Source organism: Phodopus roborovskii, unplaced genomic scaffold (genome assembly GCF_943737965.1).
Source record: "Phodopus roborovskii unplaced genomic scaffold, PHOROB, whole genome shotgun sequence".
Taxonomy (NCBI): Eukaryota; Metazoa; Chordata; class Mammalia; order Rodentia; family Cricetidae; genus Phodopus; species Phodopus roborovskii.
The window spans coordinates 17,279,031-17,567,388 of NW_026126480.1; the positions used below are offsets into that span (position 1 = coordinate 17,279,031).

Consider the following 288,358-nt stretch of genomic DNA (forward strand, 5'->3'; position numbering starts at 1 on the left):
ATAAAATTATCCACTGACCTGTACATGGTGCAGTACCATGGCACACCAACACACACACACACATACATACACACACACACACACACACACACACACACACACACACACACACACCTGCCTTGTGCTAGCTAGTCTTCTGTCAACCTGACATGCAAACTAGAGTTATCAGAGAGTAGGGAATCTCAGTTGAGAAATGTGTCCATAAGGTCAGGCTACAGGCAAGCTTATAGTACATTTTCTTAATTAGTGATTAATGGAGGAGGGCCCAGCTCATTGTAGTCCTGGGTTTTATAAGAAAGTTGGCTGAGCAAGCTATGGGGAGCAGGCCAGTAAACAACACCTCTCCATGGCCTCAGTAGCCACTGTTGCCTGAAGATCCTGTCCTGCTTGAGTTCCTGTCCTGACTTCCTTGGATGGTGAAATGCAATGTAGTAAGTAAGCTGAATAAACCCTATCCTCCTGACTTGCTTTTTGGTCATGATGTTCCAACACAATAATATTAACCCTGACTAAGACCTCCCACACCCACATCTCACACTACACACATACACACCCCAGGCATGCATAACACACATTGACTCCACACATCAGACACACACATCACAAACACATAACCCCCCCCACACACACACATTACACAAATAGTGATGATAACTTTAAAAAGCTTTCCTATATTGTTAAAAACTTTAAAAGTAAACTAGTTTTAATTATGTATATGTGTACACGGGTCTTGGTACTATGGAGACCAGAGGCATCAGATTCCCTGGATTTGGAGCTGCATATGGTTATGAGTCCCCTACTTCCCAACCACTCCTACTCTGTAGGTCCCCTGCAAGAGCAATGTGCACTTTTAGCTACTGAGCCATCTCTAAAGCACCCATGAAAAACTTATGGTATCTGTCACTTTAATTGTGACAGTATGTTCCACTGTATAGACTTACTCTAATTTTCCTAATTATTCTACAAATATTAGACACTTGGCTTGTTCTCATAAATGCTGCTTTAGTGAACAACTGTGTATTTAAATCATTGACCTCATTTAATATCGTTTCCTATAGTCTATTCCAGAAGTCCGATTCATAGATCAGAGGTTACAAAGATAACTAAAGCTCTTGGAACCCATTCCTAGATTGCTGTCCAGAAAGCATTATGCTTGTAATTTTGCCAGCGTTCATCATGTTGCAGTCTTTGCTAGTATGATGGGTAAAGAATAACTATCATTGTTTCCATCCAAGTTTTTATTCTAAACATTAATATTAGGTTTACCGTGTAATCTGTCCACTAGTTTATCACTTGCTTTTCAGTCTGATACCAGTGTTTTGTTTGTGTATATGTGAGAGAGGACTGGGGGAGACTGCTACGGGGGGGGGGGGGAGACATGTGTATGTTATATGCACATGAATGTGAAAATGCATATGGTTGTACACTCTAAAGCAATACGAGGATGTCATATGTCCTGTTCTATCACTTTCCCTCCTTTTCTCCTGAGTCAGGATCTCCCAGTGAACTTGCAGTCAGGACAATGAGCAGCAAGCCTCAGTGACTTTCTATGTCTGCCTCTCAAAGCACTGAAATAACAGGTATGTATGGCCATTTTTTTTAAATGTAGGTGTTGGGGATCAAAACTCATGTCATGCTTGTGCAGCAGTTTCATTCATCCACTGAGAATTTCTCAAGCCCAGGATCAGTTTTTGATGCACAGAAACCCTTTAGTCTCTATTATTGTATGTTGTATTGTATGCAATGTATCTTCTCTTGAAACATCTTCCAGTAGATTTTCAGTGTCTACATTATGGAGATCAGCTGGTAGAGTTGTTCCCTAGCACTCACAAAGTCCTGGATTTCATCTCCAGTACCATATACAACTATGTTTGGTATTGCAGGTCTGTACTTCTAGCATTTGGGATGAAGGAAGGAGGATCAGAAGAAGTTTGGGGTATCTTGGAGTACATAGCTTGAGTCTAGTCTGGGATATATGAGACCATGTCTCAAATACACCAGAAGTGAAAGGGAAATATATATTCATTTGATGTAAATTAACTTTAAATCTGAGTTTAGTAATGTCCTTGTGTCACAGTGCAAGAAACAATAGCAAAGACAAGGGTGATCAGTATACCATGAGCTGTCCAGTCTGTGAGCACTATCTGCCTCCTCTCTTACCCTGTGGCATATAATGCTATGGATGGCAGGACCCTTGTTTCCCTGTACTGCTTATTTATGAGGGACAAGTGATTCCTGGAGTGTCACAGTCACTGCTGTAATCACTTTTGGGTTTTGTCTCAAGCCTTTAAAAACTGTCTCCTCCAGATCCCTGCTGTGGGACTAGGGCAGCATAGCTTCCACTAACCACTCTGCCAGACTCACACAGAGCTGTGGTGTATAATAATGAATGGAGGAGTGAGGTCATCTGAGGACAAGAGCATGGTCCAGGAGGGACAGCCTCAGAGCGCACAGTTAGCACCATGAAAACTGCTCTGCCCTCTCCAGAGATGACGCTCCTGTAGATGTGTCTTCTGAAGCCTCTTCCTCCCCTCTCTCCCTCCCCTTGGGTTAGCTTCCCTCTTTCCTCCTGCAGTTCTCTGCTAAGTCACTCAGTACTCTCCCCCTGTCCTTCTCTTCACTCAGGAAGTTACCTTACTCCTCCCAAATAAAAGGCTCATCCTTAGCATCCCATCAGCTCCAGCAGTCTCGTATCTCCCCCTGTGTGCTTATTGCAGCTTCCCTGGGCCGAGCCCAATGCCAGGTTGGGAAGAACGGGCAGGACTCAAATTAGTCTCTCTTAAAGAGGAAACTGAAAAGAAGGCTTTAAAATTATTTTTAAAATGAACCAAAAATGACTTAATGTAAGATGCAAACAGAGCTCACAAAACATTACTTTTATTTTAGATAATACAGTATGACAGGAGAGAAGTGATTTGTGCCAGCTTGACTCTGGGCCTTGTCCACTATTGAGCAGTAAAGCTCACCATTATTGCGTTAAGAGGCATTTACTTGGCTCTCTGTGCCTGGCCTTTTCTACAGAAGGAGCCACATTGTCTATAAAAGGCTCTGCAGGATGGATGCTGCCTGCACCAATTAATTTGTGATTTAGTTTACCTCACCTCAAAATGGTGTGCTCCCCACCTGCCTGCATGCTAACTTGGGTTTCTAGAGGATTCTCAGTCTCCATGTTTGCTAGGCTCATGTATTGGCCCTGCTTTGAACAGAATTAGTTTATACATTTGCACACACATTTTTTTAAACTAAGGAATATATAGGCTTAAGGTTAGTTTTGAGGAATAAAGAAAATGTGGCTTTGTGACAGCTTTCTCTATCTATTGGCACAGATAACAACTGGGAGGATTCTATTTCCTGGGAACCAAATACTGAAGTTATTGAATTTAAACATATGAACAGTAGGGCCAGTTTGTCCTAGGACTTGACTTAAAAGAACATTTTCTCTTTGTGTAAGCAGAAGCTGTTTGTCTGTATGGCCTTGTCTTCAGGTATATTGAGCTTGGGAAAGATATTATTTACATGAAGAGATTTGTGGGTAGGAAAACCTGTTGGAGTTCATCTTGATGCAAACATGAAGCCCAGAATGAAAAATGACTCAAAGGCCCTAGGATGTAGTTCTGGACTGTGACCTTGAATGGTGTCGAAGACTCAGTTTCAGGATGTCTTTGGGATGTACCCATTTCAAAATCAAAAAAGATTCAATCCATGTTGGTGAACTGAATGGGATACTGCCATAGATAGCAGTGAGGAATCTTCATGAGACTCTTGCCACAGACACAGGTAGGTCCTCTCTGGCTCGTGACCCCAGTGCTGGCATGTGGAAGTAGACTCCGAACAGTGGAGGCTGCAGGACAGATATGCTTACTGATATTCCTTCTTCAGATATGCCAACTGAGTGAGCCCCTAGTGTTCTTAAACACTTGGGCACATTCAGGGGCTTCAAGAAGAAAGGCGGGGTTTTTCAAAATTGTTCCAGTAATACACCTTAGATCTCTGTTTTCCATTTTCATGTGTCCAGCCTATCACCAATCGATTGTCAACTTGACAGGATCTGGGATCACCTAGATAAGCCTCCATACATACTCTGAGGTGTTTAGATTAGGCTAGTCTATGGCCCTGCTTGTGATGGGACTGTCTTTTTGTTGTTTGTTTGTATAAACTCCCAAATTTCAGTACTTATTAACAAAGGTCACAGGTTTTAGAAATAATTCTAAAGCAACATTTTGATTAACACATGTGTAGTTTCAAACATGAGTTGAAGAGGTCCAGTGAAGCATTAACAATGTAAGTACACTTGGCAAAGAGATGGCTATGACAGCTTGCTGTGAGGGTGAGCTTTATCTTATCTTGAAAGTATATTTATAAATAGTAAGGGTGGGATGTCTTTGTGTGTCCTGTTTCTGTGATAGGTTATCTTGATGAGGCTACTTGTCTTCTACTGTCAATTTGACACAGTGCAGGGTTATCTGAGGGCGTCTTGATTGGGGACTTGCCTAGATTAGAGTGGCCTATGGCATGTTCTTAAGGATATTTTCTTTATTGCCACTTGATAAAGGGGGAGTTAGTCCACTGTGGACAGTGCCATCTTTAGGAAGGTAGATGGACCTGGGCTGTTAAATAAAAAAGGTAAATGAAGGCTGATGCACACCTGTAATCCCAGCACTTGAGAGCCAGAAGCAGGAAGACATTTGTGAGTTCAAGGCCAGCCTGCTATATATAAGACTTCACAATGGGAGGAGAGAGACAGAGAGAGTGAGTGAGAGGGAGGGGGAGGGAGGGAGAGAGGGAGAGAAAGAGAGGAGAGAAAGAGAGAGAACTGGCTGTGAGCCTGAAAACGAGTAAGTAAGCAGTGTTCCTCTGAGGTCTTTGCTTCAGTTCCTCCAGATCTCTATGACTAACTTCCCTCAGCGATAGACTATAGCGGTTAAGATGAAATAAACCCCACTATCCCATAAGCAGCTTTTGGTTATGGAGTTTATCACAACAAAGAAAAGTAAAGCAGGGCAGTATCCAACCTTGTCTATGGGAAATTAGCTTTATTAGGGGTTAATTGAGGTGGAAACCTGCCCCATTTTTGGTGGCACCATTCTCTGCTGGTGTGTGTGTATATATATATTCCATATATAAGAAAGGGAGCTGAACACAGTATTTATCACTGTTTTTTAACTCAACACAATATGACCAACTACTTCAAGCCCTCACTGACTTGACTTCCCAGCTGTGATGGATAGTCTCTTAAACTGTGTGCTAAAAAACCAAAAACCCCTTTCTTCTAAGGTGTTTTTGCCAGGGCATTTTGTCACAGCAATAGAAACAGTAACTGAGATAACTCTAAGTGAATCCACCTGCTTTTGCAAACCTCTGCCTTGGTGATGCTAGCTGGCCATTGGTGGTGGTTTCTGCTTTATTACTTTTCCAGCTCTTGGTGCAATCCTGCTCCTACTGAATTTACTTTTGTAAGTTAGAGTTAGCTTTTAAAAATGTAAGTCAGTATTGCTGCTCTAATGCTTTAAAATTAATTAATAAAGAAATCTCTAACTAATATGAGGGGCCACAAGGTTAGACCTTTCTATTCATCCTTTCTTGCCTGTTCCAGTAACTATGATACTTCCTGCTTCTGAAACAAGAACAGCATTCCCACCTAAGACCAATCACAGTAGTTATTACCTATGTCTGCAGTGCATTTCTTCTGGCTTCTGTTTCCTCAGGGCATTCTCACAGAGGCCTCCCTCCCACATAACATAATGTTTTATTAATTTCATACAATGCACCTAATCACATTTGCTTCCCATACCTCCTGGGTCAGCCCTCCACCAAAATAAAAACCCACCAAGTCCAATCTGTGCTGCTCATATACTCAGTGTAGAACAGTTAAACTCCTAATGGCCAACCTCTTAAAGAAAACAGAAGCAAACACCCATAACTAAACACTGAGCCAAACTAGAATCCAGATGCAGAGAGGGAGGACAAGACCAGGCTGCAGAAACACATAGAGACAGCTGACCTGAACAAGGAGGAGCTAACGGGCCCCCAGACTGATAGCTGGGAATCCAGCATGGGACTGACTCAGACACCCTGAATATGGGTCTCAGCTAGTAGGCCTGGGCGGTCTAAGGGACCTCGGACAGTGGAACCAGGGTGTATTCCTGGTGCACAAAAGGACCTTGCGAACACATCCCCCATGGAAGGATACTTCCTTCACGTAGAGACAGGGGAGAAATCCTAGTCCCTACTTCAAATGACTTGACAGATTTACATGACCCCTCCTGATGGCATCACCCTACATGTGGAGTGGGGGTGGTAGGGGAGGGTGGTCAGGGTGCATGTGAGGAGAGGTGAGAGGGAAGAAGGGAGGGAGGGAGAGAGAACTGGGATCGATATGTAAAATAAAATTAAAAAGTTAAAAAAAAAAGTCCTTCCCCTTCCCACCCAGCCAGGAGCCTTCAACTGTGAAGTTAGTGTCTTTATCACAGTTTTTAAGGACTCCTCAAGTGAAGGCAGCCACTCTGTATCATTCTTTTCTGGTTAGCATTGACTAAAATAGTCAACATTTTCTGTGGTTTCAGTTGTCTGTGGTAAACTGTGACCCAAAAACTTAGGTAAAAAGTCAGAGGAACAAAACAATGAAATCCTAAATAATTTTATTCTGTTTTACCCACTACATGAAACATCCCATAACCCAGTGTATCCATGTAGTATATTATATGCAACCTGCCTGTTGATTACTCCTGGTAACCATCTCAGTTATCAGGTCATCTACTGCAGAACCACATCGCTGATGTTCAGACTGGGGGTGCTGACTAGCATGTATAAAAACCTTGTTTGATCCCTAATGTCACAGAGAAAACAAGACAAAAACAGAACCATAAAGGAGGCAGTGTTTGTGCTAAAAATGATCCTTGTTTTTTCTTAATGATCTCAAAGATAGTAATCCTGGCAATTTTGTTATACTATATTATCACACTTATGATATTTTAGGGTTACTTTAATTAATCTCATATTATGCCCAATTTAAAAATGAAAGTTTATTATTGGTTTTTATGTATGTATAGGGTCTATGATGTCCAAAATTTCAAGTTTCAGCTAGTGTTCTGGGAGCATATCCCCTGTAGATAATGGAGAATTATTGTACCATCAAATATTTTCAGTTACTTTTATTTCGCTTGTTATCTGTCTATGGTCTCTCTAATCTAAGATAGTTGGAAGTCTATAATTTAAGTGTAGAGGAAGAGTAGTGACAAAGGAATGGATAACTGAATGAGTGCGTCAATTCATTCCTGTAAGTTTATTTTCAGGATGAAACTGCAGTTTCTTTAGGGGTATGAGTTTTGAATAGATCCTCAGCTACTGGAAGAAAACCTAGTACTTAGGAGCTGTCTGTTGAATGTTAAATGAATGAAAACCTGAAATGAATAGTTGGAAAGGTGCAAGAGATTTGCTTGCATGCATTTCTTAAGGGTATGAAAGAATTCCATCTCACTTGTGATGCAGGAATGTTTTCAAATCTTTAGTGTTCTCTGGAAATAGTCAGTATGCAAATGCTTGTTCAGTGTTTCCTTTAATGAAACAGCTTTCTGAATTATACTGTACTATTTCCATTCTATAGATGGGCTTATGGGCACAGAAAAATCACGTAAGTGCTATTGAAGACAGAGAAGCAGAATCTCTGATCATAAATAAATAAATAAAGTGTTAATGCTGTTCCAGACCAATGAAGCATGCTTGTTACAATTAAAATATTTCCAGTTAAAGTCCTATGCATTTTGGAACAACAATGTTGAAACAAATTATAGAAACCATCCTTTCCTCCTCTTTTCCTATTCAGAGGTAAGTGCTAGTTTTTGTTAGACTTGTTTTTGTTTTGTAAAAATGATTAATAGCAAATAACCAGATTATAAATGATGAAATATAAGAGCAAGCATGCTAGTGTTCCATAACATATAGGTAGTAATACAGAATGTCTTTCAGCTTGGAGGAAGGGAGCGTTGGGGAGACATAAGCTCTTACTAAAGAATATGTAAGAGACATAGTAGCAACTAATGTATACTCTCTCAGAGATGGAAAAACTCAGCAATTTCCTTGGGAACTGGATTTTTTTGAGTGTTTCAAGCACTCTACCAACTGAGCTTACATTCTCAGCCACAAAGAACTATGTTCTTCTACTAATTATTATTTTCTTGGTGCCTGCCCAGAATAAAGTGATGCTGGGACATGAGACACATATTTTTTGAGTGGGTGTGAATCTGAGGCTTCATGAGACATCGGATAGGAGACATCTGGGGTTCAGAGTAGTATCTGAGTTTGAGGTGAAAGTTGAGAGTCATCGCATCCCATTTGGAGGTACAAGTTTTTCTTAACTTCTCAGAGTGCCTGGCTTTCAGGAACATCTTTTGAAGGTACCTCCCACCTCCTGCTTTAAGGAGATCTGGCATTTGTGTTGTGGCTTCATGGCAGGCAGTTAGAGATGGTTCTAAACCGACCTGCTGAGCTTGGGTATGAGGCTTTCAGGCATGAAGTCTTGATTAACAGTAAATGTTAATTGAAACAGTGAATTATTAATGTATTTTTCCATAAATGATAAATACTGTTGTCGGCTCCTCTACACTGGTGACATCATAAAACTTTTCAAGAAATTTCTGCCTTTGTTCAGGGGAAACAGGAAGAGATGGTTGCATTTGGTGGTGTTCTGGTAATCTCCTTATTTCCTGTGGCCAAACCTGACTAGGGATTACACTGTCCTTTCATCTAGAATACCACCTCAGCCAAACAAGCTAATCATCTTTCCAATAGATGCAGAACACTGTCAAGTGCTCTCATCCAGTATCCTCACTTCAGCTTGCATTGATAGCTGATGATTCCAAAATTTTACCTCAAACAAATTTTATCCTGAACCCCGGATTTATAAAGACAATTAGTTTACTGAGAAATCCTGTCTGATATCTCATGGAGCCTCAAGATTCATATCCAATCAACAAATACTTGTCAAGTACATGCCATATGTCATTATTTAATTCAGGCAGGCACTAAGAAAATAATAGCAGAAAAATAGTTCTTTTTGGCTGAGGATGTAAGGTCAGTTGGTTGACTGCTTGAAACATGTATAAAGCCCCAAGTTCTATATACAGCATCCCATAACAAACTGGACATGGTAGTGGCCATATAATCCTATCATCCTATAGTCACAGAATTCACAAGGTAGAGGCAGGAGAATCAGAAATTCAAGATTATCCTTAGCTAAAAATTGATTCAATGTCACTCAGGACTCTATTGAGACAGTCTCAAAATGAAATTTCTAGAATGATTGGCAGAGGAATGCAATATATTGGAGTTGACCAAAATTGAGCTGCCTTAATCATAAAAGCTGAGAAAAATTATAATTATGTCATTACCATTTAACTCTTACCCATGATTACACATTTAACCCATGTGAACTGTTAGATTCATACATGATGACAAAAATGATTATAAGATGAAATAATTGTAAGATGAAGTAATAAAGTGCTCTAAATGAAATACTAGGCAGACAGGTCCAACCAAGTGACAAGTTCAAGGTATGTAAGAACCGTACTAGGCGGGAGGACAGCAAATAGGAGAATATTAAAGATCTGGACTCCTCAGAAGAACTTTGTAGAAAAGATAAGATAGGCACCTGACTATGAAGAAAAGGGAGTTCATGAAACTCAGAGAAAATTGGATTCCACTCAAAATAAGAAGAAAGAGCATTTCAGAAAGGAAAGTGGCAAGGGTGAAACATGGAGGTGGACATGTGGCTGACCAGGGGAATGGGTTCTTTAAAGGGAGTGTAAGCAGCAGCTATTTGGAAAGGGTAGTAATGGATTTCTTGGTAAGTGTTCTTGGTTGTCGGAGGGTGGGTATTCAAGTCTGTTGAATGGAAGTGGGAGGCACAGAAGATTTAAGAAGTACAGTTTTCAGAAAAGTGTGGGAGAACAGGAGTGTGTACCATCTTTCTGCCTCGCAGCAACAGTTTTTCTCTGTGGATCTAGGTTCTATGCTGCACAAGGATAGCCTGGATTTTTATTGAAGTACTGTGATCAAATTGGATTTAGGAAAATCCCCAAATATGTAGCTCTGGGGTTTGGGCATAAACACATATAGGATGTGGTTTGTTGGCACAATTCTCATTGGAGAAATAACTGTGTTAGATAAATAGTTCCCACTAGGACCCCAGCCATAATTCAGCTTTTTAAGGTTTGTGCACATACTGCTCAGGAAACCAAGCCAATAATAGGCTAATAATGCCCCAGATTTTCCTTTTAATTTATTAGTTTCTCAGATGGGAGATTGTAAAGAAACTGTTCATTTTTAAAATATCTTTTGATACTATCTGTTTAAGCATTGGAGATCAGGACAAATCAAATATTGTTGCTCCCTTTTGCAAGCCTCTGATGAAAGAACACACATCAAAATATAGTCTACAAGGTCCCATAGCTGTTTCTCCAGACTGGCTCACTGAGCTTCCATTTCCTTCTCTCCTGGAGCCTTGCTATTTGACAAAGGCCAAATGATCTCAAACTAAGACCCCCTACACTCTCTTTCAGCTAGAAATTTGGAATAAATTAGGTTCTACTAATTGGATACACTGATATGTAATTCTGCTTCTGATTATTTGACATTGGCAAACATGACTCAGAGCAGTGCTGTAGCCCAGGCCTGTTTACCAGTCCTCTGAGTACAAAGAGGCCATTTCAGCAGAAGTGTGCCCAACCTTCCAATCCTTATGATTTGAACTGAATCACAGCTATGGAGTATGCTCTTGTTCTAAGGTGGTCAGTTCTATAGTTTTATGAAAATCCTGCCCTTCCCCAGGAGGCCCAGTCTAGACCCCTTGCACAATGTTAAGTTTCCTTCTGTTTGAAGTATTCACAGTTGTTTTCATCCTGCTGTGAACATTCACAGATGGTATAAAGGATACATAAGCAAAATAAATAAGAACCTAGCCAAGCCTGTAACTAATTCTGCTTGGGTGAATTGGAGATGTCTCTCTATAGGAAATGATACTACTATGTGTCTTTGCTATTGGCTTTTTGTTTTTGAGACATTTTTTCTCTGTGAAATGGACTTGGGAACTCAATATGTATCTTGCACTAGACTCCATCTTACAGAAATCCTCCTGCTTTGGCCTCCCAAATAATGGGTTATAAGAATATACCACCATGCCTGATAAATGCAGTGTATCTTAAAGATGAGTAGTAATTATTACTCTATGGTCTAGCTGGGCAATCTAGGCATTGAAAAGAATTGATTCCATTGATCCACATGTCTATGCCAGTACCAAGCTGTTATTGTTACTATAGCTCTATAGAAGAGTTTGAAGTCAGGAATGGTGATGCCTCGAGAAGTTCCTTTATTGTACAGGATTGTTTTAGCTATTCTGGGTTTTTGTTTCTTTGTTTGTTTTTCCATATGAAGTTGAGTATTATTCTTTCAAAGTCTGAAGAATTGTGTTGGAATTTTGATGGGGATTACATTGAATCTGTAAATTGCTTTTGGTAAGATTGGCTTTTTATTATGCTGATCTTAGCTATCCAAAAGCATGGGAGATCTGTCCAGTTTCTGGTATCTTTAGTTCCTTTCTTTAGAGATTTAAAGTTCTTCTCATACAGGTCTTTCACTTGTGTGAGGGATGGAGAGGGAGAGCAATGAAAGAGATATCTTGATAGAGAGAGCCATTATGGGGTTAGGGAGAAACCTGGTGCTAGGGAAATTCCTAGGAATCCACAAGGATGACCCTAACTAAGACTCCTAGCAATAGTAGAGAGGGTGTCTGAACAGGCCTTCCCCTGTAATCAGATTGTTGAATACCCCAACTATCATTATAGAGCCTTTATCCAGTAACTGATAGAACCACATGCAGAGATCCATAACAAAGCACTAGGCTGGGCTCTGGGAATCCAGTTGAAGAGAAGGAGGAGGGATCATGAAGGGGAAATCAACAGAGAAAGTTAAACCAAGCTCATGGGAACTTGTGAACTCTAGCTTTGGAGCCTCCATGAGACTGAACTAGGCTCTCCATATGTGGGAGATAGTTGTGTAGCTTGATCTGTTTGAGGGGCCCCTGACAGTAGGACCAGGATCTATACGTGGTACATGAGCTAGCCCACTCCCTATGGTGGTATGCCTTGCTCAACCTTAATGCAGGGGGTCAGGGGGAGGTCTTGGTCCTGCCTTAACATAAAGGGCCAGGCTTTGTTGATTCCCCATAGGAGACCTTATCCTTTGGGAGGAGTGGATGGGGGCAGGAGGAGGGGTGGGAGAACTGTGATTGGAATGTAAAATTAAAATAAAAAGGAAAGAATTGAGGAATTGATATGGAAGCACAGATGTTAACTGATAGTCTTCACAGGACACTGAGTAGATACGGTATTTTTAGGCCAGTTACTAGTGCAGTACTTTAATAATACAGTTATTTCTTGGTAGTATTTTCCTATAGAATATCTATTTGCTATGACTTCTAGTGCTTTTCATGCTACAGAGAGAGAGAGAGAGATACTCAATCAACCAGCAAAGTGGGGAATTATCAGGCAGGCAGGAGTGTAGTGGGGTGATGGTTTGAACGAGAATAGTCCCCATAGGTGCATATATTTGAATGCTTGGCCTTCAGTTGGAGGCATTATTTGAGAGTGCTTAGGTGGTATGGCCTTGTTTGTGGAGGCATGCCACTGGGGGGGGGGGTAGATTTTCAAGTTTTTGCAACCTACACCATTCCTAGTTAGCTTTCTCTACTTATTTCTGAATACTGATGTAAGCTCTCAACTAATGTTCCAGTGCTATGACTACCTGCCTGATGTCATGCTCCCTGCCATGATTGTCATGAACTCTGAAACTGTAAGCCCCAAATAAAGTCACACACACACACACACACACACACACACACACACACACACACACACACACACACCCTTCCTTGTTCATGGCAATAAAAACTAACAAAGACACAAGTTAGTACCAGAGATATTGGCTATTGTTGTGACATGCCTGACAATGTTGATCTTTGGAGGAATGTGGAAAACTTTCAGGTTTTGGTCCATCCTGTTAGGAACTTGGAAGAGGATAGTGCTGAGCACAGTGTGGACGATGGAGGCCCAAGCTCAAGATGTTTCAGAAGGGAACAATATTAGCAACTGGGCTAGAGACTGTTCTGGTGATAGTTTGGCAAAGAATGTGGCTGCTTTTGTTCTTGTCCTACAATCTACCCTGAGGCAAATTTTAAAATACTGGATTAATTTAGTTGGCAAAGGAGATTTCAAGACAGCCTAATATTGGACATGCTGCTTGCCTATTAATAATAACTCTTTTGCAGATCTGCAATGAAAAAGAGCTAGCAGGGCAAAAAGCTAGCAGGGCCAAGGCTTGCTGAAAAAGATAAGGAGAAGTTTGTTTGAAATGGAATAAAGGAAATAGTCACTTCAAGGCAGGACCCCAACCAGGTAATCTTGGCACTTTTTGAAAGGAAAAAGCCTAGGGGATTTTCTGCTCCTAAAAAGCAACAGCAAATCTAAGTTTATGCAAATATAATTCAAGGAGGTGGCCAGGCTTCATCCAAGTAGGCAGCTGAACTTGGCAACTTAGGACATAGAAGTTCTGGTTTTCAGAGTCATGAAGGGTACATGAATAAGGAGGTTGTGGAATCTTCCTGTGTGGAAAGCTACTCCTAGCAAAAAAAGGAGTCCCTTCTTGGAAGGTCATAGAAAATGAAGTCTGGGTTGTGTTGGACAGCCCAAGATGTTGGGGATGTGGGGTATCTGCCAAAGAGATAACTGCATACAGAAAGTGGGACCAGCCCAAGAGAAGTATGCTGCAGTCATAAAAGTTGGAAGGGTGGAATCATCTCAGTCCTTTGACATGAGACACTGAGCTACAGGATTTAGAATTTGCCCTGTTGAATTTGGTCTTGCCTTGGTCCAGTATTTCCTCATTATGCCCCCAGTCCTCCCTTTTGTAATAGTAATATATATTCTGTGACATTGTATGTTAAAAGTACAAAATTTGCTTTTTGATTTTAAGTTTACATGGAGTTACAGGTAAGAGTTGCCTTGAGTCTCAGAAAATACTATGGACTTTGAGACAGTGTTGAGGATGTGACATTTGAAGTTGGACTCAATACATTTTGTAGTATGATGTGGCCATAAGCCTATGGGTGGAATATGGTAGTTTGAATGAGAATGGCCCCATAGACTCATATACTTGAATGCCTGGATCCCAGTTGGTGGAAATACTTAAGAATGATTAGGAGGTGTGTCACTATGAGTGGATTTTTCAGGTTTCAAAGCTCACACACACTATTCCCAGTTAAGTATCTTGGTCTCATATTTATGGATAAGGATATAAACTCACAGCAACTGCTCTAGTGCCATGCCTGACTACCTGCCTACTGCAAAGCTCCCTGCTACCATGATGGTCATGGACTGACCCTATAAAACTGTAAGGCCCAAATAAACTATTTTTTTTTAAATAAGCTGTAATGGTCATGGTGTTTTGCTATTCAATAGAAAATAACTAAGACAGGTGGCTAGGATGTGGACTCCGGAATCAGACTGCTGATGTTGCTGAGTAAATCTGTCCTTTGGATATCTTAATAACCATTCATACATGCAGAAAGCCCACAGTAAATGTCCATTATAGTGGCTCTATTCTTAGGACTGTACTGCTGTGGTCAGCAAATATATACGCTGTGTACACACAATTGCAATAAACTGTATAGATATAGATCTGTTTTTGTGCTCCTCTGTGGTATTTATTTCTACCATTATTAATGTGGTTTGTGAGCTATTTTGACTTTCTTTCTATGAAAAGATGTTTCAAGACAGTGGTCGTAGTGCCATAAGGTTTCCAAAGAAAACTTTGATGTTGGTTGGTACAATGTAAAGTTTATGATGATGCAGTGCAACAGAAAATAAATATCAGCAGAAATTGGTGGACATTCGGTGACATTTTAAAGGGCATTAGAAACATACTGTAGATCAAAAACTGTTTGACGGAACCTGAAAAGAACTGTGGACAGTGACAGAGAGGCTCTGTTAAAACAAGTCTGTGGCCTATTTAGTTTACACTGCTACTCTCAAGAAAATATTTTCTGTACTTAAAAGGCTTTGCCTATATCCTCTTTTATTTTGTGTTTTTTATTTTTAGATTTATTTTAGATGGGGTCAATATAGACTGAAATCAAACTGTATATGGAGCTGAAGATAATTTTGATTTTCAGATCTTCCTTCTTCTGTCTCTTGAGTACTGGGATTACAGGCCGCACACCATCACTCTCCTCTTATGTGATGTTTAGGATTGAACTCAGGGCCTCATTTTCACAATCCCTTCTTTATAAATCTATAGTATTTGTGTTGTTCACTTCCTGTTTTTGTGCCTTTCCACATTTCTTGAGATCTTTTAACAGCTTTTTGTTTTCTATTTTGCTCAGAAAACGTTGGCAAGTTCTATAAAGTGGGCTTCGGTTAGAACAGCAGCATAGGCTCCTACTATTCAGCTACTTTGACCTCTTCATGCTTGGAAGTTATGCATTAGACCTTTGAGCTGTCTGGCACTATCTCCTTTGTATTATCCCACTAGCTATTGTTTTTATATCCCATGCTTAATTTTTCCACCAAACAACTATTTGAAATTTTCACAACTTCTCTTCTTTCCAAACAAAACAAAGCCCTTCTGTCTTGATATAAATACAATTTTGTTACTATGTTCTTCTTTGACTCTTCACTATTGAAGTCTGTTGTATTGCTATGGATACTTGGGACTTAGAACAGGAGTGATATGCCTTCTAAGGAACACTTTGTGTGGTAGGGAGCAGAACTGACAACAGTGGGGAACTCTGATATAAATAAGTAGCTACAGAGTCCTTTAGGCAAATGGATTAAGGACACAGAAGTAAGACTTCTGTCAGGGGAAAATTAGCACGGGCTCTTGGCAGTTCCTTAGAGATGTCAGAACTGTAAAATTTTAACAAGTTTTGGTCAGTTACCTATTTTTAACAGATTTGTTGAAATATAATTTACTATCTGTGGATACTAGTGAATCCATAGACATGATTTCTAATACCAAATTCAACTTTAAAAAATTTTTCATTGTCCCAAACCACTTATGTACCTCTAGTGGAAAAGAATCATTAATTTGTTAATTTACTTTCTTTTCCCATTGATATACATATACATAATTTACATATTCTGAATATTTCACATAAATAGTACCATATCATATATGGAATTTTGTCACTGGCTTCTTATGTTTCTAAAACTTATCCACACAGTCCTGTGTTTCATTTCCTGTTAATACCAAATACTACTCTGTTGTACAGATAGAGGATACTTTATCTGTTCATGACACAAAGGATATCTGAGTTGTGTCTACTTGGGACTGTAACAAATAAAGCTGCTCTAAATGTTTAAGTACAAACTTTTATGTAGACATGAAATTTCTCTTCTTTGGTGTTAATATCTAGAATTCCTGAAAATCCCAGCAAGCCATATTTAATTGTTTGAGGAGTTGCCATATGCGGCTGCATAATTTTATATTTGCTCAGTAGAAGTTCAGCATCTCTGGATGTCTACTACATTTGTCATTGTCTGTCTTGACTGTGTGAAATGGGAACTGGTTACAGAAGAAAGTGTTTTAGTAAACTTCATATTTCCAGTGTCTAGGGAATACCGGCACAGAGAGTGCAGTTTATATTTCAGAACTGAGGAACATCACCACCAACAAAACCATACAGGCTGAAGGAACAGAACTCAAAGGCACTGGCCAAAAGATAATTAATTGTATTATGTGAATCATTGCAGACTCAGTATGCTGAAGCGTCACTCTATTTCAGGGAAAAAAATTAGTCAAGTAATCAGTAAATACTGATGCCATTTTGTACCAGGAAGTGATTTATACACTGGGATATAGCAGTAAACAAAACAAAAACTCTTTGCCCATAAGAAAGATTGAAATAAAAATATTACCTAGGCTAGTAATACACACCTGTAAGCCCATCTGGAACAACAGTTTCCATCTGGGGCAGGCATATTCTGTCTCAAAAATAAATAAAATATAAGATAAAAATATAATAATGAAATAAAAAATTTCATGAATGAAAGTATTTGGGAAAAAGTAGATGACCTTATATGATAAAGATAAATTTAGTTAGTGGTTATGACCACATTAACACAAGTAGTGGCAATGATAACATTTGGAAAGGACTGGTTGGTGTATGGTAGGTAAACACCTCACCAACTGAGCCTTACCCTAGCCCTTGTTTTGTTTTGTATTTTAGCAGAGTCTTGTCATGGAACCCAAGCTAGCCTAGTACTTGCTATGCTACCCAGGATGGCCTCAGACTAACAGGTGTGTACTGTACTTCCATACCCTGCTTCATCACTAGTCCCCAGGTATAAATGAAAGTTGGTCCTAAGATCCAGGTTTATTGTATCTCAATTAAAAAATATGTAAAACTAAATTTATATTGCACCCCAAATAGACTATGTGTATTGGGGAGTGGGAATATAAATTTAATATTAACATGCATGTAATATGTATTTTTCCCTTACTCAGCTGAGTTTCATGTGATGCAAACTTGCAAAATGAAATGGAAACAGCCCCCCATATATATAGTGAGTGTGTGTGTGTGTGTGTGTGTGTGTGTGTGTGTGTGTGTGTGTGTGAATTGTTTCCTTCATATGTTTAATTTTTTTCCTTGGCTTTCCTTGCTTTCTTTAAGAGATTTGTTGATTTATTGCATTTTCTTTGTTTGTTTTTTTCTTCCATTTCTTTGAAGGATTTTCTCATATCCTCTTTTAGGGCCTCTATCATTTTTATGAAGTTGTTTTTAAGGTCATTCTCTTCTGTTTCATCTGTGTTAGGATGTTCAGGTCTTGCTGGCATAGAATCCCTAGATTCTGGGGGTGCCATATAAGTCTATGTTGGATGTGTGCTTATACTGTCATCTTCCCATCCCTTCTTCCAGTGGGTACAGGTTGGATTTTTCCCTTCCTCTTTAGAGGAGGGTGGAGGGGCAAGGCAGGAATGGTGCCTAATGTTGGGTCATTTGTTCTGTCTCCAGGTCCCTCTAGGGGATTTGTTGGCAGAAAGGTTATGGCAGCTACAGGTCAGGGGACTCCCAAGAGGGGGAGGTGGGGGTTGGGGGAGCCCCTAGTACTCAGCTTTTAGGTGAGGGTGGAGGGGCAAGTCAGGAATGGCACCTGATGCTGGGTCCTTTGTTCTGCCTCCAGGTCCCTCTTGGGGATTTGGTGGCAAGAGGGGTCTGGCAGCTGCAGGTGGGCATTGGGGGAGCTCCTGGTACTCACCTGTCTTTGCAGGGCTACAATTGGAATCAGCTGAGTGGCCCTGGGTCCGTTCCTGAGTCAGGGAGTGTGGATAGGGAAAGTCTAGCTAATAGAATCAAGAGATGGAAACACAGGATAGTTATCAGGAGAGCAGATTCAGTCCACACTGAATGCCCCTGAGGAGGCTTATTTTTTTTTATCATAAAGATTATGTTTTCCTTTAGTGATTATTTGTTTGTTTAACTGACAACTTGCTTTGTTTCATACCTGCTTCTTAAAGAGTCTATTGTTTTTTTGTTTGTTTGTTTGTTTTACCATTTTTGTTATGCTTATATGGTGTGTTTGTGTGCATTTTTATATGTATATAAGACAGAGTCTCTCAGTCAAACCTAGAATTCCCCCGTATGGCTGTTCTTGTTGGCCACCTTGCTCTTGGACTCCTCTGTCTTCTTTCAAGGCAGCCCAATATGCCTATGTTTATGTTCTTCTGAATTCTGATTCTCGTGCTTGTGTAGCAAGCACCTGAACCACTGATCAATCCCTTCAGCTCCATAATCTACTTTTTCTTTTCTTTCATTTCCCATTCATGGTATGAATTGTGGACTGTAATTCACAGTATTTTCTCCTTCAATATAACTGCTGTCAACTTCATAATCCACACTCGGAATGGCCAATACAGTCTACCCACTTCAGTCCTTCTCACTCTTATACTTCTGCTTATCAGTCCTTTAGTACAGTCTTCTTGTTTGGCTTCTCAGTTTATATTTTCCTTCTTTTACCTCTGTTAGGTCTTTGTTAGCTACTGTTTTTCTCTTTAGCAATGTGCTTCATTATTAATCAGCATCCTACTTAGTATATATTTATATTTTAAGCAATTAAATTAAGTGATCTTGGGACTGGAGAGATAGTTTAGTGCTTAAGAGCACTGGCTGCTCTTGCATAGGACCCAAATTTGGTTCCTAGTACCCTCTAGCTCCAGGGAATCCAGTACCCGATTATGACCTCTAAAGGCTCCTGCATTCACATAATATAAAGTCTCTCCCTCTCACACATACACATGTACATTCGGACACATACATACATACATGTAAAATAATTAAATAGTAAAAATCAGTTAATTAATAATATGGTCATGTTCATACTCTTAGTTTTATAATTATTGTGTAATATCATAACTCCCCCAGTCTTTAATTTTGATATCTCACTTTAGTTCAAATATACATTATACAAATGTGTGTGTTTAGCTTATTTTTATTTCAAAATTTTATTTTTCTTTTTAAAGATCTATTAAGTATATAGAGTTCTGCCTGCATGTACACCTGCAATCCAGAAAGGGGGCACCAAATCTCATTATAGATGGTTATGAACCACCATGTAGTTGCTGGGAATTGAACTCAGGACCGCTGGAAGAGCAGTCAGTGCTCTTAACCTCTGAACCATCTCTTTAGCCCATAGCTTATTTTTTATATTCAAGATAGCTGAAGCTTGACACGTCTCTAGTTGTGATGTTTGCTTTATAGTGTATGTCCGTAGTGTTCATAGAAAAGTTGTTATTCAGCTACAAAGGATGATCAGAAATTTGGATAATTAACCCATTCTTTTCTTTGTGACCTCTAATGGTAAACCTTGTCCATTCCCTTTATTAATTACTTTAAAGTCTGATACATCACCTCAAACCTCACTATGCATAGTATTCCAGCTTTGGTTCAGGTTGTTATTTTTATTGAATAGTTTATTAAAGCAGATGACTATTTCTTACTCTTCTAAATTTCAGTTACACAATTGTTATGAATGTCTTGCTTCATAGACTTAGAGATTGTCCATTGATCTATTATTTACTGATATGCACATAAGAGGAAAATATTTAGTAGAGAGAGTAATCATATTTATCAATCCCAAGGTAGCCAACATAGGCAATGGTCTTTGAGATACAATGCTGGTTCTGTCTTTCAAAGAAAGCAGGTGATGCTTTGTATGCAGCTTTCAAAGTAAAGCATAACCAGGAAATATTAAGCATCTAAAAGTAGATTTTATTCAGGAGTCACTGCTGTAGGGGAATTGAGACATAAGTATAGAACTGGGCTTAATTCCAAGTATAACAAAAAGCAGCTGGGAGTTTATAACAACAAAGGGGCTAAGGGAAACTTACAGCTAACAAGATATACACAAGGGTTGAGGGATTCTCACTAAACTTAGTTTTGACCAAAAGCAGGTCAGGGTTGTAAGGCATTAAGGGTAGAAATTTGATCAGACATTGTGATAAATCAGATATGGAGGGAAAGTACCTCTTTACCGATTTATGGAGATTTTGCTAACATTGGACTATGCAGGTCAAGCAGGGATGGGCTCCAAGGTTTAACCCTTGTTGAGAATAGAGCTCATTGCATCCTAAATAAACTTTGGACAAGGAGAGTTTTTAATCAATATACCAAATGTCAATAATATTCATAGTTCTATTGGATAAATGATCAATCAACATAATAAACACCAACTTCAGAAAAATGAGGGCCAATTTTTGAAAAATTATTCAATTATTTATTTATTTGCACACGTGGGTATGTCATAGTGTGTGTAGGTCAGTGGCTAACTTTCAAGTGTCAGTTCTCTCCTACAGTGTGGCTTTTTTATTGAACCTAAGTCTTTTATAAGTGTGGCATCAAGCACCTTTACACACTGTGCCATCTTGCCAGCCAAGAGCAAGAATTTAACATTTCTGACAGGTTGGTTTAAAAAATCTAAACTTATTATTTCGATATGTTTGTGTTTTGTTTTTGAGGTAGGATCTCACTCTGCAACCCATGCTGGTTTGTAACACCCTATGGAGATCAGGAAGGCCTTCAACTCATGAAAATCATCTTGATTTATCTCCTTCAGTGCCGGGATTACAGACATGGGCTTTTTAAACTTTTGACACAAGAACCATTGTCATACACATTTCACATGCTGTATAAATCGGGCAAACCAGAAATAGGTGCTCTTTTTCCTCTCAAATTCCTTTTTTTTTATATGTGACCTTTCCTACACCTCAGACTTCATGCAAGATATCCCTCCCTTCAAGCATACAGTTGCTAATTTTGTAGACTTTTTGGTTTTTCGAGACAGGGTTTCTCTGTATTGCTCTGGAGCCTGTCCTGGAACTCACTCTATAGACCTTGCTGGCCTCGAACTCACAGAGATCTGCCTGCCTCTGCCTCCTGAGTGCTGGGATTAAAGGCATGTGCCCCCAACGCCCAGCTGTAAATTCTTGAACAATCATTCAAGACCTATGTTGTCTCTTCATCAGAGCTTTCTCTTGCCCAAGAATTTGGTTCCCAGGGGGTCCTGACTGTACAACAGTTGTAGCATTTATAATGTGATGCCATTCCTAATTTACATATTTGCTGTCCTCAAGACCTTGCACAATAAGTAGGAAATAGAATTGTTACAATCACTACTGTACTCAGATTCTCCCTCCAACCTGCTGACATCTAGTATGTGTTTATTATATATATGCTGTATAGTGGTTGAATGAATAGTTTAATGAATGAAAGAGCCAGGGCTTCAAGAAGACTTATTTGCATAACATTTGGCAGCCAGTGCAGACAACTGCTAAACCCCGAGTCTCCATTTGTATGCATCAAGGAAGAGACACCTGCAATTGTTATTCTTGGGCAACTCTGGGTAGTATCAGATTCATAAACAAGGAGTGAATACTACCTAGCATAATTTTAGTGAACTTCTGAAAGGTGTTTTTATGATTGAACCAAACTCCTTCAAGTTGTTCATATGGAAGGTGAAGTTCTCATCATTCTGAATTGATTTTTATCTCATTAGGAACATTAATCATTCTATAGCAGGGGATGCAAAAATAAAAACACCCAGAACTTGAGTGAGCCTCTTCACGGAGACCAGAAAGATTTCCTGAATAAAGTGCCCATAATTACAGTACCTTTGTCTTTACTCAGTAGAAGGCAGCTGACTAACAAGATAGCATTCGCCATTCCTACATGAGGTCTAGAGGTAGAATCAGGAAAATGAGAGAAGAGAACATTTTCAGACAAATACTGAATGTGAACAGGAGGGGAACAAAAATACCAGAACCAGTGTAATATGAATAAAGGAGGAAAAATCACATACAATATTAAATGTGTAAAGAGATATGAACATTTATTCCAGAAAGTAGGTAAACATCTTGAAAAAACAACTATTTCATATTTGTGTGTGGGGGGGGATGACAAAAATAAAAAAAGATTATAATGATAAATATTTTCTAGAAAAGTAGGTAAATGGAATTAGGGAATATAAATACACAGTTACATGTGAAGTAAATATAAAATAGACACAGTTAGGAGGTAAAATAACATTGCAGACAATTACATTGAAAGGAGAAAAGCTTGAGAAAAGGGCAGTGGGATTAAAAGCTTCCTTAAAAAATTCCTTTGCACTCATTTTAGGAGAGATCATAAGGAGAGTGCCAAATGCTTGCTACAGCCTCTGTTAACAAAGAGTCTCCACTTTGCTTCTGAGGAAGAAAATGGTACAGTTGGGGTGGAGAATAGGACCTGAGCACCTGTGACTGTGCATGAGCCACATCCAATCCAAGAAATCTATCCACTATTGGAAAGGGTTATTTTTTATTATTATTAATTTATTTTTTTGTTTTTATTTTACATATCGATCCCAGTTCCCTCTCTCTCCCTCTTTTCTTCTCTCCCACCCTCTCATGCCCCACGACCACCTTCCCCACCCACCCCCCCACTCCACATGTAGGGTGATGCCTTCTAGGGGAGGGGTCATCTAAATCTGTCAAGTCATTTGGAGTAGGGACTAGGACTTCTCTCCTGTCTCTATGTTAAGGGAGTATCCCTCCATGGGGGTTGCGCTCCCAAAGTCCTTTGTGTGCCAGGAATACATCCTGGTTCCACTGTCCGAGGTCCCTTAGACTGCTCAGGCCTTCTAGCTGAGACCCATGTTCAGGGGGGTCTGAGTCAGTCCCATGCTGGATTCCCAGCTATCATTCTGGGGGTTCATTAGCTCCTCCTTGTTCAGGTCAGCTGTCTCTATGTTTCTGCAGCCTGGTCTTGTCCTCCCTCTCTGCATCTGGATTCCATTTAGGCTCAGTGTTTAGTTGTGGGTGTTTGCTCTATGAGGGCTCTATGATGGTGGATAAGTTAGTCTTCGATCGCATTATCAGGGAAGGGCATTTGCAATTATGGACTCAGAATTTGTTCAAATAGCATTTATTTCACTAGGTAGCTCTGGCTGGCCTCAAATTCTTGGCAATCCTGCCTCCATCTCTCTTGTGCTAGATCACATGCACATGCTACCATGACCAGCTCTACTATTCAATATTGATCCTTGTTTATACAAGTAATGCAGGATCATCTGAACAACCTGAATTTCATTCTGTTTTACTGTTTGGAATTTACCCTTAACTACCCACCTGCATCTCCTCTTCCTTGTAATTGTGTGATATAGTCTTAAAACCTTTTATGGCTTTTTTCTGAAACCCTATAGTTATTGAAGTATAGTTTCTTTCCATTTCACAGTTTTCTTGGTACCCTAATGTACATGTTAAGATGTGGATCCCTTATCTTTTCAGTGTGTTATCGCTTCCTTAAAAACAGCTCTATCAATCATGAGAGTGCTCACCAGAGGAAGGGAATTCTCTGTGATTGTGATTTGGGAAATGTTTTTCTCCTTCCTTCAAAGAGAATAGCAGCTTAGCAAGATAATTGATCTGCAGTAAGAAAGCACAGCCCTTGAGTGCTCTGTGTGTATTTTGTTAGATACTTTCCTTCCTACCCTTGACTGTTTGTTCTCTTCTCATTCTAGCTGCATGGTTCTTTGAATTTGTAACCCAAGAAATTAAATAACACTGTCTTCATTTAATCTGATGATGAGAAATATATTGTATCCATCTCCAAGTAGAGGATGCTGTCTCTTATAACTCCAGGAAAATTTTTTATACTAATTTCTTTAGTTTTATAATCATGGTGTATGCTTAAGTTTTTCACATCTGCTTGACCTCATAATATTTGCAGACTAGATTTACATGTGTGCCATTACTTGGGTGTTGTCTCTGATGCTTGTATATGATGATTGATGTCCATTCTAACAGTGGAAAGCATCCTGACAGGTAGGTACCAGTTCTACACAGCAGTGCAACACGGCTAAGATCTTCCAAACATGGAAGCCTAACACTAATCTTCAGACAAATGCCAGTCCCTGGTGACATTGCAGTTATCATTGTTAACTGAGAAATATTGAAACAATTGAAAAAAAACCTACTCAGTTTTAAAAAATTTTATTTTGGATCTGTGTCATTCCTAAATTTTAGCTATAAAATACTCAACACACTTTTCTTTTTTTATACGTGGTTTCATGCTATGTAGTTCTGGATGGCTTAGAACTCTGTCTATAGCCCAGACTGGTCTCAAACTGCCAATTCTTCTGTCTCAAACTCCCACCTTCTGGGATTGTAGATGTATACTATCATGTACATTCTTTTCTCATGAAAAATGGTAAAGACAGTATGTGTTCCCATAATAATATTTGGCTTTAAATCATTTCATTGCTATATAATACATACAAGGAGGAATCAGTTCCTCACGAGTGGATCTTTTGAAGTAACTGCACAGTCAGAATTTATATGTTAAATTTAATCTACAAAATGCAAATTAAAATATTAATTTAATGTAACATGGGGGATTGCATTAACACTCCATTGTTTTTCTTTTTTTGTTTCTCAAGACATGGTTTCTCTATGAAGCCCTGGCTCTCCTGAAACTCTCTATAGACCAGGCTGGAATTAAACCCACAGAGATCCTCCTGCCTCTGCCCCCTCCCCAAGAGCTGGGATTAAAGAAGTGGAATTAAACCACCACCTGGCTAACTAGCAACTCTCTTTTGGTTTAAAGAAACATATAACTTGAGGAGAATGTCTCAGTATATGAAGGACCTATTGTATCAATATGAGGAACTGCATTCAGTGCCCAGCACCCACATGGTATCTGGAAAACTCCAGGTTCGGCGAGAGAGACACTGACACAAAATGAATGGTAGAGAGCAATTGAAGAAGACACCCAACATCAACCTCTCACCTCCACATACATGTGCACTCACCTACACATCTGCGTGTGTCCACACAAACATACACAGACACCACAGAAACACATACTAAAAGGAAGATAAAACACTCTTCAAAATCTTAAAATACGAGAGATAAAAACAAACTTGTAAAAATGAAAATCTTGGGACATTGATCTTGTGTCATTTTCCCCCAAAGTTAATATTTACATCTCTTAGCTTCTGAAAAATTTGCCTTTATCATTTCCCTAGGACTGAGATCCAAGGTTTTGATTTTATCTTGTCAGTTATTTGCTTTGATCTACACTGCTATCCTTGAGAATCTTTCATTTCAACCACACTGTTCAGCTCTTCTATACTTTCCTCACTGAGGCTGTCTGCTTCATGTTCCTCTTATTACAAAGGTCACCAGGCAGGTCAATAGTAATAGGCAGCCTATAAAAATCAACTAGATTTTCTTGGATATTGTCTTGACATACCATTAGATATTTCTCATTCTGCAAGTTCTCCTCTGATTGTTTCTGAAAGTCTCTGGGGAGTGGTCAACCTGTGAGAGTTAATGAACTTTTTAGGCTCACTAATTATGGCCACTCTGTGGTCCCCATCATAGGAACAGTAGCTCATCAGCACTGATGCTCACACCTCTCACTGTGAGATCTGGCCATGGTGCTTTGTTTTCTTACCTTTACAGATAAGGGGTGTAAACACTAAAGTTTAAAGCTAGAAATAGCATTTGGTTATCTAGAAATAATAAGAAAAATGTCTATATAATTGAAGAATTCAAAAGAGCTGTCAAAGACCCAACACATTAACTTTTAATAAGGAAACATGTCAATTGTAAGACAAGGCAATTGGAGTGTGAGATATTAACAATATACAGAGTTTCTCACACACACAAAGATATTGTGTAACGTAATATGGTTTTACAATAAAAATATTAAAAACATTGACAAATATAAATGAAAGCACTGAATAAGTATTAATAGATGGGAGAATTGTAGTGATATATTTTCTATGATTTAGTAAAGCTTTCCTGAGGGTTCAGAATGCAAAACCAGCTATAAGCCACAGAGCCAGTCAGTGGTGATGCACACCTTTAATCCCAGGACTTGGGAGTCTGAGGCAGACAGATCTGTTTGTTCAAGGCCACATTGAGTTACACAAAAATTGATCCACTTTAAAAGAGAAATAGATCACATAAATGTGATCCCAGCACTTAGGATCACACACCTTTAATCCCAGCACTTGGGAAGTGGAGACAGGAGTGATATGGATGGGCTGAGAGAGGAATATAAGGCAAGAGGAGACAGTAATGGAGAGGATTGCAGTTCGAGGCTTGGTGGGGAGCAATGCCGTCAGCATTGTACTCTAAGGAATTTCAGAGATAGGATCACTCATTTTGGAATGAAGTTGATGTAGGCTTGAGTGATTTGCTTCTCTGATTTTTCAATTTGAACCCCAGTATCTGCGTTTTTTATTCATTTTACAGAGAATGAATACATACTGATTCTGACTAGTTTTAGAAGGAAACTGAAAGCAAGTATGCTAATATAGTAGAATTAAATTATCAGGAAACAAGCATCCAGCAAAAACAGATTGGGAGGAACTTTCATTGTCAAAGATAACTGTATTAGTTACTTTTCCTGTTGCTGTGAGAAAATACTCTGAGTTGACTTAAGGAAAGAGGGGTTTATTTTGACTCAGCATTTGAGGTTACACTCCGTTGTGGCAGACAAGTCACAGCAGCAGAGGCTTGAGGCAGCTACTTGTATCTATAGCCATGAGTATCAGTGCTTCTTCTCAGGTTTTCCTTTTTATATAGACTAGGATTAAAATCCAGGGAATGGTGCCACCCCCAGTGGGCAGGTCTTTCCACCTCGATTAATCTAGTCAAGATAATCCCCTGCAGGCATACCCAGAGGCCCATCTCCTGGGTGGTTCCTGATCTCAATAGGTTGACAACTGAGATTAAACATCACATCAGCCAATAATTAAAGAAGTAATAATGACTTTGTGTTGGTCCCTGTTCTAACTAACCTTGGCTGAATGCTTTTGTTGTGTATATTTATTACTATCATTGGATGAATGCTTCCCTGAGTCTACAGATGGGACATACTTTAAATGAAGCAAAGGAACTTATAGGAGAAATGTACATAGTAGTTAGATCAGACCTGAAGAGGAGGCCCTTCTCTTTGTTGTGTAGGTAGAGGTCCCCAGTGATTATTTCCTAGCAGATAATTCAGAAACTACACATAATTTTGATTATCACTCCAACAAGATTTTTATCTTAGCAATAGAATGTTTCTAAATTTTATATAACAGGTGAGATTCACAGAACTGACAATGCAGCGAAGTACAGGCACATTCTACCAAATGTTAGAGCAGGTTCAATACTAAAATGCCCTACTCTCTGGTCTGCCATAGACCAGAGAGATCCTAGAAACAGAAGGGATTGCTAAATGTTATGGATAAAATCCTCACCATTAGAAAGCAGATGAAGACAAAAGAGCACCCATTTAAGTGGCAACTGATACACAGGTGATAATTTGAGAAAATTATTTAACTCTAAAATAATCCAGATTTGTCTCTTGCAAATAGAGTTCCAGAACAAGTGGATGAACACTACTGAAGTCAAATCTCAAACCTCTCAGGGGAAGATTGTTTGCATGTACAACATTCCTCCCATGGTTTAAACTGAAAGTACAATGACTCCAAGCTACATGGGTGTATATATCTGTTATGGCCTTGTCTCTATTCTTTTTGCTTTCTATGTATCTGCAGACCTTGTTTAGCAGATTACAAGCTTTTTATAGAATTGGTACAAAACAAATATACAAACATACATGGCAACAAGTATAACAATGTTTTAAAAGTATATTTCAATTTCAAGAAAAACTAGTATATATGTGTGTGTGTGTGTGTAGGTGTATGTGTATGTATGTATGAATGAAGGTACACATAAACTTGATTTTATGTGCATAGATAGGAAAGGAATTTGGTTAGGAAACTACAGATGTTAATTCTGGACAGGGGATTGCCCGAGGACAGGTGTTCCCTTTTTGCTTGCTTTGGTTTTGGTTTTGTTTTTAAAGAAAATACCTCACATTGTTCACTCTATGTGGCTGAGGATGGTCTTGAGTTACTGATCCTCCTGCTTTCACTACCAGAGTGCTGGCATTATACCAGCATTCCAGAGTGCTTTTACTACTATATCTGGAAAATAGATTTTTTTTTTCATTTTTAAAAAATTTTGACAATTTTATACATGCACAAAATGCATACTGATCAAACTCATGCTCACCCTTTCCCATTTCCCTCCCACCTTTGTTTACTTAGCTCCTCTCTAGAAATCTCAGAAATCTCTTTCTCACATTCAGATTTGTTAGTTTTTTTTGTGACCCAGGTCCATCTGGATGATCAGGGTTTGAAGATGACTATTGGAGTCTGATGGACACAGGAGTAGGTACACGACTTCCCTTTTAAAGACTCCATCAATAGATAATAGTTCAGCAGTATAGGGTAGGGGCCCATTATTCTTTACCCATGACTGATGTTCTGCAGGGCTGGTATTGTTCAGGTCCCATGTAATAACTGCAGTTGCTATGTGCTCCTTTTCTTAGTCAAGGTTCTATTGAAGTGAATGGATACTATGAACACTACATCTCTTATAAATGAAAGCATGTAATTGGTGCATGCTTACAGTTCAGAGGCTTAGTCCTTTGTCAGAATTGCAGGAAGCATGGTGTCATGTAGTCAGATAGGGTTCTGGAGAGTAGTTGAGAGTTCTACATCTGGGTCAGCAGGCAGCATGAATAGAGAGTGACACTGGGCCTGGCTTGAGTATTTGAAACCTCAAAGTCCACCCCCAGTAACATACTTCCTCCAACAAGGCCACATCTACTCCAGTAAGGCCACACTCCAATAGTGCCATTCCCCATGGACCAATGGGGGCCATTTTCATTCAAACCACCACACTCAAGATTGCAACAGTGCTTTGTAGCCCTTCACTCCATCTTCCCATTCTTTATTTTATTTTTTATTAGTAGCTTTGTGTGACATTTTTCTTTTTATTTTTTTTTTCTTATTTTACATACTGATTCCAGTTTCCTCTCCCCTCCCCACCCCCATCCTCCCATACCCCCTGAGCTCCCTCCCATTTCATTCACCACCCATCTCATTCACAGGGTGAGGCCTTCCAGGAGGGATCATCAAAATCTATGAAGTCATTTGGAGTAGGGTCTAGGCCCTCCCTCCTGCATCTAGGCTAAGGGAATATCCCTCCATGGGGAATGTGCTCCCAAAGTCCTTTCATGCACCAGGGATACATTCTGGTTCCACTGTCAGAAGTCCCTTAGACTGCCCAGGCCTTCTAACTGAGACCCACATTCAGGGGGGCTGAGTCGGTTCAATGCTGAGTGTGGGGTTCCATGATCTCCCCCTTGTTCAGGTCAGCTGTCTCTGTGGGTTTCTGTAGCCTGGCCTTGACCCCTTTGCTCATTACTCCTCCCACTCTGCAACTGGATTCCAGGAGTTTGGCTCAGTATTTAGCTGTGGGTGTCTGCCCCTGTTTCCATCAGCTACTAGATGAGGGTTCTATGATGGCATATAAGTTAGTTTATCGATCTCATTATCAGAGAAGGGCATTTAAGGTAGTCTCTTCTCTGTTGCTCAGATTTGATGGGAGATGTCATTCTGTACATATGTTTCTCATATTGGTGAATGAATAAAGCACTGTTGGCCAATAGGAAAGCAAGGTGGGTGGGACTAGGAGACAAGGAGGATTCTGGAAGTAGTAGGGAGAAGATTCAAGATGGAGGACAGAGAGAACAGAACGCCAGCACCTCTCTCCGGTAAGATAAGACCATGTAGAAATACTTAGAGTAATGGAAATGGGTTAATATTTAAGACAGAGCTAGCCAAATAGAAACACTAGTAATTGGCCAACAGCATTATATCAAACACAGCATCTCTGTGTGTTATTTGGGGCTGGCATGGCAGTGGTACAAGACCAGCAGGATAAAACAGCTCACAACACAGATTGTTAGTTGGGGTCATCCTTGTAGGTCTCTGGACATTCTCTAGTGTTAATTTTCTCTTCATACCTATAATGGCTCACTCTATTATGTTATCTCTTTTCTTGCTTTCATCTATTCATCCCCCAACTCAATCTTCCTGGTCCCACATGTTCTCTCCTCCCCTTCTCTTTCTCCTAACTCCTTCTCCACTCATTGCCCTCCCCCTACTCCTAATATGCTCAGGAGATCTTGTTCCTTTCACCTGTGAGGGACCTTATGTGACTCTCTTAGGTTCCTCCTTGTATCCTAGTTTCTTTGGTAGTGTGAATTGTAGACTGGTGATTCTTTGCTCTATGTCTAAAATCCACATATGAGTGAATACATACCATGTTCCTCTTTTTGTGACTGGGTTACCTCAATCAGGATGGTTTCTTCAAGTTCATCCATTTGCCTGTGAATTTCAAGGTTCCATTGATTTTTTTTTCTCCCCCACTAAGTAGTATTCCATTGCCATCGTCCCATTCTTATATCTACTTCTGAATTCAGTCTTTACTCCAACTACAGTACCAATAGAATAGAATAAAGATGATCCTGCTATCAGGACCTAAACAGTTTTGATTTAATTTCCTCAGGAACTGTTCTAGACAGGCAGAGGACATTATTTTCACCAGAGAGAGCTTCTGTTTCATATCTGAGCCTGGCCTGTGAAATGAGGGAAATGGTACTACTTTTATAGTATCTTTTGAGAAAGATACTTAGTGTGCATGGGAGAGAAATAAGCACATTTCTGGCAAGTAACAAAAGACAGATGCAGTAATACTAATTATTATTTATTATGATGGTTAGGTTGAAAGCTGGGATAAACTTGAGTTTTAATCTAGTATACTACATGCCAAAGTGACAATGTGACACTAAGGCTGTACATAAGGGAAAGAATTTTTAAAAATTTAAATTTATTTCAAAATTAGGTTTATTCACTTATTTATACATTTATTTGGTTATCTATTGTGTGAGTTTGTGTGTGTGTGTTCATCTCACATTTCATGTGTGAAAGTCAAAGGACAACTTTCAGGAGTTGGTTCTCTCCTTCTATATGGGTTTCAAGGATTGAAGTCGGGTTTTCCGGCAACTGCTTTTACTCACTGAATCATCTCACTGTCCCTGTTGTTTTTGAAGCAGGGTCATAAACCCTTGGTCTTCCTATTATGTGATGATCTTGAACTTCTGATCCTCCTGCCTCCATCTACCAAGTGCTGGGATTGTAGGTATACACCACTATATTGGATTTATTCAATGCTTGGAATGAACCCAGTGCCTCAAACATTCTAGACAAGCACTGTATCACCTGAACTACCATCCAGGTCCAAAATTTACTTATATATGTATATGAGTATGATGTATGCATAGAAGAGGTCAAGGGAGGAGCCAGATTGGCCTACATAGTATGACCGAAGTCTTCTGAAAATTTAACTCTGTGAGGTTACTGATATCACCTCCAGCAGTAGAGTCCTTACCACATGTCCATGGCCCTGGGTTGCATCCCGACACTGTAGCAACTGGACATGGAGACAGTGGTACACATATGTAATCCCAGTACTCACAGCACTCAGGAGGCAAAGACATGATCATAAGTTCAAGGTCATCCTTGTCTATATGGGGATTTCGAATCTAACTTGGGTACATGAAACCCTTACTCAGAAAGAAAAAATACAACATGAAAAAGTGAAAAAGAGTACTCACAGAATTGGAGAAGTATCTGAAAATCATATTCCTGACATGGCTCTAATATCTAGGCCATATACAAATGATGAGAATAAAATTGGCATTGAATTTTATCAGATTCATCTAATTCAAGAAGACATCATCCTAACTGGGAGATGATAAAGAAGCTGAATACTGTATGAGGAAAATTTATTCCATCTTAATGCATTCAGTACAATTTCAATGAAAATAAATATAGAATATGTTACAGAAATTATCAAACTATTCCTAAAACTTGTATGGCAAAATTGAGTACCCAAAGTAGTAAGCCATTCTTTTATAAGACCACTAGGGAAAATGTATAATTTATTGCCACTGTGAGATGTGGGAAGCAGGTGAAGTTCTCAGTGAATGTGTATTGTTGACATAGCCTTGGCCCTTTCAGGGACCCTAGTGTCTTAGACTCACAGGAATGACAAGACCTTCCCTGGGTCATAGTGTGGATGTTGGCACTGTGTGTGGAAAGTATCAACCACAGATTTCTCCTGGATGGCCACAGCCTGAGATGGGCCCTTTACAGAGACCCTCTCCTGAGCTGAGCTAACTGCCTCCCTTTTCAGCAGTATAGAATACAGATGTACACACTCTGAGTTTCAGAGATGCTGGTTCCTCTCCATCAGAGTTTATGGCCTACCAGAGTCTAGCTTTTTTGTATCTGTGTCTTTTCCATTCCTTATCACCTCAGTCACTTCAATCCCAATGCTGTGCAAGTCATGGCTGTGAGATTAAATTATGTCAAAAACTGTTATTCCTAAAGAAGAAAAAAATATTATTTATAATTAGTTATCTTCTAATTTATTAATCCTTGAAATCTGTGGTTATATAAATATTAACATTCTGCTGAATATTATTATACAGCATGTACAAAACTAATAAATAAAATTTATTCATTAAACAGATTGTTTTCCCAAACATTTAAATGTTGATTTCAGACTTAATCAGACACTTCTAAATATTTAATTAGAATCTCTTGAATGAAGAGGAGCTTCTTAAATGCTCTAAAATCTATCAAAGTTCACATGCAGTGGGATTATTGTAAAGCGAACCAGATACACACCAGAATGCACATATGCAGGGCATGTATGTGGATTGTACAAGTTCTCCTTACCATATAATTTAGGTGCTTTTATACAGTGAGATGATTACTGACTGAAGGCGTTAACAATCTGTCCATCTTATATTTTTACTTTTTTATGTGGTAAGAACACTGAAAATATGCCTTAGCAAATCACAGGATACAGTGCTCTCTGATTTACTTTACTGCTCCTGCTGTGAAGTTAACCTCTAGATTTATCCTTTACAGTCAACTTTATATCCTTTGATTTATGGCTTCCCATTCACTGGCCTCTTACCTACCTCTGCTAACAACTTTTGCACTTTTTCTGTGCATTCTGCTTTTTACATATGAGAATGTAATATTTTTCTTTCTGTGTCTGTGTTATTTTACCTAATAAACTCTAGGTATATTCACTGTTTGCAAATGCAAGATTCTCTTCTTTTTAATACCCCATTACACAGTTTGTTCATTTATTGATGAATAACTGGATTTCTTCCACATATTGGCTATTGGGAATAATGCCATAAACAGTTGCATGCAGATATCTGTGTGAGGTATGGACTTCCCTTCCTCTGAGTGTATACCCAGAAAAAGACTCATGTATCCTATGTTGGGTTTAAGTTTTGATTTTTGAAAATCATATCCTATGATGGTTAAGTCTTGATTGTTGAAAAAATATACATAGAGTTTTCCATAATTGGACAAATTTGCAACTAGAAATAAAGATATATGTAAGTGCTATAAAAGAATGTTTAATCAATGATGGACCAATTTCATGCATTTTCTTTGTTAATTCCATTTTTAAAATGCTAGACTACTATTTCTTGAAAGAATCCAACCAGGTGCTGAGCCCACTGGCCTCTGGTGATATAGCTCCAAGCCCATGCACACACAAATGGCTCTGGTTAAATTCAGTGTGCTACATACACAAAAATGACAAAGAACTTTTCAAGGCTAACATTCACTAATTCTAGGTGCTAGACACATGCATGCTTATTATTCAGTGTTGTTTTCCACATTTTTATGTTGCATAAAATTTAAGTTAAAAAATTGGACTCACAAATTCTGTGCAAATCACCACGCCTTGCTTCTGTTCCCCAGAACTGTCACAGATAGACATTTTCATGATAGAACATGTGCACATTAAAAATATATCATACACAAGATAAACAAATACACCATTATGTAAAATGTCTATACTATAAAACCCAAAATATTTTACTTAAAGGATCATGGAATAATATACAAAATTTCCGTAACTTGTTTATCACATGTTAATACATATACAATGATTTTGCTTTTTGGACAGTATCTCACTGTGAAGCCCACACTATCCCCGAACTCTCCGTGATTCTCCTGCCTCAGTCTTTAGAGTGCTAGGGTTGCTTGTGCTAACACAGCCAGCTGCATTATATTATAAAGTAACTCTATCACTGACACTCTTTGAGATGAGAAATTCCATTGGCCTCAGTCCTTTATTTATTATCCATGATGCTTCAGTGGGCAGTCTTATACCTGCAAGTCTTTCAGTGCTGGAGATTGAATCTAAGGCCTTGTACATGGTAGTCAAAAGTTCTACTATTGAGCTACAACTGCAGCTGTAGATTTAATTGTATACTGTTACATAAGTATTTCTGCAATGTATATTTCAGTGAAAACAGAAATGTCTTACACTATGCTCCCACTACAGTAGCATTTGCTACATGTGACAATTCAATTCTTGAAATTCTTCAGTTACTAGAGCAACCGAAGAGCCCAATGAGGCTCATTTTAAAGGAAAGAATTTCCTTTACAATCAACATTTGAAGCCCAGTTGATCCTGAATGGATGAAGGGACTTAGATTGCTCAAGGGATGATGATGATAAATCTTCTCCCAGAGGTAAAAGCAAGAGAGGGGTAGGTGGGGAGGTACCATGCCTCTCGTGATCCTGACTTGACTGGATTTCTGCTCATTTGTGAGTTACTACTGATGCACTCAGGGTTGTCCTTCCAGTTAATTAAGCAAAATTGTGTTTGATATTCTGATAAAAAATAAAACTGAACCAAGACAGAGATTAGGAATTAGGTTATTAGAGGTAAAATATTTAATTTTGTGTCTTTGATGAGGCTGGGATGTAGACTTGAGGATTGGAGTTTGGACCCCCAGCACCCATGTACTGTCACTTGCATGTGAGGGCCACCTGTAATCTAAGATAGAGGTGTCAGAAACAAGAGCAGGTGAACCAATGATGAGCTCTGTTTCAGGTGAGAGATCCTGTCTCAATATATAAAGTGGAGAGCAATTTTAAAATTTACCCAATATCTACCTCTGGCCTCCACACCCACATGCACACATGTGCACACTTATGTTCACACACAAATGTATGAACATGTATAAATGCATGTAATATACTTACACACACACACCACCACCAACAACAACAAAAAACCCCACAACCAACTGGTAGAAGGGAAGGAGATGAGGTATAGTACTCAACTTGCTACCAGTAAATCATTTGTCAGAGCAGACTAGCAAAGGCATTGTGCTGCTGGCAGTAGCAGCTGCCTCCTATAAGTGGACAGATGGAACACTCAAATAATTTTTTACTCCAGAGGATTGCATAAAGGAATTGGGAAGCAGAGGCTGGAAACATATGGCACTAGAATGAGCAGGAGGGGCTGATGAGCTATAACCTCAAAGAGGCAAGGGAGACCTGGGGAAAAAGTACTTACAAGAGTAGATCTATTATTATTATTATTTTAAATTTTACATGTTGATCCCAGTTCCCTCTCCCTCCGTCCCTCCCATCCTCCCTCCCTCCCCCTTACTCTCTCACCCCCTTCACATGCACCCTGACCACCCTCCTCTCCCATCCCCCCCACCCCCATTCCACATGTAGGGCTATGTTATCCAGGTGGGGTCATGTAAATCTGTCAAGTCATTTGAAGTAGGGACTAGGACTTCTCTCCTGTCTCTAGGTTGAGTATCCTTCCATGGGAGATGTGTCCACAAGGTCCTTTTGTGCACCAGGAATACATCCTGGTTCCACTGTCTGAGGTTCCTTAGACTGACTGCTCAGTCCTTCTAGCTGAGACCCATATTCAGGGGCCTGAGTCAGTCCCATGGTGGATTCCCAACTATCATTCTGGGGGCCAATTAGCTCCTCCTTGTTCAGGTCAGCTGTCTCTATGTGTTTCTGCAACCTGGTCTTGTCCTCTCTCTCTGCATCTGGATTCTAGTTTGACTCAGTGTTTATTTAGGGGTGTTTGCTTCTGTTTCCAACAGGTACTAGATGAGGTTCATATAAAGTCCCTCACAAAAGGGGGAAGGGACAAGTCCCCCAAAGCACATGGGAAGTGGGGGGGCAATGAATGGAGAGGGAACTAGGAGAAAGAGAAAGGGAGAAGAGGAAAGCACGTGCGACTAGGAAGATTGAGTCAGGGTAGGAATAGAAGATGAGAGAGAGAGAGAGAGAGAGAGAGAGAGAGAGAGAGAGAGAGAGAGAGAGAGAGAGAGAGAGAGAGAGGGAGAGAACATAAAAGAGGGAGCCATTATTGGTTTGAAGAGAAAACTGAACCAAAGAAAGGTCTAGAGACTGACTCCAACTAACAATTTGAGCAACTGTGGAAAGACTACCATAAATGCCCTTCCCTGATAGTGAATCAACAACTAACTTATCCACCATCATGGAGCCCTCACAAGAGTGGATCTTAAGACCTAAGAGCAGAGGGTTTCTCACCTTTACTTCATGGTTCTCAATCTAATGTATTCTTTGGGGGAAAGATAGTTAGAATGATAGATTAGTAGATAATTAAATTGATGTTTTAGAGTGGTGAGAATCACATGAGACTGGGAAAATCATATAATTAGCATTCATTGCTACATTTTTCCATGAAATGTATTATTTGGTTCAAGTACTATTATACACAATAACCAGGCAATGAACAAAATGTTCTGAAGATCGCACGTGGTAATGATAAAGTACTTGAGGGCAGGAAAGAGACATTTGAACATAGAATTTAATTCTGTGACTAGAAACTCTTCCCATATTGCGGTAGAAGAAATTAATGTTAATTCACTTATCTTGTTGCTAGATAGCAAGCACCTCCCAAAGAAGGTTGGGCTTAGCAGTGATGGCATTTTTAATGGAAGAAATGTGTATTATTAAACTCATATAGGGACTTTGTCCCTTGCACTATGCATTTTCATAAAGTCTTTTATACATTAATATTAAAATATTGACCTACATTTAAAATTAGTTGTTTGATTATTGGGAATATGTGTCCATGTGTTGGCAAGGTGTCTTAGCCAGTAAAGGTGCTTTCTACCAAATCTGACAGCCTGAGCTTGATCACCAGAGCACACACAGTGTAACAAGAGAACTGACTCCTGCAAACTGTCCTCTGACATCCACATGTGTGCATGGCAGGCATGTATACACATGATGATTAAAAGTAAATTATTAAAGAAGGATATATTCTCATTTGAACATACAGGTATTTCCAAATATCTTAATTGAAATTAAATGTCATCATTTGTATCAGTACTGTAGCATTCACACTGAACTTGGGAATGAGGCATGGAAGGCTTCTGGGACTTGCTGCCCCTACTGTACATTACCAAAATGGAATCAGTAAGCTGGAGGCAGTAGCTCCTGCACCTGTTGGTCACATACTCAGGATTGGGAGGATTAGTGGAGCCCAGGAGTTAGAGGGCAACTTTGGTGACAACAGGATCCCATCTCTAGAACAAGCAGACAGACAAAAGATGTTAATATAAGCCTTACTGCACAAGATAATGAAACAAAATGCACACGTGTACTAATAAGACCTGAGAGATATAATAAAGAATACATGAATAACTGATGGCAGAATTAATTAATTGTGGCTTAAATAATACATCTTCTATATACCAGTAAGAATCAATTAGAAGACATCATAGGAAAACGTCCACTTTACTGTAACACCTAAATACATAGCATTATTATAACACCTAAATAGATAAACACTTAAAATATAACCAATCATGGTATGAATAGTGGAATTTATGAAATAAACAAACTATACGAAGACTCATAAATAAGCCAATATTGATTTTTGTTTATGTGTATATTCTTTGTGTATGAGTGCCCACCACCTACATTACACGAAGAATATAGGTGGTGGGCACTCATATGCCATGATGTACTTTTGGAGGTCAGAGAACAAGTTTGTGGAGCTGGTTCTCTCATTCAATCTTTTTGAGACTTCTTGTAATTGATCTCAAGTCATTAGACTTTTGTAGCAATCACTTTTACCTACTGTGCAATGTCATAGGACCTGCGTAGTGTTTTAACATAGACTTATACAACAAAGAGACCAAAGTGGATCACAGTAGTGCACACTTGTAATCTAGCACTTGGGATGCTGAGGAGGGGACATTGCCACAAGTTCAATTTCAACCTATGCTATATAGATTATCAGGTCAGCCAGGAACACATAGTAAGGCACTCTTTCAAAACAAAATCTGTGTTACTCTTAATCAGGTATTGTTTATAGCTGTAATTCTAGCACTTAAGTTAACTGAGGCAGAGGAATTACCAAGAGTTCAAAGCTCATCTAGGATATAGAGTGAGATCTCACCTGAGAGAGAAAAGGGGAGAAGAGCTTAAATCCTACATCTGTTTGTGTAACTCTATTGTTTTAATAAGTCTTTTCAACTTTGCAAAAACAATTAGAAATTATTCAAGTGAAAATACTAAAAAAATATTGAGAACAAAGGTTGCCTTGAATTAACACATACTATTATTATATGTATTAAACAGTAAAAGCAATAAAAAAATACATCGACGATGAAAACAAGAAAGAACAATGGAAAGGCTATAACTCCAGACTCATAATCAAGTTATATGGGGCTCAGGTATCCTGGTAAAGTGATGTCTTTGGTTGCTAGGGATGATAATGGTTATAAAGTTAAGACAGCCATTTGAAAAAAAAAAAAAGGGAGATCTGCTACTATTACATGCAAAATTGATTCTTTCTGAAACTGGAAAGCTAACTCATTGGTCCATAGTATAATCTTGAGTGAGAAATACCTTTCTAAGTTTGTTTTAAGCCTCAGAAAACATAATAGGAAAGACTGATAAATTTGAATACTTTTTAAAAAAAATGAAAGTTCTGCACAAAGATAAACATTGTAAAATGTTGGAAAGTAGAAGGTGAATTGGGAAACTACTTGCAGTAAAACAAAGACAAAGAATCAATATCCCAGATAAATAGAAGGTTTTAAAAAATCAATAAGAAAAATGTTAAATGTTTTCATAGAAAAATGGACAAAATACACTAAGGTAAAACAACAAAGAACTACAAATACAAGGCATAGAAGAAGTGTTTGGTCTCATAAATAATCAAAGAAAGGCTGCTAAAACATGGATACCCCTGCATCAAATCAGAAAAGTTTAAAATTACTGATGAACCCAAGTGTGTGGTTTTGAGGGGACAACAAGCCATCTTATTTAAAACTTGAGGATGTGAAACAGCCAGATGGCCTCAAGGAATACTGTTGCAATCTGTATTAAGTTATAAGAGGTGAGCTTCTGCATCAATTTGATGGGACTTAACCATCAGGAGTTACATATGCATTGCTACTCTGTTTACAACATTAAAAATGTGTGAAAAAATCTTAATGCTCATCAATAATGGACTGGCAATATAAATTATGATGTACAAAATTTATATTGTTCTCAAAACTAACTTTTTATTGCCAGATCTTACTGATTGCAAAATGGAAGTTTTAGATTGCAGGTTGTATAAAATTAGAACAGTAGTTTTATGTCTACTTCTGAATAGATAGATGTTTGAAAGCATGTCCACCCCTCTCCTCCAAAGAAACATAAGAGCAATATATAAGAAATCAAATTATACAGAGGTGTGAAAATAGGTTAACATGCTTTGGTTACTGGTAGCAATCAAATTGTCAACAATTTGATGATTGCTAAAACCACAACTTCAGCACTTGTGTGTACTGTTTCACTAGCACAGATGGATATTGAGATATATTGTATTTCAAAGTCTTATGTTGAGCTGGATATGGTGCCAGACACATATAATCCCAGCTCCCCGGAGGTAGAGGCAGGAAGATCAGGAATTCAAGGTCTAGACTAAGCTGCATAATGCCTTCTGGACCACCCTAGGATACATGACCAAATGACAAAAGTTTTCCTAATTTCAAGTATTTTATTTTTTCATTGAGGTATTGCTTGAATGTATAAAAATATACCTACCATAGTTCTGTATTTCTATGACTTTCCACACACTGAACACATTTGAACAACTAGTTCCAAGGTTAAACTATAACAAAGTAATCTAAAACTTTCTAGTATCCCAGAAGACTGCTTTGTCCTTTCTAGTCTCTGCTCTAGTCACTGTGACAGGGACTGAGACACAGCTCTACACCATTACCCAGAGCAGCCTGAAGAGTTCTGCTAAATCTTTAGGAACCTCTAGTTAGGTAAAGCCAGTTCCTTGGCTTCAATGTAGTGTTGTGTTTATCTAAATCATTCTATTATCAGTAAAGACTCAGGAGTCAGATATTGGGGTGAATACCTGATAGATCAAAGAAGCAGTGGAGGAGCAACCAGCTGACCTTCTCTTCATACTTCCTAGACAAAAAATCCAGAAAGCCTGTGAATCTCCAAGTCCCTCCCCATTCTTTCCTGTGCCTCTCTATCCCTATCATGGGTCTTTTGTATACTCTATGACCAATTCTTATCAACTAGTTGCTGGCTCTACCCCTGATCCAACTTTATTAACACAGTCTCAGGGTATCACAATGTGATCAAATATCCTACAACAATATAGTAAGGAATTACAGGACAAGCTTGTGTGAAACAGAGTCAAAGTTTATTTTAAAAAAATCTGTTTTTGCATATTTATGCATTGTGTGATAGTGAACATGTTCATTGTGTGGTTGCATGTGTGTGTGTGCTGATGCAAGTGCATGTGTGTGGAGACTGGAGATTGACATCGAGCATCAGCCTCAGTCACTATTCATCTTACATATGGAGGCAAGTTCTCTCATTGAACATAGAGCTTGATGTTTTGGCTGGTCTGGCTACCCTTCTTGCTCCAGAGATGCCCTAGCTCCATGTCCTAAGTAGTGCTTGCAAGGAATGACACACTCAAGGGAAGAGGTGTGGGTATTTCTCAGGATGGGTTGTTCTTAAGCAGCTGAGCGTTGGCTGTGTATTATTTTGGCGACTCTCAAGTTGCATCTCAAAGGGCTGCTAAGATCCATTTTTCTCTCCATCTTGTTCTCTTCTTTTTCAATAGATGAGATGTGTTCATAACTCCTTTTATTTAACTACATCCTAATAACAGACATTTGGATTATCTCAGTTTTCCATGGCTATAAATAAGTGTAATGAAAAATGGCACAAAAATGTTTTAAAATATGGTGTTTCTTCAGGTTAAATTCCTAGATCTGAAAATTGGGGTCCCAAACACTTATTTTAAATGATGGCCAACATTTCCAAAGTGTCTAAATATGTACTAGTGCATGTTCCCACCATGCCAAGCAATGATACCCACTCTCTACCCCATTGCCAAGAAAGATATATTTTGAAAATCTATCTGGTTTTCACTTCATTTGCATCTCTTTATCTGCTCAGTGGAATTTAAACTTTGTATTAGTCATGTATATTTTACTTTCTGTTTGTATCTGCTTTTTTATTGAGTTAATCTCTTTCTGAATCATATGTGGCTGTTTCTTAGGCACTGCAGATATTATATTGAATAATTTATAATGCAAATAACCCTCCAGGCTTTTGTACTTTTATGAGGCGACAGAGAATACTGCTTAAGCAAGTAGTCTTGGAACCAGAGTTCAGTTGTTTTACATGTATTTTGTTTGTCACAAAAATCTCACAAGATGGATCTCATTAAGCAGCTCCATCTGACCTTCAGCTCCAGGCCTCCTGCATAGCTGAGACTACAGAAATGAGCTGTAAATTTGGGTAACCTTGGTGAAATTGTGTAAACCCTCAAAACCACAGTTCCTGCAGTGGTAAGTAAAGACAACAGTAATCTTCCCTCTCCACCCTGGGAAGCTGGTGTGTGGATAATTGTGAAAATTGTCACTTATCAAACTCCACCCTCTGTCTATCCGGTGGAGCAGGTTCTTACTGTTAACATTTACCCTGTGGCTGTGATTGCTTAAGCAATTGACTTGCATCTTCTTCACGATCTCCCAGTCTTATGACATTCTCTAAGGTGATAAAAATGATGCTATTTGGTCCATCCTAGTCTTAGTATAGTTCCAGATTTTTCTTTTGGACTGTCAAGCCATATTCGATTCATATTTCAAATGCTATAAAGACTCAACCTTTATCTTCTCCAAATTATTCAAACAGTCAGAGCTAGTTTATAACAGTCATTTCTTCATGAACTTTAAATGTCACTGTTTTAACGGTAAAGTAAGATCTGTAGTCGGATCTGTTTTGGAGCACTTTTTCTGTCCCTATTGATCTCTCCCATTTTTCATACCATCATCTTATTGTTCAAAGTTGATGGAGATTTCCACATATGTTGGGTAAGGATCCTGTCATTTTCACTCTTTACAACAGGTTCTTATTGCACATTTGTTGCTTCAAATGAAATGTGGACTCAGCTGGCTTCATCAACCTCCTGAGGCATGACCCTTGCTTTCACTTTGGTTTATCTTGGCCCCTTTGATCTGTTAATCTTTCATTGATGTTATGATTCAAAGAATGTTTGTTCTCTAAATTCTGAGGATACAGAGAGGGTTTTGGTTTCAAGTTTTCTTTTTTGTAATTTCCATGCATGTGATCCCTGCTCTCTCATTTGCAATACTTACAGCAGAGCTGTCACATGCAGCTTCCGAATTTGTGTAGTATGCAATTTTAGGGGTCACCTTTTACATAGATACAGTGCACTGACTTTCCTTGATGGCAATCAAATGTAAACTGAAAACAGAATGATTCATTTTGGTTTGTAACCTATTTTTAGTCATTGTGAGGAGCCAGAGGCAAGAGTCAGAGCAACTAGTAAACTGAGGCAAACATCATTCTGCCAGGTTGTGTTAGCCCACTCAGTCTAAGGCTTCAGGCTGTTCAACATGCCTACTTTCTCCTTTTTTTTTTTAAGCACACACTTATTACATAATGTTCATATCCCAAAGCAGTTAGATATGGCCATATGATAAGGGGATGTGAGCTCAGTCGTATGTGTCCTTTCCCAGATGAAGTAGGTAGGAATGAGAAAAGCTACTACTTTACAATAATGGCAGTATTTGGTTTTGGTCTCTGGCCTGCGTTATTGCACATAGCTCTGGAGAATCAGAGCTATGTGAGGTAAATCAGTAAAGGCATTTGCCACCAAGCCTGATAACCTTGAATTTGACTGTTAGAACTCATATGTCTTCAGGAGAAAATTAATTCCAACAAGTTATCTTCTAACCATCACATGCATACTGTGCCCCCACACTAAACACATACACGAATATATAAAGACATACATGTAAAACCTTGGAATTGTCTCACAGTTCTGTCTCTTTTGTGGTAATGGGGTAACCAGGATGAGAGGACACTGCATGGATAGCTCTGGGACAAGGTGTAGTTTGAACAAGCTATGGGACTGGAATTGGGACCCATCAAGGGGACTTAGGGAGGGGACAGGAAGTAAGAGATTGAGCTGGTCTCCAGTACCCAATCAGCTCACCATGCATGCCAAAGGCCTCCATCAACATCCTTAAGGACAGTGTTCAGGAACCCCCTACTTGGAGAATGACATGAAAGTCATACCCCTTACTCTCCACCCTGTCCTGACCTCAGCATCTCTCCCTTTGACTCTTCCTGAGTCATGGATGAGTGATAGGCAGTGAAGCCATTTCCTGAATTCTGTGAGAGGTTCCAGTAAATTTCTAAAGCTGAGGGAGGCATGGAAATCCTTGACCTATAGCCAAGCAGTCAGAAGTGTAGGTGGCAACCCACAACTCTCACATGGAGTCTGAAGTGGGCTATCTGGGTTGCCCTATGGGTTCATGGTGGGGCCTTGGAAAAGATAACACATCTGCCCATTATCCACCTTCAGAATGAATGCTAAGGACTAAGGCCTAGAAGAAGGTGAAACCAGCATTAGGGGACCTGTGACCTAAATTACTGGTAGATGACAGTTACTTACCAAGAATACTTGCCTTAGATCTTTATGTGAAGAAGAAATTATTTTTTATTGGGTTAAATCATTCAGTTCGAGGATTTGCTTGCTACAGAATATATTTCAAAATAAAACGTAGAAAGACTTCATTAAACCAATGTGTAGCCTTGATAGGCAGCTAGGTAAGCATTAGCAAGCTTTCTCGTCATTGAAGATGGGCTCCTCATTCATAGTGAGCCTTGGATTCTACCTCCAGCACCTTTAAGAAAGAGAAAGCATGGCAACTGCCCTTCTTAGTATTGGAAATGTCACCTGAAAGGAGGGAGCTAGCACCTCAACTTCCCTCCTTAAAAGGGTTAGAATACTGTAAGGAAGGAACAGAGGTGGAGGCAGTAGACTTCTGTGAAACTTGACTGTTTTAGCTTGGCATGAATGCATGTAGTCCCCACCACTCAGGTGACAGAGGCAGGAAGATAGTTGCAAGTTTTGGGTCAGTCTGATATAGAAAATTCCAACCTAGTCTTTCTTTCTTAGTTTTTTTTTTTTTTTTTTTTTTTAATGTTACTATTGGATAATTTTTAGTTTTAAAAAATGAGATCTGGGAAGAGATGTGATAGTCTAAGCCATTCACAAATTACAAGGCTATTAAGACACACTATTGCCACCTCCCTTAAGAGTTGATCCAAATTCAGTTGTAGAGAGGGAGGAAGGATGAGCAAAGGGGTCAAGACCATGCTGGAGAAACACACAGAAAAAGATGACCTGACCAAGTGAGAGCACAGGAACCCCAGTTGTAAAGCTGGGGAACCAGCATTGGACTGAACCAAGCCCTCTGAATGTGGATGCCAGATGGGAGGCTTGGGAAGCCTAAGGGACCTTTAAAAGTAGAACCAGTATTTATCCCTAGTGCACAAATGGACTTTGTGAGCCTATTCCCCATGGAGGGATGCTCTCTCAGCCCAGATACACAGAGGAGGGCCTAGCACCTCCCCCCAAATGATATGACAGACTTTGATAATCCCTCATGGAAGGCCTCATCCTCCCTGGGGTGTGGATGGGGGGTGTGGTGGAGGGTGGTCAGTAGAAGGCATGGGAGAATGGGAGGGAGAGGGAACAGGGATTGATATGCAAAATAAGGTTGTTTCTAAATTAAATAAATTAATTTAAAAAGGGGTAAATCCAATAGGCCTGTCTATCATCTGTGTGGATGGGGGAGGCTCTCCTTAAATTGTTAGAACTTTGAGAACATGATCCACATGAAGACATTAAGAAAATGGGAAGAATGACTTGCCTTGATGAGCTATGTACTTGTAGATGCCAAAAACCCATCTCAGTACAGTTGCCAGCAGGCCCCCACTATGCCTGCTCAGTTTCTGAATTCCGAATAAGGAAGCATAACTTTGTACTCTATCTTCCTCTCTTTCTCTCTCTGTCTCTCTGTCCCCCCCCCCACCTCTCCCTCCCTCCCTCTCTCTCTCTCTCTCCTTTCCCCTTTCAGACAAGATTCTAATTCTAAACCTGCTTGCCTTGATCTGATATTCTGGACATGCTCACTCACCTTCTAAAGATCTTCCTCCCCTCTCATTACCATATGCAGCTGCTCACAGACCCCCATTGTTGAAACTACTTATTTTACTGACCTCTATCTTAGAAAGCACAAATCTCTTTCTCCCTCATCCAGAAATCTCTAGCTTTCCAGCCTTGTGCCTTTCTTCACTTCTAATAAAGTTATCCTAAAGTTTCCATCTGAGCCCATTTTCATATTTTATCTGCGAGACTAAGAACCCAGAAATGTTGGGAGTCATCTTTGCAGGGCTGAAATCGGAGCCAGCTGAGCGGTCCCAAGTCCATACCTGAGTGGAGGAGTGTAGATGAGTAAAAGGCTAGCTATAGATAGTAAAGAATGAGACAGAATAAAGGTCAAGATGGCAGATCAGTCAATACTGAAAATGCCACGTTTATTTTTCGCCACTCATATACCTTAACCAAAAAGGGGAACACAGTATCATGTGTATGGAACAAACAGACTTTTCTTCCTCCCTTAATCTAAGAGTTCAGTAACCACACCCTAGCTCTAAACTTCTTGTTCCCTAGCCTTGATGTCAGGAGTAGCCACACCTCAGATTCAGGTCTATTGTTATTTAGACTAAGACAGCCAACCGAAACATCCTTACTGTAGCCACACCTTTGACTTGTGACTTGCTGACAGCTTTGAACTCTGTCCTTGTGCCAAGATGGAGTGCAATCATCTTTATGGGTACCCACACAGAAAAGGGACTCCATGCTTCCCAGTAGCAGTATGACCCCTCCTGTTGTCTCTTGAGAGAAACCTTGAAGGAATTCTTCAAGGGACATCTTAATCTTTGGGGAGGTGGAACTTTCAGAGCCATCCCAGTAGAGCCACCTGTTAAAGGTTCCACACCATCTCCTTGCACCACCACACTGAAGCCAGCCAAGCTCCCAGCACAAAAACTTCAGAAAGATACATTAAACCATATTCAAAGCATACAAGATGGTGTTTGCATTATCTTAATTAAAGTCAGTGCTCCCTTAGCATTGATATCTCTTAGCATTTCTGATAAATATGGTATATTTTCCAAGTCATATCACTCAAGTTTGGTCATGACAAGACATCAGATATACCAAAGTGGATGGACATACTGCAGAATAACTAGTCTGTCATCTTTGAAAGGCTTGAACTCTTAAGGATGGTGGGGCTATACCAAAGTAAAAGAGAAAAAAAAAAAAAAAAAAAGAAGAAGGGGGTTCCTAACTAGGATACAAGTTGTATTCTAAGAGATTCATATAAAGTCCCTCACAGAACTGGGAAGGGACAAGTCCCCCAGACCTCAGGTATAGTGGGGGAGGACAGCTAATGGAGAGAGAAGTAGGAGAAAATGAGAGGGAGGAGAGGAAGGCATGTGCGACCAGGAGGATTGAGCCTGGTTAGGAATGGAAAATAGGAAAGAGAGACAGAGACAGAGAGAGAGAACATAAAAGAGGGAGCCAATATTGGTTTGAAGATAAAGTTGAACACAAAGAAAGGTCGAGGGAACTACAAGACTGCTCCCAACTAACAATCTCAGCTTCCGTGGAAAGGCTATCATAAATGCCCTTCCCGGAGAGTGAGATCAACAACTAACTTCTCCATGGAGTCCTCAACTAATGCCTGTTGAAAACAGGAGCAAACACCCATACATAAACACTGAGTCAAACTAGAACCCAGAAGCAGATGGAGAGGACAAGACCATGCGGTAGAAGTACATAGAGACAGCTTACCTGTACAAGGAGGAGCTAAGGGCCACTAGACTGATAGCTGGGAAGCCAACAGGGGTCTGACTCGGACCCCCCTGAATATGGGTCTCAGCCAGAAGGTCTGAGCAGTCTAAGAGACCTCAGACAGTGGAGCCAGGATGTATCCCTGGTGCACAAAAGGACTTTGCAAACATATCCCCCATGGAGGGATAACTGCCTTATTCTAGAGATAGGAGAGAAGCCCTAGTCCCTACTTCACAGGACCTGTCAGATCTACATGACCCCAACTGGATGGCATTCCCCTACATATTGTATTGTGGTGGGGGGTTGGGAGGGGAGGGTGTTTAGAGTGCATGGGAGAGGGTAGAGAGGGCAAAAGGGAGGGAAGGAGGGAGGGAGGGCTTGGGGGGAGGGAGGGAGGGAGGGAGGGAGGGAGAGGGAACTGGGATCGACATGTAAAATAATTAAAAAAAAAAAAAAAACAAACAAAAAAAAAACGCTTTGACTCCAAAATTTAAGTTGAAGAACAAGTTACTGGGGAAAAGTATTTCTATTTTTGTTTCCACAGAAAATGAAAAGATGTGGATTCCTTCCAGACTAATGTGGTTTGATCACACCAGACCGCCTGAAACAGAGTACAAGCTGATCCCACATTCCAAACAGCTGGACAAAACAGCCCTACAGACTACATACAGCTAGGATATCTGAATCTTCTTCGAATCCCCCAAGACAGCGCCCCCTTACCAGCAGGAAGTAGTTTGGAAAGAACGACGCCCAAATTCCCAAATATTGTGTATAAATGTTTGTTTTCATTTAATTGGACTTTGTTATATAAAATTAAATAAAAAATACTCTATATGCAAAAAAAAAAAAAGAAGGGGGTTCCTATTGTTATAATCTAGTAATTCTAAGGTAGATCCTTTTGTTGTAAGGGATATTATGGGGTGGAACTGGGGAAACTGGCATAGGATAAGCCCAGAAAACAAAGAGGAACTATTCTAAAATTCCTAGTAGAAGGTTAGGATAGCTATCAGACTCAATGGTATCAGTTAACTGAGCAAAACATAAAAAAACAAAAGAAGCTACTAAGGAAAAACCTGTGAGATAATGTTCTTCAATTTTGAGTCTAAGAGGCTCTTATCAAGCCATGGAGGCTTTCCATGCTTAAAGAGAAGTATAGTGGTATTTGTGGATATACACATGCAATGGCCCATGGGTGGAAGTCAGAGGACAACTTGTAAAAATCAGTTCTCTTATTGCACCTTGTAGATTTGGGAAACTGAACTCAGGTCCCCAGGGTTACCAGCAAGCACTTTTATCCACTGAGCCACTTCATTAGTCTTATTTCTACATTTGGGGTATGTTTATTCAGATTATTTACTTGATTTTAAATTCTTTCACTGTTAAGATGTTTGAATTCCATGGATATTTTATTATCTCCCGTTTGGAGGCAGATCTGTGTTTCATCTCTGCTATGGTGGTTGTTTTCTTAGCTATACAGAAGCATTTTAGTTTGATGTAATTTTGCTTGTCTATTTTGGGTTTGATGACCTTGCTTTTTGTGTCTCATCCAGGAAATCCCTTACCAGTGTCCTGAAGCATCTTCACTATGTTTATTTGTCTCGTTTCATGGTTTCAGGTCTTACATTTATTTGAGTCTTTGATCCATTTTGAATTGATTTTTGTAACTGAGAGATTGGTGTCCCATTTCCTTGTTCTGTATAAGTTATCTAGTGTTCCCAGCTGTGCTTATTTTTAAAACCCAGACTTTAGCCACTGAGATAGAGGTGGGAGAGTAGTAGGCACATCTCAGCACATCTAGTATTCATGCTGACAGAAGTGTGAAACCAGGTTGTTGGAGCCCTGACAGATGTGGTAAATTTTGTATTATCTGTCCATTGTATTACATTGGAGCTTTGTAAACATTTCTGTCATACAGACCAAAGATATTATATTATTGCATGTTATTCATAGATATTTATCCTGTGTTTTAGTTTCTGTACATAGCACATATTTTATTAATGTATTTTGACAATTATAATTATTAAATGTTATCAATCATTTAAAAGTTTTGAAAATATATTTAGTCATGAGAAGTGAAAGATAAATATTGCAATGTATGGTAGTAAACACAGTGAACCTGTGAGTAGGAAACAGAATTATCTGTTAAGGAAACAAATATGTCTCCTGCCATCTGTGTGGATAAATGAAAGAATTATAAAGTGAAATAACTGAAAGAGAAATGAAAACCAAAGATCATTGTAGGCACTGGAGGGAAAAAAACATAATTTTCAGCTGTTTAAGTGTTTTCCTTAAAATGAGAGATTTTTAAGTATGCACCTCACAATTCTGATTGAGCTAAAAGGAATGTTAGCAATTGCATGTTGTTTATAATGTAGTTAGGGGCATGCATTTCCAGGATACAAAATAAGAAACTTATTAGTTTCCTGATTAGCCCATAAACACCACAACGTCCATCAAGTTGTGTAGGCATGTTCATGCCATGAAAACCCATTTGATATTAAAATATGTGTTTGTTTACATGCACCATGGTGCCCCACCTCCACACACACTCCTAACAGTCCGTTGTCATTGGAATGCCCCCATGGATCAATCTGCATGCAGTATGATGTGACCACTGTTATATTGATAGCTGTTCAGCACCATGCAGGACCAGAGAGCATCAGCCTTGAATACCATGATGACCTTGTATCTGCTGCAAAAGCTCATTGTATATCAGAAGACATCTATAATGAAAACTCTTTGTGCTGGTCCAAGATCTAGGAGCCTGGATGCTCTCTGACAACCATCTTCATGCGCTATAACTACTAAGTATCTGCTAAGACAGCATTACATGAATCATAGCAGGTAGATTACTATGGACAGAGAGGCATTTTATATTACCCTGCATTCACCCAGCATCCTAGTAGATACTAAACATCTTAGCAGACCAGAATGCAAAATACATGCCCAGAGTCTGTCAGTTTTCTTTTATTCTAACAGTCTAGAATCCTGTGTACTAATTTACATCCATTGAGTACTGAATTCTATAACAAACCAACATAAACCATTCTGTGTGCATAATGACAAATATGGACAGTGACTGCCCAGTATGTTGAAGTTTGCTTGCACCAGGACAGTCAGGGTGTCCATCTCTATCTGTATCAAGCCCTTTCTTCTAGGTATGCAATGCAGTGTGGTGTATGTATGCTTGTGTGTTCCCCATAACTTGGTCTCAGAGGCATTTATTATCAGTGCACTGTCATATGTTTTGGTTGCTTGTTTTCTGCTCCCATTTCCTTCAAGTACATATGCCTTGTCTCCATTCCCCTTCCTAATTCCAGAAGGCTACAACAGCCTACTGATCAGCTATGGCTTCAATTCTAAAAATGTAACCACCAGTACCAACTATAAACCCACTAAAATGAAATACAGATAAGTAAATAAGCAAAGTCACTTTAGCGATTAACATATCTTACAGGTCAGTATCTTTTCCTCTCCTCTGTTCACAATCAACACACACACACACACACACGTGCAAATAAGTCGTGTGTGTGCAAGGAGATATTTCAGTTCAGCAGAAGATAGTATTAAAATAAAACAAACCCAGGAACTTCTGACATTCTAGTTCCCATGTTTGAGCAAGTAAGAAACAATGCAAAGATGAAGAAGGAATTAAACATTTTTTCAAATGCTCCTCAAAGTGAACTAGTAATGATATTTGGAATTTACTAAGGAACCAAAAAGCTGGGCCAGCAAGATGGCTCAGTGTGTAACAGCATTTACCACTGAGCCTCCTGAACTGAGTTTGATTCCTAGGACCCATATGGTAGAACTGACTCCTGACTCTTACAAAACATCCTGCTAGAGAAACAGCTTGGCTTCACTGTCCTCATCTCTGAGATTCCTCTCAAGTTTTCTTCACAGATCATTTGCTTCTTAAACCTTTCAGTCACTCAGGAATAAATCCCTGAAATTACAGTTCTCTGTCAAAGATGAAAGTCATCATGATCTCTACTCATTGTCATCTTCATTTCCTCTGGACGTCTGACAGTCAAAAAAATGGCATGTCATCAAAAAATATATCTCATACTAAATATATGATCACATGTGAGCTATTTTAAGAGTATGTTAATCTAATATAATGCTTTATCATTTTGGAGGGATGTTGTATTAGAGTCTGTTGTAGCACAGGCTGGTCTCAAAGTTGGTATGTAGCTAAGGCTGGACTTGAACTACTGGTACTCCTATCTGGCCAGCACAGTATCTTCTAATAAGTGAAACATATTTCAACTCCCAGATGAAAAGGGAAAATTTTATCACCCAAACCAAGTGATAGTTTTAGGATGTATATGATTTTCAGTAATTTGTTTTATTTTTTACACTTTTGAAATAGCCCAGATAGGGATTGAACTCAGCCCTCAGCCTCCACTTCTCGAGTGCTGAGGTGGCAGATGTGTATCACCCATGTGGCTACTGGTTTTATTATTATTATTTACCATCAGCCCTGGGAAATGAACCTGGCCATGTACTTTCTAGCACTGACACCTCTCAGTACCTCCCTAACTATTTTTGTTTGTTTTGTTTTGTTTCGTTTTCAGTTTATTTTGAGACAAAGGTCTCACCAAATTGTCAGGTTGGCCTTAAAGTCACTACATGGATCAGGCAGGCCTGGAATTTACTGTATTCCTTCAGCTTCCCAAGAAACTGCAATTATAGATATGGTGCCACCATGCCCAGCTTTTATTAAATTTAAATAGGAAGAAACTGAGTAGTTGTGCCTACTCCACATCTTTAGAATCAGGTTTTGTTTTGTTTTGATTTGTTTTTTACCCTAGCCTTTCTATCCTTTGGAAGTCATTATTATTTACAAATATTTTGTATAACCATCATTTTCTTAAATGTAATGAAAGAAAACTCTGCATATTATAATCAAAGGTTCATATTTTAATGAGGTCCAAACCTTGTGAGGACTTTGGAATTTATGAATGGGGCTCATAAACTACTTTGGAGCCAAGAATTATTTTGAATTCCTGGTTCTCTCTCTCTACCTCCTGATTGCTAGAATTATAGGTAAGTGCCATTGGAGGTCAAATCTAGGGCTTTCTGAGTGTCAGGCAGGCATTCTACCTACTGAGCTATGGCACTAGCCTGGTTTCTAAGTTTGTATCAAGAAAATTGATAATATCCATTTCAGAGCATTGTAAGAGTGAAGTGAGATAATTCATTGTCTTCAAGATTTACCTGTTACATGCCAGTAACTGTGCTGGGGATGTGTTGATGGCCAAAGTAAGAGAGAGAGACAGAGTCCTACCCTCAAGAAACTGGTGATTCTAGCAAATAGCAGTGGTTACCACATAATACAGTATAGTAGAGATGTGGGGCAGTGAAGATGCAGTCCCTAAGAAAGTGGCATTTCAACAATCAGAAAGCAGCACTAGGTTGAATCAGGCAACATCCGGAGAAGGCAAAGCTAGTACAATAATATTGGTAAAGGACTGACAGAGAGGCCAGTGTGTGCCTAGAGCTGAATGAATAGGAAGGCCAAAGATACAAACAGAGGATGGCTGAGGCCCAGGTTACCTGGGACATTATTTCTCATGGAAAGAGCCATAGCTTTACTGTAGTAAGAGAAAAGAGCACAAGGCTAGTTTTGACCAGAGGAGGGCGTGGTCTCACTTCAATTTCAGAAGAGCTGATGTCTTGTCTAGAATTAAGGATGAGTTATAGAAAGAGGTAGGTGGTAGCTGGGAGACCATTTAGAAGATGTCCAGGTAAGTGATAGTCATAAAAGCTAATGTGAAGAAAGAAACTACTCCTGTTCTAGAAATCTTTAGAATGTGGATATTGTAGAATTTATTTGTAGATTGATGTGAAATGTGAGAAGGAATTGTCTTTTGGCTGTGGTGTTTTCTTTTGAGCCACAAATAGAAAGGGTGCCAATGGCTGGGATATTCTTTATACACGTGGAGCAGGTAGGACTATGCAAGGAGTGCTAGCCTGGACATGGTAAATTTTAGGTGATAATTTAGCATTTGAGGACAGATTTTTTTTATACTTTTTTATTATTTAATTTTATATAACAAAGTCCAATTAAATGAAAACAAACATTTATACACAATATTTGGGAATTTGGGCGTCATTCTTTCCAAACTACTTCCTGCTGGTAAGGGGCGCTGTCTTGGGGGATTCGAAGAAGATTCAGATATCCTAGCTGTAGTCTGTAGGGCTGTTTTGGAGGACAGATTTTTTTTAAAAAAATAAATGAGTCAGGACTTCTAGTAAGTGGTCTGAGCTAGAGACATAAAATTAAGAGTTGTTCTTCAATGGGTGGCATTTAAAACCACAGACAAGGTCTTAAAGGTACTGAGCATAAACAGTGAAAAGAAGTCCAAAATCCATAGGCTTAGCCACTGAGGGAGGGTCAGTGGAGACAAAGGAAATAGGAGAGAGGAAATGGCTATTGAAAGCCAAGTGTTCAGTCCTACTGATTAAGTAACATGAGGGTATAGAGTTAAATATTGGCTCAAGGGAATTTAAACATGGAATTAAGTATTGGGCTAGTTATTGAAGTTCACAATTCTAAGGTCATTACTTGCCTAAAAAAGAATAGTTTTGATGGTGTGGTTGGGCAATATGCAAATGAGTCTGAAACACAATGAAAAGGAAGGAACTACCTGTGTGCAACAAGTATGTAAAATACCTTCAGGAAATTTCATGCAGAGAGCAGAAAATGCATAGTGACTGGAGACAGAAGTTGGTTTATGTATGCTTTTGTTTTTCATTTTAGTAGAAAAGTGTAGTGTGTTTATAGGTTGATGAAGATATTTCAGTAGAGAGAAGCTGCTCTTTCAAGATGGAGAGGTAAGAATCACTAGGAATGGGACCTAGCACATGAGAGGTGCCATAAGTCCACCTGGTCCAGCCTCCCCACAGCAGATTATTAGCAACTCTCCCCTATTCATGGACAGTAAGATCATAGGATTAGCTTGGAACAGGTCAAGATGGTACCATTTACACTATTTAAGTCATTGCATACTATAATCTGAATGTTTTTTTTTGTTTGTTTTTGTTTTGTTTTTGTAACTCCAGGAAAGAAGAGTGTGAACTTCTTAGTTACCTGAAGTAGTCACAGAATGCAGATTCTGGTAAATGGAGAGGTATAGATAACATGCTTGTCCCAGAGACTATCTCAAGTGATTGATGGACATATTTACCTTCTTATTCAGTTATATTGTCTTTGACTGCATCTGTTACTAGTAGTTTTCCTGCCAGCCTGGTACCACAGCCACACAAGTCTCAAATAACACACAGAGACACTGTATTTATATAAAGCTGTTGGCCTGTTACTAGCATTTCTTATTGGCTAGCTCTGTCTTAAATATTAACCCATTTCTATTAATCTAAGTATTTCCATATGGTCTTATCTTACTGGAGAGAGGGCCCGGACCTCTGCTTTCTTGGTCCTACATCTTAACTCTCCTCCTACCACTCCCTGAATCCTCCTTGTCTCCTAGTCCCACCTATCTTGCTTTCCTATTGGTCAGCAGTGCTTTATTCATTAACCAATAAGGGAAACATATTTACAGAATGACATTTCCCATCATACATCAGTGTACCCTGGTAGAAGATCATAACATCATGTCTTTCAAAGAGGGAAGATAATCATTTGTGACTGTGCTAAGTCTTTAGACTCATCACTTATTTATCTAGCTAGCAAAGAGTTTAATAACATTTATAAATTTATTAAGTACCTCTCAAGTAAAATAAGTATGTTAAAATGAATATTTAGAAAGAAATGATAATCAAAATAGTTCAGTGGGCATTATAAAAGATCAACAATTCTAGTGAAATTGATTAAATTTATATACCTTTCATTTAAATGTGATTGGGTTTTTGATTTTGGTTTGTTGAGGAAATCTTGCCTTGTAGCCTGAAACTTGTGATTCTTCTGCTTCAGCCTCTTAAGCACTGGAATGATGAGTATTCACTATCACACTGGGCTGTAAACAATCATTTTTCAAACAAATACATGCTTATGGCATAAACATATAAAATAAATCAATAATCAAAAGAACTATAGAATGCAGAACTATTACATAGAGAAACCCTGTCTCAAAAAAAGAAAAAAAAAAAGAATTATAGAAGAACTAAATCTGTTTTATACTGTACACATGACTGGATTTTAAGCCCAGAACAAGCATCACTTATTAACATGACCCTTCCTTCCTATCCATAATTCTCTGAAAATCAAGTTCTTTCCCTTTTGAAACTAGGAACTATGTCAGAAGACTAGGAGACACAATAAAATTTCTTAATGACTGGTTTCTAATTTTTATCTCATTGGCTTGCCCCTAGACTTATGACTCTACTATGACTCTTTTTGGGCTTTTGTTTGTTTTTTTTTGTGTGTGTGTGTGTGTTTTGTTTTTGTTGTTGTTTGTAGCAAGATTTTGTTTCTTACATGTCACTGACATTTACCTTGAAGGAGAGGCTCTATTTTTCCTGCTTTCACATTGAATTTCTAGGGACATGCCCCTTCTTGGCCTCCCCTTCCTGCACAATATCCTAGGTAATTATATATATATATAATTACATTTTCAAGTGTCACCTGTATGTAGACAAATAGCAGCTGTTCTTCCATTCACTACAATGTCTGTGTTCTGGATTGGTACATCTGCCCCTCAGTATTGCCTTTAGGATATCTCACAGGAGTCTCAAAATCCATCATGTTCATTCCAGGCATGGTAGTACATAACTGGTAATCCAAGCACTTAGGAGATACAAACAGGAGAATAAAGAGCTCAAGGTCATCCTCAGCTACCTAGTGAGTTTAAGGCAAGCCTAGGCTACCTGAAATCATGTCTTTAAAAACAAAATGAAACAAAACCCAAGACAACAAGAACCAATTTGATATGTTTACTTTGTATAAACCAAGAAGATTGCCCCAAATTCCTCCTACTCGTTCTGTTTTTTCATAGTCATTGGGCTTACCACTTCATAGTTCATTGTTACTTATTTGTATCTGGGAGTGGGTGCATGTCACAGCAGCACTATAGAGGTCAGAGGAAAACTTATGGGAGTTGGCATACTCTTCTTTCCTCATGAATCATGGATTAAATTCAGGTTTCCTGGCCTGATTGCCAAGCATCTTTGCCTACTGAGCCATCTTGCCTGCACAGCAATTACAATTTTTATATGAATTATTATGATGGTTTGAATGAGAATGCCTCCCATAGCCCCATATATTTGAATGTTTGGTCACCAGTTGGTGTAACTTTTTGAGAAGGATTAGGAGGTGTGTGGCCTTGTTGGAGGAGATGTGTTGTCAGGGGTGAGCCATTCACATGCTTAGCTCTCTCACTCTCTCCCTGGTGCTTATGGATCAGATGTAAGCTCTTAGCTCTGCTCCAGTGCCATACTTGCCTGCCTGCTGCCATGCTCCCTATTATAATGGTCATGAATGGATTTACGCTCTGAAACTGTAAGCAAGCCCAAATGAACTTTTTTCTGTAAGTTGTCTTGCTCATGGTATTTGCTATAGCAACAGAAAAGTAACTTAAGACAGTTATTGTTCTAAACTTGTCATTCCTTATCTTTTCATTGAGATGTGTTTAGATGATTTTCTGTATTGAATTTCAACAACTGTGCAGAGGAGAGGGCTCTGTTGGTAAAATGCATGCCACACTTACAAATGTGAGAACCAGCATCCAATTAAGAAGCTGAGTATGGCAATATGCATCTGTAACCACAGTACTGTGGCTAGGGTAATAGATAGTCAGAGCTCTGAATTGTGTTGGCCAGCTAGCCTAGCTGAATCAAAGCCCCAGATTAAATGACTCAAAAAAAAAAAAAAAAAAAAAAAAAAAAAAAGGTGAAGAGTCTCATCAAAGGGGATACAGACTTGACCTCTGGCCTTTTTGTGCATATACATACATGAGCACAAGCACATACATATGTGTACATGTACATACCACATTAGTACATTTGTTCACCATAGGAGAGCAAGAATTCAACAACTGTGTCTTTCCTATTAACAATAATGTTGAATAGAATTGAGAGTGCATATGCAAAGATGTTATTGATTAACAGTGAAAACAGAACTACAGAACTGGTATATTTTTACTAATAAGGGGATGGCTATATTCATGGTTACATATCCATTCAATGGAATATACTAGAGCCCAGTAAGACTTTTCCAGGAAATTAGAACAGTCTGTTTTTAAGGGCTGTGGGTCTTAGTGCTTGCTCAAATTTACATCCTCACTTTTCAGCAAGCTTCACAGACGTTCTCTCACTTAATTACTCCAAGAAAATGATTTCATGCTCATGGATGTCACACACTACTCTAGTAGATTTCAGAAGTTCTGCTGCAAGCATTATCTCAGTTAAACTGTACATAGTTTCATAAACCTCAACTCCAACCCTTTTGTGGCTGTTGCTTTTATTTTTTTTTTTTTTTTCCTGAGTTTTATCACTGACAGTAGTCTCCAGTTTTCTCACTGGATTTCAGCCCCTGCAGGTCAGCTCATCCTGATTGCCTGCAGAGCTGGCATTCCCAACTGTGCTTTGTACACAGCTGCCTTTGATTTGGGTGCTCCTTGTTCTACACTTGTAAATAAAGATTTCCATGCTCCTGTTCCCAGTCCTACTGTGCAGCAGTACACCTGCGGGTGTCATACATGGAATTCTAATTCCACAGGCTTCCAGCATGCATCCATGGGAATGGAGGAGAACACCAGGAAATCATGCCAGAATGTGCAGCTTCACAGATAGAATAGTAATGGCTTTTCACAAGATTGATGCCCAGGCTGTGCTGGAGTGGTAATATGGACTGTGAGGGAGGGTCTTTCCTGCCCAGGCTTCTCCCTGGGTAGATCTGAGGAAGAGATGAAGGGCTGCTCTTACAAATTACTCAGACCCATACATAGGCCAACCAGAGTTTGGAGGTAGCTTGCTTACCCTTCTTGCTATGAGCTTATCTTAGGGTAATGAATGGACAGTGTGTAGCTGGTATTCCTAGTAAGAGGGAGCCCCTTTCACTGGGAGGGTAAAGACTCAGGAATATAAATTACACTGTAGTTGGCAGTTCTATGTCAGGGTAATATTGGATGCTGATAAAAAATAAATATTTATCCCTGGAAGAATAAAGAAAGAAGAAGATGCCTTATATCTCAATGTTTAGCTGGTTGATTTAATGTCTTAGGGAGACTTATCCCTGTTACAGGCTAAGGATAGACTTCATTCCCTTATGGTTATGAACCTTATATTGGCTGCTTTCCTCATCTCTGACAGAGTACCTGTCAGAAGCAACTTAAGGGACAGGAGATTTACTGTGGCTCACAGTTATCAGTCACTGTGGCAGGGGAGCTATGGAGGAGTTCATGGCACCAGGAGCATGAGGTGACTGCTCCTCTGTGGATCAGGAAGCAGAGCTCCAATTAGAAGCAGGGCTGGTCTATAGCCTTCAAAGACTTGCCCATGCTGACCCACCTGAAAAGCCATGCCTCTAGCCCCAAAGGTTCACAACCTCCCTAAACAGTGCTGCCTGCTCAAGTACCAACTGTTCTCATGCAGGTCTTAGGGTAAGATGTAGTTTAGTTGGTAGAGTACTTGTCTAGAATGAACAAAGCCCCTGGGTTCTGTCCTCAGTACTGCATCAGCCAGGCATGGGAATGAACAACTGTACCCCCAACACTTGAGAGGTGAAGGAAGGAATGTCTGTAGCTTAAGGCCATCCTGACTATATGAGACTTTATATCAAAAATAATAAAGAAAAGAAAAATTATATTAGACACAGTCCTTAATATCTCATGTGAATAGCATGGGTGGTATATTCTAGTCATCCATGTATCCCAGAGTCTAACATAGTCTCTGGCACACAGGTATTGAATATTCATTAATTGAATGGGCAAAATAATGACCATTTCTTTGCTCCGTGGTACATGTTCTAATCTCTTAGTGCTATTTTGTCTGTGACTATGTCTCTTGCACAGAACAGATGCATTCTTCCCTGAGTAGAACAGATCCCAAGCAAGGTGATCCAGTTTAGCCATCTGATTCTGCAAGCATCCAGGTCATCAGCTTCTTCCTGTTTGCTGTGATGAGACTTGTCCTCACCCATCTATCTTGTCATGGCCACAGCAAACTGTTTTATCAGACCTCCCAGCCACACATTATCCCGATTTTCCTTCTCAAAATAACACCATTCAAATTTAATTTTCTAAAATATATATCTCTAGCCTAGACTTCCCTAAACTGAGTCCCATATATCAGTCTGTTTAAGAAGCACCTCAAGTTCAAAATGTTCAAAACTGGGTTTCTAACCCTCCCCCAAACAAACTCCTTGTGCTCTCCTTGTCATCCTGGTTAATTAGCTGGATTAATTGAGTTATCTTTGTTCTTTTTTCTTCCATTGATTTCAAAGTTCTATTCCCTATTTCAAGATTTCTACTGGTTTACTTAGATTAAATGAGTATTTGAAACTTTTTGTCTCTTAGCAGTGTTAAGAACTAAATAGTAATTATTACTCTCTCCTCTGGATGATATAATAATAATAATAGCCCTCGTGATGATAATGACAATGATAGATCCTGCCTATTAAACACTCTTCTAAATCCTTATGTGTCCTGATTTACATATTTTTCCAAATAGTCTTATGAAGCATATGCGATTATTAATCTCATTGTTATTGAGGAGGAAACCAAGGTACAAGAGGCTAAATAATTTGCCCTTCATTAGAATAGCTAGGACATGATGGAAACAGCACTTTATCCTGGAAACCTGCACTCCAATTTAGTCCCACATTGGGTATTAATGATTTACATTACATTGTGCCCTTTCTATTTCAAGAACTCTTTCTAACAATTCCCAAGAATTTCCTGACCATAGTAACAACTATTATTTAGATTGAATTTTCACTAGTGTCATTGGTTGCCACTATTTCTCATATATCAAATTTTTGCTGTTTTGAGATCTTTATGCTAATGCAATCTTCATTTGATTGGACTGCTTTGATGGATTTCTATATTTTAAAGAAAAAATAGGGATGTGATACTTTCTGAGTGTTTTAACATCTAAAAAGTATGAATCTATTGCTGTCATGAGTGAACAAATTTTGATTGGGTATGTTAATGTGAAATTACCATTTATTTCCTTCTGTAAACCCACTAATATCACTCCACTGAGAGGGTATTTCCATATCATGAATGAAGATATTTGTGCCAGTATCATTTTTTAGTGATGCATAAACATTTGTATTTCATCTTTTATTTCTAAAATGTCACCAGGATGTGCATGTGTGTACATATTTTTTAATAATTTTGCCTAATATTTGCTTTTTCAGTTCAGAGAAAATTTCTTCCAATTCAATTTTTATTGCCATTTTTCCTTCATAGCTCTTTGGGTTTTTGTTTGTTTGTTTGTTTTTCACTTGGTGATGCTTCTTCTTTGAAGATGTGGGTCCCTACCCTGACCCCACTATAGGCAAGGCTTCTGCAAAAGCTCATGTAATTCTGGTGTCTTAAAAATCTAGAGAAATATCAGGGTCTTTTTATTTTTCCCTAAAAGGTCATAGATGCACAGAGGCTGCAGATCAGTTTATAGATTGCTTATTTAATGTGCACAAAGCCTTGGGTTTAATCCATAGCAGAGCATACACCAATGCTTCTCAACCTTCCTAATTATGCAACCCTTTAATACAGTTCCTCATGTTGTGGTAACCCCAACCATAAAATTACTTTTGTTGTTATTTTATACCTGTAATTTTGCTATTGCTATGAATTGTAGCAGAGTGGTAGTGGCACATATCTTTAATCCCAGCACTTGGGAAACAAAGATAGGGGGATCTCTTAGTTTGGGGGCCAGCCTGGTCTACAACATGAATTCAAAACAAGGCATGGCTACACCAGCTCTGCTTCAAAAAACAAAACAAAAATGAATGTAAATTTTTGGAGATAAGAGTTTTGTCAAAGGGTTGTGATCCACAGGTTGAAAACCTCTGGCATAAGGCCTAGTGTGTTAGCACACTTCTATAATTCCAATACTGGAAAAGTAGAGGTAGGAAGATCAGGAGTTCAAGGTCAGCCTTGGCTACATAGCAAATCTGAAACCAGCCTGGCTATATAAGACTCTGTCTCAAGCCAGGTGGCAATAGTACATGCTTTTAATCCCAGAACTCGGGAGGCAGAGAGGTAGATCTCTGTGAGTTCGAGGCCAGCCTGGTCTACAGAGCAAGTTCTAGGACAGGCTTCAAAGTTACAGAGAAACCCTGCCTTGAAAAACAAACAAAGACCCTGTCTTAAAGTAAATGAATGATCATAGGTGAGAACTGGGCAGGCACTCCCATGCATGGCCAGTAGGTAAGTAGAATTTCAACACTGGTGATTTTCTAGCCTTACAGAGGCTAGAATTGTCTGTGAAGTTGCAGTAGATGGACATATTAACCCCTTGTGAGGCTATGAGTGAGAGAGGGCCAGAAATGTGCCTGGGGAATTGACCCCTAATAGAGGTCACAACTGTATACACAGATTTGACTTCCAGCTATGACTAGTTCTGGGGAAACAGAGTAACTTTAGGCAGGTGGCACAGACCTGAGTAAGAAGCCAAGAAATGCCACCTGACCACCTGCTGCCTGTGATCAGCATGAGGTTCCTTTGGCATCTGTCCCTCTGAGTGCAAATGAAGTTGCAGCCATTCTAGTTTGCTCCATCCCTGTATCCCAAAGATAATAACTGTGCTTTGATTTTTTTTTCCTTCAGTCTTTGTTGGACTGCCCCAGTAATAAATATGTTTCTCCCTTCTCAGAATTGTACATAGTTTTATACTTAATTTTTCCTAACCTTAAGTTTGTAGTAATAGAAGTACATTAATTCATCTTAATAACTGACCACGAGGACTGGAGAGATGTCTCAGTGCTTAACAGTGCTTAGTGACCTTGCAGAAGATCTGGGTTCAGTTTCTATTACCCACAAGGTGGCTCCTGTTCCTATGGTTCTTATGCCTTTTGCCTTCCTTGGGCACCAGGCACACACGTGGTATACATACATACATAAAGGCAAATACTCATACAAATAAAATAAAAATAAACAAGCCTTTAAAAAAATAATTGTGGTCTTAATTCACCCTACCACCCAAATCTCATGAGTCACAAGATGTTCATGTGATCCTGACCAGCTGACCCTCACCCCTAGAGTTCTTTTCCTCCAATACGTCAGGTTAGAATGCTATGAAGAAAGAAAAAAAAAAAAAAGCAGAAAATCTATTCTCTTCTGAGTTGCATAGGAAAAGATGCTCAAAACAGACCAACAGGAAAAGACACAGTGGTACAAGAAACATGTTAGAATCTGGAACATTCTGAATTTATGAGGCGTCTGATTTGTCTGTAAGAGGTGAAGCTGTGAGAGCAGGGCAGCAGCCCAGACCATGAGGTGTTTCGGTGCCATGACAAAGACTTTGAACATTATCCAGAAGGCAATCGGAACTTGAAGGCTTTTAAGGAAGGAGCAATAAGATTTAGACATGTGTTTTAAGCAGATCATTCTAGCAGCCAGCCATATGGGAAATGAAAGGGGGAGGGAAATGGAGTGAGAGAGCCCATTAGGAAGCTATTAAAGAGGTTTGGGTGAGAATTTATGAGATGCCACTGGAGTCGGTAGCAATGTGGGGAGGAGTAAGACTTGAAAGCTTCTTTTCAAGTAAGATAAACAAGTTGTTCTTTGATTGTAGGATGAGGTGAAGCCAGAACATAGAATGACTGGATGATGCTGTTACCAGAGGCAGGGACTACAAAAAGCAACCAGACTAAGAGTTGAAGAAGACACAGTGTCTAATTTGCCCAAGATATTTGGGTACATATGCCCAAGCATACATGATGCCCAAGCATCACACATACATGCCAAAATGACTCAGTAAGGGCATATTGAACCATATATATGGGGACATCAAAAGCATATGTTTAGCTTACAGGTAAACAGTTATTAAGACAAATACAATTTAGTGTTCATTTTTAGTTATTTTTATGTGTGTCAGGCTGCCCCCCAAGTTTGTGTGCATCACATGTGTGCATATGCCTGAGGAGACCACAGGGTATCAGGTTCTCTGGAACTGGAGTTTCAGACAGTTGTGAGCTGCCTAGTATGGGTTCTGGAAACAAAACCCTGGTCCTCTGCAAAAGTATAGGTGAAAATGTAGCATGGTAGCTCACTCTAGTTATCTCAGCAGGAAGGTCAGGCATGAAAAGTTATACTCACTTGCATAGCAAGTTTGAGGCCAGTGTAAACTACATGAGAATGTCTTTACATAGACAACAAAAGCAGATAGGAACTAAAGCCAACTACACAGGCCTGAGAAGGGAGATACCTGTAGAGGAAGTTGGTGTTAGATGCTGGATATCCTCTAGGTCCACTTGTAGGAGTATGGTCCTCGGTTTTCTAGCTCCAGAAAGGCAAAATACAAGTTGTGTATGACTAAGTCCTTCCCCAGAAATTGTGTTTGTGAGAAGTTAGGTTTCTTCCCCACAGCAACCTGAAGTCAGTCACCAGTCGGTATAAGACAACCAGGATCTAGCCTCCTTGTCTCAATTTAGGACCCGTTCTCAGAGCCATTCCAACTTCTGTGCCCCACCGGTAAGACTGTCTGGAGCCTCAGCATGATTTGCCCCACACTCAGCCAGCCTTTCTTTGGCAGATTGTGGTGTCCTTAGGGCCTCCTGAGTTTATGCCAGGGTGGATCAGGAGTTCAAGGCCAGGCTCAGAATCATCTAAGTGGCTGGACTGGTCAGTTTTTGTTTTTGTTTTTTGTCAACTTGGCACGGGTAGATTCATCTGGGAAGAGGGAGCCTCTACTGAGAAAAAAACAGCAACAAAATTCCATCAGATTTTCCTATAGGCAAGTCTGTAGGTACATTTTCTTGATTTATACTTGATGTGAGAGGGATCAAGTCCAGTGTGGGTGGTACTACCCCTGAGCAGGTAGTCCTACAGAGTGAGAGAGAGAGAGAGAGAGAGAGAGAGAGAGAGAGAGAGAGAGAGAGAGAGAGTGTAAACTGAATAGCAAGGTAGTAAGAGGTGTTCCTCCATGGTTTCTGCTTCAGTTCCTGGCTTCAGGCTCTTCCTTGAGTACCTGCTCTGACTTCCCTCCCTAATGGACTGTGATGTGGACATATAAGCCAAAAAAACCCTTTACTCCTTTAGTTTCTTTTGATTATGCTCTTTATCACAGCAATAAAAAGCAAATTAATGGAGGGGTGAATACATAGGATCTCATCTTACACATTCTTTTAGCCAAAAAGCCTTGAAATCATCATCATATCATCAGATTTATGTCTACCTCCAAAAGATTACATCATTTTCAGGACAGATCAAAGGGCTCTAAAATGAGAAGTTAATTTGAGGCTGAACTCAGCAGGTAGAGATGGTGTCTCCATACCCATGTTCAACCCCACAGGAGAGAGATTTGATGGGGACTATGATGCTTTAACTCATTTCCAGATTGCTTGGTTGCTTGGATCTCAACTCTTGGTTATCACCATGAGGGTAAGTCTCAGCATATTTGCAGTTCTATTTCTGACTCTCTGCTTCTTGCCTCTAGCTATCTAGATGGTCTGGGTAGTTCTACAGTAGCTACCCTTCTTTTTAAATCAAAATACAAAAGTTAATAAATGCCTCCATATCTAACAGCTAAGATAAGGCCTCACTGAAATTAGAAATCTCTCCTGGATGCTGACACCTCTGTCTGAGTTTCAGTTGGAGAATAAATTAGATGAAAAGAAAGCATAGGGCCAGCAGGGAAGGGGGAAATTTCTAGAGGTCTGACAAGCTTTAGTTTGAATCTCCCCACCCCCACCCCCTGACACACACACACTGCTGCTTCGGGAAGTAAATCATCTTGCTCTGGTAAGAAATGATTGCTTGGGGGCTATTAACAAGATATGACCTGAGATGCAATGCTTCCCGTGGGTCATAAAGATGACTATATGTGGGAGCTGATCATTAGACAAATGATTAAGGCTATTATTAACGCATTACTCAATTACTTATTAATTACTTTAAAATGTGGCTAGAAATGAGGCAATTAGGAGTTCACAGTAGTAATTGGTATTTGGAATCACAGAGGGTGAATTGATGAGCACCAGCTGCTCTGACATTTTGCCTGGTGATCAGCTACTGAAGAAGCAGGCTGCAGAGCAACCCTGTGATCTCTCTATTCACAGCATGGCTGCACTCAGGGAGGGCAGATGTTTCCCCTGGGAGAATAAAAGAGCACTCATGCTTCCATTTGACTGAGAGCTGTAAAGTCAGGAGAAAGTAGAAGGGAAGTTGAGCCTCACACATTCCCATAATGGACACTGGGTTTAAAGCTGCACTAGAGAAATGTATTAGAACAACTATGGGTGCAGTTTAGGCTGATGTGTCATTAGCCATATAGGTTCACCCAGTGTGCACACCAATCATGCAGCCTCAGAGTCCCTGTGCCTCTGGGAACTGGGCCTTACCATTGAAGATGCCTGCATTCGGGTCTTCAGATGTCATTTCTGTGTCTTGGGATCATGCACATCTACTCTGGTAAGAAGTCGAGAGGCCTTAGGAAATAGTCCTCAGACACGGTTCCCAGAGACTCCACTCTCCAAGGAGATATCTTTCTGTTATAATTCCTTCCTAAGATGTTCCCTAAAGACTGATGGGTTAAGTATTTCCACCTGATAACGATGTGTGGGGGAGGTTCTGACAACTTTAGAAAGTGGGATCTAGTTGGAAAAATTGGTTTGTTGGGAGTGGGTCCTGGGGTATCTTGTCCTTGGCCCCTTCCTCACTCTGCTTTTTCTCCATCACAAAAAGAAGCTTTTCTGTCATAAATTCTTTCTACCATGATATTCCTCCCAGGAGGAAAGGAGGTCTCTGAAACCATTAGCCAGAGCAATTTTTTTTTTCTGTCTCTGCAGGGCTTCTGTCTTAATGACACAGGTGAAACCAATGGGAGGGGTGAGGATGGCAGAATGGCTCTGAGAAGATATAAGGGTGAGAGGGTGATAAATATGATCAAAAGGTACTATGTGTGAAGGTCTCAAAATAAATAAAAATAGTGTGCTAAGAAGCAACTAATTTACTTTATACTTGTACAAACTTTATTAGATTTTCTCAGTACTATTATGTTTGTGTTTTTGTTCTCCTCTGCTGTGCCTTCATTCATTTGCTTTGAAACAGGACAGTTTTCATTACCTCCTGTGTATGAAGTTTTCTCATATTCAGTCATATAAGCAAAATAATGGGATGCTTTTCCCAAAAACTCAGTTATTTTCCAAACATGACTTGGTTCTTATTGGAAGATGGAAAGAGATATGTCATAAAGTATGGAAATGGGCATAGGAGGCAGAGAAGAATGAAACAAGGATAGAGCAGGGCATGATAGCATACAACTGGAATCTTAACATTTGGGAAACTGAGATAGGAGCATGCCTTGAGTTTAATGCTAGCCTAGGCTACATAGTGAGTACCTAGCAAGCCAAGGATGTATAGCAAGATCCTGTCTCAGGAAAACAAAATAACAAGATGAGAGTGGGCAGTAGGTTTCTGACATATCCTGCTGGAAAATCTCAAACATATTAAAGTAGGAGCATCTCTGACCACATCCCAAAGCTTTTCACTTTCTGTGTATTTTGGGAAAGGAATAGTTTGTATGACATCCATTTCTAGGTCAGTTTATGCTTGAAAACATCTCTGTCATCATCTAGTCCCACACCTACTATAACAGTGCCCCAGGTGTCTCTGTGCCATTATTTAAAGTTCTGTAACTGCCATCCCCCATCACATTCATCTGCCATGCCAACTTCCAAGAAACACAATTCAGAGAATGTTAGTATCTTTTAAAGTACCATTTTAATTCCCCAGAGACCCATGAACAAAAGAAAATATGCCTAACTAATGTTTATGAATAACTAGTGAAGAATCAAAAATGAATATTCTAGTAAAGAATATTTGTGGGTACATTGTACAAATGACTTTTGCTATAAAGATATTTTCACTTGTATTTCCAGAATTTTCCCTGAGTTGCCTGGTAGTAGCACCCGTCTTCCATTTGAGAAACCACCATTTTCATTCTGTTGGCCTGGTATGCTGCCATCATGGTGCCCATTCCTCCTGACAGCTGTCATTTTTCCAGTGGGTGGGACACAGGACTCAAACAAGGAAATCAAAGCCCTTTCTTTGAGGTAACCTAAGACACTGGGGGAAAAAAAGGACTGTCGTTTTCTTGTAGTTATGTGACTCAAGCATTTAAACTGGGAGCTGTTGTCTACCACATTCTCTAACCTTAAAGGAAAATCTCATCAGCACATATAGAGACTGGGGCCAGCACAGCAGCAAATATAAGTGGATGCCAGCTGCTGTAACACTAGGAATTCGGAGGCATTAGCACAAAGTATGAGGATGAGGAAGTATTCTGCTGCTTGTGGCCTCCATAGACAACATGCAGTACAAAAGAAAACAAGGTAGGCTTTGCTTCCAGATAACTGATCTAAAAACAGCAAAACAGCACCAGCAAATGAGCATCTGCCTCAGTAAAGAGATTTCTTGGCCCTGGATACAATGGTCCATAGAAGAGGGCTGGGAAAATAGCCCTAAACCTTTTGAATACAGAAATTTCATTATCTGCCTCTGCAAAGACCAAGAGGTAGTGAAAAGTGGGCAATGCAATTAGGACCTGAAATGTTTTTGAGTTCTGAAGAATGTATACTTCCTTCCTTTAAATAGGATGAACCTCCTCTTTCTTTTGCTTTTCTCTAAGAAAATTTAAAGATATACAAAAGTAAAGAATAACTCCCCAGGAAGATGTGAATTGATTTACCTCAAGATCTAGCTATACCACTCTTGGGCATATACTCAAAGGGTGCTTCATCCTACCACAGAGACACTTGCTCAACAATGTTCATTGCTGTTCTATCCATAATAGCCAGAAGCTGGAAAAAAGCTAGATGTCCCTTAACAAAACAATGAATTAAAAAAAGGTGGTATATTAAACAATGGATTATTATTTTGTCACTTAAAAAATTAAATCATGAAATTTGCATGTAAATGGATGAAACTAGAAAAAATCATCCTGATTGAGGTATCCCAGACCCAGAAAGACAAATAGACAAATATGATATGTATTTACTTTATGTGGTTAGTAGCTGTTAAGCCAATGATAACCAGGTTACAATTTGTAGACTTACAGATGTTAGTAAGGGACTAGGGATGACCAGTAGATCTTGGTAGGAAAGAGAAAAAGAAGAGACACTCATGGATCTATAGGGGGGCTGTAATGGGAGGGTCAAATTAGGATGGAAAGAGGTGAATGGATGAAGGAAGGAACATGGGGAAATACAGCTAAAATTAAGGACCATTTGAGGAGTAGAATGGAAACCTACTACAGAGAAAAGGTTCCTAAATTATATGCATGTATGAAGGTGATCTCAATAAAATCACCAAATAATGGGAGAGACAAAGCCCCAGCTTCACATCTCTTGTCACCAAATGAAGCTTCCAGACCAGGAATGGTTTACATCTAATTGAGTTGTTGGTCAAAGGGGTTCCATGGGAGTCCCTAAACAACCCAGGCTGTTTTCAAAACTATAGGTTATTCTTTACAAAACTGATGGCAAAATCATATCATTGAAGACAACACCTACACAACTCATTGAACATGAAGAAGTCAAGCTGATACCTACATTCCAGTGTCTTTAGTACAGGAATACACTCTGCATGTAACCAAAAGAAAAACAGAAATACCAACCCAGCCATAAACTTTTGACCCAGGGTAAACATGGCACTGCTTGTCTTAGTTAGGGTTTCCATTGTTGTGAAGAGACACCATGACCACGGCAAATATTATAAAGGAAAACATATCTATTAGGTGGCTTACAGTTCATTTGTTTAACTATTGTGCTGCATTTGTTTAAGCATGCAAATATGTGTTACATTTGTTCCAAGTTGCCTGCTTAAGGCACCCTATTGATCTAATAAAAAGCTGAACAACCAATAGCCAGGAGGTAGTGGAATAGACAGGGCTAACAGGCATAAAGAATAAATAAGAGACTCAATCTAGGCTCAAGAGAGGAAAACAAGGGAAAAATAGAGGGAAATGACTGAGGCCAGCCAGGCAGACAGCTACCAGCCAGCCAGACATGGAGGAAGCAGGAAAGTAGGATGTAGAGAATGAAAGAAAGGTAAAAAGACCGAAGCAAAATTTGATGAAGAGACACAGGTTAATGTAAGTTATAAGAGCTAGAGGGATAAGCAAAAACTAAGATTGAGCATTTATGATTAATAATTAAGTCACTTAGGAGCTGGTTGGTGTCCCCCAAAAAGCCTCCTGTAGGTCTCTGATTCTTTTGCCTTTTCTAGGGCTTTTTTTCTTTTATTTTGTCCAATTCTGATATGTTTTTGTTTTATCTTATTATATTATATTATATTATTTCTTAGAAGCCTGTTTGTTTTCTAATGAGATAGGAAGAGAGTACATCTATATAGGAGGGGAGGTGGGGAGGAACTGTGAGGAGTAGAGGAAGGGGAAACAGTAATCAGGATATATATGAGAGGGGGGACTGGTTTCATTAAAAGGAAAAAAAAAAAAAAAACAAGATAGAACAACAGACAAAAATGCATTCACCTGTAACCTAGACTTCATGGTGGTTAATTTGTAGATGTTTAAATTAATTCAAAACTCGATTAAGTATCCAGTATTTGACTGCACAACTATACTCATGGATAGTTTCCTTTACTGACTCACTCAATACAGAGTAAGTTGTAATTATGTTCTTGTTGGGTCTGTTATATCACAAACAGGAGATTGATTGCTTTCACTAGTCTTGTTTAGTTGCATATATATGTGAGAATTTCTCCTAATTTCTACATCAAGAAACAGAAGCTAGATTATCAAGTTTGCATTGCTTTAATTTTACCAGACCCTGACAGTTTCTTTCTGAGATTGTCATATATAATGTATGAGAATTTTGTTTTCCTAAAATCCTTGCAAACTATTGGTACTGACACACTTTAAGTATGCTCCTGTTAAAGTCTGCATATCATAGAGTTGGAAGGAAGTTAGACAGCTTTTTGCAGTTACTGCCCTGTGATCTTAAGGATGGCCTAATTGCTTTTGCTTTTGTTTCTTGGTGGGAGTTCTTTGTATTTTCTGCACATGGATATTTTGTTTAGGTGGTGCTTGTCATGTCTGGACTTTGACTCACTCTCCTCAGCCAGTGGTTGTCACCTAGACTCTGATTAAATCTTCCTATGTTTGAATGCTGGTTCAGTACTTAACCAGAAAGTTACCTTCTCTGTACTTCATGTAAACTGTAAACTAGAGATGGTAATAGTTCATCCCTTGTAGTGTTATCATGAGGATTTATTGAGCTAAGAGTTGTGTATTTATTTATTATTACTTTTATTTTTTTTTCTTCTTACTTTACATATCAATCCCAGTTCCCTCTCCCTCCCATTCCCCCCACCGCCACCCTCCTATCCCACCCCCACTCCACAGGGAGGGTGATGCCTTCCAGGAGGGATCAACAAAATCTGTCAGGTCATTTGGAGTAGGGACTAGGCCCTCCCTCCTGCCTCTAGGTATAGAGAGTATCCCTCCATGGGGAGTGTGCTCCCAAAGTTTTTTGTACACCAGGGATATATCCTGGTTCCAGTCAGAGGTCCCTTAGACTGCCCAGGCCTTCTAACTGAGACTCATGTTCAGAGGGTCTGAGTCAGTCCAATGCTGGTTTCCCAGCTATCAGTCTGGGGGGGGGGTCCATTAGCTCCTCCTTGTTCAGGTCAGCTGTCTCTGTGGGTTTCTGTAGCCTGGTCTTGTCCCCCTTTTCCTATCACTCCTCCCTCTCTGCATTTGGATTCCAGTTCAGCTCAGTGTTTGAGCTAAGAGCTTTTTTTTTTTTTTTTTTAAAGGTTTAGAACATGCTTAACTGATTGATGGAATATAGTAGAGGGGATAAATACAACGAGAAAAGAACTCACACTCTTAACATAATTTGTTGCTGCTTCTTCCTCTTCCTCCTTCTCTTTTTTAGCAGCAGAAATAAGACAACCAGCACAGGTCAATGCACAGTCCTCACCATACTCTTCAGTATATTCCTCCAGCATTACTTCACTTTTCACGTCTGCCCCTATTTTACATGTCACTGGAGCTTCCACTCATCTTTGCAAAGTTAGCACAAATGATACTTCTTAAAAGAAGTCACCCAATAATATTAGGCTTCCAAAATTTTCTCTTGCACCTAGCTCTCAGCTCACAGTCTTCTAATATCCTCTACACCTCTGCTCAGCTTCCTGATGTTCTGTGTCATCACTGTCTCTTAGAAATTGACTAAATGTCGAAAGACTGGCTGACAAAAGCTGTTCTAATGGCAGGACAGAGATAATACTTTAAAATTCTTGTTCATTAAATCAATAAAGAGAGCAGGAGTCTATGGAAGAGTCATTTTGTAGTCACATGTTAAAAGAGTTTTTCATGAATTGTGATGTTTTATTGGGAAGTCCAGTATATATATGTGCATACCATGTACTGCATATAGTATGTAGACATATACAAATGCTACATTATAAAATGATACCACTGCCTGGGGGAGGGGAAGAAAGTAACTGACTATAGCTCTTCCTGATGCTTTTTAAAGAATAACTAGTGCTTTCCTGGGCCCTAGCACAGATTTCTGCTAAACTGAACTCCTGGGATGGCAACACATCAGAGAGAATGGAAGGTACAATTTAGCCACTGCTGATGACACAATTGTTTCTCATGAAAAAGTTAGCTCCAGGGGAGGGCTGCCCATGAGAATAGGGTTAGGAAAGGAAGTTACCAGAATTGGTACTAGGGAAAGCAAGCTATTTTTTCTAAGTATGAGAAAAATGTAACCTATTTATTCTGACTGTGATAATATTGGAAAAGGTGCAGTTGAAAACCAGAAATATAAATCTTTAGGGGGACTGGAATGACAACTTCTTCATGTACATAGAGCATAAACATATAAACATATACTCAGGCATTCACATATACACCTAAGATTAAGTAAATAAATCCTTAAAAGATAAACACCACACACACACACACACACACACACACAGAGAGAGAGAGAGAGAGAGAGAGAGAGAGAGAGAGAGAGAGAGAGCTGAACTAGGATCTAATGAGACAACTCTGACTTTTCTTCTTGCACTTCCAAAGGACTGCTACCATGAAAACACAGATAGATACAAGGAAATGTTAACAAAAAAAATCCCAGCAGATCCTAAGAAAGCTATTGTATATGGACCTTAAATTTGGAAGATGCTAAAATGTCAAAGGTTGGTTCCCTACAACAGCTGAGAAGCTACCATCTGTGGAACCTTCATGCCACAACCACATATATTAAGTATCTTTTGTGGAATTCGGTTCAAGGATTCAACACAGCAGAATCATAGAGTTAGGTGGAGCCTTGTATCCAGATGTCAAGTGGTTAGTAGACAAGAAAACATAGAAAAGCTCTACACTTTTTATTATACCTTTGAGCTATGCAACAAATTCAGTGGTTTCCACCAGGCTTTCCAGTCAATTAATATGCAAAATGTAATTGCCAAAGGTCTGTTCTATTTTAAGCTGTGATTTTCATTTAATATTGATATTGAAAGTTATTTTGAGAGGGTGCTTGCTGCAGTGAATTAGCCAATTACAATCGTGGTATCCTATTAATAAAGTTGTCTCTAGGCAGACCACCTGGGTTTGACTCCCAGCTCTTCTGCTTAGTGTTTGTGTCACCTTGGATAAGTGATCCATTGTCTTCCAGGCCTCAGAGTCCTTGTCCGTGAGATGGAGGGAATACAGTGCCCAAACTTAAAGAATTATGTTAAAGATTCAATGAGTTAGCGCTTGCAAAGTGCTTAGAACAGCAACAGCTCCACAAATGGACTCTGTGTGTGTTAACACTTAATTCTGCAGTAAGACAGCCAGTGCAGGGAAGGGGGGCAGGGACTATGGATGAGAAAAAGAAACCTGCAGCTTCTGCAGTGTGGAGAAGTCCTTTTTGCCTCAGGAGTCATCTTGACCCAGAAACAGTGTTAGTGCTACAACATTGGGCTACTTTGTGTTCCATGAAAATCTCAATATTAATATTCATGCCCTAGGCGTAGTCCCTGGAGATCTGCACTTAGACCTGCTTACACATTAGCCCTGGTGAGCCTTGACTCCTACATATTTACTTAGGCAAACCTAAGCTTAAGAAAAATTCTGCTTTTGGGGCCACTGTTTTTCATTTTATGGTTCTGTTTACTTTTGAAAAACAAATGGTTGATTCCCTTGTCTCTCTGGGAGCAGAGAAAGACATAAACTTAAAACAGCTGTCTGCAAAAGAACTTTTCAGACAGCAGTCGAGTGTCTTCTGCTCAGGACAGAAAGCCCAATGTTGGTGTAGTTTCTTTCAAAACGCTAAAAGAAGCCACTGAGACCTGTGGTTTTCCCAGTGTCCATCTAAAGCTTTACAGTGAAGTGGGATGGGAAGCCAGCTCAATTAGTAGAGTGCTTACCTAGCATGCATGAAGCACTGAGTTCCACACTTAGTACTACATAAACTGGACATGATGGCTCATGCCTATAATCTCAGCAGTGAGGAGGTATAGGCAGGGAGATCTGGAGTTCAGGGCTAGTTATCCTTAGATGTCTTAGGAATTGGAGGAAAGCCTGGGAGACAGGAGACTCTACCTCTAACAATAATAACAGCAATAATAGTAAAAGGTTTACATTGAACGGAGCACCTTGCCACATGCTGAGAAAGCTGTTGCCTTTAAATTTGCCTGACTGAGCTATTAATTGTTTTATGTTCAGAAAGAGAAACAGAGCATAACTATTATACTACATTCCTAGGGTTGCTATGACAAATTATCAAAACCTTTTATGTCTTGAACAACAGAATTAACTCTGGAAAGTGCAGGTCAGAAATCTAGGTACCCAGGGCTTTAGAAGAATCCAGGAAAGAATGCTTCCTTGCTGTTTAGCTTGTGGTAGCTCTGGGCAATTCCTTTGCAATCCTTGGTTTGTGACTGCATCACTCTAATTTCTGACTCTATCTTCTTTGTGCATCTCTCATCTCTCCATAAGGAAGAAGTCACTGGAGTTCAAGGCCAAGATCAGTTACATAGTAAGTTCAAGGCCAGCTACATAAGAACTAGTCTCAACAACAACAAAATGAAATAAACAAAAACATAGAAGTAATAAATACTCAACACTCAAGTAGTTTCTGACACATAAAGATGTTCAGTAAAAATATAAATAAGCTTGATGTGATGTAGAGGGCAGTGTCTGATAGTGCTAAGGTTACAAAGGAAAAGGACTGTTGTAAAATGGAGCATCAAGATATGGACTCCATGGAAGGCTGTTGGACAAGGCATTTTTCCGGGTAATATATTAAGGAATCTCAGGGGCCAGCTACAGCACATGCCCAAGCAAAGGGAAGCACAAAGGAAAAATCAGTGAATGAGCAACAGGCTGATTTGTCTGAGAACAGACAAAGAACAATGGAACTGAGTCACCCCGATCAAGGGGACACTAGCACAAGCTGGTGTGACAAAGGTGGAGGAGAATCCAGTATTACTATCAAACAGGTGTTTCCAGGAGAACTGAAAGACATCTGTGCATTAAGTAGTGAAATGATATCATTTCTGGGATGGCATTGTATCTCTAATGCACAAGAACCAGGCATGGTAGTACATGCCTGTAACCTTAACACTCAGGAAATAGAAGCAGAAAGATCAGAAGTTCAGTAGGCTACACATCCTAGTTTGTAGCCAGTTCAGGAAATAGAAGCAGAAAGATCAGAAGTTCAGTAGGCTACACATCCTAGTTTGTAGCCAGTCTGAGCCACATAAGACTCTGCTCTTCCCCCTACTCCCCAAAAGGAATGTGGCATATTTAGGGAGAAAGCACTGTAGGAGGTAGGATGTGAGAAGAGGAAAGGGAGGCTGGAATGTATAATTCCCCCAGTGTAAACAAGAAAAGACTAGGCTGAGCAAATCTGCAGAGTTGGTCTGGCCTTGGTGAGACTATTCCATTAACCTGACCATGCTGAATGGGCAGTATCCTCGTCTTTGTCTGCAAACATGTAAGTAAGTGCTGCCCCAATAATTTTCTTGCATTCTAGCCATCTTTTTTTTTTTTTTTTTTTTTTTTTTTAATGAATAGTTTTCCACTCTGGTTAACCACAGCCTTTGTAGCTGGCATCCACACACTATTTGATGATCTTCTCCCTCATTGTACCAGTAAAACAGAGGTGATGGTGTACCCTTGTTTCTGGAACTTGAGAAAAACCTAGAGCTTGGGCAGCCCTAACAGGCTAGCATCAGCTACCCAACCCTATAAGTTAATTAAAAGGACACATAATGATGGAAAACAGAGACAATTTCATCAATGTGACCACATGAGGAAAAACAATATAGGAGTCCAGTAACCCCAATCCATATTCAGGATTTGTGGGATTTCATTTAGAGATAGGACTGGGGCAAAAGGTGTAGCCCAGTATAGTGCCAGTAACTGAATCAGGGCTTCACACAAGTCAGGGAAGCATTCTTTCATCTGAACTACTTCCCTATACTCCATGAAATACTTTTATCTTTCACAAATGGAGAGCAGACTTTGATATGGAATGTCATTTCCCTAGGTCTGGACTTGAAGAGAAACTGCCTCTCCCACCAATCTCTGCCCTCTGTGTTTTGGAAGAAAGTGGCAGCACAGTATTAAAATTTTAGTCAGTTGGGTCAGATTGCCAAGGCTACAGGGACTTTGCCTTGGCCTAACTGTTAGGGAGCTTAGTAAAGAAAGCCTCCAGCTTGTGCTTTGCAGTATTCAAAAGGATGATGCATCTGTTAACATGACATTAAGGAACAACTTAGAACAAGGAGCAGGACTGTCAAACCTCCAAGCCTTGGGATCTGCTAATAGCTCAGCAGGGTCTGATATAGAGTATCACTGGGGCTAGAGTCATTTTGGTTTAACTGAGGCAACTTTCAAGGGCTTTTTCTAGTTGGATGTTGGCCGAGTCTCAGTTCCTCAGCAAGCCAGGCTTTCTGCAGAGACATATGAGTGATGCCACCCTAGAGTGAGCTATCCAGTAGAAAGACAAGAGCTGAGGACATAAGCCTCTGCTTTTTACAGTAAAATCTCCAAAGTGTTATAGCAGGCACCTAAGAAACTGCTTTTACTAAAAAGCTCTGGATCCTGGATTAGACCTACATTAGACCTTTTAACTAAAAGCCAGGCGAAGCCTTCCATTAGAGAAAGTCTGCCTTCCTCTGTCTACCTGTTCAGCTCAACAGACATGGTAACACTCCAAGTGGGTCTGTCATTGTAACCTGTTGATATTATGGGTGTTAGCATTCAGAAGGCATCTTCAGAGAAGTTGCAGGCTCTTCTGTCCCAGATAGAAGGAACTGAACACCATATGGATAGTTGCAGAAGCAGGAAGAGTTCATTCAGAGACAGCAAATAGCAAACCAAGGCAGATTTTAGACAGAAAAGACAGGACCAAGCAGTTCCTCTTCACTTCCCCACCTCAACTGCTCCCCACCCTGCCCATCCTGCCCACCGACTCCACTCTGTGGGACGGAAGGTAATGATGGCTTTTTCATTTCAGTTTGTGTCTGACCTCACAGATGAATTTACCCCAAGTGAGTTTCCAGCTGAGCCTAATAACCACTGGAGACTGAAGAAAAATAGAAACATAAATGAGGTGGGGAGTACCTTTAAAAACCCATCTATTTTTTTTCTTACTTGAATATTTACAAGACATTTTCCTCCCAAGTGTAATGGTAAAGGCTAAAAACTGAAATCCTGTGAAGTGAGCCTTGAATCTCTGTTTTCAAACTCAAAACATCTTAAGACAAAACTGTGGAGAAGACTACCTCTTACTATTCTATTCAGGTGACAAAGCTAAACAAGTCATGTGCAACATACTGCTGTAGTAGCACTAGTTCAAACATAAGAACTGATATGTAATGATTTGGGGGGTTTTAGCATAAAATAAAGCAAATGCATGGTTTTATTTCAGTCAACAGAGTTTAAAATTATAATGTAAAAGGTGTGTCACTACTCCTAATTAAATGCTCGAAGTCTGACAGCAACCTCCAGGTCATTGAAGTTCATAATTTGCATAATGCTCTCATTATCTGAACTTTGTAAATTTCCTCTCCTTTCAACGGACCAAACTCTCGAAAAGATTCTTCAGAAAATATAAAATCAGCTGTCGCCTTGGTTCACTGGGGTGTCCTCTGAGTCTCAAGGACTCTAACTCTACCTGGAAACCAATGTACCTTCTTAGGAAATGAAGTGGTTCATGTGTGTTTCCAGGGACAGGGCTTTCTATCACAATAGAGAGGAAGAGAGAGGAACACAGAAACATAGACAAAGACAGAGACAGACAGAGAAAACTCTGGGCTAAGTCCAGAAAAGAGATTTCCCCAACTAGATGACAGAGGGGAAAAAGAGGAGGGGGAAAGTAAAGTACTGCCCAGAGAGAAGGAGAGAAAACATGTTTGTGTGATAGTGTGAAAGTCTGTGTTAAAAACTGCAAGATTCTACAAGGCTGACTGGCTAATTAGAACTTTATGATTATAGGGTTAGAATGCTTCAGTTACAGAGACAAAAGATTCTTGGGTATCTTTATCCACTTTAATAGCTTTTCATGGCTCACCTCTGTAATCTGACCTTTTGACTATCAGGTAAAATGTCTTCTTACCTGACCATTAGCTTCCCCCAACTCACAAACTAAGAAAAACATCAGAGAACATCTGAAACTGATTGCTAAGATTTCCCCATTTTGCTCTAACCCACTTACCTAGTGTCTCTATGATGCATTTGTCATTCTTTTGTTCCATGACTAAAAAAAGTCATGTGACTAAGTCCATCCAGGGCAGCCTGAATCAGTGTTCTCAGTTCATCTCACTCATGTTTGACTCAGAAAAGAGCAACATCTTACTGCCTCTGGAGTGACCTCTGTGCTTTGTGTTGGCAATAGAGAACAACACTTATTCCCGATTTTCAAATAGGGGTAAAACATAGGTGCTGTTACTGGAGATGCAGCATGCAGAGTCTGAAATCTGACAGCTGAGATAGGGAAATTAGCATCTTTGTGTTCGTATGGGCATGAGGCAAAATTGTAAAAGCAGGAGAGTAAGTACAGGGGGAGATAGCCAGGAGGCAATACTTCTGCTTAGGAGGTAAGACTGGCTGAGCAGAATACAGGATCAGAGTGTTGCTTGGAGTCTGTATAATCCTCTGGGCTTTAATCAGTTCTTTAAGAAGTCACATTTAATTTATTTTCAAGTTGATTTTCCTAAGTACTGTAAATACTCATTATAGAATGTGTATTTGATTGTCCGAGGTGATCATAAAAGTCTCCAGCAGTTGATATAAAAATGTGAAGCGCTCCTGTAGGGCAATTCTAATATGAGAGTCATGGGAAGGCATGTTGTAGCAGTTAAGCTTAAGTCACTGGAGCCCTCATGACTGGAACCTCAGAATTTTGATATTCTTGTCTATAAAATCAGGATGATAATAATAGTAAGGATTTTATCTGGTAGTAGTAATAACTAAAAGCATGCTAATTAGAGAACAGATATATGGCTTGGCAGTTTAAGAGTACTGGCTGCTCTAGCAGATAATTTGAGTTCAATTTCTAGCACCCACCCATATTAAGGCTCCCACCCATTTGTAATTTCAGTCTCAGGAGATCTAATGACCTCTTCTAGCTTTCTGGGGTACTGAACACATTGGTCTGCAGACAAAACACCCATACACATAAAACAAAAGCAAATCACATTAAGCATAGCATACACCATGGAATACCCAATAGTTACTGTGTGAGCTTTGCTCATAAATGGATGCACAGGACAATCTGCAAAGACCACACAGGTCACAAATACATGTCATCCAGCCCTGCCATCTGCACATGCAGAAAATGAAATCAAGGTCTACTGCATTCAGCAGGGCTGAATAAGGCACAAGGTCAAAACTGCTATTTCTGGCCATCTGAACCACTTTATGACCTGGGTTTTCACCTGGGCCACCTGCAGTGGAAAAGTGATCCACAGCCAGGCTTGAGAGTCACACAGGCCATCTCTGCTACCAACTTAATTGTGTGAACTGGAGCAGGCTGCTTAAATGTCTTCTTACTCCTCATCTTGGTTCTGTTTCCTTGTTGTTTTGGACAGTGTCTCATGTAGAGCAGCCTGACCGCAAACTCACTCTTTAGCCTAGGCTGGCCCTAAACTCCTGATTCATTTGCTTCCACCACATGCTAGGATTACAGGTACACAAACTGCTCCTATTTACATTTCCAGACTTAGTTCTTTAGGGAAGAGTAAGGGTGACTAACATCTTTCCCAGTAAATTGTTAATGGAAATTACATACGCTAATTCATAGCATTTTAAAAAAAAACTGTCTGACACATGAGCTAAAAATGACAGTAAAAAATAATTAAAATAACAAAAATAAGTCTCTAAGATTCTAAATTCTACTTTGCTTCTTGATATGCTTTGTAGACTGTATTTCTGAAAATAAAATAAGAAAGAACTTAAGAGGGGGTAGCAGGAAAGTTTTCAACAGAAATAAAGAATAATATCAAGAGGATAAAGGTGAATATATACATATACATGTACATATATATATATATATATACATATATATATTGAGGTAAAATAGCAATGACTTTGCATATTTAATTCATATGAATTATAAGAAGAAAGTTTATTAATTGTTGAATTCAAAGTCCAGCACAGAAGTTACATTAAAAAACTTTTGCATTTAATGGCACTCACTGGACATTGGTTGAATTGGCTGATTAAATGTGATAAAGAGGACTCTACTCCCTCAACCATAACTCTGCTCATGCAGTTACTGCACCAGACTTTCTTGAGGATAGATCTCTAGCATCATCAAAGAAGTTTCTTTCTACAGCACACAGAGACCATTGCAGAAATCCACAACTGTTCCAAGTGCAGAAAACAGCAGGCTGTGAGGTACCAAACTCCAGTTGATACATCTACTTTGTAAGCTTTGCCCTAAGACTCAGGGAACATTGCAGAAGAAGGGGAAGAAGGATTGTAGGAACCAGAAGTCCAGGATGTCTGCTGTATGATTACCTTTGTACATGGCAAGGAAGCTGTACCAATGAAATTGCAACAATGTGGTTGCTTTAACAAGATTTGAATAACAACAGTGTCAGAAGATAGGCCAATGTGGATGGGGGAAATTGCAAGGAACCCCACCCCTAGATGAAGAGCTATAGTCAATTAAGGACTGAACAGAGAGGGTGAATCAGTCTTCCCAGGGACAAACCTCCTGATTGGTTATCTAATCCCAAGTAGTCAGTACTAAAAAGATGCATACAAGCAACACGAAGTGGACCCAACTGTTTACATAAAAACATTCATATGCCTATATACATTGCTACATATATTTAGGTAATAATAATGATTAAACAATAAGATGCCATGGAATTAAGAAAGAGTGGAGTCAGAATACTGGAGGAGTTAGAGGAGAAGACAAAGAGTAGAAATGAGGTACATATAATACTATAAATTTCTCAAAAATATCACAACATAAAACATATTGGAGTAACTCTAACCAAAAAAGGGAAAGAACTTTAAGTAAGAAAGAAGTTAAAGAAGATACCAGAAAATGCAAAGATCTCCCTGCTTTTAGATAGATAGGATCAACATAGTAAAAATGACAATCTTACCAAAAGCTATCTACAGATTCAATGCAATTCCCATCAATATCCCAGCACAATTCTTCATAGACTTTGAAAAAACAATACTTAATTTCATGTGGAAAAATAAAAAACCCAGGATAGCCAAAACAATTCTGTACAATAAAACCAACTTCTAAAGGCATCACCATCCTTGACTTCAAGCTCTACTATAGAGCTCTAGTAATGAAAACAGCTTGGTACTGGCACAAAAACTGACAGGTAGACCAATGGAATAGAATGAAGACCCTTATATCAATCCACACACCTATTAACACCTGATTTTTTTGACAAAGAAGCTAAAACCATACAATGGAAAAAAGAAAGCGTCTTCAACAAATGGTGCTGGCATAACTGGATGCTGACATGAAGAAAAATGCAAATACATCATCTATCACCAGGCACAAAACTTAAGTTCAGATACTGAGATCGACAGTTAATAAATGGGACCTCCTAAAACTGAGAAGCTTCTGTAAAGCAAAGAACACAATCAATGAGACAAAATGGCAGCCTACAGAATAGGAAAAATCTTCACCAAACCCCACATCTGGCAGAGAGTTGATTTCCAAAATATAAAAAGAACTCAAAAAAACTAGACACCAAAACACCAAATAATCCAATTAAAAAATGGGATACAGATGCAAATAGAGAATTCCCAACAAGGGAATCTTTAATGGCTGAAAGGCACTTAAGGAAATGCTCAACATCCTTATCCATAGAGAAATGCAAATCAAAAAAACTCTGAGATACCATTTTATACCTGTCAGTATGGCTAAGTAAGATAAAAAACACTAATGAAAGCCTATGCTGGAGAGGATGTAGAGTCGGGAACACTCCTCCATTGCTGGTGGGAGTGAAACTTGTATAGCTGCTTTGGAAATCAGGATGGCAGTTTCTCAGAAAATTGGCAATCAATCTACCTCAAGATCCAACAATACATTCTTGGACAAAGAAAATGTGGCACATTTACACAATAGAGTACTACTCAGTGGAAAAAACAAGAACATCTTGAAATTCAAAGGCAAATGGATGGAACTAGAAGAAACTATCCTGAGTTGTTGGGGACCATCACCGTCCTCACTACTTCAGACCTCTGAGATAGAAAATTACTGCCTCTTAAGAAATAAGCAGAATGTTCAGCAGAGCATTCTAAAATACAGGCTTGCGGTTTTACAGCCAGTTAAAGAATAGCTCAGGATATTCCTCCTGCTGCAGTTTTACAGCCAGTTAAAGAATAGCTAACCAGCTCAGGGCTATCTCTCCTGCTACAGTTTTACATCCAGTTAAAGATTAGTTCAAGACATTCCTTCTATTGACCTCTTTACCCTGCCTACGTGAAACTGTCCTGCCTATGGTCCTATATAAGCCTTCCCCGAGAAGATAAAATTTGTCAGCTTGATTAGTGTACTGTCTTGTTTGTATCCTTTGCCTCCCTTTCTCTTCTAGGTGCTTTGCAGTTCGTTGTTGACTGCCCCGCGGGTCAGAGCACTGAGTGAGGTAACTCAGACACAGAAAGATAAATATGGTATGTACTCATTCATAAATGGATATTAGACATAAAACAAAGGTTAACCGGCCTACAATCCACAAACCCAAAGAAGCTAGGAAGCAATAAGGACCCTAAGAGAGACATACATGAACTCACCACCCCACCAAAGGGGAAATGGACAAGGTCTCTTGAGTAAATTGAAAGCATGGGGGTAGGGAGGTAGGAATGAGAGAAGGGGAGAAGGGGAGGGAGGAGAACATAAGGGATCAGGAAGATCAAGTTGTGCGAAAGACAGAGAGGGAGATCAAGGAAAGAAATACCTCGATAGAGGGAGTCATTGTGGGGTTTAATGAGAGATCTGGGACTAGGAAAATTCCCAGGAATCCACAAGGATGACTCCAGCTAAGAATCTGAGCAATAGTGAAGAGTGTACCTGAAATGAATACCTTAAATCATAGAGCCTTCATCCAGTAGCTGATGGAAGCAGAAGCAGATACTTACAGCTAAGCACTGAGACAAACTCCTGGATTCAGTTGTAGAGATGAAGGTGTGATGAGCAAAGGAGTCAAGACCATGTTGGGGAAACCCACCAAAACAGCTGACCTGAGTAAGTGGGAGTTCACTGACTCCAGACTGACAGCTGGAAAACCTGCATAAGACCAAACTAGGCCCCCTGAATGTGGGTGACAGTTGGGAGGCTTGGGTAGGCTCTGGGGCCACTGGCAGTAGAACTAGTATTTATCCCTAGTGCATGAACTGGCTTTTTGTAGCCCATTCCCTATGGAGGGATACCTTGATAAGCCTTGATATCAAGGCTTGGCCTTAGTCCTGCCCCAAATAATGTGACAGACTTTGATGATTCCCCATGGGAGGTCTCACCCTCTCTAAGGAGTGGATGGTGGATGGGGTGGGGAGATGGAGGAAGGAGTGGGAGGAGAGAAGGTAGAAGGAACTGGGATTGATATGTAAAATAAGATTGTTTCAAAATAAAAATGATATGATTATATTAATCTCAAAAAATAAAAGAAATAAAATTTTAAATTATAAAATAAACATTGGTGTTGAGAAAAACTAAATAAATAAATATGATAGGGAAAGCTAGACATGGAAGACCATGCCTGTAAGCCCAGAACATGGGAAATAAAGGCAGGAGGTCATCCTGGGCTCCAGTTACATAGCAACTTTAGGGCCAGCTTGAGCTATATGAGCACTGTTTTTAAAAGAACACACACACACGTTTTTTAAAAGTATTTTTAAAGTAAAAATATTTATCTGGGGCTTGGAGGTTATGATGTGGTAGAGTTCTTGCCTAGCATGCCAGATGTCCTGCCTTAGTTTACCAGCCCAGCACAAATCAAACACTAGTTACAAGACTATAATCCCAACTGTTGGAGACATTCTTATCAGCAATACCAGGTCATCTTCTGTTGCATAATAAATTTGAAGTCAACCTCAGCTGCATGAGGTCCTATATTTAAAAAAATATGTTTTATCCCATAATAGAGGGAATTGAAGTCTAGAACTCTGACCTCTGCTCTCTCCTCTGGCCTCATTATGAAGAAATGAACAAATATAAATGTGTGTAACCACAGAGAAGACACAGTAAAGGAGTACTACTAGACCTGGGGCCCAGTGTTTTGCCTTCAGGCCTTTCATGGTTGTCTTTACAGTGGTGTGGCTTTAAAATTCCTTTAAAGTGAAGGAAATGGTAGTTATAGTTTTCCAGTCATCAACCATAAAAACAAGGAGAAACTGACACAATCCAGGCAGGAGGAATAAGTATCTTGAACATAGTAGAACAATCCATTTCTTGGAATAATAGCTAATGAGAACACTCAGATGGACGAAGCAGTTGCTGTCAAGTTTGCAATTGCTTCCATTTCATCTCAAAAGAAGTTCACCCAAACAGGAAAGGATGAAGCTAACAGCTTTCAAAGGAGACTAATGACCAAGATGAGAAAGCAGGTGTCACAGAACATGAGCTCCAAGTCATTGCAAATCTTTTGGTCAAGGTGAACTGTATGTCAAGTTCAGAGGCCAGTGCTGATCATTAGAAGATAGCTCCAGCTCTCATTTCCTTTTGTATATAGCAACTGTCTGGCAAAGAACTGAATCAGCAGAAATTATTATTGATAGAACTTCTGTCATTAGGCACCCACAATTATTCCTCCAGAATGGAATCTGGGTCTTGAGAGTTCATTCAAAGAGTCACCTCTTTGGTTTTACACAGGGTCTGCATCGTGGGTAGCAGGATGTGATCAATGAATAGCATCAAAGGTGCATAGGACAAGAAGGGTTTCGTCCGCTGCATCCAAAGTACTGCTATTCGTGCAGCAAAATAGAAGCTTGAGGCCCAGAGGAAACAGGAGGCACAGTACCACATACTTGGTGACACCAGAAATGCTGCCTGACACTGGCTTGCTGGGTTAAGCTTATGTACCGCATTTCAGAAAGGGTTTTCAGCAAATGAAGTCATGTGGCAGACAAAGACTAGCTGATAAGAGACTTTTGATAGCTGAAGAGTAAAGATACTGGGTACTTTCACCCTCCAGGTACAAAAGTTTTGTATGCAGCAGTGTGGCATATAAAACAGGTTCTACTTGGATGTGGTGACTCTTGTAATACCAACATTTAGGAAGTAAGGGAAGAAGAATCAGCTACTCAAGACTCTTTCACATAAAAACAAAAACAAATAACAGCAACACCCACAAAAGAAAATACAGGCCCTGGGTCCAGACATACTTCAATTTTTATCTTTGCTGTCAGGACTAGGTTACTTGGACAAGTTACCAGACCTTTCTGTGATTCTCTCCTCATATATAAAATGGAGGGCTGATGTAGGTCAGATACAGCAATGTGTGTAAAATGCACGATATGTAACAAATGCTTAAGAACTGTTAGCTATAATGACATCACCCAGAGAATGTCATAGCTGCCTCCAGCTGTCTTTTTCCAAAGGTGTTTTTCCTTAGCATACAAATTAAAAGTTCTAAGGTTTCATCTTCAGAAGCATTTGCAACAACAATACAACTGGTCTAATCTGTATGATGTTGCTGTGATGATAGAACTGAGACATAAAGTCTATTTTTTTTAACTTGTTGACATATGGTATAATCTCAAACAGTATAAGATAGCCTCAGCCTTCCTGCACAGATTATAGGCATGCGCTATCACAATGTTGCTTCAAGACCAAAACACTCCTAATTACCAGCAGTTCCCATACTTCTGGAGACTGAGGAGTCTAAGTGGAAGGCAAGGGCCTCCATGCTGTTATGACATAGAAGAGGGTGAAAAGACAAAGAAATAACAGAGGTGAGCTCATCCCTAGGTAATGACATTGATTCCATCCTCAGCCCTCTAACCCTGATCACCTTTCTGTGCTTCCATTCTCTAATGCTGTTATAGTAGAAATAATACCTCACTGTGAGTTTGGGATACTTTTAAAGAAATAATTTTGTAGGCCAGTGTGAATCTCAGGAATCAGAATTCTTTTTTAAAAAATGTATTCATTTATTGTTCTACAATTTCATATGTATATGTATATTGTGTTATCCCTATCTAGCCTCTCTTATACCTTTCCTCTTCCCTACTGAACAACTTGTTCTTTCCAATAACTTCCTCTTCGTGTGTGTGTGTGTGTGTGTGTGCGCGCGCGCACACACACACGCGCGCGTGCATGTGCTTGCATGTGACACTGTATTTAATTGCAAGAATGTGGGTGTGTAGAACTAGTAGATATTTATTTGAGGAAGGGTTACCTATTAGTGACTATACCCCTGAGGAATTTTGATTTCTTCTCTTCTCCCTAGCAACAATGAACTTCCTATAGCTACTTAGGGAAGAATGGGGGTCTCATGAGCCCCTTTCACATCCATGATGGAATGTTGATGGAGCTAGTCTTGTATAAACATTGTTTGGGTAGCTACAGTTACTATGAGTTGATGGATACAACTGGCTGGTCATGTCCAGAAGATAGTACATCACAGCACCTCTTTCTATCCTCTGGTTTTTAGATTCTTTTCCTTCCACTCTTCCATGATACTGCTTGAACTTTGGAACAGGTGATACAGATGTTCCACTTAGGGCTGAGCACCCAGAATCACTCATTCTCAGCACTTTAGCAATTTATGAGTTTCTGCATTAACTATTGCCATTGTAAACAGAAGCTTCTCTGACCAAAGCTGAGCAGCACTAATCTATGGATATAAACACAAATATATAGACAGTAGCTTGACACTATGTCTATTCAACACAAACTTTATGTTCTTCCCTAGGTCTTATGATTTTTCAAGCCATGAACTTTAGAGGCAGTAATTCCTCCTGTGGAGTGTGGACTTCAAATCCAATAAAAAAGTAATTGGCTACTCCCATAACAGCAAATGCCACTATTGAACCAATGGGCACATCATCCTTGGTAGATTGATATTCAAGGTTAACATCTGGATAAGAGCATGGCTTTTCTTCCCCAGAATAAATTATACTTTTTTTTTTAAAGTGAATTTTCTTTTTTAGTTACACTGGTATGGAACCCACTATGAAGTGCAAAGTCATAAACATTTTATGTGTATTTTAGCCAAAGCCCTTAGAAGATTATGGTCATCAATATCATGGCTTCTAATTTCATATCTCATTCTGTTTGACGATATTTAGAACAATAACAGGTATGGAGTTGTCATTCTATCCTAACAATACCTTCTTCTGGAATATCTCCTGAAGGACCTGCTCTCTTGAGGCTATGTGACAGCTAACTTTTTAAATAAGAATATCTAAACCCTAAATAATATAAAATATAGTACACACATGAATTGTAGCAGTCATTTTAAAACTTGGTATTATGTACTATACATAATTGTACACCCTCTACTTTTATGTAACTAGCAATATAAGTAGGTTTGTTTATGCCAACATTGCCAAAATGAGCAGTGCAGTGGGATGCAACACTTTTATAGCTAAGACATCACTTGAGTGATAGGAATTTTTCTGTTGCAGTAGTCTATTCTTGAATGAAAATGTTATGTATCTCATGACATCTCCCAGTTTGGGATGCTATGAATAACAGATTAAGAAATGTGTTTTGTACCAAGTACATTACAGTAGACATAAAATAAAGACAAGAAAAATACAGAAGACTGAGCCTGGTAGAGCACATCAGAAAGTTCAGCACTCCTGAGGCAAATGCAGGAAGATCATAAGTTCAAGGTCATTCTTGCAGACATGGTAAATTCCAGGTTGTCTTGAGCTGTCTGACGCTGCCAATCAGATAGATTCTATCTACTTCTATCTATCTGTCTGTGTGTCTATGTATGTATAAGTGTGTCATGATAGTCAACAGCACAGTTCAAAGTGCATTTACTTGTACATTAATACATTCAAATGTATTGCTTTAGGTAACATCAGTAACAATTCAGTTGTGCCTATATTAGTATTATCTGATAAACTCTAGGCATAAACATTTTAACTTGCAAGATGCTGGTTGCTTAGTAACTATTCTACTTCTTGAATGTATTAGAATATATTGCATCCTAAGGATACTTGTTTTTATTTTATTTTCTTAAAAAGTGCTTTTTTGGGGTTTTTTTTTTTTGTTGTTGTTTTGTTTAGCAAAGGGTTTGCCATCAGAATGTCATTATGAAAACCATTGCTACCTTGAAACCAAATGGGAAAGGAAAAGACATCAACATTGTTGTCATTGCACACATAGATTCAGCTAAGTCCACTACTATTGGCCATTTGATTTGCAAATGTGGTAGACTTGATAGGGACTATTGAAAAATTTGAAAAAGGGGCTGCTGAGATGGGAAAAGGGTATTTCAAGTATGCCCGGGTTCTTGGACAAACTTAAGTTTGGTATCACTTCCCTGTGGAAATTTGCAAGCAGCAAACATTATTTTACTACCATTGATGCCCCTAGACACAGTGGCATTATTAAAAATCAAAACAAAATATCATTACAGACTGTGGTGCTGGTGTTGGTGAATTTTGGTGCTGTTTTTTTTTTTCCAAGAATGGGCAAACCTGTGAGGATGCCCTCATGGCTTACACACTGTGTGAAATTGTTGATTCCACAAAGTGAATCCTATGGAGTCACACTAAAGCTGGCACCTCCATTAAGAATATTGGCCACAACCCTAATGCAGTATCATTTATGTCAATTTCTAGTTGGAATGGTGATAAAATTCTAGAACAAAGTGCCAATATGCCTAGGTTCAAAGGATAGAAAGTCACCCATAAAGATGGTGGTGTGTGGATGGTGGTGTGGGTAGAGAGCCACACTGCAGGGAGCTTTGAATTGTATCCTGGCACCAATTCAATTGCAACTGCCCTTCCAGGATGGTGGTATTGTTACTGTGCCTGTGGCCTGAGTGGAAACTGGTGTTCTCAAACTTGCCATGATGGTTACCTTTTACCCAGCCAGTGTCACAACTGAAGCAAAGTCTGTTGAAACAAACCATGAGGTTCTGAATAAAACTATTCCCGGGGACAATGTGGATGGAATGTAAATAACATGTCTGTCAAACATGTTAGATGTGGCAACATTGCTCAGATGATTGATCCATCCAGCCAAACTCACACTGCCATGCCCCTCTCATGGATTGTCGCACAGCTCACATAGCATGCAAGTCTGAGAACTTAGAGAGGAGATTGATCCCTTAGCTGGAAAATGGCCTCACTTTCTTGAAATCTGGTCAATGTGGCCATTGTTGAGATGGTCCCAGGCAAGCCCATATGTGTCTGGATCTTCTCTGACTACCCTCTCTTGGGTCATTTTGCTGTTTGTGACATGAGGGTGACATCAAAGCTGTGGACAAGAAAGCTGATAGAGCTGGAAGGTTACCAAATTGCCCAGAAAGTTCAGAAGGCTACATGCATATCATTCCTAACACTGTTTGCTCCAGTCTTTATCAGGAGTGGAGGAATGGTCTCAGAACTGTTTTCCTAAATTGGCCATCTAAGTAAGAGTAAATGGCTAGTTAAGGATCACATACATTGTCAAAACTGCAGAAGGAAAAGAGAATATTTTGTGAACCATTTATTCATGTATATAGCAGTTTTAAGTTATTAGCTTTAAAGACCAACACTTTTTGTTTTTGAGATGATTATTTAATTATATTTCTCCCTTCCTTTTCCTTCCTCCAAGTCCTTTCATATACCCATTCCACTCTCCTTCAATTTCATAGCCTCATTTTCACTAATTGTTATTGCATACATATATGTATTTGTACAAACACACACACACACACACACACACACACACACACACACACACATTCCCAATTATAACCTCTTGAGTCCATATCGTATTACTTGTATGTATATTTTCAGGGCTGACTGTTTAACACTGGACAACCATTTGGAGTTCTCTTCCCTGGGGGAAACCACCTCTCCTGCTCTCAGCTTTACTCATTTGCTTACAGTTCTTTGTGTAGGGTTGAGGCCTACTTGGCTTTTCTTCATCCAGTTTGGCATGTCCATTAGTATTATTCAGTTCACACTGGGGAGATCATATTGGTGAGACTTTACCATCATTGCTTCTGATGTTACTAGGAGATACAATCTCACAACAAACTCCATGATCCTTTGGTTCTTACGGTCTTTATGAACAACTTCTGCAGTGTTTCCAGAGCTTTAGATGTAGGAGTGTTTTGTAGATGTATCAGCTGGGACTGAGCTCCACAGTTCTGCATTTTTATTGGTTATGATATTCTGAATTGGTTTCTATTGCAAAGAGAAGTTTCTTTGATGGAGTGAAGACTACACTTACCTGTGGGTATAGGAGAAATGTTTATAGATTGTTGTTAGGGATTATGCTTGTTTAGTAACTTAGTGGTTGTAGATTATCCTCCACTAAATATGATTTCACTAGCAGTCAGTAGTTAGATTTCCAGTACTAGGCATGGTCCCACTCTTGTTGAGTGGATGTTAAGTCTAAGAAGAGAGCTGTTCCTTACTGTCAAGATAAACAACTGAATCAAACATCTATCAGAGAATTCTGAGTCATTAAAACAAGTTCCATGAGGAAAATTTGTGTGTGTGTGTTTGTGTTTCACACAGGAGCCCAGGCTGTCCTCAAACTCCTGATCCTGTTGTCTCTACCTCCCATGGGCAGAAATCATTAGCATGCACCAGGACATCCAGTTCTAAGGACACATCTGAGCTTTCCCTCTACCTGCAAACTCTAAAAATTGATAGTTGTCAATCACTTCTATCAAATACTCTCCCTTGTACTTTTGTAAATTTCCTTCAGATTTTCTAATTGCTCCTTTTTAATACTTTTGTTGAATCACATTTTAAAGGCCAAAGTTATCTCCCAACCAGCTTTTTCTGGGAGTAACATTCAATATAGTAATTCTGTTCTTATTCCTGTTATTGACTGACAGATTCCTGTCATTCAATTCTAGGCCAGTATTCTAGGTACCATTACAGACTCCTATGTCCCAGGTATGCTTTTGAAACTTTGGGAGATTTGAAGGATTGTTTTGTGTTTTGGTTTGGTCCTTGGTTTATTTTAGGGTTTAAATTGTTTTATTTTGTTTTGTGTTTTGAGTCTTATGCTGTAGCTGACTAGCCCGAACCTTGCTATGTAGATTTGGCTGGCTTTGAACTTGAACGAATCCTTCTGCCTCCACTTTTCTGATGAGTGGAATTACAAGTTTGGGCAACAGAACCCAGCTCTCTTCCATGTTTTTGTTTCTTTCAGATTCTACTGGTTACAGTCTTGTTAATATTTAAAATGGCTTTCAAATTTGAGTGTTTCTGGCGTCAGCCATTCCCCCTTGTCTAGTCAAGTTTGTCACCAGATCTTGATCTTCAAGTTATTAATTAACTAAATTTAAAGCTTTCATCTATTTTCTGATATCATGGCATAAGAGTTACATTGCTACTGGATTTAAATGCACCTTTGCTGTTCAGAAACCATTCTCCAGTCTGCCTCACCTCTAGTGTCTCACCCCCACCCCAAGTGTTCCCTCCTTTGGAAGAGGAACACCCCTTAGTCTTCCCTAGGGGCACTTTCTCAGTTGGTTTTATCTCTAACAATGTGTAGTTTTGTCTTAGGTGTTGTTTGAGACGTGTAGCTCAGGCTACTTCAAAATCACTATATAGTCAAGTATGACCTTAAACTTCTGATTCCCCTTCCTGTACTTTCTGAGTGCTGAAGTTATAGGCATGTGACAATGCTGAGTTTATTGGTACTAGGGATGAAATACAGGGCCTTGAGTATGGTAGGCAAGAACTCTACCGATTGATCTTTATCCCAGCCCTATACCGTTTTTTTTTTTTTTTTTTTTTTTTTTTTTACAAAAGGGATTTTTTTTTGTTTGTTTGTTTGGTTTAGTTTGGTTTGCTTTTTCCACAACAGGGTTTTTCTGTGTAACCCTGGCTGTCCTAGAACTAGCTCTGTATACCAGGCTGGCCTAGAACTAACAGAGGCCTGTGTCCTGAGTGCTGGAATTAAAGGAGTCCACCACCACCTGGCTTAACTAAAAAGTTTTAAAAGTAGGAAAAGCAAAGTGAAAATAGAAAATAAAAAATAGAAGAGCCTACCTGTCTTTTCACAGCTCTTTGGAGTTACCTTTATAACTACAACTGTCCATTTATTACTCCAATATAAACTCCACAGAGCCTCAGATTTTGTCTGTTGAGCAAATACTCTCTGTGTGCAAAAGATTTTCTTTGACACTCTTTGAGACAGCACAACTTTATTGCTAAGAGTGCTAGTTAATTGTTCTACAATGAAGTTTCACATTAGGATTACATAAATATGTAAGAGGGGAGGGGGAGAAAAAGAGGGAGAGAAAAGGGGAGAGGATGGAGGATCAGGGAGAAAGGGAGGGGAGAGAAGGGAGAGGAAGACTAGTCCCTTATTAGGAACTTGGGCAAGTAGCACCTTCCAGGTCTTCTTTTTTCCAGTACAACATGGGTAACACACACACACCTACCTTCAAGGCTGTCTAGAGAATTAAATGAAATTATACAAAAGGCTGTGGCACAGTACCTTATGTACACAAATAAGCTCAATAATTCGCGGTTATTTCTGGGCTTAGTGCCTAAAAAAGTGAAGAAATGGATAGATGAGAGGTGGCTGAGGTCTTTCCAAACATCCACAAATTCTGGATCCTCTGTCTCCTGTGCTAGGGAAATGCTGGCAACCTTTAACTTTCCAATCCGTTGCTTGGAAAACCAATCAGGACCCTAGGCATCTTTTCAGGGGTCATGCATCTGCCCTCAGTTCTGATCAAAACCTTCACCTTCTCCAAATCACCACAGCGCCAGACATCCATTCTTTTGTTTGGCAAATCTTGGCTGAAATCTCACATTTGGGCTCAGGACATCCTTAGGCACGCGGTTTCTGCTTAGACCATACTTTCCAAGTTCGAAGCAGGTTCTGAGATCTCCGCGGGTGTGGTCCACCTCCTATCCTTAGCTTAAGGCACCCAGGAACGTGCCTTGGACCCAGAGGCTAGGGGGTGGGGGTGTCTGGGGATGGTAGGCTTGCATCTGGGCGGAGGAATTGGGTGCCAAGAGCTTGTGACAGGCGTACTGGCTCACACTCCCTGAGCCTGGGCGCGGCCACTCGGAGCCTGATGTCCGGAGAGGAATCAGGTGCTCCTCCGGCCGCGGGCACGCGCCCCCGTCTCGGTGCCCCTCTGGCGCGTCTGCTTTGAGGCCCCAGCAATACCCCGCCCGCCGCGCGCACCCCTGACCCGGCCCCGCCCCCGGCGGCCGCGAGTAGCGGGCGGAGCAGGGAGAGGCGCGCTGGGCTGTGGGCGCCGCCTCCCTTCCGCGCAGGGGGAGGGACGAGGGGCCGCGCGGGAGACAGAGAAAGCCTGAGCGGGCGACTAGCGGAGAGCTGCATGCAACCGGTGGGAGGCCGGCCCCGCTGGCTCAGCGACTCCGGCTGGGAGCGTGGACCAGCTCGCGGCGGCGGCGGTGGTGGTAGAGGCTCTGAGCTGGCAGGCGGAGGGCTTTCTCCCGCGCCCGCCTGCCCGGCGCGGTCCGAGAATGCGGGGGGGCGATGCCCGGGGCCAGGGACGCGCTCTGTCACCAGGCGCTGCAGCTGCTGGCCGAGCTCTGTGCCCGAGGGGCCCTGGAGCACGACAGCTGCCAAGATTTCATCTACCACCTGCGGGACCGTGCCAGACCCCGACTCCGCGACCCAGGTAAGCGCCGCCTCCAGGGCGACCCAAGGGCCCTGGGATGGGGACTTGGGGCCGCGCCAGGGCCTGAGGTAGGAGAGCAACGCAGACTGGAGGAGGGCAAGGGGTGGCCGTTCAGCTCAGTGAGGTCTCCAAAAGCAGCGCACCACGGCCTCAGTTGGAACCCGGCAGAAGCTGCTGCGCGGAGGCCGAGCTAGGGTGGGCTGGGGCAGGCTTGTAGGAGCCACGCCCGCCACCTGCGCTGGGCTCCTGAGGGCGGCCCCTGAGCTCCTAGCTGCGCCCGCCACCTCATTCGCAGGCGCCCAGGAACTAGGGGAGGCCTCCGAGGCCTTGAAGCTGCAAAGGGGATCCGAGAGCCAAGGAAACTCTGGGAAGTTAGTTGGTTACAGCCTGGCTGCAGCTAATTCTTACCTGGACCTGTTCAGCTTGAGTGCCCAGTTCCTTTCCCTGCTCCCGGGTGGGAAGGGAGGGATAAGATCTTGCTTGGGGCCAGGCCCCTCAGAGCCACACATCTAAGGCAGCTGGGCCTGAACCCTTTCCCTGCATGTTGCAAGGTGTGCAGGCACTGAGACCTTAGTTCCCAATTTGTCCCGCTGCTGCAACCTTGCACACTGGAGTGGTGGGCTTGCTGGTCCTGTGGTTTGCAGCTGTCCTAGTGAAAGTTGCAAGGCACCTAACTTTGGAAAGTTCATTTAGTTTGGCATCTGACCTATTAAGATTAGAAGGCGTTTTATTTGAGCAGTTTGCTTTTTCTATCTTCCCTGAGTCTTGCCATTCATCACTGGCCACCAGAAGATACATGTTTTCTGAGCACGTTTTCAGCTTGAGAACTCATTCTCAAATGTGTTGAACTGTTAAAAATGGGATGAGAGAATGATCGTTGCCTTGATGTTCATGTGTGTTAAACATTGGTGATACTATTGCTGTGCAAACTATTAAGTACAAGTATTTCTCATTTTACGCCAGTTTATTATATAAAAATACAATTACTTAAAGAATAGAGAATTACTTGGCTGTAACGAGGAGCCAGCTCGTGTATGTAAATAGCCTACCTTTAATAAGATATTCTAAATGTGTGTGGTGAAGGAAGCTGTTAAAATTTTGTCACATTTTCCTGTAGTCAAAGGCTTTATTTTTCATGCCTGTAGGTACATTAATAAGTTTCTCAAATGATCACTAATGTTTTACTCCAAATGGGAGAATTAAGTGGAGAAATACTGGTTCCAGTGATTTCCTAGGAGGCTTGGTTATCCCCTCTATGTGTGGATGCCAATGTGCTTCGAAGACTACAGATAGGAATGGAAGTGCCTCACTCACCAATAGGAGTGTGGGGTGTTCTGTGTGTTCATATAAGGTGCAAGCCCATTATTAACACACTTTTCCCAAAGCACGTGTGAGTGCTGAGCCCTCTCTCTGTGCTAGTGCCCCTGTGTGGTAGGTTTTCCTTGTGATCTCAGACAAGCTGTCATCTTTGGCTTTACAAGAGGAAGGGAATGCAGCCTGTGTCTGAATTGGGGTTTAAATGCCACATCTTTTAGTCAGTTCTCTGTCCCTTCCCTTTAATTCAGGGGCTGCTTCTCATGTGCCCAGGTTCTCCCAGTTCCCACACTGGGTGGACCTGGAGGAAGTGTCCCAAGGAATACTACTCACAAGCTGAATTCTGGCTCCTTGGTTGGGGAATTGTTTTTCTGAGAGACTGCCTTGCTGTTCCCTGACTTCTTGAAAGCAGGGCGCTGCTTAAACTAGGGCACATGGTTTTGATGTAGCTCCTGCCCCTCTGGCTCCTTCCATCATGTCAGGAACTAGCCTGCAAGTGAAAGGTAGGAGGAAATACAGCTGAAGATGGCATTCAACATGCTACCCTCTCCCTTAAGGCACCTGCTTAATTCAGATCTCCCTGTTTCCCTCCCTTCCTTATCTTGTTCACAGTAATTCATAGGTATATCACATGCATGGATTTATGTCTGTTCCTCTGAAGCTCTTTGGCCAAGCCAAGTGCTTCCTTATCTCTGAGTCCTAAGAGCTGAGTGGCTAGAAAGGCCACATTGCACAATGCTAAGCAGATAGTGTCTCTGCTATTGGCTACTGTCACCCAACAACCATGTACAGCTGCCCTGATAGTCCCCAGAGAGGCCTCTCTGTAAATGGGTGACTTTGTTCTTTGAAAGAATCTACCCAAATGCCATGTTCCAGCCTCCTATGTCTGATGCCTGCCCATGGCTACCCCATTGTAACTATTTTCCCAGGCTCCATTAAAGATTTCAGTTATAAAAGGAGAAAACAAGTTATTTGCTGTGGAGTAACTTCACATCTAGGATGCTTTCCCCCCTTTTCTGAGAGGAGGTAAGGCTGGTTCTCAAGCCAGTGTACTTGAGGCAAAAGGAAGAACTTGTGGGAAGGTTCTGAGGGAGGAGCATTGTTGCTATGATTCAAGAAACACTGACTTCGAGGGTGGCTGGAAGTGGAGCATGGTAACAAATCTGGTCAAGGGTTGCATAGGTCAGATCATGTAGGGTCTTGTAAACTTGTAAACTGCTTTTTACTCTGAATGAGATATGAACATTAGAAGTTCTTAGAGAAGTGGCAGGCAGACTGCCGTGCTGAGAAAATACTGTAGGGGAGCAAGAGTGAAGACAGATGTGTTAGTGATCTGTTTCAGAAATTCAGGAAGAGGTGCAAGTTCAGCATGGTCTTAATGGAGGCACTGAGATGTAACCATTATGGACCACTTTGAAGGCACCACGGCTAATATTTGTTGACAGGAGGTATTAGGAGGATGGAAAGAGCTGAGGATTATTCACAAGCCCTCTGACCTAAGCAACTCCATTTACCTAGCAGCAGGTTTCAGGAAGAGGCATAGGGAGGAAAAGCAGGGAGATTCTCTTTGGTGTCTAGCTTTTTGTACATAACTGAGTGTGCCATGCCTCTTTAGTTAAGACAAGCTGTCCTGCAGCTGATGGTCCTTAACATTACCATTGGTCCATGCTCAGTTTGTAACTGGAGGCTTTACTGCCAAGAGGCTGGCTAGTGAAGTGCATTTACTGTTTTGAAGGCTTTCCTTTCTAGGGAATTGAAAACTCTCTGAGCTTCTCCTCATTGAGCTATTGTCACACTATAGATTGAACTCAGGGCCTCTTCTCCACCACTGAGCTACACACCCAGCCTTCATTGATCTTTAATCTCTCTCTCTCTCTCTCTCTCTCTCTCTCTCTCTCTCTCTCTCTCTCTCTCTCTCCTTTTTTTTTTATATTCTGTATCTTTGACTGTTAGGAGGGAAGGGATCAGAGCTCTGTGCCCATTGTTTCTACAGGCAGGATGCTGGGATGCACTTCCTAGTTTCAGACATGTTGTATAATTGTCCTTGTCTCTGCTCTGTGGGACACTGATGGGCTGGCTACAGGGATGCCTCATGTAAGGCAGTTCACTTGGTCCTCTTAACAGTCTTCTGAGATATGGCTTCTCAAAGCATTTGTTGTGTGCCAGAAGCATCTGGATACTTGTAAGACATAAGATCCCAGGCCTGCTTCACCTTACCAAGTCTGCACCTTTGCTTTCGTTGGATCCTCGATTCAAGTTCAAGAAGCATAGTCAAAATGGTTAGCATATATAGGGGAAATACAATGCAGAAACAAGCTAACCCATGGCCATGCTCTTCACTTACAGAAAGAGTTGGACTTAAGTCAAAGTAGCATATTAATCAGTCATGTCACATTTGTAGTTGTCCCTCAGTATCTAAAGGACTTTGGTTCAGGGCTCCTATGGTGCTAAAATATGAGGGTGTCCAGCCTTTCATGCAAAAATGATTTAATCTTTGCATGTGACCTATGAACTCCTCCCATGAACTCCAAATAATCTGTTCATTTTCATACCTAAGAATGTAAATGGCTTGTCAGTTGTTATTGTGTTATTTGCAGACTAATGGAAAGAAAGAAGTCTGTCCATGGTCAGTACAGATGCACCCTGCCCCCCCCAAACATTTTTGCTCTACAGTTTTTAAATCCATGGATGTGGAGATCTTTGGCACAGGGAGATGACTGAATTCAGAGTTCATCAGTCATTTTCAGTGGATGCCTTAAAGTACTTCCTAACAGCCATCCTTAGACCTGCTTTGTCTAATCTCAAAGTGTATAGTGGATTAAATTCCCTGAGTGTAGGTTAAATTGGGTGTAGTTAGAGTCGCCTTACTATTTTGGTTATGAGTTCTTTATCTGATGTCAGTTTTCCATTCCTGTTCTGCTGTCATGTTCTGATTTTTTGCATATTTCCTTCATCTGTACCAAAGAAACAGCTAGAAAATGTTTGTTTATTATTAGCTCAGGTGTGAAGCAGAGCTTCAATGTCATATTATCAGTGATCCTTCCTTCCAGTGAAATACCACTATATTATGGTTTTATACTTTTGTTACATATTAGAAATACTTAAGGGCTCTGACAGAATGGAAAATAACAACAAAAACCTAACAATGACTGGGCTGCGTCATAGATCAATCAGTTAAACTGAAGTCCCATGGGTGGTGGTACCTGGGATCCATATAGAATATTCCGTATATTTCTTGGTTGATTTTGTCTTAAGGTCAGGTAGAAGACAACTCTTGTGACAATAGGTGAAGGTAAACTCCACCTAACTCTTCTTAGCTTATCTTTCCTTACTGCAAAAGTATGGAAAAATTATTTAAAAACCTAGGAGAAATTGACTGTTGCTTTTGCATAGCTAGTATCCATATCAGCTGATCCATAACTTTTGACAGTATTTTGCCAAATTTTTTTCTCGAGGACTTTTAATAAGTGTTACAAGACTTTATCATGTCCATCCTCTGTTAAGATAAAAAATACGTTAAGAACGAAATGTGATAGCGTATATCCTGTATTTGCAATCCCAGCACTTGGTAGCTGGGAACAGCAGAACAAGAGTTCCAGGCTTCAGTTACATAGTCAGTTGGAGGCCAGCCTGGGCGGCACGAGACCCTGTCTTGAGATCAGAGAAACAGAATGTAGGACTTTCACTGATAAAACCTTGTACTGAATTATAGTAAAATTTCTTATAAGGAGGTATGTGTGGAAAATAATAATTAAATATAGTTTTAAGGGAAAATCTTTGTGCCCATTATGATTAAATATTACCCTTAAGTCAAACTTTCCAAAATAGTAAAACTAACCATTATTAAAATACTGGCTTTTTAGGGATAGTTATTGGTGTGATTATGCACAGTGGGATTAATTTTTAAATGTTAGCATTAATTGTAATGGGGGAAATAGCCTTCCAAGGAGTGAGTGGCATCGGATGTACAGTGTGTGAAGGTCTCATTTGCATTTACTTCAGTGACATTTTAGGGTTTCTTCATAAATATTTTATTTAAACAAGTGTGTTTTCATCTCTGTGGGATTCCTCTACATGGACCAGTGAGTGATTTAGTCAAGAGGTAATTATCAAGAGAAAAAAAAAAACAAAGCAAAGCCTGTGGCAGACACCACAGGCAGACCCCCTAGCCAGGTGCCTCTTTCAGAATAAACAATCAAAGGCACAGATTTTTTTGGTATGGGCCAGAGTGTCACAGAAGAATAAAGCTGAGCATGAAAGCAACTCCCCCTAAAACTCTCTCTCTCTCTCCCTCTCTTTCTCTCTCTGTGGTGTGTGTGTGTGTGTGTGTGTGTGTGTGTGTGTGTGTGTGTGTGTGGTGTGTAGCACAGGTGATCTTACTGGAAGGCACTCTGGCACATCTGTGTGGGCAGGTGTGGTTCCCATGTGCTTTGCTGAGAAGAAATATACACTCTTTTCTTCATCAGGTGACCAAGTTCTGAAATCAGGGTGCATTAAAGGGACTAAGTCAGGAAAACAATGGCATTATGAGAGGGTAAGTGTGGAGTGTGTATTTCTGCATTCTAAATGAAGTCACAATGCTAAGTGTGGAGTGTGTATCTCTGCATTCTAAATGAAGTCACAATGCTAAGTGTGGAGTGTGTATCTTTGCATTCTAAATGAAGTCACAACTATAAATGTGGAGTGTATATTTTGTGCATTGTAAATGAAGTCACAATTCTAAGTGTGGAATGTATAGCTCTACATTCTAAATGAGTCACAACTGTAAGTGTGAAGTGTGTGTCCCTGCATTCTAAATGAAGTCACAGCTGTAAGTGTGCAGAAATTTTCCCTGTGGAAATTGATCTTCCTGTGAGCTCTCACTGTGTATCATGGTTTCTCTCTTATTTCACCTATTTATTTGTTTTGAAGAGGATGGTGGCCTCATTTAGGACAACCTGGTCTTACACTCAATGTGTAGCTGAAGCTGACTTTGAACTTCAAATCCTCCTGCTCCACCTTCTGGGTGATAGGATAACAAAGAAGCACCATCTTGCCTGTTTCTACATTTGTTTTCATGGTATTTAATTAATTGACTCTAGAAAATTGGCTTTAAACCAAAGCAAACTCAGAGGTCTAGACTTTGAAGGTATGTTTGAAACCTTCATAGAACACAGTGCATAGATTTTATCAGATGCATAGTATTGGAGATGGAATCAGGACCTGTGCCTTGCAGACAAACTATTGGAAAACTGAGCTGCATTTCTAGACAAAGGAATATTTGTTTGTTTGTTTATTTACTTATTTTATGTGTATATGTTTGAAGACTGTTGTGGGTATCTTGAGTCGTGTTTCTCTTGCATATATATTTTGTGTGAGGGTGCCAGATTCCCTGGAGCTTGAGTTACAGAGAATTGTGAGATGCCATCTAGGTAATGGGAATTGAACCCTAGTTAGGTCCTCTGGAAGAACAGCCAATGCTCTAATCTCTAAGCCATCTCTCCAGCCCCTCCCCCCTTTTGAAACAGGGTCTCACTTTGTATGTTTATTTATTATTTCTCTCTCTGTGTCTCTCTCTCTCTCTGTCTGTCTGTCTGTGTGTGTGTGTGTGTGTGTGTGTGTGTGTGTGTGTGTGTGTGTGTGTACATGAGTTTATGTGAAGAGCATGCATGCCTGAAGAGAATGTTGGATACCCTGGAACTGGGGTTACAGGCAGATGTGAGTCACCATGGAGGTGCTGGGTCTTTTGCAAGAGCAGTAAGCAATGCTTTACATTAAATGAAGAGGGAAACAAAGAGAGTACACCAAGGAAAGGAGGAAAGCTGTATGGTAAAATGAACTAGGCAAGAGCTTTAGAGTCAGAACCCAGTCCCACACTAGTTAGTTTAGTAACCTTGAGCAAAAGATTTCACTGTATTATTCATTGATAAAATGGGAGTAGCCTGTTAAAATAGCCGTCTTATGCTCAGAATAAATGCTCAGGTGTCATTTCCCTGCCTGTTTCCCTTTCAGTGGTGGTCCATGGTCACATGTGGGTTTTTGTTGTTTTGTTGTTTTGTTTGTTTGTTTTTTGTTTTTTTTTCTATTTGAAATCTCTCGCAGGCAATATTTCTATTCTACCCTTTTGTAGGGCATAGCATTTTCCCACGTTTTTATAGCTCCATGATCACACACATTTTTTCTTTTCTATTTGAAGTCACTTAACAGTCAATATATTGGTTCTGCTGTTTTGTAGGCATAGCATTTTCTCATTTTTTTTTTTTTTTTATTTTCTTAGCTGTGGGCCTCTGAGAAAGTTACTTCACCTCTGTATCCTTCTTTTCTCATTGATAAAATGGATTGCAATTATCTGGGTTCCCATTACAGGATCCAGGTAAAGTACTGGATGCCAGTTCACTTTAAATGTGAGATGAACAACATGTAATGTTACATGGGGCAAAGTAGTTAGCTACTGTTTTTCTGAAATACAATTTGGACTAGGCATTCTATATTTTCATGAGATTAAGTTGGCAAGCAAACTCAGTATATCATAATCTAAATAAAATACTTACATAATAAAGGCTGAGTAAATGTTAGTCATTATTTCTATGATTATTGTCCAGTTGTAGTTATTATTGTTCTTGTGATTTCTATATACATCCCAAAGAATGAATATAACTTTTTTTAATCAAACACATCTATTTTTATTAATCAAAATAAGAATAACAATCATCATATATTTGATGTCCATTTATCCCTTTAAATAAACATAAAAAAATAATTAACCTAACCCAGCCAATCTTCCTGTTACCCATTACCCACCCCTCAAAACTCTTTATTTTTTTTTCATTTATTTTATATAACCAAGTCCATTTAAATGAAAACAAACATTTATAGACAATATTTGGGAATTTGGGCATCGTTCTTTCCACACTATTTCCTGCTGGTAAGGGACACTGTCATAGGGGATTTGAAGAAGATTCAGAAATCATGGCTGTAGTCTGTAAGGCTGCTTTGTCCAGCTGTTTTGAATGTAGGATCACCTGGCACTCTGTCTCAGGTGGTCTGGCTTGATCAAACCACATTAGTCTGGAAGGAATCCACAGCTTTTCATTTTCCGTGGAAACAAAAATAGAAAACCTTTTCCCTAGTAACTTGTCCTTGAACTTAAATTTTGGAGTCAAAGCATTTTTTTTTATTTAATTTATTATTTTACATGTTGATCCCAGTTCCCTCTCCCTCCCTCCCTCCCTCCCTCCCTCTCTCCTTCCCTCCCTTTTACCATCTCTGCCCTCTCACATGCACTCTAACCACCCTCCCCTCCCATCCCCCCATCCCAATTCCATATGTAGGGGAATGCCATCCAGTTGGGGTCATGTAGGTCTGACAGGTTATGTGAAGTAGGGACTAGGTCTTCTCTCCTGTCTCTAATTAAGGCAGTTATCCCTCCATGGGGGATGTGTTCACAAAGTCCTTTTGTGCACCAGGGATACATCCTGGCTCCACTGTCTGAGGTCCCTTAGACTGCTCAGTCCTTCTGGCTGAGACCCATATTCAGGGGGGCCTGAGTCAGTCCCATGCAGGCATCCCAGCTATCAGTCTGGTGGCCTGTTCGCTCCTCCTTGTTCAGGTAAGCTGTCTGTATGTGTTTCTGCCGCCTGGCCTTGTCCTCTCCATCTGCATCTGGGTTCTACTTCGACTCAGTGTTTATGTATGGGTGTTTGCTCCTGTTTCCAAAAGACATTAGTTGAGGGCTCCATGGATAAATTAGTTGTTGATCTCACTCTCCGGGAAGGGCATTTATGGTAGCCTTTCCACGGAAGCTCAAATTGTTATTTGGAAGCAGTCTTGTAGTTCTCTAGACCTTTCTTTGTGTTCAGTTTTATCTTCAAACCAATATTGGCTCCCTCTTTTATGTTCTCTCTCTCTCTCTCTCTCTCTCTCTCTCTCTCTCTCTCTCTCTCTCTCCTGTCTTCTATTCCTAACCAGGCTCAATCTTCTGGATCGCACATGTTTTCCTTTCCTCCCCCTCATTTTCTCTTACTTCTCTCTCCATTCGCTGCCCCCCCCCCACTTCCCCTGAGCTCTGAGGGACTTGTCCCTTACCAGTTCTGTGAGGGACTTTATATGAATCTCTTAGAATACACCTTGTATCCTAGTTCCTCTGGTGGTGTGAATTATAGGCTGGTGATCCTTTGCTCTAGGTCTAAAATCCATATATGAGTGAGTACATGCTATGTTCCTCTTTTTCTGACTGGGTTACCTCATTCAGGATGGTTTCTTTAAGTGCCATCCACTTGCCTGCAAATTTCAAAATACCATTAATTTTTTCTGCAGAGTAGTATTCCATTGTGTAGATGTGCCACATCTTCATTAACCATTCTTCAATTGAGGGGCATCTAGGTTGCTTCCAGGTTATTGCTATTACAAATAGTGATGCTATGAACGTAGTTGAACAGATGTCTTTGTTGCATGGATGTGAATCCTTTGGGTATATGCCTAAGAGGGGGATTGCCAGGTCCTGTGGTAAACTAATTCCCATTTTCCTGAGGAACTGCCATACTGATCTCCAAAATGGCTGTATTAGTTTGCAATCCCACCAGCAGTGGAGGAGTGTTCCCCTTTCTCCACATCCTCTCCAACATGAGACATCATTGGTGTTTCTAATTTTAGCCATTCTGGCTGGGGTAAGATGGTATCTCAAAGTTGTTTTGATTTGCATTTCCCTGATAGCTAAGGATGTGGAGCATTTTCTTAAGTGTCTTTCAGCCTTTTTGATTTCCTCCATTGAGAATTCTTTCTTCAGTTCTGTACCCCATTTTTTAATAGGGTTATTTGGTGTTTTGTTGACTAGTTTCTTGAGTTCTTTGTATATTTTGGAGATCAGCCCTTTGTCGGAAATAGGATTAGTGAAAATCTTTTCCCAGTCTGTGGGCTGCCGTTTGGTCTTGTCCACTGTGTCCTTTGCCTTACAGAAGCGTCTAAATTTGAAGAGGTCCCATTTATTAATTGTTTCTCTCAGTGTCTGTGCCCCTGGAGTTATGTTCAAGAAGCAGTCTCCTATACCAGTTTGTTCAAGGGTACCTCCTACTTTCTCTTCTAAGAGGTTCAATGTGGCTGGATTGATGTTGAGGTCTTTGATCCATTTGGACTTGAGTTTTGTACATGGCGATAGACATGGGTCTATCTGCAGTCTTTTACACACCCTCATCCAATTGTGCCAGCACCATTTGTTGAAGATGCTGCCCTCGCCCCATTGTATAATTTTAGCTGTTTTGTCAAAAATCAGGTGTTCATGGGTGTGTGGGTTAATATCAGGATTTTCAATTTGATTCCATTGGTCTACCTGTCTATTTTTATGCCAATACCAGGCTGTTTTCAGAACTATAGCTCTGTAGTAGAGCTTAAAGTCAGGAATGGTGATGCCTTCTGAAGTTCTTTTATTGTATAGGGTTGTTTTGGCTATCCTGGGTCTCTTTTGTTTTTCCATATAAAGTTGATTATTATCCTTTCAAGTTCGGTGAAGAATTGTGGTGGGATTTTAATGGGGATTGCATTGAATCTGTAGATTGCTTTTGGCAAGACTGCCATTTTTACTATGTTTATCCTACCTATCCAAGAGCATGGGAGATCTTTCTATTTTCTGGTATCTTCTTTATTTTTTTTCTTTAGAGCCACAAAGTTCTTATTATATAGGTCTTTTACTTGTTTTGGTAATAGTTACACCAAGATACTTTATGTTGCTTGTGGCTATTATAAAGGGTGATGTTTCTCTGATTTCTTTCTCTGTCTCTTTGTTGTCTGAAAAAAGTAGGACTACTGATTTTTTTGAGTTTATCTTGTATCCTGCTAGTTTGCTGAAGGTGTTTATCAGCTGTAGGCGTTCCCTGGTAGAGTTTATTGGGTCTCTTATGTAAACTATCATATCATCTGCAAATAGAGACAGTTTGACTTCTTCCTTTCCAATTTGTATCCCCCTGATCTCCTTTTGTTGTCTTATAGCATTAGCTAGAACTTCTAGTACGATATTGAAGAAATATGGAGAGAGAAGGCAGCCTTGTCTTGTTCCTGATTTTAGAGGAATTGGCTTAAGTTTCTCTCCATTCAGTTTGATGTTGGCAGTTGGTTTGCTGTATGTAAGAGTATGGGTTTTTCCGCCTGCCGCTATTGGTCTTGTCCCGCCGCCACACCGCCAGCCCCAAATAACACACAGAGACTCTGTATTTGATATTATACTGTTGGCCAGGTACTAGTTTCTTATCGGCTAGCTCTGCCTTAGTTATTAACCCATTTGTGTTAATCTATGTATGTCCACGTGTTCTTCTTACCGGGAGCCGGCTGCGGCATACTGCTCTCTCCTGACTCTCCATCTTGACCCCTCCTCACTACTTCCTATTTCCTCCTTGTCTCCTAGTCCCTCCTATCTTCCTTTCCTATTGGCCAACAGTGCTTTATTATTAACCAGTATGAGAAACATATACAGAATGACATCTCCCATCAGCTGTATATTGCTCTTATTATGTTTAGGTATGTTCCTGTTATCCCTGACCTCTCCAAGACCTTTATCATGAAAGGGTGTTGAATTTTGTCGAAGGCTTTTTCTGCATCTAGGGAGATAATCATATGGTTTTTCTTTTTCTGTTTGTTTATATGGTGGATCACGTTGATAGATTTTCGTATGTTAAACCATCCCTACATTCCAGGGATGAAGCCTACTTGGTCATGGAGGATGATTTCTCTGATGTATTCTTGAATTCGGTTTGCCAGTATTTTATTGAGTATTTTTGCATCGATGTTCATCAGGGATATTGGTCTGTAGTTCTCTTTTTCAGTTGTGTCTTTGTGAGGCTTGGGTACCAAGGTTATTGTGGCCTCATAAAAAGAGTTTGGCGATGAACCTTCTGTTTGTATCTTGTGGAACAGTTTGAGGAGAATTGGCATTAGTTCTTCCTTGAATGTCTGGTAGAATTCTGCATTGAATCCATCTGGCCCTGAACTTTTTTTGGTTGGAAGGCTTTCGATGACTGCTTCTATTTCATTGCGGGTTATAGGTCTATTTAAGTTGTTTGTCTGTTCTTGATTTAATTTTGGTAAGTGATAGTTATCCAGAAATTTGTCCATTTCCTTTGAATTTTCAATTTTTGTGGAATACAGATTTTCAAAGTATGACCTGAAAATTGTCTGGATTTCCTCTGTGTCCGTTGTTACGTTCCCCTTTTCGTTTCTGATTTTGTTAATTTGCATGTTCTCTCTCTGCTTTTTCGTTAATTTGGATATAGGTTTGTCTATCTTGTTGATTTTTCTCAAAAAACCAACTCTTCGTTGCATTTTTTTTTTTTTTTTTTTTTTTTTTTTTTTTTTTTTGTATTGTTTTCCTGGTTTCTATTTTGTTGATTTCAGCCTTCAAGGTGATTATTTCCTGGAGTCTGCTCCTACGGGGTGCATTAGCTTCTCTCTGTTCTAAGGCTTTCAGTTGTGCTGTTAATTCTCTTATGTGACTATCCTCTGTTTTCTTCATATGGGCACTTAGTGCAATGAACTTCCCTCATAGCACTGCTTTCAAGGTGTCCCATAAGTTCGGGTATGTTGTGTCCTCATTCTCGTTGAATATTAGAAAGTCCTTAATTTCTTTCTTTATTTTTTCTTTGACCCAGGGGTGGTGCAATTGCACATTGTTCAGTTTCCATGAGTTTGCAGGTTTTCTGTTATTTGTGTTGTTGAATTCCAATTTTAAAGCATGGTGGTATGATAAGACACAGGGGACTATTCCTATTCTCTTGTATCTGTTGAGGTTTGTTATGCCACCTAGTATGTGGTCGATTTTAGAGAAGGTTCCATGTGGAACAGAGAAGAAGGTATATTCTCTTGCCTTTGGCTGGAATGTTCTATAGATGTCTGTTAACCCCAGTTGAGAGATAACTTCTGTTAGTTCTTTTGTTTCTTTGTTGAGTTTCTGAGTGGTCCTGTCTAGTGTTGAGAGTGGTGTATTGAAGTCTCCCGCTATAAGTGTGTGAGGTTTTATATGAGCTTTGAGTTTTAGTAGTATTTCTTTTACGAATGTGGGTGACTTTGTATTGGGGGTATAGATGTTCAGAACTGAGACTTTGTGTTGATGGATTTCTCCTGTGATGAATATGAAATGACTGTCTTCATCTCTTTTAATTAATTTTGGTTTGAATTCTAACTTGTTAGATATTAGGATAGCTACACCTGCTTGCTTCTTATTTCCATTTGATTGGAAAATCTTTTCCCAACCCTTTACCCTGAGGTAATGTCTATCTTTGAAGCTTAGATGTGTTTCTTGTATGCAGCAGAAGGATGGATTCTGTCTTCGTATCCATTCTGTTAGCCTATGTCTTTTTATAGGTGAGTTAAGACCATTAATGTTGAGGGTGAGTAAGGACCATTGATTGTTGATGCTTGTTTGATTTAGTTTGTTGTTGGCAGTGGTATTGTGAATATATTCTGCTTTACCCTTGGTTTCTGGTGTAGTTGGATTATCTGTTGCCTACATTTTTGTGGGCGTAGTTACCTTCTTTGGGTTGGAGTTTTCCTTCCAATAATTTCTATAGGGCCGGATTTGTAGATACGTACTGGGAAAATTTGGTTTTGTCATTGAATATCTTGTTTTCTCCATCTATAGTGATTGAGAGTTTTGCTGGATATAGTAGCCTAGGCTGGTATTCGTGTTCTCTTAATACTCTTAGAACATCTATCCAGGACCTTCTGGCCTTGAGGGTTTCCATGGAGAAGTCAGGTGTAATTTTGATAGGTCTGCCTTTATATGTTACCTGTCATTTTTCCTTTGCTGGTCTTAATATTCTTTCTTTATTCTGTATGCGAGGTGTTTTGATTATTATATGTTGAGGGGTCTTTTTTCTTTGGTCCCGCCTATTTGGGGTTCAGAATGCTTCTTGTACTTTCATGGGCTTGTCCTTCTTCAGATTTGGAAAATTTTACTCGATGACTTTGTTGAATATGTTTTCGGCACCTTTGAGCTGGGCTTCCTCACCTTCCTCTATGCCTATTATTCTTAGGTTTGGCCTTTTCATGGTGTTCCACATTTCTTGGATGTTTTGTGTTAAGGATTTGTTGGATTTATGATTTTCTTTGGTCGATGAATCTATTTCTTCTAGTTTATCTTCTGCGCCTGAAATTCTCTCTTCCATGTATTGAATTCTGTTGGTTATGCTTGTGTCTGTAGTTCCCGATTTTTTTGCCCAGTTTTTCTATTTCCAGCATTCCTTTGGTTTGTGTTACCTTTATTTTCGCTATTTCAGTTTTCAAGCCTTGAACCGTTTCCTTCACCTGCTTAATTTTTTGTCTTGGCTTTCTTTACTTTCCTTAAGGAATTTGTTCATTTCTTCCAGTTTTTTGTTTGTTTTTTTCCTCCATTTCTTTAAGGGATTTTTCTCACATTTTCTATGAGGCCTCTATCATTTTTATGATGGTAATTTTTAAGTCATTCCCTTTTGCTTCCACTGCTTTGTTGTTGTGTTCCGTTCTAGTTGGTGTAGATTCCCTAGATTCTGGTGGTGTCATGCTTGCCTTTCTGTTGTTAGGTGTTTTCTTGTATTGCCTTCTTCCCATAGCTTCTTCCAGTAGGTGTTGGTGGGGTCTCCCTCTCTCTCTATGGTACTTCCCGGGTGGGCTTATGTGGGTCAGAGATTCAATATCTGTAGCTCTGTGTGGTCCAAGCTCTCTAGGAGGCCTCTCCGCAGACAGGGACCCAGGGATGGGGTCAAGGATGAGGATCCAGTAGAAGATGCCAACATGTACTCACAGTGGTCCAGCAGAGATAGGTGGATCTCTGGGAGGGGCCGGGACTCCAGCAGAGGACTGGAGGTGGGGTCAGAAACCAAGTAGGTGGAAATTATGGGTGGTCCTGCGTGGATAGGCAGGTCTCTTTTGTTCAGAGTTGCTCTGAGAAGTTCCCGAAGTAGGGTGGACTGTTGGCTCCACCCTCTGTCCCAGTGCTCAACCAGAGGGGCAGGCCAGTGGGTAGGGCACAGGGTAGGGGGGGCAGGCTCACGGTGGGGATGGGTGGGGGTGTATCAGAGCTCCAAGGGTGCTCTTGATGGGGACCGGACACAGGAGCAGCAGGATCAGGGGCCAACCCAGGGAGTTCGGGGGGGGGGGGGAGGTTGTAGGGGAGAGGCAGCCCCGATTGGGCCCAGACTCACCTCTGGACAATAGCTGGCGGAAGAGGACAAAGGCTGAGCTGAAACTTGGGAAGGTTTTTCCGGATAGTTGGATCTCACTGGAAACTGGAACTCACCAGCTGAGGCCTCTTTCTTTAGCAGAGGCCCGGATTTGGGGGTCAAGGCTCTTGTGGGCAGGAACTCGGAGTGGACCTGCAGAGATAGGCAGATCTCTGGGAGGGGCCCGGGACTCCAGGAGAGGACTGGAGGTGGGGTCAGAGACCAAGCAAGTGGAAATTACGGTTGGTCCCACGTGGATAGGCAGGTCTCCTTTGTTCAGAGTTGCTCCGAGAAGTCTCTGAAGTAGGGTGGACTGTTGGTTTTGCAGGATAGTTCGATAGTTGGATCTCACTGGAAACTGGAACTCTCCAGCTGAGGCCTCTTTCTTACAGAGGCCCAGATTTTCGAATATAACTTTTTTGAGGACATTTTAGCATCTAATTTTGCTGTTTCTTTCTTACTTCCTTTCTTCATCTCTGACTTTTTTGTTCTTGCTGTTGTTATTCTTTAATGTCTTTTGAGTCAGGTTCTTGCTCTGTAGCCTGGGCTAGCCTTTACCTCATGGCAATCCTCCTGCCTCCCCTCTAGAATGCTGGAATTATGGATATGTGTCAGCATGCCCAGTGGTGCTTCTGTGTTTTTTTCTAGTATGATAATAACTTCTACCTGTACTCCCCTGCTTTCTTTTGAGGGGTTTTTGAAATAATAATGAATGAGCTTAAATTGATTTCTAGTGGACCTACGTCATTTAGTTCTGTTACATATCACCAGTAAATTCACTCTCAGTGGGAGATACAACATGAACAGAAGGCTACTGATACAATAGAGTTGAAGTGGATACCTGGTGATTTTAATTTTTAGTTTGTTGTTAGTAGAACTGAGTATTTTACCTGTTAGGCCTGGTTAAGAAGTTCCTCCCAGATGAATTTTCTGTTTATTCTTGACAGTATGCATTTGTGTGTTGTTGGTTTTTAATTGTTTTATTTTAGAATCTTAGTGCTTTCCTTACAAATTTGCATTAGTTAAAATGTAAAAGTTCTATCAAATTAGCTCGTAGACGGAGCACTGTATAGTGACTTAACTAACTCAGATTGTCTGACTAAAATCAATCCATTGTACTGTTTTTTCATCTTGGTGTGCATGTGTATGCCTACGCATGTATGATTTATATATGTGCAAATTTATGTGTGTGAGTACAGGCACATGTGTAAAAATCAGAAAATAACCTTGGTGTCTGTTCTTGCCTTCTACCTTGCTTGCAATGGGGATCTCTTTTTGTTCACTACTTTACATTTTATAGACACATACTACCACATATGACTTCACACAGGCTCTGGGGGGTCCTATGGCTTACATGGCAAGTACTTTATCCAGTGAACTACTTCCTCAGCCCCTTTTAAATTTCTTTTGGGACAGGGTTTTATACAGGACACACTGGCCTTGAACTTACTATATTACTGAGAGTGACCTTATGCTCCCTGCCCTCTTGCCACCATTGTCACACTCTTCCAGTGCTAAGTAATGCTTTTGTTTATATGAATGTGAAAGAATTATGTAATTCATCTGTGACTTCACCCCCATTTCACCCTTATGCCATGTGACCTTTATGTTAGCCACACTGATATGATCACTCTTTCCTAATGAAAATTAAGTTCAGAAACACTCATTGCAGTGCCTCCTAAGTGCCATGTACCAGGTTAGGCACGAGTAATTGAAAGACACATTAGACAAGCTTGCTGCCCCTATGGAACTGAGATAAAATAATAACTGCAAATAATAAAATAAAGGCAGGAAGGGAGCCATGTGCTGAATATAGCACAGAAAAAGAGAAGTAATTAGCTGGCGTGAGTGTGTCTTTAAAGACTTCCTAGAGAAGAAGTCTATTTGTGGGTGGGATGGGAATTCTAGGAAATTTCAAAACCCATAATACAGAGAGAATGGATCCCCTGTAATAGTAACAACAGTGCATGTTGGGAAGGCAGAGAGATGAGACTATTGTAGTTAGCACTGCTCTATCATGGAAGTTTGTGTGGACTGTTGTCAAGAGTCCAACGTGGCCAGCAGTCCTTGTGGGCCATTGTCAGAGTCCAGAGAGACTGGGACTAGGTGTGGCTGAGCACTGACAGGAATCCTGAAAATACTTTGACCATCTGTAAGCCCAAAGGACCCATTCTCAACAGAGTGAGGCAGGAAGTTTGCAGGCAGGAAGAATTCCATAGTGTCTCTTTTCAAGTCATCTGTGTCCTCTTGGGAGACATGTTCTGCTTGGCAGTTTCTTCTTGTCCAAGGTAAGGTCCTGACAGATAGGAAATCTTCTGTTAAATGATTCTAATTTTAGACTCCAAGTCAAATTTCTCCAAAATACAAGTATAATTACCTCATATAGTTGTAAAAACTGCCTTTAGCAAGTTTAGACATCTGGTTCCAACATCTGGATTCCAGATATAATTTCCAGCAATGCCAACAGTGATATCTTGCTACCTTGACTGGTTCAACAATGGAAAGGCTGCATGTTCAGTTGCACTAGTCACCCAGTCCATGGACAAGCTGTCTGTTTTCTCTGTGTCTGCAGAGTCCAGGAGGGAGTAAACATGGGAGGTCTGCCCAGGGCCCACAAAACAACCACACTGGGAAGATGATTTTTCCCCCTCTTTAAGGGTACTACAAAGTATTAGGCACATTAAAAAAATAATTGGATCAAATACCTACACGTAACAGGCTACTCCTTTTCATAACTGTACCCCCCACCCTGCTACAAACAAACTTTGCTTTTGACACTTAAAGGACATGCCTGGCTTCAGGAGACATTTCAGTTTGCATCATCATAGTGGTCAGAAACAATGAAAGGCTTTGACCTGAAGGCTGGCATAAAAAGATTTACTTCTTTTTTAATTGTTTGGGATATGTACATACATACATACATACATACATACATACATACATACATACATACATACATGTTCTTGCAGTGTAGCCCAACCAGGCCTGGAACTGTATCCCATTTTGGCCTTAAACTCATTTCTATCTTCTTGCTTTATCCACTTGAATTTAGGGATCACAGGTATGTGCTACCATGCCCAGTTCAGATTTACCACTTAATTAGATTATTTGGGAGTCAGGATGAAGGTTGAGTATATACTTTATTAAGGATGTTGTTTATTTCTGTATCATGTTTATTGAGCATCTGCTGTGTGCCAGGTGCTGTTGTAGGTGCAGTCACATGTCGGTGATGTGAAAATGGTTTGAGAAGTGCAGTGTTAGGCAGTTTCTTTGTTATATAAACCCAGAATATACTCATACAAGTTTGATGGTATAGACCAGTCTCTTACCATGGCTTCTATGCAGTCAAGAGACCAGAGTTTTTCTCATCATTATGACAGTATGATGCTGTCATATATGTAGTCTGATATTGACCAACATGTCATATATCCTTATGGCTATACAATGGATAGATGTAGTATACAGTAGTAGTGTGCAGCATAAAACAAACAGCTTTTCCTCATGGAACATGCAGGATGGGTGGAGTATTGTATATAAATCAATTTCAGGGCATGTTAGGTATTACTGTGTGCTAAGGAAAAATAAAAGTGGAAAGAGTGTAATTTGTTAATGAGTCAAGGTCAGAAGGAGATGTGTCAATAAGACATATGAGTCATGGTGAAGAGCATTCAGGCAGGGGAATGACAGATACAAAGGTTGTGATGCAGGGGCATGGCTAGCAGGTGTCAGCCAGGGGTCAGTGGGGTTATAGTGAGATAGACAAGGAGGAAGACATCAGTAAATGATGGCAGAAAGGTGGTGACAGGCAGATCGTAGGGTCTAGGAACCATTAGGGCTGAGTATGTAGCTCATTTGGTAGAAGGTTCATGAAACTCTGGGGATTCCTGGCATTTCATAAACTAGATAAAGTCATGTGTGCCTGTGATCCTAGCACTGAGTGGTAGAAGCAGAAAGATCTGAAGCTCAAGGTTATCCTCAGTTAATTCAAGGCCAGCATGAGATTCATGAGATGCTTTCTGAAAAAACAAAACAAACAAACAAAAACAAACAAACACACACACAAAGAAAAAAAAGGAGAAATAGCTGCTGGTGAGAGACCTGAAAGATGTTTGTGCATATTTTAGGCTGGAGAGCTGATACCTCTTAAGTTATAGGAATAATCTAATGTAGTAAGCAACAGTTCTTGATGCCAGACAAAGAACCGAGAGCTGCTGGATTGATATCCTCGTGTTGCCAGATGAATCCATTTCCCAGGAGTTCAGGGATTGAGACAGTCTTATGTGGCTTAGGCTAGCCTCAGTCTTGCTATGTAGTCGGCTAGCCTCAGTCTTGCTATGTAGTCGGCTAGCCTCAGTCTTGCTATGTAGTCAAGGATGACTTTGACTCTCAATCCATCTGCCTCTACTTCCTGAGTGCAGAAATTATAGGTGTGTTTCTCTGTGCCCAGTTTCCTATCTCTGTGTGCTCTGCCTTTATTCTTTTATTCAGCAGTAACTGTTGGCTGTGGGCATACTAGGCAAGCTCACATCCACTGAACTACACCCCCAGCCTTTCATTTATTTTCTAATCATCTCCTTAAAATCTTCACTTCTTATTTTCTTATTATATTCATTTATTTAAATTTTGAGATAGGGTTTATCTGTGTAATAGCTCTGGCTATCCTGGAACTTGCTTTGTAGACCAGGCTGGCTTTGAACTCATAGAAATCCACCTGCCTCTGCCTCCTGATTGCTGGAATTAAAGATGTGCACCACCACAACCCAACAAGTCCTCATTTCTTAATGTTGTCACTTGGTAACTAGGTTTCAAGATGTAGATGTGGGGTAGGACATGAATGAACATTGAGACCACCACACTGACCAAAGGGTAATGAAGATAACTTCATGCAACCTGTTAGAGAGAAGAAAATACCAACAAGGAGACTGGGAAGAACCAGCAAATGCAAGAGGAAGCAAGAAATAGGAGTGTGTGGCTAAACATGAAGAAATATTTCTGGAGGTATGGGAGTGATGTTCTGCATGAAACATAGCTAGTAGGCCATGCAAGGTAGCGACCAGGCTGGCCATCATACTGAGCAATGTTGAGGTCATAGTAACCTTGAACTAAGTGATTTTGAAGGAAAACAAAGCAGGGGAATGTCTAAGTAGTGTCTTGAAAAGAAAATGGAAGGAGAAAAATTAAAGAAAGAACAAATTTTGTAACTGGAAAGAAGCAATAATTGAAAAGATGACTTTTAATAGAAAGAAAACCATTTTTATGCTGGAGAGAAGGAAAAACAAACAGAAAGGTATGAAGTTCTGGGTAGGAGGTGTGCTTCTCAGGAGTTCACCCTTTCTCAGAGTCAAGCAGAATCCATTGGCATAGTGGGTAGCTGTGGGGAAGGGATTCCTTAGTCGTTTGTCTTGTGATTATTCTTCCCTTCTCAGTGAATGAGGAAAGAAAGCTTCTGAGAGGGATTGACAGTCAGAAGTAGTGGAGTTTAGAAACAGGACTATGATAATAAGTCCCTAGGAGAATGGGACTACTGAGGTTCTGCCTCAGGTTGCTGATCATGGATTTCATAAAATGTATCTACATGGTTGTGTGTTAACTCTCCTACCACATTCAGCTATGTTTGTTTGTTTTTTCTTCATATTTTTATTTTGAACTGATACACAATTTTATTTTTTGTCTTCTTGTTTTTTAACCTTGTTTTTATTGAGCTATACATTTTCCCTACTCCCCTACTCTCCTCCCCTCTCCCCTCTCCCCCTTCCTCAGGCCCCCCATGCTCAGGAGATCTTGTATTTTTTCCCATTCCTAGGTGGATCCATGTATGTCTCTCTTAGGGTCCTCTTTGTTGCCTAGGTTCTCTGGGGTTGTAGACTGCTGGTTATCCTTTGTTTTATGTCTAATATCCACTTAGGGATGAATACATATTTTGCCTTTCTATAGACAAGGAAAGATTTGTGTTCATTTTTCTCACATTTCTATTTTGTACGAGTGCATGTGTAAACATTTCATGTATGCTACAGTCAATGTTCATGTGTGGTCAGAGGACAATTTTTGAGAGTTGGTCCTTGCCTTCTACCATGTGGGTCCCAGGGACCAAACTTAGTTCATCAGGCTTGACAGTAGGCTCCTTTACCTTAAGCCATCTGTCGCTTTCATTAAGCAGGAATTATGAGTATACATAAAAAAAGAGCAGCAAAAATGATTAGAGTAACATAACATGCAGTGATTAGAGTGACTGAAATTTCATTATAATAAGGAGAGAAAAGTGCACATGTAAGAGGATTAAGGATGGACTGGAAATGTATGTAGCTCAATTGGTAGAGCCCTTACCTAGCATGCAAGAGGCCTTGGGTTTGATCTTCAACACTGTATAATACCAGGCATAGGGCACAAAGCCCTCAGTATCCTGGAGATACAAGAGAATAAATTCAAAGTTATCCCAAGCTATCTATGGGAGATGCTGTTTTAAAATAATAAAAGAAGGGAATTAAGGTTGAGGAAGATTAAACAGTCATAGACTCTGTCAAGGGATGCTATTGGGAATGCACTGAAGAGGTGGAGAGAGTGAGATTCTAATTCTCAGGGTGGTGGAAATGCTGCCCTGCTGGTAAGACAAGAATCCTGGACATTTTCATCACATAAGGTTCTGAAATAGGGTTAGATATTGAAAGATACCTTAGAAAGTATTTAAGAGGTGAAATAGGCAGTGCACTGATACAAAATATAGGGCTCCTGCCTTCTGAGTGTCTGGTGCTGCTGGGAAAGTAGTCACATGACATGCAGGGCTTACTACTGGAGGCTATGAATATTTTGTGTGAAAGAAGAATGAGATTGATTTTAAATACATCAAGTTCAAGGATGCATATGGCACCTGCTGTGGGTGCCCAGGGCTATGGGCAGAAGTTAATAGAAGTCTGATGTCCTTTACTGTATAGAAGTTCTGTAGAGTGATTCTCTTGTGTAGGATGAACATCAGAATCAACCCAGGGAATCTTCAAAGATACAAGTTTCCTGCCTTCGTTGACTGAGTCAGAATCATCAGGACAGCACCTAAATTATCTGTGCTCCTGAGCCTGATGAACTGACAGGATTGCCAATGTCATGCACTGATGGCCTTCATGAGTTGAGATGACTTTTGCAGCCCACTTAAAAAGAAAAGTATGTTCAAATCACCTGTGTAGAGCTTTTATAAAATATTGGGCAAGGAAATATAGACATCCCAATGCATTTGCTTCATAAAATTGATAAGTTTAAAACCCCACTGGGAATTAACCTTAGATTATGAAGTACAGCTCCATTGGCAACATGAATGATACATTTTGAGAAAATTTAGCTTTAGAATGTAGCTATAATATCCCAGCAATAAGGAAATTATCGGTCTTTCTTATCACTCAGCATATAACATGATTAACATCTGCTCAAAACTTAGGGTAACCATAAGGTAGATATGGTTGAAGAAGTCTGGCCATGAGGTTAGAGGAGAGCAAGGTTGTTTGAGTCTTGTCAATTATAAATCATCTTGGAATACACTTTTTCTTTGCCAGAAATATTCCCGGAACAGAGAACAGATTTGATTGGATTGAGAAAACCATGTGAGAACCACTTTTAATATTTTAGTCAGGAAATAAAGTGATTCAGAGACTCCCAGGCTAAACATATTTTCAATTTTATTTTTTCAAATACTATGAATGTCAGATGCCAGCATAGCTGAACTGACTCTGCAGGCTTCCCAGAATATTTCCCAAGGAATGAGGAAAACAGGTTGCCAGTCCTTCTTCAGTTTCTTTTTCCTGAACTGTGGCTTTGGATCTCACATTGCTGTAATAGCCAGGATTTATAGGTCACTTTTATTCTAGGGCTTTTAAAACTTTTTTTGATTGTGTTGCTTTAATTTTGAGGTAGCTAAAATTCATCACACTGTGTTATATGTTTCAGAAGAGTCTACAAAGAGAATCAAAAAATCCCCTGGTGTTTCTTTCCATATATTCTTGGTAAAAACATCCATTGATTCTAGCAGGCTTTGAGACCATTTGTATGTGGATTTACTGGAGCTCTGTCTGGTCAGGAGTCCAATCCCTACAGGTTCAGTCTGAGAGGATTCACTCTGTAAAGTGGTGCCAACTAAAGTCACAATTTTTTTCCATTATGTTGGTTTTTAGAATGCATTTTAATTTCTTATAGTTAAGTAACCCAATCTTAGCTGTCTGCCCAGTGCTTCAGTCTATAGGTATTGGGAAGTTAAATTGGGAACACCATTGCACATAGATGGTGGACAATCAACAGATTGGATCCAAAGAGGCCCCATGAGGGGAGTAGCAAGCCCCTGCTTGCCTTCATAATGTCACTGGAAGCATGGGGGAGTGTCAAAGAGAATTAGTGTCTGGCTTTCACTGTTCAGAAAAATTTCATTAAATGTATTAAATTAATAAGTGAAAAATATTTATCCATGGATTTTCTGTTGTCTTTGTTCTTTTGACAAAGCTTCATGCTAATTGAATTATCATTCCTATAACTGTATGCAAAGTAAGCCATCACATAAAACTTATTTATTATTCATAATATGACAAACAATGGGGGCTTAGCAACCATAAACTTTTAATTAGTAGAGCAACAACTTAAGAAAATCAGAATTAGGAACCTACTGCAGTAATATGCCAAATAGACAAATAATTGGAGGGTAGAATTAACAGTTAAAAGTCTGATGTACTTTTGGAAGTTTCTGCCCACCAAGAGAATAGTAATATTCAGGAAATGTTTTATAAAACGGATTACATGGTCAGATCATATAAAGGAAACATAAGCTTCTAAGGAGCATCCCAGTAGTTGGAAGGGTTAAGCAAGAGGATTATGATGAGTTCAAACCCAGCCTGGACCACACAGTAAAATCCTGGCTCACCAAAAATATTCATTAAGGCATATTTTCTACATAATCACCTCATTCCTTTTTAGTACACAGTTTAGTTCTTTTATCACAGTTATTCAAGCACCACCATATATCAGTTTTAGAAAATCCTCATTACCCCAGAAAGGTTCCTCATGTATGTGTTCTGCTAATTCCCACCTTGGGAAGCAATTTTATTTCTTCTGGATATTATAGATAAATACAGTCTTATTAAACAAGAGCTTGAGGGAACGGAGAGCATCTGCTAAAGCAGATCCCGAAGTGCGCGGGTGGGCCTGATGGAGTGTTGGGGTTTGAACCTCGGTGTTTGAACCCAGGATCTCAAAATGCATCGTGATTCCTGTCCACTAGATTGTAAGGTGTATGTAGGTAATCTTGGAAACAATGGGAACAAGACTGAACTAGAGCGGGCTTTTGGCTATTATGGACCACTTCGAAGTGTGTGGGTTGCTCGGAACCCTCCTGGCTTTTGCTTTTGTTGAATTTGAGGATCCCCGAGATGCAGCTGATGCTGTCTGAGAGCTGGATGGAAGAACACTATGTGGCTGTCGTGTGAGAGTGGAACTGTCGAATGGTGAAAAAAGAAGTCGGAATCGTGGCCCGCCGCCCTCTTGGGGCCGTCGACCTCGAGATGATTATCGAAGGAGGAGTCCTCCACCTCAGCGAAGATCTCCAAGAAGGAGAAGCTTCTCTCGAAGCCGGAGCAGGTCACTTTCTAGAGATAGGAGAAGAGAAAGGTCTCTGTCTCGGGAGAGAAACCACAAGCCATCTCGGTCTTTCTATAGGTCTCATAGCCGATCTAGGTCAAATGAAAGGAAATAGAAGACCAGCTTGCTAAAGAAGTGGTGTACAGGAAATAACTTCATTTGACAGGAGTATGTACAGGAAATTCAAGTTTTGTTTGAGACTTCATAATCTTGGTACATTTTTAAGATGTTTTAGCTGTTCAAATTTGCTTTGAACTTTAGTTTTTCATAGACTGAAATAAACCTAGATCCTGCCCAGTTAAAGTGTGATGTGCTAATGATACAGAAACCACTGGCGGAAATGGAATAAAGCTCTAGTTTGTCTAGTGGCTGGGATATGGTGTGGAGCTGTGGGTAAAATGATAGGCAGTCTTTAAAAGCTGTTAGTGAACACCAGCTAACAGGTAAAGGATGGGAACTGCACCCTGAAGGCTTTCAGAGGTTCCTTATTGATTGCTATATATGGACGCATAGCTGCAACATTCTTTATTTGGAAATGGAAGACTTTAAGTTACCAGTGTCCTATCAGTGTAAGGGTACATTGTAGAGCTGAACCTTTGAGTTACTGTGCAAGATTTCTTTTTCATGCTGTCATTTGTAATATGTTTGTGAGAATCCTTGGGATTAAAGTTTTGGTTACCAAAAAATAAATAAATAAATAAATAAATAAATAAATAAATAAACAAGAGCTTGCTGTGTCAGGATTCTTTGAGTGAGCATAATTTTGAAGTCCAATCATGTTCTCTGTATCATTAGTTCTTTTTATTGCGGTAGTATTCCAGCATTATATAGCTATATTTGTGTTCTATTTATTTACCACTTTGGGGCATTTTTCCATTTTTGTGGTATTATTGATAATGGTGTTTACAAAAAATTCAACTGCAAGGGAGTTTTACTAATTAATTTATTCTTTACAAGTTTTCAAAACAGTGTGCGTGCGTACATGTACACACACACACACACACACACACACACACACACATACACACACACACTGGAGTATGTGCCCAAATGTGCAGGCTAGAGGCCAATGCTGTATGTTGTCATATATTTTATACACCATGTTTTATGAGACAACGTCTCTTGCTGAATCTATAGCTTATGATTTAGCTAGACTGACTAGCCAACAAGCCCCAAGTATCCTTGTCTTAGTTACTTTCTATTGCCACGACAAAACACCATGACCAGGGAAATGTGTAGAAGAAAGAATTTAATGGGGCCTTACTGTTTCAGAGAGTGAGTCCATGATCATCTGGACAGAGAGCATGAAGCAGGTAGACAGACATGGTATTAAAGCAGCAGCTGAAGCCTATATCTGATCTACAAGCCTAAGACAAGAGAGCTAACTGGAAATGGTGTGGGATCTTGAAACCTCAAAGCCCAGTAGCATACCTCCTTCAACAAGTCCACACCTCCTATTCCTTCCCAAACAATTACAACAACTGGGGATCAAATATTCAAACATGAGTCTATGAAGGGCATTCTCATTCAAACAACCACATCCTTTTTTCCACTTCCCTCCCGTTGTTAATAGATGTGTGCCATTATATAAGCCTGGCTTTTTGCATGGTATAGGGGACCCATACTCATCTCATCATGCTTTTGTGGACAGCAACTTACTGGTTGAATCTTCCCACTTTCCTTGGTACTTTTTTTATGTAGATCTCTCTCTCTCTCTCTCTCTCTCTCTCTCTCTCTCTCTCTCTCTCTCTCTCTCTCATTTAGCTGTGCACCTAGAAAAAGGATTTCTGGGTTGTATTGCAAATGTACATTATACATCTTGATGAACTGCCAAACTGTTCTCCATGATGACTGCAGTAATTGTACATTTCAAACAATAGTGTACAAGGATTCTCGTTTCCAAAAGGCCTTGTCAACATTTGGCATTGCCTGTCATTTTTAGTACAGTCTTTGTAGTGGGTGTGTGAAAAGCTATCTTATTCACGATAGCTAAGTTTTTGGAGAAACAAATACTGTCATCTCAGGTGTACCAAGAAAGCAGTATTATTCCTGATAACACCTTCTGAAACAAGGCTAGTATTTGAATGTGATAAGGATGCTGATAGTAACAATTATAACAATAACAATGATACATGCGAGGACTTGGCACCATGCATTGCATTAAAGTGTTTACATAATCACTGATGCTGCAGCCTTCAGGTAGGGGTCTAGTGTTAAGAATGGTTGTGAGCTACATATGGAGGCTAGGAACTGAACTGGGGTCCTCTACAGAGCAGCAAGTATTCTTAGGTGCTGAGCCATCGCTTCAGACCCTAAACTGCTCTTTTGGAGAAATCTTTCTGAATGTCCCACTCAGCCTCCTGCTTTCACGTCGTTGATCAGATTCAGTCATGTGGCTCTACCAAGCTATGGGGAAATGGAAAAATGAAGTCTATGGGCTTCAGAGGTGTCATTTCAGATACACACAATGTCCTGTTCTTTTAGAAAACTGGAGAAATATATTTGGTGGTGACTGTCTGTTTCTGTCATATTTAAGGTATGTAAAGTCTTTTCATGGCCTCAGAACTGCAAAAGACAAAGTTGGCAGATTCTGACAACTATTATCATTTACAATAGAAAACTTTTTGCAGAAGATATTATAAACAAAATGAAAATATACAACCACCAAGTAGGACATATTCATAGCAATACATGTTAGAGAATTCACATTCTTAAGTATACATACACTTTCTAGTAAGTCTGTGTCTTTTGGAAAGAAAATATTGAAATTTTGTTCTTCTTTACAGTGACACTGGATAGACAGCTCCTAGTCTTATTATTATTATTTTTTTTTTTTTTTTTGCGGGGAGGGTGTTGTTTTGAGTGTTTTCATTTTAATTCTTTGCCCTTAAGGGCACATTCTAGGTTCATCTGTTAAATGCTTGCCTGTATTAATAAGCACACAGCTATGGGCTGTTTGATTTAGGGCAAACTCAGCAAGATTACTTGGATGTTAATTAACTGCCACAGTGAGAATCCTCTGCTTTGAGATAGATAAGATCAGATCAGTGGCCATTCTCAGTCCAGTGCTTTATCAGGAGTGAATGAAAGTGAAACTATTAGTGGCCATTTTCCTACACACTAGTCACTCAACTTCAAATCCTAGAAAAAAATGTTTGCATATTCTTGGTAATTATTATAGATTGGAATGTTTTTTTAAACAGAGTTCGGGACTTGGGAACATTGGGAGGGGCCACTATTTCTGGCCAGATTATTTAGACAATAATAATTCTTCACAGTTTTCTGTTAACATCTTCTGATTTAACAAGCAAGTTGGAGCCAAGTGATTCTGGCTATTTGGTATCCTTGGTAACCACTGTTAGATGGCAAATTGAATCAGTTAAAATTAATTTCTTGTGAAAAATCTGCCTTAAACAAAAGAGTACAGACTTTGATACTTATACACACAAGAAGTACATATGTATGCATGTATGTGCAGCATCATCAGATATGATGAATATCATAGATTAACTTTTCAGAGCCTCACAACAAAAGCCTAGTAAGGGAGGAGGTTGAGGGAAAGTTACAAAGGGCTCTGACTCTAAATATTTTGCTTCTGTTTGGAGAAGGAAGACTTATATAAATGCAGGAACCAGAGGCATAATAGCTGCTGTGTGAGCTTTTGTTCATTCATATGTGAGTGTTAACTGCCATGGCAAAGCTGATTGTTACAAATGTTTGGGAAAGATTAGAGAATAATTTGTCCCAAGTATGTATAACAATACAACATACATTGTAGCTTCAGACCCATCTATAATGCCAATTAAGGAACAATTTTCCTAGAGTCCCGATATGTGCCTTGCTTGAGGTCCATATCTACTATACACCCTACACTTCTAGAAGTTAATATTTGACAGTATTGCTGAAGTGAGGAAGGCCAACCCAGCAGTGGTGGTGCGGGCCCTTAATCCCAGCACTTGGGAGGCAGATGTAGATAGATCTCTGTGTGTTTGAGGCCAGTCTGGTCTACAGAGTAGTGCCAGGACAGGCTCCAAAGCTACAGAGAAACACTGTCTTAAAAAAAAAAAAAAAAAAAAAAAAAAAAAGCAAAGGATCACCAGCCTATAATTCACACTGCCAGAGGAACTAGGATACAAGGTGGATTCTAAGAGATTCATATAAAGTCCCTCACAGAAGGGGGAAGGGACAAGTTCTCCAGAGCACATGGGGAGTACGGGGGGGGGCAGTGAGTGGAGAGGGAATTAGGAGAAAGAGAAGGGGAGGAGAGGAAAGCACGTGGGACTAGGTAGATTGAGTCAGGGGAGGAACAGAAGAGAGAAGAGAGAGAGGGGGGGAGGGGGAGAGAGAGAGAGAGACCATAAAAGAGGGAGCCATTATAGGTTTGAAGAGAAAACTGAACCTAAAGAAATGTTCAGAGACCTACAAGATTGATACCAACTGACAATTTGAGCAACAGTGGAAAGGCTGCCATAAATGCCCTTTCCTGATCAAAGACAAACTTATCCACCATCTAGTAGCTGATGGAAGCAGAAGCAAACACCCACAACTAAACACTAAGCTGAACTGGAATCCAGATGCAGAGAGGGAGGACAAGACCAGGCTTCAGAAACACATAGAGACAGCTCACCTGAACAAGGAGGAGCTAATGAGCCCCCAGACTGATAGCTGGGAATCCAGCATGGGACTGACTCAGACCCCCTGAACATGGGTCTCAGCTAGAAGGCCTGAGCAATGTAAGGGACCTCATAGTGGAACCAGGATGTATTCCTCTTGCACAAAAGGACTTTACAGGCACATCCCCCATGGAGGGATACTCCCTTAACCTAGAGACAGGAGAGAATTCCTAGTCCCTACTCCAAATGACTTGACAGATTTAGATGACTCCTCCTTGAGGGCATCACCCTACATGTAGAGTGGGGGGGATGGGAGGGGAGGGTGGTCGGGGTGCATGTGAGGGTGGGAGAGAGGGAAAGAGGAAGGGAGGGAAAGGGAACTGGGATTGATATGTAAAATAAAAATAAATTAATATAAAAAACAAACAGACAAAAAAAGAAAAACCCCAGACCCCCCCCCAGAAAAAGCCAGAGTTGGGCAATAGAGTGTGTAGAGTGTGGGTTACTGATCTATGCCAAATATAGCTATGTTTCCATCCCCATCTGGATCTGTAGTAAGAGTAATGAGAGCAGCACACAATACATGCATGTCCTCAGTCCCCCACCTAGGCCCACATTATACAGATTACCCTGGAGGAACTGGGGAGGAAGGGGCACTCCTTTTACATGTCATGTTCCAGGATTTTGACTACTGTTAACTTCAGATGATTCATCTTTCTCTCAGAGGAGCAAGTATAATACTGAATGTGTGGACAGTTTTACCATTGGATCTGCCTTTGTTCCATGTATAAATACTTCCTAGCTAAAGAACACATGTGCTGGGCAGTAGCCTGGGTTCACAGACTATTTCACTGTGTCAGAAGAGTTACCCAACATCATTGTGTCTCAACATTCTTTTCTAAAAGATGAGAATAGCCTCCAGGGGAGACTGAGGTGTGAAGAAGATTGAATGTTTGGAAGGGGTGAGGCACTCAGAGATCAGTTAATGTTCTGTTCTTAATCCGCTCATTTCCCAAAGGTAGACACAGCAATTCCCAGCAGGGCCTTCATTCTTTCTGTCTTTGACGTCATCATTCTTTCTTACTGCCTTTGCCCATCATTTGTCTTCCTTTTCTTCTCCTTAAACCCTCCTGCTTCAATCTGTCCTCTAAATTTGTTCAGAATATTTTGTTGTTGTTGCTTTTCTGTTTGTCTTTTAAGACAGGTATTGCTATATAACTTAAGATGGCCTGGACCTCATGGTGATCCTCCTGTGTGGGTGTTGGGATTACAAGTGTATACCACCACTGTCTGCAAAATTTACTGTGCAGCGTCAGGAAGCTCCCTTGGCACTGTCCGTGGTGCTGAACTAACTGGAACAAGGTGCCTGTCCTGGATAGTTTGGATAACATGTACAGCTGTGGAGTGCAGTAAAGAAAGTGTGGTGTAATAGGAGACACCTAAAACATGAAGGAGTGGTGTCAAGAAAAGTGTATGTGTGTAGGGGGGGGGAATCAGTCTTTTAAGTGTTAGGAGGTATCAGACAAATTATTTGAATGAATCTGAGTAAGTTTAAAGTTAACAGTTAGACCAAGAAATTAGATCATGTCAGCTTATGTGCTGACAGACAAAAGTCAGAAAGCTAATAAGGGTCTTGTGAGCCACATTAGAATTTGCATTGTACATTAACAGTAATAATAGTCTATTTTGTGCTCAAATCTATAGGGCATGGGATAGAATAGGAGAATGATATGTAGACAGTCTGGGGCTTATTACTTAGGCATCTGGATTGTACATAATGCAGGGATGGGCCTGATCTGAGGGAGTCACAGAAATTGTATTGAGTTTCAGAAATATGGGTTGGACAGGTGTAGGACTTGTAGAGATGAGTCTAAAATGAAAGAGCTGTTTCAAGTATTACTTTGAAATCATCATAATAATTGCATTTATTCTTTCGGCAGCTTTTTTTTTTTAATAAAAAAAGCATGATTCTGATGCTTCTACATACTCTCACGTTTCTATGTGTGTAACTGTCCTGGCTCAGTTATATGCTCCCAGGAGATGTCAAAGTACAAGAACAGAGTAGAGTGGAAGAGGGTTCCCAGTGTGTAGGTTCTGTGAAGGGATTAGAGTAAGCCAGGGTGTGTTGAGCCTATGGTACCCAGGAGTGACTTAGAGGAACTCAGAGGTTGGCATCTTTCCAAGAAACAGAAGTGGCATTCTAAGTGAATCTCAGACCTTCTGGTGTCAGAGAAGTGTGTGAATGGGGTTATGGAGGGAGTAATCAAGTCTTATCCTAAGTAGACTCAATTGCTAAGATTATAGAGCCTTTCACATCACCTAATTTCAGAAATAGCCATGGTTTTGCTCTCTTGTAGGATCTATCTAAAACCCCTTAGAGTCTATTTTTATTGCTGCCCTTTTAGATAAAGTCCTCTGATATGTTTATTGCCTGCTGTGCTATGTAAAACTGCCTTTGATTCACCCAAGCTTTATTTCTCTTTTGCTTGCAGTGAAGTGCCTCATTCTCTTATTTCAGGATGTGTTGTTCAGACTGTATGTGTAAGAAACAGCTATTTCCTCAAAGGAGACAAGAGGTAGTTTATTCTGGAGCCAAATATGAGTGACCATGGCCTAAGAACACAAAATCAGGTTATCCCAAATTCTCTTATCTAACATGGAAAAAGTTTCATGAAGTTTTATGGTAACAGAACAAAGAGTCTCCTAGGTCACGGCACTTTACATTGGAGGGGAACATCAGATAGGTTATATCAAATATAGGGAGTCTCTGCTGAAGACCTCAGATGCTATCTGACAACACTCTTAGCCTTTGGATTGTTGAAAACTATGGATCTTTTCCTGTATTCTACCCAGTAGTCACAAAGATGTTAGGTCACATATACAGGTAGGTAGTAAAGGGCTATTAAGAAGTTGAATATGGTACAGGATAATTTGTCTCTGGGCTTACAACATTTTAACTTGTCTACATCATTGACATTCTAGTTAATCATGCTTTGTAGTCATGGTGTCTCTCTGGGAATTGCCATTCACAAAGCCATGTTTCTGTTACTCGCTCCTGCCATGACTGCTTGGTTTTGCTCAGATCTCTGCTAGTTCATCTTCTTTTACCTTAATAATGGGCTTGGTTAGTTTCCCTCTGCTTACTGGGCCCTCCTCTCCATCACTTGTTAGGTTTTCTCTTCTTTACCCCAGTTGATGCAATTGATGCATGCAACTGAACATGACCTTGAATTTCTGGGACCCATGCTTTCTGAAAGGTTGATGGAATGAGCTTTCTCTTGCAGGATGCTGTTCCCACAAGGAAAGCCACCTACTTAAGAAAGTTAGCAAAAGGTCCCCAGCCCATTTTCCATGGAAAAGCTCATCTATGCTATATTTTGACTAGAACTTCTATTACAAATGACCCCACATATACATTCAGGGATAGTTTCCTGAAAATGCTTACAAATCTATCTGAGGAAGTGATATGCGTCCTAGCTTTGCCATTCTGGCTTGCTTTAGTTGGGGAAATTTGTTGGAAGTGATTTCTAGGACTCGGTGCTGTGCGTGTTTAGCAGGCACAGTAAGCATGCCCTCTGCCCCAGTTATATGTACTTTGTTGGAAATTATAGGTTCAGTTCATCTTCCCTGACTGGACATTCTCCCTGCTTTCACACAGATAATGAGTGATCATCCCTTGGCTGAGGTCAACCCCCCCCCCAAATCACACATACTTTTAGACCACTGTACTCCAATTCCCACACCCACCCCTCCTGAGGCTGCATCAGCTACAGTTACCAGTGACCTGCCAATTGCTAACCCCAGGAGGCACATTTCAGTCATCAGGATGCTACTGCATTTAAAGTGGTGAGTGCTGCTTCTGGTCTCAAAACTTCTTTTCTTCTCTCATTGGTGTCTTGTCTTCTACTTGGTTTATAAATGTTGCCATTTTGCCCCTTGTAAGCTTGACCCATTGTCTCCTCACTTTGGTAAATCTCCCATCTCAAGACTTGGAAGACTCTCATATAATATCAGTTCCCAATCTGTATTCCAGCCTGAATTCTGCTGAGCTTCAGATCTCCACTCAGACAGAGTGACATGTGACTCAGCATGATCTCATCCTCACAGGTCCCATGTGCCTCACATCTCTTTAATTATGCTCATTGCTTAATAAGTAACTTCCTAGAAAGGTCTTACAGGCCTTTTCTTTCCCAGGCTTTCTTTTCTTCAATGAACATCTATCAGCATTTACATTCCTTGCTTGTTTAGTGTGTGACTCTCCCCACTAGTATAAAAATTGCATTTATCCTCTTCAATATGCTCACAATACCTGGACTGAGTTGTGGTACTTGAATACTAAGTAAATAGATAAGGCATTCCCCCAATTCTATGTTTTTCTCCTCTCAGTGGATGACACTACTCCTACCCCCAGTCACTCAAATCATAAAGAGGAGGGCGTCATTTCAGAGACATCATTGCTGTTACCACCACAGCTTCCATATTTAACACCACCTGTGTCCACTAGTTTTACCTTGAAGTTTTCTCATGCCTGCCTCACATCTCCATTGTTATGACTGTCACCCAATTACCTACCATCAGACCATTCCCTGAGCTGAGGAAATTCCTATCCGATTCCTGCATCTGTCTTCTGCTGTCAGAATCTACCTTCGTGGAGCAAGAGTAGATTTTCTGAAAACTAGGCATGACTCAATGCTCTGTGGGATACATGCTAGGCTAACTGGGTTGCATTGTGTGACACCCCTTATTTTATGCGGAGTTGTCTGCTGTTTCTTAACTCGAAAACTGTCCTTAAGCCCAGACTGATTTTTCTAGCCCTCCTTTTCCTTGCTTATTCATTTTTTCATGATCACTCCTTAACCCTCTACTTCAGAGTCCCCCAAATTCTTTGTTCACCCATTCTTCCCTATCCTTGTATCAGCTCTTCTATGTGTCCTTGTGTCTGCTTCCTTCTTTATCCTGGGAATTTGCTGAAGGAATATGATGCATATTTTCATCTTCTTATTCCCTTATTTACTCAGTGCTCAAAGCATAATGGGTGCTTGATAAACATTAGAATGATGTAAGAGGAGTGGATAGTCTGAGTAGATATTTGGTTTTGATTAACTTCTTATCATTGTCATCAAGTTGTAACATGGAATTACATTTTCCAAACCCAAAAAGTATGAGAGTTTTGCAAAATTGGAATGTGTTACATGTTATATGCTAAACAATATTGTATTTATATTTTTCAGGAAATGTCCCTGTCTTACCTTCCTCATCAGAAGGCAATGACAACTAGAGAAGTAATAAATGAGAGGAGGACAAGGAGAGACCATTGAGATATTGCTTCTATCATTATAAAGCTGAAGGATTTTTCTCAAAGGGTATTGTTAGTACTAAAGTAACTTTGCTGTGTTAGGCTCAGGGCAGTAGGGTTTAATGGAAAGTTCCTTAAGTATCTTGTATGTATGTTTAGTTGAAACTTGATGCCTCTTCCCAAACTGCATGCTTGATTTGAGTTTCCAATGTTGAAACACATATTTTGTTGTTGTTGTTGTTGTAGAACTCTATTACCAGCTTGCTGGAAATCATGCTCAGAATATTTTCAGTTGAACAGTTTTGTCACAGTGGTGTGTAAAGGCACTAAGACAGGCAATGGTCCAAGGATACTGTATACATGTGAAAAGCCAGGAATGTGACACATTACTTAAAACTCTTGGTTCACTGAACCCTGGGTTGCTATAAGATTGTCTTGGGGGACGCCTAAGTGCTAAGGAGCTGAAGCTGAGCTCCCCCTACTGCCCCCACAGCAACACCAGAATGTGGCTCATAGAAGGTTGATTCCTTTTTTTCTCCCTTTCAGAGATAGGGTTTGTGAGCCCCTCTGCACCCCAAAAAAGATCTTGATATGACCTCCCCTCTCCTGAGTACTGGGATCACAAGCATGTGCTACTGTGCCTGGTTTATGAAGTGCTGGGCATCAAACCTGGGGCTTTGTGCATTGCAGTAAGCAAGCACTGTGTCAACTGAACTATTTACTTCCAACCCCTAGAACATGACTCTTCATCATATTTCACTATTGGCTTTCTTGATTTGCTGGATGGATATAGCTCAGTTCATATTCTGTAATATAGATGACTTAACAAAGATATAGTTTTTCTTTTTTATATACATTTATTTTATATAACCAAGTCCATTTAAATGAAAACAAACATTTATAGACAATATTTGGGAATTTGGGCGTCGTTCTTTCCAAACTACTTCCTGCTGGTAAGGGGCGCTGTTATGGGAGATTCTAAGAAGATGCAGAAATCCTGGCTGTAGTCTGTAAGGCTGCTTGGTCCAGCTGTTTTGAATGTAGAATCACCTGGCACTCTGTTTCAGGTGGTCTGGCTTGATCAAACCACATTAGTCTGGAAGAAATCCACAGCTTTTCATTTTCTGTGGAAACAAAAATAGAAATTCTTTTCCCCAGTAACTTGTCCTTGAACTTAAATTTTGGAGTCAAAGCATTTTTATTAATTTAATTTATTATTTTACATGTTGATCCCAATTCCCCCTCCCTCCCTTCCTCCCAACCTCCTCCTCTCCTTCCCTCCTTCCCTCCCTTTTACCCTCTCTGCCCTCTCACATGCACTCTAACCACCCTCCCCTCCCATCCCCCCATCCCAATTCCATATGTAGGGGAATGCCATCCAGTTGGGGTCATGTAGGTCTGACAGGTCATGTGAAGTAGGGACTAGGTCTTCTCTCCTGTCTCTAGATTAAGGCAGTTATCCCTCCATGGGGGATGTGTTCACAAAGTCCTTTTGTGCACCAGGGATACATCCTGGCTCCACTGTCTGAGGTCCCTTAGACTGCTCAGTCCTTCTGGCTGAGACCCATATTCAGGGGGGCCTGAGTCAGTCCCATGCAGGCATCCCAGCTATCAGTCTGGTGGCCTGTTCGCTCCTCCTTGTTCAGGTAAGCTGTCTGTATGTGTTTCTGCCGCCTGGCCTTGTCCTCTCCATCTGCATCTGGGTTCTACAAGTTTTTCTTATTTAAAATTCTGATGTAGTTTTCAAGTGAATAAAATGTATATGTTAAGCAGTTAAAGTCAAAATAATTTGAGAAAAGTGAAAATAAGTTTTAAAACTTTCATACTCTTTTATTCTTCCTCTTTTAAATAGATTTGGAGAGACCCCATTACCTTCCCACTTTTACCTACCATTGAGTATAAATTAAAATGCTTTAAAGCACACTAATCAAATGGTCTGGCAAAATATACATCCAGGAACTTCTAGAAAGCATATGGTGTAGAGATAATTTCAGGAATTCCAATAGCTAGAATTAATGGAGTCTCAGAAACATCCAAACGATAATTAGAAATGTTATTTTACTTTATGTTCACACTGAAAAAGAAGGTATCTCCTTCCCCAGGGAGAGAGAATCATGGTGACAGATGCTAGAAGACGTCCAATCGAGGCGGCTCCGCCAGCAGATAGAGTTGGGCATAGAGCCCAGTCTTCACAGTGGAGGAACATGGAATCTAGAAATGGAAGATTTTCAGCTCAATGTCCATCCCTGGCAAAGTCTTAAGCCAACTTAGCAGATGGTTCGCGAGCATTTGGAAAGGGTGTTCCAGATTCAAACCAAGTCATAGGGAACCTCCTGGGCTTCTTTCCTGCTTCTGTCCCTCTTGACCAGGGAGACTTTTCTTAAGGCTGTTTATGATAGCCAACATATGTGATGTTTTAAAGCTGGGAACAAAGAAACTTTGTTGGGGAATGGGTGAGTGAGGTGAGGATCATGCCAGCTGAAAAGTCAGAGAGACAGGAAGATAGCTCTTACGGCAAGATTGATGGAGCCAGAGTGGGCTTCTGACAACAGTGAGGAGTTTCAGTAACTACCATGTTTATGTTGAATGTGCCATAACACTGCTTTTTTCACTGTGAATTTCAAGCCATCTCCTGCCTTTAAGACATTTGGGGGAGTGTATTTAAAGTGTAGATGCCTGAGCCTCATTAGGTATCAGTTAGCTCAGGAATCCACTTTTAACAAGCTTTTGAAGGAATCATCAAGCACACATAGATTTTGTAACTTTTTCTTCAAGGATGAAAATATTTGCCATGAAGAAAGTTACCCAGATAGAGAAGTATGGGATTCGTTAGTCATCTCGTGAGTAGTATTGATGCTTCTATCATGGTCCATTTCAAGCTACTAAAATGATATCGCTGGAAGTGGAGTTGGGAAGAGATGTCTGATTACATGTCAGTATCTAGTATTTCTACCACACAGATAGCATAGGTTCTCTGAGTAGATAATAGAAATATATAGTAAGAATTACTAGGAAATGATCATTCTGGGGTACTTATTACCTTTCTAATATCATTTATTTAATTAGGAGTTTATGTAATTTCATCTTTACCAATGCCTGTGTTCAATAATCAGCCTTTAAAATTCCTGAAAATTGATAATTGACTCTTAAGATTATCCATGAGACAGCTCTCACACATCAACTGAATAGATATGCATTTTCTGAACTCACACATGTGACAGAGTTATATTCTTGCTATTGTGCAGGAACACAAATACTCCAGTACATTTCCATATTCACAAAAATGCAGCTATCCAGTAACTAACAAATGTGCCCCTCTCTTGGGCACCAGTCCAGAGGGATTCCTAAACAGAATAAGTCAGATTCAACAGAGAAGTTCCCTCTACCATGTCTGGAAAATTATGATTTAAACAAGGTGTCAGCTCTGTTTTGATCCAGTAGATATTCTGACATGGAAAGGTACAACTCTTGTGGCACATCCTGCTGACTTCCGCCAACTGGTTTTTGATTCCAACTGATTGTGTGTGCTGTGGCCACAAATTCAGCCTTTTGGAGCTCTATGTGAAATATGTATATAGAACAAAAGTTAATTTTCAGGACTCAAAATTTTGAAGCTGTCTGCCACATGCAAAATTAGTAGAATGAAAATTCTTGTTTAACATAATGTTATGAAATGTTGTATATTTTTGGTGGTAGTGGTGAGTTTGAATAGTCACAGAGTAAGAGGTATACCACAAATGAACTTAAGTCTCATCATGATTTCTTACTGTTCTGCTTGCATGCAAACTGTTAACTTTATTATGTTTCCTGAGAACATTTCCTGGAATATGTTTGAATGTTCCACTGTAGGTATCTGGCCTCTATCAATGTTTTCTGAACTGATCCCTGTAATTATGGCATGGGGAGCCTATTTACACAGAACTTTGCTTGCTGAATGACTGTAAACACAAAATTGCTTCAAGTTGCTAATTGTTCTTTCCTGCTGTAATATTGGCTATGACCCAGCAACTTGGCTCTAGTTCAACCATGTAAGTTCTCCTGTTGCAGGCCCTTGAATATTACCTCAAGTAAAAATTGCTCTGAGGTCCATTGGCTCTTAATTGCAATAAAGAAGATTCTCTTTGAATATTTTAATAAACATTTGCACTATAAAATGAGAAAAGCAACTTTTTAATATCTTAGAAAGTAAAATCAACCTGTGGCTAGAGAAGTTGAGAAAGCTAGTTTTGATGCCATTTGCCATCTTTCCCTCCAAGCCACACTGGCTGCAAGTGGAAGATTTGGGTTTGGTAGAGCTGATTCCATGTTTCTGGATCAGGGGGAAAACTGAGACCACAGCAAAGAACTTCCAATAAACATCTTACAGCAAGGTAGAAAAGAAGTGTGTGGTCATAGAAGCACACACACACACAGAGATGGCAGGCTGTGTACCATAGGCATTGGGGAATGCCCCTTGGTAAGCCATGTTTAATCACACTTTCTCAGAGGATCACACCTCCCAGGATACTGTGTACTTTCTTGGACTCAGGGACCCTTCCCAGGCCATGTGGGTACTCCACCCAGCGGCAGCCTGTGACAGTGCTGGACAGAAACTTCCAAGATCACTCTCCACAGGTGCTTTTCTATACTTTCTGGCTACAGTTTCCAAAGATGGAGGCCTTCGGGGCACTTTGTGAACCTCATTGATGAGAATTTGCAATGGTTCAGCTTCCCATTTTAAAACATGTTGTCTGTATATTAATTTAACCTCTGCACATTTATTTACAAGTTTAATTATAATCCAAGTAATATATAAGTACAGTGTTTGTTAAAAATGGAATGGGACAGTTCACTCCAGTGAGTCTACTCAGAAAACAACCACAACTATTTATCCTTGCCTAATTTTGGCTTTCTGCTAATTCACTCCTTATTGAAAATAATCCTTCAAATCTTGTTCACTGACACTAGACACATGATGAGGGATTTTCCCATTTCAGGTGTGTGTGTGTGTGTGTGTGTGTGTGTGTGTGTGTGTGTGTGTGAGAGAGAGAGAGAGAGAGAGAGAGAGAGAGAGAAAGAGAGAGAGAGAGAAAGAATACATGTACAAGTAGAGGGAGGGTACCACATAACAACCTCCAGTACCATCTTGAAGAACACCATTAATTGCAAACTAAGTTAATGTATCTGTCACAATATTTCAGTTTTCTATAAAGCTACTCATTATCAAGCTATGAAGTATGTTGAGATCTCAGAAATGGAACTAGTTTATGTCATTACTCTTGAACCAGTGGAAGAATTCAGTCACTTGTAACCAAAGTCTTCAGTTATATGCTCTTTAGAATTGAACATATTAACACAACTGCATCTACTTTGTCTTTGGCTATTGCTTTCTGTTATGGCATATTGTGATTCTTACACTGACATATGATATGCTCTATCCTGCCACTTTGCCGAAAAACAGGCACATGTTTTCCCTTGCTTCAAATGGAACTCACTCCCAATAGATACATGTACAAGACACTACCATTTTTATACTCAAGAAACATTGTGGAGAAGGGGGAAGAAAGATGATAACAGCCCAAGGATTGGGGAGTTTGCTGTGAGATTGTCTCCTAGAAATATGAGAAGCTACACCCATTAAGTCATACCAGTGTGACTACCCAAACATGAGCGGAATAAGGGTGAAACCAAAGGATATGCTAAACTGCACAGGGAAATGCCCTTGAGGATTCTGCCCTACAGAACTATAGGCAATTGAGGAAAGTTGAGAACAGAAGTGGTCTTCCCCAGGGAAAAGTACATCAACTGATGGTTTAAAAAGTTTAAAAAGAGGTCATGATTTGAAGAAGAGTGGAGATAGTTATATGGGAGGGCTTAGATGAAGGAAAGAAAAGGGAGAAAATGTTGTAATTATATACTTTTAAGAATGAATTTTTTACAAGGAAATAATGAGTAAATTTTGCAAATTTGAAGATAGGGGGACACCATGGTTTCATGGCAGGAGATAGGGGGAGATGGTCTTTACAGTTAATTTTTAAGTGTTGGCCAAGGGCCTTTTCAGTACCTCTTATTATTTATCATTAATTATTGTGTAATCCACATGGCTTCCAGGATGTGACCCATTTGAGGACATAAATGAACCTCCTGGATCAGTGATTAGTCTTTACCTGACTAGATTAGGAAGGACCCCTGGCTTGTCATGCATTGTGCTTTCCTGAGTCCACAATTGGGCTTATGGGGGGGAGAATAATATACTACATAAATGAAATATTTCCTTGGCTTTTTTGTGTTTTGACTAGGCCCGTAACTTTCCTAATACTCCCTCATTTATGCTCTCACTGATTTTCTTTTCACTGATATTTCTTCTGCTTTCCTTGTGTTGGCTTCTTGCTCGAGCCTTTTCTTCCTACAGTCCATCTTCTGGCCTACCACCAGCAATATGGCCTTAGTTTCTTCCAGTCCTCTAGCTGTAAGAACCTTGCTCTCTTCTGGTGCTGTAGGGAGTCCTCATTACTTCTGTCTATAGTGCTCACATTTTTGGTTTATAGAGAGCACTTCAAACTAAGGGCCAGTTTTTGGATAGATTCTCAGGTCCACAACTATTTGGACTTCTCATGATATAGGACATAAGAGTGTAAGCTCTGTGTAACCCCACAGGACAGCCTATTTACATTCAGGGTCAGGATTTGGAGACTATTATACATAACCTGTTTGTATTTCATATACCCATGTCCAGAGCATCATTTGGGTTGTGTCCTCAGAGTCTCTTCTTTACATGATATTTGTGTAGCATCCTGCATTCCCACCTGTGCCTCCTGCCTATGCACCCTACTGTCCTGCCTGCACCCCTATCTTGCCAGTGCTCTATGACTCCAGTTATTTTCTGTGCCCCTTTTCAAAGTTAAGCTCTTGTCATTTTCATTCAAATGACACAAAACACTTGGTTCATCATAAAGTAGGCAATGCTTACAGGAGCTTAGTTATGGGTGTGGGAAATGTGGACTGAGATACAATGTGAGATGATGAAAGAGTTGTGGAAATAGGAGCAGTAAGTGTTTGCCATGCCTGTGAATTGTATGGTTTATTAAGTGTAGCTGATACAGTCTATGTTATATATATTTTATTATGAATTTTTAAAAATGTAGAAAATACTATCAGATATAAAAGGAGATAAGATGATGGAACTGTCTTGGGTGAAACTGTCATTACCTGCTTAAAGTTCTGCCCACTGCCTGTTATGGTGGAGTGTCTGCACCTCATGAAGGACAATCCTCCTGAGAGCATTGTGAGAACAGCTGGTATCCTTGTACCTTCCTGTGAGTGTCATTATTGAAATCGTAACCATGTTTTCTTTTCCTGGTCGGTGCTTCTTAGAAAAACTAATGTATTTCTTCATCTTATTTTGGGGCCATTCAATTAATAGTACTGCTAGTAGAAATGGATGATTGAAAAGGTACTGACTGCATTTCAATAGCATTAAATATGGTTATGAGGGAATTGATTTTAAATCATATATAATTTGTGGAGGAATGGTGATAATTAAATACATACCAGTAGTCCAAGACTGACTCTGGCACAGGCCAAAATCAATAACTTAGGAGTTCGTTTGGATGTAAGGTATGGAGGGGCCATACTGGTAAGGGCTATAGGTTAGACTGTGTCTGGCTGGTAACCATTCACTAGGGTTACAACCAGATGGGGAAAGTGGAGAGGAGTGTGAAGGGAATCTCCTATACTTAGACTCTGGGAAATCTTTGAGGGCAAGTTCTTCCAAGATTAGTCTTGACCATGGAAGCAAAGCTATTTGAAGACATCTGCTGTCCATAAGAGCCTCTTTTGAATATGCCATTTCTGTAACATCTTCTGCAGAGGTCACAAGTACCTCTGATAACCTGATGTCTTCCTGAGAAGTATTTCAGTATGGTGTTCTGTGAAGTTAGTTTAACAGTTTATGTCTGTCTCTATAGCCCATGTTTATGTTGTGTGCTATAGGAAGTATTAAGCACTCAGAAAAGAGTGAAATATTATCTCATTTTCAATCATGAGAATGAATAACTTTTTTGTTTTAGATAGAGCCTAATATAGCCTAGCTTGCCATGAACTTGCTACAAAGTCTAGGCTGTGCTCAGAGTCTGAAACTTACTCTCTCTGCCTTGTGACTTTGGGGTTGCAGGCCCATATCATCATGTCAGTCAGAACAAGTAATCTTACTGATGCTTCTCTCTATAAATACTCAAACTTGTACGGAGTTCCTAGAAGTCTCTTTTCCTTAAACATATTTTTAGTGGAGTAAGAATAGACATAAAGTAGAAATGATATATAGCTTATGATTTTATCACTTATCAAACAAGAGTGTGTCTTGTGAAGTGATGGAAGTTGGGTGGAAGAGATATGTTAGAAATGGAAATTTTCACTTTGTTTGAGAAGATGAGATCTGGAAGGCTCTTCCATCTCAGTATGTTTTTGTTTTATATATTAGGAGATAAACTCCCCTTGTTGTTATCCAGGTAGATTGAGCTAGGGCCTGGAGTAGAAAATAACCAGTTCTACAGTCTGGGTCCTGGTGGAAGCTGGCAGGCAGCATGAAGCTGGGTAATTTGTGGGAATTTTAGCATGTGATTTTCTGCAGTATTAAGATCAGAATTCAAGGGAAACGTTGAGGGATGATGCGTACTCTAGAGCTAGTAACAGAAGGGAGCTGTCACCACCTGTGGATAGAGAAGAACCTAGAAGAGCTATGGCTTGAACAGCAGGACACACATGATATGTTGGCAACAAGAAGACAGCTGAGGGATAAATGCCTTAGCTGGCATCTCCCCCTACCATCCAGTATCCCATTGGGACTTCCAATTGGCCAAAGTCAACTATAACAAAAAAGCCATTGGAAGCCTTGGATATAATTCATAAGGGTCAGGCTAGAGTGGCTGAAAGCAGTGAAGAGAATAGAGGTCATTGTATTCTATCTGTGGTGGAAGAAATTCCAGTGTCTCCCATTAGAACAGGTGAGGACAGGGTTTCATAAGCAGGTGTTAAAAGAGGAATGTTATGTATAAATGAGTTTGTGATTATAGGACTGTTTTTACATTCCTAATTTCAGAGACCACAGTATTTTGGAACCAGAACTGTAAGGTGGCTAGAGGTACTTACCCATAAAATCCATTGGCTTATTGTCTCCAAAGTCTCCTGGGACTCACCAGGAACTGTGCTCTCTCAAGAAATAGTAGGAGACTCTGAAGGAACATCTTGTGCTTAAGTCAAGTCCGCATAAGGCAAGGCTGCACTCAATCTCTAGGTTGTTTTCTCATACCTTACCTACTTCATTCATACTGATAGAAGCTGGTGAGTCCTCCAGCCATACCAGCATAGACCCAGCCAGCAGAAAGCAAGTATCACTATCTGCTTCCAGCCAGGCCAGATGACTGAAGGGCAAGTCTCTGTTATGAAGGTGTCCACCCATGTCTGAAGAACTTAAAGGGAAAGTCTGTTTAATTCTGGGATCTAAATCAGTGTCACACCATGCCCTGTGCAGGTGGGCAGATGCCAGGGGGAAGCAGGGGGCAGGACTGAGTGGGGAAGAGCTGGGAGAAGAGATCAGGTTCATCTAGGGAAACAAGCTCTTCCTTGTGCAGCTGCAAATGGAAGGAAGCCTTCCCACAGCAGAAGTTGGTTTGCGAGATGCTTCTAAATACTACTTCAGAATGGGGCTTGTCAGCAACCTTTTGATCTTGTTTCCTGGTGTGGATGAGAAATGTGAACAAAAATTGGATCAAAGTGAGAGCAGATGTGGCCTAGCAACGGATTCTGACTGAAAAGCTTGGGAAAGGGTCCTGTGGGAGGTGTGAATTATTGGGCCAATGGAGAAGGTCCCAGCTTCGAAGAAATGTCAGGAAACCCTGGATGAAAGTACTGTGGTAAGCTGTTGTGCAGATGCAGGAGCTCAGCCAGGTGAAGAGGAATGTCTCCTCATGGCAGAGTGAGGAATGAACTGTAAGATACTGTAGTGGCTGAGTAACAGCTGCATACCCAGTCCCTAGGTATGTGCTCCCACCTCACTGAAGCCCCACAGGGCACTGGTGGGCCAGGTTGGGCTGTACCTTCCTGTCACCAAGGACGATTAGTGACCCCTTCCATTTGTCCTCTGTCACCACCTGCTCTTAAGTTATGTTTCAAGATGTTCCCTCCCAGCCCTCAGGCAGATGCCTCCTTCTGTCTCAGCCCATCTGCATATTAATCTATGATTTTTCAGCAGTTCTAGCACATATGAATATTTCTGTTTATTCTACATGGGCCAGAATCCCATATAAACAAAAAATGGGGAATGGGCATGGTGGTGAAAATCTATAATCCCAGCAGAGGTAGGAGGATGGATTTGTAAATTCAAAAACTGCCTGGACACCCCCTTCCCTGCAGAGCCCATCAATGTCTGAGGCAGATGGCAGAACTGTCCCTGCCCTGCCCCCACCCTCCAGCTCCAACTGTCAGGAGAGCAGGCCCTGAACACCTAGGCAGCACAATAGAGCCAAACCTGTTGGTGGAACATTGAGAGAGAGCTGTCCATATAACTCATCTGTCATGTGGCAGCATGGGTGGGGGAGAAATGCTTCTCCCATCAACACCTGAGGCAGGTGGGAGATCTGTCCCTGCCCCTTAGGAGCTGTAACTAGGAAGAGTGGCCCCTCACATCTCACCTGGGCAGAACAATAGTGCTGACCCTGAATGTGTAGGCGTGAGAAAATGGGCCCTGAGGACATGAAAGCCTGAGAACTGACCCTGCACCCTGATAATTGCTGCAAATGGCAAACTAGCCAGGTTAATCCTTGAAAGCCCACCCTGGTGGCATAGACAGGGAGAGCAGGCTGGCTGACCAACCTTGAAAGTACCCAGGCTCAGAACCAGTGTTAGGTTTTGGCCCACTCCGAACATCCATCTCATCTCTGATTTGCTGGAGCAGTGGGCCTGGGGTGGGGGTGAGGTCGTAAGTCTGTAGATGCAGGGTTGAAAGATCTCCATGACCCAGGGCAGCAAGAGGATGCCCAGGAAGAATCCCAGTGGGGCTCCAGTGTTCACTGTTCAGCAGAAACCAGAGGCCTAGTAAAATACCAATGATTCAACAAATGCCTGCATGTAAAGATATATATGAATAATGGGATTTACTTTGTGGCTCACTGTGTCACACCACAGTTTCCATGATGAGATTTCCCTTCCTTTTTTCTTTTCTGTTTTCTTTTTTCCTCTTCAATTTTATTTTGTTTTATTTTGGGGGTGGGGAGGAAAATGGGTGGGGCATGGAGGCATTTTGTGAAAGATACAAGGAGTAATAATAACAATAAAAAAAAATTCTGGACTACATAGTTCCATGCCAGCCAGAGCTATATATCTATACCCTATCTCAAAAACTCAAAAGCAAAAGCAAAACAAAACAAAACAAAAACAAAGAGAGAAATTATAGATTCTACAGCATTTTCTTCCAACTAAGTGGTTATATATTATAAGTAGATTTTCTCTACAATCAAATAATTTCTAGAGAGCAAGTACAAAGAGAGTGGAAGCACAATAACCAAACATACCATGTGACTAAGCCTTCCCGATACACAGACAGTAAAGGCTTAAGCAGGTTTTAGAAGTGAGGAATTATAAACACAGCTGCTGCAGCCTAGCCATGAGTGCCTGCACCTGCAACCCCTGTGTAGCCTCATTTGGCTGAGGCAGAGGGTGGCAATGTTAGTGTGAAGAAGGGCTGGTCACACCCATGAAACAACACTTGGCAAATTAAGGTGCAAAAGAACATGTCTCCAGTGCTAATTTTAGGCCAGCTGCTTAGTTACACAAGCAGAATCATTTGGGCAGCCTTCTAAGGAAGGAGTCTGTGGACATGGTCTGGTTACAGATAGACCATACTCTGCATTAGTAACAGAAAAACATGCAGTTTTGATGCCATTTGCTGGGCTCCATGTTCTAATTCATTTTACTTGCGGTTGTCTTAGAATTAAGGCAGCTGTGTGTTCTGTTTCCCTGGCCCCGTAGGCCTGAGTTAATGCTCCTTAATCCTTGCAATTTTCACCATGAGGTAGTGCTAAGAGAGTCTCATGTCTGGTGCAGGAATAAAAGGCAGGAATGGCCATAAATTGTAGCCTCCTGTTGGATAGCACTCTGATTGGGGGTTATAATCGGAACTATTATGATGACTTTAAACCACAGATAGAGGTAGTCTTGTGAGCTCAAGGTCAGGCTTCATGAGCCACAAAATGTGTGAGTGTGACTTCTAGGTCCTTTAAGACTGATGCAGAAGACTGTAGTGAGGTAAAGACTTAACCCTGGTCTCAATGCATAAATGGTGCAAGGTCAGGTCTAGGTCCCTTAGAATATGAAAACTCCTTCCTAATTACTCACTGTATATGTTTGAACAGATAGACCTACTAATGATGGTTTGAATGAGACTGGCCCCTATAGGCTTATGCATTTGAATGTTTGGTTCCCAGTTACTGGATTGCTTAGGAAGGATTATGAGGTATGACCTTCTTGGAGAAGGTGTGGCACTGGGGTGGGCTTTGAGGTTGCAAAAGTCCACTCCAGGCCTAGTCTCAAGCTCATTGCCTTTTGCTGTGGTTCAGGTATAAGCTGTCAGCTACTGTTCCAACTGTTAGGAATAAAGAATAATGTGTTGGGACCACAGTTGGCCGGTCTCTAGTCCCAGGACCGTGGTCCTCCCAGGGTGGGTGATGGATGGAGGGCAGATGGGGAAACAGAGACCTATAGATGTGACTCTTATTGTAAATTTTATTGAGGGGGAGGTAACAAAATGAGGTAAAGAGACAAAGAGATAACAGAAGAGAGAGACAGGAAAAGACCTGTCTGCCCCAGGGGAACAGCAGGAAAGAGAGAGAGCATAAGTGGGCAAGGTCTTTTAAAGGGTCCTTTGCACCTGCGTGCAGATTACTTAGCCATGGAACCCTGGGCTGACCAGGGTACTGCCTACATGCATTCTGCCAGGTGACAGGGAGAGGCCAGCATAATGCCTGAGTTCTTACACCAGCTCCATGCCTCCCTCACAGTCCCCATCATGATGTCATGAATCCGTAAGCCTCTGAATCCGTAAGCAATCCCCAATTAAATGCATTTTTCTACAAGTTACCTTGTTCATGATATCTCTTCACAGCAATAGCACAGTAACTAAGACACTGTACAACCTAAAGTGGGAAGCCCTGGCCATTATTTTCTCCTGATATTCTTTGGAAAACATATTCAGATGACTTGGGTTTGGTCTTATATGAGAAGTGGGTACATGTAGGACTTGGCTTATTGGTCTTAGTTAGTTCATACTGCTGTAATGGAAAACCACAGACTAGTCAGCTTTTTCATGACAAATCATAATGCTCCACAATTCTAGACATTGAGAAGTCCTAGACAAGGGTGTCATCTGATTTGATACCTGTTGAGTATTGTTTCTTTGTCCACAATGGTTATCTCATAGTTGAGTGGGGTGAAGGACCTTTCTGTGGAAGGGAAGGATGGGAAGTAATTTTGTTAAGAGGGAACTAATCTTATCACCTTCAAAGGCCATACCCTCTGATACAATAGCATTGTCATTGGAGTTGGAGTTTCAACACATGATTGTTTTGAGATAGGCTCTCCATTGGAACAGGTTGGTTTGAACTTCTGTATAGCCAATGATGACCTTGAACTCCTAATACTCCTGCTTCCAGTCTCCTGCCTGTCCCAGGATGGTATAGGAATTTTGAGGAGACAAAACTATTAGGGCTGTGGTATTTCATTCCAAGTCTTCTATAATCAATATTCTTTTTACTTGCAAAACACATTCGTTACATTATAAAAGCCCCCATAATTTAACATATTTGACCATTAATTCTGAATTCTAAAATGAAGAGTCCCATCTAAATGCCATTTAAAATCAGATATAAGTAGAACTTGAGATATAATTCACTCTGAGGCATACTGCCTTTGCTGTTGTGAACCAATGAAGGCAAACATCATAAGGCTTTGGGATTTTAGTGGTAGAACTAGATGGGATAGGACAGTATAGCAGAACACCACACAGTATAGTGTGACATATAGATGTCCATTCCAAAAGAGGGAGACAGAAAAGAAGGGGGTATCAGATCACATCTGAGCCCAAACTACAAGGCAGACTCTCTAAGATGAAGATTCACAAAGAATCCATTTTGGTTAGAAGTTCTTTCTTCCAGGCATACTGTGCTAAGGTCCAGTATTTGAAAAACACTAAGGTATTGGAGTCTTTTGGGCCCATGAAACCTTTTCCCTAGTTCTGCCAAGCATGCTTTTATTCCCAGGGTTCTTCAGCTCCCCAAACCCGTGTCTCACTGGATGGAGGCCATCTGACCTATTAAAAGTAAGACTATGACTCCCCCATTGTGAAGAACTGAGGTTTGGCCTAGTTATCTCTGTCTTCTTCAAAGTCATTCTTTCCCGTTCCCATAAGACTAGCTCTATGATCTTGTTTGACTAAGTACAGCTCTGATGGTTTTCCATTGTTTCTTCCCATCTCTTCCTTCTGTTTTAGTTGGTCACTTTTTGGGTTGAAGTCACTGTTCAAGTCTGGTACACACCTATATTAATTCCTTGCTTAGCCACACCCATTGTGTTCTTAATATGCTTTCTCACTTTCTACTATGTTGAAAGATTATGAAATTTTCAAATGTAAGTTTCATTCCTATTGGCTATCATTCACTGTGCTGGAAGGTGCTATGCATATTAGCAGAGGAGACGTTATTACCCATCTCACTCAGCTGTGAACCCCATGATCTCCAATAACTACCTGCCTGGTAGTAAATATGTACAACAGTGACACAAATGTTAAGGAAACGACAATCACTTTTTGATTTGATTTAAGGTCCTCTCCACAAGATGGAATCAGGACACTGTGAATGAGCCTAAGAACCTGTGGCTAAATTTGCCATTGGATCTAGAAGAAAAACTTGCTACTAATATTTGCTAAGTGGACATAAAGTGATCTCTAATGACTTCCACCTCTCAGTCCTCATCAAAGAAACCTCTTCCCACAGTAAGTGGTAGTTAACACAGGCATCTACAACTAGTCAGTGTGCAGAGAATAAGAGATAATGGAGTGCTCATTCTAAAACACCATGTCTGTATCATTTACCCTCAAGTCTCAAGGATCTATGCAGAAAAGGGGGTAAGAAGGTTATTAACAGCCAGAGATGGTGGATGACTTAACAAAACAGTGTTTCCCAAACATAAGAGAACAACACAGTGCACTTGTGAACTCACAGTGATTGGGATAACAGTCCCAAGGCGAGCCCAAACTGAAGACAGATAAAATCCCAGTGTGGGGGAAAGTAGGTGGGCATGAAGTCCCACCTCTAACTGGGGAGCTTTGATATTTGATTGATGTTGGTAGAAAGAAAAATGGTTTTCTTCAATGAAGTGACACTCAGTATATCAACCACACTCCAAAGCAGACCCCACTCCTGGGACTGGGGGACAACAGAAATTGAACTTGGTGGATTTACAAAAAGAAAGTGGTGAGAGAGTGAGACAGTTGGAGTTGGGTGGGTAAGGAAGTGGAGGAGGAGTTGGGGAGTAGAGGATGAATATAATCAAAATACATTGTGTGAAACTCAAAGAAAAAATAAAAGCATTATTTTAAGCAAGAATTTTCCACATCTTTAAGTTACATCTTTTCTTTGCCTAATAAATTTGTCATCAAGTGATTTCTGTCGTCTCTAAATTTTCTTGTAGCCTTTAACCAGAAGACATACCTTCAATATATTACTTAGAAATAACTGGAGCTAAATGTCTCATTCTGTTGTTTGCACATTCTGTCTTTCACAAAACCATTGCACATGAGCACAGTTCACCCTGGTTCTTTACACCATGCAGCAAGGACCATGTAACTTCTAATAATTCAGTCCTCATTACCATCAGAGTTACAGGAAGAACCTCCCTGTGCCTGCCGACCATCGGTCCATGGTTACCTGGGAGACTCAGTAAGAGAGACGTTTGAACAGCTTCTCTTTTCTTTCTCAGTGCTCATTAGAATCACCCTAACAGTCCATTCATAAATCTTTCCAAGCACCCATGTCAAAACTCCCCAGTATCTACTTGTTATACAGTTCAAGTGCTGCTTCCCCAGCATTCCTGCTTCCAGATACCAACTTCAGTCTTAGTCTTTGGAGGAGTCATCTGAATGCCAACTTTGGTTCCATGCTCCAACTTCCAGCTTGTAGGAGTGCCCTGAACTGGGCATAGTAATACAAGAATCCTCCTAGCTAGTAGTTACTTAAGGGTAAGGACTAATCTTACTTTAAGCTTCCAGTTTAGTCCTTGCTGTATTTCAGTTGTGTGGGGGAAGCACCTTCTCTTGTCCTCAGCAATTAAATTCCCGAAGCACTGAGCAGGCTTTCAGTGTGTGTTCATAGCTGCTCTACCTCATAAAGTCCCTTAACTGAAGTGTTTAACTGAAGTGATCAGTTATTGGTGGCAATATTAGATCTGAACATGGAACACCCTGATCCTGAGACACTTAATAAAAACACAATAATTTATACTTATTTATACCAGTAAATAATTTAGTTTTTAAAAAAGTATTTTGGTGTGTGTTGTGTGCTGTGATTATATATGATATATTCATGTGGTTGTGTGGGTATGTGTACATTTAGAAGCTAGATCAGGGTGTCTTGTTTCTTTCTTTTATTATGTCTGCCTTATTCCTTTAAGACGGGGTCTCTCACTGACCCTGAAATTCACTGTTTTGACCAGGCTGGCGAGCCACTGAGTTCCCAGAATCCACCGTTCTTTCTTTCCTGGTACTGGGCTTCCCATGTATAGCCATACACAGCAGTTTTACATGGATATTGGGGATTTCAACTCAGATCCCATTGCTTACACAAGTGTTCTTATCCAGTGCTCTGTCAATCCATCCTTAGCACCAGGAACTTTCTGAGTAGTCATTACAGACAACTCCAAGATGTAGAAACCAACAATATTACTATGACTAATAAACATATAGAGAAATGAACCTAAGGTTATACAATCAATGTTCAGAAAATAATTTTTGTTGTTGTTGCTTTAGGGGGTCTTGTGTAGCCCAGACTGACCTTGAATTTGTTCTGTAGTAGAGGGTGGCCTTGAACTTCTAATCCCCCTGTTCCTGCTTCCCAAGTGCTGAGATGACAGGAGTGTATCAACACACCCACTTCAGAGACATAAAGTGACTATGACTTGCAACTCTACTCCTAACTGTGCTTGGTGCCTACAATTTAATTACATAGCAATATCTTTGCACGATTGCATTTCCTAGACAAGTTCAATCATTTTAACATCAAAGCATTTAATTTTAACCTGGAATCTATGACACTGGTCTCCAGCATGCTATTCAGAAGATGCCCTGGAGCCTCCTGTGGATCTGAGTTCCCCTGCACTGAGTATTTCCAGAGGCTGAGATTTTGAATGCAACATTTGTCCTCCTTTTCCCCTTGTCCTTTTCTTCCTCTTCACTTGTGTTGGAATAGACTACTTTGAGAACAGTTTTATGTTCACAGTAATATTATCTCTTTAACTGTAACAGTAAAAAAAAAAAAAAAAAAGAAAGAAAAAGAAAAAAAAAAAGAGTCCATTGTATAAACTTACATACATAATGAAGTGTTAAATGTAGGAACATGAAAGGAATGTTGATAAAGGAATTTTCACATTAAATATTCTGGGTGATGCTAAAGATTCATCTAATATATAATACCCTTTTCGGTTCTGCTCTTTGAAACTCTTAGCATCCTATCATCAGAGCTGTCTGGTCTTGCCTATTTCCTCTATCTAATTACATTACCACTTTCCTTGCAAGGCACTATGTGATGTCCTCAAGTTCTCCATGGCCTAATTTCCTAACAATTTCCTGGTATTATCTGTATTAGGTCCCAAAGACATAATTGTCTTAGGGTGGGTAAAGCATCTTGTATTCTGTGAAAGGAGCACATGCATGAGCACATGAACTAACTCTCTTTCTCTCTTGCGCACAGGTGTGCTCGTGTGTGCATGCATGCACGTGCACACACACACACACACACACACACACACACACACACACACACACACACACACCAGGATTACTACATAGGGATTAAGATTCATTTTAGGGATTTATCACTCATTGTGATCCATAAGCCATGTGTATCAGACTCATCCTTGTTAAAATTGGAAATTCTGAGTCTGTCAGTGGTGACACATACTTTAAATACCAGCACTCAGGAAGCAGAGTCAAAGGCAGGTAGATCTCTGAGTTTGAGGCCAGCCTGGTCTACAAAGTGAGTTCCAGGACAGCCAAGGTTACACAAAGAAACCCTGTCTGAAAAAAAAAAAAAAAAAAGGAGATTCTGGACCTCATTTAAAACCTATTAAATATAAATATCTAAGGTTGAAGTCACAGATAAACATTTTCCCCCATTAAAGCATTTTTCTGTTTGTATGTTCCTTTAGGAACTTGTCAAACATTTGAAAGTAAAGATAATAATACCATAAAGTAAACAAGTTAAAACTCAGTGATAAATTCTAGCCAGTGTTTTTTGATCTGTAATTTGAAGCCAATTCCCGGCTTTCTATCACCTATATTTTTTCCACACATGCCTTTGACACATAACATAATAATGATCAGCCTTAAGAGTTATTAATAACACCCAAAGTCATTAGATTTCCAGTCCACATGCTCATTGTTTCACACATTTGCTAACTGGGTAGTGTAGTGTATGCTCAATCAGGTCTCTGCTGCAGGTTAAACGGGCTCTTTTCTGGAGTGTTGACCAGTTCCTGTATATATGTTTCATTTTCTACAGTCATCCATAAGGGGCTTCCAGGATGGACACATGGAAGTAGCCCTTCTGACACTGTGCATTTCTAAAAATGTTTCTTGCAATCCTTCACACATATTTGAGTAGAAAGTTTTAAGTTCAAAGTATTTTTTTTTCAGAAATTTGCATGTTTTTTCCTTGTATATAGTTTCTGATAAATCAGATTATGGTGGTTCTAGGCTCTTAAAGATTTAATGTGGGTGCATGCATGCATGCATATGTGCATGCCTGCCTGTATGTGTTTGTATGTGTGTGTGCCTGTGTGCATCTGTGTGTGTGTATGTGTGTGTGTTGAGGGGGTAGACCATATGTTGATATTATCTGTCTACCACTGTCACTCTCCATCTTTTGTTTTGAAATAGGGTCTTTTCTGACCCGGAGTTCACTTATTCCACTAGGCTCACTGGCCAGTGAGCTCTGGGGAATCTATCTTCACATCATCTCCTCAGTGTTAGGGTCACTGATTTGTATGACCATATCTAGCTTTTACATGTATTTGGGAGGATCTGAACTCAGGTTCTTGTGTTTGCATAGCAGACAGTTTATTCAGTGCGTCATCTCAGCCCCTGTGTCTTTATTATTTATAACTCAACTTTATGACTTTCTCTAATCTTTATTTATTACATTTCACAATAAAAACATCTAAGATCATAACATTTTGTTCCAGATGCTGGGTGGATCTCCACCCACTTTTCCTTCAGTTTTAGGAAACTTAAAGCCTTTCCCCCTTTGATATTTTCCCCCTCCATTTTCTGTGTCTTTGACTTTCAGTAATTTTAAATATTAGATCTTTGAGGGGGAAACATCCTCTATCATTGCTTATATTTCTTAGATGGGGGTTTTGTTCTTGCTGATTAAGTTTACCTTGAGTCAAGTTCCTTAGCTGTACCATTGATGCACTGCTTTTCTATTTGAGAAGTTGTCTTATTTTATTCCCAGGTCAGATGGAATCTCCAGGGTTGTCTTTGTTGGTTACTGCTGCATCCATGCTCTTTAATCTGCACTCCTATTGAGATTTATATAGAATTATATTGTCACTTGCTTCTACTTGGTTTATGTCTCAGGCCATTTCTTCTGATGCCTCAGCTTGGCTGGTGTCCTTTGAGCTGCTGATCTTCCTGTTTGGTTTCATTCATTGTTCCTTCTAGCCTATGATGGTTGGAATGAGAATAGCCCCCATAGGCTCATTTATGTGACTATTGGTTCCCCATTGGTGGAACTGTTGGGGAAGGATTAGGAGGCATAGCATTATTGGAGGAGGGGTGTTACAGAGGGGCAACCTTTGGTTTTCAAATGACTTATGACATCCCCCCATGTCCTTCTTGGGGATCAAGATATAAGCTATACTACAATATTGTTTCTAGTAAGGAGGGACAGACCATTACAGTACATCAAGTGCAATGGTTAAGACTAGTTGCAGGACATTGTGCCCCACCCTTGAGAAAGAGCCACATAGCTCTTGCTACACTTTCATAAACAGTCCCATGCCTGTATCATGCCAGCCTTCAGGAACCTTCTAAGTCCCTAATCACGATCAGATTTTTTTTTTTTTTTTACTTATGGAAAAAAAGACTATTATACTCCTCCTATCCCTTAGGAAATATACCTCAGTATATTTTATCATTATTCTTCTCCATCTTTAAAATATTCCATAAGTGCCAATGACTGTGTGTGTGTGTGTGTGTGTGTGTATATATACATATGTGTGTGATTTACAACTTGTAAAGCAAATGACCACATACTTATTACATAACTTTATACAATAAATTATGTCTTTAAAAATATTCTGTGATTATAGGATAGCTTCCCCATACCTCTTTGCTGAGGTCAAATTTTAAGGAGATGGGAGTGGGCTTAGTGATTCATTCTTCTTTGTGGCAAGAGAGAAAAGTATAAACACAGTGTCTAGAGGACAAGTTGAGCTATAGGTAACAGACAATTGTATGATTACACTGGAGGCTGGTGAGGTCACATAGGCTACTGTTACTTTCTGGCATTTTGGCAGGTGTTCTGAAGCACTGAAACTCACCTGGTGTCTTTGTGTAAATATGAAATTTTTACTCTTGTTGTTAGTGACTATGTGTACAAAAACCTATAAGACCTTGAATCCATAAGATTCTAGCAATCTCAGAGTTAAAAGACCACAGCCTGCCCTTCCATAATTCAAGGTTGACACAAGTGTCTACAGAGCTCCTCAGATGAGCTTCTCTATTAACAAATACCACACTCATGCCAGGAATTCATTGAAATGCATGGCATCCAGTATTTAAGTAGAAAAGCTCTCTCCTTTCATGTCCCTTGCCCCATGACTGAACTTAAGAGCAAGCTGGTTTTTTTTTTTTTTTTTTTGAAATATATAGTCTAGAAGTCATTTAGCAAGCTAGAATTGTTATGAACTAGATCAGAGGCCCGATGACTACAAGTAAAAGTGGGTCAGGCTTCATGTATTTGACATGTTATGCATGGCCAGTAGAATCCTGAGAGGTAGTGTCCTAAGCCAAATGAGCTCAGTTCTCATGTGGGATGTAATTATCTATTTATTATTTTTAGATAGCATCTTACTATGTAGCCCTGGCTGCCCTAAAACCTGCCATGTAGACCACGCTGGTCTGTAACCATGATGTTTTTCTTAACTTCTACCTCTTGAGTGCAGAAAGTAGATGCATGAATCACTATACCTGACCCAGCATGTTGAATTCATTTTTAAATCTTTATATTTGTGTGTGTGTCTATGAATTTATATGTGTACCTGTTCATATGTGCAGAGATCATAAAGCATCATGTCTTCTCCCTTTTTCTGTCTATTCCTTTGTGGCAGTCTCTCCTCAAACCTGGGCATCATGTTTTCTCAGCAAGACAGGAAGCCCCAGTGATACTCCCATTTCTACTCCCTCAGAGCTGCAACATAGGTGTGAATGGAAGGCCTGGATTTTACATTTATATTGAGATCCAAAATCTTGTCCTCAGGACTGCATGGCAAGAATTCTTAATTGTTAAGCCATTTCTCTCACACCACATTAAGTAAATCCAGATAACCACATGCCACATGTATTAGTTTACCCTGGATAATCCCATTTATTTATTATAATGTAACCCTTTGTTTTTCTTTAAGGCATCTCAGCTTTGGACAGTAATTTATATGGTCATATATATTAGGCAACTTTTTTTTGCCATGACAAATAAATCTTTTTAAAGTCATAGAGACTCAAAATGCCAACTCTTTAGGTTTTACTCATGGATCTGTGCCTCACTTGCAACTGTGTCACAGGCTGTGAGTCTGCGCTAACTTTATCCGTCATTCTAGACTTGGGGCTTGTGCCATAAATAATTTTTTAGGGTGCAAAGGCTTGAAAGTAAGCCATGATTAGAGTACTCTTACTCTTACACACTAGGTCAGAGCTCAAAAGTACCTCAGTCTGAGGTTGATGATCTGTATTGGGTCATCTTCCATCAACAGAACAAGCCAGTATCATAGACCAACACAGAGAATTCTGATTTAAACTTGCTCCATGCAGGAGAGTGTTCTGACATGGGAGAGTACTCAGTAAATAATTCACAGTGACCACCTCACAGTCCTAACCCCACTGTCTCCTACCGTCCTCCTCCAGCCTTTGCAGCTGCTTTCCTTGCAGTTTGTCAAAACAAAGCTACAGTAGTTAATGAAGAAGTTTTGCCTGCATCATGTGGAGTACAGATTGTGTCAAGGGTTTCCACTACAATATGTAGCCTGGTCTAAGCTCATATTCTACTATGGGGGCTGGGGATTGATGTTTGCTATGCCCAGCCAGATGTAGAAGTCTGCATCAAAAAAGACTTCACTATGTGAGATGTGTCAGCCAAGTGGAGCCCGAGGTCACACCTTGTTCTTCATTGCCCCTACCATGTTGGGGATCTATGAAGCAATATGATAATGCCTTTACATTGCCTCCATCAACTGTATGACCTACTCACTCACCCCACTCTCTACCTGGGAATTTGTAATTTGTGTGGGGGGGGGAAGAGAGAGAGAGAGACAGAGAGAGAGAGAGAGAGATAAGGTTTTGGGCATTCCAAACCATTCTTGAATTAACTATTATACCAGGGATGAAATTGTAGTCCTGATCCTCCTGCCTCTACCTCCCCAGTTTTGGGATTGCAGACATGTGCCACTACACTTGATCTATGTAGTACAGGGGTCTATCTCTGGACCATGTGCATACTAGGCAAGCATTCCGCCATCTAAGCTACATTCCCAGCCCTGTGCGTGGGATTTTTCTATTTTGGTTTGCTTAGTGTCCCTTCACTAGTTAGCCTTTAGTGTTCGGTACTGATTGGATTTTTTCTACCATTCCAGAAATTCCTTCATATTACTTACTTGGTGGTGATGCTATTCCTTTTAGGAAATTGCATATCTGGTTTCAGTGAGATTTCTGAGCTCAGTTGATGAACTGAAATAGGAACCCCTGTGTTACAAGCAGAAATGTAATATTGTCATACCACAACAAAGATTGATTGGGAGGCATGGGGGTATCCATTTGGTCCATCAGCAGCCTGGAAACTGGCTCCTTTCAAGAGCAATTTTCATAACAAAATGAATATCATTTCCTAAGAACAATCAAAGTCATAGTGAAAAGCATGGCTAGTAGTTGGTCAGCTTTATTCAGTGAGTGAATAGTGTATCCTATATGATTTCACAGGAATATGACTTGTCAGAAACCATAGAATACTTATGGACATTAATGTTTTTAATTTCTCCAGAATATGAACCTATGAAGATGTGAAGTCTATCATCCTACTGTGTCTCTCACATGACAGACATTCAGAATGCTCTAGGGGGAGCAGTAGTGTCAGAGATGAGATCAAATTCCTGCTGCAGTCTCTCTGACCCTACCTTGAGATAGGAACCTGGGACAGACTAGATTCTATCTTGAAAAGTATGAAAATAGCTGTAGAATATTGTGTAGCCATGGGACCATGGTCCATAAACAGTCATTATCATTCCCAATTGTATCCTTTTACTCTTGTCCTTGCCCCTTCGAGCATGCCTGCAGACCTCCTCTGTTGGTTCAACATTGGCTTTAGTGTGGGATTTTCCTCTAGCCATTGAAGCTCATCCTCTCCCTAGGCTGTATGTTGAAGTGCTGATATGAAATGTTCTTTAGAACCTCCCCCAAGTCAGTGACTGAAAGTAGTGGGTGGAGGAGCCCAGGGCCTTCACTTCTTGGATGGGATAGCTCTGAGGTGCATGGAACTCCTCCAGCAGCTTAACCTGGAACCCCTACTCTATTAACTGGCTTGACGATGCACAATATACTACACCTCCAGCTTTGCCTGTCTTTGTTTTTTCCCCTTCTAAGAAAACCTCTTGCTCTTGAATAGAAACCCCAGGGCTTATTACTGGGGAAACTCAAGCTGTTACACGCTGGGTTCTGAAGACATCGAGATATTCTTGATGCTACAAAGCACACTAACCATTTAAGCTCAGACCCTTAAGAACTTAATAGAAAGAAAAATGTGGTTTAATTTCTAAATTGTATGGCTCTTTGAAATGACAGTGTAAATTTGAAAGACAGTTAAAAGTTCCATGCTCAGAAAACTTTAACGATAGATGTCTCATTCAACTTGCAGGAACATTAAGAGTCTCCTCAAATGTACCGTGTTTTGTTGTTTCTAAACAAAATTTGCATGCAATGGTTCTCTTGGAGCCTCTGGTTTGTGTCTGAATCCTCATTGTCAGGTAAAAACTGCTGCATCTCCCATCCTGGCCCTCAGAGTCTGTCTGGATAGCATAGTAGGCAGCCATGAGAGACATCATTGCACTGACTTTCTTTTTCTTCTTTGCAGATATCTCAGTGAGCCTGCTAACCCTTGTGGTTACCGCCTGTGGTCTTGCCCTCTTTGGTGTCTCTCTCTTCGTGTCTTGGAAACTGTGCTGGGTTCCATGGCGCGAGCGAGGCCTGTTCTCTGGTAGCAAAGACAACAACCAAGAGCCTCTTAACTACACAGACACAGAGACCAATGAGCAGGAGAACAGCGAGGACTTCCTAGACCCACCCACACCCTGCCCTGACTCCTCCATGAAGATCAGCCACACTTCCCCTGACATTCCACTTTCCACCCAGCCGGGTGACCAAGAGAACTGTGCCCATACCATCCGTGTGCAGCGACAAGTGACAGAGCCAACGCCATCAGCTCGGTCAGTAATGAATGCCACTTCCTTTATGAAAACAAGGCAAGAACCACCCTATCCTCCTTTCTTGCCAGTGATGGTACTGCTAGCTCAGTCTCAGAAACATGAAAATGGTGAAATTCTGGCTCTTTGCTGGTCTTAGTTCTAGAGCTTTGCTTAGTTTCTATGGAATCCATAAAAGTAGTGATTAAAGTTGCTCCCACATCATGTATTTTTATTTTCGTATAGTTTACAGTTCTGACATGTGGATTTTAATTTTTTAGTAAGGAGGTGTACATTACTATGTATCCAAGTCAGGATCTAGACATTAATTGCAGATGGCTAGGAGTGGGGTTTCTATTGCTGAATGTTGTGTGTTCTTAAGTAGTGGATGAATAAGGGTATACTGACTAAAAATCTGGGATGTAAAGAACTGCTTTATTTACATACATGGCGTTTGTGGCATTGAAAAATTACATAGCCTCCATAAGTGTCATTTTGGCTTCTGTAATAGAAGGACAATAGAAATCCTAACTTAGGAGTGGTTTTGAGAACAAAATGGTAGCACATACTTGCATAGATTTGCACTGATGATATTGACATTTTGTCTTCCACATCAATATTTTCACACAAATATCACTGAACCATAACTATTCCAAGATGCTGAGGTTGAGGCATGCCTCTTCCAAAATGCCAAGGTTGTGCAAAGGAAACCAATTCTGACCACTGGTTATAAACCTGATTTTTTTATAAGAGATTTTAGAAATGAAGACATGGGAATCAGCCTGTTTTTAAAATTAAAATATTTGCTTGAGTGGTAGCTAGGGGAATAGCATATGCAATTATTATTTTGAAAATATGAACATAGTTTGGGATGTTTTTTAAAAAGCTCTTTCTGTTCTCTAGAAACAGGAATGAAGTTTATCCTAGAGACTGCACTCATTCACATTAAGTGTGATAGGATATGACAGTTTATGGTGTGATTTTTTTTTTCCCAGAAATTTATTTTAGCATTATTTCTAGTTCTGTATCAAAAACCAAAGCTTAGAATAGTCCTTCTTAAGGAAGTTGCTGTTTGCCTTTTGATTTACAAGAAATCCTCAGACTTTATCACAAGGATTTCTCTTTAGATAACTGGAGTTGATATCATTAGGAGTTCACACAGTGGAATAGACTTATAATGAGATCTTTTTAGTGCCCCCAAGACCTGGAGCTTTTCCTGTTGGTCACTACTTACTCAATTGCTCCTGTCTTTCCTTCAGATACACAGTGATAAACGTGTTCCTAATAGATTTGATTTGTGCAACCTGCCCTATAACTAACAAACTACTAGCAATGATGTCTCTGTAATTATCAGTGTTTATCATAAAAATATTTAGATAGACTGTATAAAAATGTATTTAAAAGAGAGAACCCATTGTGAGCATCAAAATAGATTTATGGAAACTCAGTAGAAGAAATTAAAAAAGAACAACAAAGAACTAATCCCTGTGAAGTGCATTTTATAGTCAGATTATTTTAAGTTTGAAGATATGCAATTAAATTATCTTTGAAACAGTGAAAATTGGGTTCAGTAACAACTGAACTACCATTAGCAATCAAAATACTTTTCAGCTGTATTTGACCCACTATTAACAATTTGCATTGTTATGCACTTAAAACATTCATACCTAAATTACTGCTGACCTAATTCCTCGTGTTCTTCCTGGAAATGCATCTTTGTCTAGCAGTGCATCATACACTGATCCTCAAATTTATTAGCGATTATTTTTTTAAAATGTGATATACACACACAGGAGAGCGTGTGTTTGTGTGGGTATGGGTATGCTTGCTGTGGGGACCTTTCTTGGGGAGTTGTAAACCAACTCTTTCTTCATAGATCACCACCACCAAACCAAGTATAATTCCATCAGTGTCTAACCTAAGGAACCAATGAGCTTATTGGGTTACCTGCAGGAGTGTAGGTGACCTCAACACAGCCACACCAACAAAAAGTCTCACTTTAGCATGGACAGTGACTTCCCATAACTATGTAGAGGGCGCTCCCCCCACCCACCACCATTGTCTCAATTAATCTGCCACAGGCTAAATTCTCTAATAGTTCCTAGGACGGTGAGGGCACATGAAATTAGGTTAGAATGGCATATAAATGGCAGAAGTTGCAGGGGGAGGAGCAGGAATCTCAGGTAAGGATCCAGTGACCCTCTTTGTCTTCTCCTATGAGGGAACCCCAGCAGTTAACAAGCTGCATTTCAGGGGTCTTTTGCAAGTAGTCATATCTACTCTGCTGAAGATGATGTCTGTATATGCTTGAAGGACGTACTCTGCAGTACACACGCACATACATACTTTTTGCTGAAAAATGGAAAAATAAATGACATTTCCTTCATTCAAAAGATTGGTATTTTCTTATGACTCTAAGAACCAAATGTAGGGGCTTGGAAATCCTAGGCATTGCCTTTTCACTGAGCTACACCCACAGCCTTCTAAACCATTTGTAACATTCTGTTTAAGTGCCATGGTTATAGGGATAGGGGTGGGTTCTACTAAGATGGTTCAGAACCTTCTTCCCTTCCTGTTTTTACCTCTCCTGCCTTCATCCCCCTTACATCTTTTGCTTTTGCACTGTTTTGCTCTTTCATCCTGCCACTGCTGTCTCTTGTCCCATGGTTTCCAGGGCAGCTGCTAGGCTCTGCACAGAAGTATTCAGGGTACCCTCCTTGTCACCATGGCTATCATAGCTTCTATTGTAGCATTTACATAGAAAATCACCACTTTGCCTGGCTTCCTCCCCTGGGAATGTTGAACTATGCTTTATCTTCTAAGTATGTCACTGGGCAGTGATGGCACACCCCTTTAATCCCAGTATTTGAGAGGCAGAGGCAGGTGGATCTCTGTGAGTTTGAGGCCAACCTAATGTACAGTGAGATCCAGGACAGACCTGTACACAACACAGTGAAACTCTGTCTCTAGAAATAATATGCGCGCGCGCGCGCACACACACACACACACACACACACACACACACCACCACCACCACCACCACCAACAACAACAACTACTACAACAACAACAAAATACAAAATATAGCGAAAGAATGCTTCTTGTCAGCATGACTTTCTGCTGTTTTCCTAGGGCTAAGCATGTAAATATTCTGTGTCTGGCTAATTCAGTTATTGCTACAACAACTCAAAATTCCTGTTAACTTTTTTCATCTGGGTGTGACCTTCCTTGAAGTATTGACCTAATTTTGGGAATGTAAACATCTTACTTTCCTCAGATTTGTTTAATATCAGAGCTTTCTAGGAAAACTTGAATATGAAGCTTCCTAGGTCTCCAAGTAGAGGGGCCCCAAAATGCCATCTCCTCAGTTTCCTAAATCATGTCCCATGATGAAAGTCCAGGCCGTTTTCAAGCCTCAAATTTCTTGTCTAACACTCTGCTTTTATAACAACTGAACTGGTCACACCACAACTCCTCATCAGATCTGTGAAGGTCCTGAATCCTCCTGCCAGGGCCACCATGAAGCACAACTCTAGAGTTGCTGTTTACTTGGACCTGATAGAAAGCTCAGTACTCTCAGCTAAGCTTGCCCCCGCTCCCTGCTGTGTCTAAGCCTGTTCTTCCTAGAGTTCTTGACACTTACCTTGCCCTCAGCCCATGGATGCCTTTGTCTTTTTTCCTTACCTTCCCTGCTTTTGCAATGTTAATGTCCTAGCTTAAATGTCCCTGTTCAGGAGGTTCTGACACAGCACCCTAAGGATATGTTCTATCCTCTGTTACCTCCCACCCTTGGGTCACATGTTTATTTTCACTCCTTTATGACATTTGACTGCATTTTCTTTTTTTATAATTATACAAATTAATATTTTTATATATTTATTATTTTTTCTTATTTTACATATCGATCCCAGTTCTCCCTCCCTCCCATGCCCCTCGACCCCCCCTCCCATCCCATTTCCCCCAACTCCACAGGGAGGGTGATGCCTTCTAAGAGGGATCATAAAAAAATGTCAATTCATTTGGAGTGGGTTGATAAGTGTTATGTAAGAAAGGGAAATGTGTTTGAGAGTAACACCAAAGTTTCAAGCCTGGGTAACTTGGGAGGGACTAAGTCACACTTCTGATCATGTACTGGTTCCAAGCAGATCCCTTCATCTTCACAATCTCATTCTTGAAAGTAGTCCCTCAAATCTCAGATTGCCCCTTCCTCCTTCCCTTGCAGTGTGCTGCTGTATCTCCCTGTCCAGGACATCTCTAGTCTGCCTGGTTTAGAACAAGCTGACTCTTCTCTCCATCACATAGAGTTTCAGCAAAGACTAGGGCCCTGTCTCACTATTTCTGTACTTTGTTGCCCACAAAGGTATTCGAAGTTCAGTTGCCCCCTCTTTCCTCCCTTTGACCCCTGAAGCCTCTGGGGAAAGTAGATCAGGTCACCAAGAAGAAGGAACATAGAGGAGTGTGTACTCACCCATGGTTGCTCATGAAACCAAGAAATGGGTCCTAAGCACTGGATGCTAGGCACAATAGGCTTAGTTAGGGGCTTTGGAGAAAGCTACTGGAGCCACAGAGCTGAACATCCTTTGGAAAGAGCTGGGTCCATGATGAAAATTCAGTTGTTTTCCTACTGAAGTCTCCGGCACCATTTTGGAAGAGAATACAGCTGGGGCAAAGCCAGCTCAACTTTTATCTCTAACATAAAAATTTCCTGAGCCAGAGCTTTTTTATTCTCTCTGTGTCCCCCGACTCTCTTACCTGTGATCAGTCCTTGTCCTCACCTGTTGTACTTCAGCACACCTGTAGATCTCTCTTCACCTGCTGGGCCAGTTGACACCTTCAGGACATGGACTAGACTGTTTTATTTCTCTGCGCCTTTTCATCTGCTCTCTGTTTGTCTGTGTTCTCATCTGCTGATTGCAGTAAAGTCCTCTCTCCTCCCTTAAGATCTAATGAAAATGGTCGGCACTTGGTGTGTGATACTTCAGGGACTGACTGGTCTTAGAGCTGCAACTGGTTAGTTTACTTTATAGGAAAGGGGAAGAAGAAAAGCCACTTTGCCCTGGGGCTGCTTCCCCCTCCTGCCCTGTGGCTGGAGCTCTGCCCAAGGCTGAGACTTCTTCAGACACAGAAAAGTGCTTGCTGGTATAGTACAGGAAAACTGCTCTACAAACTGTGTTAAGTATCTTTGAATCTAGACTTCTTCTAGGTTCAGCCAAGGTCTCCCTCGGTAGCCAAGGACAGTCTTTTAAGTTCTTTTCCACGCCTCCTCTATGAAAAGAAACTGCATCTCTTGACCCTGAGAGAATTGGATCTCAAGAAAGCTGAGAGCTGCAACCCTGGCAGCCAGCATCTTAGGACAAGCAATAGGGCTTGGCTTATTTACAGAGGAGGCTCTCTCAACTCCTGGATCCATCATCCTTGAAACTTAACTTTTTCCTCCCTGTGATTCTACATGCTTGGTGTGTGTTTCATTTTTTAAGATTATTTTTATTTTACATGTATGAGAGTGTTTGCCCATATGTATATGTTCACTACACATGTCTCTGGTACCCACAGTCACCAGAAGAGGTGTGTCACAACATGGGATCTAGGAACTGTACTAGATCCTCTTCAAGAGCAGCAAGCTTTTGACTTCTGAGCCAACTCTTCATCCCGGCTTTGCCTCTTCATTCATTATGTACTTTAAACCCTGAGTACAGGACTCCTCAGAAGGTAGGAGACTGTTTTAGACAAATTCCTCTTTCCAAAGTTACTGAATGTTACAGTGCCATACAGAGGCACTAGAATTCTAGCCCTTCCCTGGGAAACCTCTTGTATACTTCACTGGAGATCATTAAAAAACCAGGCCACCCAGTGTGGGCTGTGCAGATCAGAATACTATCCTCTGTATTTTCTATTGTTTTAGACTTGCCCTTTCTTCCTGCCTTCATCTATAGCCCATGAGAGCTATGGAGTATTGGTTTCCTGTTTCCTTTACCTCATCTTCTCCTTTGTGTCCCCTGGGTAGTCTCCCTGATATGATTTCTCAGCCCACAGATTGCTACCAGGTATGCAGGGAAGTTGTGAATTATACTGGTTCTCTGGCCCTTTTGAACCTCTCTATTCTGTAGGTATGCCACACAGACACAGAGATACACACATACAGGGACACACATATACACACAGACATGCAAACAAACACATGCACACACAGACACACAAACATAGATAAATGTGAGCACAGAGAAACAGGGACATATATATGCAATACAGAGATACAGACACAAATTTAATCCACTACCCTACAGTGAGATTCAGTTATTTTCCCAATAGTAATTCTAGAGAGAAATTTTAGTAAGCGTGAATTAACATGTAAAATATTTGTTGTGAAATACATTCATATTTGTGACTTGTTTTTTTAGAAGAATATTAAGAGAGAGAGAGAAAGTGTGTGTGTGTGTGTGTGTGTGTGTGTGTGTGTGTTTGTGTGTGTGTGGTGTATACAGTGTGCATGTTTGGTACCTGAAGAGGTCAGAAAAGGGTGTTAGAGCCCCTGCAACTGGAGTTACAGAAGATTATTGGCTGCCACATGGGTGCTAGGAATCAAACCTAGGTCCTCTGCAAGAGCAGTCAGTGCTGTTACAACTCAGCCATAGCTCCATTCCCCTCAACTCAGATTTTTGTATGTTCAAGGCAAGAATTTTACTGCCATAATTTATTTTGGTATTTGAAATAAGGGGCCTCCTTCACATTATCAGGGAATGAAATTTTGCTTCTTACTTTGTAGTACAAATGTCCCCATGATGTCCTCTCAAGCCCACTCCCTTTACCCACTGGCAATCCCCTGTGGTTAGGAAGAGCAAAAATATAGTACTAATATCTCCAGATTTCATGTCTAAGGGAATGTATATGTTTAGCAGAATATGTTCTACTGCTAAATAGATAATTCCGTTTAAATTTAAATTAAGATCTGCCCCACAGGTTAGTTCTACAGACAGGAGTATAGATAACAATTTTTCTGTGACGAATCTGCAACCAGAACTATAAAAACATGAAGGCAACCTCGTATGCACAGAAGTTGCTTAGAAGAAACCCAGGAAGGGTATAGCTCAGTGACTAGGCCCGGTGTTGGTTCAATCAGACTCAAGTCCTGAATAGAAGTACTCAGTGACTATCTCTGAGAAGGTGTCTCGTGTATCACACGCTGGCCTCCAACTTGAATGATCTTGAGCTTCCTAACTTCTACCTCCTGAGTGTTAAGATGACAGGCATGCACCAGCATCCACAGATATAGGTTGTGTTGAGGATCGAATCCAGTGCTTGGTGTGTGTTAAACAAGCACTCTCTTCACTGAACCACATCCCAAAGCTATGCCCAGTGGCTATCAAGGGTGCCATATTATTTCATAAACAGAACCTCTGACTATTATCATCTGTTAGTCCTACTAACTAGTCCTTAGAAAGAATGGAATAAAATGACTGAAATATGAACCTCTGTATCTAACTTGAAAAGAAAGATGAAGAGCAAAGATATGGAGCTGGTACCCTCATCCCTTCTGGTTTCTGCCTAGGGCTTGTTACCCTGTGCAAGTCCCTCTTGCACACAAAGGCCAGAGGAGCAAGCTTAAAGCTCTGCTCTAGCTCCACAGTGGCTCCACTTCTGGATGAGGGAGTGGCCTGGCTATACTAATGGACAGCCACTTTGGCCATTTAAAATCATTCTCTGCCTTTCTGACCTCCCCTAAATCATTAGGAACAAAAAAAAAAAAAAAAAAAATACCTTTAACGACTAGATTTCTCTGGGAGAAATTATAATCTGCAGCAGTTGCCTTCACACTGCACAGTCTTTGCATGTTTGGGAATTTTTGTGCCTAGGATATGATTTCTTGCTGTGAACTGTGTTGAGTGTGACAGATAAAAGTTCTGTGACAGCAACCTTGGGGTGCTATATGGGTTATTAATGATTGGGGGCTATTTGAGGATGAATCAGAATATTCGTCAAGAAAACATCTGAGCTGTGAAAAGGAGAACGATTATTTCATATGGAATCACAAGGAAGGAAAGAAAAGTATATGCAAATATTTGCTCTGCTTCTCCAACTAGTCACTAGTTGCTTAGAGACAACTCAGCTGTCCTCTCACTTTTCCACTGGGGACACTACTTTAATTCAGGTTATGGACTGGCTATTTAACATATAGACTTCACTCTGAGTTAAAAACAAGAAAAAGTAACCTTTGGTACAGCCTTATTTTAGGCCTGTTGATGTAGACTTGTAATGTCAGCTAGTAGGGCTACTAGAGCCTGAGGCAGAAGGATCCCATGATCAAGGTCTACATGAACTTCAGATGAGTTTAAGGACAGCCAGAGAAACTTTTGAGAGTATCTCAAAGGAAAGGAAAACTGGGATCTAAGAATTCAGTTAATGAAGCATGTATGTATCAGGTAGGAGGCCCTGAGTTCACTCTCAAGCACCACATAAAAAAAAGCAGTTAAACAAAGAACCAGCCATATGTGTAATGATTACTTCTTTCTCCTAATGAGGACCAATTCAGATGAGACAGGCTTTAAAGGGAACAATAGAGAAACTTCTAACTCAAAGTTTAGAGGTGAGGACTACACTCCATTAGCAAAAACTAATTTGCTAATATAAGTATCTAACCTTTCTAACTTTTGTTAATTTATCTCTAATGTATGGTAGCTTATCTTTAATTGTTTGTTTGTTTGTTTGTTTATTATTTATTTATTTATTTTGTCAGCAGTGTTGATTTCACAAGTGAAGCCTCTTGATAGGTCAGCAATTAAGAGCATTTGCTGCTCTTTTAGAGGCCTGGAATTTGGGTTCAGCATCCATATGGGGTGGATCACAACCTGTAATTCTAGCTTAGAGGATATGACACCTTTCTCTTCTGGCTTTTGTGGACACCCTTACACACATGCGCACGCGCGTGCGCGCGCGTGCACACACACACACACACACACACACACACACACACACACGGATAATTAGTTTTAGAAAGAAACCTCTCACCTGTTGATAACCCACATGGAACGGCAAACAGCATAGTCTCTGTCCTGACAGAGGCACCCGTCACAGCCAACACAATCCCTTGTCAGCATACGTACCCCAGTCCCAGTAGTCTTTACAAGTGTAAAACCTCTATTCTCACAGTGAAATAATTTTATCTGAACCAGGGCGAACGGTGTCTTTATAAAGCTGTAAGCCAATGGCAGAAAATTTCATGTAATATGAAGAAAGACATTTTAGTATGAAGAAAAACATTTTTTAGTTTGGTTTGGTTTTTGCAGCTGACATTAAACTCAGTGGTAAACATTCCATCTCTGCCTCCCAAGTGCTAGAATTACAGACATGAGCCATCACAACACTTAGCTTGAGAAAGATACATTCTTTCTAACAACACATAGCCAATTATTTCAGTAAGGGGATTTTATCTAAAGGTAAATAATTTTCTTCTTTTTAAAAATTTTATTATTTTTTAAATTTCATTTTACATTCCAGCCAAAGTTCTCCCTCCCTTTACATCACTATCCACTTATGAGTGAGCACATACTGTGTGTGTCTTTCTGGATCTGGGTTACCTCAATCAGGATGGTTTTTGTTTTTTTCTAGTTCTCTCCATTTGCGTGCACATTTCATGATATCATTGTTTTTTACAGCTGAGTAATACTCCATTGTGTAAAATTGTGCCACCACATTTTCTTTATCCATTCTTCAGTTGAGGGGCATCTAGGTTGTGCCCAGGTTCTGGCTGTTGTGAATAATGCTGCTATGAATATTGTTGAGCAAGTTCCCTTGTGGTCTCATTGAATATCTTTTGGGTATATGCCCAAGAGTAGTATAACTGGGTCTTGAGGTAGAGCCCAATTTTCTGAGAAACCAACATATTGATTTCCAAAATGGCTGTACAACTTTACATTCCCACTAGCAATGGAAGACTGTTCCTCTTACTCTATACCCTCTCCAACATTAGCTGTCCTCAGTACTTTTTATCTTAGCCATTCTGACAGGTACATCTCAGAGTTGTTAGATTTGTGTTTCCCTGATGATTAAGAATGTTGAACAAATCCTTAAATTCTTTCAGCCATTTGAGATTCTTCTGATGAGAACTCTGTTTAGCTCTCTGTATCCCATTTTTAATTATACTCTTTTGTGTTTTGATGTCTAGTTTCTTGAGTTCTTTGTGTATTTTGGAGGTCAGGCTTCTGTCAGATGTGGGGTTGATGAAGGTCTTTTCCCATGCTGTAGGCTCTTGTTTTTTCTTATTCATCATGTCCTTTGCCTTACAGATAGATGCTTTTCAGTTTCAGGAGGTCCCATTTATTGGTTGTTGTTCTCAGTGTCTGTGCTACTGGTGTTATGTTTAGGAAGTGATCTGTTTGCAAAACATCCAGTTATGCCAGAAACATTTGTTAAAGATGCTTTCCTTTTTCTATTGTACCTTTTTGGCTTTTTTTTTTTCTTCTTTTTATTCTAGTGGTCCATGTCTCTGTTTTATGCCCATACTGAGCTGTTTTTATTACTATAGCTCTATAGTAGAGTTTGAAGTCAGGGATGGTGATGCCTCTGGAAGTTCCTTTATTGTACAGGATTGTTTTAAGTATTCTGTGTTTTTTGTTTTAGCATATGAAATTGAGTAATGTTCTTTCAAGGTCTGTGAAGAATTGTGTTAGGATATTGATGGTGATTACTTTTGGTAAGATTACCATTTCTTATTATGTTAATCCTACCAATCCATGAGCATGGGGGATATCTTCTTATATCGTCTCCTTTTTTTCTTTAAAAACTTGAAGTTCTTGTCATATAAGTCTTCCCCTTGCTTGATTTGAGTTTACCCAAGATATGTTATATTGTTTGTAGCTATTTTGAAAGGTGTTGTTTCCCTGATTTCTTGCCTGGCTCTTTTATCATTTGTATATAAAAGGGATACTGGCGTGGTTTTTTTTTTTTTTTTTTTTTTTTTAAGTAAGTTTTGTATCCAGCCATTTTGCTAAAGGTATTTATCAATGGTAGGAGTTTCCTGGTAGAATTTTGGGGTTGCTTACGTATACTATCATGTCATCTGTAAATAGCAATACTTGGACTGCTTCCTTTCAATTTGTATACCCTTGGTCTCTTTTTGTTGTCTTACTGTTCTAGCTAGAAATTCTAGTACTATATTGAATAGATACAGAGAGAGTTGACAGCCTTGTCTGTTCCTGATTTTAGAAGAGTTGCTTTGAGTTTCTCTCCGTTTAATTTGTTGTTGCCTCTCTGACTTGCTGTTAATTGCTTTTATTATGTTTAAATATGTTCCTTGTATCCATGGCATTTCCAAGACCTTTATCATGAAGGGGTGTTGGATTTTGTCCAACATCTAATGAAATGATCAAGTATTTTTTTCTTTCAGTTTGTTTATATGGTGAATTACATTGACAGATTTCCATTTGTTGAACCAACCCTGCCTGAATCTCTGGGATGAAGCCTTCTTGGTCATGGTGTGTGATTTTTTTTTTTTTTTTTTTTTTTTTTTTTTATGGGTTCTTGGATTCAGTTTGCCAGTATTTTAGCATCAGTGTTCATGGGGGATATTGGTCTGTAGTTCTCTTTCTTTGTTGCATCTTTGTGTGGTTTGGGTATCAGGGAAACTATAGCCTATTGTGTGGGACAATTTGAGAAGTATTGTTGTTAGCTCTTCTTTGAAATGCTGATAGAATTCTGCACTGAAGCCATCTGCTCATGAGCTCTTTTTTTTTTTTTTTGGTGGAGGGGGGAGACTTTTAATGACTGCTTCTATTTCCTTAGGGATTACAAGTATATTTAAATTGTTATCTGGTCTTGATTTAATTTTGGTATGTGGTACCTTTCCAAAAACTTGTCCATTTCTTTTAAATTTTCCAATTTTGTAGAGTACAGGTTTTTGAAGTATGATCTGATGATTCTCTGCATTTCCTCAGTGTCTGTTGTTACGTCTCCCGTTTCATTTCTGATTTTGTTAATTTAGATATTCTCTCTCTGCCTTTTGGTTAGTTAGAATAAGAGTTTGTCTATCTTGTTGATTTTCTGGAAGATCCAACTCTTTGTTTCAGTGAGTCATTGTATTATTCTCTTTGTTCCTGTTTTATTGATTTTTGGCCCTCAATTTGATTATTTCCTGGAGTCTACTACTCCTCAGTGAGTTTGTTTCTTTTTGTCCTAGAGCTTTCAGGTGTTGTATTAATTTGTTAATGTGGGATTTTCCCAACTTCTTTATGTAGGCACTTAGTACTATGAACTTTCCTCTTAGCACTGCTTTCAAAGTATACTATGTTAGGATGTGTTGTACATTCGTTTTCATTGAACTATAATAAGTCTGTAATTTCCTTATGTCTTCCTTGATCCAGTGGTGATTCAGTTGAGCACTATTCAGTTTTGATGAGTTTGTAGGCTTTCTGGAATTTGTGTTGTTGAATTCTAACTTTAAGCCATGGTGATCCAATAAGATACAGGATTTATTCCATTTTTTTTTTTTTTTTTTTTTTTTTTTTTGCATGTGTTGAGGTATGCTTTGTGTCTAAGTATGATGTCAATTTAGAGAAGGTTCCATGAGGTGCTGAAAAGAAGGTATATTCTTTTGTGTTTGGGTAGAATGTTCTGTAAATGTCAGTTAAGCCCATTTGGGTTATAACATCTGTTATTTCCTTATTTCTCTGTTAATTTTCTGTTTGGCAGTCCTGTCCATTGGTGAGAGAGTGGGGTGTTGAAGTCTCCAACTATTAGTGTGCGGGAGTTCTATGTGAAATTTAAGCTTTATAATGTTTCTTTTACAAATGTTGGTGCTCTTGTATTTGGGGCATAAATGTTTTGGAATAAGACTTCACCTTGATGGGTTTTTCCTATGACGAATATGAAATACCCATCTTCATCCCTTTTGATTACTTTTAGTTTGTAGACTATATTTTTAGATTTTGGGATAGCTACACCAGCTTGATTCTTAGATACATTTGATTGGAAAGTTTTTTCCCAACCCTTTAGTTTGAGGAAATGTCTGTCTTTCAGGCTGAGGTGCATTTCTTGTATGCAGTAGAAGGATGGATCCTGTTTTCATATCCATACTGTTAGCCTGTATCTTTTTGTAGAATTAAGTCCATTGATATTGAGGGATATTAATTACCAGTAATTATTAATTACTGTTATTTTTGGTGTGTGTGTGTGTGTGTGTGTGTGTGTGTGTCTTCTTTAGGATTTGGTAGTGTGGGATTGTCTATTGCCTGTGCTTTCGTGGGTACAGCGAACTTCCTTGGATTGGAGTTTCCCTCTAGTGCTTTCTGTAGGACTGGATTTGTGGACAGGTATTGTTTAAGTTTGGTTTTATCATGGAATAATCTTCTTTTCTCCATCAATGGTAATTGAAAGTTTTTCTGGGTACAGAAATGTTGGTTGGCATCCGTGGTCTCTTAGTGTCTGCATAATACTCCAGCACCTTCTTAGTTTCAGGGTCTCCATTGAGAAGTCAGGGTTATTCTGATGGGTTTGCATTTATATGTTACTTGGCCTTTTTTTCTTTGCAACTCTTAATAATCTTTGTTTATTCTGTATATTTTGTGTTTTGATTATTATGTGGCAAGGGGACTTTTTTGGGTGGGTACAGTCTATTTGGTGTTCCTTAAGCTTCTTGTATTTTCATAAGCATTTTCTTCTTTAGGTTGGGAATGTTTTCTTCTATGATTATGTTGAATATATTTTTTTGTGTCTTTGAGCTGGTATTGTTCTCATTGTTCTATCCCTCTTATTCTTTAGTTAGTTAGTTTATTTTTGTGTTTTTTTTTTCTTCATGGTATCCCAGATTTCTTGGACATTTTGTGTTATGGCTTATCCATTTTCTCTATCATATCTTCAATGCCTGAGATTCCCTCTTCTCTCTCTTGTATTCTGTTGTTTATGCTTGCATCTGTATTTCCTGTTTGTTTACCCAGATTTTCCATGTCCAGAATTCCCTTTATTGCCTCTATTTCAATTTTTCAAGTCTTAAACTGTTTCCCTCACCTATCTGATTGCTTTTTCTTAGCTTTCTTTAAGAGATTTATTGGTTTCTTCCAAATTTTTGTCTTTTTCTCAATTTCTTTAAGGGAATTTTTCATTTCCTCTTTAATGGTCTCTGTCATCTTCATAAAGTTACTTTTAAGGTTTTTTTTTTTTTTTTTTTTTTTTTTTCTGCTTTGGGATGTTCAGGTTTTCTGTTGTAGGATCACTAGGTTCTTGTGGTGCCATATTGCTCTTTAGGTTGTTTAATGTATTTCCGTATTGGTGTCTACCCATCTCTTTCTCCAATTGGTGTAGTCAGTGTCTTTGCCTTGGTCTGTTCATTGCAGTTAATGTCTGTGTCTCAGGGAGACCTCTCTTGGTCCACTCTGCAGCCACCGTATCTCAGGGGGCTGCTGCAGTCTGAATAATTTTCTTCTTAAAGAAGATGTTCATGCAAATCTTCACATCCTACCAGCCAAATAGGCTCTAATGAATATTAGACTATTTAGAAAGTACATGAAAACCTTTTGAGCTCTTGGATCACATGGTCGTAAGTTCATTTCCTAATACCAAGCCTCAACTTTAAGCCTAAAGCTGTAAGGATCTGCTTTACTCACATGACTCATAGGATAAGCATTTTGAGTTTAGGTCACAAAAGAAAAAGAAAGGACCCACGGACATAAACTCTTCTCAAAATATAATAGCACACTGATGTTCCAAGGCACAAGTTTCTGAAAGACAGATAGCTAATGAGGTTCTAACTCTGCTGTGTCTTGTTCTTCATTTAAGGCACAACTCAATCCGAAGACAACTCAACCTGTCAAATCCGGACTTTAATATCCACCAGCTTCAGAGGCAGGAGCAATTGACTGGAATTGGTAAAATTAAACCAGAATTATATAAGCAGAGGTCACTGGACAATGACGATGGGAGGAGGAGTAATAGCAAAGCCTGTGGGAAACTGAACTTCATTTTAAAATATGACTGCGACTTGGAACAGCTCATCGTGAAGATCCACAAAGCTGTCAATTTGCCCGCCAAGGACTTCTCTGGGACGTCAGATCCTTATGTGAAGATCTACTTGCTTCCCGACCGGAAAACAAAACACCAGACTAAAGTTCACAGGAAGACCCTGAACCCTGTATTTGATGAGGTGTTTTTATTTCCTGTTCCCTACAATGACCTTGAAGCTCGGAAGCTTCACTTTTCTGTGTATGACTTTGACAGGTTCTCTCGCCATGACTTGATTGGTCAAGTGGTGGTGGACCACTTCTTCGACTTGGCTGATTTCCCCAGGGAGTGCATCCTCTGGAAGGATATCGAGTATGTCACCAATGTGAGTCTAGCATTCCTTCATTTGGGGTGGAGTGGCATCTTGTTTTTCACAGAAAGTCTGTTTACACATTATGTTATTTGGGAGGAAACTATAAAAGTCACATTAATTCTCTCTGTTCTTTAGAAGTTCTTTGTATGTCTGGAGGGATAGGCTTGTAACAACATTGATTTTGATATATACAAGAATCATTTAGAGAAACTATGAAGGAACCACTTCTCCTATTTCTCAGTTTTTCTCTATCAGTCCTCACAACATTTTCTTAAGGACTATCTCAGGTTGTACTAAGTGGGTCCTGGCCTCCCATTCACTAGGTTCTACAAATGAAAGTCCATCACCCGATTGACAGCACCAAGCCCCTGCCTGGGTTCTTCTATTGGCTCAACAGTGCATCCAAGATCAGATCCTCAGTTTTAACCCTGAGCCTAGGAGTGGATGAGAAAACTTAGCATTTTAATTTCAAACATAAAACTCATTAAATTAAATTATAAAGTAGTCAGTCTGAAAAGATGGAAAACTGATCCACAGAAGGTCAAGTCTCATGTCAGACCTAGGAGAGAAGGCAGAAAGTTTGTGTAGACATGTTTACATTTCAAACATGGGATACCATGGGATGTCTTTACTCCATTTTCATCCTTGTCATTCCTGCTGAGCAGTACTGAAGCTCCAGGCTGAGCAAAATTGGACTTTCTTGGGGAACTGATGCTTACAAAATGCCTGATCAGATTCCCAGAGGCAACTCTTAGAGCATTTTGTATAGGCGAGTGTTGCCCTTTTCATCATGACATCCAAAAGGACCAAGTCACTATCTGGCTCAGGCACTGACTCCACTTTAGATTGAGCCTTGAGTGAGTCAAAGACTCACAATGCTAAAGAAGAGGACCCCCAAATCTTTAACATAGGACCAAGTACCCCCATGGTGTCCTTAAACCCTTTGACGTATTTATGACCTGGGGACTTCCTCACATTTTAGTAGTTCTCTTCACATGCCCTATAGTTCCTGTGCCAGCCTTAATGTGCTATCTAGGAAAGGAAAGTGTAGCCAGCCAAGGTCATGGTGGCCTCCATCTTCATGTCTGGAAGAAAAAGAAGGTAAAGAGAATAGCTCTTAATAAAGCTAGAATGATTTGGGATAGTGTGGAAGGAAAAGACCTCTTCATCTTGAAAAGTTGTAACATTTATAAACTCAAAAATGGATGCTGGGGAGAGCAAGGATTATCTTCAAATCCCAGCTGCCCAAATTAGGAGGTGACTGGAGAGGCTTAAAAAAAAATGAAATAGAAGGATGTTTATAAGTAAGATTTGGTGTCACCAAAGTAACACACTTTGGGGCATTTAACAAATCTGTATGGGTATAGAAGCCAGCCATGATGATGGGACCTGATGAGGTCTAACCTCAGGCTTGGGTATGGAGGCATTGTTCATACCATCCAGACAGACTCCTTGTGATGCTCTGACTAGTAGAGCCATAAAATAGCTAGAGAAGTCCTAGGAAGCTCAGTGGGGATCCTGGAAGTTGCCATCAAAGGGTTTTGTAGAGAAAGCAACAGTGTGTGCATAGAAGCTAGGCTGTCCACAGTCCAGGTGAGGCAGGACCCTAGTGGAAAGGTCTCCTCAAAAAGTTTCTGTGGGACAGGAATAGTGTCAGGCTACGGAGGCCTTCTAGCCATGAGATCAACACCATTGCAGTCCTCTTCCAGAACTAAGAATTTCTAGATCATTGTTGGAAAATTCTGGATTGCAAAAGAGTTAAGAAGAATGTGTGATTCATCATGAAGCATTTACCCAGGCTTTTGGATGATGTTGGAAGAGAGGAGATGCTAAGAGTGGAATTACGGACTGTTTCATAACTTTTATGTGACTGTGTCCAGAAAATGAGAACAGAGATTTGAGATTCATTAAGGCTTTGCTTTTATAATGCAGTAGTATGAAGTACCTTGTGCATAATATATATCATCAGAACAATGAAAGAATAGTTAAATGAACATGCATGAGACCACCAGCTGAAGAAGAGAACACACTCATAATTTTACATAATTTTATCCTTGGTGTTCTGTCCCTATAGTCCCTTCCACTACCCCGAGTTTTGCTTAATTTGTGGTGTGTGTGTGTGTGTGTGTGTGTGTGTGTGTGCGTGCGTGCGTGCGTGCGTGCGTGCGTGTGTGTTGAAGTTTTGTTCCTGCTTTCCATAGTTCTTCTCTGACTTACCTTTTTTACATTCAACAATAATTATAACATTTAACAATAGAGATGAACACAGTGGATGTGGTTTGTGTATTTTCATTGTATACAATGACATATGTTCTAACATATGACAAGTAAGCATTCTTTCTGGAAAGATTTTACCCATTGACTTTTATTTTATGGTTAAGTATGTTTTGGTTACATGAATGTCTGTGCCTGGTATCTGTGAAGGTCAGCAGAGGGTATCAGAGTTAAAGGTACAGGCAAATGAGAGTCACCTTCTGGGTCCTGGGAACTGAACCTGGGGCCCTGCAAGAGCAGCAAGTGTTCTTAACTATGAAGACATTGTTCCAGCCCCTGAGCATTCTTAAAGTGATGGCATTCATGTTATTCATTGTTTATGATTCAGAATAGTGTAATAGATAATGATTTTATGTTTGTCTTATTGGTTCACAGGTACCACAATTTTGTAGAGTGTATTTCCTATTAAAGTTAAGATATAGGTTTTCAACATTCCCAAGTAGTTACAAGGTCATTTCCAAAGTGGCTGTTCCAATAGATCCCCCTGCTGGTGAGATGTCACCATTCCCAGTGTTCTTTCTCAAGACCTCTTGCTGTCCTCAATGCTGGTTAGGGTATATGCATGTCCAAATGAAATGCCATGTGACTGCTTCTTTCTTGGCTGCCAAGGTTGACTATCTTTTTGTGTGTTTATTTGTCATACCGCCTTCCTTACTTGTGAAATGCTTGTTCTGCACACTCTTGTGCTATTTCTCTTCCCTAATGATCTAAGTTCTTTTTATAGTCTGTATGCAAGCCTGTGTTAGTTACATGCACTATAGGCATCTATCAGTTTATGGTAGTATATTGTGATAATTTATTATTTATTATAATTTTTATTTGTGCATGGCAGGGTGAGTGGGTACATATGTGTGCCAATTGTGGATGACTCTGTGAAGCTGGTTCTAGCTTTGCACCTCATTAGGTAGGTAGGTAAGGGAAAGCCTTAATGAATCTCTTTTGGTTTTGCTCCTTGGCTTCATACTCTAGGCTAGGCTGCCTTTGAGCCTGCCTCCCATCTCACTGTAGGAGTGTTGAGACTACATTCATGCCACCATTCTACTTTTTACATGAGTTCTAGGGGTTGAACTTGGGTCTCCAAGCTTGTTCAACCCCTCCCTTTACCCACTAAACTATCTGTCTGGACTCTATGGTAATTTTTAATATAAATTTTATGCCAATTGTCATAAAATGTATCAGTGTTTCCCACTATAAAGTAGCATTGCTATGTCTTGGTTAAGAAATCTCAGCATGTTGTGAATGTATTTCTCCTTTATTTTTATTGCAAGTTTTTGAGTTTGTGGGATCTGTTTGGTTGTGTGTCGGAGACATATTTTCATGATATAGCCATGGCTGACCTTAAACTCATTATAGAGAGTAGTAGATCAAGTTGTCTTCAACCTTATAAAGATTCTCCTGCCTCTACTTCCTGAGAGCTAAGATTACCATGCATGGACAAAATTTTGAAGTTTTGACATTTTCATTTTTTGAAATTAAAATGTAATGACTTCATTTTCTCCTTTCTCCTCTCTATCTCTTCCATATACACACCCCACATCTCTCTCAAATATATGGCCTCTGGCCTACTTTTTAAATTGGTGTTATACATATATGTGCATCAAATATAATTTCTGTCTTCCCAGAATAGATTTTTCTAATCATATAACAGAGGCATCTTGAATTGGTCTGCTCTGGCTGCCATAACAAGATCCCATGGGCTGAGCAATTAAGCGAACATTGATTTCTCACAATTCTGGAGCCAGAGAAGTCTAAACTCAAGGCATAGACAAGGCTCACAGCTGATGGAGCTCTCTCCCATCTTGCCTTCCCAGCATCCTCACATGCTGAAGAGAGCCTGTGCTCTAACCTTATAAGAAGAACACTAACTAACTAGTTCTTTCATAGTACCCACACTCATGATTTCTTCTAAAGGATCCACCCCAAACTGCTATGATGCTGAAGGATTCAACTCCAGTTCATTTATGGTGCACCCTACCTTTGTTTTGCTAGATAGATAAGGAATTTTCTGAAGTGTTTCCCCAGTGATGTGCAGTATAGTGCATACTCTCTCATATGTGGATTTCCATATAAGAGGAATCTCCTTCTGGATTCCTTTTCCTATCCATTATTCTGCTTGACTGTATTCCAGAATACACTTTACCATCCAAAAAAGCAAAAACTTCTCTTAGTTCAGTTTTCTCTAATGCTCGATTTTTCACATAATTTTTGAGTTGCATTGTCAAACAAAAACTCTTTCTTTTAAAATCTTAAACTATCAATATATTACAAGAACCAGATCACGGGAAAATAGTTTTTTTTAAGAAGTCAGAATTTTCTTCCTTTCATTTTCAGTTTGTCTTAATCATATGCTGATACAATTCTGTAGTCTTCCAAGGGACTCTGAATCCTCACATTAAACTGCAAATATTTTAAAATTACATATATAACATTACATGTTATGTCCTAGAGGAATTGGGTAAAGCATTTGCCTAGCCTGTGCTATGATTTTTTTCTTGTCTGATTTTTTGGAATGTATGAAGTCTACGGGGCAGTGTAAGATAAGTTTACATCTCTGTATTTACAGTGTTCTTTCTATTTATAAACGCTATTTGAAGCCTTGCTTTCAGGCTTTGTGGTTTTCCTACATGAAGTACTTGCCAGACTCTTGTTGGATTTGTTGTTAGCTGCTCGTTTTTTGTTACCTTAATTGATAATTTCTAAAGTAGCATTTTGTGTGTTTCTCTTGTGAAACTCTTAATGCTTATAGGTGCTTTTGAATTTTCATTCATAATTAGTCATGTAGGAATTATGTTGACTTTGCTGCTTTCTGGTTTGTACTTCTTATTTATTAGTCCTTTTAGTTGTTGTTGCTTAATGAATGAACTAGGATATCCAGTAGGGTGTGAACTAATATATGTGGAAACAGGCATCTTTGACTTGTTGCATATTTTAGATAGAATGGTCTTAAATTCTATAGAGTATGGTATTTCCTAAAGGTGTTTTGTGGGCAACTTTATCATACTCAGCATGCATTCCTCTGCCAAGTATGGAATCTTACACTATCAATTCCAGCTCTCAAGAAACTCATGCAAGAGAATTGCTAATTTGAGACCAACTGGAGCTGCATAGTGAAACCCTGTTTCAGGAAAGTCTTTGTTCTGAGTGGACTGGATTACATTATGGAAAGTTGTCCCTTTCTCAAATGCTACAGTTTTGAGAGGCCCTTTAATATACTATTATGGCCAATTATATTGAACAGTTTTCTAATTTTCACTTAATCTTATATTCCTACATTAATCCAAACTTGCTTTGATGTGTTACCTTTTCTGTGTACCGCTGCATTCAGTTTTCTGGTGTGTTTTGTGTTGATGCGTGTGAATGACATGTGGAGTTCCCCTGGCACGCTATTGCTGTTCGCTCTGAAAGCCAGGCAGTTTTTACTCCATCACCTCAGTTGGAGAATTGTTTTGGCCCTTCCATTCATTTCTGCTTGGTGCCCCTGGAGACCTTGAGGTTTTTCTTCCTCTCTCTCTGTTGTAAAACTCCCTTGGTGTCTGGTTTCTCCTGAGGTTCAGACAATGAAAAAGTGAGGAGAGTGAAACTGGGGTGTCTCTTTCTTGGAATGTCCATAGACTGGCCATGACCTCCATTCAAGCACACTGCTCCCAAATACGTCTTTTGTTTTCAGATTATTCATTGAAGGCTATTTTTTCCAGGAATAAAAATTTAGGTGAATAAAACTCTTGTTACTTTGACTTTAGCAATGTGGAACACTCATTCCATTGTTCCTCAACTTCCTTTTGAAAGTCAGTATTTTGTGTGCCATTTTATTCCATATGCCAACTTTTTTTTTCATTGACCTCTAGATCTTCCTCTCCTCCTGTGTTCTACACTTTATTTACAACATTGCTAATTAAACATTTCTTTTTGCTTTTCCTGGTCAGGATATAGTCCTGAATTTGAGCATCTTTTCTAGAATCAATTCTGGAAAATTCTTAGCTGTTTCTTTTTTCCATTATTTAAACATATCGTATTTGTCTAATTTATTTGGTCATTTCTTTCCCCCCTCAATATACTTCCCATTTCTTTTATATATACAAGTATATATATATATATATATATATGCATATATATATATATGCATTTATATAGGTGTGTATTATGTATTTCACCATTTCCTAAGTTCTTCCTTTTGTATTTTGTTTCTCATGGCTTCAACTGTGATCTGGGCAGCTTTGGTTCTTTTCCTCGACATTTTTATCGGCTAAGGACTCATCAGGTCTTACTGCCTATTTTATTTGTGACTGTAAGTTTATCTGGCTTGAAACTTTATAGAATTTCAATGTGTCCAATTAAAATACATTCAACCAACCATGATTTAAGAATGTGTCTATAAAATGTTGAGATGAACAATTTAAATCCTGAGCTTTAGAGTTTTGGGTGATTGGCAGTTTGTATTATCAGTAGGAAACTGGTCACAGAGATGTTTTTCTCCTTTTTCTAGGTCAAATCCAAGACAGGATATATCCCCTCTATCTACCCGTTCCACTCATCTTTTAACAATGTGACCCTCAGACTTTGGGAATCTAGCTTTCAGCAGGGCTGTCTCACAGTCTTTGAATACCAGGAGCTAAACATTAGTGCACATTCTCCTCCTTCCAACCCCAGCTCCAGGGCTTACTTATCTCTGTGGATTCATAGTTATTGTTTCTGGTCACTGAAAAGTTCTATCTGTGCCTCATTAGTTCTGCTACACACTTAAAGTGATTTTATAAGCTAGTGTCACGTCTCACCTTGAGTTTCTATGAGTATTTGCATTAATGCTTGAAATAGCTGTGCTGCTTGAAGCTTGTTCAAGAAATTCCTTTTTTTTTTTTTTTTCTTTCTTTTCCTATACTAACTGGGCATCTATTTATTATCTTTATTTTGCTATCTAATAAAACTCTGTAAATCCTACAGTCTAAACTCTTCATTTGACAGATGAACCTTAGATGAACACCCCATTAAGAGATCATCCAGGGATTCATAGCTGGATACCCGCTGAGTGGGAATTCGGATTGCTTTGCAGCAGTCACTGTTTGTTCACAGGATGGGATATGCTGGTTTACCTCTCTGTCCCCTTTGCCTGCTAACTCCTACCAAGCTCTTAAATCCTATCTTAAAGGTAAACTTTCTGATTCCTGGATTGGCAAGACTCTTTCTGATATTGGCTTTCCATGACATCATGTATTTCTACCATTACATGCACTGTTTTCTTCTGTGCATTTGTTCATTTTTATTTCTTTCCTGGTTTATTATGCTGTTAAATGCAAAAGCCAAGTTCAGGTAGTTCCTGGACTTGTACCCTACCTACAGGATCATGTCTAAAAATAAAATGTATATATATTGTCATAAGATAGGATCTCACTATTTAGACCAGGCTAGTCTAGATCTGGGAATCCCCTGCCTCTGCCTCCTGAATATTGTGATTACAGGTGTACAGAATGGTGATTCAAGCCCTTCTTTTACCTTACTAAGATAGTGAATAAAATTAGTTCCTGTGAAGGACTCATTTGGTGGGGCTCTAGGGATATTGAACTTGAAGGTATTGTGTAGTGGTAAACCCATGAACCAATTAATAATATGTTCTTCCTCTGGAGAGAGTGTGAGCTTTATAAATATTCACATTGAAATAAAAACAACCATCATGGCTTCCTAGGGAGGAATAAAATTGAAATTATTGAGTGCAAAAATGATGGGTTTTGCTCTCAGCCATGAAAACCAGATCAGTAATAATATAATGGACCTTGGTGGGCATTTTTCTTAGTCAGTAGAGAGGTCAGTTCCTGACAGGAGGTCAGCACTTCAGAAAGCCTGAGTTTGGTGCTCAGCAGGAACACTCACTGCAGGCCCATGCCCTTGACATTTATTACTGGCTCCAGATCATATAGGCCCAAGACACATGAGAAAACCCTTTTTTGGTGGTGGGCTTCTTGGCTGGTACTTTAGAGACTTTCTGTGGTCCCCTCAGACTTTTCCTGAGAGAGGGTGTCACAGTTCTCACCTGGTGACAGTAGAAACTAGGGAAACCCTTTCTGCCAACATGGATAGACTGAGTTCAGAAAGGCGCATAATGGAACATAGGCCATTAAAACTTTAATACTTTAATGCCTATGTTTTCATTAAATGTTACTTACTAAACCATTTCCAGCAATTTGTAGTAGCCTATTTGGGATTCCCTATATTTTCCATGAGCATCAGACCATTTCCAGATCTGATAGGGGTGGGCGTATGATTCTGCCCAGACAGGAAAGGATGTAAGAGATGTCCCGTGTGTGTGTATTCTGCATAGTTGAGTACAGGTGAGATGGGCACACTCTGTAATCAGAGCTTACTAGGAGGAATGTATATCAACCCATTTTTCTGCAAGTCACAAGCAATGACCATACAGTTTTACAACTGTGTCATTCTAAGGGTATGTTGATAGATGGTGTCACTAGGCTGGAGGGCAGGGCCCAAGAGAGAAAGGATAGAGGACATGTAGTATTTGCTAACTGTTGTGTTGTAGCTACTTCCAGTGAGCCTGATTTCAAGTTGCCAGTGTGACCTCATTGAAGGCAAAGTTGGGTGAAGATTCTGGCAATTGGCTTTTCTAGCTGTTCCCAGATGAAAACAACAGCTCAGTATATCACCACACATGGGACTAAACATCCTAAGGACTGCTTGGTTCACTGTTGCTAAGGACTGGAAAGTCCTATAGAAAGCCCTGATTTGCACTTACTACCCAGGAAACAAAATTCCATCTAAGTGGATCTTGGAAGCCTGGCTGTTGCTGGGGTCTACTGAACTGTGTCCCTTGGAGAATCTACTGACTCTCACTCTGCATTGTTTTCCTATTCTTTATCCATCAGACACATAAGCACCTTGCTGTTTGTACTACTTACAGTGAGAAATGGCAGAAAGAAAGAGCTGTGGGTTGGAGCACTTGAAACAAAGCATAGATGAAGCTCTAGGCAGCCTCAAGAGCTTTCATGATAGCATGATTGTTGCAACAAACCAAAGCATCTGACTTTTTAGATCAAGGGTATTCAATCTGTGGTCCATGACCCCTAGACCCTTTCACGGGGGCCAAATGTCAGATATTTACATTATGATTCATAAGAGTAGCAAAATTACAGTTATGAAGTAGCAACAAAAATAATTTTATGGTTGGAGTCACCACAACATGAGAAACTGTATTAAAGGACTGCAGGGTTAGGAAGATTGATAATCACTGAGCTAGATGGAGTCTCTAATGAGGACAACAGTGAGCATAATGGATGCATATCTTTTTAAACTAGTAACAAACACTGGTTATTTCAGAACTTAGATGAATAAGGAGGATATCATCAGTCTTTTTGCAGCATTCTGTATGTCCCTTGACTGTGCCCCAAATCTCTCCTGGAGTTAATCACTAAACTGAAGTTCAGATTTACATACAGTTCCTTTGCTTTTTTTTTTTTTTTTTAAATACCATATAACAATGGGTTGCACCGTTTTTCCTACTTTTGAACTTTATTTGAAAGAAATAACATTCACTATGTTACTCTGTAAACCATGTTAACTATTATGTTGTTAGAATAAGTGACTTTCGGGTACATAACATTGAACTTAATTGAATTTATTTGGTGTTGGGAGTTTTGTTTGTTTTTTGAGACAGAGAATCTTGTAACACACACTGCTCTGATTGTGGAACTGAGGTGACGCTGAACACCCAATTCTCTTTTGTCTCCATTACTTCTCAGTGTTGGGATTGCAGGTATGAGCCTCCCTGGGCAGCTTTTATTTTCTGTAGTGATGTTTTAGCATCTTTGTATGGGCACACCATGATTTTTGCAGTTGAATTACTAAGTTTTTTCTACTTTAGAAACTATTGCCATTATACTCCCTTATGCATACTCCTATTAAATAGGAGCATGACTTGTCCAGTGTATATATCCAGGAATGGTCAAAGAAAATCTTCAAGTTGTCTGGCCCGTTTATGGTACTACCTGTAGGATCTGACATGTTTCATACTATATTCTGGACAACACTTAGTATTGCTACTTACTGTGTCTAATCATTTTATCACAGATAGCTTGTATTTTATGCATTGACAGTTGTAGCATATATGGATAAGGATCTTTTTGTTAGTATGTATGTGTATGTACATGATAGGTGTACATGGTCTGTGTGTGTGTGTGTGTGTGTGTGTGTGTGTGTGTGTGTGTAAGTCACAGCATATATGTGTGATGGGGATAACTGAGATCCATGTCAGGAATCTTCTATTATCACCTAAATCTTTATCTTTCCTGAAATAAGGTCTCAGAGGCTCTCTGTGAACCCAACATCCACTAGTTGACAAGCCTTTTTGGACAGTGAGCTCCAGGGATCTGCCTGTCTCTGCCCCTCCCTAGTTGTTAGGATCACAGACAAGTGTGAACACACTCAACTTCTGTACAGGTGCTACAGATTCAAACTCAGTCTTGGTGCTTATGATTCAAACTCAGTCTTGATGCTTATGTAGAGAACATTTTACCCACTGAAACAACTCTCCAGCCCCTATTTTGTTAGTCCTTTCTTTCTGATTCTTATGATGTCTCCTGTCACCCCATCTTTATTACTTGATCCATTGTATTTTCTAGGACCAGTTTCTAATCTTAAAAAAAGTTTTGAAATATTTCACCAGTAGGTGACACATCGAATTAGACTGTTTGAAAACCTAAACAGACATTGAATTTTATTATATGAGTTTCTGAATCTATTGCACTAAGCCTATAAATAGTGCCTTTTATTTTTTTAATGTACTATATGACTGCTTTCTAATTTCATTGAAAACTTGTTCATGATCTATTGTTCTTCACAGATAGATGCACATGAGTATGTGTACATATGTGTTTTCTGCTAATTGGTTTTATAGTGTTCAAATTTTTCCCGGTAGATTGATGAATTAAACCAGCCTGTGATTTTATTTTCTTGGTTTCTGTTCATCTAGTTGTATAATCTGTTTTTTTTTCTTTTAATATATATAATTCTTTAAAATGAGTTATAATGCCAGACATTGTTGCACACCCATGTGAACCCACTACTAGGGAGATTGAGGCAGGTGTAATTCATCCTGACCACATAGAACATGTCTTTAAAAACTGAACTAATCAACAATTTAGGGAGAATTGTATCTTATCCAATCCTTTTTTTCCACAGTGTTTAGTGGAATTTGGCCTGCAGTGTTCTGGGTCAGGTATTTTCTTTGAAGGACATTATTTAGCTACATTGATGGCTGGGATGGCTGTATTATAGTTCTTTCTAAAACACTGATGGTTTAGACTTGTTTGTTAATTTATGTCATCTGTTTCAAGTGTATTGCCTGGACTTCTTCACAGTCTTAATGTGCTTTCTGTCTGTGTTCACACCTGCCTCTTTTCTAGCATTACTCATCTTTTCCTTGGTTGATGCCACTGGACTTTTGTCAGCATTGCAAGGCTCTTTGGGGCACTAACTTTCCATTTTACTCTACTTTATTTTTGTCTTTTCTTTTATTCAATTATCCCATTATTTCCTAAGTATTCTCATCTTTAGTAACTTTCAATCATTCACTGTTAAAAATGTGCATTTAATAAATAGTACTTAGCTTTGGGGAAATGGTCAATTTCTACCTCTTACCTATTTTTAACTTTTGGGTGCTCTTAAAATAGGCTTTTGTATAAACTAATCCAGCTGCATTCATGGCTTTGCATTTTCTCTGAAGTACTATTATAGCCACATGTCACAAATACTGAAATTCTATGTTTTCATCTTTCTAATGTCAAATGTGACTCTTATATGTTATTTTTAAATGTTCTCTTTCATTTTTAGTGAATTATTGTAACTTAGTGTAGTTCTGATCAGATGGCATGGCTTGTTTTACAGATGGTTTACCATCTCCTGAGATTTGGTTTGTGTTCTCTTACACCTTGGATTTTATAAAGGTGCTGGGTGCACTTGAGAAGGTCACCCACCACCTTACTTTCTCATAGTGACTGAAATCTCGGTCAGTCTCACATACCAATTATTGATAAAATGTGGTTTGAAATTTCCTACTATGGTGATGGATTTCCAGTTCTATCAACTTAAACTTCATATACATTTAAAGTTATAATAATAATACCTCTTTATTTCTGGCCATTTTGTGTGTGTTTGTGTCTGTGTTTGTTCATACATGCATCTATAGAAGCCAGAGGTCAATGTAGACTGTATTCATGCTTCTCCTCACCTTATTTTTTTACTTCATTTACTATTAATTGGGTTTACAGCACAGGTGGGGATAGTGCATACAGACTTCAGAGAACAACTTTTGGGAGTCAGTTCCAGGGTTTGAACTCAGGTCATCTGGCACAGACTTGTGCAGCAAGTATTTTATCTGCTGGATCATCTCACTGATATTCATCTTTCTTTGGAGATAGGTCTCCCACTGATCCGGAGCTGACCAGTTGGCTAGCCCTGAGCCCACAGGTTCCTCCTATCTCTACTATCCTGTGTTGGGATGCCAAGTATGCACTGCCATGCCTAACTTTTCATGTGGATGCTGGGGAGCTGAATTTGGCCCTTGTGCTTACTCCAGAAGCACTTTACCCTCTAATCTAGTGTTTTGGTCTTTGTTGGAAGCTTTTGTCATTATTTTGTGGTTTTTAAAAAAATAGTTTTTGCCCTTATGTGTACTTTGGTGTTTATAGAACCAGATATTTTTACTTACTTTTCCCCCCTATCTTTTTACTTGCACATTTCCAGTAACCTTGTATTTGAAAGGCAAACTAAATTAAGCTGAGTTGAAAAGACTTCTATTCTGAATCCACTGACACCTGTGTCTTTGCTTGGGATAAATGGCCCTTGCAAGCAAAGCCTGTGACTTAGCACAGTAAATTTGTATGTGAATGAATGAAGCATAAAATTCAAATTGTAACAATATACTCAGTATATCTTAAGTTGAGCTTCTTGGAAGCATCAGCTGAGAGAGGTATTGTGAGGCAGGTAGGGTCTTATTTATCAGATGGTGGCTTGAAATTCTGTGGGGTCCAGGTGTACCTTGATATTTTCTGATCTTCTTGCCTTCACCTCCTGAGTTCTAGAATTACAGATGTATGGCTCTATGCCTGTTTTTTTTTTTTTTTTTTTTTTTTTTTTTTTTTTTTTGTTTCTTTTGTTTTGTTTAGTTTTCAGTGCTAGGAGGTAACTAGGGTTTTGTGCATGCCAGGCCAGCATTCTATATCTCCAGCCTTGACAGTTACTCTTGTGCAGTGTTTTGTTTGTTTGCTTGTTTGTTTTATGACTACTCTTTGGTGAAACCACTAAAAATGAATGGAAATCAGAAAGCTTAGGTTAGAGAACTGGGAAAGATGGATGGTGGGCTAGCTGAAGTCTAGGAGTACTGGGAGTACTGGAGCATGAAGCACCTCAGAGATATCCCACTCAGAGGTCAGAGGGTACAGATCACCCCAAAGGAGATGGTAGAACTTGCCATTCTCCCTTGAGCTGAAAGGAATTCTCACAAGAGCAGGCAACATGACCTATAAGCATCCAACAAGAATAGCATCTGAGGGATGTATATACCAGCCTTGACAAGATCTAAACAGGTCAAAATTGACATGGCAGAAAGACTCAAAAGAGGACGCAGGAGGGACTGTGTCTCACATCACCTCTGAAACGGAGGCACATGATGGGGATGTCAAGAAGAGAACTGATTACCCTTCCCCAATCCCACCTTCTACCTACCCTTCATTCTTCTAGGCCAGTCAGCTTGCCTTAGGGTGAGCTGCCTAGTCCTGAGATGGAGGTTAGAAGCAGGAGCTCTTCATAGCTCTGTTCCTAGTTCCAGTATCTGGTGGCTGGGGACATGAGCTGAGTGGAGAAACTTCTTTAGATCCTGCAACAACTCAAGGAGAGCTTAATAGATTTGTCAAGGACAGCAATTTCATCTCTGAAGAAAGGTGACACTAGCTGGGTAGAATGTCCCCCTGAGACAAGCTATAATGATCTTTCTACCTTTGGAAGCATTACTATCCAGAACAGCAAGCCAGCTTCCTGACAGAAAGCCTCCTCCCCAGGATTGGCGTATGCTTGCTTGGAAAATGAGTTTTGAGCCTTTGGAGAATCTAAGCAGTCTGTGGTATTTACAATACTGCCTTACTGTCCAGTAGCTAAGTGTGGTCTAATTCTGACAGATGGCTCTCCAGGGAAATGTTCCTTCAGATTGGATTATGCCTGCATGCTGAAATGCTCTAATTAAGGGGAGTCTAAATAAACATGGTGGGGGAGTAAGGGGGTGAGCTGTTTCTTAGGAAGCTGCTTTGGAAGGCAGCCATGTTTGCAGTCTTTATCTCCCCAGCCCCACTCTCCTGCTAAGGGAAAATCTAGGCCATTGTTCTGCTAAAGACAAGAAGCACTGGGTCAGTGGCCAGTCAGGCTTCTTTCCTACAGAGCCTGTCCTCTACAGCACATCCCCATCTGGTTTCCTCGCAGGGTGGAACATCCAGAATACATGTTAGTATTAAGATGAGCTTGAATGGGTTTTTAAAAATTCCAACTGACCTACAAATTCAGCTATGTCACTAACATTTCTCTTAAAAGCCTAGGGCTTTGTTTTTAAATTATTTAACACTGAAAGATTATCTCCCCCCCCCCCCGCCTTTTTATTTTAACATTTCTCCCTGCCTCCTACCTTGCATCATTTTTTTCTTCTTCCTTCTCTCCCATGGCCTCCCCTCATTTTCTCCCCTTGTGCTAGGAGTAAAATTTCATGTGTCAAACTGCATCCCAAGCCTTTTATCCTTCTATTGTGTTTCTTTAAAGCATGTGCGTGTGTGTGTGTGTGTGCGCGCGCGCGTGCGCGCGCGCTCGCTTGTGCACTTGCACATGTGCACACTCACATAGAATAGCATGCATGTGGAGGGCAGAGAAAAACTTGTGAGAGTTTATTTTCTCCTTCCACTGTGTAAATTCTAGGGATTGAACTCAGGTCTCCAGGCTTGGCAGCAAGCTCTTTTACCTGCTGAGCCATACTACCAGCCCTTTGTTATCTTTTGCAATATTTGCCAAGTTGAAACCTAAATCACTACAGGGGAAAGTACATCCTGGGGTCAGATACCAGTGGATGAATTTTTGCATAGATGGCTTGCTAAAAAGATCTACTTTGGAAGTCTAAGGGTGACTGCTGAATCAAAAAGTAAACTCTGGTTCTATCTCTTGCCCTTCATTCATTGTTTCTCTAGATGAGACACAGCATTCTAGGCATTGAGGATATAATGGATGGTCCCTACTGTCTTGAAGCTTAGATGGGACAGATCATAAATAAATTGTACAGATTACGTATATGTGTGGCTGGCTCTGTGAAGGAGATGACAGTGAAGGCTCCAGGGTTCTTCGAATAAATCACATTGAAGGCTTAAAGACTAAAGAATGCTTCAGGAGTTTGCCTAGATAAGGACAAAGCCCCCATCAAAGGGACTGGGTATGTAAAAGTCCTGCAACAGGAACAGTGTTGTCAAGTCCCTGAGTGGATCATGCAGGGTGACTAAAAAGATAGACGCAGACGGACAGGAAGGGAGACTAGAACTCAAACAAGAACAGTAAAGATGGTCTTGTAGGCAACAGTAAGTGTTCGGGTCTCAATGAGTCATTTTTGAAGGATTTTGAGCTACACAGTAACATGAATAGGTATATCTTCTTAATATATTACTCTCTAACTACAGTGCAGAATTGACTCCTTTGAGAGGGAAAGGTCAGCATATTGTGAAAGGCTAGAGGAAGATGGTAATTCTCACCAGTGTGGTGGTCACAGACATGGAGAAAAGTAGCAGCTTCTAAATGCATTTCAAAGCAGTCTTATTGAGGAATAATTGGCATACAATGAAGTGCATATGTTTGAAGTATGCAATTTGACAATTCTTGTATGTGTACACATGTGTGAATCCATCCCCCATAATCAAAATAATGAACATGTTCATTACCCCAAAACTCACTTGGGCCCCTTTGTGACCTTCCAACCTCTGCTTTCTGACACACACCTCCAAGCCCTTAGGCAACAGGATCTGTTTTCTGTCGCTCTGAATTTGTTTGTGTTTTCGGGGATTTTATGTAAGTTAGAATCATACAGAGTGTGCTTTAGCATCTTCAGTCAGAATAATTACTGTGGTGTGTATGAGTGTATTATCCTGATATATGTGTCTGTAGATCAATTCTTTCCCTGCCCAGTGTGGTTCCATTGCAGAGATGTCCCTGCTGCTGGCTGCTGGGGACCCTTGCCTGTGGGTGAGCACTGGTTTGTTTTCAGTTTGGGATGTTACAAAATGTTTTTGTTTTTTATTCATTTTTATAAATTTTATTTAAATTAGAAACAATCTTATTTTACATAACAACCCCAGTTCTGAGATCCCTAAGTTCCCACTTGCTCAGGTCAGCTGTTACTGTGGGTTTTCCCAGCATGGTCTTGACCCCTTTGTTTTTCACTACTCCCTCTCTGAAACTGGATTCCAGAAGTTTGGATTTCAGCTTCTGCTTCCATCAGCTATTGGGAGAATGCTTATGTTTGTCTTTCGGTGACTGGTTTACCTCACTTAGGATGGTTTCTTCTAGTTCCATCCATTTGCCTACAAAAAAAAAAGCACCAATTAATTCAATTAAAAAGTGGGATACAGAGAATTCTCAATAGAGGAATCTAAAATGGCTGAAAGACAATTAAGAAATCGTTCAACATCCTTGGCCATCAGGGAAATGCAAATCAAAACAACTCTGAGACAGCATCTTACACCCATCAGACTGGCTAAAATGAAAAACACCAATGACAGTTTACGCTGGAGAGAATGTGGAGAAAAGGGAATGCTTCTCCATTGCTGGTGGGATTACAGACTTGGACAGCTACTTTGGAAATCAGTATGGCGGTTTCTTTCGAAAATGGGAACCAGTCTACCTCAAGATCCAGCAATTCTACTCTACCCAAAGGATGCACATTCATACAACAAAAATATCTGTACAGCTGTGTTCATAGCAGCATTATTTGTAATAGCCAGAACCTGGAAGCAACCTAGATGCCCCTCAGCTGAAGAATGGATATAGAAAATGTGGTACATTTACACAACGGAGTATTACTCAGCAGTATCATGTTTTTGTTTTTTTATTTTTTTAATTTTTATTTTTCCATATCTACCCCAGTTCCCTCTCCCTCCCTCCCTCTTTCTTCCTCTCCCACCCTCTCATGACCCCCCCAATCACTCTCCCCGCCCATCGCCCCCCCCACTACACATGTAGGGTGATGCCTTCCAGGAGGGGTCATCTAAATCTGTCAAGTCATTTGGAGTAGGGACTAGGCCTTCTCTCCTGCCTCTAGGTTAAGGGAGTATAGATGTATGGGAGATATGGCCCCAAACGTCCTTTGTGTACCAGGAATACATCCTGGTTCCACTGCTGAGGTCCCTTAGACTGCTCAGGCCTTCTAGCTGAGACTGATATTCAGGGGGTCTGAGTCAGTCCCATGCTGGATTCTCAGCTATCAGTCTGGGGGCCCATTAGCTCCTCCTTGTTCAGGTTGGCTATCTCTGTGGGTTTCTGCAGCCTGGTCTTGTCCTCCCTCTCTGCATCTGGATTCCAGTTCAGTTCAGTGTTTGGTTGTGGGTGTTTGCTTCTGTTTCCATCAGCTACTAGATGAGGGTTCCATGATGGTGGGTAAGTTAGTCGTCGATCTCATTATCAGGGAAGGGCATTTATGGTAGCCTTTCTGCTGATGCTCAAATTGTTAGTTGGGGTCAGTTTTGTAGGTCTCTGGACATTTCTATAGGTCCAGTTTTCTCTTCAAACCTATAATGGCTCCCTCTTTTATGCGCACTCTCTCTCTCTCTCTCTCTCTCTCTCTCTCTCTCTCTTTCTCTCTCTCTCTCTCTCTCTTCCTCTCCTGACTCAATCTTCCTAGTCCCATGTACTTTCCTCTCCTCCCCTTCTCTTTCCCTCTCCACTCACTGCTCCCCTCCCCATATTCTCTGGAGATCTTCTCCCTTTCTCCTTCTGTGAGGGACCTTATATGAATCTCTTAGAATCCTCCTTATAACCTAGTTTCTCTGGAGATGTGAATTATAGGCTTGTGATCCTTTACTCTATGTCTAAAATCTATATATGAGTGAGTACATACCATGTTCCTCTTTTTGTGACTGGGTTACCTCATTCTGAATGGTTTCTTCAAGTTCCATCCACTTGCCTGAGAATTTCAAGATTCCATTGTCTTCCTCCCCCCCACCCCGCAGAGTAGTATTCCATTGTGTAAATGTACCACATCTTCTTTATCCATTCTTCAGTTGAGAGGGATCTAGGTTGCTTGCTATTACAAATAATGCTGCTATGAACATAATTGAGCACATGTCTTTGTTGCATGGCTGTAGATCATTTGGGTATGTGCCTAAGAGGGGGATTGCCAGGTCCTGTGGCAGACTGATTCCCATTTTCCTGAGGAACCACCATACTGATCTCTAAAATGGTTGTACAAGTTTGCACTTCCACCAGCAGTGGAGGAGTGTTCCCCTTTCTCCACATCCTCTCCAACATGAGTCATCATTGGTGTTTCTAATTTTAGCTACTTCTGGCAGGAGTAAGATGGTATCTCAAAGTTGTTTTGATTTGCATTCCCCTGATAGCTAAGGATGTTGAGCACTTTCTTAAGTGTCTTTCAGCCTTTTTGATTTCCTCTATTAAGAGTTCTCTATTCAGTTCTATACCCTATTTTTTAATAGGGTTATTTGGTGTTTTTGTGACTAGTTTCTTGAATTCTTTGTATATTTTGGAGATCAGCCCTCTGTCAGATATAGGATTGGTGAAGATCTTTTCCCAGTCTGTGGGCTGCTGTTTGGTCTTGTCAACTGTGTCCTTTGCCTTACAGAAGCTTCTCAGTTTGAAGAGGTCCCCTTTATTAATTGTCAATCTCAGTGCCTGTGCTACTGGAGTTATGTTCAGGAAGCGTTCTCCTATACCAATTTGTTCAAGGGTACCTGCCACTTTCTCTTCTAAGAGGTTCAGTGTGGCAGAATTCATGATGACGTCTTTGATCCATTTGGATTTCTCCTATAATGAATGGATTTCTCCTGTGCTGAATACAAAATGACCATCTTCATCTCTTTTGATTGATGTTGGTTTGAAGTGTAACTTGTTAGATATTAGGATAACCACATCTGCTTGCTTCTTGGGTACATTTGATTGGAAGATCTTTTCCCAACCCTTTACCCTGAGTCAGTGTCTGTCTTTGAAGCTTAGATGTGTTTCTTGTATGCATCAGAAGAATGGATTCTGTCTTCATATCTATTCTGTTAGCCTGTGTCTTTTTATAGGCGAGTTAAGACCGTTAATGTTGAGGGAGAGTAAGGACCATTGATTGATTGTTAATGCTTATTTGTTTTGGATTTCTTGTTGACCGTGGTATTGTGAATATGTTAGCCCTTCTTTACCCTTGGGTTCTGGTGTAGGGGGATTATCTATTGCCTATGTCTTTGTGAGCATAGTTAACTTCCTTGGGTTGGAGTTTTCCTTCCAGAACTTTCTGTAGGGTTTGATTTGTAGATACGTATTGTGAAAATCTGGCTTTGTCATTAAATATCTTGTTTTCTCCATCTATAATGATTGAGAGTTTTTCTGGGTATAGTAACCTGGGTTGGCATCCCTGGGCTCTTAGAACTTGTAGAACACCTATCCCACACCTCCTGGCCTTGAGAGTTTCTATGGAGAAGTCAGGTGTAATTTTGATAGGTCTGCCTTTATATGTTACCTGGCCTTTTTCCTTTGCTGCTCTTAATATTCTTTCTTTATTCTGTATGTTAGGTGTTTTGATTATTATGTGTCGAGGGATCTTTTTTCTTTGGTCTAGTCTATTTGGTGTTCAGTATGCTTCTTGTACTTTCATGGGCATGTCCTTTTTCAGATTAGCAAAGTTTTCAATGATTTTGTTGAATATGTTTTCTGCACTTTTGAGCTGGGCTTCTTCGCCTTCCTCTGCCTATTATTCTTAGGTTTGGCCTTTTCACAGTGTCCCACATTTCCTGGATGTTTTGTGTTAAGGATTTGTTGTATTTAATATTTTCTTTGGTCGATGAATCTATTTCCTCAAGTTTATCTTCCATGCCTGAGATTCTTTCTTCCATCTCTTGAATTCTGTTGGTTATGCTTGTGTCTGTAGTTCCCGATTGTCCAGTTTTTCTTTTTCCAGCAGTTTGTGTTTTCTTTATTGTCTCTATTTCAGTTTTCAAGTCTTGAACTGTTTCCTTCACCTGTTTAATAGTTTTTTTCTTGGCTTTCTGTACTTTCTTTAAGAAATTTGTTCATTTCTTCCAATTTTTTGTTTGTTTTTTCTTCTATTTCTTTAAGGGATTTTCTCACATCGTCTTTGAGGGCTTTTATCATTTTTATGAAGATATGTTTTAAGTCGTTCTCTTCTGTTTCCTCTGCTTTGGGGTGTTCAGGTCTAGTTGGCTTAGAGTCCCTAGATTCTATTCTGGTGGTGTCATGCTTGTCTTTCTGTTGTTAGGTGTTTTGTATTGCCGTCTTCCCATTGCTTCTTCCAGTAGGTACAGGTGGGGTCTCTCTCTCTCTCTCTCTCTCTCTCTCTCTCTCTCTCTCTCTCTCTCTCTCTCTCTCTCTCTCTCTCTGGTACTCTCTGGTGGGCTTAGGTGGGTCAGGAGTTCCATGTCTGTAGCTCTACGTGGTTCAAGCTCTCTAGGAGAGCTCTCCTCAGCCAGGGGCCTGGTGATGGAGATCAAGCTCCAAGCTCCAGCAGAGGCCCTGTAAAAGGGGTGAGAGATATGGCAGGCAGGGATTCAGGATAGTCCAATGGGGATAGCTGGATCTCAGGGAGGGGCCTGGAACTCCAGCAGAGGACCGGAGGTAGGGGTCAGAGAACAGGCATGTCGGGATTCAGGGCGGTCCCATGTGGATAGGCAGGTCTAGTATGCTGAGAATGGCTCCAGGAAGTTCTCTGAAGGTGGCAGGATTGTGGGATCTGCCCTTTGTCCCAGTGCTCCCAGTATCATGTTTTATATGAACACTTTCTTTTAGTTTTCTCACATACTTTCCTTGGAACAGAATGAATGGGTCATTTCATAGGTGTATGGTATGTTATGTTTTTCTAGAAACTGCTAAATTGTTTACCACAGTAGCTGTGCTGGTTTTAGCTTACTCACAGTATCAGTATGTGAAGCCCTAGTTCTGTGTCCCCACCAGTTATTGGGGAACTGGACCTTAAATTTTAATATATTCTAACAGGTATGAATGAGAAGCACATTGTAGCTGAGCGTAACCCTGTCTCTTCATCTCCCATGAAATGTCTCAACTATTGTCTGTTATATATGTTGGACTTCTGAGACTTCTTTATGTATTCTGGATACCAGTCTTTATCAACTGTCTAATGTGCAAAAATTCTCTCCAAAGCTATAGATTATATTTTTATTCTTTCAACATTGAGTTTTGGAAGGGGGAAGTCCTTAATTTTCTTAAGTAGATTTTATTAATCTTATCTTTATTTTGAGTGTGCTATTTTAGCAGTGTGTCAAAGAAATCTTTACATAATCTAAATTCAAATAGTGTGGCCTTACTGACTTCTTAAAGCTATATATAATTATCTCCTACATTTATGAATTCTGTCTATTTGAGCTAATTTTGATATGTAGATATAGTATGAGGTATAAATTATGTTTTGTATGTGGTATCCAATTGTTCTAGCAACATTTCTCAGAATGACTACACTTTACCCAAATAATATCCTTTTATGTTTTTGAAGAAAATCAATTGATCATATATTTTGTTCTGGACTCTATTTTTTACATTGCTCTATTTATCTAAATTTATTCCACCATATTTGAATTGTGATTTGTTATGTTGTAAAGTCAGGAAGCCTGTGTACTCTAACTTTGTCCTACTTTTCCAGAATGGTTTTGGTTTTCCTACATTGCATTTCTGTGTGTATTTTATAATCAGCTTATATGTATATAATCTTTTTAGAGTTTTGATTAAAATTGTATCAAATATAAAATCAACTGGAAAATTGAAATTTTAAAAATACTGAGCCTTCCCAGTTGCATTAAGTACATCTTCTTCCGTTCTCCTCAGCCCTGGCCTTCTTTCTGGTGGTTCATGGTTCTTTTTAGTGCTCTGATCTTCAAACTGACTGGATTTTTCTGGAGATGTTCAAGACCATTTCTTCAGCTGGATGGGCCCTCTGGGCTTTGCCTGAATTTCCTACCGCCTGTGCTGTGTCTTGGAAACTCTGAGAGTTAACTCCACCAACTTATTTCATCTCCCAACTCTCATAGACCAAGTCTTCAGTGTCTGTTGCTGTGTTTTGGGAACCGTTGTATCATTAAACCACCTCCCAAAGGATTGATCTTATGTTAGACTTGGCAGAAGTCAAAAATGTGTGGTTTTCTGACTTCTAGCATGATCAACCTATAGAAAGATGTTGTACATAGCAAATGTAGGTCCTTAGGTAAAGCATAAGTAGAGTGTTCACCACCTGACATTAAGCCTGACAATCAGAGTTCAGTCCTGAGAGCACACATGTTGGAAAAAAGAAAGGACTCTTAAAAGATGCTATATGACATCCACATGTAAACACCCACACATAACCACATAATATACACTTAAATACTGTTTTTAAAAGAATTTTTGGACATATGAAAGAAAAATGCGATATGAACTGTTGCTTATAAAAACAGGGCTTAAGGTAAAAATATAAATTACCACCATCCACTGTTTATACTATGTGGATACTACACATTGGTGAAATGACTTAATATTAGAATGTTAAGTGTTAAAGCAAACAAGTGTGTGATGAAATCCTAAAGAATACTAACATGTAGAATTTAAGTGGAGACGACCTTAAACTAACCAGAATTGGGACAGCACAAGAGGTGAAGTGGTCAACTATATTATGGAACTTATTAGAGGGATGTTTCAAGGAAGCATGAGAAGGCAGATGGGTTAAAAGCTGATCTGATATTGATTAAGAAAGGCTCACAAAGAAGCCTCTGGATCCTGTGACAGGAAAGTGTTCCATCTCTTTAAGTAAGATCCCTGAGGACAAGGCCTACATTAAAAGGAGGAGGGAAATAGAAATGAGAGGTTTTTTTTCCCCCCCAAGATGGTAGGGACTAGAATGTCTAAATAATTAGAGGATCCTGAAAATGAAGGAGGAGAGGGTGAGAAACAGCAGGTGAAGGCCCATGGCTGGTAGCCCATTGGAAGGTAAGAGCAGGTGAGATCCAGGGTGGAGCTGGGGAGTTCATTTTTGAAAAGATGCTCTGCTTGTGCCCTAAGCAGAGAAGAGAGGACAACTGTATCTTTGCATCCAAGCAAGAGGAGTAGTGAAGTCCAGGTGCATGACAGGACTGTGGACTGAGTATGTCTGTGATGGCCCCACCTTCAAGGAGCTTATGGTGCTTGTGGATACTTGTTTCTCTGGGCCTGTTGGTAGTGGTTTTACTCTTTTTTGCTCTTTTGGAGGTCTACCACCCAGCTCTCAAATAAATACACATGGAGGCTTATTCTTACTTATAAATGCCTGGTCATAGCTTGACTTATTTTTAGCTGGTTTAGATTATCCCATCTATCTTTTGCCTCTGGGATTTTTCTTTCTCTTACTTTTGTAAATCCTACTATCTTTGGGGGGTGGATTTTTTTAACTAAAAAAAAAATCATTTTGTAGACCAACCCCAGTTCCGCACTCTCCCTTCTCTCACCCCCACCCCATCCACTCCTCAGAGGGATTAAGGCCTCCCTTGGGGAGTCAGCAAAGTCTGGCATACCAAATTGAGGCAGGACCAAGCCCCTCCAATCTTAATCCATGGCTGGCTATATGGCTGGCCCCTAGCCTTCTCCTTTCCTCATTCTCTCATACTCCTTTTCCTCCCAGATTTCTCCCTCTATTTATTTTCTCTGCCTGCCAGCCCTGCCTAATCTTTTCTCCTGCCTTGCTACCAGTCATTCAGCTCTTTATTAGACCATCAGGTGTTTTAGACAGGCAAAGATTCACGGAATTAAACAAATGCAACATAAAAGAATACAATACATCTTTGCATCATTAAAACAAATGTTCCATGGCATAAACAAATGTAACACAACACGGTTTCTTTTACTTAACTACTGCATACAATTTTTTCCTCTCCTTACTTACCCCCACACCTGTGTGTGTGTGTGTGTGTGTGTGTATGTGTGTGTGTGTGTGTGTGTGTGTGTGTATGTGTGTGTGTGTGTGTGTGTGTGTGTGTATGTGTGTGTCTGTGTGTCTGTGCCTGTCTGTCTGTCTCATTGACAGGGTCTCCCTCTCTGGAACTTCCTATGTAGACCACATTGGACTGAAGCCTACTTTAATCCTTCTTTCTCTGCCTCCAAAATTCAAGGATTATAGGCATGCACCACCATGTGTAGCTTCAAAATATGACATTTGAACTTAAAATCTTAACATTAAAATTTTGGAATGTATTTTGCTTTCAAAATAATGTGTTAGTTTTTTTTCCTTTATTAAGTAATCTGCTTGATTAAAAAATTAAAATTGAAGAGTGGATCATCCTGAATGTCTTTCGTAATCCCTGATTACAAAAATATCTTTAAAGTTCTTACTTTCCCTCGTTTGGCCTCTGTCCATGGTACTTCATTCACAAGGGCGATGTCAGTGGTTCTCACCCTTCCTAATGCTGTGTGACCCTTTAATGTAGATCCTAATGTTGTGGGAGTCCTTGGCCATAAAATTACTTTTGCTACTACTTCATAGCTGTAAGTTTTCTAATGTAATGAATCATAATGTAAATATCTGATATGCAGGATATCTGATATGTGACACCTGGGAAATGGTCATTCCACCCCATATGGGTCTGAACCCACGTGTTGAGAACTGGTTTGCTGTGTTGTTGTTTACTGGAAGAAACATAACAGTTATGTGTCTTTGAGGATACTCAGTCAGAAGATGGGGCCCCTCCCAGCCAGGTATTCCCAAACTGCCAAGTCCTGTACACAGCTTTTAAGAAGTTTCTCTCAATTCTATTTGGAGACAGATCTTCCTGTCTGGAGAAGTAGCAGCCACTGATCAGTTGACCAATACTGTGTTCAGATAGCCTTCATTGATCCTTTCCAATGAGAGCAGGGCAGCAATCATAAGGCTGAAGAAGGTCATTCACAATGTTAGTGATATTGGTTGCAGCATCTCTTTGCAGTAAGTCACACTGCAGATCCTGAGAAGTGGAGGACAGGGCAGATGAAGCCCCCACTGGCCTGGAAGGAAAGGCATTGACCTGCCCTGTTGACACATGGATAGCAGGTTGTCAAGAGGGTTGAAGCAGAACAGAGAGAGGTTTTTGTCTTGTCATGTTGAAGTGGGGATGCAAAACTCAGTTAAGGCAGAGCTTTGGGAAGTGGGCCAAAAGCGAGGAAAGCATTTGGTTCTTTAAAATCACTAGCCCAGTTCTGGGCACTGGGGCATATATGTAGAACCTGAAGAAAGTAGATTGGGGTTGGGGAGCAGGTGGTTGATAGCTCAGTTGATAAAGTTCTTGATATGCAAGCATGAGGACCTGAGTTCTGTCCTTAGCTCCCATATAAAAAGTTAGACATGGTGGCTGTGTTTGTGATCTTGGCTGTGGTAAGAAGGACACAGGCGGGTACCAGGGGTGCTAACCAGCCAGGGCAGCCTAATCAGTGGCTCTGGACCAGTGGAGCAGGGGTAAAGCAAACTGGTTCTAGCTGCATTTATTTCCCTCTTAACCCTGGAGCTCTGAGGCAGGAGATTTATAGTTTCCTAACAGGAAAGTCACACTAATACCCAGACTGTATATTCAGTGATACTTTCAGAATTGAAAGGCACTCCATCATCACTGAAGGAGTGCTCCCTCCAGCCACTGGGTAGTTAATAATTATTGTATGGCACATTCTTATAGAAAAACAAACAAAATAGGGGACATTCAGAGATGTGCTCAGCTCCATGGAGCCACCTGAGAATCTTGTATTGGCCCCCACACCAACTCTGCAACCCTCCCCAGTCTCTATTAATCTGTTCCCAAAAAGAAATGTCACCAGATGGTCATGCAAATGTCACCTGGCCATGAGCATGGATTTACTCAAAACAGGGCAGTGCTAGAAAATCTATCTCCACCATAGTTCATTTCCTACATTGCAGATCAGTTTGACATCCCTTAGAGATTTCTTAACAAACTGGGTCAGGGAGAAGGTCTGTAATCCTACTGCTGCTGAAGAGTATTGCTTTAGGTTGTGTGGAGAAGATCCCACTGACCCACAATTCCTAAAGAATCCCTCTCTCATTAGCATGTGTGCCAGGTTTCACTGCCCTCACCTTCATGAGCTGCTTACTCCTTGCATATTCTTAATGCCTTGAGCTATTTTTGGCATTTAATCCCTTTCAGTTATCAGAGCCATCATACCTCCTGTTTGATTTAAACACACACACACACACACACACACACACACACACACACACACAGAGAGAGAGAGAGAGAGAGAGAGAGAGAGAGAGAGAGAGAGAGAGAGAAATCCTCTATCCTCTATATATCCAATGATGTGTGGCTGGATGTCACTTAGGAATTGAACTGGCCCATTTAAGCAGTGAGTTTATCCCTCTCTGTCTCATAGATGTCATGTCTGCCCAGTTGTGGGCTTTGTGGCTCTAGTATAGTTAGTCTCCATTCTGACATGTTTTTTAAAAAATGTTTTTATTAATCCATAAATTTTATATGTTTTGAGAATATTCAGTTCCTTTCCCTACCTCCTCCCAAACCCACCCTCCCCAACCTTCACCTTTTGAGTTTTCTTCCTTTGTCCAATCAAATCCAGTTTATGTTGCCTTCCTACTCTTATACATGGGGACTGCCCTGGAGTAGGGTTCACCTGTAAGGGTCACAATGTTGAAAAAACCTCTCTCCCTCCTCTCCCCCTCCCAGCAGCTATCAAATGGCAATGGCTACCCAGCTAGTGGTAGTGCTTACTGCCTGCTTTTCCCTCTCAGTGCTAGGGTTTTGTTTAGCTTGAGCTTGTAACAAGTCTCATACATTCTGTCTCAATCTCTGAGTCCACATGGCACCTGCTCAGCTGTGGCCAGAAGACACTGTTTCCTTGCTGTCATCCACCATCTCCGTCTTTTACAGTCTTTCTTCCCCCTATTCTAGAATTGCTTTTTAGTCACAGCCAATGCCTGTTTGACCATGGAAAAAGAAAAGGAGGCTGGATCTCCATCAACTGAAGAAATTACGGGGTCACAGCTGCACAGCAGGACTTTTGGGCTGTCAGGCAGAATGGCTAGACACTGATGTGGCTTCCAGGGCTGTCAGAAATTCACAGCTGGGTTTGGAACAGGAAATTTCAAGTTCAAAACCTCTGCTGGGTTGCCAGGGGAGGGGGATAGGGAGGTTGTTTAATGGCTCCAGAGTGTCTGTTTGGGATGATGAGGTTAATGGAAAGGGAGAGTGCTGATGGCCGCAAGTTCTGAATGTGCTAATAGCCGCTGAAATGCACACTTAGAAATGGTTAAAGTGGCGGATTGTGTGTCATATCTACTCTACCACAATGAAAAACACAAAACAAAGCTTCCTTCAGTTCCCAGAACCCAGCCCCATTATTGTGTCATCATCTGACTTTGCAGAGTCTGCCTACTCCATTCTCTACCCCTGATTCTCCAGTCTCACCACCCATGTGTGAAGTTATTTCCTGAATACACTTGCTTAAGAAAAAGAACAGAAATAAGGATTAAAAGTTTCTCTAGGCTGAGAGACTCCCATGTTTTCTAGTGGAACTACTACTTGGGCAGGATTCTCAAGCCTGCAGGGAGGAGGAAAAGCAAGAGACATCCATATTTCCTCTGTCCCAGACCCTAGTTTCACAGTTAATTTACACACACATAAAATAGATATTGGAGTCTTTCTAGAGGAAATGGAACTGAGATAGACAGAAAGGGACCCATGACTTCAGCAAGTTTGCACTAGTATTGAAAGGTGAGCCCGAGTTCGAATATAAGTCTATTTAAAGTCTGTGCTCTAAAATCTGATCTGCCACTCTGCACACTTTGTTTCTTGGCATGGTGGTTTACCTCTTGTTGCTGTTTTCAGACAGGGTGTCTATAGTCCAGGCTTGCCCCAAACTCACTATGTAGTGGAGGTAGACCTCAAGCTCCCCATCTTCCTGCCTTCATCTCCCAAGAGCTTGGATTACTGGCATGAGCTGCCATGCCTGGCTTTTCACAGTCATTCAATCAGTCTGGATTGAGAACTGTGACTGGATTCTAGCATACTTATGAGAGACACTTAGAAGTTCCCATTACCCTACACCCAATGAGTCAGTCACTCATACTGGTAGGCTCCATCTCAGTGTCTTATGCCCATAGTCTGTTTTGTTGTCATTCTTTTTCCTCTAAAATGGATGCTACATCAGAATGAGAATAAGGAACAAACTGGCCAGACAGCTTTCCAGAGACCAAATCAATAATGGTGCTGTAACACTGAACTGGAAAGAACTATTAATCAGTATTCTTTCTGGGAAAACATTACCTATAGTTGGAAACAATACTTTAATAAGCCAATTAGGAAGAGCGATGACACTTCTGCATAGCTCAGGTTGCAGACAGCTCACCAGCCAACATGTCTTTTGACAGTGCAGCTTCAGGTTTGGGCCACCTGAGTGGCAGAGGAAAAAATAACACTTCTTCCCGAAACCCCTCCTCTACCAGGCAGATAAACTGACCCCTGCTCTAATAAGTATTGAAGTAGTATGTAAATAATATCAGTTTGAAAGAGGACCAAAGTCATCTCTGGCCTGAGTTGCATGTGTACACTAGTGTGTGTGTGTGTGTGTGTGTGTGTGTAAATATATATATATATATATATATATATATATATATATATATATTATAAATCTCCATCCTATCTTCCTGTGTCTCCTGTGTCTCAACAGGTGCTTCATGGACCTCTGCGATGTAGTCTGTGGCTGGCTTTACCTCTTTCTCTTTTCTCCTCTTTCCTTCCCCTCTGCCTGCCCTTCTTTCTCTCTCCCCCACCTGTTCATCCTTCCATCTCCTGCCTCCTCTCCCCCTTCTCTTTTCCTGCCTCTCTCCCCTTTAGTCTTCCTCCTCTCTTCTTCTCTGTCTTCCTCCATCTCCCTCTTGTATCCCAGGCTGTCTCTTTCTGTGTAGCTGAGAGTGACCTTGAACTTCTGCCTCTCATGCTTCTAGGTCCTGTATACTGGAGTGGATTATTAGTGTGTACTAGACTTGAACCCAAGGCTTAACACATGCCAGGCAAGTACTATGCCCCCCAGCCCTGTTCCCTAATTCTTAATGACTGAGTATCATGAAATTTGGTGGGAAAGGGAACTAAAAGTTCAATAATTTGCAAGATCTTTATAAGAAAATTGTCAGTGTGTTCTTTGGGGCAGTGGTTATGTTTTTGAGGATCTACCTTCTGTGTTAATTGACCAGAGATGTGACTAGCCAGGGATGAGCTCCCACAGTCAGTGCAAAATGACCTTGAGGCTCTGGGCAGCCTGTCTGACAGCAGCTACCTAGTGCCCACTGCAGCCCTGAGCCTGGCTTGCTTTTGAGAGCCGCTTCTCAGTGACACTGCCCATGTGGGAGCTGTGTGTCCGCCTGGAACTCCAGACTGTCCATTTCCCACCCAGAGCCTTACCCTGTCATTATTGATTTTATGAGGCAAACATTTCCTGTTGTAAATACCAGCCATCATCTTCAATAAGATGATGTAATGGGATTAACGATGCACTTTCCAGAATCCTCATCGATTGTGAAGATGGAAGTAGAAACTTGAGATGGAGCTGAGCTATGTTTTGTCAACATTGTGCTGCTCTAGTAAGCATAATATTCTCAAATAGTGAGCTCACCTAAAGCACAGGCTAGTGTTTGACTACTCAGGCCGGGAGGGTTCCGTCTGTAAACATCACCAGGAGTGTCACTGTCAGGCATAAGAGGAAGAGAAGTGGAAGGAAAAAATACTAATAAGTGACCAGCTATTGTAGAATATTATTTTAACTAAGCAAAGATGTATTTGTTTATGCTGCAGAATATTACTTTAACTGTCTAAAGATGTGTTTAATTTTGTAAAGATGTGTTGCATCTGATTGGTCAAATAAAAAGCTGAATGGCCAATAGATAGGCAAAGAAATAATAGGAGGAGAAATATAGGATGAAGAGAGAGAGAAAAAGAACAAGAGAAGGAGGAAGAGAGAACGAGGGACAGGAACATGCCCAGAACAGGAAGCCAGGCAAATGCCAGTCAGACATAGAGAAGCAATGAAAGGAAGAAGGGTAATAATCCCAAGGCAAAAAGTAGATAAAGAGAAACAGGTTAATGTAAGTTAAAAGAGCTAGCTAGAAATGCCTAAGCTAGAGTGAGCATTCAATACTTCCAGTAAGTCACAATTTGGAAGTTTGTGGCTCAAACGAAAAACAAAAAACAAACAAACAAACAAAAAAAAAACTCACAATCTGTTATAACACACAACTATAGAAGGCTTTCTTTGACCAGCAGCCCCCAAATCATGACATGGATACTTATTATCAATTATGAATGTGTAGCCTTAGCTAGGTTTTTTTTTTTTTTTTAGCTTATTTCTGTTATCTACTGCTGCTCCAAGGCTCATTTACCCCATCTGTGTACTGTCCACCCTGCTTTCCTGCTTCTCCTGTGTCTGGCTGGCTGGCTAGTCTCTCAGCTGGCCACCCCCCTTTTCTCTCTCCTTACCAGCCCTGCCTATCCCTCCTCTGCCTAGCTATTGGCCTGCCTTAGGCAGGCAAGGTAAAACAGAAACTCACATTTACATAGTTAAACAAATGCAGCATAAACAAAACAAACACTTCTTTACATAGTTATTCTGAAACACAAATGCAACACATCTTTATGTAGTTAAACAAATATTCTGTTCCACAACAAACAACTCCATTCTAAAACAGCTGAATGACTAAGCTGGCAGAGACTGGCTTGAGATTGTGTTTTCTGGGAAATAAACCTTTCTATAAGAATAGGATGAAGCTGGTGAGGGTAGGGAGATCTAATACAGCAGAAGTTGTATATCTGCTTTCAGCCTAAAGGGGTGGGGGCAGATGTTGGACATGTATGCTGATTGGCCAAATTCCAACTACTTTAATAGATCATTGACCACCCTGTGGGAGCTGAAAAATAGATGTTTTTGTAATGTGATAGGATGTCTTATGGAGAATAGAGCCCTCTCTGCCTCAGGCAAACTTTTAATAAAACATGATTTCAAAGAAAGTAGGTTTAATTTTTTTTCCCAGTAGCAGTGTAAACACAGGAGCTTATGTACAACTATTGTCAATGCAAATCAGAGACAGAGGAGAGATCATACTCTTCTCTGAAAGGTAGCTGGGATACACAGTGCTCAATGTCTGTACTATACAGACAGGGTCCCTGTAAGCTAGGCAGAAAGTGGGGCTTCAACTCTCAGTACTGTCTTTAGCAGCACACTTTGTGAAGCACTCATTCCCCTGTTATCCCTGGGTACCAGAGATATGAGTTTAAAGTTTGAGAATATATGGTACCTCTATCAATCCAAATAACAAGCATAAGTAAAGGACTGAGCTCCACATTGGTATCATTTCAGAACACCCAGTGAATCAAGTGACCCATGGAAACAATGCCAAATGTTTACCTAGTTCTCTAGAGTTAATATAAAACAAAATATTATAAATATAAAATAATAATGTGTGAAGTTGTTAGAAAAGAGAAGGCATAACTTAGAAAACACAAGTAGCAACCAGGATGTGTACAAAGATGTGAAACTTAGTGATAGTTTTGGACTAGGAAGTTGTGACAGTTGTTGTGGGGAAAGCAGTTTGGCACTGGTCTTCAGGTGACTTGGTTTGGACTAGGAGAATGACATACATTAGAAATGTTCCATGTATATTTTATCAACTTTACTAATTTCTCTTGTATATGCCCACATAAATGCAAATTTATATACACGCACACTTTTATAAATCAAGATGCATTCTTGAAAGTGTGAGTTATAAGCATTTATAAGCTACCCATTATGGGTGCTGGGAACCAAACTCAAATCTTCTAGAAATGCAGTAAGCACTCTTAACTGTTGAGCCATCTCTCCATCCCTCCCTTTGCTTTTTTGAGGCAAGGTCTCATGTAGCCCAGGCTGGCTTTGAACTGTCTGTGTAGCTAAGGCCTGCTTCTGATCCTCCTGCTTCCACCTCCTCAGTGTTTGGATTCTCAGCATGCATAATCACACCAGTCAAGATTTCATTCACCATGTGAAAATAACCAAGCTTTTCTATTTCATTACTATGCAAATTTGCTTTTTCTTGATTTGTATGTGAACAAAATGATTGTTTTTAAAATAGATTGTTATGATTTAGTCTCCTTTTTTTCACATACTTATTTTAGATACCTATCCACCCAAAGTATAAAATATTCTTGGGTATACAAGTGTCACAAGTGGAAAAGTTTAGAGCATAGGATCAAAATCATTTCCTGGTCTTACTGGTAGTCTGTTACCTATTCTGCAGCCATGGTGATTCTTAGAAAAACTATGCCTCCTTCTTCCTCATAGCTCCCCATAGACCATTTTGAGCTGGCTGATAGCATATAGCCAGCAAAGTACCTTGGCTACAGTGGATCTGGTATGCAAACCCTAATAGTGTCAACTTGTGTCATCAACAACAGCCCTGTCACTTACTCTCCCTCAGCCCACAACCATGATGAAGTAGGGAGAATATATTCTGAGGACTCTTACACCAGCATGGTTCCTATTGAAACTCTGGTCTGGGTTTATGCTTCAATCAATAAGTGGCCCTGTCCGCAGCTCTTCAGCATGTTGAGTGGCTTATGGTTATGCTCCCCACTTCTCTTGGCAGATGGGAATCCTCCTCTGCTGTTTCTTCAGCAGGATGCTTTGACCTTTTCTGTCAAGAAGCTGCTCACAGACAAGGCCACTGTGCTGCTTTCCAATGTGTTCTTGGAGGTAAAGATGACATACAAAATACAGCCATCATCTTACTTGACACTGTCGCCACAACCCCCACTCACAGAGACAGTGTTGCCAGGCTTACCTCCATAAATGCTCTGCTGTCATTGCTTTCTGAGCATTGCTTCTCTCATGAAGTTATTAATACCTGTATTTACCTATGGAGTTGTATAAAAACATGAGTTGGTGTTTGGACTAGTACCTGTAGCAGCAGAGCAGGGATCTGAATAGAAATTGCTGTCTTTGGTTTGGTTCACAAGGAACATGAGTACATTCCATATGTTTTCTTTGTATTTCTCTCTTCACATACTCATACACTTCGCCCTACCTGAAAACTGCCATGGGACTCTTGGCTCTGAGCTTCCCAGCTGACATAAGATTCTAGGTGTAGAACATGGCTATGGCACATATGACCTCCAAATGTGCTAAAAACTGATTGTTCCTCACCATTCTGGGATACAGTGAGCTCCCTTCATGCCAGCCCTACTCCTTCACGCCAGTGTGTGCTATAATGAGGCTTTCTGTGTTTTCCTCAGACCAGAAATAGGGAAACATGCATACAGACTTCACGTTTTCTCCTTTCTCTTCTCTTAACCTTTTGGACTCCGACTCAAGATCCTACCTTCCTCCTGCATTTTCCCCTGCCTTCCTCATCCAGAAGTAGCATAGACACCCATCTGATAAAGTTTAGCCTGCCTCCCTCCATAGGTTTCTCCTGCATATCTGATGGAGTGAGAGTATACAGTTAAACAGAGACTTAGCTCTGACCCGGGGTGGGGGTGGAGTTATCTCTTATATGTTATTACTCTGTTAAAGAGTTGGAGGGAAGTAGGAGGGGAGTAGGAGGACTGGAGGGAGAGGGAACTGGGATTGGTATGTAAAATAAGATTGTTAAAAAAAAAAGTGGAGAGGAGTCAGTGAGATTGGTAAACTTAATCATAAAGCTTAGAGCTTATCCTGTTCAGAGCTATATAAACAGGGGAAAGGATCTCTGTTTAGGTTAACTGGAGCTTACCCAGCGTCACCTGAAGCTGAAATCAGAGCTCCTGGATTCATGTAACTAGTTCACAAACATGCTATTGATGCTTTTCCTATGTGTCTTCTCTCCCACCCGTACCAGGAGCCCCTTGCAGCCCCATTTCTTATAAACAACTAGTGTGTCCTAACCTGGCTCAGGGTTCTGCAAAGAGTAGGTGCTCATGAAATCTTTCTTATTCGGACCTAATTGGGGTCATCTACTCTTTGTCTTTCATTTGGGGATGACCTAAGTTATCCAAAGATGGTAATTTATTCTCTGCTTATCAGCTATCTCAAGACTAGGCTGAGAACCAGCAGTGAGTTTGAGCCTACCTGGAGATGGATATTAACTACCATAGTTAAAGTCAGCAAGTGTTGGAGCCTGTTTTACTGGTATTCTTCTGGCTTGGAAGAAAAGAGATTAATATTAGGTAGACAACAGCATGTACCATATTTTCCTGATCTGTAATGTCATGTTGCCTAATATAAATAAGCTTTTAGTTTGTATTTGATCACATATTTTACATTAATTTCAACATTAATATGCTATTATATTTTGAAACTTGTATCATATAATAATATTGCTCTAGATCTAACCCTATATAGTTTTCATCTTTCAAGTGACAATAGAATCTGTTTATGTACATTGGTAAAAATATATGACTTTATGCCTATCATGTTATCTTTTTGCCTTCTGGTTAGCCTGCTGAGGACTTTTTTTTTTTTTTTTAAGATGGGGGCTACTTTTTGTCTTTTATCATTAATGTTAACTGTCAACTTGACAACAGTTAAAATCTCCTAGAAAATGGGCCTCTTGCATTTGTCTGTGAGAGATTATAGTGACTACTTCAGCTAGGATGGGAAGACCTAGCCACTGTGGTAATATCATTTCCTAGGCTGGGCGTCTTGGACTGGAGAGAGCAAGCTGAGCATTAGCATTTGTGTATGCACTACTGTTGTCCAGCTGTGGATGGATGTGATGTGACCAGCTCCCTCAAGCTCCTGCCACTGAGAATCCCCCACTGTGATGAGCTATAAATTGGAACTGTGAGCCAGTAAGCCCTTTGCCCTTTAAGTTGTTCCTGTCATGGGATTTCAATACAACAGGAAAAAAAATTCAGATACCACTATACTCTCTTTTACCAGTTTCTTATTAAGGATTCAGCTCCCTTGTACCTTTCCATCAAACATTCTCCAATTACTTATATCTTTATTCATATAATTAACATAAATTTCCACTGTTACTACCTTGGTCCAAACTATCACTATGCTGTTTGTTTATTTTTGCGTAACTATCTTCTGAGCCTCCTGGAGTCCTGTATGCTTTCTGAAGAAATACGGTACTAGGAAGACTTGGTCCAAACAAATTGAGCATTCTTGTTAACATAACCCATAAAAGGAAAACAGTGGTAGTGAAGTTTGTTATATTAGCATCCAGGTGAATGATGACTCCATTGACAGAATCCAGACTACTAGAAGTAAGACACTTTAAGAAATCAAAGATTGTAAATTCATCCTTGTACACAGTGAAGTTGAGTGAGGCATCTGTGGGTTGCCGAAGTAGTGAATGAATCTGGATAGACATTAGATATATGGGCCTGAAACTTAAAGGTATGGCTAGTCCAGACAAATTGGATGAACCATGCTAGATGATCTGGAATGAAAGGGAAGCTGTGCCTGCCGCCAAGCCATGGAAACATCTTACATTGAAAGAGCATGGAATAAAAGTTTCCTTAAAGGAATGGGGAACTGTGAAGAAAGCAAGACAAGCAAGTATGGGATCCAGAAGCAAGTATATTCACAAGAAAGAAGCCACCTCTTCCCACAAATGCCGAGAAATGCAGATGATGATGAAGGGGTTCTGTACAGCAAAATGGCAAACACTTTATCTAGATAGAGCCCAGGTACATAAGCTGGGGAGTGGCTGGGAGATAAGAAATTGAATGAAGTTCCTTTGCTCAAATAATCCTTTAGAGAATTTTGACCATATATGAGGAAAATGGCAGGCTGGAGAAAAACCACCTTTTCAGTGAAGAGGTTTGTTTTTTAAGATACAAAAATTATGGTAAAAATACTAATGCAAAGGCTCCACTGGAGAAGGAAATACTCGAGACTGAGGAGGGCAGTCTTTTCAGGAGAGCTTAGTGGGGTGGGGTATTCATTCTACTAGATAAGTTGAGGGACACAGCTTCTCCAGCTGGAAGGAGAATGACAATGCCAGCCTCTTCATAAAGATGCTGGCAGTATATATGTATGTCTATTTAATGACATCTGCCATCTCTGTGAAGTATGAAGCAAAGCCATTTTCTCATAGGGAAAAAAAAAAGTCAGATCTGGGAAGGAATAGGAGGCCTGTTCAATTGGCTGGTCACAACCTGGCTGTGTAGCTGAGAATTTCTTGTAGATATTTGAGGCCTCTTTGTGACCCAGTTGAAAAGTTTAACTTGCCTAAGTAGGGTTCCATTGTGTGCAAAAGTTGCATATGTCTCTGATAAATGCCAGGCATCACCAGGACTTAAATAGAATTTGGGGTCAGATCCCTTCATGGCTGGGGAACTCTGCAGCTGTCACAGATGGATGAGAGAGAAGTGCTAGAGGGAGAGAAGAAAGAAAACGAATCTGCCCTAAACTGAACAGTCTGCCCAGACAGGGAAGACTTGCCTCCCAGACAGGCTTTATGGATCGATTGCCAGGGGTTCTTTGCATTGTCGGTGTGTCTAGGTGAACATGTTCCTAGGCATCTCAGGTTTAAACACCCTTCTTCCTAGACGCACCCAGCCCTCATCCCGCCTTACTCCTCCCTCTTACTCTGAAGCCCTCCAGCAACCACAAGGCCTGTAATAGCTGTGATAATGCTGTCATAAGCATGTTTGTTTGTTTGTTTGTTTTGCTTTCAGCACTGAGGGAAAACAAAGCAAGGAGATTCCTTAGAAATCCTCATGATGGGTGGGGAATGGGCACACATGACTGTATGGGAAAATAAACACTCTAGTCTTGTAGAGTCTTTTATTCTCTTCCCACTTACAGAGAACAGTTGTTTGTATCTTCTCCCCTAAAGATGAAACTCTCTCTTTTTCTGTCTGTTATGTGTCATATTCTGACCACATGTGTTCTGTGCTTAACTGCTTTGTGCCTATGTGCACCCTGAGCAAACTGAACAGGGATTCTACTGAGGCAGGAGATGGTTGCCGTCACTCATTGTTGCTCACCACAAACTGTGGGACCTGATGCCCAGGGCCAACAAGTTGACAGAGCTGTCTGCCCAGCGTCTTCTTACCAGCAACTGCCACTGTTTTCTGCTTTCTACCATTTCCAGGGAGCTCTGTACCTTTTAGGTTTTTCTTTTTCTACTTGTTGTGGTTGTTACTTTGGTTACCAAAACCACCTACGAGTCTGAAAAAAAATGTGAGCAGAGGTAAAAGTCACCAGATGTCACACATGCAATTGGTTCACCATTCTGTTCCGGCTGCAGCCCATAGTCTGTAGAGCCAGAGGAACAGCACGCTGGTAGCCCTGTGTCTGTAATCAGTGCCCTGTGCTAGCACTAATCATTAGCTACTGCTGTGTTGTGTGTCCCATCGTCATGCAATCTCCCTTGAAGGAAGCCCTGCTGGCATTGGTGTTTTACCTGCCCTTCCAGGGATAGAGCTTTGCCTCTAACTGGATCATCTTCTGAACACACAGCTCTTTGAGAGGCCGTCTCTCTCACAATTCATTGCTCTTTCTGATCATGAGAACATGCTACTAACTCTTCTTATATCTTCTATGTCTAGCAGGTTCTCAGATATCCCTGAGTCTTGGCGCTTCATGGGTAAATGCAACCTTCCATTACCAGGCTCTTCTCCTACCCACTAGATTTTCAGGTGCTGGCCTCTTATTACCTACAAAGTGACATTATATACATAATTGTTACTCTGAGAGTCTTCTAATACCTTGGTATATTTATTTCAGGATTTCTTCAGTTCTTAAACTTAAACAAACCTATCTTTTTTTTTTTTAACAAGCCCAAGGTTACTCTGTATAGTTCTTCTATAATATAACATATAATATAACTTGTTGCATATACCTCTTCAATTTAGATTATACCTTTTCTGCATATTGCTGTTCCATTGCATAAGCAGATGTAACATAATCTATATTAACCACTCTCATATTGATTAATATTGAAATATTAATTTTTGGCTTTATACTAAGATTTCAGTTCTTATATATGCATTTTTACATCACTCTATTATTTCCTCAGGATTGTTTCTGATGTAGACATTTTAGGATTTTTCTATATGCCTTGTTAGTTTGCTCTGTAGTCTAGATTTAATATTTTATGTTTTCATAAATCATGTCTAAGCACCAGTTTCATCATTCTTTCATAAACATTATTATTAAATTAGCTTTTCTGTGGGTCTGAATGTTTGTATTGTAAATGTACATGTGGTGGTTATGTGTGTGGTGATATCTTGCTTGTGTGGTGACATCTGTCTGAAGGTCAGAGAATGGAGTTTGCCACTAGCTAACCATAGAGGTCTGGAGGTCTGTACAGACATACAGGATGTGAGGTAGCTAGGTAGAAATAGTATATAAGCAGGGAGAAACAAGAACTTGCTCTCTTGTCTGATGAGGCACTAAGGAGGTAAGGTTTGCTGTGGCTTGCTCCTTCTATCTGACCTTCAGACAGATTTTATTTGTATAAGCAAGATATCTCTACAGCTCTCAGTTGCTTCTTGACAATGTACAAATTCCTTATAGGAAAAAAGAAATAGTACCACTGGGCTTGCCACACTATAAAGCTTCTCCTTCCAAGATCTTGTCTCCAAGGGCTTTCTGGTCTCAGAATTGCGTTCACTGTAGAGGTGGGTTGGCCACAGTTCACTACATAATTGTTAGAACTGGATTGTGTACTGTGTGTTTGTATTTTTGTGTCAGTGTCATCATATGGCTTTAATGTGTAACCATAGATATTTTGATAAAATCTTACTTAGTGATCATGAATTCATTTAAAGTGTGTGTATGTATGACATGCTGTTATATTTTTTACATTGTATCTTCAATCAAAAGTGAAAGTTTGTCACAGTGTGTGTTTTGCATTTAAATCTGGCATATATTATAAGACAAAACTCCTATTGCAATCATCGCAATGTGAAGAACTGACATCAACTAAGTGATCATTAAGCATTTGCTAAGCTCTGCTCTAAGAAGTCTGTATTCACTGTCTTCTTCATTTCTCACCAAAAAAAAAAAAAAAAAATGCTCTGAGGGTCAAAGTGAATAACAGATCTTAGATCTTAGAATCAAGCCTGGATAATCTGACTCCAGGAGCAGCAATCTAAAACCACAGTCTCTAGTTTATAATGAGAATCCATTAGAAGCTAATTGGTGTATGCATAAACTAATGACTTAACTAAATTACCAGCAAACAACTAGTTATATCTTTCCTATTTGAATAAACCAACATTCGCTGAACAACCAATGTTACCATATAACAGATCCAGATATTTTTAACTTTTGGCACAGTCACAAAGTAGAAGCCTGAAAATTGAAATAAAATTAAGATAAATATGGAAATAATTAGAATATAAAAGCTGTTCATTGTTGTCCTCAGACAGACGTTCTCTTACTCTAAGCCTGTTGGTCATGGGACTTACTGGAATGAACGGCAATGTTTGAGAGCATAGTGTTTACAATTGTGCTACTGGGCCAAAGAGATGGCTCCAGAACTCATATGAAAGATTGCCAAATGTCAAAGATGGTTTTAACTCCAGCACTTGGGAAACCCAGGGCAAGCTGGAATCAGTTAGTTCTAGGCTCATTGAGAGCCTAGAACTGCCCCAGTAAATAAAGTAGACCATGATCTCAGAAGATACCAGACTTCAACTTCAGGCCTTTACATGGACATGCACACATATGTGTCCCTATACAGAAACAAACACACATGCACACTCATGTACATATGTGAATAGGAACATACTGTGCTACTAGTATGTTACAGTGATGACCAGGTTGATCTTGTACAGGTCACATGCAGACACCCACACCTGCTGTGAGGCAATGAATGCAGCAGTTCTCTCATGACCAGAAAACAGTTTTGCTGTGCTCCTCCCTGACTTCTAGCTGTCTTTCTGTGTAATCTTCCTCTATGGCCTCTGAGCCTTGGAGGGACTAAATGAACAATTCGTGACTGAGCACTTCATAAAGACTTATTCTCTATGTGACTTTCTATGTTAACCATCATGCACTGAGCAGAAAAAAAAACTTATCTGATTATATCTGGGAGCTATATAAATCTATAGATATAGACTATGGGTATAGATTATATCCATTTAGCACAATAGTAGTATGTTCACCCCTGGGGCCTATGAGTTCCCCAACCATGTGTTTCTGGCCATATTTACAATACCAAACATGTATTTCTTCCTGTTGAGTGAGTCTTAAATTTAATCACAAAGCAGTTGGTTTCCCCCATAACATTTGTGCCACTATTATAGCCATGGGAAATTTTTGCCATACCAATCATTATTTTAGCTCATATGAGTCACAGATGAGTAAGACAGTTGATGACTTATCCCCAGCACTCTGAATACCTTCTTCTGGTACTATAAAAGCTAGCCAACAGGAAGGAATCCTCCTGTTCAGCACAAGTTTGATTTGTTCATGTCCTATATCTGAAGTGTTGGGTGTTTTCAGCAAGAGTCTTGTCTTTTTCTGTTTCTCTTCCTCCTCCTCCTTCTCCTTTTTCTGTAAAAAGAGTGTTCTTGAGACACAAGCTCACTATATAGATTAGGTTGACCTGGAACTCACTGTAGTAGGTTGCCTACTTAGTCTCCTGGGTGCTAGGATTAGTTGTGTGCCTCCCACACCTAGCTTATAAACTTTCTTTATCTAAGTTTGTTACGTTTTTAAAGATATTTTTGCTTCATACTTTTTTTTAGTGCTTGCATTGTGAAATGAAAATTTCATGTTTTCAAAATATTTCGCCTTCTTGTTGAACATAGGGCTTCCCATTAAATTGAAGTATAAATTATATTTAATAAATAGCATATATCTTCAGTGCTCAGTTCAATTTGAAGAATTTGACATTTGTAGTCATTGTGTAAGACCAGGTACAGAATATTTCTGTCTCTGCTGAGGGTTCCCTAGTCCTTTGATCCTTTCAAATCCTCCAAGAACAGCTACATTCTCACTTTTGTCCCCATAAATAACTTCTCTTGACTTTTGTCCCCAACACTGCTGTTCTTGACTTCATGCATGCCGTGTGTGTGTGTGTGTGTGTGTGTGTGTGTGTGTGTGTGTGTGTAGAATCCCTTTGTTTGCTTTGTAGTTTTGATACTCAGCTGTGCTGTGGAGTGTGGCAGTAGCTTTTGTGTTTGTTTTGTTTTCAGCTGAGCAATGTTATACTCTATTTGAGAAAATATTCCTTCTTCTCTGCTCTTGAACACTTGGATTGTTGAATTTTTTATTGCTGGTTAGATAATATGAATACATGAATAGTGTTGTATAAGTCTTTGAGTTTATGTTTTCATTTGTCTTGACTAAACACATAGAAGTAGAGTTTCTTGATGTTGAGATAGATTTGTTTTATAAAAAATAAAAACCAGGAGGCTAAAGAAATGGCTCATTGTTGAGATTATTTGTTGCTTTTGCAGATGACCAGAGTTCACGTCTCAGCATGCACAGCTCAAAGTAGCCTATAATCCAGCTCTGGGAGATCTAATGCCCTCTTCCTGTCTCTAAAGGAACCAGCATACATGCACATCCTATATCTGTCTGTAGGTATGTCTCTCTCTGTCTCTCTCTCTCTCACACACACACACACGCACATACACTACACTACACTTGTTATGGCATGGTGGCACATGCCTGTAATGCAGGCTGAGGCATGGTTGTGAGTTGTGAGTTTAAAGTCACTCTGAGTTATCTGTAGTGTATTCTAGAACAACAGAGGCTACTTTGCAAGATGCTGTGTCAAAAACAATCAACCCGAAAGAGAGATGAAGTTGGTTTTTCATAGTGCTGCTTTACATTAATGTCATCTGTGCATGTGTGCTACAACTGCTTCACATTCTTGTCAGTATTTGCTGTTGCTGTTGTTGTTTTGGCCCTTCTAGTGTTGCCAATGTATTATGATTTTTCCTTATAATTAATGATTCTGAGAACATTCCTACACACACACACACACACACACACACACACACACACACACACATATATATTGTATATCTGCATTTATTAAATTTACAGTTTATTTTTGCTGTTGATGTTTAATCGGTTTTATCTTCTGATTTGTAGGAGCTCTTTATTTTGCCCAGTTGTAATTAGCCACCTGTCTCATTAGCTTCAATGGTTTTTACTTGGTTATCTGGATTGTCAACTAAGTTTTCATGCCTCTTTGAATAATTTTACATAGCTTCTGCTTTTTAAAACCATGTTTGTTTTATTTTTTTGCATTTTCTAGTATTTCATAGAACATCCTAAACTATTTTAAAAGGGTAAGAGCAGGGATTCTGGTACTGATCCTAAATTCAATGGTAATAGCCTTAAGTTTTGTATTTGTTTATTAGGGCTGGATCTCAAAATATATATATTTTCCTCTGTTTAAGTTTGTGTGTTTGTTTCTGTTCATATGCATGAAAGTGTGTGTGAAGGCCAGAAAGTAACATCAGAAACATTGTCTAGCTTCTTAGATTACTTTCCAGCTCCATGTACCCCACCGTGTGTGTGTGTGTGTGTGTGTGTGTGTGTGTGTGTGTGTGTGTGTGTAGGAGTGCTCACCTGTATGTGCAAGTGTGGAGGCCAGAGGTCAATGCCTGTTCTCTTCCTTTCCACATCACCACCACCACCACTACCACCATCATCATTATTTTGGCATTAATTGGGAATTGAACCTTGAGCCTCATGCATGTAAGGCAAGCACTCTGTCACTGAGCTACTTTCTCAGCCATTGCACTATGTTTTTGAGACAGGGACTTTCACTGAATCTAAAGCATGACAGTTCAGCTAGAGGGCCTGTGAGCCCACAGGGTCCACCTGGCTCCCTCCCTGCAGGGTGAGCTTTCTTATGTACCCTGCCATGCCCAGATTTTACATGGATGCTGGGCTTCAAATGCAGGTCCTCATGCTTGCACAGGAAGCACTTTATTCGGTCAGGTCAGCCATCTGACTAGCCATGTTATCTTTTCCATTGAGATGTTTAATCATTTTTCTCCTCTAGCTATGCATGTGATTCATTATATTCATTGTTTACTAATTTAGAGTCACCATTTGCCTAGAAATAAACCTACTTGATCCAAATATATTAATACTGTTAAGTTTTATTAATATATGGGACTTCTCGGCCACATTTATGTAAGCGTTAACCTGTTACTTTATTTGCTTGCTTGGTATTGTTTTGGTGGAACTGTTTGTTCCTTTCCCATCCTGGTTTTGGAGTTAGGCCAAACTTAGTGGAAGTGGTGAAACACTGTTATTATATTTTCTTCTTTGTCACGTTTTTAACTAAATTGACCACATATCCTACTCTATCATTTCTATCCCTGTCTGTTTTGCCCTGAAGTTATTTTTCTCTATCTCAAATCCCATGTTTCCTTATTGTTGTTGCCACCCTGTGCTGAGCTCCAGACCCCCATAGCAACAATCCTTACCTGCTTTGGCCCTGATTCTGCAAGTTCTTGTCAAAACCCTTGACTGCCTGGGTCATTCAGGGTTGATTTTCTTTGGGGATGAGTTCTCATCAGCTAAGCTGGAGGGCATTTTCATGCCAGCATCGAGGGCTGCAGTCAGCACGGTCCTCACCTTGAGCCGTATCATCAGTTGGACAACATGAAGTTTTCAGTATGCTATTTCTGACCTGAAGAAAAGGCAGCTTCACAGAATTAAGGCTGTTTCCTCCAAGATGTCTGGAGGATTCTGGAAACTGAGAAAGCCTTCATTTACTGATTGCTGGAGATCTGAAGGAGAGGCCTGCAATGGGTACAATTAGGCACATCAGTAAAGGAAATGCTTCCTAGTGAATATTTCAAACTCTTTTTGAAGCTCACTTACGTTCTTTCTGTCTCCCGCTTTTGTTTTTGTTTTATTGTTTAACTCAGTTTTAGTGTGAGTGCTTGTGTGTGTTTGTGTGTGTTTGTGTGTGTCCATGTACATGTGAGTGCAGATGCCTGAAGAGGCTAGAAAGGGGCATCAGATCCTCTGGAGCTTGAGTTAAAAGTGGTTGTAAGCTGCCCAACATGAGTGTTTAGAACCAAACTTGGGTTCTCTGGAAGAAGAGGAAATGCTCTTGACCATCACTCCAGTCCCTTAGAATTTTTGTTGTTGTTGCTCTAAGGTAGAATCTTACCCTGGAAGCTGGAGAAGTTGCTCAGTAGTTAAGAGTGTTTATTGCTCTTGCAAAGGACCTGAATTCAATTTTCAGCACTCAAATCAGGTAGCTCTCAATTCCTGTAACTTCCACTCCTGGGGATCTGATGTCTCTGGCTTCTGCGGGTACCAGAACTAATATGCACATAACCCAGTACATAGACCCACACACATATATGTAATTTAAAATAATAAAGTATAACTTATACTTTAACCTGGCTTAGAACTTAATATGTAGCTACGCTGGCCTCAAAGTGCTAGAATTATGTACATCTTCTACCACATCTGGTTCCTCTTACACTTTTCTATATTGCTTTAAACTCAGAAGTTCTTTTGCTTTGCTATCCCTGAGTTCCTGCAGAGAATATTTTCTTAGTCCCCATATATAACTCTCTCTAAACAGGAGTAGCCCCCTTCCATACCCCATATTTTCTAATGCAGCGATACGTTTTAATGACTAGAGATATTATAATATCAAGACAATCTCAAGAATTTAGATAAAACAATAGCCCTTCAATGTCCTAAGCATGCTCCTAATTTTCTCTGCTAGCTCCTTAACCTGTTATCTATATAGAAGCTGAGGTGATTATTCTCAATTCTTTATTCAATCTTATTACTAATTTGACCGTAGTCCCCTAGTGGTTCTTTCTTTCATTGGAATAAAACCAGAATCCTGAGCTAGAGGTATAGCTCATTTGGTAGAGTGCTTGCCTACTATGCAGAAGGCCCTGGTTTAATTCCCAGCACAACATAAACTGTGTGTTGTAATGCTCACCCATAATCCCAGGAAGAGAATCTAAGTCCAAGATATTCTTCAATAGTTAGTTAAGGACAGTGTGGGATACATGACACCCTGCCTTGAAAACATAACACAAAGCCAGAGTCCTTCATGACCTCCAGGATGTGGACCTGCCCCTCCCCACATTTCTCACCTCTTTACCACCATCCTGCATACTTTCTCCGCTCCAGCCACAGCAGCCTCCTGCCATTGCTCAGACCTGCTTCTGCCCCAGGATCACTTTCTCTAACTAGCTGCTTCCTTTGTCAGCCTTCAGCCTTAAACTCTTACTGTGGAGATATTTTGTTTTTGTTCTAACAAATAAGAGTTGCCTGAAGATCAGTGTGCAAAGCTAGCCACACTAGTTAGCCATAGAGGCCAGACAGTGATGGCACACACCTTTAATCCCAGGTCTTGGACAGATTTCTATAAATTCAAGTCCACCCTGGGCTTCATGAGATTGAATCTGTCTAAAAGAGAAATAGAGCACTTGGGATCACACACCTTTATCCCAGCACTAGGGAGGTGGAGACAGGAGTGACATGACTGGGCAGAAAGGGGAATATAAGGCAGGAAGAGTCAGGAGCTCAGTTGGCAGCCTGAGTAACAGTGCAGTCTAAGCAGTTTGAGGACAGGATTGCCCCTTTGGTCTGATCATTTTTAGAGGCAAGAACTCTCTAATGGCTGGCTGCTTTGCTCCTCTGATCTTTAGCATTAATCCCAATATCTGACTCTGAATATTTATTATTAATACCAATTAGAATTTGTGCTACATTTGACTTCTTTCAGGTCTCGTCTTATACAGCACCTTCTCTGAGAGCTCCCTGGCCACACTATTTAAACTTGCATTTCCCCTCACTAACTCTGATCACCGTTTAGCTTATTAGCAAAATAGTGTTACTTAGTTCTCTGGATACTACAATAGCAGTTTGAATGACTCTTCCGTTATAGCCAGAATTCTTATCCTTTTTCTTGTTTGCATTCCAAGCACCTATTGTAATGCCTAAAACATAGTACATATCCAGCAAGTAATTGCTAAATAAATGAGTAAATACATTTAAATGAGAGGATGTGTAGCCCCATGTTACAGTACTAGCATCTACAAGCTGTGCTCAACACACACACACACACACACACACACACACACACACACACACACACACCAAGAGGAAGTCCCATGTGTATCAGACTACTAGATGGAGAAAGCACCCTACCCATGTGTGTCCTCCTGGTAAAGTTGAACTAAGACAGTTGTTTTGGAATTCTACTAATATCGCCAGGCGTTGATGGTGCACACCTTTAATCCCAGCACTTGGGAGGCAGAGGCAGGCAGCAGATCTCTGTGAGCTCAAAGCCAGCCTGGTCTACAGAGCGAGTTCCAGGGTTGGCTCCACAGCAATACAGAGAAACCCTATCTTGAAAAACCAAAAAAAATAAAATGGGATGGGAAATTTGATACATTCTAAAAATAATCATTTAATAAAGACATGTAGTTCATGGGGATGGATGGGAAATATGTTGACACCAATCAACTTTGTGATTGTGGGCCAATGGCTCAGCCTGTGGATTGATGTTTTACAATAATAATAGATTGTCATCTTTCTTGAAAAGTTCTGTCTGCTGCCAGGGGAATCCATTCAGCATACTCATGTCTTCCTTATTCACATTGTAGATCAGACTATAGAGTATCTTTGAAGAACAGTAGCTGGAAGAGATGAGTCCTGCCCTGAGCTGTCTCTGATCAGTCTGTCTGTCCCTTCTGAAGAGACTACTGCCACTCGTCCCCTGTTGTGCTCTTCTGTATGGGTGCATTCTGTACCAGGCCCCGCTCCCAGAGAAGTACTGTGAGAAGACAGTGAGTTAGCACAGGCATATGAGCTGAGGTGCTAATTGCCTGACACATGTTAGTTCAGACAGTAAGTTCAGGCAAGGTCTATGATTGCCCCTGTTTGAAGTGTCCCTAAGACGGTCCCTTATACCTTCCTAAAACTGCCCTTTATTGTACCAAATCTCCTCTTTCCTCAATAGTGTTAGAAAATTGGACACAGAGGAAAGTACTCTGATGTTTGCGCTTGGATGAAATGTGGATCTTCTTTGGCTAAAGCACCATTTGCCCCAGTTCTCAAATTGGGTTTAGTAGAGGTAGTGCCTTTCTCTCTTTTCTCCCACTAGTTGAAAGGCAGAAACAGTTCTTTATGATAACGGGTGGGACAGAAGGTCATTTCTGAGGATGCGAATATTGTGTGGTTAACAGAAAGAATCCAGATTCTTTTCTCCCCACCCCCTACTCCCCATTCCTGGTCCAACTTTTCCAAGTTCCTCAAAATCTTTACTGTTCAAGAAAGAATATGACCAGCTTCCCTGAGCCTCCCTTCCCTGTAAGCTTCAATGAGAATATAAAGTCAGGCTGCCTGGTCAGGAGTGTGGCTCCCACACCAAGTAGCCCAGTGACCTTGAGAAAATTAATTAACCCCTACTTAACTTCCCTGGATAAATGAGACAAAAGAAGTACACTGATCTTTCATTTTGCACCTCAGACTCACAACTATTCTATTGTTGTTACTATTGTTATTATTCTCTCATACGTTGCATCCTGACTGCAGGTTCCATCCCACCACCACTCCTCCCAGTTCTTCCCACATTTGCTCTCCCCCAGATCCACTCCTCCTCTGTTTCCCTTCAAAAGGAGAAGAGCAGGCCTCCTAGGGGTATCTTAGTTGGTTGATTCTGTGAGTCGTGTTCTCATGATTTCCTCAACCCCTCTGGGCCCCTACAATCTTTCCTCCCCCTCTTTTGTGTGAGTCCCTTGGCTCTGGACCAGTAATTGGTTGGCCACATAACACCAGCATATCTTACAGACAGAGCAGATAGTAGGTCAACAGGTTTTTTTGTGTCTAGGCTTATGTCCTAGTTCCAATGCTGGGGGCCTTTCCTGGTTACAGAAGATGGCCAGTTCAGCCTCCATATCCCCCATTACTAGGAGACATCACTAGGGTCACTCTCATAGATTCCAGAGAGTTTTCACTATACTAGGTTTCTACATTGCCCCCCAAATACACTTGCTCAACTATGTTCACAGAAGCTTTATTCATAATAGCCAGGAACTGGAAACAATCTGATGTCCCTCAACAGAAGAATGGATTTTTAAAAAATAAAATGAGGTAGATTTACACAGCAAGGTATTACTCAGCTTTAGGAAACAATGACATCATGAAATTTGCAGGCAAAAGAATAGAACTAGACAGAATCATCCTAAGTGAGGCAACTCAGACCCTGAAAGACAAGCATGGTATGTACTCACTCGTAAGTGGACATTAGTATTTAAGTAAAGGATAATTATGCTACAATCCATAGATCCAGAGAGACTAAGTCACAAGGAGGGCTCAAACGGGTGGACTGGGAGCAGGTAGGGATGGGAACAAGAAGGTTCAGGTGTGTGGGGAGGTAGAGTATTAGGAGAGATGACTGGAATTGGGGGGTTAGCAATGTAGACTTATTTTTAAGATAGGATCTCAACTGGGTGCGGTGGCACACACCTTTAATCCCAGCACTTGGGAGGCAAAGTCAGGCAGATCTCTGAGTTCAAGAGCAGCCTGGTCTACAGAATGAGTTCCAGAACGACTAGAATTACGTAGAGAAACACTGATTCAAAAAACAAAACAAAGCCAAATAACAAGAAAACAAAAAGACAGGATACCATGTAGCCCAGACATCAACTTGCTGTACAATTAAAGATAACCTTGATCCTTCTGTCTCTGTCTCCCAAATGCTAGAATTACAGATATGTACCGCCATGCCTATTTTTATGTGATACTGGGGATCAAACACGGGACTTTGTATATTCTGTGCAAGTACTCTACCAACTGAGTCATATTGTCAGCCCTATTAATTTCATATGATAATAGAAGTATGGGCAAGGAGTTGCCTGAGCAGACAGCACGGGCTTGGAAACATTCTGAATTTGGTGATACATAACACAAGTACTAGGCTGTCAGCGTCATGTTATTGGGATGGGAGCAGTTAATGGGGACATAAAGGGAATGGAAGATGCATAGTGCTTGGCTCCAACAGCAGATAATACCCCCCCAAAAAAAGGAAGGAAGGAAGGAGGAAGAGGAAGAGAAAGGGAAAGAAAGAACAACAGTCCTATGTCCTGTAATTGTCATTGGGCAAGATCTCATCTAAGGTAGAATAAAAATGGACTTTTATGTATGACTGTTCACACCACAAACATGCTGGTTTGACTCATTTTCCACCATGCTTCTCTCCAGGAGTCATCTTTACTGGAGCCCCATCTTCAGTATCCATAAACAGCATGAATTTTTTAGATGGAAAGTTCCAGAATGACAAAGGATGCTGAGGATGCAGGGTGAATTCAAAACCACTTTCAACTCATCTTAATGTTTTCTTCAAAAGCCAGTGAAACATGCTGTACCCAACTAAGCCAGCACACAATGCTCAATTCTGAGGATGCTCTGAGATTCCCACAGCCTTTAAATAAGAACAAATTTTCATCTAAAATTACTTTGTGACTTTTTTTTTTTTCTATTGAGATTGGAGGATCTGTTTAAAAAAGAAAAAATCCTCTGAGTAGTTACTGAACATTCAAATAAAATACTAGAGAAAGTGAAGGGGAGAGGGGGAAAAAAGAAGGTCCTGTACCCCAAATTCCTTTGCCAAGGGCACAAAGGTTTGGGACTCAGCTGCATATTGCCATCTCCTTTTATGCTCCTAGAAAGTGGATTCACATCATTAAGCAACAGACTTCATCTCCAGCTCTTCCCTCTAAAGACAGTGACACTCTACCTAACCATACTCCCTTAGTTGTGGTTCTGATAACACAACAGTCCTGGCCCAGAAATCTGATATGTCTCTTACTGTCTAGGCCAAGTGTTTCTGGGTTCTTGGCCTTTTATTTAAAGAATTGTCCCAAATGTGCACACAGATTGCAAAGTGGCAAGGAAACTTTACTTAAAAGCAAAACAATAATGCAGATGAAAAAGAAAGACGCACTGCTGATTGGGGCACCAGGCCGTGTAAGTGAGAATACTCAAGGGACCCCAGTTATTGCTTGTGTCTTCCTTTACAGAGCTCAAAAAAGGAGGTGTTAGATTGTGAAAGAGCTTCGTGTCATTGTTTCTGTTTTGATTGACAGGCTTGGATTACATAAGACTGCTCACTACAAATGCCCCTTGCTGTGACGCATGTGATTTTAATAATATGCATGTCCAATTATGCATAGGCATAATATGGCAAATGGGGTGTTCCTCATAGGTTTACTCAGAGGACACAGTTTGTCTTATTGAACATGCACCCAAAACTAATTCAGGCCAGATGGACCCATCTCCTTTCATTTCAGCGTATGCTGTAGGACATGTCTGAATCAAACAGGGTGTTATCAAGGAGTTGCTAAAGGGAATAACTTATTTCTATTGTTCAAAACAGATATACATGCAGGTGGGGCATGCCAAAAGGTTTCTTATGTGCATCGTTAAAAAAAGGAGCGTGCATAGCTAAACCAAGTAGACTGGTGTTGCTAAACTTGCCCCTATGTTTCTCTGCCTCATTACCTGTCCCCTTATGCCTGTGTCTGATCCATGGGATTACAGGGGATCAGAACAGCAAGAGAGAAAAGCCTTTCTGTTTGTTCAGCTGCTTTATTGACACTTGATTCTTCTCTAACACATTGAAACTTACTGAACAGACAGGGAAGCACACCGCTTTCAGAGACAGCCCATGGTCTGGGATAGGATAGAAGAGAATATACATCTCCTGTGGCTCTCACTTATGGATCCCAATTCTTGTTGTTGGAATCATTAAGAGGAAATCCAGCCCCTTTTCTCTGTGATAGAAATTCATATTCATGCCAACAAAAATGTTGTTCTTCCTGATTATTATTTTTCCCTTTTTGCTTATAGGCTCACCAGTTACTCACTCCTCCTCCTACGGTTTTCCCATTGTGGCTGGTCTTCTCACTGTGTACATTCCAGCTACTTCCATATCTCAGAAATCTAGATGCCCGGAATAGATTTTGTACTTCAATTAGGGGAGAAGGGCTGATATAATACCCTTCCTTTTCAAAGAATACCTCTGTTGGTATTTCCCTTTGAAGGGAAAGCCCTAGACACACAGGAGGGTCAGGCACCCTAATGTCTCCTCATGTCTCCAGATAGACAGCCCTTTCCTGAATCCACCCCATCTGACTCCCATATCTATTTGTATCATATCAAAATCTGCTTGTTCTTGACTATTGAAAAAATTGGAACTGGATAAGGCCCAGGTTATTAAAATATTCACTACCATTATTATATATGGTGATCACTTCAAATATGAATTCACCTTTACTATTATTTAGGCTAAATCATTTGCAAGGATTTCAAGAGAGAACTCACCATACTGTGACCACACAAACTTCCTGCTCTGAGTCTAGTAGCTTGATTATAAGAGGAAGAGACATTATTTTGATAGCAAATGTTTTGAATGAACCTCTTACTAAATGAGTTCTAGTATGGGGGGGGTGAATACATGTTCTTGAGTGCATGCAGGTATGCATGTTTGTGGTTTTCATGCTTGTGTAGCAAGCCTACTCAATGTTTTTTTGAAAGGTTTGGAAAGCACTCATCAGTAACAGCTCCTGATAACATACCTGACATGAGAACCATGTTTCATTTCTCAAGAAATTGGCTTAGTTTTTTATACTTGAGAATTTGGCTTCCCTTTGCCAGCTGAGACCCAGGACCGCTGCTCTATGGTGAAGCTCTGCTCTTTATTCCCAGTTGGTTGGCTTCAGTATGACAGAAAATATTTGCCTTTGGTACTGAGAAAAGCTATGTTCCTAGTAGGCCCTCTTATAGTAAGTTGTTGCCACCTCAGGATGTCACAGTAAATGCCTGCCAAATTCCAAACCAACCAAAACCATGTTTTCTTATAGGGATGGAAAGTGGCTCCATCAAGTTCCTCTTAGTGTTATTATAATCATTGGCCCCATCAGCCACTGCAACATAGGGAAGCAGCTGGCTTCAAGTGCACACAGGTGAGACAAGAGTTCTCTAGCCACCTCCCAGAAGCCTTTGAAGGGAAAGCCCTAGTCACACAGGAGGGTCTCCCTAATGTCTCCTCATGTCTCCAGATAGACAGGCCTTTCCTGAACCCACCCCATCTGACTCCTTGCCTATGAGCAGAATAGACTGAACCTGAGATTCAGCCATGCTGCAGTGCATATGCAAAATGACGTTGCCTTGCAGTAGGGTAGCACCATAGAGGGGAGAATTAGGACGATTCTAGGTATTTTGAAGGGAAAAATTACATGACTTGCAGATGTGGGAGTGTGAGAGGAGGAATACAGATACAGTGACAACTAGATTTTTAACTTTGAGCTCTTGGGAGGTTTTGCCACACTGAGATGGAAAAGGGCTGGATAGCAAGGCTGGGGGCAGGTAAAGGAAATGAGCTCCATTGTAAAGGATGGTTAAGATTGAGGTGCCTGTTAGACAACTTGCTAGGGATCTGAAGATGGCATACATGTTTTAATCTATAATGCAAGGAGGATACGAGGCTAGATGTCTAAATATTGGAGCTATTAAGTGCCATATGAAGACCAGATAAGATAGTACTGAGAATGTTGACCACAAAGAGCACTGTTAATTCCCTTGTCCATCCCTAGGGTCAAAGAAAATTCTTCTTTAAAGGGAACTAGACCTAGAATCCTTTGAGAAAACGTCATATGGGGGGAAGTGTGGGTTGATCCCAGCCTCCCCCATTACCCTCTGAGGCCTGCAGGTTCACGTTTGTCCCAGCAGCAGCTCAGAAAGTGTCATCCTCCAGGCACACTTCCAATGCAATTAATCATGTTAATACCTATAAATAAAGTGCAACCAACAGTTACTTTAACAGCGCATGCTAATTATCAGTAAGACTGTCACTGAAAAGGGACCTCTTCCGTGCTTTTGATTTTTTGCCCATTTTGCCATGTCTTGGGGTAGTATGAAGAATACCACTGGGGTGTCTGAGGAGATGGGATGAGTAGATCATTAACAGAGGCCATGTTACAAAAAGACCTGGTGTGGACCTTTGATGTAATTGTTATGGGTGAAGATCAAGGACAACTAGGAGGAATCTCACAACTAGGATTGCACTTGATGCTGTTTCTTACAAGGTTTTTATTTTTGAAAGGGGTGCTTTAAAAACAGGGTTTCTCAGTGAGTCAGTCACACTGAGGAAAATGATGCTGGGCGGAAGAATAGACAGGAGACCAGAAGTTCCACAGCTTTGTGGCTCATTGGCCTGGAGCTCAGCTACCTGGACAGCAAGCCTCAAGCATCTGCCTTGTCTCTGTTTCCCCAGTGCTGGGGTTAGAGTTGTGCCAGCACACCATGCTTTTCACGTGTGCTCTGATGATTAATCTCTGCTCCTCATGCTTGCAAGGCAAGGACTATACTGCCTGAACTATCACCACAGCTCTTATGTGTTATTTGACTTATAAGCATCAACCCCATAGATAGACAGACAGGCAGGCAGGCAGGCAGGCAGGCAGGCAGGCAGGCAGGCAGGCAGGCAGGCAAGGATTTTGGTTTTTCCAGACAGGGTTTCTCTGTATACCCCTAAAGACCATACTGGCCTTAATGCTGCCTCTGCCTCTGGAGTGCTAGCATTAAAGGCTTCACCACTACCACATGGCCCATGTTTAGATATTAATCTCTGAAAGGAGAACTCTGAGAAGACTTAACTAATAAATGACATTGCTTATCTAAGGTTAAGTGGACAGTCAAGGCTTTAACCGAGGTTCTATCTGCTACATTGTATGGCCAAGCTTCAGGGATTTTTAAATACAAAGATTTAGATCATTTATTTTTAAATCATTATTGACATAGTTTTGTTTAAATTTATCATATAATTTACTTTTTATTTCTATTAGATTATTCTCTCTGACCCTGTCCCCTCCCAATGTTTACCTGCCCTTTTTTGATTATGAAGTGTTTTCACACACCTGTATTATTTCATGTTTTTACTGTTTTAGCCACAAACTCCTTGTATTATTTTAGTTCTTTCTTTGGGGTTATGCATTACACATCCTTAACATATATAAGTCAACTTAAAGTGCAGTCATTCTACTTTTTCTATACATCATGAAAAAAACCACACAATTCAAGTTGTCTCTCTTCTAGTGAGTAACATCAGTAAAATGAGATTTCTTTTAAACTTTTAGTTATCAATCCTAGGGATGACTCTAGCAACCCACTTGGGTTATGTACCCATCCCTTGTCCCAACAAAGCACAGGGTAGTGAAATAATATTGTGGTTTGCATAGTTTCCAGCAGCACCCTCCTAGGATATCACAGAGTGGGATAGAATATAAAAGTGCACTAGCTAGCCAGAAAATACAACTAACATGGACTACTAAAGTTGGCAGTCCAAGAACTCACACACACTTCTGAGAGTTTCCCAGTGTACCTTGCTGACAGTGCTGAACTTAGCCCCTTCAAGCAGGAGCCAGTGAGGCATTTCTCTGCATGGCATTTCCCTTGCACTTGTGTCCTCAATATCAGTGATACTTCTGCATTCTGATTCTGTCTGGATGAAATAGAAGGCGGACATGCTATTATTTCTTTATATTTGATTCTACTCAGCATTCCAGAAAATTTACTAAGTACCTCCACACTCCTATACACACTGTTTTCTCAATGCTGGCACATTTTGGACTACATAACTGTGGCTTACCTGTGTAATGTTTTTGCAGTGTACCTGGATTCTGTCTGTCTGTCTATTAAATGTCAGTAACACATCCCAGGCCTGAAAGTGACAATCAGAAGTCACTCTAGATTATGTCAAATATCTTCTGAGGAGCAAATTCATTTTTGATTGGGAAATCTGATACAAGGACAAAGAGGTCCACAGGATATTGATCCCCAACCTATATCAGGTGATGATGAGAAAGCAACATTACCATCAGATGCCAGGGTATCCTGCTCCACTGCCTGGGAAGCTCATGGGTCCTCAAGGGATTAGGGCTCTGAGTTACTATTGCAGATGCATCCCCAAGACTCTAGGAGTCTTACAGCCAAAAAAGATATTCTAAGACTAAGAAAATGAGGGGATAGAAAGATAGCCCAATGGTTACCAGCACATGTGCTCTTAGAGAGGACCTACATTCAGTTACCAGCACCTACCTGGGACCTGTAATTCTAGTTCTAGGAGTCTGCTACTTTTCTTCTGATTTCTGTGGACACTAGACACATGGTGCTCATACATACAGTCAAAACACATGTGTAAAATTAAATAAATAAATTATAAAAAATAAAAGAATAAGTAAATGAATGAATGAGTGAATGAATGCCCTCATGATTGTTTATAGTGTTACTCTGTGGAAGAGTGGCTTTAGGCTGTGTATATAGGATATGTTATTGCTTTACTTAAGTCTTTCAACATTCAAGCTTTACTATCATTTTACTTTTTAATACTTACTTTAAATTTTCTGTGTTGTGCAAACATGTCAGTATGTACACATGAATGCAGGTGCCAGTAGCATCAGTTCCTCTGGAGCAGACGTCACAGGAGGTTGTGAGAGTATGCTCTCTTACCCATGATCACTCCAGCATCATTTTATTTTATTATTTTATAGATCAATACTTCTATAAATAAAATTTTAGAAAATGTTTACAGGATTTCTTTCATTCCTTTCCTCTTTCTTTCTTTCTTTCTTCCTTTCTTTCTTCACAGTCTCGTGTAGCCCAGTCTGCCTTTGAACTTTGATGTAGCCAAGGAAAACCTTGAACTTCTGATCCTCCTGCCTCTACTTCCCAAGTGCTGATAGTATGACACTGCCCCTGGTTTATTTGTTGCATGCTGGGCAAGTGCTACACCAACTGAGTCGCACCCTCCCCCCCACACACACACACACAATTTCTTTTTAAATCACTTAAGGGTCAAGAATGTTCTCTTTGGCCGTGCTTTGTTGACTCCTATGGGAGGCCTGCCCCTTTCTGGACACTGAGGAGGAATGCAAGTGGGGAGAGTATAAGGGAGATGGGGGAGGGAATGGGAGGAGAGGAGAGGAAACTGCAATTGGTATGTAAATAAATGAAGAAAATACAAAAGAATTTACTTTGATAATTATTTGTTTAACTTGTGTGTTTTTAAAGATACAATTATGGATTTTAGTCTTAGAATTTAGTTGTTTTATTTTTCCTTTAAATCATGAGTACACAGTCTCATTTCTATCCATAAATAGAAATATTTATGACTCATAGTAGGTGGGAAATACCATCACATACTTAGTACAGAGTAGTACAGAAGGAATCTGACACTTCACATTTAACTGTGTTCCTGGAGAGACAAAAGTAGAATGAATGTGTTTCACATTGCAGATCTTTCAGAGTGAGGTACATACACAGTGTGAGCTCCCAGAAAATGTATACTGAAAGAATTGACTATGGAGCCTTTATGGGCATGATTTTGGCCAATTCTAGAATTACTTTTTCAAATTAGGATTCTGTGGTTAAGATGGGGGTAGGAGAAGAAAGCAAGGTGCCATGGAAAGGGAGACTAGAAACCAAGGACACAGGAGTGGACTTGGTTATGACAAGCAAAGAGGAGGCTGGGCTCCTGCAGAAGAGAACACAGCAACAAGAAAGAACCTACTGTCTGTGAAACCTCACTCCTGTGTAATGCCTCCCAGCCTCTCCCCACAGGAAAAGGTCTGGCTACCCAGTCCCCTGAGGTCAAGGCTCTAGAAACCAGGACAACTTGGGCTGCAAGGTGGGGTGATTTATTTACATGAGCCAGGCGATGCTTGAAGACACAGACCTATCCATCTGCCTTAGCTACCAAACAGATCCTTTACCTCCTCCTCCTCCTGTGGAAGCAGTCAAGGCAGGAGGTTGGCAAGGTGACTTTCCAAAGCTGAATCTGTGCTTCTAAAAATAGAAGCATCATCCAAGAATCCAGAAGGGGAGGGGAGGCTGTGAGTGTTGAGGGCCAGAATCCGAGTCCCCAGAGCATTGTCAGTATGAAACCGTATTAATTAGACACGGGCACCCAGATTCATAACCTCAGGTGTCTCATAGAAATTGAAACTAAATGAGCTGGCTTTTTTTTCCCTCTTCCTAGTTACACTCTCCCAGGCTTTAAAAGGGAGAGGGAGCAGGGCAGAGATTCATTCTGACCTATTTGGATTGGCTGTGCATTGCCCAAGGAGATATCTTCCCCAGGATCCCAGTAGAGGCAATGGAGCTCCTTGAGATATACTCAAAATGGGATATGACTAAGTGGGACCTTGAGAAGCAGACATCAGAGCTCCCTAAAGTCTGGGTTCTGAACTTTTCTCCCTGCGTGGGTATTGTGCAAGACTAGGTTTGTGTCCCAGTGTGTCAAGTTATGTGGGAACATGAGGTCAGAGGCTGCCACTACCATATACATGCAGTATCCTTGTCCAAAGTTAATTAGGAGCTAGAAGATTCCATGATCTGATGGAACCACATGCTACTGATCTATAGAGGTGGTTTGCACTACTAGAATACATGTGGCAGTGTAAAGTGTGGGGGGACTGGGTTATGCCTGAGTGTGTGGGTAAAGTGTGGCTCATTTGACTGCTCTGTGTAGAGGGGCAAGAATATGGGCTCTGCTGGAAAGACCGCAGGAAGCTGAGCAGGTTGCAGGCAGAGTCTCTGAGCTCTGCTGGGGTGAACAGCCCTGCTAGGCTCCCCTTCGCATGACTTTGTGCTGAGAGCTGTCTGGATTGCAACAGCCATGTGAGTAGAGCAACAGGGAGGGACACTCTACTGCTGCATTCTGGACTCTGGGATATGTGTAAGATTGTACATGTGGGCTGGGTGTGTGGTGACTTCTTGTGGACAGCCTCTTCAGCTCTACCATATGAATTGTGCTTCCGTCAATATTGAGGTATCCAGTGCAGGGATGGAGTTTCTGTATGCCATTAGGACCTCATAAGCTGAAGAAGAGGAGCAGGGTGTCCTTTCTAACACCGCTCTCCTGCTGCCTGCACATGGGCTGAGGACACTTTCTAATGCTTCTGTCTGTGCTTTCTCAACAGGACAATGTGGATCTGGGAGAGCTTATGTTTTCACTCTGCTATCTTCCAACGGCTGGCAGGCTGACCATCACCATTATAAAAGCAAGGAATTTAAAGGCTATGGACATAACGGGGGCATCAGGTGGGACATTCTTAAGTTCCTCATCTGGTTCTCATTCAGCATATTATGACGTTCCTATCATAGCACCTTAGGTCTGGAACCAAATTGCCTAGATTTAGTCACATTCCTACCACCTCTAAGTTCTGTGTGACCTTCGATAAGTCATTAACTACTTCAGACTTCCAATTCCCATCTGTAAAGTAAGACTAAGATGAGTATCTGGCCCATTGAGTTGTTGTATGATGAAGTGAATAATATATGAATATGATGTGGTATATTAAGATACTAGATGATGTTAATTGAATCTTGAGCCTTTCTTTCCCATAATTAGTACTCCAACCACAGGTTGCATATCCTAACTAGTTAGGCCTTTCCTCAGACTTCACTATCTTGGGCTCATTGAAGACTGGAGACAATTTTTTTTTTTTTTTTTTTTTTTTTTTTTTTTACTTTTTACTGTTTTGAGACAGGGGTTTCTCTGTGTAGCTTTGTAGACCATACTGGCCTCAACCTCACAGAGATCTACATGCCTCTGTCTCCTGGGTTCTGGGATTAAAGGCATGCACCACTACCATCTGGCTGTCTAACTCCTTTTTTAAGAGTGAAGTATAGCTTATTTTTTTCCCAGTGAACCAAGCATATACCTTTCAATTGTAAACCCAGACACAGAATGTCTCAATATGCAGTGCATACATTTGAACCAGCTTGGCCAGGTGGTCACTAATGCACAGACCACTGCTACATAGGTAGATTGAACTCAAAGAACTTGAGATACAATGTATTCTTGTGTTGTTGCTGGTGTGTGTGTGTGTTCATATAAAGACCAGAGGTCAATCTCATATGTCACTCCCCAGGAGTCTTTCCCCACTAGCCAATCACTACTGTCCAGCTCAAAAGGGAATCCTGTATCTCTCTGCATAACCACATGCAGCCCTCACTTCTCACCCCTTCCAGAAGATACTTTAAGCCAGAGGAGCTGTACATCTTTTCTTGCTTAGAAACAGCTTTGAGTATAGAATATAAAATATATACATCTTGAAGTAAAGATCATCCTTGACTTATTATACATATTTTTATTATTTAAATTTGAAACAAGCTTGTTTTACATATCAGTCCAAGTTCCCACACCCTCTCATCCTACCCTGTTGCTCCCAACAACCCACATCCCAGCTGTTTCTTTGGGTTTCTCCAGCCCAGTCTTGACTCCTTTGCTTATCACTCCTCCCTCTCTGCAGCTGGATTTCAGGAGTTCAGCTCACTGTTTAGCTGTGGCTGTCTGTTTCTGCTTCCATCAGCTACTGGATGAAGGCTGTAGGATAGCATATAAGGTAGTCATCAATCTCATTAACGGAGAAGGGTGTTTAAGGTAGCCTCTCCATTATTGCTTAGATTGTTAGTTGGGGTCATTCTTGTAGATCTCTGGACATTTCCACAGTGTGAAATTTCTCTTTAAACCTATAATGGCTCCCTCTATTATGGTATGTCTTTTCTTGTTCTTTTCTATTTTTCCCCGACTCAAATTTTCCTGCTCCCTCATGTTCTCCTCTCCCCTCCCCTTCTCTCCATCTTTTTCTCCTAACTTCTCCCACTCCACCTGCTCCCAATTTCCTAAGGAGATCTTGTCCCTATCCCCTTCTGTGAGGGACCATGTATGTCTCTCTTGGGGTCCTCTTTGTTTCTTAGCTTCTCTGGCAGTGTGGATTGTAGACTGGTAATCCTTTGCTCTATGTCTAAAAACCATATATGAGTGAGTACATACCGGCTTATTGAGACTTAGTTACCTCACTCAGGATGGTTTCTTCTAGTTCCATCCATTTGCCTGCGAATTTCAAGGATCCATTGTTTGTTTTGTTGTTGTTGTTTGTTTGTTTGTTTTGTTTTTCTGCTGAGTAGTACTTCATTGTGTAAATATACCACATTTTCTCTAATCATTCTTCAGTTGAGGGGCATCTAGGTTGCTTGCAGGTTCTGGCTATTACAAATAATGCATCTGTGAACATAGTTGAACAAATGTCCTTGTTGTATTAATGTGCACCTTTTGGGTATGTGCCTAAAAGTGGAATTACTGGATCTTGAGGTAGACAGATTACCATTATCCTGTGGAACCGCCATATTGATTTCCAAAGTGACTGTACGAGTTTGCACTCCCACCAGCAGTGAAGGGGTGTGCCCCTTTCTCCACATCCTCTCCAGCATAAACTGGCGTTGGTGGAGTTTTTTTTTTTTTGTTTTGTTTTGTTTTTCTGTTTTTCTGTTTGTTTTTTTTTTTTAAGCCATTCTGACAGGAGTAAGATAGTATCTTAGAGTTGTTTTGATTTGAATTTCTCTGATGGCTAAGGATGTTAAGCACCTTAAGTTCTTTCAGCCCTTTTAGATTCTTCTATTGAGAATTCTCTATTTAGTTCTGTACCCACTTTTTAATTGGATTATTTGGTTTTTTGGTAACTAGCTTCTTGAGTTCTTTGTATATTTTAGAAATCAGCCTTCTGCCAGATGTAGGGTTGGTGAATATCTTTTCCCATTCTGTGAACTACCATTTTGTCTTGTTGACTGTATTCTTTGCCTTACAGAAACTTTTCAATTTCAGGAGGTCCCATTTATTAATTGTTGATCTAAGTGTCTGTGCTATTGGTATTATGTTCTGGAAGTGGTCTCATGTGCCAATTCATTCAAGGGTACCTCCCACTTTCTCTCCTGAGAGGTTCAGTGTGGCTGGATTTATGTTGCGGTCTTTGATCCATGTGGACTTAAGTTTTGTGCATGGCGATAGATAGGGATTATCTGCAGTCTTCTACATACCGTCATCCATTATGCCAGCAACATTTGTTGAAAATGCTTTCTTTTTTCCATTGTATAATTTTAGTTTCATTGTCAAAAAACAGGTGTTTGTAGGTGTGTGGATAATATCAGGGTTTTCAGTTTGATTGCATTGGTCTTCCTGGGGTTTTTTATTTGTTTGTTTGTTTGTTTGTTTTTTGCGCCAATACCAAGCTGTTTTTAGGGCTATAGCTCTGTAATAGACCTTGAAGTCAGGGATGGTGATACCTCCGGAAGTTATTTTATTCAATTTTTATTTCAACATTTATATTTTTATTTTCGTTTTATTTTTTCCTGATCCCTGAATACTTTTTCTCATTTAGGCTTGTTTGTTTTATATTTTAACCAGCTCAAGTAATTATTTAAGGGATGGTATTTTTGATTTCTTTCTTTGCTTACATATATGTGTGTGTGTGTGTGTGTGTGTGTGTGTGTGTGTGTGTGTATACATATAAAAATATCTTCCCCCCCAGAGAATTTTTCTTTTCTTTTTTATTTATTTATTTTATATAACCAAGTCCATTTAAATGAAAACAAACATTTATAGACAATATTTGGGAATATGGGTGTCGTTCTTTCCAAACTACTTCCTGCTGGTAAGGGGCGCTGTCATGGGGGATTCAAAGAAGATGCAGAAATCCTGGCTGTAGTCTGTAAGGCTGCTTTGTCCAGCTGTTTTGAATGTAGGATCACCTGGTACTCTGTTTCAGGCGGTCTGGCGTGATCAAACCACATTATTCTGGAAGGAATCCACAGCTTTTCATTTTCTATGGAAACAAAAATAGAAATCCTTTTCCCTAGTAACTTGTCCTTGAACTTAAATTTTGGAGTCAAAGCATTTTTTTATTTAATTTATTATTTTACATGTCAATCCCAGTTCCCTCTCCCTCCCATCCTCCTCCCTCCCTCCCTGTATCCCTCCCTCCCTCAATCTCTCCCTCCTTCCCTCCCTTTTACCCTCTCTGCCCTCTCACAAGCACTCTAACCACCCTCCCCTCCCCACCCCAATTCCATATGTAGGGGAATGCCATCCAGTTGGGGTCATGTAGATCTGACAGGTCAGTGAAGTAGGGACTAGGGCTTCTCTCCTGTCTATAGATTAAGGCAGTTATCCCTCCATGGTGGATGTGTTCGCAAAGTCCTTTTGAGCACCAGGGATACATCCTGGCTCCACTGTCTGAGGTCCCTTAGACTGCTCAGTCCTTCTGGCTGAGACCCATATTCAGGGGGGCCTGAGTCAGTCCCATGCAGGCATCCCAGCTATCAGTCTGGTGGCCCGTTAGCTCCTCCTTGTTCAGGTAAGCTGTCTGTATGTGTTTCTGCTGCCTGGTCTTGTCCTCTCCATCTGCATCTGGGTTCTAGTTCGACTCAGTGTTTATGTATGGGTGTTTGCTCCTGTTTCCAACAGATATTAGTTGAGGGCTCCATGGATAAGTTAGTTGTTGATCTCACTCTCCAGGAAGGGCATTTATGGTAGCCTTTCCACGGATGCTCAAATTGTTAGTTGGTGGCAGTCTTGTAGTTCTCTAGACCTTTCTTTATGTTCAGGTTTATCTTCAAACCAGTATTGGCTCCCTCTTTTATGTTCTCTCTCTCCCTCCCTCCCTCCCTCCCTCCCTCCCTCCCTCCCTCTCCCTCTCCCTCTCCCTCTCCCTCTCCCTCTCCCTCTCCCCTCTCTCCCTCTCCCTCTCCCTCTCCCTCTCCCTCTCCCTCTCCCTCTCCCTCTCCCTCTCCCTCTCCCTCTCCCTCTCCCTCTCCCTCTCTCTCTCTCTCTCTCTCTCTCTCTCTCTCTCTCTCTCCTGTCTTCTATTCCTAACCGGGCTCAATCTTCCTAGTGGCACATGTTTTCCTTTCCTCCCCCTCGTTTTCTCCTACTTCTCTCTCCATTCACTGCCCCCCCCACTTCCCCTGTGCTCTGGGGGACTTGTCCCTTCCCGGTTCTGTGAGGGACTTTATATCAATCTCTTAGAATACACCTTGTATCCTAGTTCCTCTGGTGGTGTGAATTATAGACTGGTGATCCTTTGCTCTAGGTCTAAAATCCATATATGAGTGAGTACATACTATGTTCCTCTTTTTCTGACTGGGTTACCTCATTCAGGATGGTTTGGAAGTTACTTTATTGTCCAGAGTTGTTTTGGTTATTGTGGTTCTTTGTTTTTCCATATAAAGCTGAGTATTGTTCTTTCAAGGTCAGTGAAGAATTGTGCTGGGATCTTGATGGGGATTGCTGTTTGCAGGATTGCCATTTTTACTATGTTGATCCTACCTATCCATGAACATGGGAGATCTTTCCATTTTCTGGTATCTTATTTAGTTTCTTTCTTTAAAGATTCGAAGTTCTTACTATATAGGTCTTTCACTTGTTTGGTTAGCATTATCCCAAGATATTTTATGTTGTTGTGGCTATTTTAAAAGGTGATGTTTCTCTGATTTCTTTCTCAGCCCCTTTAATTAATATATATATATATGTGTGTGTGTGTGTGTGTGTGTGTGTGTGAGAGAGAGAGAGAGAGAGAGAGAGAGAGAGAGAGAGAGAGAGAGAGGAGAGAGTAGGACTAGTGATTTTTTTTTTTTTAATCTAATCTTGTGTCCTGCCACTCTGATGAAGGTGTTTATCAGCTGTATTAGTTCCCTGGTAGAGTTTTTTGGGTCACTCATGTAAACTATCATATCATCTGCAAATAGTGACAGTTTGACTTTTTCCTTTCCAATTTGTATTTTATCTCCTTTTTTTTCTTATTGCTCTAGCTAGAACTTCAAGTACAATATTGAAGAGATATGGAGGGAGTGGACAGCCTTGTCATTTTCCTGATATTAGAGGCATTATGTTGCCTGTTGGTTTGCTTTATATTGTTTTTCTAATGTTTATTAGGTTCCTGTTATTCCTGATCTCTCCCATACCTTAATTATGAAGGGGTGTTGGATTTTGTCAAAGGCTTTTTCAGCATCTAGTGATATGGTCATGTGGTTTTTCTTGGTTTGTTTATATGGTGGGTTAAATTGATGGATTTTCGTATATTGAACCATCCCTGCATCTCCAGGATGAAGCCTAAGGGAGATGGTGGATAATTTCTCTGATATATTATTGGATTCTATTTGCCAGTATTTTATTGAGTATTTTTGCATCAATGTTCATGAGGGATATTGTATTACCTGTTCTTTGAATTTCTGGTAGAATTCTGCTTTGAATTCTGGGAGACTTTTGATGACTGCTTCTATTTCATTGGGCATTATAGGTCTATTTAAATTGCTTATCTGTTCTTGATTTAAGTTTGGTAAGTGATATCTATCCAGAAAATTGTCCATTTCCAATGAATTTTCAAATTTTATGGAGTACAGGTCTTCAAAGTATGACTTGAAGATTCTCTAGATTTCCTCAGTGTCTGATGTTATGTCTCCCTTTTCATTTCTGATCTTCTTAATTTGCTTGTTCTCTCTCTGCATTTTGGTTAGTTTGGATAAAGGTTTATCTATTTTGTTGATTTTTCTCAAAGAACCAACTCTTTGTTACATTGATTCTTTGCATTGCTGTCCTAGTTTCTACTTTATTGATTTCAGCCCTCAATTTGATTATTTCCTGGCATCTATTCCTCTCAGGTGAGTTTGCTTCTTTTTGTTCTAGTTGTGCTGTTCTCTAATGTAACTATCCTCCGTTTTCTTCATATGAGCACTTAGTGCAATGAACTTTCCTTGTAGCATTGCTTTCAAAGTGTCCCATAAGTTTGGGTATGTTGTGTCTTCATTCTTGTTGAATTCTAGGAAATCTTTAATTTCTTTCTTTATTTCTTCCTTGACCCTGGATATTTTGTGTTAAGGATTTGTTGAACTTAAGATTTTCTTTGGTCAATGAATCTATTTTTCCTAGTGTATATTCATCACCTGAAATTCTCTTTTCCATTTCTTGTATTCTATTGGTTATGCTTGCATCTGTAGTTCCTGATCATTTACCCAGCTTTTCTATTCCAGCATTCCTTCAGTTTGTCTTTTCTTTATTGTCTCTATTTCAGTTTTTAGGTCATGAACTGTTTGAGTTGTTTCCTTCATCTGTTTGGTTGTTTTTTCTTGGCTTTGCTTGCTGTCTTTAAGATATTTGTTGATTTCTTGCAATTTTAGGTTTGTTTTTTCTTCCATTACTTTAAAAGATTGTTTTTTCATTTCCTCTTTTAGGGTCTCTGTCATCTTCATGAAGTTGTTATTAGGGTTGTTCTCTTCTGCTTCATCTGTGTTGGCATGTTCATTTTGCTGATGTGGAGTCACTAGACTCTGGAGATGTCATATTGATCTTTCTGTTATTGACTGTGTTCTTATACTGTCCTCTACCCATCCCTTCTTCCAGTGCATACTAGTGGGGTCTCTCCCTCTCCTAGTGAGTATGAGACCAAGGTTCTTTTTCAGTAGGTGTAAGCAGATACAATACTCTGATGGCTCTCCTTGTCCCGTTGGTGGAGGTGGGACTAGGGCGCTGGCAGACTGTGGATGGTCTGGTCTGCTGGGACAGGTTACCCTGTGCACAGTTCCCAGTCCTCTGGAGGCTCTGAGAAGGGCACTGGAAGGTGGACTCTCTCCTTGGGTAGATGCAGGACTGGTAGGCCAGTCCACCTAGACGGTCTCCCCTGTGAGTGCACAGGCCTCAGGAGGCTCCCTTTGACTTTGATTTTTTAAGAGGTCTCTCATTGACACCTAAGCTCACTGTGACTGGACAGCAAACACCAGAGTTCCTCTTGTCTCCACTTCCCTTGCACTGGGATTACAAGTGCATGTTACCCAGAATGTCCAGATGTATTAATGGAAGATAGGATTTAACTCAAGTCTTATCCTTACTTGGCCAGGTTGTTACTAACTGATATTTACTTCAAGATGTTGATATATTCTATGTTTCACACTCCAGGCTGTTTCTAAGCAAGAAAAACAAAGCAACAGCAACAACAACAACAGGGTACAGCTCCTCTGGATTAAAGTACCTTCAGGAAGGGATGAGGAATGAGGATGAATGTGGTGAGATAGAGAGATACAGGACTGCCTTTTGAGCTGCATGGTAGTGAGGGGCTAGAGGGACCAGAAGTGCCCCCTTCAGAGCACAATCAGCCTGGTGACCTGTCCCTCTCTCATGGTTAAGCTGTGACAGTCCCCTGTCTTTTCTCTTGCTAATTAATGAACAGCTTCTCCCTTTGCAAACACTTCCAGGAGCTTCCAGTACTTAAGGCCATCCATCCACCTACAGACTGCCCATTCTCCAGAAATTCAGAGCACATAGAGCTAGAGGCATCCTTTCCTTATGGGCCTAGTCTCCATGGGTGGCCCAGAGTCGGGTGCTGAGCCCTGTCTCCCACTCCTGTGAAATGTCTATTTCTTTTCCTTTCATAGACGGGTCCTGAATTTTGGTTGGAATATTTTCTAATTTGGCAACAGATGTTTTCACTCTATTTTTAAATTTCATGAATTTTGAGGAGACAGTGTCCTGTGCTTTTTGTTGAATGAATAACTTAATTATTCTAAGCAGTCGCTGCCCACATCACATATCACATGAATTAAAGTCCTCAAACTCTAATCTCCAGACAGAGGAAGGATGTCTTCCTCCATTGGTCATACACCCCCAGCATCTGCATTTGTCCTCACAGTACCCTGTTCTCGTGCCTGTGCAGATCCCTACGTGAAAGTCTCACTAATGTGTGATGGCCGGCGACTGAAAAAAAGGAAAACATCCACCAAGAGGAACACGCTTAATCCCGTTTACAATGAAGCCATAGTCTTTGATGTCCCTCCTGAAAGCATCGACCAGATTCACCTGTCCATAGCTGTCATGGACTATGACCGGTGAGATGCCATGAGCGCTCTCTCTCTCTCTCTCTCTCTCTCTCTCTCTCTCTCTCTCTCTGATTTCTCTCTCTCTCTTGCTGATTTCTGGACAGGGTGGGCAGATTGAGGAGCAGCCATATGCTCATCTGACACACAGTGAACAAAGGGGAAGCACGTGGAAGACAAGCTGACAGGGAGTCACATCGCCCAAGCCATACTATAGAGTCCTCTCACTGCAGTACTTCTAATATCTTCATCTCTCCTTCCCCTTTTCTTATCTTTCTTCTCCTCCACCCTCCCACATCCTATGTCTTTCCATTCCCACTTCTGTACATTTCCTGGTATCTCTGTGTTTCAAACTATGGCCCCACTGGTCTTGTTTTCCATTGAGCAGCCTGACTCCTTTAGTGGAAAGCTTCTATCCAAAACACAGATGATTACTTTAGCTACGCCATGAATGTTTCTAAATATATAACTTCAATCTTTTTTCCTTCTTGCACTGTGTTTAATAAAGATCATTTCTATCCACTTAAGTCTGAAAGCAAACACAGAAATGTTCTCTTGAAAATGCTAGGATCAGTATAGATGACAGGGTACATTAAAATGTATAAGATGCTAGACTTTTTAATTAATACAGCACAGAGAAGATATTTATAGCCTGCATTGTAGCCAATTGTGTATTTAAAGGACAGATTTGAAAAACAGTCATTTTAATATGCAAAGGAAGTACCAACAGGGAATTATACATGTTAAACCAGTCATTAGACTGAAATGCAAAGTCTCTTTTTAATTAGAAACCTCCCACGTGGTCTGGGCACAATTATAAAAGAAAAAAAAAACAGTCTGGCTTCTAATATCTCTCAAATATTGTTTGCACCTAAAAAATTTTTTCTATCTTCCTCTGAAATGTTAGCACAGTGTTGCCAGTGACCTCAGTGCTTTTCCAATAGATCCCTACACAAAGCATGTCTTGTCTTCTGACACAGTTGCCCATGAGTGTAACAGCCAATCCTGGGCATAGACCTTGTCCTGTCTTCTCTGGACACACACAACACCATAGTGCCAGCTCCCAGGAGGGGATGCTGCCCACCGGCTGTGGAAGGCTAGACTAGCACTTCCAAAGCAATTGCCAAGGTTCCTACATCAACAAATCTGATTATATGATCTCTGCCTCAATTTAATTATCAGTAAACTCATGAATCTGGCCTGGAAAAATCCATGGCAGTATCCACAGGGTCTCTGCATGCATTTGATTTTAATGAGCAGAGACTTGAATCCCAAACACTCCATTCCCATCCCTTCTACTTCTCTCCACACAAACAGAATAGAAACCACTCATCTTTTCTGGGAGGAAAAAAGAACTCATCTCAAAGAGTCAACAAATGGGCCATATATTTATAATTATTTCAAAGAACTATTTATTATTGTTGTTGTTAAGGGAAAAGTTAAATGACACAAAGCAAGACCTACTCACAAAAAGTTTCAGGCTGTTAGCCCTAAGTTGAAGTAGCTGGGTGCCTTTCACAGTTGAGAACTCAAGTTGGCTCAAAGAACCAAAGCGGAGTTCAGAAAGAAAGATATGCAAAGGATGATGGGGGTGGTCTCTAATGAAGAATGGAACAAGAAGACAGTAGCTCTCCTCTCTGGGCTCCACCTGGCCATGCTTGGTTGCCTCTTGTGGAAATTTGAGTGGGTGTTAAATCACAAAATCCTTCCTTTCCATTCCTAAGGGCTTCCTTATATCTGGAAGCCGGGTTAGCCTCCAGAACCTAATGTGATACTATTAGCACACATAAGGGAGTTCTTTGGACAAAGGTTCTCAGGACCGAATGAACCCATGTCGGTGATAGAAAATTGGATACTGTACTGAACCCTAGGTCTTTCTACCTGTAGTTTTAAATGAGAGAATTATTTAAAAAAAAAAAAAAAGGTAGTCCACTACTTCTGAATCTCCTCCATTCATTTGAGTTGTTGCTTTTGCTTCTGCATACCAAAATTTTAAGAAAAAACTATTGTGGCCCATTTTCACAGTGTAGGTCACAATGAGGTCATTGGCGTGTGTCAAGTAGGCAACGAGGCTGAGCGGCTGGGCAGAGACCACTGGAGTGAGATGCTGTCATATCCTCGGAAGCCCATTGCACACTGGCACTCTCTGATGGAGGTAAGACCTATCACATGTTCCATTCTGTGGATTACATGCTATGCTGCTGAAATACAAAGCTGTTAACAGCATGAATGTGCCAGGCTCTTCTGACACCAGCACTGGCCCTAGTGACATTTTCCAGGACTATTGGGACTTGCGTAAAATCTGAGGTCCAGCATATTCTTTCCACCAGTGTAGGATGTTTGGATCAGAGGTCCTTGCTCATTTTTATTATCTTTTAAAGGGACCAGGATTCTCTGACTCCATGCTACAGCTTTGGGCTGGCACTCAGAGGGCATCTGAATGAGACAGAGAGGGAACTCTGAGTTTTAGGACTGCCTCTGGCCCTAGTGTGTGAGTCTTATGTTGGTTAGCATCAGGTTCATGTTTATTTAATAAAAATAACAAAGCAGAAAACAACTTGTGGAAAGGAAATGTCTCTCTTCTTTACATACAGCAGGTTCAAAAAGAGACAGTGTGGGGTATAGCACCATGGTCAACAGAAGCTTAGACTTCTCCCATCTTTCTCCTTAACTATTCTAGAAGTTAATGCAATGTGGCTGCCAAACTCAAACACATTATATCTTTTGTGCCACAAAAATGTGGAACAAGGCAAGAGTCAAAAGAACACACAGTGTTTCTTTCAGCTTCTCTTTGAGGTCTCCCAAGGTATTGCTTCTTGTGTGCGATTTTGTCAAGGGGCTTTGGACATGTCCAGTTTCAGAGGAAGGGTAATCAATATATTCTTTTTATTATGTGCCTAACTAAGAAGTAGGTTTTTATTTTCAAAGAATGTGTACTGGACATCATCCTGCTGCTTTCCTCATCCACTGCCTTCCCTGTAACCTCTCATTTGTTCTTCTGTTTCCCTTTGCTTATTGACTCATTTATTTGGGCATTCTCCCAAAGCTAATTTTGACTGAGCAGCATGTGTGAGGATCACATATGATGTAGACACATGAAACACCAGTGTAAGTGAGAGGCCACTTTCTTTTTTTAGCCCTTATAGACACTGCAACACAAAAGCCTTTTAAAAAGAAATTTATTTGTCCATTTACTTATCAGCGGTGTACATGCAAAGGCAAAAGTGTGGAGACCAGAGAGCAGTTTTTGGGAGTTGGTTTGCTCCTTCTACCAGGTGGGCCCTAGAAATGGTTTTCAGGTTGTCAGACTCGGAGCCACTCAGAGTCCCAAGAAAGGGAATGGAGTGTGAGTCATTAAACTGTGGTAGCCATAAGCTTTGTCCCCAAAGAATGAGCTACCAGATCATATAGAAGAGATGCTCATTGAGCTTGCAGAAGACTAGAGCTCCTGGGGTTGGGACACCAGAAAGCAAGTAGAGGTAATTGACCAGGGGCATGTGGGTTCCAGGCAGAGAACTTTCCTCTGTTCTCCTAGTTTAGTCAGCTTCTTCCCACATAGACACCCTGAGAGCAAAAGAGAGCACTGTCCAATGTGGGTACCTCTGCTCTTGTGGTGGAGGAAACATGCAGGCACATGGAGAGGAAGAGAGGCTCCATTCCAGGCCTGCAGACAAGGAGTTGCCTCCTTTGAGGGAATGGTGCTTAAAGGAGACTCCAAGCACAAAGGGTACTAGTTATATTCAGTGATAGATCTAGGATCCCCTAATTTACAGGCCCTGAGTGTGTCTCTGCTCCTGAGCTATAGAAGCTAATCCTCTCTTTTCTGGCATCAAAATTAATCCCTATGGGAGACATTAAGACCTGCAAGCCACTTGAGAAAGAGCCAGGGGAACTATGCCTCATTTCCTCAGCTTAGTAAATTGCCCATGGATGCCACTGGTGAGTGGCAATGAGACCCACTGTAATCTACCTCCTGTACCCTTAGAAGTCACTTCTGACTTCAATTCTCCTTTGTGGTCAGAAGTGTTAAAGCTCTGTGACAGGTACTCGGAAAGGAGAAAGGTACACAGGGGCCTTGAATTTTCTCCATGGCCTTGGCAGATTTACCCTTGAAGGGGTGTGGCATGCCAGGTGTGGGATAGGAGGTACCATGGAGGTATCTTCCACTTCAGAGGGATGAACATTATGCAACTTAGGTCCCTGGGAGGTGCTCCTTAAACCTTTAGCTCCCAGCTCTTTGCAAGTCTGTGTTTAACAGTTATGTAAGTGAGAAACATCTTGAGGGTTAAAGTAATGGAACTTGGGAATCATTTGTACAGTGGCTGGAATTACTTCAGCAAATACAATGGTAGTTTCTCAATGATTGCAGTGGAACTAAGGAAATGAAATGCCTATGTCCCTGATATGAAAAGCAAGTGAGTCTGCTCCTTCTCTGTAGCCTCTTGCCTGTCTTTGAAGTCATATCTTGAACTCTAGATCCATCTCCAGAGGGGGAATACTGCCTTCTCTTTTAAAAATAAACATGCAGCTGGCAAAATTAGGGCAATGGTACCAGATGAGATTAAAGCAGGTGGGAGGTGGACTGTGCTTTGTCAGCCACTGTATGGGAGGCGGTCGCAGGCGGGTCTGGGAAGGATGTGTGCTGGAGCGGGCTGGACCTAGATTCACACTGCTGTGCAGCCACGTGCTGCTTGATTGTTCTTCACCTTTGATTTTTCTCATCTTTAAAGTTGCCATAACTGCCTGTCTCTAAGGGTCATTGTAAAGATTAATGTTTTTAAGGGGTAGGAGGGTTGAGGTGGGTTTTCAGGTAGCCAAGGTTAGCCTTGAGCTTGTTATGCAGTCAAGGATGACCTTGAACTTTTAATCCCCTTGTACCACATAGGTACTTATACTGTAGGCAGACATTACAACAATTTACACAATGCTGGGGATTGAACCTAGGTATTTTAACTTCTGAGCAAGCACTGTCCACACTGAGCTATATCCCCAGCCCAGATCAAGTTAATCTGTGGGAATGCAGCTCCATGGCTGGCACCTAACTATGCTTAGTAAAGTTCTCTTTATTGTGTGTCATACATTCTGATGAGCTGCTGTCTTCATGGGACTTGGTAACATAAGGAATATTAACCATGACGTATTTCATAGTGGCAGCCAGGAGCCCCAGTGAGCATTATCCCAGGTTGAGAGTGTGGCTCACTCAATACTTGAATGGATATGGATGTACAGATTTTTTGTTTGTGTTTATGTTCAAGACATGGTTTCTATGTGTAGCCCTGGCTGTCCTGGAACTCACTCTGTAGATTAGGCTGGGCTTGAACCCAAAGATCCATCTGCCTCTGCTTCCCAAATGCTGGGATTAAAGATGTATGCCACCACCACCTGGCTTGGGTATAAAGATTTAAGTTCTACTTCCTTTCTCCAACACACCCTGATGTTGCCAAAGCAGAAAGTAGATGGAGTCTTCAGAACCAATGAGTTCAAAAATCCATTTCTCTCTCAGGGACTTGGCATGGCTTCTCTGCACGCCCCAAGGTCAGCCAACAACTCTCCCTTTACTCTTCATAATGTCATCATCCCAGAGCTATGTAAACTCCCCAGAGCAATTTTCCTGGGACTTGGAGGTAAGAATGTCCCTTCCCTGGCACTGCAGGAGTGACAGAGTGCTAAGGGCTCCCTTATCATAGCATCTTCATCTGTGCATATGAGATAATATAGTATTGATCTGATCACATCCTCACCCCTTTCTCACCCTCCTGACAGGTTGACCTGCATCCAGAGTTTCAGGAGATTAACAAGCAATAGTTCTTTGTCTTACATGGCTTCCCTATGAAGTGCTATATAATGTCTGGATTAAAATTTGGAATTATAAGAAACCAGATGCAGATGCCATTTGATAGAATTATGCTTATTTTTCTGAAATAATAAAGACAGATAACCCAATTAGAATATATAGTGAAATTTTTATATTGATTCATAGGATGTAATAATAGCCCCACTTATATTATTGCAATACATATATTTATATAATTATAATATAGATAAATAATCCTATACTAAGGTACTCAGTGTGTATTCATCTTCCTCTCCCAATGCTTAGCCTTTGTACAGACAAGTACATCAGACCAGAAAAGATTTATGCCAGCATGGTTGGTGATTAAGCTTGCTGTACCCTTTCCCCAGGGCAGTGCAATAGTGTATGACATCCTGTAATGACCAGAGTCCACCTTTGTCTGTGAAGAGAAGTTTCTGTCCCACCCAGTCCCAAATAAACACACAGAGGCTTATATTAATTATAAACTGCTTGACTGATGGCTCAGGCTTCTTATTGGCTAGCTCTCTCTTAATTATTAACCCATTTCTATTAATATGTATTTCCATGTGGTTTTCACTTACCAGAGAATATCAGGGCGACTTTCTTCCTTAGCAGCTACATGGCATCTCTGAGTTCCTCTTCCCTGAACTCTTCTAGTCTGATAGCCCCATCTATACTTCCTGCCTGGCTACATCTTGCCTGTCCATTGGCCGAAACAGCTTTACTCATTAACCTGTAAGAGAAACTTATAGTCACAGCACACAGAAGGATATCCCCCATCATTTCCCTTCCTCCAACTCAGTAAGGCTATAAATTTAGAGCTTTGACGAACCTAAAGCCAACATTAGTCACCAAGTCTCGCCTTAAAGTTGCATCTATACCCTCCCTCTCAAGGCATTTCTGAATATTTTCTATCTAGTGCTCAATGGAGCCCACAGTCTACACATTCCCAGGATAAAGCATCTGATTTCCCAGACTGGGTCATAGAAATGTAACTGGTAACCCACTCCACCAACAGTGTTGGGAGTGTAGTTCTTGAGTAAGGTACTGACAAAACAGGGAAACTCAATAGAGTAATCATGCTGCTTCACAAAGGTAAAAGAGACTTAAATACTCTGGGAAAGTTGCTGTTCACAGCAGAGGAAGGCAATGGGAGTAGTTCTCAAGGAAGGATGTGAATAGAAAGGACACATGGAGCTGTGGGAGCCTGGGTGTCATCACAGGCCTGTACAGATACATGCCCTCTTCCCCCTTGTTTCTGTGGTTCCTGCTAATCCAGGGGTCATGATTGCAATTAATTCCTCCTTCAGCCATCAGAACATGGGGTTTCCAACTGGGGTAAACCAGAATCACTTCTCTCTGCTCCCAGGCTTTCTCCAACTGGTACTTGGCATGGCTTCACTGCATACCCCAAGTTAAACTTTGAGAAATATAGCTCCACAGTTGATATCTAACCAGAGTCCCTCATGGGACTCTGCTAAAGGTTCTCTAGAAACTCCCCTTCTGACATAGTATGACATAGAATTATGTCCCACATACCAAGGAAATGTTTAGAGATTAGAAGTGTTTCTTTTCCCTCTCAACAAAGCCCATCTCTAAGACTTTTTCTGTGAGTGACTGATTGTTGACTATGTTATCTGCCTTCAATTTGCATTACTTCAGTGCATAGGACATGATTCATAGACAATGAAAAACCAACCCTGTTTACATAGACAGTGAGTTGCAACTGATAAGTGTGGAAAAAAAAAATAAATGAGATGTGTAGTAGAATCAACTGGATTCCTTTCATGCTGTAACTGCAGAATCTCCATTCAGTGGAATCCAAAGTAGAAACAGGCAAGGTGTGAAAGTTTCTGAGAGTGAATCTGGAGCAGATTCCTAGGTGCTCAAAGCTTTGGTTACTTCTCTGTTTAGGAGAAGAACATGAACAATGATTATTTTCTCCACCCTTCCCATTTATTAGCCAATCAGCCAATGGCTTTGCATTTTGAGTACAACTAAGATAATATTCAGTACAACTGAGCGTCCTTGGTAAAGTATGAGGCTTCCCATGAACTGATATGGCTGGCTGGGCCCATAGGAGAGAGGTAACACAGAGACACCCTAGAGGCCAGTAGCAGTACCCTGAGTGAGAACTATATGGGAAATGACAAGAACACTAGCCCTTGAGTTGGCTTTTCTCACAAGGTAAATATTTCAGTGCCAGTTTTCTGCAAAGGCATAACTTGATGCAACATCTCTGGAGATGAAGAAGAGGGAAAAATTATTTTATTTTTTTTTTGGATTATAAAAAAAAGGCCTGCTTTTGAAATTTCTTGAACTAAAAAATAAACTTTTTAATAGTGGGATGTAGTGTAGCAGTGTACAAGAACACTTAAGGAGCTCTTGAAGCTGGACTGACTGCAGTGAATACAAAATGGTACTGCATGGTTGGGATCTGAAACTATTTCTCACTTGTTAGAAGCTGTGTCAATGGATCTTAAGTGGTCAGGACACAGTTTGGATAGTGGGCACAGTTAGTGTTAGGGAAGCATTGTGTTTCCAGCTGGTGGAAGGGTATGGTCATCAAAACTAAAACAACTGGGACTTTTAAAAGCAACTCTTACTTCTTACATTGAACTATGTGTCCAGAAAGAATAAGATGTTAAATATTTTCTCATTTTCAGAGAAGACACAAAATCAGGAACTTTCTCAAAGGTCTGTAGAGGCAGGAATCACACAAACACAGGAGCCTTCAAATTAACTGATAAGAGACATAAACGATGATAACAATGTGATGGAAACTAGCATTTGTGCTGAGTAGAAAGTTAACTGTGTCTTGACAGCCCTCTCTTTCACAAATGACCTTGCTGTGGCACCTTCTATCCACTGTGGTTTTGCTCCAAAAGTTACTACACAGAAGGTAGACAACATTGGACTTGCTCTAACACTCTCAGAGTGACTTCCTCCACCAAGGCCACACCTCCTAATAGTGCCACTCCCTTTGAGGGTTATTTCCTTTCAAACAACCGCAATTGGTATTCAAAATCTGACATAGGGTGTGAGAGGAATGGCACAGGAGGTGTCGGATGTCCTGAAAGCCATTTTTCTGTCCTGTTAGATACCTAGTATCTAACAAAACACATGGCACATGGTAAACTCTCTATAAAACTTTCCTAATGAAATAATTATTGATTTGCAAGTAACAGCTTGCATGTTGACACCAACATTACTAAAAGAAAGACATCCCACTCTTAGGATATGTGAATGTTGTTTACAATTAAGGAAAAACCTGTTTTCCTTTTGTTTCTGTGTGATACTTTTCAGGGAGACTTCAACTCATATATGAAGGGCCTGCAGAAAGGTCTCCATTTAGGATTGCTCCCTGTGTTGAAAAAGACAGAGTTCTCAGCTCAGTCATGTACCCATATTTCTCCATCTCTGTCTCCATATTTGAATTAATTTAAAATGAAAGTGAAAATTGAGCAAGCCAGCAAGGTAGCTTAGCTGGGGAAGATATGTGCTATCAAGCTTGATGACCTAAGTTTAATTCCCTCAGAAGGAGAGAACCAAACTCCTGCAAGTTGTCTTCTTACCTCCACTTGCATGCTGTGGTACATGCACACTCCCTATACACTACACACACACACACACACACACACACACACACACACACACACACACAATAAATACAAGTAATTAAAAGTTGAAAATAATTTAACATTAGTACCTTTAGTAACTTTACATTTTACTCTTATCGCTTGATTTTTTAATAAGTCCCTGCTGTGTGTTGAAAGTTGGTAGTCAGAAATAGTAGAATAACACCTTTCACCCATTTTAAGTATAGTTTGGGACATGATAGCATGTATAATTGAAAATCTCAAAGGAGACTTTTCTCAAAAGTATAAAAAAAAATTCACAAATTGTTGACAGTTACATAAAGCAATCTCAAATTGCAGATATAATGGTGAACCATACTCTGACTGTCCAAAACAACATTCTGTGTGACACAGGAAACATTAAAGTGGTTTTGCTCTGTGTGGCTGAGGATCTGAATGTCACCTGCTTAGGTACTTTAATACTGACAATTAAATGTTCAGATTGACAGTTGACTTGAGAAAGGTCATAAAACCAATCAAGCAAGTAAATGCCATCCAAAAAGATTAAGACAGACTACAAATTGTAAAATGTAAACATTCTGGATTTTTCTTCCTGTTATTAATGCTTAATGAAGTCTCTGCAGGGGACATGGAAATTTGGATCCAAAGAAATCCATATCTGTTTGTGTTTTTCTCTGGGCTATATCTATATTTTTTTTCTGTGATGGACTGAATTTTTTTTAAAGAAAGAAAGAAATCTTGTTGAAATAAAATCGCCAATGAGGTAGTATTAAATGTTAGGGAATGATAAGTGAGTGGTCTCTGCCCAAATGGGTAGTACTAGGGACCTAAAATGGAAGCATATGACATAAGTACACAGCAAGAAGGACGTGTCCCATGAAGGCTTAGAGCTAGCCCTCACCAGATACCAGACCACTGGAGCCTTCACTTTGAACTTCATAGTCTCCAGAACTGTGGGTGGTAAATTTCTGCAGATACTTTGAAGCCCAGAAGATCCAGGAACTCTCCTTATTATCTGTGTTCCCGGTCACATTAAGAAACAAGGATGACTTGGGCCAGGCAATACCTTGTTGCTAAGAGATTCATCAACATGGTACTGAGCATCTTTTTTTTGTTGTTGTTGTTGTTTTTTGTTTTTTGTATCCTAGCTCTAGAACCTTCTCTGCAAAGGTGATGAGTAAGTCTTCCTCTAGTGGAACTGACATCCCAGAAAGGGGCAGAAGACCTCTTTGCTGCAAACTTTAAAGACTGGAGTAGGGTCTTGTGATGGGAGATGTCATTCTGTAAATATGTTTTTCATACTGGTTAATGAATAAAGCACTGTTGACCAATGGTAAAGCTAGATAGGCGGGACTAGGAGACGAGGAGGAAAGAGCAAGGAATAAGGAGGAGTCAACATGGAGAGTCTCAATAGAGCAGGACACCAGCTGGCTCTCCGGTAAGAGGAGACCACATGGAAATACATAGAGTAACAGAAATGGGTTAATACTTAAGACAGAGCTAGCCGATAAGAAAGTAGTACCTGGCCAACAGCATAATATCAAATACAGAGTCTCAGTGTGTTAATTGGGGCTGGCATGGCGGTGGGACAAGACCAGCAGCGGGAGGAAAAACATACTCGTTACAGCATAGAGGATCCTGGACTATAAGGCTGGGTCACTCAGGTGATGGAATTGAACTGTACTCGAGTGTTTCTCACTGTAGTACACAAGGTCCAGGAATGAATTGACAATCAAGGCCTTTTGGCTATGGAGATTGTATTCCACTATCCCAAAACCTTAAGCATAGCCATATGAAAACAGGCCCTTTCCCCCTTGAGCCTACAAGGTAAAATCACCATACTGGGTTTCTAGTTGAGTCTGTAGAATTTGACTTCTCAACACCATTTTAAATTCTGTATTCATAGAAGTTGTAGAATATTCACTTTCAAGATTAGAGCCAATGGTTCTTATGTTACTATTTACAAATAATGTGGAATTTGTTACTTTTCACATATTAAACCAACGTATGTGACTTCAGAGTCACCTATATAGAAATCTCATCAGGAATGAGAAAGAAATCACAACTGAGGAAGCCCTATACTATCTGTGTAGCAAAGGAAAATCAAACACACTGACATCGATTCTCTGTTGGAATAAGGCAGAATCTAAAGTCCCTACCCTGGCATACCATTGCATCAGCGCCAGCTTTTTTCCTTCTTCCATACAACAGTGGGCATAAAAAGAGTTAATATAAAAGACCTTGAGGAAGTCTCTCCTTGTCACAGGAAAGTCACTTTAGCTCCAGTTGCTGCTGTCAGAGAAGCTGCTTGAAAAGTAAGAGGGAATAATAGGAAAGAAAAGGACTTTTGAATCACATGGGACTATTTGAGGACTACTCAGTCTGGAAGATGTTCTCCTTACTGTTTTAAGCCAATAATTCTCTCAAGCCCCCAAGCACAGATATAGAACCTCCCCCATCATCACAGATTGTGTTTGAATTCATAGGTGCCCAGGACACTTAAATGTGAGCTCCATCAGTAGCAGAAATTGAGCAGAATCAATACTAAAATTAATCCTAGAAATAGATGGTGCTGAGCTCTAAGCACAGTGCTAAAGCAGGAAAGTCCAAGTCTTACTTGGCTGTGGACCCCGAGTGCAGCACTACTGACCTTCCAGACAAGGGATGCTCAGTGGAGTAATAGTGGCAACTCTGTGAGATGGGTAACCAATGGCTTTCTGAGTGAAAGTAAGCCCCCCTCCACCTGACAGAAATCACCATATGCCAGTTAAGAGCCTGTGGCTAAGGACATCATAGGCCCTAGTGGAGAAGTTACAGCTGTAGTCTTGTTTCACGATTATGGTGTGCTTTAGGGAAGTAAGACCCTAAGAACGTACAGACAGTGGTAGAACCATAAGTTCCATGAATGAGCACTCCACAAGATGGGCAATATGGAAGCATCTGAGCAATAGATCTGGACCAGATTCCAAGCTGTACTCAGTCCTAGAAGGAACGAGAATTGAGCACTGTATCTCTAACACCCTTCACACTCACCGAACAATATATGCTTTCTGTTTTTAGGTTTTGTGTGACTAATGGGGTCTGCTTGCTGGGTAGGTATTGGGGTGGGCTGCATAAGACTACTTCTTGTGATTAAAGAAACTAAAGAAAGACTAGAATAGACTTGGAAGATAGACAAGTGCTAGGGCAGCAACCAGCCACAAGGCATGGAATTATTTAAACTTGTGTTAATGTTTATTAATTATATAATAATGTGTTTCATTATATTTTCAGACATGTATATAATTATTTTGATCATGTTCCTCCCCTTCCCCATTACCCTCTCATAGCCCCACCCTGTCCCCACTAATCCTTTCTCTTCCCAGCCAGTCCCCTACCTGTTTTCAATGCCTTTTTAAATGACTCAATGAGTTTCATTAGGACTGCTTACTGGAGCATGGGCATCCTGCCACTGTGTGTGCTGCTGAAGAAAATGCCCCCTCCCATTAACTAACCATTACCTGTTTAGGGTGTTTTTTATTTTTAACTCATTCCTAAAGTCTGATTTGAAATAGGAATGCCAAAAACAGACCCATGCAAACACTACTGTGATTGAAGCAACCAGAAATTGAGAACACAAAATCATTTAATCAGAGGGAAATACATGACCCAATTAAACATCCCGGTGGGCTACCCAGTACGCTGCTGTCACTGGTGTTTAACAGGAAGAGTCTTGTGCCAGCTCTGCCACTAGAGCTGCTGAGCTTGAGCGAGTCACCTGACTTTACTAAGGATCAGCTTCCTGTCCTGTCACCAGGAGCCTTAATGCCAGGCTATAAGCACCTGTTGTGCTTAGATAGAGACATAGGGAAAGGACTGACAACGGATCTGCCAATAAAATAAGCTCAGCAAGTGTCTTTCCTTTTGCAGCCCAGGAAATAATGGTTTTCTTCTCCTTCCACCCATTAGTTTTTCAAGACAGTGTCTCTCAGATTGATCTTGAGCCCATGATCCCCCAGCCTTGGCTTCCTGAGTACTGAGATTGATTATGGGTGTATGCAACCACACACAGCTTAAGATTTTTATGCTTTTATTTCCCCCCCCCCCATGGTGATGAACAGCTAGGTGGGTGCCTTGCCAACTCAGCTACACTGCATGGATTTACTCCAAGTTTCTCTTCCTCTCCAACATCTTCCCTCCTCACCTCCTCCTCTCTCCCTCCTTCTTTTTCTGTCCCCTTTTGGAGTATTCAGTGGTTCACAGAGATTTTGGTGTCTGAGAGGTAAGCTGTAGCATAATATTGAAACAAGTTCCTCATCGCATGCAGATTATCATGAGATATATTTACTCCTGTGTTGTACTCGCCTCTGACCCACAGTAAGAAACACATTTAAGCTGGGAATGGTACTATATGCCTATAATAAATCCAATCCCTCAGGAAGCTGAGACAGCCTGAACTAATAACAAGCCTCCTCCCCCAAGAAAAAGAAAAGGAAAAAGAAATACATTTGACCTTATTGTAGACACATAATTGTAAAACTTTTTTAAAATATTCAATGAAAAAATGTTCATGCATGTAGAGTGTTTGAGTTCTTTACATTTTCATTTCAGTTTAAAAAGGAATGCTTATTAGGATAATTAAATGAATTTAACATATCCAGCAATGGGTATTTTTCAGGGTAAAAACTGCTGAGTTAAAAGATGCATACATTCAGAAAAGCATATTCAATTTTGTTCCAGAATGAGCCTGTGATGGAGGAATATATAGAACTGAAACATGATCATGCACACATACATACATACATACATATACATACATATTTGGGGCAGGGTCATGGTTCAGTGGTAGCTAGTGTAAGGTCCTAGGTTTGATCACCAACAACTTAAAAAGAGCCCCATTGATGAGGCTTATATTCCAGGCATTGCTTCACAGATACTCACTACGAATCAATATCATTCCTTGGTTTTAGACTCTGTATAGAATGCTGCATGCCTACATTTCTATTGCTAAATTTTCAAGAGCACAAGTAAGTTGTTTTACCATAAATATATCACCTTTGATGTGGGGCTGGACTCTTCAATACCATTCCTCATGTCATGGTAACCCCCAACCATAAAATTATTTTCATTAGTGAATCATAACTGTAATCTTGCTACTGTTATGAATCCTATTGAAAGTATCTGATACACAGAATATCTGATATGTGGCCACTGTGAGGGGTGCCACTCATGGTTTGAGAATCATGACTTAGATGCTAAGCAGCATGGAAACACCAACTGTGTGTTTGTCATTGTAAAGCCAGAAAAGGAAGAAGTGACAATTTGTGCTGAAGGTAAGCCCCACCTGCTATGAAAGAGCTCTCTCCACAGTCTCCTTAACTCCTGCTAGGGGCCAGGTCCTACACTGAGTGCTGCAGCTACAGGGGTGAAGACTAAGTGCTGGCTTTCCAGGAGGCTGGGCAGGTAGATGGGCAGTAAATTGTTCCAGTGAAATATAACCAATTATATAATTGGTGTTTTCATGGTGTGTAAGGGAAGAAAGGGGAAAGGCACATGCTGACCCTGTTTGAGCAGGCTCTTAGAAATGTGTAAGAACACTATTGAGCAAAGAGGAGGAGGAAAAGAAGAGATTTTTACATTCAAAGGCATAGTCTTGAAAATAGAGGACCAGAACCTGGGACAGCAGTTGAAAGGATTGAACACCAGGGTTGTGGTTAGGCTGGGGGGGGGGGGCACAAATGGTACCAGAAAGGGAGGATGGAATGTGCCCTTTCTCTTGGAACTTTGGAACGAAATTAAGATGAATGGCACCATGCTCTTATAATAGGACCAAGGTGACCATCTGGAGGAGATGGGTAGGATACCGAAGACAGAAATGACAGCAGTGTCAGGAAGAGTGTGCTGAAGCTGAGCAGAAGTCGAGTACTCTTGATAGTTATGAGGTAACATCAAATGGAAAGTCAGAGAGAGGGGGGAGTTTGGGATGGTAGCCATATCTCCATGTTGGCCAGATGGATGGTCCTGATGTTTACCAAACTACACAATGGCAGGGAAGGGGTTCTGGAATAAAGGTCAAAAAAAGAGGGAATTATCTGATAGGAGAAAGGGATGATTATGGGGGTTTGATGTTTTGTACTTACTACCTTCAAAAAGATCCCCCCCCCTCAAAGACACATTTAATTCATCACAGTTACTTAGATTTTAACCATCACCTTCCTACAAGGACACAGGGATGCATATGTGCACACACACACACACACACACACACACACATTCACGCACACCTCCATATGTGCAGGCTGGTTCACTAATTATTTTTTTCCAATGAAAATGTGGCAATAATCCTAACCAAAGACAAATTAGGCTCCTAGAGCCTTTGGCAAAGAGCTTGTCATAAAGCTCAGCACGTGGCTGTAAAGCTTTTCCTGTGGTTTGCCTGGGTGGTTTGTTAAATAACTCCAGACCCAGATGTGGCCTTAATGTGAAGAAAAGGGACCTCAGTTTTGACTGTTGGGTCCAGATCTTGCCACCCCTCCATAACAGGGACAAGAAAGTGGACTAGAACAGAAAATCATGGAAGAGTACCAACAAGTGTCAGGATCTTATGCAGACATTGGAGAAAGAGCAGGAGCCAGGTAAAGATACACTATAGTGCTAAAGATAGCACTATACACAGCATGCCATGCATATTAAAGGCCTGAAATCTGCTCACATAAATTTCTGTTTCAATTTGATAATATTTTAATATTGTTCCATGGGCTAGAGAAATAGCTTAGTCATGAGTTTTCCCTGAAAGCATGAGGACTGAGTTCGGCTCCAGAACCCATTTAAACAGCTAGGAATGGCAGTGTGTGCCCAGAATCCCAATGCTGGAGAAATTGAGACAGGTGGATTCCTATCTCTAGCCAGCCAGTCTAGCCTTCTTGCTGAGCTTCAGGCCAAATATGAGACTCTTTCTCAAAAGAAAAATTGGTAGAGGTGTCTGACAAACAACACCTGAGGTTGTTTTCTTGCTTCCATATGCATGTGCATATCTGTATGTGTAAACATGACAATACATGTACATACACGTGTATCCATACATATGCATAAAATTATTCCTCAATATCATGTCCTGTCCTTGAAAGGAGTGCTTTCCCACTTTGATCCTGTTGGGCCATTTACCAACCTCTAGACCAGTGGTTCTCAATCTGTAGGTCATGACCTCTTTGGGGGTCACATAGCTGATATCCTGCCTATTATAAATTTACATTATGATTCATAACAGTAGCAAAGTTATAATTATGCAATAGCAACAAAAATAATTTTATGATGGGGGTCACCCCAACACAAGGAAAGTTTCTCAGCGTTAGGAAGGTTGAGAACCACTGCTCTAGACCCTGCACTTACTTTTTTCATCTGCCTTCTTTATATCGTCTAGAATGACCTGTCTTTCCCATGCTCCACTCTGCACTTGAAACTATACTTGTCAGTCAGAGACCTTGTGTGCACTGTCATTCCATGGACCTCTCACATTCTGCCCCTTACTCTAGGATGTCACATTTTTGTTCAGACTTCATCTCTGATTTCAGCACCAATACTTGACACACAAACTTTTTTCCTGCTAAGTTGTCTCCTTCCAAGTCTGCATCACAGCCCACATTTACATGTCATGTTCAGCAAATCCAGCTGTGGGCAGACTTTGAGCTTTTGTTCTACAACTCTAAAAGCCAGGGCTGATGCAAGAAACAGACTTTACCAGTCATATAGCAGCCATTGTGCCTCTTGGTTCCAATCAGACAACCCCTAAGACACTCAGAAGAAGCAGTCTGAAAACATGTTAATAAAAACCCAGTTCAATGGGAAGCAGGAAATACCAGTGGAGAATGGAAGAAAGCATATAGATTGGATTTGTGCTGACCAGTAATGACATGGGGGCATGTATATAATGTGGGAGAAAAGGAAAAGTCCCTCAATCCACTGTTACCTGGTGGAGTGAGACCTTTACCTTATTTAAAATGTGAATGTCGACATTCTTAGAAACCAGAAAAAGAGGCTAAGGAGAATCTTTATGGGAGTCCAGGTAGTCTGGAAGAAGAGAACATCATGTCAACTAAGAAGATCTCAGTCTTACTAATAACAGAGGCTAGTTCAAAACACTAGAGGCTCTGGTTCTAAGGTCTGGGGATTGTATTGGGTGGTGAAGGGAATTCCTGCAGCCATTTACATCGTGCTTCCTTCTGTGGAGCTTCTGTAAGAAACCACTGCTTCTGTTTTTCATGAGTATTTAAATCATCTTGAGCAAGCCATCCAACTGTATATTAAACATTCATGAATGAACCTATAGTCCCTGTAACCCAAGCACTCACCAGAATTAGTGTGGGGTTTTTTTTGCATGTCCAAAAGCCAAGGAGATACAAATGTTTGTTTTTACATAGGATTCTGTAGTCTGGCTGTGCTGAAGATGAAATCTTAAATGGTGGCAATCTCCTGAGTAGGAAAGAAACTAGAAAAAGAAAAAAGAAAAAAAAATAGATGGACTAGACTGTCTGGTAGACTGTCTGCAAAAGCAGCAGATGAAATGAGAGATCTTCCACCACAGTATGAATAAAGCTGCATGGGGACAACCTAAAAAGATCACTACTAATCATGTTTTGTTGTGATAAAGAAACTCTAGGGGGCTGGGCATGTATCTCAGTTGTCAGAGTGCTTGCCTCCTATACAAATCCCTGGGTTCCTCTCCAGAAATGTATAAAGGAGCAGGGTATGATGGCAAATGCCTATAATCCCAGCCCTCAGGAGGTAGAGGCAAGAAGATCAGGAGGTCCAGTATCAACCTGGACTACAAAAAGAAGTGAAGAAGAGAGGAACAAGGAAAAACGGGAGACAAAGACAATCAGCAAACTTACCCAAGAGGACACAAAGCAAGATGTCATCCTGCTATTGAATAACATGTGGTAGAGTTTGCTAACATTGGTCAAACTAAGTGCCTGTTATGGGCACAGTAGAAGCCACTGGAGTGAGCTTGAATGTGTCTTCAGAGGCAGGGTTGGATTGGGTTTGGCTTGCTCAGTTTTAATTGGGAAAATGATGAATTCATAAAACAATTTTAAAAAAACTATGAATTCACAATACAGTTGGGAAAATGATAGATTCACAAGGCAGGTAGAATTCTCATTGTAACATGATTACTATAAATGCAAAGACAGATATTGGGGTTCAAGCTGAATATCAGAAAAACAAAGCAGCCAAGCTAGTAGTTCTTATCTTTACCTTAGACTGAAAGGGCTATCCTGTCCTCAGTGTGACTGGAGAATAAATAGCTGAGACTGTGTACTGAATGCTCCACTCCCATCTTATATACCTCTCTACACCTGAGATTAAAGGCATGAGATCCCAAGTTCTGAGGGCTCCTTTGTGTTAGCTGTGTGGTGATATATTATTTATGATTTATTAAAGGTTGCCTGAGGATTCAGAAAACAAAGTCAGCCACAAGCCATCGAATCCAGGCATACACCTTTAATCCCCACAGCCAGAATCTAGGAGGTGGTGGTACATACCTTTGATCCTAGGATTCAGAATTAAGAGGTAAACAGATCTTTCTGAGTTCAAAGCCACCCAAGGAGACACAAGATTGAATCAGTCTAAGAGTAACAGATCACATTCCTTTAATCCCAACACAAGAGGGGTATAAAGAATAGAAGCAAGTTCTTTAGTATTCAGTAGGATTCATTCTCCAGCCAAAATCACCAATTCATTCTCCAGACAAATTGAGGAAGACATTCAGTTTCAGGATTCTCAAACCACACTGAGGAGAGGCAGCAGGATCAGCCCATTCAGCCTGAGGTAGTAGTAAGAGCTAATGGCCCACTATTTTGCTTTTTCTGTTCTTCAGCTTGAAGTTTGAACCCCAATATTAGTCTCTGGGCCATTTATTTATTTGTGTTACAGAGCTGTTTTTAGACTGATTCACTCTCAGGTAACTCTTGATAGCCTTGAACTGATAGAGATCCATCTGCCTTTGTCGCCTGAGTCCTGGGATTAAAGGTGTGTGCTACCACCACCCAGCTTCTATAGCTAACTAATATGGCTGCTGAACTAAAGGTGTGTATCACCACTTCTTGGCTCTTATGGCTGTCACTAGCTTTTCATTTTGATCTCCAGTGGCTTTATTAAATCATAAACAATGTATCACCACACTCATTCTTTCTACATGTTGCCCTTTGCACTCTGGAACTCTGAGCAGCAATCCAAGATGATGTTTTGTGGCTATTTGGGTTTCTTTTGAGAAATATCATTTTCATGGGGCCACATGTTGCTTGGCACATGTTATTGGTATTTTGGTGCTGAATTTTCACAGTTCTCTGTAAATTTTGGATATTAGCTCCCTGTCCAGGAAATAATTGGTAAAAAGGGTCTTCTGTTCTGTGGGCTGTGTGCTCTGTTGATACTGTTCTGTACATAAACTTTTAACTTCATTAAATCCCATCTATTGAGTATTAGGATTATTTCCTGTGGTGTTGGAGTTCTGCTCACAAAGCTTCCACCAGTATCTTGGTTTTCAGATAACAAAAGGAATCATTTTCTTTCCAAGAACACAGATCATCTTACAAAGACATGGGGCTGTGTTTGTCAGAGATTGGTCAGCTAACTTCATCAATAGTAAAGCCTGATATTAGAAGATAGGAAGACAACAGAATCAAATAATACATGATACCATTTGATAAGAATGGCCTTACGTTGGATATGGGGAAAGAAGAAACTTAAAACAAGGAGTGTCTAGTAAATCATGGGAGATAAGATGGAAAGCTCATCTACTTGAACTATGAATGAATGAGTGTCCCAGGGCAGTGTTTCAGTCTTGTGGGTGTCACTGGTATCCAAGCAGGAAGGTCAGCAGGCCACTTAGAAGCACACATATATAAATGGGAAGTGCTTCCTGGAAAGATGGGCATCTCATGTTGAAAACTCCTTGAAAAATTAAAGTGTGTGACGGAGCAGAAATTATCCACAAGGGAATATCCAGTAAGAACTTGGACTCCCAAAGCCAAAGCAAGCCATTACCCTAGTGCAGAGAGCCATCTAGTCATGAGGAAAATCAAAGTTCCTGGAAGTTTTCTTTTGTTAAGGACATGGTATCTAACAAGTGATCAGTTTGACTTTGCTATGAGATAAAGTCATTGGGTTACTTTTTATGTAAACAACTGAAATTGTATGACTATGTACATCAAGCAAAGAGAAAAGGTATTATCTGGCCAGAGGGTCCAGAGAGAGGATAAGAGCTAAGGAATTGGGGAGATTCAGTAGGTAAGAATGATGCCAAGATGAAGGACATCTTTCCTTTGTTTCATCTTCAGACAAGTGACATCAACTGTAGGCATCAAGTCAAGAGGAAATGGTAAAACTATACTAGTTGTAGCTCTCATTTAGGAACAAGGGAAAACTTCTTTAGGCACCTGTGAGACTTTCCACTTAAATTTCATGGCCATAAGTTCACTGGTTATTGAAACAATGTGGACCACAAGGCCAAACTCTGAAGATAAATTGCCTTCAGTGACACCATTAAAAGCACCATCTCCTTCTCTGGCAAAACCTATCCAACCTTTCTGCTGACTCTCCCTATCTACTCAAAGTTTAGCCTCAACTTGAGACTCCATTATGGGATTCAAGCCAGCATGGGTGCCATGTAGCAAGTCAAGAAAAGACCCAATCCCTTCCCATACCAGCAGGCCTCATGGAACCTATCTAGACAAGAGGTGGGTCTGTCTAAAGACCCCTGATGGCTCTTGCTCCACTGCAGCATGTCACATCTCTGCATATGGACGTCAAAACTCTTTTTTCTGTTGAAAATGGAGGACAAGAAGCTTTTTCTCTAAATCCCCATCCTGTGTCTGTCGAAGAGTACCACATTTGTGACACTAACTTGTGGAATCCTGGCTTTCAGCTCTCTGCATGTCTCAATCCCAGCCCTGGACACTGGCTTCTCCAGCTTTCACTCAAATGGATTCCCTCCTTTATAACACTAAGATTCAATTGATACTTGTCAGCAATTTTCTCCTGTCCTAATACCCTCAATGTCCGCAAACAGTCAGAGTGAGTTATGGGACCCTTGTATCAATGCCAAACATCTGTCTACCTAAGAGTACATAACTGGGAGGAAGAGGCATAGGGTGGGGAGCTCGACTGCCATCACTCTACTACCCTTTGCTGCCCTCCCCTGGCCACTGATACTAGTACCTCTTCAGGGGATTATGGATACATTCTTCCAATAAATTACTATACAAGATTCATGCACTGAGGAATAAATATATGATCCAGTAAGAATAAAGAAGGGAAAATAGCTGCATGAGAGGAAACAGAATGGAAGGCATGAATGGATTCTGCTGGGGTACCCCTGGAAGCTGAGATTTATTCATCATTTTGTAGTTTCTCACCATTCCACTGCCCAAGATCCTCACTTAAAAGAGAATACTTGAAATTGACCCCCCCATTCCCCTGTTGAGGTTAGGTCTGAAAGTCTTTGGCATCCCTCTAGTCAGTGTATATGTTCATCATAGCTGTCTTCTTCCTCTGTAGCATTTGAAGATTTTTTTTTAATAAATCAAATATCTCTGAACAGGTACCTGATACTCTGCCAGACTAAGGCAAATGCTGATATCATTCCTAGACAGTTTGTTTAGTAATCATCTGATGCTACCTTATGCTGTGTTGCTGTGTTCTGTCTGATTCATACCTAGCAGGAGTTCTTTCTGGCAAGGATAGAACTCAGGACCCATATTTTGGGGTATACTATGAATGATTCACAAAGAAGCACAACCTGTGAGCATAAAAAGCACCCCAGGAATACTCAATGCCTGAGAGGCTGTAGGGACTGACAGAGGCAAGTGCCTCTGGCCAGCTCAGCTACTAAGTTAGTGGCTCATGTACACTCTCTTTATCTATAGCATGTAGCATGTCCACTTAACCCTGAACTATTCACCTCAAGATGAAGCTCCTGATGTCTCAGGTTAGATTGTTGCTGAATTCAAAGTCAAGGGCAGGATAACCCAAAAGCCACACTTTAGTGTGGTTACAGGCACCACGTCTGCTCTATATATCATGAAATGAACTAGTCTTCCATATAGCAACTAGAACATTGTCTTATATATGAAATCAGCTCTTAAAATGCTAGAGAGGAAGAAAGTAGTTATGATGAGCCTAACCACAATTATGCATTCAACATGGAAAGAATAACCAATTTCAAGAATTGATTTTTTTTAAGTGAAGGTGGTAGGCATAAAATGGTAAAAAACCTTCAAAATGATGAACAAATATCAGCTTTGAGAGGCACAGCAGAAGAATTCATTCATTTCTACTCATATCCAGATCTCTGTGGTTGGTGTTGAACAAACATGTAATGGTTTGCATAACTATCCAAACGAGAACTAAACCTTGGGAAAGAATTTGTTATGATTGGACTCGCTGCCTCTGTGGAGACAGTCATTCCTGTCCTCACCAAATATTAGAGAATCTAATTTGACCTGCGGGTCACCAACAAGGCACAGAATTGTCATGCTGCCACTAGTCTTCCTCAGTGTAAGGACTCCAGCACCACAGATGAGTTGACCTTGTTGAGTCTACTGTGCAGCCTCTAGGGCACTGTATTGGTAATGTGTACTAACTGATCTGAGAACTTTTCTGGCAAAAGAAAGAGCAAGAAGAAAGACTTCCTGTGGCAAGGAAGAGAGGGCGGAACAGTGCTCAGTGACCGTGATGGGCAGGAATTCTGAAAGCCTGTGATAATACATTCACTCACCAAGACTCCACTCCCTCTTTGACTGGCTCTCTACAGTGATGCCAGTACTAGCAGTGGCCGACTTTTCCTTAAAGATCCGGCAGAGGCTGCCACATATTTTGCTTAAAACTACAGCTGGTTTGTAATTTTGGCCTCAGACAGTAATTACTGCCAGAGCTCCTCAGAGAGATAATTACGGGAAGGATTCAGCACACTCATTTTATCTACACACTTAACCATCAATTAAATCATTACCATCTAATCCCATCCCAGAGTCTAGAAATGTTCTGTGAATATATAATTTAGAAGACATCCAAGTTTGTTTTCAGAGGATTTTAAGTGAAAAATTGCTCAATTTCCATAGCCCACACAGGTCCATGTGTGTGCTACTCCTGTGAAGGCAGAGCCAGTGTCTCTTAGATTGTGGTCACTGCCTCCCTGGAGGCCTGTGCCACATAGAGGGCTGAGCTGGGATGGACTGTAAGCAAGAGCCCTGATTTTGCCTTTGATCTTTACTGGAGTTCATGTTCTCCAAAGTAGGGTTCCTATTGGTACTTAGAAGAGTAGCTAGGGGGCAGGTGAGAGGTCTGTTCTGCAGAGAAGTTTCCAGAAGGGCCTTCTCCTGCTGGGTTTCTGAAGGAGCCTCAGCAACTCTCCACTGACTCAAACTCAGAAGTTGGTCTTTTCACATTGGAAGCTCAGGGCTCCAGACTGACCACTGAAGTCAGATTTTGCCTGTTTTCTGAGCTGTTTATCCTTGAACAAGTTGCTAAATTTATTTAAGTCACATTAGTCAATACTTTAGACACACAATCATAGATCCTACAAAATAAGCAGGCCCGTTATCAATTGTACGTGAGGCCATGAATGTAATGTTAGTTTAGCACAAGGCCTGGAACTTACTAGATACTATGTAGATTTTAATAGTCAGTGTTATTCAGTATGTAAGCATATACATATGGAGAACTGGAAGGTCCAAAAAATACAATTTCAGACTCTGTGATGGGCTGGCTAGTGCTGACACTGGGGTAGAGTCTTGGGCCTCACTATCTAGGCTTGTACTTCACACCTTTAGACATCTTGGTTCTCACCTTCTTCAAGGTGGCCCACCAGAAAGCTGACTGCTGTCCTTTATACCCCTGTGCTGGACAATTGTGTGTCAATTTGATATAGCCTAGGTCATCTGAGAGGAGGGGACCCCAATTGAGGAAAATTCTCCATTAGATCAGACTGTGGGCAAGCCTGTGAGGCATTTTCTTAATTAGTTATTGATGTGGGAGGGCCTGGCCTAATGTAGGTGGTTCTCAACCCTGGGCAGGTAGCCCTGGGTTCTCCAAGACAGCAGGCTTAGCGAGCCATGAGCATGAGTAAGCAGAAACTCCTCATGGCTTCAGTATCAGCTCCTGCCTCCAGTTTCCTGCCCTAATTGCTTTAGCTGGTGAGCTGTTATATGGAAATATAAATGAGGTAAAACACTGTCCTCCACAAACTGCTCTTGATCATGGTGTTTCATCACAGAAATAGTAACTAACTAAGACACTCCATCTCCCCCGACCCAGCTGTCCATCAACTCCTGCCCTGATTCCTTCCCAGGAGCCTAGAGCTCTGCTGACTCCCACACTAGCCTGCTTTCTTACATGGCTCTCTCACCAGCTTTCATGGGTTAACAGTCAAACATGGCCATATCCCATAGTTTATTCTAATTACTCTTTGTTTCTTGGTACCTGAACATGTTTCCAAGCAAGAGGGCTGATGATCCATGAGGATACAACTGCTTCCTGCCCTCCTCACCCCAGAGAGACAAGCTTTTAAATACACATTTCAATTGACATGTAATAATTGCATGTATTCATGAGTTAAACTATATAACATTTTAATACATGTATTCAGTGGGCAATGATCATATGAGGGTAATTGGCATATGTATCATTTCTTTGTGTTAAGACATATCAATTTGTTGTTATTAGATGTAGTTTTCCAGCTGTGCTGTAGATTACAAGAAGTTAGCCCAGATATAATTCTTCCAATAAGATGGCTGCTTACACATAACCAGCCCCTCAAACTCAATACCCAGCACTAGGATCTCAGAGATGCTCTCTATACAATGGAACTGTAGGCTAGTCCTCTGTTTGTCAACTAGCTCTTCAGTACTGCCACACCAATCTCCAACTAGTGTGTGGGCTCAGTATATCATGTCTATAACACATGGCTCCCTTGCTGAAGTCACTGAAAAACCCAGCTTTTGTAGTTAGTTTGGTACTGACCACAGGGCTGGGTTTTTTTACTAGAATGAGCAAAAACTCTGTGCCAGTCCCAGTCAGGGAACAAACTCCAGGCTGCCAACTGCATGCCAGGCTATCCTGAAGGTCAGGCACTGCACCTTACAACTGAGCTTAACTGAACTGGGTGCTGCAAAGAAAGTGAGAAGGCTCCACCCTGAAATCAGGATGCCAGGAATGTCCAGTGACTATGCTCAGAAGTAATCATGGTTGCCATTGGGAGGAATATAAAAAGAATATTGGTTTTTAGCTGTCTTGACAGAATAGAAGAATTGAGTAAGTTAATATTGCAGAAGATCTACAAGGGTAGTACTTAGTGTATACTGCATGTATAGTAGTTACAGTTAGTGTAGGTATCATGATTGAAGGAGGCAGTGGAATCCTGGTCAGAAACCCCAAGTCTCCTTTGAGAGGTCCCAAGGAGTTCTCTCTTAGACTAGCCTTCCAATATGGTGATTGCCTAGCCCAATGCTATCACGACAACATACTGATCTCTTAATGAAGTCCTGGGTAGTCTGTTAAGAAGCAGATCCTGCCTCTGCCTAGAGCAGGGAAAGGCAAAGTCTTCCCTGACATCCCCTACTGAATCACGGTGATTCCTTGGATGGAAAACAGCTGGGTCAAGAGATATAAGATCAGCTGATACACCTGTACCCCTCAGCTTCTCCTCCCTCCCACCCCTGGAAAATGTGGGTAGACAGTTCTTGCTCCTCTCATCTATCAATGAACTCACCTGGCCCAAGTGCTCCCAGGAATATTTGGAATGCAATGGTGCCAGGCAGTAAACATTAAGGACCCAGTCCTTTAGAGAAGTACTGACGGAGACATGGGGCACCCCCACACTGCCTAGCATTACCCACCCTGGGGCTCGGGAGCATCCATCTCAGTGCCCTATCATGTTGACATGAAGTTTGGCATGAAGGTTTGAGAGAAAATGTGGTCGTGCAGTGTGACTGAAGGGCCTCTGAAGTAGTCCAGTGCGGTGGGACAGTGTGGTTCAGGTCTGACCAGTCTCAACCTTGATCTGAATCCCTCTCAGCAGCACATGGCTGCTGCTTATTCCCTCTTTCCACCGGGGGATGACAGTTCGTGACTCACCCCAACACCTTACCCCAACTGTGTAACTGTGTTGTTCTCTCTACCTCTCCTCGCCCCCCCCCCTTTCTCTCTGCTTTGAATGCAAATTCCTTAGAATGTACAAGAACCCTCCACATCCTGGTTAATTCCTTTCTGGAGTCTATAACATATCTCTGCTTCTTGGCCTACTTACACATGAGCTACTTTCAGGACCCTTGAGGTCCCTTTCCTACCCTGCAGTTCATAGGCCATGAAGCCAAAGGGGACAGAAGCAGAAAGCAGGGCTCTGGCCTATGAGCATGATGGAAATAGCCTACTGGGAGACTGCTTCAATGTTACACTTCAACTTTATTCCAGAGTCAGGGAGATTAGGACATGGACAACAGCTGTGACATTACCTAATTTGCATTAGGCAACACTCTCCTATCAAAAAGCTCCAAGTACAATATCTAGTTATCATATGTGACAGCATGGTATATGATAAGGCCTAGCACAATGTCTGATTACCATATGGGCAGCAGGGGAAAAGCTTTTACAGGAAACTGTGTCAAGGGCCATACTTGAGATAAGTCTAGCATCCAGGCCTATATACATTCTCCAAATGAGGTTAGGTGGAGAGCAGGAAGTCCTTACTGGGTGGTGGAGGGAGTCCTCTATTTTTTCACTGAATTCTGAGAGAGCTGTCCAAATTTGGTAGACTGCAACCTCTGAGCAGCAGGTCCTCCCAACAGACCCTAGAAATGTGGCACTCTGTGGAGTCACTTTGCTGTGTACACATGCTTCTCTTTGCCTGTAATGCTATCTTCTAATTCTGTCTGTTTTCCTGAATAAGATGTGAGCTTTCTGGAATCAGGGATTGTATCTCATCCATATATGAATGATGAAACCTTTGGATAGATCCCAACACATGGTCAGTGTTGGCTGATGGAGAAAGAGGAGGAGCCTGGAGTCTCTTTGGCCTAATGGGACTTATGCTTGGCATAAGGTGTACAGATAACATTTGTAACTCATAGATTTATGTAATGGTGACAAATCCTGTATAAGTTTAGAAGATTGTGTGTTTAAAGATGATGGGGAAAGGCCCTGGGGAAAGGCCCTGCTGACTATATCCCATGCTTTCTCTCATAGCCTGAGATCCTCCCCCTTGGGAGGGCCTTTAAGAAAAGGCCCTATGACCCACAAAGACAGAAACACTACTAGACTCTAGAGTCCAGCCTGGCTACAGTATCCTATGGGCCTTGACACTTTAAGAGTTTGTGGGTATGAAGCTGAGAAGGTGAGAGGTTCAGAGACAACAGGAAGGACAGCAAGATAGAGGTGTCCAGAGCCTGGCATCTATAGCCAGTTGTTCCAGTATTGTCCCGTTTCTGAAAGCAGCTTTTACACTGCAGGGAGCCTTACTTAGATGAGGGGACAGGCTTGAGGCTCCATTCCCTGTGATGGCCCCTGCCAGATGCTTGCATGGGCCTTACAAGCAAATCTTATCACTTCAGACAAGGATACTTGTCTCTGCTGTGTCCTACCGCATGTGGAAGAACAGGGCAACAGCATAGCCTCCTGCTCTGAGGAAGAAAGCAACCTCTACAAGAGCTTCAGTGAGATACCAGGCTTTACTTCCCATCTCATGCTGTGATTATTCTGCTTCAACTCTCCTGAAAATGGAAGCCATACCCACTGTGCCCCCAGTGTTGTGTCACACAGGGTTCTGTTTTCAGAATTCCTGAAGTAGTTTGATAAACTCACATCACCTGCTCTGTGGCAGAACACAGAGAATTCTTTTCAAATAACTCACCTTTCATAAGCCCTCAGACAGAATTCTTCGGTGGGCACATGGAATGTGGGGCCAGATCTCTACAGCTTCCCCAGACCGTGGGCCAGAATGCTCAAGGATAAAATGCCAACCAGGCCTCCTTTATTAGAATGGCTCAGAGGCAGGGCCTTGGTGGGAAAGGAAACCCCAGAACAACAGAGGCCTTGGTCCTCACGGAATGGTAACGGGGAAGATAGGTAAAAAGTAGACTGGAGAGGGAGCATTGTACATTAAGATAGAGCACACAGGCCATGAGGAAGACAGACAGCCCCACCCAGAAATGGCAGGTGCTGTCAGATGTGATTAGTGCTGAGCACCATAGAAAGACTGGAGATGGTGGAAGAGGGTGCAGGCTCTGCAAAGGGAGGTGCAGAGCCACATGAAGGAGGCAATAGCTAGAGGAGAATCGATGAACAGAACTTGCAAAGAGTGGGGCATGGCAGGTGTCTCTGGAAGTTTCTAGTCTGCAGCTTGTGCTGGATTTAATAGAAGCCTTGACCTTCCCCAGACCATGACAAGCCTGCTGGAGAAGGGCCTGGAACATTGTTGTTATGCCGTCCTTTGTTTCCCCATTGTATAGCATTTATGAGCATTGCGTCTGGCATGCCCTATCTTCTCCCCACCTTAAACTCTGTAACCTGCCTGCTTGACTGCCATCTTCTTTCCTGTGTCAATCAAACTTAAGACTCCCTGTCCTACCTTCTCTCCAGTGCTGGTCTTTGCCTTACTCACAAGCCTTGCCTTTAATACAGTACCTTAGACTAACAATATTACAGTGTAAACTTTCTTTTGCCAAACACCTACTCTCTCCAAGACCCTATACCATGTTTTGTATATGTGTCATCTGATTGAGCCCTCACTCTGTGTGATGGTCAGTCTCCATGGTCAAAGTGTCTAAATTTGGAATCACTGAGGAGACACACCTCTAACTGTATTTTTAAATACAGAGATGAATCTCAACCTGTAAGTATTACACTTGAACTTTGCCTTTTCCCTCTATTACTGTGTCCCTGGAAAAAAACTTACAGATGCCTACACATCTCCTCACAATTTGCAGCCCCACATCTCAGCTGTTTAGAAGACATGGCTATACCACTCTGAATTCAACCAGGGTTTTCCACAGTTTAGGGAATCACAAAATATGCTAGCTCTAAAAATTGTTTTTCCCTTCTGTGTTGTTATTATTTGGCTCACTTAAGGTTGTGAGATGAAAACAAAGCCTGAGAATTCTCAGGAAAAAAAAATTCTTTTGTTTCTATCCTGCTGGCACAGATTCGCAGCCCCTAATGACCTCACATTCCCAAATGGTTTGTGATGTAAGGGTTTTGTTGCTAATTTACTTTCAGTTGTTTTGATCCTGCTATTTCTCCCCGCCCGCCCCCCAATCATCTGCCTCAATATCACCACAATTTCCAAACTCAGTAGGATGCATGGTGAACAATAATGCAGTAAAACCGGGGAACCTTTGTTTTTAAAACCTTAAAAGCCAATGGATTTTTTTTTAATTTAGTGTGCTATGTTATGTTCTGTAGTTCCCCCACCCACCCACCCACTAGTGTCTTTTTAAATGTATTCTGATCAGTCCTGACTTTGTAGATGCAAAGCGTGGTTCTTCTAAAGCAGAACCTGATTTTCCCTAGTTCTCTATGCCTGCAACACCATGAAGGGAAAAAGTTGGAATTTGCTAATGCAGCACTCCTGTTCTGATAAAAGGATCTCCTTTCTCTTCCGGTCTCAGCTTCTCTCCCCTCTGTACAAGTAGTTTGGGAGATGATAACCAAACCTAAGTGTCTTAGCACACTTCACTTAGCACATCCAAGGACTGCTTTAGGATAAGATCGTGACCTAGTAGGCCCAGGAGTCTTATTGGAACTCTTGAAAGAAGGAATGGGGTGGAGGGTGGGGGAGAGAGAAAGTCCACACTTCTCCACTGCAGTTGGAGACCTAAGGTTCCTAGCAGATATCCTGCGTTCTAAACATTAGAACTCAATACCAGAAAGGAGCCAAACAAAAGAAAGGTCACTTGAGAGGTGGAGAGGAGGCCTAATGGCATTGTCTGAACCTCAAACCAGCAGCTCCTGAATATTTCTCTTATGTGTGAACACGGACGTGTGTTGAACACTAACAAGTTTTTCATCTGACACCGCCCCTGGTCAAAATCGCCACCCTCCACAAACACAGAGAGACAACACAAACACATTTGGTTCTTTATTTTCAACTGTGAATGCACAGTGAATGGTCACTAAATAGAACAGAGATGATGGCAGAACAAACTTAAAACATACAAAAGATTTAAACAACCCTTTAAGAGACTTTACCATCAAATGAAGAACAAATCAAATGTATAATGACTTTAATCATTAGTGTCTAGGAAATCTGTCCCTTAATACTATTTTTGGGCACCACCTTGCCTTCAAGGTATTGGAAAAGATTGTCATAATAGGCCTCATGGGCAGAGGGACTGCCAGGAGTGCTGTGGACTGTCTAACTACAGGAGTAAAGGCCTTTCACTACAATTCTGTGACCTGTAATTCTACCCATATGAAGAACTTCCCTCAGACTCTACCCAGGACCCCTCTCTCACTGGATTGTAGATGCTGAGGTAGGGTCAAGGGGCTACATGTACTGAGGCCTGCTTGCTAGTTTGTGGAAACTCCATAATAAGGTCCTGAGACTGTACAGGTCATCATATTAACAAGACAGTGCAGGTGACCAAGAGAGAATTCATTCTTACATCACAGCCTCCACAACAGCTCACGAGTCTACAGACCTGTTGTAGATAACTTCATTCATGGACAAGAACCCTCAGTACCAATCATATCCCAAAGATCTCACCTCTCAATTTGCATTAACTATAACTTTTGAAAGCTATCATCCCTATGGGATTTGGAGAAGTTATTCAAACTCTGATACCTGCCTTACCCAGAATCCTTCCATACAGAGGTAGCCCGTAGTATAGTGGGAATCCCACACAGTCTAGCCAGCAGAGCCCACACTGAAGAACTTTGTCGTTAGCTGGTCCAGGGGTCTTTGAATGGGGACATTTCTCATACCCTGAGCCAAGCCATACTTTGGGCTTCTGGTAACAGAAACCTCAGTTCAAACTGCTTTGAAGAGTGAAGTGGATATATTGCTTGATTCAAATTAAAGATGAGAAGGCTGTTTTAATCTAGAAGTTTACAGTATCTAATACCTCTGTTGTGGGGCTCTTGTGTTCTCTTGGGTCTATATACTTCTGTGTAAAAATAAAATCCTGCAGCTCTCCGGCTCAGCCCCAGTAAGGAAAATAAGGGAATGCTTATGTGAGAACATGATGTGATGGGGGGGGGGTGGGTTAGACTGGCACAACATCTGAACCCAGTGATCCATCTTAAAATGGCTAAAAATAGGACAACTGGACGCAATGTACTTTTTCCTTTAGCACTGCACCACCTGCCTTAGTCATGTTCTCTAGGAGAACAGAACCAATGGAATGAATACAGATTATGAAGAGGATTTATTAGATTGGTTTACACAGCACAGGCCAGGTAGTTCAGCAATGGATGTCTGCCTGCTAAAGAGTTTAAGAATGTGACAGGCGCTCTGTCATGTGGCTAGATGCTTCAGCACTCCCAGGCTGGCACTGGAGAAGGCCTGGAGGGTTTCTGAAGGGCTGCTGAGTCCTGTAAGGTGGAGGAAGCTAGATGTCCATGCTAGAAAGGAAAAGCAGCAGCGATAGAGCTCAGGCACCCACCCGCAGGGAGTGAAAATGAGCAGACAAAGCCAGCCCTGCATTCTCCTCAGACTTCTTTATCACTGGGCAGCCAGCAGAAGGCGCTGTCCACTCTGAGAAGTAGTCCTTCCAGGAAACATCGCCACAGACCTACCCAGAACTGGTTGGTTCCAGATCCCTCCCGCCCACACTGCTTAAAATCCTCTAATAACTGCCCTCTGTCCTGAACAAGCTGAAGATCAGAGTTCTTTTGCTGTCCCGCCCCTCTGTGACCCTTGTCTTTCTCCCCTTTACACTTCACACTGGGGCCATACTTAATACTTCTTATTTACCCCACATCCTCACTCCCGCCTTACTTTTCAGTGTTCTCTTTTCTGCTCCTGTTACCTGGGTAGATACAGTTGGATGGTAGATACAGCTTCCATTCTCAGGAAATATCTTGAAGACCCTCTAGTGTGAGCTAAATGGTTTCTGTGGTGCTTCTTTTCATACATAGCTTGCTGTGCCTAACTTTGATGTACTATTTGGTGCCGTTTACGTCACATGTGTGTATGTCATCCCCAGCACTTCCAGTGTGCTTGAGACTGGAGCATGCTATTCATCATTGTATAACCTGTACCCCCAGTAAAATACCTGGCAGAGCCAGCGCTGAGTACATTCCTGTTGGGTAGAATACCAATTTCTCCCATCTCATGATGTGTAAAATGATTGCTGATTTCTTACAGACTCTGCATGCCAACTTTCAAATCTGCAAGCGTAGTGGTTCTCTTAAAACATAAAAATGAGTGAGCCCTGATGTACAAACTGACATTCTCTTCTCTCCAACACTGGTTGAGCCCTGCTTTCTCTGCGACAGTTACTTCTTCAAGCCTTGGACAACACATTAAAGACAAGGGCAGTCCTGGTCCTATTTGTCTTTGCAGATGAGATTCTTGCAGCCTTAAGCTGCTCAGATGGTCTTCATTAGCTTATCATAGTTTCAAGGGCAGGCTGGGGTGGGGCAGGTACTTCCTCTAGAACACTCAGAAGTCCTGATGCTTAAGATCACAGCCTTCTGCCTTGCTGTCAGCTTGTCTCTGTGATCTTTCTAGACTCCCATTTGTATGGCATCGTTTGCTGTGTTGTGACATGCTGTTCAAGCAAGGATTAGCCAGACTTCCTTTGAAACAGTCACTTTGAGTATGGAAATGCTGACTTCAAGTATTTGTTCAACAAATATCAACTGAATACTTACAGTGGGTGCTGATGACACATTTGAGGGTGGGAGTAGACAGAAATCCTTGCCCTAATGGAATTTATGTTCTTAGGGGAGAAATAGAAAATAAGCACTATAAAGGAGCATGTTGTGTAGTTCTATAAAAATAAAATAAGGATGTTTAAAGGTGTGGTGAGCTTGCTTGTAAAATAGGGAGACTAACAGCCCTTGCCTTGGTATGGTGCTGATGAGTAAATTAGTGGTGATAGTCCCAGGGCAGACCTTACTTAGCACTTGCTATACAGTGTGAACCAGTGAGCTAATTCTTTTTGTCTTTAAACTGAAATAGTCACTTTACTTTTTAGAATTCTCAGCTCCTTAGTTTCATAGATTAATATCCATAAACTTATAATCATTTTCATGCTTAGCCAAATTCTCCTAAACACTTTTATATGAACAAATAGTATTTTACAAATCTAACAAAATTCTCATAGTATTCAGGTACTGGTTAAAGCAACTGTTAGGCTGAAGCCCTTTTAACTATAATGCTGAATTAAAATGTAATTCCATTATATGCCTTAAACAGCAATCATAGTATATATTAAACAAAGTGGTTTTCAAACATCTAACTCTTATGATGCTTAAGCCATAAGACCTCACACCTTTGAGTTAAATTAGCATCAGCATCTTGAAATCAGCTTAGAAGATGCTCTCCTGAGCATTTAGACTTTGTCTATAGACTTGAGTAGCACATGCCCAGGACTCCAGAGGCCAAGGCCAAAGGATTACCACGAGTTTGAGGCTAGCCTGAGCTATATAGACATCTGTCTGAAATAATACACCCTAAAAAGAGAGAGGAATAAATAAGTTATCCTAAATATGTCCATTAAAATGATGAATTATGCAATTTTCTACTATAGAAAAACAAATAAGCTGTGCATCGTGGTACAAGAATGGACCTGAACTTCTAGTACTTGGGAGGTAGAGGTAGGAAGATCAGGAATTTAGGGCTTGCCTCAGCTATGTGTCAAGTTGCACATTGTCATGGTCTGTGTGAGACCATGTCTAAATAAATAAATTTAAAGTAAGATATAAGACAGAATTAGTATTACAAAAAAAGGCATTGCTACCGAGTAAATACATTTGTACAAAAGCTTCATTAGTTCATCATTCACAAACTGTATACATTGCATCATTGCACCTGTCTGGTGTTACAAGGTTAATTTTCTAATTAATAAGAATAGAATCACAAGTTTAGGTCTTCAATAGCCATGGAAAATGCATATGGCCATCTAGACACTTGCATCTCAAACTGAAGAGGTAAGATAACTGCACAGAAACAGGATGGGGCACAAGCTGCCTCCTGGGGGAATTTTACCGATGCTAGGCATTAACAAGCCAAGCCCATCTTCTAAAGGACAATTCAGACTTTGGATTTTATCTCATAATCTAGTATATCCTTGAACTTCCATCCTGACCCATTTTTTAATCATAATATTTCCCCTTCTGATTCTGTGACTTGGATAAATGTCATGTGTCCCACACACATGCAGAGCACACAAACTTTCTGCTGAGAGTTACTCATTATGCTTGCCATCTTGTGGTTGCTTGGAGATCTTTAAGAGGTTAATAGACATGGTTGGTACATCTTTATGTTCCAGTTTTCAGTAGATGTTTGTTGAATTTATTAATGAATAAATATAATGATACAAATTTAGAGCAATACGCTTCATGTATCTTTCACTTGATCTCAATAAGTAATTGCCTTTTAATAATTTTCTACTGTTCTACTTCATTTGAAAAAGATATGATATTTACCTTTTGAATGGTATTGTTATGGGAATCTTGTCTCTATGTGTAAACATGTCTTACACACACACACACACACACACACACACACACAACCACACACACACAATCACTACTTTTTACCTCCTTTCATCTCATGGCCAACTTGACAGTGGACTTGATTCACTTTCACATGACATTGAACTATTCCAGTGCTATTCCAGAGTAACACTCCTTTAAGCATTTATTTTATTTTATTTTGTATTATGTGCATGTGAGAGAAGATGCCCATGGAAACCAGAAAAGGGTGTTGCATTCCCCTGGACTTACAGTGGTGAGCCATGTGACATGGATGCCGTGAAGGAAACTGATCCTCTGCAAGAGCTCTATATGCTCTTAACTGCCGAGCCATCCCTCCAGCCCCCAAGGCCCTTTTTATAGAAATGTTCTATAGTGGCATGCCAAGCCTGGTGCGTTCCTCCAGAGCAGGTGTTTAGATCCATGAGGGCATGATGGCAGAGTCTGGTGCTGCTGTTTCCTATCTTTGTCAAATTCCTTAATCTCACCAGAGGAAAAATGCAATTGCCCATCTGATGTAAAGGTTTGAAGAAAGGATTAAGTGAGATATGTTATACAAAGTTCTTTGAGATGGAACCCAAGTACTTAACATAGTATTCTTTACCCAGATGGACATCTCCATTTTCTAAGTTGCTACCCCAAACTCCTAATACTGTTTTATCTCATTGGTTTCTTGGGTTGTTTTCGTTTTTATCCTTTATAGTTTCATATACTTATATAATGAATTATAGTCTTTTTTTAACCTATTACCCCATCTCATCCTCTCTCTTCCTCTTAAAACCCTTCTTCCCAACATAACCCCCTCCTACTTTCTTGTATGTTGTGTGTGTACAACCCACTAAAGTGTAATTAGGTTGCTTGGGCATGGGCAGGAGGTTATTTACTGAATCATGGACAGCTTATCACTGACCACACCAGTGAAGCAAGTGACTCCTCTTCTCTCAGCCACCAATAACTCATTAGTCCCTCATGGAGGAGTGAGGCCTCGTCAGCCCTCCCCCTTTCTCGATGAAATGTTACCAGGTGTGCAGCGCTTATGCAGACAGTCCAGCTACAGTGAGTTCACAGGTACATCAGCCATAGACATGTCCAGGAAGCACTCTTCACAGCACTTCCCCCCAAATTCTGACTTGCATTCTTTCCAGCTCATTTCCACCATATTCCCAGGTGTAGGGGGAGATGTAGACATCACATTTAGAACTGAGCTCTAAGGTCACTTTTTCTCTGTATAAACCAAAGTCAGCTGCAAAAAGAAGCTCGTCTGATGAGGGCTGGGTGGTACGCTAGGGCATCAAGAAAGTATTTAGAAGTCATTTTGATCCCGTGTCCACCTAGCTACCACATAGCCGTAGGTCCTGTTTTAGGAATTCTGACCTCCCCATCCATGGGTTACCATACACTGCCTTGTTTCTTTAACATGCTAGCTCTGGAAAACAAGAATTTAAAAAAATATATACTAATGCCATCTTTGAAGAAGGAGGCACTCCCCTGACCCTAGGTGGGAAGGGTATGTAATATTTTCTACATAAATATTTGTAAAGCTGTACTAAACTGTAGCCAACAAAATATTGAGAGTTTTGTACCTTTTAAATTAAAAAAAAACTTAAATACAAGAATAAAAATATTAAGTACATGTAAGATCAGACAATAAAAATCACTTCCATTTTTGACAGACTTCCTTAGTTCAAAACCCTTAGAAACTTCCTGTAATCAGAACCCATTTTCAAATTCACAGGGAGATACAATTGAATGTTCCACTCAATCTTTCTGTGTTCTTAATTTGGGGTCAGTTTGAATGCCCTGTCTCACATCAGCTGTCATTTTTGTGATTGAAGTGTCATTGCACATTACAGATTTCATTGGGATAGTTCTCATCTTTGATTTCAATTCAATTTAATTCCAATCAAGTCCATGTCTCAGGACAATTGAATTCACTTAAAGACCTTTCTGATCAGATTGTAACCACCACTTCCTGTCATGCTGCTGAATTTCCTGAAGTCTTTCAAACCCATGACAGCCTCAAAAGCCACTAGGTCTGATACCAAGGAGAGAGGTGCTGTGTTCAGTGTGATAGCAAAGAAACCAGCAAGGCCAAGACTAGTCACACAGTGCTTAACCAGCATTTCTGTCTCCACTATCCCATTCCTGCCATACCACACTGGGTTAGTGCTATACTAAGATAGAGAAAACTCTCCCCTAAGATCTTTTTATTAAAAAGTTGGATGAGAAGCAACTCATTGGATGATATAAGTTAGAAAGATATTGCAATATGTTTGCTTTGTTTGATGGAACTGTATCAGAGTTTCCTTCTTTCCTTTCTTCGAGTTGTTTACTTATTTATTTTTATTTTATGTGCAAATAAAAACATAGTGGTATTTTACCTGCATGTATGTCTATGTGAGGGTGTTGGTTACCCTGGAACTGAAGTTATAGACAGTTGTGAGCTACCATGTGGGTGCTAAGAATTGAACCCAGGTCCTCTGGAAGAGCAGTCATTGCTCCTAACTGCTGAGCCATCTCTCCAGGCCCTCTTTTTTCCCCAATGGTAGACAAAAGGGGATTGGATAGTAGCATAAGCCATCCATGTCAAACCAGAATTCTCCTGAAACAACCACACTGTATTTTTTTTTCAGACATCTTCTCTTATAACTCTGTTAATAGAGATGACCAGCAATTCCTTCAGATACATCAAAACTCCTTTCTCCTATCAGCCTGTAGGCTTGGTCCCTGGCCACAGGTGTTTTGGAACCCAGTGGCAGTATTCAGGGGAAGAAAAACAGGGAACATTAGACTCTGACAGGACTGGTCCCAGAAGATTCACTGAGCAGGAAGGTTTCGTCTGAAACAGAGGATAAACGAGCAGGTCATTCCATAGCATTCCCTGAGGCTATGCCAGAGACTGGTAGCTACACATACACACACACACACACACACACACACACACACACACACACACACACACAAGGCGCCAAATGAGAATACTGCAGATACAGTGTCCAGTTGGAGCTATGCTATTACTTGGGACATTGGCAGCCTGGATATGGTTTTCCTGGATATGGGAAATAGTTTTAAAAGTCTAGGCCTCATGGAATCTATGAGCATAACACTAGAAAAGACTCCTAGTAATGGGGGACACAGAGCCTGAACAGGCCATCTTCTGTAACAGGGCAAGGCCTCAAATGGAGGGATTGGGACTCCAGCCTGGCCAAAACACTACAGCTTGTCCTGCCTACAAAGTGTTCTGGGACCAGAGTCTAGCAGAATCCTCATCAAAGAGACTTGACTTCATCTAGCATCCGATGGGAGCAGAAGCAGAGTCCCACAGCCAAATGTTAGGTGGAGCTCAGAGAGTCCTGGGGAGGAGGGGGAGAAAGGATAGGAGGAACCAAAGGAATTGGGGACACCACAAAACATGGCCCACATAACCAATTAACTGAAACTCATGGGGGTTCACAGAGATCAGGGAGCCTGTAGGTGTCTGTCCTAAGTCCTCTGCATGTATATTATGACTGAGTGACTTGGTGTTCTTGTGGGATCCCTGGCAGTGGGGATGGAGGATGGACAACTCTTTTGCCTGCTTGTGGGACTTTTTTCCTCCCACTGGGTTGCCTTGTCTAGCCTTGGTGTGATAGTATGTGTCTGGTCTTATTGTAGCATATTATACCATATTTGGTTGATGTCCCTGGGAGGTCATCTTTTTTGTGATGGGGGAAAAGGGGGTGTGGAACTGGAGGAGAGAAAATAGGGGGTACTGTGGGGAAAAAAGTCTAGCCCTCTGAACATACTCCAGACAGGTAATAACCAACCCAATACAGAGGTGACTTCCAGGTCTGAACACCTCTGTACTAGCTTGTGTATGCACCCAAGGAAGTCTGTTAAGATTGTTCAAATGACAAATATCTACTTGCCCTTCCCTGCTACCTTCAGAAAGAATACAGTTTTCCTGAGGGATGTGTATGTATACAAGCATACACATACCTCAAAGCCAGAAGTGGCTTTTGGTCTCCAATGTCTGGCTTTAATTACTTTACTTATGTTGTAGCTTTATTATGGACCTTTGATTTCTGAAATGTATTCTGTACCTTCCAATTTAAGAACGTTTTCTGTCCTCTCAGGATGTGTGTAAAGTTTTGTTACTATATCGACAGAAGTCACTTTGATTTCTCTTTGATGTTCTATGTCTGCCGTATTAATACCCTTAATCTGTATTAAGTGGTAATGCCATGAGTTGAATTTCAGTAGGATACTGGGTTGAGTGATCAACACAAGAGAATATGCTTATCTAAGTCTGAGGTTCTACTAAGAAGGTTCGCTGTTCAGGGCTGGGGAGATACCTTAATGATACATCACTTGTCCAGTACAAAGACCTGGGATCTGTCCCCAGCAAAATACACATGTATGTACTTTTCTCAGCTGGAAAACAATAGTTGAATGTTATATTTCATCACTCAGACCTCCTTTGTCCAGCCCAGTCATACTTGCTACTGCTCTACTCCTCACAATACAGTCCCTTCACCTCAGTTCTAATAATCTTTCCATGGCTCCAATACCTTCTCCTGCCTCTGCATGAGGTCTCTCTTCTAGCCAAATGGCTCCAACTCATCTTTAGCCTGAGTGGTATATGTACTCCAGAATCCCCCTAGTCATCTCAAAGGCTTCTTTAGAAGTTTATGTACACCCCTATCGTTCATTTATTCCTTTATGCACCCTTTGAAATCTGGATGAATACCTGGCACATGGTCTTTGTGTTCCCAACATCTTTCATGGTGCCTGGTATTTGTTCAGTGCACATTAGAAATGCACACGTGAAAACCAATCGCTCTTTCTTTCTTTTTTCTACAGAAACGATGACTGTGGATAAGAAGACTGCTTGTGCCAAGGACACAGTTGGACAACTATGTAACAAAGATCTTAAGTAACTTTTCCCACTTAGCAACACCCAGATGACTCCAGTGATGAAATATTCAGCTGTAACCACAGCAATAACCGGCCCTCTTTCCAAATTGGATTTGGTGAATCTGAATGGTCCATGCCTTCTTCAGGTGGCCCAAGCTCATGTGCTCTAGGGAAGCTCATGCTCACTGTCAAAACTCTGAAAGAAAGCAAGTGGCATAGTAAAAGTCCTGAGTGTCAAGAGTCTTAGTGACTAACATAAGGCCTTTGGTTGTTTGGGCATGATACTGGTCCCAGTAGTGGTTAGTCTAACAGGAAGTCATTTGATTGAATGCCCTGGAAAGACAGGATATTTTTAAAAATACATCCAGGTGCTAAATAGGCAGTAGATTTCAATTCAAACTCTACTACCTGTGAGCTAATGACTGTCTTCAGAGAATAATTCCACCCCAAAAAGTGCTTCAGTTTTCCAAGGAACTACTAGGCTGGGCAAGCCTGGAGGAAGTCTCATGCAAGGCAAGTTAGTTCATAACAAACTCACTCTCCCCTCCCATGCACATGGCAGAGTCCCACTTAGCCTTGGCCATTCTTCACTGCTAAACCCAGATTCTGGGATTCTAGACCATTATTTCTAGGTAGCTAGCAGCCACCTCATTTCCAGCGATGGCATTACTAGAATGGAACATGTCATCCTTATTATAGAATCATGCCTCTCAATGGCATGTATGTGCATTGTACATTCCGAAATATTCTTTCCTGGGCACAGGAGTGTGTGTTATGAGATAACTGAGAGATGACACAGGATCCACTAAGAAAAGACATAGCTTTTGGGCATTCTTGACATGACTGCCTTTTGGATATTTCCATATGCAACAGCTCAGAGTATAGACTTGGGCAGCCACAGACAGAGGCTCTTTCCCATTTCAGACACATATCACTTTTGCAGCACTTGGGGAATGGAAATGAAGGTCAAGGGCTCTCCCCAGGGGAGCTCATCCATTAACAGCATCCTTCTCAGACAGTCTACTGCCAGCTCTGCACCTCATCCTCCTTGCTTCTCCCTCCATGAAATGAAACCAAAGGCTTCAGCATACCCTGGATGGATCAGGAGCTGTTACCTAGAGGTCCTCACTGTGGGTGCAAAGCGCCTTCTCCATACACCTGCATCACTACTCCATGATTGCATTTACCTTTCATATAGTCTCTGTAACAGAATCCAGAGTTGAGTTGCAGTTAACCATCCTGGAAAAAGCCTTCTCTTCGTTTCAATTCACATTTCAGTGTAGATTGCACTGGATAGACGCAGCACCGTAACATGTTGTTGGAAAGTTCTGCTTGCCATACACACCTAGTACAAGAAATCCTACTGCTAGTTTCAGATCTTGTCAGATCTTGAAAGGGCGGAGGCCTTTGGTTGTGTAAGGCAATGTTAATTCACTCAAGCTTAGTGCATTCCCCAGCCTGCCTGATCCATTCCAATCTCTTTCCAACCTCCATTTGCAGAGGGTTCAAAGAGAACCCCAGTTCTGTCTATGTCTGATAAAATGAGAAAAACACATCTTTCCCCACAGGTCCTCTCTATACAATCTCTTCTCATTCAGACATCCTCCATCATACCAGTGTTTAGAACCAAAGCATGAAGGGTATGTGCCAACAGGATAGTGAACAGAGATAGTGTCACTAGATCCAGGCAGATGTGCCTAGAAGAATGGTCCCAAAGAAACTAGAATGGCTCCAGCAAAGGATTATCAGGAAGCCATTTGGTTAAGCTTTGACATGCCCTTGGCAATGGGGGCTCAGGTTGGAGATGCTGAGGTAGCCTTTTGTTCCCAGCTCAGGATCTCCTTGCCTTGAGCTAGCAGCCATGGGGTATGAGTAAATAAGCTACTGACTCAAAGGTAGCTTTGCAGGGGCATTCAGTCAACGAAGACTGCCCACATGGTGAACAGATGGCTTGTGTGTGGATAGCTTTACCTAGCCAGTGCAGCTGTGGCCAGAAGCTGGCTATCAATTTGAATTCCCTCAGCTCATTTGCAACTCTGCCTCTGTTCTCTTGTGTTTTGTTTGGTCACCCTTTAGTTTCCTAGTAAATATTCCTTTTGAAAAATACAATCGTTGTCTCATTGAATTGTGGGGGAAGGTGAGTTTCTGACATTTGTTTTTTGCAGGATAGAAGGACATTACAATATCTTGGAAAAAAGAATGGAAATCATGGTGTAAAGATAGCATCTTTATCATATTTTAGGAAACCCTTTGGGGATATGTGGTGTGAGTGAGAGAAAAAGACAAGGTGTCCTCCCAGCAATCCCCAGTTCTTCTCCTTACTGCCCTCGCTTCAGGGAAATCTGCCCTGGGCATGTTGCCACTAAAGTGTCTCTTGGGCTAATGAACTGTGTGCATTGAGCAGGGATGTTATGTCCAGCACAGGGATAGCACTGACAAGAGTTGAGGGGGTGGGGAAGATGGGTGTTTCTCTAATGTGTGTGTTCCTAAAACTATCTAAGGAATACAAACTCTTCATAGCCATTTTCTTATGAAAAAAAAAAGTCACTTACACTCAAAGAGAACTAACAGATGTGGAAAATGGCTTCCTGTTGGTATGGTTATACTATCCTGCAATGCTGAGTATTCTAGCAATCTATTACTATATAAGAAAACATGACAAGACAGGATATAGTGATATTCCGGGGTGTGTGTGTATGTGTGTGTGTGTGTGTGTGTGCGTGCATGTGTGTTTTAGATAGTCTCTCTGTGTGGCTCATGCTAGCCTCAAACTCACAGGTCTCATGCCTCAGCTTCCTGAGTGCTGGGAGTACACACATCTACTATCAGCGGACTATAGCAGCTTAAATGGTCATTACTGACTCTCCTGATTCTGTGGGTTGCCTGGGTTTGGGTGATCTCTCTCTCTCTCTCTCTCTCTCTCTCTCTCTCTCTCTCTCTCTCTCTCTCTCTCTCCTGTCAGGTGGCAGCCGAGGCTGATGTCATCTGAAAGCTTGATTGGGCTGGATGCCATGTCTTTGGTTCCTCAGCTGGAATGACAGAAGATAATAGGAGAATGGGCCTTTCTTTCCATGTGTTAAGCTTCTGCTTCTCACAACTCAGAGTTCTCACAATAGCATACTTCTAGAGTAGCCAGAACTAACATTTTAGGAAGTCCTAGTTCTTCTCAATAACATCTGAAGTCACAGTCATTTCCACAACATACAGTGGGCCAGGAACAAGTCATAGGACCAGCCCAAATTCAAGGACACAGTTATACAGCAGTGCAGACTCAATGATGTCATCTTGAGAGACAGGAGGGATAGGAGTGAGGATAGGGAAGTTACAGAGTCAAAGAACTCCCTAGGTAGCTGGCACTGGGGGTAAAACCACCAAGAGCCTTGACTATGGTAGTCTAATGCTCTGCTGCCAGGCTGTATCCTCAGCCTAGATGACTGCTGCTTTAAAAATGCAATATCTAACACACAGGTTCAACATGAGTAGGAAAGAATAAAGAAAGGGAAAGGGCTATAAATAGAGAGTTCAATAGCATAAGCTAAAGAAAAGCAGCTGATTATGAGTGATAGAGCATGACAGATAAGAGAAATATGAATGGCAACTATGATTACTATCTCTGTTCTAACAGTACAGAATTAGAATGGATACCTAATTTTTCTTTCATCTCTGCCCCAAACCAAATGAGCAAACAGGACCTCACCATGCCTGGGATTGTTCCTAGAGATAGAAGTGATAACAGAAGTTATCTGTTCCTCCTTGGAAAACTTCACAAAGAATCAGTATGGCTAACTAAGAGGGATTTACCAAGTCTAGTTTGAACCTAAAAGACTGCCCCCCTGCAGGAGGCCCTTCTGTCATTGGTGTTGCCATAGTAACATCTGCCTACATCTTTCCTGCAATTGTCCTGCCCAGTGGAATGGTCTAGTTAAGTGCTTATCTCTGCTCCTTGGCCTACTCCTAATTCATCTCCCTTGCTAGAACTTTTACAAGAAACTTTCATGAAGAAACTGAAATAAAACGTGAGGGGGAAAAAAAGAAAAAAATCAACGAGAAAAGAGTTAACCCAACAGTGGAAAAGTTGCCCTACCAGGGAAAACTTGTAGCAGAAACCCAGGAAAAGCAGACAAATGCATGGCAGCCTAGTATTCCGAGAGATGCAGAAGATGAGACCTGGTCTTCTCTCTAAGTCAAGGACACATAAAAGATGAACAGCAGCAAAGTTGGCCTGGGCAACACCATGAGCCAGCTTAGGATTGATAGAAGATGAAAGGCCCCTTACTTAGTCTCCCACATGACTGGACAAGCCATTCCCAGGATGGTGACAGGAACTGCTTCCTTCTCCCACACAAAAGACATACTTGTTGCTGCCTACATGCCCAAGACACAGAGCTGCAACATTCACCTGGCTATAGGATCCTCTCTGTCCCATCTTTCTGATTTGGATTCAAGGTCTCTGAGCCAGGGAAGGATTAAGAACTCAAGTTAAAGCTGGATGGTGGTTTATATGCCTTTAATCCCAGCACTCAGGGGGCAGAAACAAGCAGATCTGTGTGAGTTTAAGTTCAGCCTGGTCTACAAAGCAACTTCCAGGACAGCCAGAGCTGTTACACAGAGAAACCCTGTCTTGTAAAACAGACAAACAAAAAACAAAACCCCAGTTAAAAGAGATCCCCCAGGGATCCAGCCCTGTGTTACAGTCATCTCAACTAAGCTTCAGTGCCATTAAGGTCCCCAGTTCTTCCTCACAGGCCAGTGTCAAACTTTCATATCAGACAGCTGCTCCTATAGCACCTTCTCCTGGTGGGAAAGGGAAAAACGGGCCCACTTAACCTCCAGTGTCATGGTTAAAGTAGCCAAAAAACATTTTATAAGACTGACTGTCCTGACATCTGGGTGAGCTTGGCAGACAATGCAAGAAAAAAATGTTTATCAATATGAAATGTACTGATGATACGTCTTAAAATCTGCAATGATACAGCTCTTATACATTTTCTTTATTATTTGAAAATTCAGCTTGTGATCACCACAAAGTTCACTTCTTTTTTGCATCATTCTATGCTTAGTGTAGTTCTTACTCCAGTGATTATCCATTGCATTCAAACTACTTCCAAGCCAGCATTTGACATAGGAATATTAATGGATGTTACTATCAAGCAGACACGATTCTTAAAACTTATTTTTATCTGTATGTGTGTGTGTTTATAAACATAGTTATATGCAGCACATATACACGTGCCTGTGGAGACAAGAAAAAAAACTGACTTCCTTACAATTTAGATAAAATGGGTTTTTTCCCCCATGAGTATAGCATCCAAGGCTACAGTTAGAATTTGCCTAGATTTGAATTTATCAAAAACAAACAAAAATTCATCCAGTTTGTCAAACAAAGTTTTAATGCAAAGAAAATAATAAAACAACTCCTTCATATACCTGAAGATACTTGTGAGGGTTTCAGAGATGAGCTTCTAAATTGTATGAATTGATAAATAAATCTTCCAGAAACAAGCTGCAAAAGTAATGATTTTGAAAATCCATACCTTCCCTCAAATGAATTTATATTTAAAATAAAGATTTTAAACAATCCTTTTCTTAAAAGCAACCTAGAAAGCACAACCAACATAAGAACCTGATAAAGAGGACCATTGCTCTGTGTGTGTGTGTGTGTGAGAGAGAGAGAGAGAGAGAGAAAGAGAGAGAGAGAGAGAGAGGGAGAGAGGGAGAGGGAGAGAGAGGAAGAGAGAGAGTTGCACATGTACATGCCTGTGGGGGCTAGAAGTTGGCATCAATATCTTCCTCAGTTATTCTCTATCCTATTTATTGAGGCAGAATCTTATACTTACACCCAGAGTTTGCTGATTCAACTACTCTAGCAAGCCATTCTTGCTCAGAGGATCCCTGCTTTTAAAGCCTCCTGTGCAGTGTGACTGACTACAGGAAGCTTATGTGGAATCTGCACAAGTCTTCAAGCTCATTCATCAAGTGCTTTACCTGGTGAAACATCTTCCCAGCCCCATACTGCATTTTTAAAAGAAATAAATGCACTACCCTGGCTGAAGGTTGTATTCCCAACCCAGACAGGGTCTCTGTAAGTTCATGATCATTTTTAGCTAAGCAACAATCGCTGAAGAGTGGCCCAATATTGTGGTCCATAACTTCTAATTTGTTATTCAAAAGGGGAAAAAGTGAATGCAAAATGTTCCATTGGAAAGGAGACATGGGCAGTCCTGTGCAACACTTGCTGAAGAAGAGGTGTTTTGGCCAGCCATTCACACAAGGAAGAAAGGGGTCTAGAGAAATGGCTCAATCTATAAAGTGCTTATTATACAAGCATGAGCACCTAAGTTTAAATCCCCAGCACCCATGTAAAAAGTTGAGCACCCTGGCACACACCTAAAATCCTAGCACTTGGGGGGTTGAAACAAGAGGAGCCCTGGGATTTGTTTGGCAGCCAGTCTAGTTGAATCTAGCCAAATTGCCAACACCCAAACTCAACAAAAGACCCTGTCTCAAAAAGGAAGGTAGGCCTGGCAAGATGGTTCCGCAGGTAAAAGTACTAGCTGTGTAAACCTGTGGCTTGAGTTCAACTCCAAAAAGCCAGATGTGCGTGTCTCACATCCCAGCATTCCAATGGAGAGATAGATGGGGATAAAGACGGGAGAATCACCTGGAAACTTTTGAGAGAACTACTCTGGATTATGAGCCACAGTGGCAGAAATGAGAGACCCTGCCTTGAAACAAGGGGGAAGGAGAGAACCAACTCCTAAAAGTCTCATCTCTGTACATTTATGCCCTTACTCATACACACACAGAGCGGGTGGGGGGGGGAGGGTGAGCACTAGTAATAATAAAATAATTTCTTAGGATGGAAAGTAACTGAGAAAGAAATCTGATATCAACCTCTGGCCTCCATATACATATAACACTCATTTGTGCACACTCACATGCATACATGGAAACATATACACACATACACCACAGACAAAAAGAAAATGAAAGGAAAACTGCAGGTGCTGTTTTCTGAATTACAACTCCAGAGATTAATAAAAGTATTTCAAAATGAAAGTGAATACATAAAAGACATATCAGTTTTACCATGTTTACTGTGAAGTTGGGTGCCATGTTATGTTAAATAACACAACTGATTTTGAAAGAATTGTATTTGCTATCATGAAATTAACATGAAGATTTTTAAGTCTTCTGGTGCTTTCTACACTGGAAATCCATGGTGAGAAGTCCGTGGCATTCACTGTGGCATGCAAATGGTCCTGGAGGACCGGCAAGAAGCAGCTACATGCCTGATGTGTTGTGATGGACCTCTGGGTCTTCACTGTTAGTGCCTGCTGCCCTTCACTGTGACCACTTGGATGGGTGAGACTGCCCTTGCTGTAACCATCTGCTGAGCAGCTTAAACATACCTGCTGGGCTTCCTGTACTGAGGTAACACCATCTTGGAAGCAATGACAAGGGCTTTATTGTTTTCTGAAACTACTAAAAGTTTTGTTTTGTTTTTCACACTCCCTACTCAATCCTGGAGGCAGGGGAGAGCAAAGCAAAGGAAGGTTGTCATTGAATAAGATGAGAGCAAGAACAACTCCTGTGTGCTCTAGGTGTGTGTGTGTGTTTGGCTCACTCATACATGCACACAAGCAGGACAGTTAGGAACATTACCTAAAGTACAAATGAAGTGTCCCTGGTTTCTTTTTCTGTTTAAAGTTTGCTATCTTGAAAACTATGTGCATATGTGCTTGTGCACACGTGTGTGCATGTGTGCATGTGTGTTTTGCTAGGGATCAAACCCAGAACATCAAGCCAGTAGATAAATACTCTGCCACTGAGCTCAAGCCTCAGCTCTTAAAGTTCACTATCTCAAAGTTTCAGAGAAAAAATAAAGGTATAATTTCAAAACTACACAATGAGGCCAGGTCTTTAATTCCCACACTCAGGAGGCAGAGGCAAGAGAATCTCTTGAGTTTGAGGCCAGCCTGTTCAATATCTTGACATCCAGGACAATCCAGGGCTATGTAGAGAGACCTTGTCTCAAAATACACACACACACACACACACACACACACACACACACACACACACACCTATAAATTAAAAGGAAATTATAGGGGCATACCTGTGCCTAAAGAGTCAGTAAATTTAGTCAATTGTTGAAATGCTTATTATAGCTGGTAGATCAAATATTGGCATTTCCTGAATTGTCTCTTATGCCAATCTTTCTAGCTCATGTGAAAACAGCTGTCAGATGTTGCCTTCATAAAAGACCATTCCTACACATGAAGTTTCTGTATGACCTGGGTGGGGGGGTCTCTTCTGGTTTGGAAGAAATGGGCAGTTTGGGACAACAGCATGACCTGCAGGTTTGCTACTACTTTTGAGAGGAAGGAAGGCCCTGGCAGAGCAAAGTGTTTATATAAATGAGAAAAGATTCTTTGTCAGCCTTCATTTTATGACCTTTGTTGATTCTAGGGGACAAAGTAAAATTATCAGTTTGGGAGACACAGAATTCAGGCTTGAAGCTATAATTACCCAGGGGTTAAGGGGTAGGCAGGGAGATTGAACTCCTATCCACTACTTGAAACTATTTCAGTGTATAAATGTGATGTTTGAGGTTCTAGCCATAAAATCCTTATCCAGTTTCTGGTGGATGGACACAGTGGATGGTTCTAATTCCCAGAAAATGGAAAGCAAAACAAAAACATTTCAAACCAGTTATCTCCAAGCAGAATGTAAGCTGGAGCTGCTCTATGGAGAAGCCTGGGGCTGTAAACAACCCTGTACTGTAGGGAACTTGGAGCTGAAGACAGCCCTGCTCTGGAAAGAGCCATGAGCTATAGACAATCCTGCTGTATGGAGAGCTGGGAGCTGTAGACAGCCCTGCACCAGGGAGCTGAGGACTACTCAACCATTGGCCAACCCCTTCCTACATGTTCCTTACCTTCAGGAGTCCCACTCAGATCCTTGTCAATCCCAGGGCAACCAGATTGCAGAGATCAAGCAAACACTCACACAGTACCTGTGGTAGTGCTTGGCTCCTACTCCTCTGAGCTTTAAAAACACTCAGGCTATCCCCAGAGGGCTGGACAGCAGAAGTGTGGCCATGGGTACCCCTTGTCTGAACTTTCTTGACCCAGTTCCTCACTATGCTTTTCATCATGTGCTTAGCTTCTTAGTGTACATGCCACTGTACACATGTGCACAGCCATGGATGGAGTCCATGGCTCAGAACAACCAAGGGGAACATAGAAATTGTGGTCCTGTCAAAGCTAGGAGCTCTGGCTCCTTTGCAGCAGGGGCTCTCTAGGTCTTACAGAAATTGCTTCGTGGGAATTGTACAAATGAGTAGGGGGCCTATGAATGTGCCTGCCTACTTGGTGCAGATAGGCAGTCTCCTCAGGAAACTTCTGTCTCCCTAAATACCACCTACAGTCACAACAGCCTTCCCTTCTCATGTTAGACAAGATTCTGTAGAACACCTTCTTAATCTGGTTGTAGGCAGAAAAGGTATCCCTGAGGTGATCCCACCTCTTCAAGGCCATGATATGTGATTTTTAAGGGATGTCAGAGATTCCAGCATCAATGTGTCATTGATCAGAGCTGTCATTTCCTCTGAAAGGCTGCCATTCATATGTAGTGCCTGCAAGGAGCACAGAACAAGGACCAGGACACACCTTTTAAGCTATGGACAGAAAACAGAGCTATGGATGAAAACTAGGGCCTAGAATTCTCTTGCCTCTGATTCCTAGGCCTTCTCTAGGAAAATCTGTTTCTTCTCTCCTGAGAAATGGTTGGTTCTGTGCTATTCTACCTTTCAAGTTCGTGTCTCTGTATCTGGGGCTTCTTGTGCCCAACACTAGGAAAGATGTGGGATTAGGGCAGAGTTGTGCAGCTTTAGACAAATATGGTCCAGAAACTAGTTCAGTCTATCTCTGTGAGAGGGCGACAGGGATCTAATTGTCAAAGGACATCAACAGTCTCTCTACTGTGTTCCTTTTTCTTTTTTTTTTTTTATTCTGTCCCCCTTTCAAAGGCTTTTCATTTTTAACAAGCAATCTGAAAGGAATTTGATTTCCTATTACAGAAAGCCTCTGTAATAACTACTGAAGACAACTGCAGATCATAAAACTAGGATTTATCTGCTCTTTCTTGAATTAAATACTCAAACAGGTTCTCCCTATAACCACCCTCCAGAGGGTCATCACAGTCCAGCAAGTATGCCAAAAGGAAGGAAAGGGGAAACTGAGCCACAAGGAGGCTCTCGGTGGGGGGGGGGATGCCTCTAGACAGAGATGGAAACAAGAGTGATTGTGTCTCTATGGATAGCATATCAAAGGGTAAGGATAGGGGAGGGCTCTGAGCACTCTTCCTGACCTACTTGTTTAAGCACCAGCCTGTAATCCCTCGCCTAACACACTGATAGAAATCTTCATCCCTAGAAGCTGGTGGGTTTGTCCACAGCTCACCATCTGTGTTTCTGATAACATCAAGGCAGAGGTGCTTAGCAATGCCAAAGAACAAACCCTCCTTCCTCAAACTGCACAACTCCCACACAGCCAGTGTCCATCCCCATGTACATTGGGTTGAGATGTGCATGTCAAGGGCCTGAAGTTCTGTCAACCACAATAAATATCATCCTACAAAAACTCAAAGCTCAGTTGAATCCAGATCAGCCAGATAGGAGGAGAAAATAGGTTTGTAGAAGATTGGAAAGACAGAACAAAGGATGTTTCCAACAGGGTGGAGTTGAGCATCTACCTGTCTGGATAGACCAACAGGTCTTCTTTGGGTTCTCCTCTGGAGGACACTGCCAAAGTTTATGAACGTAGAGGACACAGGCAGGAACCATCATGATCAAGGATATGTTTTCTAGATTGAATGCATTCTCATGCAGTCTAAAAATTCAGATGACTACTTGAAAAGTGATGAAAGGCTCCAAATAGTTTGCATGAAATTTGACTCAGTATTTAGGTAGGAAATACTAACAAAACCCAGAGATGCTCTGAGAGCATCAGGAAAGCTTTAAGTTCTGGGGAATCCCCTGTGCTAAGAATTCATAGAATCCCAGAGACCTCAGCTAGGAACCTGCACAGCAGAGTTGAAGGGTAAGTAGCACTACCTGGTAGACACAACTGTGTAAGAGCCATTTCCTGCTTGAGACTCACAAAGAAGCCCTGTTTGGGTAATGATCAAGACACACAATGTGCTTTTGAAAGTTACTAATCCACATCCTACACTGCCCCGTTCCCGGCAGTCCCCAACCTATTCTATTCTCAAGCTACACAAGCTATATGACAATCTGAAAGATTTTGGAAGCTCTTGGCAGAACAATGGTTATCAGGTGCTAAAAAACAGACTCAGCATGGGCCTGAAGCTCAGCCAGACACACATGGTGTTCCCAGCATTTGATGAATGCCAGGTAAAACAGGACTTGGCCTCCAGAGAGAACCAGTTAACAGGAAACTGCACAGGTGATTTTCAAAAGCAAACACAGAATGATCATGATGAGGTGTGAGAGTTCTAGGAACTGTGGTGTACAGTCTTAATTTCAAAGAACACAGGGAGGCTGTTCTACCACGTGAATGCTGGGTAAGCGGCTGCCTCACCCTGGGGATTTGGGAAAGCCAGACTGGGCTCTTTGCTTGAAAGAGAAGAAATAGCACCACTGCTGGGCATCAGAAAGTACTGGGGCAGAAAGCATTTCCAGTAAAACATGAGTCAATGCTGGGGTTAGATATCCAAAACTGAGAGGCTACTCTACACAGATTCAGCCAGAGGAAAAGAGTAGGGTTAAAAGAGGTAGCTGAAGGTCCACTGAGATGGCTCAGAAGGTCAATGCATTTACCATACAAGCCTGACAGCCTGTGTTCAATTCCTAGAACCTACATACATGCAAGCAGAGAGAATTACACAAAATTGACTTCTGACATAAAACTAACTACAAAATTGCCCTTTGATCTCCATTTCACATCACGGCAAATAGGTACACTCATGCACACATAAAT

At 40.7% G+C, this 288,358-nt stretch overlaps 1 protein-coding gene and 2 pseudogenes across 1 annotated transcript; all 3 read left to right on the forward strand.

Moving 5' to 3' along the window:
• The first annotated feature begins 87,981 nt into the window (after positions 1-87,981).
• On the forward strand, positions 87,982-89,746 carry LOC127227619 (elongation factor 1-alpha 1-like; annotated as a pseudogene).
• A 3,756-nt stretch (positions 89,747-93,502) lies between these two features.
• Positions 93,503-239,815, forward strand: Syt9 (synaptotagmin 9). Its single transcript, XM_051191992.1, has 7 exons — positions 93,503-93,965; positions 153,589-153,940; positions 168,680-169,226; positions 227,651-227,771; positions 236,213-236,384; positions 238,398-238,527; positions 239,762-239,815. Exons 1-7 carry the CDS (start codon positions 93,821-93,823, stop codon positions 239,813-239,815), a joined length of 1,521 nt encoding a protein of 506 aa, XP_051047949.1. The 5' UTR covers positions 93,503-93,820.
• Positions 118,646-119,338, forward strand: LOC127228167 (serine/arginine-rich splicing factor 3-like; annotated as a pseudogene).
• Positions 239,816-288,358: the final 48,543 nt, after the last annotated feature.

Bases quoted from the DNA above. Each gene is read 5' to 3' on its own strand.
- Syt9 (XM_051191992.1), top strand. From the start codon at position 93,821: ATGCCCGGGGCCAGGGACGCGCTCTGTCACCAGGCGCTGCAGCTGCTG. The intron at 153,941-168,679 runs GTCAGTAATGAA...TCTTCATTTAAG, and splicing joins GAGCCAACGCCATCAGCTCG to GCACAACTCAATCCGAAGAC. The intron at 238,528-239,761 runs GTAAGACCTATC...TTGTCCCCAAAG, and splicing joins ACTGGCACTCTCTGATGGAG to AATGAGCTACCAGATCATAT.